At 48.7% G+C, this 288,358-nt stretch overlaps 1 pseudogene; it reads left to right on the forward strand.

Moving 5' to 3' along the window:
* Window positions 1-34,091: 34,091 nt before the first annotated feature.
* On the forward strand, window positions 34,092-197,514 carry LOC138287240 (zinc finger protein 271-like; annotated as a pseudogene).
* Window positions 197,515-288,358: the final 90,844 nt, after the last annotated feature.

The following is a 288,358-nucleotide window of genomic DNA, read 5'->3' on the forward strand; positions in this document are numbered from 1 at the left end:
ACCTGCTGTCGTGTATCGCCAGTACTTGTGTCCCGGTGCACTGCACCTGCTGCTCATGTTAACATTGTCAGTACTTGTGTCCCGGTGCACTGCACCTGCTGCTCATGTAAGTATCACCAGTACTTGTGTCTCAGTGCACTGCACATGCTGCTCATGTATCACCAGTACTTGTGTGCTGGTGCACTGCACCTACTGCTAGTGTTAGCATCGCCAGTACTTGTGTCCTGGTGCACTGCACCTGCTGCTCATGTAAGTATCACCAGTACTTGTGTCCCGGTGCACAGTGCACCTGCTGCTCATGGAAGTATCACCGTTACTTGTGTCTCGGTATACTGCACCTGCTCCTCATGTAAGTAGCACCAGTACTTGTGCCCCGGTGTACTGCACCTGCCACTCACGTATCATCAGTACTTGGTTTCGGTGCGCTGCACCTGCTGCTCGTCTTAGTATCACCAGTACTTGTGTCCCTGTGCACTGCACCTACTGCTCATGTAAGTATCACAAGTACTTGTGTCCCGGTGTACTGCACATGCTGCTCATCTATCACCAGTACTTGTTTCCCTGTGCACTGCACCTGCTGCTCAGGTAAGTGCCACCAGTACTTGTGTCCCGATGTACTGCACCTGTTGCTCATGTATCACCTGTACTTGTGTCCTGGTGCGCTGCACCTGTCGCTCATGTAAGTATCACCAGTACTTGTGTCCCGGCGCACTGTACCTGCTACTCATGTTAACATCGCCAGTACTTGTGCCCCGGTGCACTGCACCTGCTGCTCATGTTAACATCGCCAGTATTTGTGTCCCGGTGCACTGCACCTACTGCTCGTGTTAGCATCACGAGTACTTGTGTCCCTGTGCACTTCACCTGCTGCTCATGTAAGTAGCACCAGTACTTGTATCCCGGTGCACTGCACATGCTGCTCATGTATCACCAGTACTTGTGTCCCGCTGCACTGCACCTGCTGCTCATGTTAACATCACCAGTACTTGTGTCCTGGTGCACTGCACCTACTCCTCATGCAAGTATCACCAGTACTTGTGTCCCGGTGTACTGCACCTGCTGCTCATATAAGTAGCACCAGTACTTGTGCCCCAGTGCACTGCACCTACTCCTAAGTATCACCAGTACTTGTGCCCCGGTGCACTGCACATGCCGCTCATGGAAGTATCACCGATACTTGTGTCTTGGTATGCTGCACCTGCTGCTCATTTAAGTAGCACCATTACTTGTGCCCCGGTGTACTGCACCTGCAGCCCATGTATCATCAGTACTTGGTTCCGGTGCGCTGCACCTGCTGCTCATGTAATTATCACCAGCACTTGTATACCGGTGCACTGCACCTTCTGCTCATCTTAACATCATCAGTACTTGTGTCTCGGTGCACTGCACCTGCCGCTCATGTATCACCAGTATTGTGTCCCGGTGCACTGCACCTGCTGCTCATGTATTCACAGTACTTGTGTCCCGCTGCACTGCACCTGCTGCTCATGTAATTATCACCAGCACATGTGTCCCGATGCACTGCACCTGCCGTCGTGTATCGCCAGTACTTGTGTCCCGGTGCACTGCACCTGCTGCTCATGTTAACATTGTCAGTACTTGTGTCCTGGTGCACTGCACCTGCTGCTAATGTAAGTATCACCAGTACTTGTGTCTCAGTGCACGGCACATGCTGCTCATGTATCACCAGTACTTGTGTGCTGGTGCACTGCACTTACTGCTAGTGTTAGCATCGCCAGTACTTGTGTCCTGGTGCACTGCACCTGCTGCTCATGGAAGTATCACCGTTACTTGTGTCTCGGTATACTGCACCTGCTCCTCGTGTTAGCATCACCAGTACTTGTGTCCCTGTGCACTTCACCTGCTGCTCATGTAAGTAGCACCAGTACTTGTGTCCCGGTGCACTGCACATGCTGCTCATGTATCACCAGTACTTGTGTCCCGCTGCACTGCACCTGCTGCTCATGTTAACATCGCCAGTACTTGTGTCCCAGTGCACTGCACCTGCTGCTCATGTATCACCAGTACTTGTGTCCTGGTGCACTGCACCTACTCCTCATGCAAGTATCACCAGTACTTGTGTCCCGGTGTACTGCACCTGCTGCTCATATAAGTAGCACCAGTACTTGTGCCTCAGTGCACTGCACCTACTCCTAAGTATCACCAGTACTTGTGCCCCGGTGCACTGCACCTGCCGCTCATGGAAGTATCACCGGTACTTGTGTCTCGGTATGATGCACCTGCTGCTCATTTAAGTAGCACCATTACTTGTGCCCCGGTGTACTGCACCTGCAGCCCATGTATCATCAGTACTTGGTTCCGGTGCGCTGCACCTGCTGCTCATGTAATTATCACCAGCACTTGTATACCGGTGCACTGCACCTGCTGCTCATGTTAACATCATCAGTACTTGTGTCTCGGTGCACTGCACCTGCTACTCATGTATCACCAGTATTGTGTCCCGGTGCACTGCACCTGCTGCTCATGTATTCACAGTACTTGTGTCCCGCTGCACTGCACCTGCTGCTCATGTAATTATCACCAGCACATGTGTCCCGATGCACTGCACCTGCTGTCGTGTATCGCCAGTACTTGTGTCCCGGTGCACTGCACCTGCTGCTCATGTTAACATTGTCAGTACTTGTGTCCCGGTGCACTGCACCTGCTGCTCATGTAAGTATCACCAGTACATGTGTCTCAGTGCACTGCACATGCTGCTCATGTATCACCAGTACTTGTGTCCTGGTGCACTGCACCTGCTGCTCATGTAAGTATCACCAGTACTTGTGTCCCGGTGCACAGTGCACCTGCTGCTCATGGAAGTATCACCGTTACTTGTGTCTCGGTATACTGCACCTGCTCCTCATGTAAGTAGCACCAGTACTTGTGCCCCGGTGTACTGCACCTGCCGCTCACGTATCATCAGTACTTGGTTTCGGTGCGCTGCACCTGCTGCTCGGCTTAGTATCACCAGTACTTGTGTCCCTGTGCACTGCACCTACTGCTCATGTAAGTATCACAAGTACTTGTGTCCCGGTGTACTGCACATGCTGCTCATCTATCACCAGTACTTGTTTCCCTGTGCACTGCACCTGCTGCTCAGGTAAGTGCTACCAGTACTTGTGTCCCGATGTACTGCACCTGTTGCTCATGTATCACCTGTACTTGTGTCCTGGTGCGCTGCACCTGCCGCTCATGTAAGTATCACCAGTACTTGTGTCCCGGCGCACTGTACCTGCTACTCATGTTAACATCGCCAGTACTTGTGCCCCGGTGCACTGCACCTGCTGCTCATGTTAACATCACCAGTACTTGTGTCCCTGTGCACTTCACCTGCTGCTCGTGTAAGTAGCACCAGTACTTATGTCCCGGTGCACTGCACATGCTGCTCATGTATCACCAGTACTTGTGTCCCGCTGCACTCCACCTGCTGCTCATGTTAACATCGCCAGTACTTGTGTCCCAGTGCACTGCACCTGCTGCTCATGTATCACCAGTAGTTGTGTCCCGGAGCACTACACCTGCTGCTCATGTAAGTATCACCAGTACTTGTGTCTCGGTACACTGCACCTACTGCTCATATTAGCATCGCCAGTACTTGTGTCCCTGTGCACTGCACCTGCTGCTCATGTAAGTAGCACCAGTACTTGTGTCCCGGTGCACTGCACCTGCCGCTCATGTATCATCAGTACTTGGTTCCGGTGCAGGAATTGGTACTGCGGAAATGTTCACAAAGGAGAAGTCTCTTCGGATTTTGTGTGAAGAAAAATGTGGTTTCAAAACCTCCTCCACCAGTTCAACTGTCGATCTTTCAGGTAAAAAATGACCATGTATTAACAAGAAAAAGGTAATAACAAAACCAATACAAAGTAGAAAGGCTAGGACAGTCAGAGAAAGCCATATATAGTTCCATGGAAAAATGAAATATGTTTCTTTAAGCCAGTTTGTTAGCTTACGTGCACTTGACAAATCAGCTTTCGAAGAGGTGAATGAGTCTGAGAAATCATCGTTGAAGTCGGCAAAATAACCAGAGGCTGTTCGTGCAAATGGCTAGTCGTTATCAGTGGTGGAGTTGGTGTTTCCTGCGGTGGCATACTATAGACAGCACCAGCCGTTTGGCTTGAAGTCGAGTTGACTTGGTCAAATGTTTCCAAATTAGTTGACATTAGTGGAACTAATGCTAGATCATCTTCCACCCTCCCCAAGCTCGATGAGGTGTCGGTGTTGGTGTAAACAACCTGTAGAGGAACTTCTTCACCAGCAGTGAGAGGGATTCGGGAACTACTGGACGTTCCTCTTGGTCAGTTGTGCAGAATCGGCCACATGGTGTAGTTTGACATTGTCAATGGAGACAAAATGATTTTCTTTGGCACCTGCCAGCGGTGGTAGAATAACATTTCTGGTACCGTGTATCCCTAGAACAGGGACTGGTGCGCGATAAGAAGGGCCAAATTCCTTTTTCACTGCAACTTTTTCATGTGCAAGATCCCCAACTCTGGGAATTCATCCGGTAGGTGTTACAGGCACATCCTTAATTCCTGTGGAGATGGCATTTTTGGAAGAATTATCATCACAGAACTGTTGCAATTCTTGTAAGACAGTGACACATTCATTTATGTCAAAGGGTGTTTCTGCTGCCTCCACGCCAGGACCATCAAGATACGGAACATATATTCGAGTTCCGAACAGGCACTCATATGACGTACGACCCCCCAGGAACCTTCTAGGCAGGTTATTTAGTGCTCTCTGGACTCCATACAGGTGATTAAGCCAACTACGGCCCGTACCTAAGACTCTGGCTGTTAAGGATTGCTTTAAATTGCTGTTTAATCGCTCCACAACACTATTTCCCTCGGGATGAAATGGAGACGAGAACTGGACCCCCAATGAAGCCATGGCGTCCCTGAATGCCCTTGAGGCGAAAGAAGGGCCCTGGTCCGAGTGGAAAGCCGCAACTGCATATGTACCAATAAAGATGTGCAAATCTTTAATAACAGTCCGAGCGTCAGCTGACAGTTGTGGCCACACCCATACAAATCTGGAGCATGAATCGACAGCGACAAAAATATATTTGTATGCACTATCAGGTAATAGGGGACCACAGTGGTCCAAGTACACACACTGTAATGGTTTGTTTGGAATTAAAAGGGGTGTCTGCAGCGGGCGCTTGGCAATCGAAACTTTGATTTGTTGACAGATGTCACAACAAAGGACATACTGCTTAGTCTCCTTGTAGAGACCTGGCCACCAATAACGGGCCTGTAAGATTGAAATTGTAGCCGCCACACCACCATGTGCAGATGCCACCCCCTAATGCGCTGCTTTAATCAATTGAGGTCTTACCTCTTTATTAGGGATGTCTCGCACGCCTACACCTGGTATCTTAACCTCAGCGTTCAGCATACTACCCATGCGATAATTATATTTGTTAGGAAATCCTTTAGGATGGAGTGTACCATCAGCCGTAGCTTTTACGGCAGCCCCAATGTCTGTGTCTGGTTTAGGACTCGAACGAGTTACTGAAGCTACAGTGGCTACCGCCACTGCTGACTTTGCGGCTTCATCAGCCAGCGTATTCCCAGCAACGTGTATTCCAGCGCACTGGTGTCCAAGTGTATGTACAACATGGACATTCAGTAGCGTCTCTTTCAGGTCAGCTACTTTCCCCCACGGTAATCTTTGTTTAATGGTGTTGCCTTTAGAATCTCTGAACCCATTCTGGCACAAATAATGAAGATATTCATTAAAAGACTGGACACAATAATAGGAATCGCAAACAATCAGCATAGGATGTGCCGGATCCGTGTGTTCCAGTGCCATCAGCAGAGCTTTCAGCTCAGCCAATTGTACTGTACAATCCCCTAAGGTCTGTGTAAAGGTATACAGAGGACAAAATGTATCCCCTTCTGTAGGAGGCTGGCCTGGCTTATAGTGGGTACCAAGGGGTACTTACACTCTGTACCAGGTCCAGTTATCCCTTATTAGTGTAGAAGAGGTGTTTCTAGCAGCTTAGGCTGATAGAAGTTAGCTATAGCAGAGCAGCTTAGGCTGAACTAGGAGACATGCAAAGCTCCTACTATACCACTGGTGTCATATGCACAATATCATAAGAAAACACAATACACAGATATACGAAAAATAAACGTACTTTATTTTTATGACAATATGCCAAAAGTATCTCAGTGAGTATCCTCAGTATGAGGATGCCAAATATACACAAGATATATGTACACAAACCAAAATTATACAGGTAATAGCAAAAGGAAGTAATGCAAGCAATGTAAAGTTACAGTAGATTGCAATAGGAGCACAGAGGTATAGGGGCAACACAAACCATATACTCCAAAAGTGGAATGCGAACCACGAATGGACCCCAAACCTATGTGAGCTTGTAGAGGGACGCAGGGACTGTAAGAAAACAGTGAGAGTTAGAAAAATAGCCCACCCCAAGACCCTGAAAAGTAGGTGTAAAGTGCACCTATAACCCCCAGAGAGCACAGCAGCCATGATAGGGGGTTTCTGCAAGGAAGACCAACACCAGCAAAGCAACAAGAGTGGATTTCCGAACCTGAGTACCTGTGAAACAAGGGGACCAAGTCCAAGAGTCGCGACAATGTCGAAAGTGGGCAGATACCCAGGAAATGCCAGCTGAGGGTGCAAAGTAGGTGCCACCGGATGGTAGAAGCTGTGGATTCTGCAAGAACGAAGAGGGCTAGAAACTTCTCCTTTGGAGGATGGATGTCCCACGTCGTGAAGAAGCTTGCAGAGGTGTTCCCACGCAGAAAGACCGCAAACAAGCCTTGCTAGCTGCAAGGGTCGCGGTTAGGGTTTTTGGATGCTGCTGTAGTCCAGGAGGGACCAGGATGTCACCACTTGGATGAGGAGACAGAGGGGGCGCCCAGCAAGTCAGGGAGCCCTCACAGAAGCAGGCAGCACCCGCAGAAGTACCGGAACAGGCACTTGGAAGAGGAATGAACCGGAGTCCACCCGAAGACACAAAAGGGAGTCCCACGACGCCGGAGGACAACTCAGAAGGTTGTGCACTGCAGGTTAAAGTGTCGAAGGAAATCCTGGAAGAGTGCACAGGAGCCGGAGCAGCAGCAAATCACGCGGTACCCAGCAATGCAGTCTAGCGTGGGGAGGCAAGGACTTACCTCCACCAAACTTGGACTGAAGAGTCACTGGACTGTGGGAGTCACTTGGACAGAGTTGCTGAGTTCCAGGGACCACGCTCGTCGTGCTGAGAGGGGACCCAGAGGACCGGTGATGCAGTCTTTTGTTGCCTGCGGTTGCAGGGGGAAGATTCCGTCGTCCCACGGGAGATTTCTTCAGAGCTCCTGGTGCAGAAAGGAGGCAGGCTACCCCCAGAGCATGCACCACCAGGAAACAGTCGAGAAGGCGGCAGGATCAGCAATACAAGGTTGCATTAGTCATCTTTGCTGCTTTGTTGCAGTTTTGCAGGCGTCCTGAGCAGTCAGCGGTCAATCCTTTGACAGAAGGTGAAGAGATTGATGCAGAGGAACTCTGGTGAGCTCTTGCATTCGGTATCTGAAGAATTCCCCAAAGCAGAGACCCTAAATAGCCAGGAAAGGAGGTTTGGCTACCTAGGAAGGAGGATAGGCTAGTAACACAGGTAAGAGCCTATCAGAAGGAGTCTCTGACGTCACCTGCTGGCCTTGACCACTCACAGCAGTCCAGTGTGCCAGCACACCTCTGAATCCAAGATGGCAGAGGTCTGGGGCACGCTGGAGGAGCTCTGGGCACCTCCCCAGGGAGGTGCAGGTCAGGGGAGTGGTCACTCCCTTTTCCTTTGTCCAGTTTCGCGCCAGAGCAGGGCTGGGGATCCCTGAACCGGTGCAGACTGGCTTATGCAGAGATGGGCACCATCTGTGCCCATCAAAGCATTTCCAGAGGCTGGGGGAGGCTACTCCTCCCCAGCCCTGACACCTTTTTCCAAAGGGAGAGGGCGTAACACCCTCTCTCTGAGGATGTCCTTTGTTCTGCCTTCCTGGTCCAGGCCTGGCTGGACCCCAGGAGGGCAGAAACCTGTCTGAGGGGTTGGCAGCAGCAGCAGCTGCAGTGAAACCCCGGGAAAGGCAGTTTGGCAGTACCCGGGTCTGTGCTAGAGACTCGTGGGATCATTAAATTGTCTCCCCAAAGCCAGAATGGCATTGGGGTGACAATTCCATGATCTTAGACATTTTACATGGCCATGTTCGGAGTTACCATTGTGACGCTATCCATAGGTAGTGACCTATGTATAGTGCACGCGTGTAATGGTGTCCCCGCACTCACAAGTCCAGGGATTTTGCCCTGAACGATGTGGGGGCACCTTGGCTAGTGCCAGGGTGCCCACACACTAAGTAACTTTGCACCCAACCTTCACCAGGTGAAGGTTAGACATATAGGTGACTTATAAGTTACTTAAGTGCAGTGGTAAATGGCTGTGAAATAACGTGGACGTTATTTCACTCAGGCTGCAGTGGCAGGCCTGTGTAAGAATTGCCAGAGCTCCCTATGGGTGGCAAAAGAAATGCTGCAGCCCATAGGGATCTCCTGGAACCCCAATACCCTGGGTACCTCAGTACCATATACTAGGGAATTATAAGGGTGTTCCAGTATGCCAATGTGAATTGGTGAAATTGGTCACTAGCCTGTTAGTGACAATTTAGAAAGCAGAGAGAGCATAACCACTGAGGTTCTGGTTATCAGAGTTTCAGTGAGACAGTTAGTCATCACACAGGGAACACATACAGGGCACACTTACGAGCACTGGGGCCCTGGCTGGCAGGGACCCAGTTACACATACACTAAAACAACATATATACAGTGAAATATGGGGGTAACATGCCAGGCAAGATGGTACTTTCCTACACAACCCCCCCCAAATGAAGGACAATAAGACTAGCCATGACCTGAAGAGTCTTCATTGTCTAAGTGGAAATATCTGGAGAGTCCATCTGCATTGGAGTGGGTACTCCCAGGTCTATGTTCCACTGTATAGTCCATTCCCTGTAGCGATATGGACCACCTCAACAATTTAAGGTTTTCACCTTTCATTTGTTTTAGCCAAAGTAGAGGTTTTTGGTCTGTCTGATCAATGAAGTGAGTGCCAAACATGTATGGCCTCAACGTCTTAAGTGCCCAGACCACAGCAAAGGCCTCCCTCTCTATGGCAGACCAACGCTTTTCTCTAGGGGTCAACCTCCTGCTGATAAAAGCAACAGGTTGATCCTGGCCCTTAGAATTGAGTTGTGATAAGACTGCCCCTACCCCTAATTCAGATGCATCAGTTTGAACAATTAATTTCTTGGAGTAACATGGGCTTTTTAGAACAGGTGCAGTGCACATGGTCTGTTTCAGCATCTCAAAAGCTTTCTGACAGTTAGCTGTCCACAATACCTTTTTAGGCATTTTCTTGGAGGTGAGGTCATTAAGTGGGCCTGCAATGGAGCCATAGTTCTTAATGAACCTCCTGTAATACCCAGTGAGGCCTAAGAAGGCTCTCACCTGGGTCTGAGTTGTAGGGGGAACTCAATCTATGATAGTTTGGATTTTCCCCTGAAGTGGGGCAATCTGTTCTCCACCTACCAGGTGTCCCAGATAAACCACGTTCCCCTGCCCTATCTGGCACTTTGAAGCCTTGATAGTGAGGCCTGCCTTCTGCAGGGCCTCCAAAACGTTCCACAGGTGGACCAGGTGATCATCCCAGGTGGAGCTAAAGACAGCTATATCATCTAGATATGCTGCACTAAAACCTCCAACCCTTGCAGGACTGTGTTCACCAACCTCTGAAAAGTGGCAGGTGCATTTTCCAAACCATAGGGCATTACTGTGAATTGGTAGTGCCCTCCAATAGTCGAAAATGCAGTTTTTGCTTTAGCATCCTCTGATAACTTGATCTGCCAATACCCTGCAGTCGAATCAAAGGTGCTTAGATACTTGGCAGATGCCAGTGTATCTATCTATGAGCTCATCTGCCCTGGGTATAGGGTGAGCATCAGTTTTAGTTACCTGGTTGAGACCTCTGTAATCTACACAAAACCTCATCTTTCTTTTCCCATCTTTTGAATGAGGCTTTGGTACAAGCAACACAGGAGAGGCCCATGGGCTTTCAGAATGTTCAACCACTACTAGTTCAAGCATTTGCTGAGCTTCCTGTTTTATGCAGTCCCTGACATGGTCAGGCTGCCTATAGATCTTACTTTTGACAGGCATGCTGTCTCCAGTATCTATAGTGTGCTTACACCAAGAAGTGGTGCCTGGCACAGTAGAAAAGAGTTCAGAAAACTGACCTAGGAGATTTATGCAGTTGTCTTTCTGCTCAGCAGTAAGACAGTCTGCCAACCAGTCTGCCAAAACTACACCTTCCACAAGAGCATCTTGTTCTGTGGAAGAGAAGAGATCAGGGAGAGGGTCACTCTCTTCTTCCTGCCCTTCATCTGTTGCCATGAGCAGGGTGAGATCAGCCCTGTCATAGTAGGGTTTTAGGCGATTTACATGGAGCACCCTAAGGCAGTGCCCAGGTCAACTAAATAGGTGACCTCTCCCTTCTTTTCAACAATGAGATGGGGTCCACTCCATTTGTCTTGGAGTGCTCTTGGGACCACAGGCTCCAATACCCACACCTTATGTCCTGGTTTGTACTGAATCAGAACAGCCTTCTGGTCATGCCATTGCTTTTGGAGCTCTTGGCTGGCCTGAAGGTTTTTACTGGCCTTTTTCATGTACTTAGCCATTCTGGATCTTACGCCGAGTACATAGTCCACTATGTTTTGCTTGGGAGCTTTTAAAGTTGTTCACAACCCTCCTTTATAAGTGTTAGAGGACCTCTTACAGGGTCCCCAAAGAGGAGTTCAAAGTGGCTGAGGCCCACTCCTTTCTGGGGTACCTCCCTGTAAGCAAAAAGGAGGCAAGGTAACAGGACATCCCATCTCCTTCTGAGTTTTTCAGGGAGTCCCATTAACATTCCTTTGAGAGTTTTATTAAACCTCTCTACCAGGCAATTTGTTTGTGGATGATAAGGTGTGGTGAATTTGTATGTTACACCACATTCCTTCCACATGGCCTTCAAGTATGCAGACATAAAGTTGCTACCCCTGTCTGATACAACCTCTTTTGGGAAACCCACCCTGGAAAAGATTCCCAGGAGGGCTTTTGCCACTGCAGGAGCTGTAGTGGTCCTTAGAGGAATAGCTTCAGGATATCTTGTGGCATGGTCCACTACCACCAAGATGAACCTATTGCCTGAAGCAGTAGGAGGGTCAAGGGGGCCAACTATGTCAACCCCTACCCTTTCAAAGGGAACCCCAACCACAGGCAGTGGAATAAGGGGAGCCTTTGGAGTGCCACCAGTCTTGCCACTGGCTTGGAAGGTCACTCAGGACTTCCAAAAGTCTTTTGTGTCCTCTGACATCCTAGGCCAGTGAAACAGGGGGACAAGCCTTTCCCATGTTTTAATCTGACCCAAATGTCCAGCCAAGGGAATGTCGTGTGCCAGAGTTAGGAGGAACTCTCTGTACTGCAGGGGAATGATCAATCTCCTGGCTGCTCCAGGTTTTGGGTCCCTTGCCTCTGTGTGCAAGAGGTTGTCCTCCCAGTAAACTCTATGTGAGTCACTGACATCCCCATTTTGCTGTTTGACAGCTTGCTGTCTGAGACCCTCTAATGTGGGACAGGTTTGCTGTGCCACACTCAGCTCCTCCCTGGCAGGCCCTCCTCCACCCAAAAGCTCAGCAGTGTCTGCTGCCAGCTCCTCTGGTGAAGGTTCTGCACAGGGGGGAAATTCTTCTTCCTCAGAAGTTGAATCATCTGTAGAGGGAGGGATAGTGGGTAGGGATTTACCCTTACTAACCCTAGCTTTAGGGAGCACTTGGTCCATTGTTCCAGGATCCAAGTCACCCGGTCCTTTTTGCTTTTTGGCCTGAGCCCTTGTCAAAGCAAAAATATGCCCAGGAATGCCCAGCATTGCTACATGAGCCTCCAACTCCACTTCTGCCCAAGCTGATGTCTCTAAATAATTTCCTAGTAGACAGTCTACAGGTAAATCTGAAGCAACCACAACTTTCTTTGGACCAGTAACCCTCCCCCCCCAGTTGAGATTCACAACAGCCATGGGGTGGCTAAGAGTGTTGTTATGAGCATCTGTCACTTGGTACTGGTGACCAAGTAGGTGTTGTTCAGGGTGTACCAGTTTCTCTATTACCATGGTAACACTGGCACCTCATCACCATTGATTAGGGGAAGTTGCTTGTACTTATCCATATTAAGGGGACAAATCAATGGCACCTTCAGAGACTTACACAGCCTCTGTGGTCTCCCTAACAAGACAAACCCCAACTAAATTACCAAAAGTGAGCCCAGCTACTCCCTTGGATTGGCTATTAGTAGCTTTGCTCCCACCACCACTGCTATTACTAGGGGCACTAGAGATTGCAGTAGGGGTTGTGTTAGTGGGAGGCTTGGTACTTTTCTTTGGACAACTGGCATCAGTTGTCCAATGGCCTTTTACTTTACATAAATAGCACCATGGTTTATTTACTTGATTAGAAGAGGATTTGGACCCACCACCCCCACCAGAGTGTTTTTGTGGGCCTGATGAAGACTCATTTTTAGATTTGTCCCCACCCTTGTCTGAAGACTTACCATCCTTCTTCTTGCCATCCTTGTCACCCCCTGTATGAACTTTTCTGTTCACTCTTGTTCTGACCCATTTGTCTGCCTTCTTTCCCAATTCTTGGGAGAGGTCAGATCTGAGTCCACTAGATATTGGTGTAACAAATCAGACACACAGTTATTCAGAATATGCTCTCTCAAGAATAGATTGTACAGGCTTTCATAGTCAGAAACTTTACTGCCATGCAACCACCCCTCCAAGGCCTTCACTGAATAGTCAACAAAGTCTACCCAGTCTTGTGAGGACTCTTTTCTGGTTTCTCTGAACTTCATCCTGTATTGTTCAGTGGTTAAGCCAAATCCATCCAAGAGTGCATTCTTCAAAACTGTAAAATTATTGGCATCACTTTCCTTCACAGTAAGGAGCCTATCCCTACCCTTTCCACTGAAAGATAGCCATAGGATAGCAGCCCACTGCCTTTGAGGGACCCCCTGTACCATACAGGCCCTCTCAAGTGCAGCAAACTACTTGTTAATGTCATCCCCCTCCTTGTAAGGGGGAACTATCTTATGCAGATTCCTAGAATCATGCTCTCTCACAGGATTGCTATCAGGAATACTGCTGCTGCCACCCTGGGGTCCAAACCCCAACCTCTATCTCTCTTTTTCTAAGTCTAGGGATTCCCTGTCTAGAGCCAGCTGTTGCTGTTTACGCTTCAGCCTGGTCTCTTCCACTCTCAACTTATTGAGTTCCCTTTCTAACATCTTGTCATCAGGGTGGGTGGGTTGGGACTGTTTTGACACAGAAGAAAGATTTGAATGAGCAGAGGGAGACCTGTCCCTAACAGTTGGCCCCCTAACAACCTGGCCTCCAGGCACAAAAACATCCCTACTGTGATGGGAGCATCTAGTACTACCAGCATTTCTAGGTGGTCTGCTAAGGGGCAGATTATGAAGGGAACTCTGCAACACTCCCACTGGGGGCTCCCCAGAGTCAGAGTGTGAGCTATCTCCTAACTTCTCAATTGAACTGCCAGCTAAGGCCTTATCATGCTCAATGAGCATGTTAGACTATAATTCTCTAGAAGGGTTCTTTCCTGCCAGTAAACCTCTATCAATGCAGAGACCCCTTAGGCTCTTAAAGTTAAGGTGGTCATTAGTTGTATTGACCAAATTAAGAGGAGTTCCTACACCAGACATGATAGAAAAAGGTTTAGAGACAGATAAAAGATAGAAAAAGTTTCAGGACTTTTTAAAGAACAAGAAAAAAAAACTTTTTCAACTTTTTGAAACTTTTTGAAAGTTTAGGAGTACTTTTCAGCACTTAGCAGATAGTGTAAGAGAAGAAAAGCAAAACATTTTGGTTAGGTGTACATACACTGAACTTCTTTTGTATATTATTCTCTTATAAAAAGTACACAATGACAAAGTGGTAAGTAGTTGCAAGTACTTATCCCACCGCTGCACAACCAATGTAGGAGGCTGGCCTGGCTTATAGTGGGTACCAAGGGGTACTTACACTCTGTACCAGGTCCAGTTATCCCTTATTAGTGTAGAAGAGGTGTTTCTAGCAGCTTAGGCTGATAGAAGGTAGCTATAGCAGAGCAGCTTAGGCTTAACTAGGAGACATGCAAAGCTCCTACTATACCACTGGTGTCATATCCACAATATCATAAGAAAACACAATACACAGATATACTAAAAATAAAGGTACTTTATTTTTATGACAATATGCCAAAAGTATCTCAGTGAGTACCCTCAGTATGAGGATGCCAAATATACACAAGATATATATTATGCAGGTAATAGCAAAAGGAAGTAATGCAAGCAATGTAAAGTTACAGTAGATTGCAATAGGATCACATAGGTATAGGGGCAACACAAACCATATACTCCAAAAGTGGAATGCGAACCACGAATGGACCCCAAACCTATGTGAGCTTGTAGAGGGTCGCTGGGACTGTAAGAAAACAGTGAGAGTTAGAAAAATAGCCCACCCCAAGACCCTGAAAAGTAGGTGTAAAGTGCACCTATAACCCCCAGAGAGCACAGAAGCCGTGATAGGGGGTTTCTGCAAGGAAGACCAACACCAGCAAAGCAACAACAGTGGATTTCCGGACCTGAGTACCTGTGAAACAAGGGGACCAAGTCCAAGAGTCGCGACAATGTCGAGAGTGGGCAGATGCCCAGGAAATGCCAGCTGAGGGTGCAAAGAAGCTGCCACCGGATGGTAGAAGCTGTGGATTCTGCAAGAACGAAGAGGGCTAGAAACTTCCCCTTTGGAGGATGGATGTCCCACGTCGTGAAGAAGTTTGCAGAGGTGTTCCCACGCAGAAAGACCACAAACAAGCCTTGCTAGCTGCAAGGGTTGCGGTTAGTGTTTTTGGATGCTGCTGTGGTCCAGGAGGGACCAGGATGCCACCACTTGAATGAGGAGACAGAGGGGGCGCCCAGCAAGTCAGGGAGCCCTCACAGAAGCAGGCAGCACCCGCAGAAGTACCGGAACAGGCACTTGGAAGAGGAGTGAACCGGAGTCCACCTGAAGACACAAAAGGGAGTCCAACGACGCCGGAGGACAACTTAGAAGGTTGTGCACTGCAGGTTAGAGTGTCAAAGGAAATCCTGGAAGAGTGCACAGGAGCCAGAGCAGCTGCAAATCACGCGGTACCCAGCAATGCAGTCTAGCATGGGGAGGCAAGGACTTACCTCCACCAAACTTGGACTGAAGAGTCACTGGACTGTGGGAGTCACTTGGACAGAGTGGCTGAGTTCCAGGGACCACGCTCGTCGTGCTGAGAGGGGACCCAGAGGACCGGTGATGCAGTCTTTTGTTGCCTGCAGTTGCAGGGGGAAGATTCCGTCGTCCCACAGGAGATTTCTTCAGAGCTCCTGGTGCAGAAAGGAGGCAGGCTACCCCCAGAGCATGCACCACCAGTAAACAGTCGAGAAGGCGGGAGGATAAGCGATACAAGGTTGCAGTAGTCGTCTTTGCTACTTTGTTGCGGTTTTGCAGGTGTCCTGAGCAGTCAGCGGTCGATCCTTTGACAGAAGGTGAAGAGATTGATGCAGAGGAACTCTGGTGAGCTATTGCATTCGGTATCTGAAGAATTCCCCAAAGCAGAGATCCTAAATAGCCAGGAAAGGAGGTTTGGCTACCTAGGAAGGAGGATAGGCTAGTAACACAGGTAAGAGCCTATCAGAAGGAGTCTGTGACGTCACCTGCTGGCCTTGGCCACTCAGAGCAGTCCAGTGTGCCAGCACACCTATGAATCCAAGATGGCAGAGGTCTGGGGCACGCTGGAGGAGCTCTGGGCACCTCCCCTGGGAGGTGCAGGTCAGGGGAGTGGTCACTCCCCTTTCCTTTGTCCAGTTTCGCGCCAGAGCAGGGCTGGGGATCCCTGAACCGGTGCAGACTGGCTTATGCAGAGATGGGCACCATCTGTGCCCATCAAAGCATTTCCAGAGGCTGTGGGAGGCTACTCCTCCCCAGCCCTGACACCTTTTTCCAAAGGGAGAGGGCGTAACACCCTCTCTCTGAGGAAGTCCTTTGTTCTGCCTTCCTGGGCCAGGCCTGGCTGGACCCCAGGAGGGCAGAAACCTGTCTGAGGGGTTGGCAGCAGCAGCAGCTGCAGTGAAACCCCGGGAAAGGCAGTTTGGCAGTACCCGGGTCTGTGCTAGAGACTCGGGGGATCATGGAATTGTCTCCCCAATGCCAGAATGGCATTGGGGTGACAATTCCATGATCTTAGACATGTTACATGCCCATGTTCGGAGTTACCATTGTGACGCTATACATAGGTAGTGACCTATGTATAGTGCACGCGTGTGATGGTGTCCCCGCACTCACAAGTCCAGGGCTTTTGCCCTGAACGATGTGGGGGCACCTTGGCTAGTGCCAGGGTGCCCACACACTAAGAAACTTTGCACCCAACCTTCACCAGGTCTCTGGAAATGCTTTGATGGGCACAGATGGTGCCCATCTCTGCATAAGCCAATCTACACTGGTTCAGGGATCCCCCAGCCCTGCTCTGGCGCGAAACTGGACAAAGGAAAGGGGAGTGACCACTCCTCTGACCTGCACCTCCCAGGGGAGGTGCCCAGAGCTCCTCCAGCGTGCTCCAGACCTCTGCTATCTTGGATTCAGAGGTGTGCTGGCACACTGGACTGCTCTGAGTTGCCAGTGCCAGCAGGTGACGTCAGAGACTCCTCCTGATAGGCTCTTACCTGTGTTACTAGCCTATCCTCCTTCCAAAGTAGCCAAACCTCCTTTTCTGGCTATTTAGGGTCTCTGCTTTGGGGAATTCTTTAGATAACGAATGCAAGAGCTCACCAGAGTTCCTCTGCATCTCTCTCTTCACCTTCTGCCAAAGGATCGACCGCTGACTGCTCAGGACGCCTGCAAAACCGCAACAAAGTAGCAAAGACGACGACTGCAACCTTGTATCGCTTATCCTGCCGCCTTCTCGACTGTTTCCTGGTCGTGCATGCTCTGGGGGTAGCCTGCCTCCTTTCTGCACCAGGAGCTCTGAAGAAATCTCCCGTGGGACGACGGAATCTCCCCCCTGCAACCGCAGGCAACAAAAGACTGCATCACCGGTCCTCTGGGTCCCCTCTCAGCATGATGGGCGTGGTCCCTGGAACTCAGCAACTCTGTCCAAGTGACTCCCACAGTCCAGTGACTCTTCAGTCCAAGTTTGGTGGAGGTAAGTCCTTGCCTCCCCACGCTAGACTGCATTGCTGGGTACCGCGTGATTTGCAGCTGCTCCTGCTCCTGTGCACTCTTCCAGGATTTCCTTCGTGCACAGCGAAGCCAGGGTCCCGACACTCTGTCCTGCAGTGCACAACCTTCTGAGTTGTCCTCCGGCATCGTGGGACTCCCTTTTGTGACTTCGGGTGGACTCCGGTTCACTTTTCTTCCAAGTGCCTGTTCAGGTACTTCTGCGGGTTCTGCCTGCTTCTGTGAGGGCTCCCTGACTTGCTGGGTGCCCCCTCTGTCTCCTCATCCAAGTGGCGACATCCTGGTCCATCCTGGGCCACAGCAGCATCCAAAAACCCTAACTGGGACCCTTGCAGCTAGCAAGGCCTGTTTGCGGTCTTTCTGCGTGGGAACACCTCTGCAAGCTTCTTCACGACGTGGGACATCCGTCCTCCAAAGGGGAAGTTCCTAGTCCTCTTCGTTCTTGCAGAACACAAGGGGGGTCATTCTGACACTGGCGGCCGCCACCGACCACGGGAGCACCGCCAACAGGCTGGCGGTGCTCCCACGAGCATTCTGACCGCGGCGGTTCAGCCGCGGTCAGAAGCGGCAAGTCGGCGGGCTCCCGCCGACTTACCGCTGCTCGGGGGAATCCTTCATGGCGGCGGAGCGCGCTCCGCCGCCATGAGGATTCTGACAGCCCCTACCGCCATCCTGTTCATGGCGGGAAACCCGCCATGAACAGGATGGCGGTAGGGGGTGCCGCGGGGCCCCTGGGGGCCCCTGCCGTGCCCATGCCAATGGCATGGGCACGGCAGGGGCCCCCGTAAGAGGGCCCCGCAAAGTATTTCAGTGTCTGCCTTGCAGACACTGAAATACGCGACGGGTGCAACTGCACCCGTCGCACCCCTGCAACTACGCCGGCTCAATTCTGATCCGGCGTCCTCGTTGCAGGGGCATTTCCTCTGGGCCGGCGGGCGCTCTTTCGGAGAGCGCCCGCCGGCCCAGAGGAAATGTTTAAATGGCCGCCGCGGTCTTTTGACCGCGGTGCGGTCATTTCACGGCGGTACCTTGGCGGACGGCCTCCGCCGTCCGCCAAGGTTAAAATCACCCCCAAGGTGTCTTCCATCCGGTGGCAGCTTCCTTGCACCCTCAGCTGGCATTTCCTGGGCTCCTGCCCACTCTCGACACTGTCGTGACTCTTGGACTTGGTCCCCTTGTCTTACAGGTACTCAGGTCCGGAAATCCACTGTTGTTGCATTGCTGGTGTTTGTTCTTCCTGCAGAATCCCCCTATCATGACTTCTGTGCTCTCTGGGGGTAGTAGGTGCACTTTACACCTACCTTTCATGGTCTTGGGGTGGGCTATTTTTCTAATCTTCACTGTTTTCTTACAGTCCCAGCGACCCTCTACAAGCTCACATAGGTTTGGGGTCCATTTGTGGTTCACATTCCACTTTTGAAGTATATGGTTTGTGTTGCCCATATACCTATGTGCTCCTATTGCATTCTACTGTAACTTTACATTGCTTGCATTACTTCCTTTTGCTATTTGCATAATTTTGGTTTGTGTACATATATCTTGTGTATATATCTTATCCTCATACTGAGGGTACTCAGTGAGATACTTTTGGCATATTGTCATAAAAATAAAGTTCCTTTATTTTTTGTATATCTGTGTATTATGTTTTCTTATGATATTGTGCATATGACACCAGTGGTATAGTAGGAGCTTTACATGTCTCCTAGTTCAGCCTAAGCTGCTTTGCCATAGCTACCTTCTATCAGTCTAAGCTGCTAGAAACACCTCTTCTACACTAATAAGGGATAACTGGACCTGGCACAAGGTGTAAGTACCTCTGGTACCCACTACAAGCCAGGCCAGCCTCCTACAATTGCTGTGCCACACTCAGCTCTTCCCTGGCAGGCCCCCCTCCACCCAAAAGCTCAGCAGTATCTGCTGCCAGCTCATCTGGTGAAGGTTCTGCACAGGGAGGAAATTCTTCTTCCTCAGAAGGAGAATCATTTGTAGAGGGAGGGATAGTGGGTAGGGATTTACCCTTGCTACCCCCAGCTTTAGGGAGCACTTGGTCCATTGTTCCAGGAGCGAAGATACCCTGTCCTTTTTGCTTTTTGGCCGGAGCCCTGGTTAAAGCAAAAATATGCCCAGGAATGCCCAGCATTGCTGCATGAGCCTCCAACTCCACTTCTGCCCAAGCTGATGTCTCTAAATCGTTCCCTAGTAGACAGTGTACAGGTAAATCTGAGGCAACCACAACTTTCTTTAGACCAGTAACCCCCCCCCCCGCCAGTTGAGATTCACAACAGCCATGGAGTGGCTAAGAGTGTTGTTAGGAGCGTCTGTCAGTTGGTACTGCTGACCAAGTAGGTGTTGTTCAGGGTGCACCAGTTTCTCTATCAGAATGGTAACACTGGCACCTATGTCCCTGTAGGCCTGAATCTCAACACCATTTATTAGGGGAAGTTGCTTGTACTTATCCATATTAAGGGGACACGCAACCAAGGTGGCCAAATCAATGGCACCTTCAGAGACTAGCACAGCCTCTGGTCTCCCTAACAAGACCAACCCCAACTAAATTACCAAAAGTGAGCCCAGATACTCCCTTGGATTGGCTATTAGTATGTTTGCTCCCACCACCACTGCTATTATTAGGGGCACTAGAATTTGCAGTAGGGGTTGTAGTAGTGGGAGGTTTGGTGTTTTTCTTTGGACAACTGGCATCAGTGTCCAATGGCCTTTGACTTTACACAAATAACACCAAGGCTTTTTAACTTGATTTGAAGAGGACTTGGACCCACCACCCCCACCAGATGATTTTTGTGGGCCTGATGAAGACTCAGTTTTACTTTCGTACCCACCCTTGTCAGAAGACTTTCCATCCTTCTTATTGCCATCCTTGTCACCCCCTGTATGAACGTTTCTGTTCACTCTTGTTCTGACCCATTTCTCTGCCTTCTTTCCTAAATCTTGGGGAGAGGTCAGATATGAGTCAACTAGATATTGGTGTAACAAGTCAGACACACAGTTATTCAGAATATGCTCTCTCAGAATAAGATTATACAGGCTTTCATAGTCAGAAACTTTACTGCCATGTAACCACCCTTCCAAGGCCTTCACTGAACAGTCAACAAAGTCTATCCAGTCTTGTGAGGACTCTTTTCTGGTGTCTCTGAACTTAATCCTGTATTGTTCACTGGTTAAGCCAAATCTATCCAAGAGTGCATCCTTCAAAACTGCAAAATTGTTAGCATCACTTTCTATAACAGTAAGGAGCCTATCCCTACCCTTTCCATTGAAAGATAGCCAGAATATAGCAGCCCACTGCCTTTGAGGGACCCCCTGTACCATACAGGCCCTCTCAAGTGCAGCAAACCACTTGTTGATGTCATCCCTCTCCTTGTAAGGGGGGACTATCTTGTGCAGATTCCTGGAATCATGCTCTCTAACAGGATTACTATCAGGAATGGTGCTGTTGCTGCCACCATGGGGTCCAAACCCCAATCTCTGTCTCTCCTTCTCCAGGTCTAGGGATTCCCTATCTAGAGCCAGCTGTTGCTGTTTAAGCTTCAGTCTGGTCTCTTCCACTCTCAACTTTTTGAGTTCCCTTTCTAACATGTTGTCTTCAGGGTGGGTGGGTTGGGAAATGCTTGGACACAGAGGATGAATTGGAAACAACAGAGGGAGATCTGTCCCTAACAGCTTGGACTCTAACTACCTGCCCTCCATGAATAAAAACATCCCTACTATGATGGGAGCTCCTATTGCTACCAGCATTGCTAGGTGGTCTGCTAAGGGGGAGATTTGGAACAGAACCCTCCCCACCTCCCTCAAGGAGTTCCCCTGAGTAAGAATGGGAGCCATCTATTAACTTCTCATTTGAAGTGCCTGCTTGGAACTCATCATTCACAATGAGCATGTTATATAGAAACTCTCTTGTACGGTTCTTTCCGATCACTAAACCTCTATCTAAGCAGAAACTCCTTAGTCTCTTGAAATTTAAATTGTCATAGGTAGTATTGACCATTTTAAGAGCAGCCCCTACATCAGACATGATAAAAGAAGGTTTAGAGACAGTGAAAAGAAAGAAAAAGTTTCAGGGATTTTTAAAGAACAGAGAAAAAACCTTTTTCTAACTTTTTGGAAACTTTTACAAGTTTTAGAGTACTTTTCAGCACTTAGTAGAAAGTGTAAGATGAGAAAAGCAAAACTTTTTGTTAGGTGTGCATACACTGAACTTGTTTTGTATATTAGTCTCTTATGAAAAGTACACAATGACAAAGTGCTAAGTAGTTACAACTACTTATCCCACCGCTGCACAACCAATGTAGGAGGCTGGCCTGGCTTGTAGTGGGTACCAGAGGTACTTACACCTTGTGCCAGGTCCAGTTATCCCTTATTAGTTTAGAAGAAGTGTTTCTAGCAGCTTAGGCTGATAGAAGGTAGCTATGGCAAATCAGCTTAGGCTGAACTAGGAGACATGTAAAGCTCCTACTATACCACTGGTGTCATGCACAATATCATAAGAAAACACAATACACAGAAGTACTAAAAATAAAGGTACTTTATTTTTATGACAATATGCCAAAAGTATCTCAGTGAGTACCCTCAGTATGAGGATAAGTTATATAAACAAGATATATGTACACAAACCAAAATTATGCAGGTAATAGCAAGAAAAGTAATGCAAGCAGTGTAAAGATACAATAGATTGCAATAGGAGCACATAGGTATAGGGGCAACACAAACCATATACTCCAAAAGTGGAATGAGAACCACGGATGGACCCCAAACCTATGTGAGCTTGTAGAGGGTCGCTGGGACTGTAAGAAAACAGTGAGGGTTAGAAAAATAGCCCACCCCAAGACCCTGAAAGGTAGGTGTAAAGTGCACCTACAACCCCCAGAGAGCACAGAAGTCGTGATAGGGGGATTCTGCAGGAAGAACAAACACCAGCAATGCAACAACAGTGGATTTCCGGACCTGAGTACCTGTAAGACAAGGGGACCAAGTCCAAGAGTCGCGACAGTATCGAGAGTGGGCAGGAGCCCAAGAAATGCCAGCTGAGGGTGCAAGGAAGCTGCCACCTGTTGGAAGAAGCTTGGTGTTCTGCAAGAACGTAGAGGACTAGGAACTTCCCCTTTGGAGGATGGATGTCCCACATCGTGAAGAAGCTTGCAGGGGTATTGCCACGCAGAAAGACCGCAAACAAGCCTTGTTAGCTGCAAGGGTCGCGGTTAGGGTTTTTGGAGGCTGCTGTGGCCCAGGATGGACCAGGATGTCACCACTTGGATGAAGAGACAGAGGGGGCGCCCAGCAAGTCAGTGAGCCCTCACAGAAGCAGGCAGCACCCGCAGAAGTACCTGAACAGGCACTTAGAAAAAAGTGAACTGGAGTCCACCCGAAGTCACAAAAGGGAGTCCCACGATGCCGGAGGACAACTTAGAAGGTTGTGCACTGCAGGTTAGAGTGTCGGGGACCCAGGCTTGGCTGTGCACGAAGGAAATCCTGGAAGACTGCACAGGAGCCGGAGCAGCTGCAAATCACGCGATACCCAGCAATGCAGTCTAGCATGGGGAGGTAAGGACTTACCTCCACCAAACTTGGACTGAAGAGTCACTGGACTGTGGGAGTCACTTGGACAGAGTTGCTGAGTTCCAGGGACCAGGCTCGTTGTGCTGAGAGGGGACCCAGAGGACCGGTGATGCAGTCTTTTGTTGCCTGCGGTTGCAGGGGGAAGATTCAGTTGACCCACGGGAGATTTCTTCAGAGCTCCTGGTGCAGAAAGGAGGCAGGCTACCCCCAGAGCATGCACCACCTGGAAACAGTTGAGAAAGCCGGCAGCATGAAGCGATACCAGGTTGCTAGTAGTCGTCTTGCTACTTTGTTGCGGTTTTGCAGGCGTCCTGAGCAGTCAGCGGTCGATCCTTTGGTAGAAGGTGAAGAGGGAGATGCAGAGGAACTCTGGTGAGCTCTGGCATTCGTTATCTGAAGAATTCCCCAAAGCAGAGACCCTAAATAGCCAGAAAAGGAGGTTTGGCTACCTAGGAAGAAGGATTGGCTACCAAGAGAGGTAAGAGCCTATCAGAAGGAGCCTCTGACGTCACCTGCTGGCACTGGCCACTCAGAGCAGTACAGTGTGCCACAGACACCTCTGTTTCCAAGATGGCAGAGGTCTGGGACACACTGGGGGAGCTCTGGGCACCTCCCCTGGGAGGTGCAGGTCAGGGGATTGGCACTCCCCTTTCCTTTGTCCAGTTTCGCACCAGAGCAGGGCTGGAGGATCCCTGAACCGGTGTAGACTGGCTTATGCAGAGATAGGCACCATTTGTGCCCATCAAAGCATTTCCAGAGGCTGGGGGAGGCTACTCCTCCCCAACCCTCACACCTATTTCCAAAGGGAGAGGGTGTTACACCCTCTCTCAGAGGAAGTCCTTTGTTCGGCCTTCCTGGGCCAGGGCTGCCTGGACCCCAGGAGGGCAGAAACCTGTCTGAGTGGTTGGCAGCAGCAGCAGCTGCAGTGGAGACACCGGAAAGGCAGTTTGGCAGTACCCGGGTTCTGTGCTAGAGACCTGGGGGATCATGGAATTGTCACCCCAATGCCAGAATGGCATTGGGCCGACAATTCCATGATCTTAGACGTGTTACATGGCCATGTTCGGAGTTACCATTGTGACGCTGTACATAGGTAGTGACGTATGTACAGTGCACGCGTGTAATGGTGTCCCCGCACTCACAAAGTCTGGGGAATTTGCCCTGAATGATGTGGGGGCACCTTGGCTAGTGCCAGGGTGCCCACACACTAAGTAACTTTGCACCCAACCTTCACTAGGTGAAGGTTAGACATATAGGTGAGTTATAAGTTACATAAGTGCAGTGGTAAATGGCTGTAAAATAATGTGAACGTTATTTCACTCAGGCTGCAGTGGCAGGCCTGTGTAAGAATTGTCAGAGCTCCCTATGGGTGGCAAAAGAAATGGTGCAGCCCATAGGGATCTCCTGGAACCCCAATACCCTGGGTACCTCAGTACCATATACTAGGGAATTATATGGGTGTACCAGTATGCCAATGTGAATTGGTAAATTTAGTCACTAGCCTGTTAGTGACAAATTTGGAAAGCAGAGAGAGCATAACCACTGAGGTTCTGGTTAGCAGAGCCTCAGTGAGACAGTTAGGCATCACACAGGGAACACATACAGGGCACATACTTATGAGCACTGGGGCCCTGCCTGGCAGGGTCCCAGTGACACATAGACTAAAACAACATATATACAGTGAAATATGGGGGTAACATGCCAGGCAAGATGGTACTTTCCTACAGGGCTCAAACTCAAAATCGGGTGGGTCACCTCTGTTTGTACTCCAGCTTCGCTTCCTCCGCTCCCGCCATACTTGTGCTCTCTTATATTCCCTCCTAAAGAATTCCTTCAGATCTGCTTTCCTCTTTCTGTTGGTCACTATGGTTACTATGGTTAGTCCGAAGGGGATGTATAGAGAAGTGCTGAGGGTCTTCATACCACACTCTCCTTGGTCACTCTGGGGCAATGAGAATGACATGTGACTGGTCTTGGTGTAACTTCCGCAGAACCCAAGAAATCAAAGGAAAAGTGTAGCTTAGTTCAAAGTTCCACCTCGACTGAAACATGTCTCCCATGGCTCCCATGAATGGGTACTGGAGGGCACAAACTGCTGGAATTGAGCATTTACAGTAAAGGCGAACAAATCCTTTGGAGGAGTACCCCAGTTAGTGAAGATGTCTTGGGCTAATATCCATAGCAGACACCACTCATGATCAGCAAGATAATGCCAGCTGAGGCTGTTGGGTTTGACATTCAGGGACACTTTTCTAGGTGGCCGGTGGTCATCCAAATCCCTTGGAGGTGTGCCCAACAATAGTCTCAATGCTTACAGGCAAATGAGATGAGACCCTATTCCTCCTAGCGTATTGACATAGCACATTGCTGCGGAGTTGTCCGCCAGGATCTGGACAGACAAACCATAGATGGAGGAGAAGACGGCCCAAAGTGCCCATGACAATGCCCACAGTTCTAACAGAATCTGTTGTTCTAGAAAGCAAAGGCCTCAGATCACCCGTAGTACTGTAGCCATGGCTGAAGGGGGAGCAAAGGCCATCTTGCAACTCATGTTCACCTCATTCCCCCTCTAAACTACTCCTGTTGCAGCACTGGGGGAGATTATGGTGAAGACAGACAGATCTCCCCCGTACTATAGCCACTGCCCGCACAGGCACCATTGCAGGGTCCACATGTGCCAATGAATCATTTACATAGACCGTGGTGAGCCGTCCAATCCCCTAAGGATGCAGCTGTGGAACACCACTGAGGAAGTGACACTATGGTGGGTGCATTTACAGATGCATGTGATCTTGGAAATGAGCAGCACTTCTCCTGCATCAAGTCTTGGGAGGTAAATGCCGTGCGCAAGCATTAACCCTGAGAGTTACAGCTCACGTTTCCTACTTTCAAGTCTCCTGCTTTTGAACTCTGTTCTCTGGCCACAATCACAGAATCATCAATGTTGCATAAAGCACCCAAACACCACAATCAGCTATGACTATTCTCCAGTTTCTGCTTGTTAAATCAGTTCAAGTGTGTTGGGTTTATAGGTTTTAGGACTAATACCTAAAGTTAGCTGAAAATACACTTGTTACTCCAAGAATTGTTCAGTGTTGCTTTTACAGGTAGCGTGATCAGGTGTGCTTGGATGTTTTTCTTTATAGCTCTACTTCATCGGAGGAAAGGACACAGTTTCTTTTCTTTTAGTCTGCACTCTGCTGATGTCTTAATGTGTTGCTTGCAACTTCTTTTCTTTTTCTTATATATATAGAAATTAAATAATCAATCACTGACAACAGACTCTTTTATAATTCTACAAATATGTGGGTGTTTCTTCTTTTCTGACTAGTCGGGCTTCTATCATCAACCTTTTGGCATCTGGCATTTGAATGTCCCACAAAATTGAAATGTTATCATCTTCTGTAATTTGCTGATGGCTATGTAGGCTTGGTATTGACTAAAGCTGTTCTCTTATTCACTGAATTTGAATAGATGTTCCCCTGTGTGTGTGTTCGCCAATGGTTTTAGAGGTGAGATAACAGACTACAGCTCTTCACACATTCAGTGCACTTGTATGTTTTTTCCCTTGTGTGTGTTTGATAATGCCTTTGGAGGTGTGCTAAGCGACTGTAACTCTTCACACATTTGCTGCACTTGATTGTTTTTACCCAATGTGTGTTTGCTGATGGCTTTGGAGAGCTGATAATCGACTAAATTCTTACAAATTTAGTGCGCACGAATGGCTTTTCCCGTGTTTATTCACTGATATTTCCTTAATGTTTAAGATTCACTAAAATTACTTCCACATTCATTGCAATGGTTTGTTTTTTCTCCTGTGTGTGTACGCTGATGGCTTTGGAGAGTTGACTACAGCTCCTCACACATTCACTGCACTTGGATGGTCTTTCCCCAGTGTGTGTTCGTTGATGCTGTTTTAGGACTGATAACTGACTAAAGCTCTTTACACACTCAGGCGGTCATTCTGACCGCGGAGGGCGGCGGTCGCCGCCCGCCATGCGGTCACCGCCGAATGACCGCCCCGCGGTCAAAAGACGCGGCGGCCATTCCAACTTTCCCGCTGGGCCGGCGGGCGCCCTCCAAAAGAGCACCCACCGGCCCAGCGGGAAAGCCCCTGCAACAATGAAGCCGGCTCCGAATGGAGCCGGCGGAGTTGCAGGGGTGCGACGGGTGCAGTGGCACCCGTCGCGATTTTCATTGTCTGCTAAGCAGACAGTGAAAATCTTTGTGGGGCCCTGTTAGGGGGCCCCTGCACTGCCAGGGGCCCAACAACACCCGTTCCCGCCAGCCTGGTTCTGGCGGTGAAAACCGCCAGAAACAGGCTGGCGGGAAGGGGGTCGGAATCCCCATGGCGGCGCTCCCTGGGCCAGGGGAAAACCGGCGGGAAACCGCCGGTTCCCCTTTTCTGACCGCGGCTTTACCGCTGCGGTCAGAATAGCCCAGGAAGCACCGCCAGCCTGTTGGCGGTGCTTTCGCTGCCCTCCGCCCTGGCGGTCAGAGACCGCCAGGGTTAGGATGAGGGCCTCAGTGCACTTGAATGGTTTTTCTCCTCTGTGTTTGCTGACGTATCCTGGGATTTGGGGAATCACTAAAACTACTTCCACATTCATTGAAATGGTATAGTTTTTCCCCTGTGTGTGTGTGATCACTGATGTTTTTGGAGATCTGAAAAATAACTGCAACTCTTCACACATTCATTGCAATAGTATGGTTTTTACACCTGTGTGTGATTGCTGATGTATTTCGAAGTATGATAAACGACTGAAGCTCTTCACACATTCATTGCAATGGTAGAGTTTTTTGCCTATGTGTGTTTCCTGATGTGTTTGAAGACCCAGTAATCAATTGAAACTCTTCACACATTCATTGCGATGGTATGGTTTCTCCTTATGTGTGTTCGGTGATGTCTTTGGAGGTTTGATAACAGACTAAAGCTCTTTCCACACTCACTGCAATGGTATGGTTTTTCCTCAGTGTGTGTTCGCTGATGTATTTGTAGGTGTGATAACCGACTGAAGCTCTTCACACATTCACTGCAATGGTATGGTTTTTCCCCAGTGTGTGTTTGCTGATGACTTTGCAGGTTTGATAATCGACTGAAACTTTTCACACATTCACTGCATTTGAATAGCTTTTCTCCTGTGTGTGTTTGCTGATGCGTTTGGAGGTGTGATAACACCCTGAAACTCTTTCCACACTCACTGCAATGATATGGTTTTTCCTCGGTGTGTGTTTCCTGATGCTGTTGCAGGGTTGATAAGTGGCTAAAGCTCTTCACACATTCACTGCAATGGTATGGTTTCTCCCCTGTGTGTGTTCGCTGATGTATTCGTAGCTGTGATAACTGATTGAAGCTCTTCACACATTCACTGCAATGGTATGGTTTCTCTCCTGTGTGTGTTTGCTGATGTATTTGTAGGTGTGATAACCGTCTGAAGCTCTTCGCACATTCACTGCAATGGTATGGTTTGTCCCCTGTGTGTGTTTGCTGATGTTGCTTTACTAATGATGACAAACTACAACTCTCACTGCATGTGTATGATTCTTCTTTTTTAGTTAGTGCCTCTGGGTCGGGTCTATATTTTTCTATATCACATGACTGTGCTTCCTGATGGGCCATGGTTGTAAAGCACTTGCAATATCCTCACATTTCCTGTATTTGTTGGTATTTAGGACATCTGATTTCCCATTTAAAAGTAAAGTACAATGGTCACTAAATACTTGCCACACTCACAATATGAGCAAGGCTTCCCTATGAGAGATTATGTCTTTAGATTGGATAACAGTTTTCTACGCTTTGTGGGTAAGGATTAATCCTTCTCCTCTTGCTCGGTGCAAATTAGGAAAGTCCATTGTATTGTAAACAGCAGAACAACCTCTTTCCTTTACCCTTCAGTTGTTTTCTCTGGTTGGTGTATTGTAACCAGGGTGAGTTTACAATACACCTAGAGCCCTGAATTATAGTCTGATATCATTTTAGGAATCAGAGCACGGTGGAAGTCAAATCATACAGATCCCACGATCAAAGCTGGTGTTAGTCGCCTGTTTATTCAGGAGGTGGTTTGTCAGTGTTGTTGCCTTAATTTTCTAGAGGTAATTTCTCAGTCTTGAGGTGTGAAAGTGCACAACGGAGACTATTACATTCACTGAATTGTCCTTCAGACCTTCTTCCAGCATCTATCAGTCTATGTTCAGGGTCCTCAGTCTCTGAATATTTCTGACTATTTTGGGTTGATTTACTGAACCATTGTTGTTATTCATAAACATTTCATGCATTCAAGGCTTGTTTTCTGTTGGATGTAAAGAGATTTAAAATTAGGACATGTAAGTGTAACAGAATGTGAATACACAATATAACTGGCTATAAACACCTCTTCATTAAAACATAAACAGGTTGGGGAAACAGAAGGAGCAGGATGTACTGCTGTTTCTTCAGTTTCAGGAAGTGAATAAAAAAGTTAACTCCTCTGGAAATATGTAACAAAGGGGACTGCACTGTACTGCAGTGTATAACAAAGTTAACTCCTCTAGAAGTATATCACAAAGGTTGCTGCATTCAAATACTTCAATGCTTTCCTGTTCACATTGGATCAGCTCAGGTGCCAACTCCTGTCTTTACCTTGTCTATACCGGCCATAAGGGATGAGAAAACTACTCAGGAAACTAAACTTGACATCCTTTGGGACAGAATAGATATGAACAAATAGGTGCTGGCCGGAATGCTCTTTGCGGACGGAGATGCAGTCCCACATCAAGGCTCTCCAGATGGAGGTATCACAACTATGCACCAGGGCAGAGCATGCCGAAGGCCAATCTTGCCTGAACAATATAAGAGTGGTGGGCCTTCCGAAAGGTAGAGGAGGCCCCAATAAGAAACTTTTACTCAAGGACTGGCTATTTCATACAGTCCTTGGTGTTAAACGTACCATATCTTCTCTCTGGAACGAATCCACAGGGACTTGTTACACCCCAGCGAGGTCCTCCCCAGCGAGGGGTGATGTGTCTCTTTAACTACTGGGACCACAGCCACATACTGCAGGTTGTTGGGTCCAAGGATCCTTGACGAATCTTCAAGGCCTCAATGAACCTGTAGCCAGACTACAGTACTCATTCTTGCTGGTCAAACAGAAGCCCAAGCAACTCAGCCAAATAGTCTCTTATGTACACAGCCAAATTGCGCTGGTGGACTCTCAAGCCACACTATTTTTCACAACATTGACAGATGCCTGAGGCGGGCTGGAGACAAAGGGGGTGTCGCCATTGCCCCACAATGTTCAATGGAGTATAGACTGGTAACCTTCCAGATCACAACGGCATAGGCGCAGGTTACCCAGGAGCAAGACCTTTAGCAAGCAGGTGGAGCAAGAAAGTGCCATGGTTGTAGCAGAGGTTGAATTGTGCCACAGTCAAACAATGGCCTTCCGTAGGTCCCCTTCCACCACCCCGACCCAGAGATGATCTATAATTTGGACCTAATTTTGGCTGAATTGCGTACAGGGCTGGTAATTAATACCAATTATGTCTGACTAAGTTACATGACACCACAAATTGTGTCCTGTTTTGGAGTGGAGGGGCCTCAAGAGTGCATTTTTAGAAATGCCATATTCCTCCTGGTCTCTGCTGGGGCGTAGGGAGATGAAAAATGGGCACCACCATTAAATTACCGATTGTGCATCTCTTCCTTTGACAACCCAAAAGACTGTAATCCCCTGGATCCAGATGGAACATATTCCTCTTTTCTGATTTCCTTTTTAGTTTTCCTTTGGCCACGTTTGAGACACAACCAGAGACTGGGAGTAAAGATAGTTGTTTTATGTTTTTGTTTGTGGACATGTTCCATTACTCTATACACGCAGGCCGGGGAATGGCTGAGTTCACAGCCTGTAGAATTATGAGCCTAGAGGAGGGCAGAAGATCAACCTGAGCACTGACATGCTGATGCGTCACACTACATTTACGCCCACATAATACATAGTGACTTGGAATATCTGGGCAGTGGCCAAGCACGGATGTAGTTACTTAATTTATTCGTACTTTTGAAGCAGAAAACAAATCTGACTGATACGGAACTCCTTAAACTGCAAAGACAGTGAGGGGCCAACTAGTGGCAAACTCATATTTGGCTTATCAATCAATCAGTCAACTCAGATTTGCAGGGGTATCCAGGCACTGGGTTCTTGCTGGGATCAGCCAAAGAGCCAGGTCTTGAGTCCTTTTCTGAATTCAGGGAGAGAGAATGATGTTCGGAGGTGTAGGGGGAGGTTGTTCCAGGACCTGGCAACAAGGTAGAAGGAGCATCCTCTACTGTTGCTTCGTAGGATGCGGGGAACGTAGCGAGAGAGGCAGAGCGCAGGTGTCTAGATGGTTGCTCAAAGTTCGGGCGGTGGTTGATGTATGATGGTCCTTGATCACAAAGGGCATTGTAGGCATGTGTCAACATCTTGAACTGGCATCATTTCTGGATGTGGAGCCACTCTGAAGTGAGGGGTGAATTGGGTCTGTTTGGGTAGGTTGAGAGCGAGTCTGGGGGCTGAGTTCAGTATCATCTGGAGCCTCTTCAGGAGTTGCGAGGTGAGTCCTGCGAAGAGGGCACTGCTGTAGGCCATTCGGCTGGTGACTAGGGCTTGAGTGACAGCTTTCCTGGTGTTGACAGTGACATTCTGAAGATCTTTTGGGGCATGTGAAGGGTGTGGAAGTAGGCCAAAGCACTGCGTTGATCTGGCATTTTAATGGAAGTTTGCTGTCCAGGATAATGCCGAGGTTGTGGGTGTCATCTGTCTATGTGGGTCACAGTTCTGAGGGCTAACAGGTGTCATTCCACGGTGAGGTGTTGTTCCCAAAAATAAACACTTCCATCTTGTCCGTGTTGAGCTTCAGGTACTTTGTCTTCATCCAGTCAGTGATGTTGGACCTGCAGCTGTGGAAGCTGGTCCTAGTGGTAGAGGGGACTTCTGAGAATTGAGAGGATGCACTTAGTGCTGTCTACAGAGGATATGATGTTAAGGCCATGGGGTTTAATGATGTCATCTGGGGGTGTCATGTACATGTTGAACAGGGTGGGGTTGAGGGATGAGCCTTGAGGGATGTTGTAAATGATGGCCTTAGGCTCCGAAGTGAAGGGTGGGAGGCAGATCTTTTGGGCTCATCCTGTGAGGAAGGATGCAATCAATTTAAGGGCGTCTCCCTGTATCCCAATATGGCAAAAAAGTTTGATGAGGGTCTGGTGTGATACAGTGCTGAACACTGCTGAGAGGTCAAGGTGGATAAGGATTGTGGTTAAGGAAGGACCTGATGTCATCAGTGGCAGTGATCAGGGCAGTCGCGGTGCTGTGGTTGGGACAAGAGGCCTTTTATTGTCACCTTCACTGGTGGGTGTAACACAGGGATGAGAGGCCTTTTATTGTCAACTTCACCGGCGGGTGTAACACAGGGATGAGAGGCCTTTTATTGTCACCTTCACCGGCGGGTGTAACACAGAGACAAGAGGCCTTTTATTGTGACCTTCACTGGTGAGTGTAACACAGGGATGAGAGGCCTTTTATTGTCCCCTTCACCAGTGGGTGTAACGCAGGGACAAGAGGCCTTTTATTGTCACCTCCACTGGTGGATGTAACATATGGACAAGAGGCCTTTTATTGTCCCCTTCACCAGTGGATGTAACACAGCGATGAGAGTCCTTTTATTGTCACCTCCACTGGTGGGTGTACCACAGCGATGAGAGTCCTTTTATTGTCCCCTTCACCAGTGGGTGTAACGCAGGGACAAGAGGCCTTTTATTGTCACCTCCACTGGTGGATGTAACATAGGGACAAGAGGCCTTTTATTGTCCCCTTCACCAGTGGATGTAACATAGCGACAAGAGGCCTTTTATTGTCACCTCCACTGGTGGATGTAACATAGGGACAAGAGGCCTTTTATTGTCCCCTTCACTGGTGAGTGTAACATAGGGACAAGAGGCCTTTTATTGTCCCCTTCACCAGTGGATGTAACATAGCGACAAGAGGCCTTTTATTGTCACCTCCACTGGTGGGTGTACCACAGCGATGAGAGTCCTTTTATTGTCCCCTTCACTGGTGAGTGTAACACAGGGACGAGAGGCCTTTTATTGTCATCTTCACCAGTGAGTGTAACACAGGGACGAGAGGCCTTTTATTGTCCCCTTCACCGGTGAGTGTAACACAGGGACGAGAGGCCTTTTATTGTCATCTTCACCAGTGAGTGTAACACAGGGACGAGAGGCCTTTTATTGTCCCCTTCACCGGTGAGTGTAACACAGGGACGAGAGGCCTTTTATTGTCCCCTTCACCGGTGAGTGTAACACAGGGACGAGAGGCCTTTTATTGTCCCCTTCACTGGTGAGTGTAACACAGGGACGAGAGGCCTTTTATTGTCCCCTTCACCGGTGGGTGTAACACAGAGACAAGAGGCCTTTTATTGTCCCCTTCACCGGTGAGTGTAACACAGGGACGAGAGGCCTTTTATTGTCCCCTTCACCGGTGGGTGTAACACAGAGACAAGAGGCCTTTTATTGTCCCCTTCACCGGTGGGTGTAACACAGGGACGAGAGGCCTTTTATTGTCCCCTTCACCGGTGAGTGTAACACAGGGACGAGAGGCCTTTTATTGTCCCCTTCACAGGTGGGTGTAAAACTGAACCGCAGCTGAGTTACAAGAGGACTGAAGGCTCATATTCAGGGCATCATTCTCCTGCCTTAGAAGCTCCTCCATCACTGAGAGAACTACCATGAGGCCAAACAAGCGTTAGAGATTTTACAAGAAGAATACTTGGATATTATATTTAAATATATATAAAAGGGAAACTCTCTACTCTTTGTCTTGACTGTCCCCTTAAAGCCCACCGGCCGCTCTCCCCGCCCCGGCCCCCCAGGCCTCACCTCCTGTGTCACCCCGAAGCTCCCGCTTCGTCCACTGTGAGGAAGTGCTGAAGAGTTTTACTTCCGGGTGACCGGAGGCAGCGACAGCACCAGCAGCTGGTGGGGAGGTCTGAGGAGCCGCTCTCAGCAGAGGCAGAAAGCATCAGAACCCGGTGAGGGCTCTGAGTAATATAACGTCCGGGTCAGCCGCGGTAGAGGCAGAACAAGCAGCAGAAGCTGATGAGCTCCTCTCAGCAGAGGGAACGTAATAGTATCCGGGTCAGCGGCGGCAGAGTCAGCACAAGCAGCGGGTCTCAGCCTCCTCTGTTTCCAGCCTCCTGCAGGGGAGGAGGGACCCCCTGTCTGTCTGTGCGGTTATCTTCATCTTCAGACCCTCACAGACCCACCCTCAGACCCCAGATCTGCACCTGCCCTCCCCCCAGCCCCAGGAGGAGGAGAGAGCCTGGAAATGGCTGCACAGGTTCCTGCTCAGGTAGGAGATTGTCAGCACCTTCTGCTGTGTTTGTAGAAATAGACTGAATAATCCTGGAGGAAATCTCTGCAGGAGCCGGGCTGAGCTGGGCTCTTCTATCCGGGGGCCTCTGGGGGCTTTCCTTCCGGCCCTGGGGGTGTTTGTGACCATCATTTGTGTTAAAGAGGGGACCTTTACACTGAATCTCACTGCACTGTGAGGAATCTGTGCACTGCACCCTACGGCACCGTGAAGGATTTGTGCACTGCATCTTACTGCACTGTGAGGAATCTGTGCACTGCATCTTAATGCACTTTGAGGAATCTGTGCACTGCATCTTACTGCACTGTGAGGAATCTGTGCACTGCATCTTAATGCACTTTGAGGAATCTGTGCACTGCATCTTTCTGCACTAAAGGATCTGTGCACACTGCACTACATCTTACTGCACTGAGGAATCTGTGCATGCTGCACTGCATCTTACTGCTATGTGAGGAATCTGTGCACTGCATCTTACTGCACTATGAGGAATCTGCACTGCACTGCATCTTACTGCACTGTAAGGAATCTGTGCACTGCATCTTACTGCACTGTGAGGAATCTATGCACTGCATCTTACTGCACTGTGAGGAATCTGTGCATGCTGCACTGCATCTTACTGCACTATGATGAATCTGTGCACTGCACTACATCTTACTGCACTGTGAGGAATCTGTGCACTGCTTCTTACTGCACTGTGAGGAGTCTGTTTATGCTGCACTGCACCTTACTGCACTGTGAGGAATCTGTACACACTGCATCTTACTGCACTGTGAGGAGTCTGTGCACTGCATCTTACTGCACTGTGAGGAGTCTGTGCGCTGCATCTTACTGCACAGTGAGAAATCTATGCACTGCATCTTACTGCACTGTGAGGAATCTGTGCACACTATACTGCATCTTACTGCACTGTGAGGGGTCTGTGCATTGCATCTTACTGCACTGAGGGATCTGTGTAGTGCACTGTGAGGAATCTGTGTACTGCACTCTATCTTACTGCACTGTGAGGAATCTGTGCAGACTGCATTTCATCTTACTGCACTGTGAGGAGTCTGTGCACTGCATGCACTGCATCTTAATGCACTTTGAGGAATCTGTGCACTGCATCTTTCTGCACTAAAGGATCTGTGCACACTGCACTACATCTTACTGCACTGAGGAATCTGTGCATGCTGCACTGCATCTTACTGCTATGTGAGGAATCTGTGCACTGCATCTTACTGCACTATGAGGAATCTGCACTGCACTGCATCTTACTGCACTGTAAGGAATCTGTGCACTGCATCTTACTGCACTGTGAGGAATCTATGCACTGCATCTTACTGCACTGTGAGGAATCTGTGCATGCTGCACTGCATCTTACTGCACTATGATGAATCTGTGCACTGCACTACATCTTACTGCACTGTGAGGAATCTGTGCACTGCTTCTTACTGCACTGTGAGGAGTCTGTTTATGCTGCACTGCACCTTACTGCACTGTGAGGAATCTGTACACACTGCATCTTACTGCACTGTGAGGAGTCTGTGCACTGCATCTTACTGCACTGTGAGGAGTCTGTGCGCTGCATCTTACTGCACAGTGAGAAATCTATGCACTGCATCTTACTGCACTGTGAGGAATCTGTGCACACTATACTGCATCTTACTGCACTGTGAGGGGTCTGTGCATTGCATCTTACTGCACTGAGGGATCTGTGTAGTGCACTGTGAGGAATCTGTGTACTGCACTCTATCTTACTGCACTGTGAGGAATCTGTGCAGACTGCATTTCATCTTACTGCACTGTGAGGAGTCTGTGCACTGCATGCACTGTATCTTACTGCACTGTGAGGAATATGTACAGTGCATCTTGCCGCACAATGAGGAGTCTGTGCACACTGCACTGTGAGGAACCTGTGCACTGAATCTTACTGCACTGTGAGGGATCTTTGCATTGCATCTTACTGCACTGTGAGGAATCTGTGTACCGCACTGCTTCTTACTGCACTACGAGGAATCTGTGCACTACATGTAACTGCACTGTGAGGAATCTGTGAATTACACTGCATCTTACTGTACTGTGAGGAATCTGTGCACTGCATCTTACTGCACTGTGAGGAATCTGTGCAGTGCACTGCATCTAACTGTACTGTGAGGAATCTGTGCGGTACACTGCATCTTACTGCACTGAAGGATTTGTGCACTGAATCTGACTGCACTGAGGAATATGTGCACTTCACTGCATCTTACTGCACTGTGAGGAATATGTGCACTGCACCACATCTTACTGCATTGTGAGGAATCTGTGCACACTGCATTTCTTCTTACTGCGCTGTGAGGAGTCTGTGCACTGCATGCACTATATCTTACCGCACTGTGAGGAATCTACACTGCATCTTACCGCACTGTGAGGAGTCTGTGCACACTGCACTGTGACGGTTCTGTGCACTGCACTGGTCTTACTGCACTGTGATGAATCTGTGCACTGCACTGCATCTTAGTGCACTGTGAGGAATCTGTGCACACTGCCCTGCATCTTACTGCACTGTGAGGATTCTGTGCATTGCACTGCATCTTACTTCACTGTGAGGGATCTGTACACTGCATCTTACTGCAGTGTAAGGAATCTGTGCACTGCACTGCATCTTACTGCACTTTGAGGATTCTGTGCATTGCACTGCATCTTACTTCACTGTGAGGGATCTGTAGACTGCGTCTTAGTGCACTGTGAGGAATATGTGCACACCACTGCATCTTGCTGCAATGTGAGGAATCTGTGCACTGCATTGCATCTTACTTAACTGTGAGAAATCTGTACAATGCATATTAGTGCGCTGTGAGGAATCTGTGCGTGCTGCATCTTACTGCACTGTGAGGAATCTTTGCACTGCACTGCATCTTACTGCACTGTGAGTAATCTGTGCACTGCATCTTACTGCACTATAAGGAATCTGCAATGCGTCACTGCATCTTACTGCACTATGGTGAGCTTGTGTCACTGCTCTACATCTTACTGTACTATGAGAAATCTGTGCACACTGCAGTGCATCTTACTGCACTATGAGGACTCAGTGCACACTACACTGCATCTTACTGCACGAAGAGGAATCTGTGCACGTGCATGCTGCAGTGCATCTTAGTGCACTATGAGAAATCTGTGTGCACTGCACTATTTTTTTATCCAGACCCCTTGAGCTGTAGAAAAGCTTTAACTGTCGATCATACTGTGATCACAGGTGTCCTGGCACTAGTGGACCAAGAACAGACACATAGACTTAAAACAGACAGAGAAAGCACCAGCCAACAGGACAGTGCATCAACAGAATAAGTACATTGTCAGATTGTTCCTGAAGCAGCTCCGACTTCATAATGAGAAAACATATGTCCAGGGGCCAAAGGTAGCCCATTCCAAAGGTGGTGACCCTGCTCACTGAAGGTCATCCACCTACATCTAGTCCTCTGGAAACAAGAAATAGGATTTACGCCCTGTTGGCTGAATCGCAGAAGCCATGTAAGAGTTGGACTACCTCTGTGCTTCGTAAAAGGCCTGATGAATAAAACAGAGGATTGTAAAGAGATTTTTTTTGCCTGGGAACCAGTGAAATTATATGATGACATTTCTGCAGCACTAGCATCTGCATTACTGATATATTCAGTGTCTGCTGCAGTCTTCCCATCACAGCCTCCAGTAAGCCAAGATAGATAGTCTTCTTGGTAAAGAATAAATGCTCTTACCTCTTCCACTCTCTTAGGAGTGGGGAGTAATGCCAGAATCATTCTAAGGACCCACAGTTGTAAAACACAAGAACAACAGTTTTTTTCTGTTCATTTGTTGCTCGTAAACAACAAGGGAGTCTCTTGGGGAAGAAAACAGGGTTTCCTATCTGAAGCAGGCCACACCCACATGACCCTGATGTAGGTACAATGTCTCCTTAGAGTGTAGTAAAAAGTAGTGCAGTGCAGAGATTTCCTCTTATGTTAGCACTCCTTACAATGTAAGTAAAACACAGCGTGATGTGCACAGATTCCCTCATTTAGTTAAAACCCCTCACAGGGCTAGTTGTGAGAAAAGGCCTCTTTTTGACATGGTTACCTCCCACTTTGTGCCTGATGTATGATGTAGCCTAGAAATTGTAGTGGTCAGTGCCCCTGCTAACCACGATCTCTGGGCCAGAGCTCTTTCCCTAAAACTGTTGTGATGCATTGACACAATTAGAACGCCTTTAGCTTTAGCTTCAGCACTCTGCCCATCATCCTTTTGTGTTGCTAAAGTTGCCCTAAGTGGGAAGGGTGTTCACTGTGCCTCTGGATTCAAGCTAGCCTGGCCGAAGAAGGGTGATACCCTGAAACCGGTCCTAGGATGCTTGTTTCTGGTCCAGGGAGGACCTGGCGTGGCAGTTTGGGCTCGACTGTTCCCATGGGGAATAAGTTCAAGACTGATTGGCATATGGCTGGGTCCAAACTGGGGTGGCATGATGAGCAAAAGAACGATGGATTAAACCCATTTCTGTGACTGGGGATGAGTGTTAGAAAAGTTTCACCACTCCGTCCATCATCCTTTTGTGTTGCTAAAGTTGGTATCCCCAGACATGGTGTGAGAAAGTAGCCTCTTTCTAGCCTTGTTACCCCCACTTTTGGCATGTTTGTGAGTGTATGTCAAGGTGTTTTCACTGTCTCACTGGGATCCTGCTAGCCAGGGCCCCGTGCTCATAGTGAAAACCCTTTGTTTTCAGTATGTTTGTTATGTGTCACTGGGACCAGGCTAGTCAGGACCCCAGTGCTCATAAGTTTGTGGCCTATATGTATGTGTTCCCTGTGTGGTGCCTAACTGTCTCACTGAGGCTCTTCTAACCAGAACCTCAGTGGTTATGCTCTCTCATTTCTTTCAAATTGTCACTAACAGGCTAGTGACCAATTTTACCAATTTACATTGGCTTACTGGAACACCCTTATAATTCCCTAGTATATGGTACTAAGGTACCCAGGGTATTGGGGTTCCAGGAGATCCCTATGGGCTGCAGCATTTCTTTTGCCACCCATAGGGAGCTCTGACAATTCTTACACAGGCCTGCCACTGCAGCCTGAGTGAAATAACGTCCACATTATTTCACAGCCATTTTACACTGCACTTAAGTAACTTATAAGTCACCTATATGTCTAACCTTTACCTGGTAAAGGTTAGGTGCAAAGTTACTTAGTGTGAGGGCACCCTGGAACTAGCCAAGGTGCCCCCACATTGTTCAGGGCCAATTCCCCGGACTTTGTGAGTGCGGGGACACCATTACACGCGTGCACTACATATAGGTACTACCTATATGTAGCTTCACAATGGTAACTCCGAATATGGCCATGTAACATGTCTATGATCATGGAATTGCCCCCTCTATGCTATCCTGGCATAGTTGGCACAATCCCATGATCCCAGTAGTCTGTAGCACAGACCCTGGTACTGCTAAACTGCTTTTCCTGGGGTTTCACTGCAGCTGCTGCCAACCCCTCAGACAGGTTTCTGCCCTCCTGGGGTCAAGCCAGGCTTGTCCCAGGATGGCAGAACAAAGGACTTCCTCTGAGAGAGGGTGTTACACCCTCTCCCTTTGGAAAATGGTGTGAAGGCAGGGGAGGAGTAGCCTCCCCCAGCCTCTGGAAATGCTTTCTTGGGCACAGATGTGCCCAATTCTGCATAAGCCAGTCTACACCGGTTCAGGGACCCCTTAGCCCTGCTCTGGCGCGAAACTGGACAAAGGAAAGGGGAGTGACCACTCCCCTGACCTGCACCTCCCCTGGGAGGTGTCCAGAGCTCCTCCAGTGTGCTCCAGACCTCTGCCATCTTGGAAACAGAGGTGCTGCTGGCACACTGGACTGCTCTGAGTGGCCAGTGCCACCAGGTGACATCAGAGACTCCTTCTGATAGGCTCCTTCAGGTGTTGCTAGCCTATCCTCTCTCCTAGGTAGCCAATCCCTCTTTTCTGGCTACTTAGGGTCTCTGTCTCTGGGGAAACTTTAGATAACGAATGCAAGAGCTCATCCGAGTTCCTCTGCATCTCTCTCTTCACCTTCTGCCAAGGAATCGACTGCTGACCGCGCTGGAAGCCTGCAAAACTGCAACATAGTAGCTAAGACGACTACTGCAACTCTGTAATGCTGATCCTGCCGCCTTCTCGACTGTTTTCCTGGTGGTGCATGCTGTGGGGGTAGTCTGCCTCCTCTCTGCACTAGAAGCTCCGAAGAAATCTTCCGTGGGTCGAAGGAATCTTCCCCCTGCAACCGCAGGCACCAAAAAGCTGCATTACCGGTCCCTTGGGTCTCCTCTCAGCACGACGAGCGAGGTCCCTCGAATCCAGCAACTCTGTCCAAGTGACTCCCACAGTCCAGTGACTCTTCAGTCCAAGTTTGGTGGAGGTAAGTCCTTGCCTCACCTCGCTAGACTGCATTGCTGGGAACCGCGACTTTTGCAGCTACTCCGGCCCCTGTGCACTTCCGGCGGAAATCCTTTGTGCACAGCCAAGCCTGGGTCCACGGCACTCTAACCTGCATTGCACGACTTTCTAAGTTGGTCTCCGGCGACGTGGGACTCCTTTGTGTATCTTCGGGTGAGCACTGTTTCACGCATCCTCGTAGTGCCTGTTTCTGGCACTTCTCCGGGTGCTACCTGCTGCTAAGAGGGCTCCTTGTCTTGCTCGATGTCCCCTCTACCTCCTGGTCCAATTTGCGACCTCCTGGTCCCTCCTGGGCCACAGCAGCATCCAAAAATGCTAACCGCACGATTTGCAGCTAGAAAGGCTTGTTGGCGTTCTTTCGGCGGAAAAACACTTCTGCACGACTCTCCACAGCGAGAGGGATCCGTCCACCGAAGGGGAAGTCTCTAGCCCTTTTCGTTCCTGCAGAAACCTCAGCTTCTTCTGTCCAGTAGAAGCTTCTTTGCACCCACAGCTGGCATTTCCTGGGCATCTGCCCATCTCCGACTTGCTTGTGACTTTTGGACTTGGTCCCCTTGTTCCACAGGTACCCTAGATTGGAAATTCATCATTGTTGCATTGTTGGTTTGTGTCTTTCCTGCATTATTCCTCTAACACGACTTCTTTGTCCTTAGGGGAACTTTGGTGCACTTTGCACTCACTTTTCAGGGTCTTGGGGTGGGCTATTTTTCTAACCTCACTATTTTCTAATAGTCCCAGCGACCCTCTACAAGGTCACATAGGTTTGGGGTCCATTCATGGTTCGCATTCCACTTTTGGAGTATATGGTTTGTGTTGCCCCTATCCCTATGTGTCCCCATTGCATCCTATTGTAACTATACATTGTTTGCACTGTTTTCTAAGACTATTACTGCATATTTTGGTATTGTGTATATATATCTTGTGTATATTTCCTATCCTCTCACTGAGGGTACACTCTGAGATACTTTGACATATTGTCATAAAAATAAAGTACCTTTATTTTTAGTATAACTGTGTATTGTGTTTTCTTATGATATTGTGCATATGACACTAAGTGGTACTGTAGTAGCTTCACATGTCTCCTAGTTCAGCCTAAGCTGCTCTGCTAAGCTACCATTATCTATCAGCCTAAGCTGCAAGACACCCTATACACTAATAAGGGATAACTGGGCCTGGTGCAAGGTGCAAGTACCCCAGGTACTCACTACAAGCCAGTCCAGCCTCCTACATTGGTTGTGCAGCGGTGGGATAAGTGCTTTGAGACTACTTACCACTCTTGTCATTGTACTTTTCATAAGAGAAAAATATACAAAACAAGTTCAGTGTATATACACATAACCAAAAAGTTTTGCATTTCCTCTTTTCACTCTTTTCTAAAGTGCTGAAAAGTACTTCTAAACTTTCAAAAAGTTCTTAAAAGTTTAAAAAGTTTTCTTCTGTCTTTCTAAAAAGCTCTGACAATTTTTTTTCTCTTTTTCTATCACTTTATCTCTCTCTAAAAATGTCTGGCACAGGCCAAAATGTTGCCCTGTCTAAACTTGCATATGACCACCTTAGCTGGAAAGGAGCAAGGAGTCTCTGTGTAGAGAGAGGTTTGAGTGTAGGGAAGAATCCTTCCTTGGAATTGTTACTTAACATGCTTAGAGAACAAGATAAGGCTAAAAGTGCCCCATCTGTTGAAAAAGTAGCTAATGGTTCCCAATCTGATCCAGGGACTCCCCCAGGAAAAGATTCAGGAAAGAAACTTCTTAGCCTTCCCATTACAAGACAGTCTAGCATAGTTGGTACTGAGGTGGAGTCACATCATACAGATGATGTGCTCTCACATTACACTGTCAGCCAAGCTGTTAGGGTGCCCTCTGTAAGGGACAGGTCTCCTTCTGTTCATTCCCATCATAACTCTGTATCTAGAAATGTCCCTCCCACCAACCCTGATGACAGATTGTTAGAAAGGGAACTCAATAAGTTGAGGGTGGAACAAACCAGACTGAAGCTTAAAAAGCAACAGCTGGATTTGGATAGACAGTCTTTAGAACTAGAGAAGGAAAGACAGAAGTTGGGTTTTGAAACCCATGGTGGCAGCAGCAGTATTCCCCATAGTCATCCTGCAAAAGAGCATGATTCCAGGAATCTGCACAAGATAGTTCCCCCTTATAAGGAGGGGGATGACATTAACAAGTGGTTTGCTGCACTTGAGAGGGCCTGTGCTCTACAGGATGTCCCTCAAAAGCAGTGGGCTGCTATCCTATGGCTATCATTTAGTGGAAAAGGTAGGGATAGGCTCCTTACTGTGAAAGAAAGTGATGCCAATAATTTTACAGTTCTTAAGAATGCACTCCTGGATGGTTATGGCTTAACCACTGAACAATACAGGATAAAGTTCAGAGAGACCAAAAAGGAGTCTTCACAAGACTGGGTTGATTTCATTGACCATTCAGTGAAGGCCTTGGAGGGGTGGTTACATGGCAGTAAAGTTACTGATTATGACAGCCTGTATAACTTGATCCTGAGAGAGCATATTCTTAATAATTGTGTGTCTGATTTGTTGCACCAGTACTTAGTGGACTCTGATCTGACCTCTCCCCAAGAATTGGGAAAGAAGGCAGACAAATGGGTCAGAACAAGGGTGAACAGAAAAGTTCATACAGGGGGTGACAAAGATGGCAACAAGAAGAAAGATGGTGAAAAATCTCAAGATAAGCATGGGGATAAGGGTAAAACCAAAGATCCCACTTCAAATCTTAAACACTCTTCAGGGGGTGGGGATAAAACTAATTCTTCCTCTTCTTCTCAACCTACACAATTTAAAAAGCCTTGGTGCTTTGTGTGTAAAAACAGAGGCCATAGGCCAGGGGATAAGTCCTGTCCAGGTAAACCCCCTGAGCCTACCACCACTAATACATCAAGCTCTAGTGCCCCTAGCAGTAGTGGTACTAGTGGAGGGACTGCTGGCAACAGTCAAGTTAAGGGTGTAGTTGGGTTCACTTATGGGTCCATAGTAGAAACTGGGGTAGTCAGTCCCAAGACAGTTTCTGTCACACCTAGTGGCATTGGCCTTGCCACACTGGCTGCTTGTCCCCTTACAATGGATAAGTACAGGCAGACAGTTTCAATAAATGGTGTTGAGGCCTTGGCCTACAGGGACACAGGTGCCAGTATCACTTTGGTGACTGAAAACCTAGTGCAACCTGATCAACACATCATTGGACAACAGTATAAGATTATTGATGTCCATAACTCCACTAAGTTTCTTCCCTTAGCTATAATTCAGTTTAGTTGGGGTGGAGTTACTGGCCCTAAGCAGGTGGTGGTATCACCTAGCTTACCTGTAGGCTGTCTCTTAGGTAATGACCTAGAGGCCTCAGGTTGGGCTGATGTAGAGTTTTATGCCCATGCAGCCATGCTGGGCATCCCTGAGGAATTGTTCCCTCTCATTTCTACTGAAATGAAAAAGCAAAGGAGAGAAGGCCTGAAAAATCAGGATCCCTCTCCATCAACAGGTAAAAAGGGTATCACAGTATCCCCTAACCACCCTACCATTCAGGATACCATTCCTGTGGTGGGAGAAACCTCTCCTGGGGTGGCACCTGTTCCAAGGGAATCATCAGCTGGCAAAGCTGGACTCCCTGAGGTAGAAGTAGCTCTCTGTGGGATAACTAACATTGGTGAGAAAAAGAGCACCATTTTAGTTAACATGGAGCATCCCTCCAACCCTCCCAGAGAAACTTTAGTGCAGAAACTCTGCACTGCCTCACAACACTTAGGACAGCATCCCTGCCCTAGTGTGGAGCTCATAGGACAGCATCCCTGCCCTGCTCCAACTCAAGAGAAACAGCATCCCTGTTCTCTCTTCCAGCCATATGGACAAAGTTTTTGCCCAGCTATGGCTTTACTGAGACAGCATCCCTGTCTGGCATTTCCATCATTACAAATACGTTTAGTGGATAATTCCCACTGCTCTAAACTAAAACTTACTGATAGAAACTCTGAAAATACATCTTCACATTGTTGCTTAGCTAAACAAATTCAAACAGGGTGGTTTACATCCCCACAGGGAAGTAACCATATAGTGGATGATAAAGGGAGTAACCAGTCTATTGCAGAGCCACTCTCTACGTATCACCAATTAGACAATACATTTTTAACTTGCCAAGGTTAGCCTTATTGTACTTCGTTTGGGGGGAGGGTTGTGTGAGAAAGTAGCCTCTTTCTAGCCTTGTTACCCCCACTTTTGGCATGTTTGTGAGTGTATGTCAAGGTGTTTTCACTGTCTCAATGGGATCCTGCTAGCCAGGGCCCGGTGCTCATAGTGAAAACCCTATGTTTTCAGTATGTTTGTTATGTGTCACTGGGACCCTGCTAGTCAGGACCCCAGTGCTCATAAGTTTGTGGCCTATATGTATGTGTTCCCTGTGTGGTGCCTAACTGTCTCACTGAGGCTCTGCTAATCAGAACCTCAGTGGTTATGCTCTCTCATTTCTTTCAAATTGTCACTAACAGGCTAGTGACCAATTTTACCAATTTACATTGGCTTACTGGAACACCCTTATAATTCCCTAGTATATGGTACTGAGGTACCCAGGGTATTGGGGTTCCAGGAGATCCCTATGGGCTGCAGCATTTCTTTTGCCACCCATAGGGAGCTCTGACAATTCCTACACATGCCTGCCACTGCAGCCTGAGTGAAATAACGTCCACGTTATTTCACAGCCATTTTTCACTGCACTTAAGTAACTTATAAGTCACCTATATGACTAACCTTTACGTGGTAAAGGTTAGGTGCAAAGTTACTTAGTGTGAGGGCACCCTGGCACTAGCCAAGGTGCCCCCACATTGTTCAGGGCCAATTCCCCGGACTTTGTGAGTGCGGGGACACCATTACACGCGTGCACTACATATAGGTCACTACCTATATGTAGCTTCACAATGGTAACTCCGAATATGGCCATGTAACATGTCTATGATCATGGAATTGCCCCCTCTATGCCATCCTGGCATAGTTGGCACAATCCCATGATCCCAGTGGTCTGTAGCACAGACCCTGGTACTGCCAAACTGCTTTTCCTGGGGTTTCACTGCAGCTGCTGCTGCTGCCAACCCCTCAGACAGGTTTCTGCCCTCCTGGGGTCAAGCCAGGCTTGTCCCAGGATGGCAGAACAAAGGACTTCCTCTGAGAGAGGGTGTTACACCCTCTCCCTTTGGAAAATGGTGTGAAGGCAGGGGAGGAGTAGCCTCCCCCAGCCTCTGGAAATGCTTTCTTGGGCACAGATGCGCCCAATTCTGCATAAGCCAGTCTACACCGGTTCAGGGACCCCTTAGCCCTGCTCTGGCGCGAAACTGGAGAAAGGAAAGGGGAGTGACCACTCCCCTGACCTGCACCTCCCCTGGGAGGTGTCCAGAGCTCCTCCAGTGTGCTCCAGACCTCTGCCATCTTGGAAACAGAGGTGCTGCTGGCACACTGGACTGCTCTGAGTGGCCAGTGCCACCAGGTGACGTCAGAGACTCCTTCTGATAGGCTCCTTCAGGTGTTGCTAGCCTATCCTCTCTCCTAGGTAGCCAAACCCTCTTTTCTGGCTACTTACGGTCTCTGTCTCTGGGGAAACTTTAGATAACGAATGCAAGAGCTCATCCGAGTTCCTCTGCATCTCTCTCTTCACCTTCTGCCAAGGAATCGACTGCTGACCGCGCTGGAAGCCTGCAAAACTGCAACATAGTAGCTAAGACGACTACTGCAACTCTGTAACGCTGATCCTGCCGCCTTCTCGACTGTTTTCCTGGTGGTGCATGCTGTGGGGGTAGTCTGCCTCCTCTCTGCACTAGAAGCTCCGAAGAAATCTCCCGTGGGTCGACGGAATCTTCCCCCTGCAACCGCAGGCACCAAAAAGCTGCATAACCGGTCCCTTGGGTCTCCTCTCAGCACGACGAGCGAGGTCCCTCGAATCCAGCAACTCTGTCCAAGTGACTCCCACAGTCCAGTGACTCTTCAGTCCAAGTTTGGTGGAGGTAAGTCCTTGCCTCACCTCGCTAGACTGCATTGCTGGGAACCGCGACTTTTGCAGCTACTCCGGCCCCTGTGCACTTCCGGCGGAAATCCTTTGTGCACAGCCAAGCCTGGGTCCACGGCACTCTAACCTGCATTGCACGACTTTCTAAGTTGGTCTCCGGCGACGTGGGACTCCTTTGTGTAACTTCGGGTGAGCACCGTTTCACGCATCCTCGTAGTGCCTGTTTCTGGCACTTCTCCGGGTGCTACCTGCTGCTAAGAGGGCTCCTTGTCTTGCTCGACGTCCCGTCTACCTCCTGGTCCAATTTTCGACCTCCTGGTCCCTCCTGGGCTACAGCAGCATCCAAAAACGCTAACCGCACGATTTGCAGCTAGAAAGGCTTGTTGGTGTTCTTTCGGCGGGAAAACACTTCTGCACGACTCTCCACGGCGAGAGGGATCCGTCCACCAAAGGGGAAGTCTCTAGCCCTTTTCGTTCCTGCAGAAACCTCAGCTTCTTCTGTCCAGTAGAAGCTTCTTTGCACCCACAGCTGGCATTTCCTGGGCATCTGCCCATCTCCGACTTGCTTGTGACTTTTGGACTTGGTCCCCTTGTTCCACAGGTACCCTAGATTGGAAATCCATCGTTGTTGCATTGTTGGTTTGTGTCTTTCCTGCATTATTCCTCTAACACGACTTCTTTGTCCTTAGGGGAACTTTGGTGCACTTTGCACTCACTTTTCAGGGTCTTGGGGTGGGCTATTTTTCTAACCTCACTATTTTCTAATAGTCCCAGCGACCCTCTACAAGGTCACATAGGTTTGGGGTCCATTCATGGTTCGCATTCCACTTTTGGAGTATATGGTTTGTGTTGCCCCTATCCCTATGTGTCCCCATTGCATCCTATTGTAACTATACATTGTTTGCACTGTTTTCTAAGACTATTACTGCATATTTTGGTATTGTGTATATATATCTTGTGTATATTTCCTATCCTCTCACTGAGGGTACACTCTGAGATACTTTGACATATTGTCATAAAAATAAAGTACCTTTATTTTTAGTATAACTGTGTATTGTGTTTTCTTATGATATTGTGCATATGACACTAAGTGGTACTGTAGTAGCTTCACATGTCTCCTAGTTCAGCCTAAGCTGCTCTGCTAAGCTACCATTATCTATCAGCCTAAGCTGCAAGACACCCTATACACTAATAAGGGATAACTGGGCCTGGTGCAAGGTGCAAGTACCCCAGGTACTCACTACAAGCCAGTCCAGCCTCCTACATTGGTTGTGCAGCGGTGGGATAAGTGCTTTGAGACTACTTACCACTCTTGTCATTGTACTTTTCATAAGAGAAAAATATACAAAACAAGTTCAGTGTATATACACATAACCAAAAAGTTTTGCATTTCCTCTTTTCACTCTTTTCTAAAGTGCTGAAAAGTACTTCTAAACTTTCAAAAAGTTCTTAAAAGTTTAAAAAGTTTTCTTCTGTCTTTCTAAAAAGCTCTGACAATTTTTTTTCTCTTTTTCTATCACTTTATCTCTCTCTAAAAATGTCTGGCACAGGCCAAAATGTTGCCCTGTCTAAACTTGCATATGACCACCTTAGCTGGAAAGGAGCAAGGAGTCTCTGTGTAGAGAGAGGTTTGAGTGTAGGGAAGAATCCTTCCTTGGAATTGTTACTTAACATGCTTAGAGAACAAGATAAGGCTAAAAGTGCCCCATCTGTTGAAAAAGTAGCTAATGGTTCCCAATCTGATCCAGGGACTCCCCCAGGAAAAGATTCAGGAAAGAAACTTCTTAGCCTTCCCATTACAAGACAGTCTAGCATAGTTGGTACTGAGGTGGAGTCACATCATACAGATGATGTGCTCTCACATTACACTGTCAGCCAAGCTGTTAGGGTGCCCTCTGTAAGGGACAGGTCTCCTTCTGTTCATTCCCATCATAACTCTGTATCTAGAAATGTCCCTCCCACCAACCCTGATGACAGATTGTTAGAAAGGGAACTCAATAAGTTGAGGGTGGAACAAACCAGACTGAAGCTTAAAAAGCAACAGCTGGATTTGGATAGACAGTCTTTAGAACTAGAGAAGGAAAGACAGAAGTTGGGTTTTGAAACCCATGGTGGCAGCAGCAGTATTCCCCATAGTCATCCTGCAAAAGAGCATGATTCCAGGAATCTGCATAAGATAGTTCCCCCTTATAAGGAGGGGAATTACATTAACAAGTGGTTTGCTGCACTTGAGAGGGCCTGTGTTGTACAGGATGTCCCTCAAAGGCAGTGGGCTGCTATCCTATGGCTATCATTTAGTGGAAAAGGTAGGGATAGGCTCCTTACTGTGAAAGAAAGTGATGCCAATAATTTTACAGTTCTTAAGAATGCACTCCTGGATGGTTATGGCTTAACCACTGAACAATACAGGATAAAGTTCAGAGAGACCAAAAAGGAGTCTTCACAAGACTGGGTTGATTTCATTGACCATTCAGTGAAGGCCTTGGAGGGGTGGTTACATGGCAGTAAAGTTACTGATTATGACAGCCTGTATAACTTGATCCTGAGAGAGCATATTCTTAATAATTGTGTGTCTGATTTGTTGCACCAGTACTTAGTGGACTCTGATCTGACCTCTCCCCAAGAATTGGGAAAGAAGGCAGACAAATGGGTCAGAACAAGGGTGAACAGAAAAGTTCATACAGGGGGTGACAAAGATGGCAACAAGAAGAAAGATGGTGAAAAATCTCAAGATAAGCATGGGGATAAGGGTAAAACCAAAGATCCCACTTCAAATCTTAAACACTCTTCAGGGGGTGGGGATAAAACTAATTCTTCCTCTTCTTCTCAACCTACACAATTTAAAAAGCCTTGGTGCTTTGTGTGTAAAAACAGAGGCCATAGGCCAGGGGATAAGTCCTGTCCAGGTAAACCCCCTGAGCCTACCACCACTAATACATCAAGCTCTAGTGCCCCTAGCAGTAGTGGTACTAGTGGAGGGACTGCTGGCAACAGTCAAGTTAAGGGTGTAGTTGGGTTCACTTATGGGTCCATAGTAGAAACTGGGGTAGTCAGTCCCAAGACAGTTTCTGTCACACCTAGTGGCATTGGCCTTGCCACACTGGCTGCTTGTCCCCTTACAATGGATAAGTACAGGCAGACAGTTTCAATAAATGGTGTTGAGGCCTTGGCCTACAGGGACACAGGTGCCAGTATCACTTTGGTGACTGAAAACCTAGTGCAACCTGATCAACACATCATTGGACAACAGTATAAGATTATTGATGTCCATAACTCCACTAAGTTTCTTCCCTTAGCTATAATTCAGTTTAGTTGGGGTGGAGTTACTGGCCCTAAGCAGGTGGTGGTATCACCTAGCTTACCTGTAGGCTGTCTCTTAGGTAATGACCTAGAGGCCTCAGGTTGGGCTGATGTAGAGTTTTATGCCCATGCAGCCATGCTGGGCATCCCTGAGGAATTGTTCCCTCTCATTTCTACTGAAATGAAAAAGCAAAGGAGAGAAGGCCTGAAAAATCAGGATCCCTCTCCATCAACAGGTAAAAAGGGTATCACAGTATCCCCTAACCACCCTACCATTCAGGATACCATTCCTGTGGTGGGAGAAACCTCTCCTGGGGTGGCACCTGTTCCAAGGGAATCATCAGCTGGCAAAGCTGGACTCCCTGAGGTAGAAGTAGCTCTCTGTGGGATAACTAACATTGGTGAGAAAAAGAGCACCATTTTAGTTAACATGGAGCATCCCTCCAACCCTCCCAGAGAAACTTTAGTGCAGAAACTCTGCACTGCCTCACAACACTTAGGACAGCATCCCTGCCCTAGTGTGGAGCTCATAGGACAGCATCCCTGCCCTGCTCCAACTCAAGAGAAACAGCATCCCTGTTCTCTCTTCCAGCCATATGGACAAAGTTTTTGCCCAGCTATGGCTTTACTGAAACAGCATCCCTGTCTGGCATTTCCATCATTACAAATACGTTTAGTGGATAATTCCCACTGCTCTAAACTAAAACTTACTGATAGAAACTCTGAAAATACATCTTCACATTGTTGCTTAGCTAAACAAATTCAAACAGGGTGGTTTACATCCCCACAGGGAAGTAACCATATAGTGGATGATAAAGGGAGTAACCAGTCTATTGCAGAGCCACTCTCTACGTATCACCAATTAGACAATAAATTTTTAACTTGCCAAGGTTAGCCTTATTGTCCTTCGTTTGGGGGGAGGGTTGTGTGAGAAAGTAGCCTCTTTCTAGCCTTGTTACCCCCACTTTTGGCATGTTTGTGAGTGTATGTCAAGGTGTTTTCACTGTCTCAATGGGATCCTGCTAGCCAGGGCCCGGTGCTCATAGTGAAAACCCTATGTTTTCAGTATGTTTGTTATGTGTCACTGGGACCCTGCTAGTCAGGACCCCAGTGCTCATAAGTTTGTGGCCTATATGTATGTGTTCCCTGTGTGGTGCCTAACTGTCTCACTGAGGCTCTGCTAATCAGAACCTCAGTGGTTATGCTCTCTCATTTCTTTCAAATTGTCACTAACAGGCTAGTGACCAATTTTACCAATTTACATTGGCTTACTGGAACACCCTTATAATTCCCTAGTATATGGTACTGAGGTACCCAGGGTATTGGGGTTCCAGGAGATCCCTATGGGCTGCAGCATTTCTTTTGCCACCCATAGGGAGCTCTGACAATTCCTACACAGGCCTGCCACTGCAGCCTGAGTGAAATAACGTCCACGTTATTTCACAGCCATTTTTCACTGCACTTAAGTAACTTATAAGTCACCTATATGTCTAACCTTTACGTGGTAAAGGTTAGGTGCAAAGTTACTTAGTGTGAGGGCACCCTGGCACTAGCCAAGGTGCCCCCACATTGTTCAGGGCCAATTCCCCGGACTTTGTGAGTGCGGGGACACCATTACACGCGTGCACTACATATAGGTCACTACCTATATGTAGCTTCACAATGGTAACTCCGAATATGGCCATGTAACATGTCTATGATCATGGAATTGCCCCCTCTATGCCATCCTGGCATAGTTGGCACAATCCCATGATCCCAGTGGTCTGTAGCACAGACCCTGGTACTGCCAAACTGCTTTTCCTGGGGTTTCACTGCAGCTGCTGCTGCTGCCAACCCCTCAGACAGGTTTCTGCCCTCCTGGGGTCAAGCCAGGCTTGTCCCAGGATGGCAGAACAAAGGACTTCCTCTGAGAGAGGGTGTTACACCCTCTCCCTTTGGAAAATGGTGTGAAGGCAGGGGAGGAGTAGCCTCCCCCAGCCTCTGGAAATGCTTTCTTGGGCACAGATGCGCCCAATTCTGCATAAGCCAGTCTACACCGGTTCAGGGACCCCTTAGCCCTGCTCTGGCGCGAAACTGGAGAAAGGAAAGGGGAGTGACCACTCCCCTGACCTGCACCTCCCCTGGGAGGTGTCCAGAGCTCCTCCAGTGTGCTCCAGACCTCTGCCATCTTGGAAACAGAGGTGCTGCTGGCACACTGGACTGCTCTGAGTGGCCAGTGCCACCAGGTGACGTCAGAGACTCCTTCTGATAGGCTCCTTCAGGTGTTGCTAGCCTATCCTCTCTCCTAGGTAGCCAAACCCTCTTTTCTGGCTACTTACGGTCTCTGTCTCTGGGGAAACTTTAGATAACGAATGCAAGAGCTCATCCGAGTTCCTCTGCATCTCTATCTTCACCTTCTGCCAAGGAATCGACTGCTGACCGCGCTGGAAGCCTGCAAAACTGCAACATAGTAGCTAAGACGACTACTGCAACTCTGTAACGCTGATCCTGCCGCCTTCTCGACTGTTTTCCTGGTGGTGCATGCTGTGGGGGTAGTCTGCCTCCTCTCTGCACTAGAAGCTCCGAAGAAATCTCCCGTGGGTCGACGGAATCTTCCCCCTGCAACCGCAGGCACCAAAAAGCTGCATTACCGTCCCTTGGGTCTCCTCTCAGCACAACGAGCGAGGTCCCTCGAATCCAGCAACTCTGTCCAAGTGACTCCCACAGTCCAGTGACTCTTCAGTCCAAGTTTGGTGGAGGTAAGTCCTTGCCTCACCTCGCTAGACTGCATTGCTGGGAACCGCGACTTTTGCAGCTACTCCGGCCCCTGTGCACTTCCGGCGGAAATCCTTTGTGCACAGCCAAGCCTGGGTCCACGGCACTCTAACCTGCATTGCACGACTTTCTAAGTTGGTCTCCGGCGACGTGGGACTCCTTTGTGTAACTTCGGGTGAGCACCGTTTCACGCATCCTCGTAGTGCCTGTTTCTGGCACTTCTCCGGGTGCTACCTGCTGCTAAGAGGGCTCCTTGTCTTGCTCGACGTCCCGTCTACCTCCTGGTCCAATTTTCGACCTCCTGGTCCCTCCTGGGCTACAGCAGCATCCAAAAACGCTAACCGCACGATTTGCAGCTAGAAAGGCTTGTTGGCGTTCTTTCGGCGGGAAAACACTTCTGCACGACTCTCCACGGCGAGAGGGATCCGTCCACCAAAGGGGAAGTCTCTAGCCCTTTTCGTTCCTGCAGAAACCTCAGCTTCTTCTGTCCAGTAGAAGCTTCTTTGCACCCACAGCTGGCATTTCCTGGGCATCTGCCCATCTCCGACTTGCTTGTGACTTTTGGACTTGGTGCCCTTGTTCCACAGGTACCCTAGATTGGAAATCCATTGTTGTTGCATTGTTGGTTTGTGTCTTTCCTGCATTATTCCTCTAACACGACTTCTTTGTCCTTAGGGGAACTTTGGTGCACTTTGCACTCACTTTTCAGGGTCTTGGGGTGGGCTATTTTTCTAACCCTCACTATTTTCTAATAGTCCCAGCGACCCTCTACAAGGTCACATAGGTTTGGGGTCCATTCGTGGTTCGCATTCCACTTTTGGAGTATATGGTTTGTGTTGCCCCTATCCCTATGTGTCCCCATTGCATCCTATTGTAACTATACATTGTTTGCACTGTTTTCTAAGACTATTACTGCATATTTTGGTATTGTGTATATATATCTTGTGTATATTTCCTATCCTCTCACTGAGGGTACACTCTGAGATACTTTGGCATATTGTCATAAAAATAAAGTACCTTTATTTTTAGTATAACTGTGTATTGTGTTTTCTTATGATATTGTGCATATAACACTAAGTGGTACTGTAGTAGCTTCACACGTCTCCTAGTTCAGCCTAAGCTGCTCTGCTAAGCTACCATTATCTATCAGGCTAAGCTGCTAGACACCCTATACACTAATAACGGATAACTGGGCCTGGTGCAAGGTGCAAGTACCCCTAGGTACTCACTACAAGCCAGTCCAGCCTCCTACACATGGGTCCTATGCTCACTGTGCCACTGGATTCAAGCTAGCCTGGCTGATGAAGGGTGATACCCTGAAACCGGTCCCAGGATACTTGTTTCTGGTCCAGGGAGTGTATGAAGCTGGCCTGGTTTATAGTGGGTACCTAAGGTACTTACACCTTATACCAGGTCCAGTTATCCCTTATTAGTGAAATGTAGACAGTGTCTAGAAGCCAGGCTCTCTAGGGGTAGTGTGGATGAGCAGCCAAGGCCTAACTAGGAGACATGCAAAGCTCATGCAATACCACTGTAGTCACACAGTACTCACACACATGAAAGAAAATGCTCAGTGTTACAAAAATAAAGGTACTTTATTTTGGAGACACAAATGTCAAAAATACTATACAGACTATACTCCTTAGGAGGAAAGTAATACACAAATTAGTATGCAGAAATAGCTGTAAAAACAGTGCAAGTAGTGAAAATCACAATAGTTAGAAATGGGCCTAGGGGGAACACAAACCATATACTAAGAAAGTGGAATGCGAAAGTCAGTTTCCCACCTAGGCAAGTGTAGTGTGTAGAGGGGTGCTGGGAATATTAGAAAACACCAAAGGTATGTAATAGAACCCGCCCCAGCGCCCAGGAAAGCAGGAGTAAATCACAGTCACTTTCCTAGAACACACAAGAACATGAGAAAGAAGATTATGCAAGAACCAGAAGAGGCTGCAAGACACCAACAGTGGACTCCTGGACCTGAAGTTCTGTGGAAGACGGGGACCACGACCAAGAAGCACTGAACAGTCCAGGGAGAACAGGAGCCCCTCCTAACCCGGATGAAAGTGCAAAAGAAGAGCCACCGGTGAAGAAGAACAGTCAGTACTGCACCCAAGAAGATGGATGCAGGTTCCTGGTTGGTGCAGATGATGTCCCACGGCAGATGATGAGTGCAGGCTGGTTTGCATTGCTGGATTCCGCCAACAAGCTTTGGCACATGCTAAGCTCGCGGTTAGCGGAAAATGGCGCTGCCCGTGAGCAAGAGGGACCTGGTGGACTCTACCCAGGAGGGGGAGACAGAGGGGGCTCTCAGCAACTCAGAGAGCCCTCAGAAGACCAGACAGCGCTCACATGAGTCCCACAGCATGGGGACAAAGACGGTGCAAAAGGAGGCCCATGCTGTACTACACAAAGGGATCCCACACCACTGGAGAACCATGCAGGAGGCTGTGTGTCGCAGGAAAGAGTGCTGGGGGCTGGAGCTGCACAGTGCACGAAGAGGTTCGTGGAAAGATGCCATCAAGCCTTTTCAACTGCAAAACACATGGTGCACGGGGTATTGTCTTGTGTGGGGAGGCAAGCTCTTACCTCCACCAAAGTTGGACAATTGGACGTCTGGACTGTCGGGACCACTTCAGTCCACCCCCCGTAATGCTGGATCCACGCACTTTATCAGGAGAGGGGACCCAAGCCACTGGTCGTCGCTGCAGAGGGGTGCCTGCTGAAGCAGGGAAGTGACTCCTTCAAGGGAGATTTCTTTGTTCTTCTGGTGCAGGCTGAAGACAGCCTGTTCTCTGAGGATGCAGGACCGGGAAACAGTTGCAGTTGCTGGCAGAAGCTGGATATACAATGTTGCAGAAGTCATCTTTGTTTCTTTGTTGCAGTTGTAGAGTTCCTGGAGGGTCCAAATGCAGTTTCTTCGGTAAGAAGATGAAGAAAAGGGTGCAGAGGATTCCTGCTGGAGTCTTGCAATCTGAGGAAACACCCAGAGAGACCGTAAATAGCACCTAGGGACTTATAAGGGGCACCAGTATGCCAATTATGAGTGGGATACTGTGTTAACAATATCCAACAATCAATTTAAGAGGGGAGAGAGCAGAAGCACTGGGGTCCTGATTAGCAGGAACCCATTGACACAGTAAAACACACTGACAAACAGGCCAAAAATGGGGGTAACCTTGCTAGAAAGAGGCTACTTTCTCACACATAGCAGTTGCGCAAGCTCACATACCAGTTCCTATAATATGTGATATGGATTGTTTAAGTACCCTATAGATAGCCACTAGTTCTGTTAACAAATGTTTTAATTCTGGAGCAGTTAACTGTAGTAGTTATGACGAGGGATGTAACCAACTAATTCCTGCCAAGTATGCCTGGAAGGCCTAAGGAACCATTGTAACTGTTCTCACTACAAGTGGTAACTCCCCCTTCAACAATGCTTGATATTCTTGAAAACCTACGGGGAAACGGTCAGAGGTTTCTAATATTGTGAATGGTTCATAATTTGCAGAAATATCAGGACAGTAGGAGCTCTGCATGTTGTGAAATGTCTAGTTGTAGGATCTACAGGTTCAATATTCTCCCCACAAATACAATATTTGAAAGGGTTTGTACATAGAGACTACTAGAGTTAAGATGCCCTCAGCCTGGGGTACACTTGTCTCGTGAGTTACTGTGTCAATGAACCCCTAAAATTGATTCAAACTGATGAAACTGAAATGGGTATTTTTTCTAATCTAATCAAGCATTAAGCAAATCCTAAAGTTACTAGGTAACTCCTTAGATGAGAAGGATGTAATCAATATTATGAAAGGTGCCTCCCTGGTAGTCATTATTGGTCAGGTCTTGTGGGTGCGTCCCAGGGATACTCAAACTCTGCATTATTTATAAGTGAGTTCCCGAGACCTTTTCCCACGTGTGTGACCACACAGAAGAAATTCACACTTACATTTGAGAAGGGTTTAACGAAAATGAATTCCTAGGTGCCAATATTATGAATCCATGTAATCAATATAAACAGAACATACATGAAAACAGCAGCAATAAAACAGTAGATTAGCAAAAATTGCAATGTTATTGATGGTTTTATATATAATCACTATATGATGGAACGTTCAAGGCCGTAGCTCATTTAAACCTGCTCAGCATGAAGAATGCCTACACAAGCTGGTCAGAAGGAAGGGACATGTATACTCCAGAAGGTGTTTTGTCAATCTGCTGCTGTGTAAGGCTTTGCATTTCTTATTGGCATTCCATACTCGGAGAGTAGAGAGCTTGAGTCTTAATGAGCTACAAGACCATGGCCTCGAGGACTGAGATGTTTGCATCTCAAGCCTTATTATCCCTTGAAACCTGAAGATGTCCTCTTTGATGAAATGCCTGTGCGTTAAGGTTGAATACACTTCGCACATTATCTTAGAACGAATCAGATATCATGTTTAATGATGTTACATGCACAAATTACCATATGAATTTAGTTGCACAAAACAAACCCTGTATTCAAAATGAATGAATCTATGAATGAACGCATACTTGAAAAAAATGCGGAGCACAAAAATGGGAACATCGCAACGCACAGGATAGTGTTCTGAAAATGCTTTCAGGGTTTGAATGTTTGGGATTCACTGCAGATTTGTTGCTTGGAATCTAACTAGTAACCTTCTCTAATCCAAATGACACACAGGTCATGGGTTCATTGTTCAGTGTAAGTGATCAGCACATCCTCTACCCCCTGGCTGTCTAAATCAGGGGTCTCCAACCTTCTCTGCAATAAGAACTACTTACGCTCAATGAAAATCATCCCAAACTACTAATATTATTATTGTTGTAATAGTGTTCGCATCAGACAAGATTAATTTAGTGATCATCCCATGCAAGATTACAAGCAGTAATCACCTCAGTACATTGGGGGGGGAGGTACCAGTTGTAATGTCAAAAAGGCTTTGTCAGTTTAGAATGCCTGTAACTAGGTCACACTTAATGGCATCTGCAATGCCCTTCGCACCAAGGTAGTAACAAGAGTAAAGCACCTCCTCAGTGCCAGAAACTTTATAACTCACATATCAGCTTTAAATATATTTTGCAAATTCAACTATTTTTTCCAAACATCAGCATTAGAGTTCTGAAAATACTCATGTTTAGGCTTGTATACATATTTTTTAGAATTTTGGATATATTAATTAATTCAAACAAACAAAAGCTTCTAATATAATAAGGTGGGCTGCACAAAGAAGAGCTACTTACAAGTAGATGGAGAGCTACCGGTAGCTCATGAGCAACTCATTGCCATCCTGGTAGAACTTGGGTTGTTGGTTGACTGGGGTGTAACCTAGAGGCAGAGCATAAAGTATTTGTGCAACACTTCAAAGAGTAAAACAAAAGAGTACACAAAAAGATTCCACACCAATTTTGAAAAATAGATCTGACTTTAATATATAAAACAAGAACAAAATAACAAAAATCCATTAAGTAGAAACTGAGTTATGAATTTCTAAAGAATAAACTGTAAAATAGTGCTTAGTGGCAAGAAGCGCCAACCGGGAATATCTGGTCACCCTGGACCAGCACAAACTCAAAACTTTCAAGCTGATCGCTATGGAGCACGAGTTGGCTACAGGAACCTAGCTAGGCCTGCTGAATGAAAGAACCTTTAAATCCTGTTTGCAGAGCATTGCGTTGGTCCGAACCACAAATGCATCACTCAGCTGAGGCGATGCGTTGGTTCCAACGAGGCGTGTGGTGCAGTGGCAGCTCCTTTATAGGGGACAAAAGGACGGCGACCCCCCAAACCAAAATGCCTCACTCTGCATCTTATTACTAACACGTTACAGCTTTTACATAAAAACAAACGATCTCACTGATCATTTGTTTACATATAAAAGTGTAATATCATCTTGTGTCACAAGATGGCTCCTTTGGCTGTATTGCGCATGTGTCAGACATGGGTTGTTACAGCCCATCCTTACACATACACAATACACATCTGACATACTGCACTAGCGTCAGACAGCTTGTCAGATAATGTCAATTTGGGGCCTGTCCATTATGCGCCCTTATGCCCCATCAGAAGTATCGATTGTAGGAGGCTGGACTGGCTTGTAGTGAGTACCAAGGGGTACTTGCACCTTGCACCAGGCCCAGTTATCCCTTATTAGTGTATAGGGTGTCTAGCAGCTTAGGCTGTTAGATAATGGTAGCTTAGCAGAGCAGCTTAGGCTGAACTAGGAGACGTGTGAAGCTACTACAGTACCACAAGTGTCACTTGCACAATATCATAAGAAAACACAATACACAGTTATACTAAAAATAAAGGTACTTTATTTTTATGACAATATGCCAAAGTATCTTAGAGTGTACCCTCAGTGAGAGGATAGAAAATATACACAAGATATATATACACAATAGCAAAAAATATGCAGTATAGTCTTAGAAAACAGTGCAAACAATGTATAGTTACAATAGGATGCAATGGGGAAACATAGGGATAGGGGCAACACAAACCATATACTCCAAAAGTGGAATGCGAACCACGAATGGACCCCAAACCTATGTGACCTTGTAGAGGGTCGCTGGGACTATTAGAAAATAGTGAGAGTTAGGAAAATAACCCTCCCCAAGACCCTGAAAAGTGAGTGCAAAGTGCACTAAAGTTCCCCTAAGGACAAAGAAGTCATGTTAGAGGAATAATGCAGGAAAGACACAAACCAACAATGCAACAACGCTGGATTTCCAATCTGGGGTACCTGTGGAACAAGGGGACCAAGTCCAAAAGTCACAAGCAAGTCGGAGATGGGCAGATGCCCAGGAAATGCCAGCTGCAGGTGCAAAGAAGCTTCTACTGGACAGAAGAAGCTGCGGTTTCTGCAGGAACGCAAAGGGCTAGAGACTTCCCCTTTGGAGGGCGGATCCCTCTCGCCTTGTAGAGTCGTGCAGAAGTGTTTTCCCGCCGAAAGAACGCCAACAAGCTTTGCTAGCTGCAAATCGTGCGGTTAGCGGTTTTGGATGCTGCTGTGGCCCAGGAGGGACCAGGAGGTCGCAAATTGGACCAGGAGGTAGAGGGGACGTCGAGCAAGACAAGGAGCCCTCTTAGCAGCAGGTAGCACCCGGAGAAGTGCCAGAAACAGGCACTACGAGGATGCGTGAAACGGTGCTCACCCGAAGTTACACAAAGGAGTCCCACGTCGCCGGAGAACAACTTAGGAGGTCGTGCAATGCAGGTTAGAGTGCCGTGGACCCAGGCTGGACTGTGCACAAAGGATTTCCGCCGGAAGTGCACGGAGGCCGGAGTAGCTGCAAAAGTCGCGGTTCCCAGCAATGCAGTCTAGCGAGGTGAGGCAAGGACTTACCTCCACTAAACTTGGACTGAAGAGTCACTGGACTGTGGGGGTCACTTGGACAGAGTTGCTGGATTCGAGGGACCTCGCTCGTCGTGCTGAGAGGAGACCCAAGGGACCGGTAATGCAGCTTTTTGGTGCCTGCGGTTGCAGGGGGAAGATTCCGTCGACCCACGGGAGATTTCTTCGGAGCTTCTAGTGCAGAGAGGAGGCAGACTACCCCCACAGCATGCACCACCAGGAAAACAGTCGAGAAGGCGGCAGGATCAGCGTTACAGAGTTGCAGTAGTCGTCTTTGCTACTATGTTGCAGTTTTGCAGGCTTCCAGCGCGGTCAGCAGTCGATTCCTTGGTAGAAGGTGAAGAGAGAGATGCAGAGGAACTCGGCTGAGCTCTTGCATTCGTTATCTAAAGTTTCCCCAGAGACAGAGACCCTAAATAGCCAGAAAAGAGGGTTTGGCTACTTAGGAGAGAGGATAGGCTAGCAAGACCTGAAGGAGCCTATCACAAGGAGTCTCTGACGTCACCTGGTGGCACTGGCCACTCAGAGCAGTCCAGTGTGCCAGCAGCACCTCTGTTTCCAAGATGGCAGAGGTCTGGAGCACACTGGAGGAGCTCTGGACACCTCCCAGGGGAGGTGCAGGTCAGGGGAGTGGTCACTTCCCTTTCCTTTGTCCAGTTTCGCGCCAGAGCAGGGCTAAGGGGTCCCCTGAACCGGTGTAGACTGGCTTATGCAGAATTGGGCACATCTGTGCCCAAGAAAGCATTTCTAGAGGCTGGGGGAGGCTACTCCTCCCCTGCCTTCACACCATTTTCCAAAGGGAGAGGGTGTCACACCCTCTCTCAGAGGAAGTTCTTTGCTCTGCCATCCTGGGCCAGGCCTGGCTGGACCCCAGGAGGGCAGATGCCTGTCTGAGGGGTTGGCAGCAGCCGCAGCTGCAGTGAAACCCCAGGAAGGGCAGTTTGGCAGTACCAGGGTCTGTGCTACAGACCACTGGGATCATGGAATTGTGCCAATAATGCCAGGATGGCATAGAGGGGGCAATTCCATGATCTTAGACATGTTACATGGCCATATTCGGAGTTACCATTGTGAAGCTACATATAGGTAGTGACCTATATGTAGTGCACGCGTGTAATGGTGTCCCCGCACTCACAAAGTCAGGGAAATTGGCCCTGAACAATGTGGGGGCACCTTGGCTAGTGCCAGGGTGCCCTCACACTAAGTAACTTTGCACCTAACCTTTACCAGGTAAAGGTTAGACATATAGGTGACTTATAAGTTACTTAAGTGCAGTGTAAAATGGCTGTGAAATAACGTGGACGTTATTTCACTCAGGCTGCAGTGGCAGGCCTGTGTAATAATTGTCAGAGCTCCCTATGGGTGGCAAAAGAAATGCTGCAGCCCATAGGGATCTCCTGGAACCCCAATACCCGGGGTACCTCAGTACCATATACTAGGGAATTATAAGGGTGTTCCAGTAAGCCAATGTAAATTGGTAAAATTGGTCACTAGCCTGTTAGTGACAATTTGAAAGAAATGAGAGAGCATAACCACTGAGGTTCTGATTAGCAAAGCCTCAGTGAGACAGTTAGTCACTACACAGGTAACACATTCAGGCACACTTATGAGCACTGGGGCCCTGGTGAACAGGGTCCCAGTGACACATACAACTAAAACAACATATATACAGTGAAAAATGGGGGTAACATGCCAGGCAAGATGGTACTTTCCTACATCGATAATGGAAAAAGACAGCCTCTCATCCTATCTGAGCTTCTGATTGGGCATAAGGTTGTGTGCCTTGCTCTGGCGCCCTGTTTTTTGAATCTGGGCAGTTGCTAGTTTGGAATCGTGACTTTCATGTTGAGGACTACCCCACGTAAGTTTCACCTCGTGTGTATGAGGGGGAGGGGGTCTCTTTTGTTTACGTGAGTGTCTAAGAGCCTGCACCAGTGTATGTATATGTGAGTGCATCTATGCGTGACATTGTCCAGACATGTTTCAGTATACATTTAAAACATGTCCTTGTGGTCATGCTACCTGTCACAGGAGGCAGTGAGCGTAGTCTAGGTCCAAATGATCGGAACATCCCAGGAAGCTACAGAAAACATTTGAAGCGTTCCTCGACCCCCCACAAAACCTTTCTGACAGCGCCCCACAGAAAACAAACAGTGCGGGGGTTAGGAGGCCTCAGCGGAGGTCATGCTAGGGGGCGTGTGTCTCCTAAACAATATCTGCAAAGCCTCAGGCATCCCAAAAATGTCCACATTTCCTCCGACAAGCTCTTTCCTTCCCTTTGTTGCTCCCTCTCCACGTATTCCTTTCCCCCCTTTATGTTGTTTTTGCCCTTTTTCTGTTCTCTTCTTTCATGTTCCATGTTGTGCCATTGGGCTCCCCTTTCCTCTTTGTCTTTCTTGCTCTTTTCCTTCTCCTCTTCCCTGTCTTGCTTTCCTCTCTTTCCTTTACTTTTTTGTCCTTTTTCTTTTTTCTTGTCTTTTTACCTCTCACCTTCCTATAACACTTGATTTCTTTTGTTCCCTCTTTTACTTTTTCTATCCTCTCCTCATCTTTTCCCCTTTCTTTCTTTCCCTTGTTGCCTTTGCCTGTCCCCTTCTCCATCAGCTCTGCTCTTTCCTTTCTTCCCTTCTGTATTCCTTTATATTATTTTCTTCTCCAATTATTTACTCTCTTTTCCTCCTTGTAGTCTTCCCCTCTTCATTACAACTCTTCACATTTTGTTAATCTCTACCGTACCTCTCCCCTTTTTTTGCCTCTCCTTTCGTTTGCTGTCCTCTTTCTTCACATTCTTTACTTCACCCCATCTTTTCATTCCATCCTCTTCTCTGGCCCCCTTCCTTCTGCTGTCCCCCTTTCTCTAACCTTCTCCTCGCCTCTTTCCTTTTCATCTCTTCTCTATTTTGTGTCCCCTGTTAATTTGCTCTCCCTCATTTTCTCTTAGCTTCCTTTCCTCCGCTTTTGGTCTTTTCTCCTCTTCTTCTTTTTCTCATTTCCTTTCTCTCACCTTCTCTTTCTGCTCTATTGCTTTTATCTCATCACTTTTCACGATCCCTTTCCTCATCTCCCTTTTCTTGCTTTTATCTAATCACTTTTCATGATCCCTTTCCTCATCTCTTTTCTTGCTTTTATCTCATCACTTTTCATGATCCCTTTCCTCATCTCCTTTTTCTTGCTTTTATCTCATCACCTTTAATGATCCTTTTCCTCATCTCTCTTTTCTTGCTTTTATCTCATCACTTTTCATGATCCCTTTCCTCATCTCCCTTTTCTTGCTTTTATCTCATCACTTTTCATGATCCCTTTCCTCATCTCCCTTTTCTTGCTTTTATCTCATAACGTTTCATGATCCCGTTCCTCATCTCCCTTTTCTTGCTTTTATCTCATCACTTTTAATGATCCCTTTCCTCATCTCCCTTTTCATGTTCTCCTATACAACAGCCTCTTGCTGCGACCTTTCTTTCTGTCTTTTTTCTTATTCTTTTATTCGCTCTCACGTATTCCCCTCTGTCGAAGTAAGCCTCAGCAAGGCCTACTAGTGCAAGGGGTTCGCCCTTCTCTGCATAAAGTCGTCAGACCATATAGGAAGAAGTTGGCACAGAAACTGAAATAAAAGACAAAGGGCCTGATTACAACTTTGGAGGACGGTGTTAAACCGTCCCAAAAGTGGTGGATATACCACCTACCGTATTACGAGTTCCATAGGATATAATGGACTCGTAATACGGTAGGTGGTATATCCTCCACTTTTGGGACGGTTTAACACCGTCCTCCAAAGTTGTAATCAGGCCCAAAGTTTATTAAACCTCATGAGGTGGTACTACAGTTCAAACAGCACCCTTCGGTAATGTTTGAAGTAGCACACTGAACTAAGAGAGCATGGTCCTTTTATACCCACGCAGGGGCTAAAAGAAGGTGGTACAATTATAGAAGCAAGACTTATATACATATAAGGTCATATGGAAATGCATAGTTGACAGGTAGGAGGGGCTAACAGTTTTCAAGGACTAGTAGACACATTACTGTCGGTTACTAATTACTAACAGCTGTAGACTTTACTGGGCATGTGCAAAGTGGGAGATTCTAAATATAACTTGTCACTAGACAGATTTTCAAGAGTAGTTAACAGGAAGGTGGGACAGAGCACATGGCAGCATATGGGTGAGATAATGGCTGCCATGAATACAAAATGGATTACGCAAAATGTTCAGAATAGTTGCTAAATACAAGATGTGTTCTGCTAATGCTTAATCTAATCGCTACTAAATTACAACAGACGACCCTTTGAGCATTAGCTGAAGACATTCGTCTTTCTGGGATAATCTAAATATTCATCTTGTATATTTATGCTCATCATTTCAGCTATTTCCTTATCTAACATGTGTTGTGCTTTCATTTCTGTAATATTTCTTTTGGTAGGCATACAAGCAATAATACACATGGAGTAGAACATGGACCACATTGAATACAGATGCAGCATGTGAAAAATATTGCAATCATTACACACAGGATAGTCAGTAGTTTCCAGCCCCAAGCGGAAACAAGAGCCCAAAACCATCCAGAAAAAGTCCAAGTACCAGTCTCTGTGTGAATTTCTGCAGCAATTTTATGTAATTTAGATATTGCATCATATACTGAAGGTGAGTGATCTGGAATGAAAACGCAGCAACTACTACCGATGATGCGACATGCACCACCTCGATCAGCTAATATCACATCTAGTACCATACGATTTTGGAGCGCTACAATCCTCACAATTTGGAGCTGCTCAGTAATATTCCCAAGTGCCAGAGCTGCCTGATTGGTAACAACTTCCACAACCTTAGTCAATCGTCTCACTTTCCTACTGTTTAACGCAGCACCCACAAAGGAAAACAACCCTAAAATAAAATCAACATATTGTTGCAGGCTAGTGTCTGTTTGGTCTACCTCGTTTGTACTTATTGTCCTTTTATATTTATTTTTAATAAATTGAACAGTTTAAAATCTTGGTGATATGATGCAGGTGCCAAAAACACAGGGGGTAATAGAAAAGATACATAACACACACCTGACCACCCAACAGGTAGTTGGTAATATCCATAGTTACCACAAACAAAATATGTATTATGTGAAGCTGTCAAACTACTATTATTTACACCCTGAATAGTTCAAATCAAGGTACAATCGCTTGTCCCCATTGGAATTCGCCCAATGCTACGTATACATAAATCTGCTTTAATTTTTGTAACAGAAATCACAAATTGTTCTTTCTTGTCATAGTATCTTATATTTGTGAAGACATATGGGGGGTCATTACAACCCTGGCGGACGGTGTTAAAGCGGCGGTAAGACCGCAAACAGGCCGGCGAACAAAAAGGGAATTATGACCGTGGCGGAAACCGCCAACAAAGACAGCCACTTTAACAATCCGACCGCCACAGCGGTACAGACAAACAGCGCGGCGGTCACCGCCAACAGACAGGCGGGAGACAAAGTACCGCCCACAGTATCGCAACCTACCAATCCGCCACCTTTTCCGGGGCGGATTCACCGCGGATAAAAACACGGCAGAAACAGCCATTTCAATGGGAAAACGCTCCCCTCTACACACTCCACGAGGAAGGAGGACACCATGGAACCGGAACTCCAAATACTCCCTGAGATAGTCTTCCTGCTCCTGTACGATCATCATTAACGCTGGCGCTGAAGACAACGGTGAGTACTGCACCTACGACATAGGGGAGGGGGGAGGCAAAAGTCAGGGACACACACACACAACACCCCCACCCCCACCCTCACCCACTACAACACACACACCAATGCATATCCAAACATTACAGTAACAACCCCAAAACCCCCCGGAAGAATGCAAAGACAAAAGGAAATGAGTGCAACCATTGTAATATATCAAAATACAGTAAGCAAATATATACAGATATAATTTCACATTCAACTAAATATACATCACGATTAGTAGTGCAGGTAATGTCCGTGGACCACTGGGCCCAAAATGCATGGGCGAGGCCCACACACTATACCTGAGCAAAACGGAAATAACACTGCTGGGGCATCAGATAGAAATACAACAGGCACCTCAGGGGGAAGGGAAGGGGGGCACCTCAGCCGGATGACTGCACCACGCCAGATCCACAATGGGCTCCATGCCCATTGATGTATCCTGGGGAGTGCAAAGCCACAGTCTCTCAAGTCTCTAGAGTGGGTGGTTTGCCCACTGTACCATCCTGGGAAGTGCAAAGCCACAGTCTCTCAAGTCTCTACAGTGGGTGGGTGTAGGAGGCTGGACTGGCTTGTAGTGAGTACCAAGGGGTACTTGCACCTTGCACCAGGCCCAGTTATCCCTTATTAGTGTATAGGGTGTCTAGCAGCTTAGGCTGATAGATAATGGTAGCTTAGCAGAGCAGCTTAGGCTGAACTAGGAGACGTGTGAAGCTACCACAGTACCACTTAGTGTCATATGCACAATATCATAAGAAAACACAATACACAGTTATACTAAAAATAAAGGTACTTTATTTTTATGACAATATGCCAAAGTATCTTAGAGTGTACCCTCAGTGAGAGGATAGGAAATATACACAAGATATATATACACAATAGCAAAAATATGCAGTATAGTCTTAGAAAACAGTGCAAACAATGTATAGTTACAATAGGATGCAATGGGGAAACATAGGGATAGGGGCAACACAAACCATATACTCCAGAAGTGGAATGCGAACCACGAATGGACCCCAAACCTATGTGACCTTGTAGAGGGTCGCTGGGACTATTAGAAAATAGTGAGAGTTAGAAAAATAACCCTCCCCAAGACCCTGAAAAGTGAGTGCAAAGTGCACTAAAGTTCCCCTAAGGACAAAAGAGTCGTGTTAGAGGAATAATGCAGGAAAGACACAAACCAGCAATGCAACAACTGTGGATTTCCAATCTAGGGTACCTGTGGAACAAGGGGACCAAGTCCAAAAGTCACAAGCAAGTCGGAGATGGGCAGATGCCCAGGAAATGCCAGCTGCGGGTGCAAAGAAGCTTCGACTGGACAGAAGAAGCTGAGGTTTCTGCAGGAACGAAAAGGGCTAGAGACTTCCCCTTTGGTGGGCGGATCCCACTCGCCTTGGAGAGTCGTGCAGAAGTGTTTTCCCGCCGGAAGGACGCCAACAAGCCTTGCTACACGCAAATCGTGCGTTTGGCGTTTTTGGGCGCTGCTGGGGCCCAGGAGGGACCAGGAGGTCGCAAATTGGGCCTGCCAAGAGAGGGGACGTCGAGCAAGACAAAGAGCCCTCACTGAAGCAGGTAGCACCCGGAGAAGTGCCAGAAACAGGCACTACGAGGATGCGTGAAACGGTGCTCGCCGAAGTTGCACAAAGGAGTCCCACGTCGCCGGAGACCAACTTAGAAAGTCGTGCAATGCAGGTTAGAGTGCCGTGGACCCAGGCTTGGCTGTGCACGAAGGATTTCCGCCGGAAGTGCACAGGGGCCGGAGTAGCTGCAAAGTCGCGGTTCCCAGCAATGCAGCCCAGCGAGGTGAGGCAAGGACTTACCTCCACCAAACTTGGGCTGAAGAGTCACTGGACTGTGGGGGTCACTTGGACAGCGTCGCTGGATTCGAGGGACCTCGCTCGTCGTGCTGAGAGGAGACCCAAGGGACCGGTAATGCAGCTTTTTGGTGCCTGCGGTTGCAGGGGGAAGATTCCGTCGACCCACGGGAGATTTCTTCGGAGCTTCTGGTGCAGAGAGGAGGCAGACTACCCCCACAGCATGCACAAGCAGGAAAACAGTCGAGAAGGCGGCAGGATCAGCGTTACAGAGTTGCAGTAGTCGTCTTTGCTACTATGTTGCAGGTTTGCAGGCTTCCAGCGCGGTCAGCGGTCGATTCCTTATCAGAAGGTGAAGAGGGAGATGCAGAGGAACTCGGCTGAGCTCATGCATTCGTTATCTGAAGTTTCCCCAGAGACAGAGACCCTAAATAGCCAGAAAAGAGGGTTTGGCTACCTAGGAGAGAGGAAAGGCTACTAACACCTGAAGGAGCCTATCAGCAGGAGTCTCTGACGTCACCTGGTGGCACTGGCCACTCAGAGCAGTCCAGTGTGCCAGCAGCACCTCTGTTTCCAAGATGGCAGAGGTCTGGAGCACACTGGAGGAGCTCTGGACACCTCCCAGGGGAGGTGCAGGTCAGGGGAGTGGTCACTCCCCTTTCCTTTGTCCAGTTTCGCGCCAGAGCACGGGCTAAGGGGTCCCTGAACCGGTGTAGACTGGCTTATGCAGAATTGGGCACATCTGTGCCCAACAAAGCATTTCCAGAGGCTGGGGGAGGCTACTCCTCCCCTGCCTTCACACCATTTTCCAAAGGGAGAGGGTGTCACACCCTCTCTCAGAGGAAGTTCTTTGTTCTGCCATCCTGGGCCAGGCCTGGCTGGACCCCAGGAGGGCATCTGCCTGTCTGAGGGGTTGGCAGCAGCTGCAGTGAAACCCCAGGAAGGGCAGTCTGGCAGTACCAGGGTCTGTGCTACAGACCACTGGGATCATGGAATTGTACCAACAATGCCAGGATGGCATAGAGGGGGCAATTCCATGATCATAGACATGTTACATGGCCATATTCGGAGTTACCATGGTGAAGCTACATATAGGTAGTGACCTATATGTAGTGCACGCGTGTAATGGTGTCCCCGCACTCACAAAGTTCAGTGAATTGGCTCTGAACAATGTGGGGGCACCTTGGCTAGTGCCAGGGTGCCCTCACACTAAGTAACTTTGCACCTAACCTTTACCAGGTAAAGGTTAGACATATAGGTGACTTATAAGTTACTTAAGTGCAGTGTAAAATGGCTGTGAAATAACGTGGACGTTATTTCACTCAGGCTGCAGTGGCAGGCCTGTGTAAGAATTGTCAGAGCTCCCTATGGGTGGCAAAAGAAATGCTGCAGCCCATAGGGATCTCCTGGAACCCCAATACCCTGGGTACCTCAGTACCATATACTAGGGAATTATAAGGGTGTTCCAGTAAGCCAATGTAAATTGGTAAAATTGGTCACTAGCCTGTTAGTGACAATTTAGAAAGAAATGAGAGAGCATAACCACTGAGGTTCTGATTAGCAGAGCCTCAGTGAGACAGTTAGTCACTACACAGGTAACACATTCAGGCACACTTATGAGCACTGGGGCCCTGGGTTACCAGGGTCCCAGTGACACATACAACTAAACCAACATATATACAGTGAAAAATGGGGGTAACATGCCAGGCAAGATGGTACTTTCCTACAGTGGGTTGCCCACTGTACCATCCTGGGGAGTGCAAAGCCACAGTCTCTCAAGTCTCTACAGTGGGTGGGATGCCCACTGTTCAATCCTGGGGAGTGCAAAGCCACAGTCTCTCAAGTCGATAACAGTCTCCACTGGTTCTGGAGGGGGACTGGTGCCCAGAGTGCTTCATCCTGTTAAGGACAGACGAAGTGGATGCTGTTCTCCACTGATTCTGGAGGGGGACTGGTGCCCAGAGTGCTTCATCCTGCCAAGGACTGAGGTAGTGGATGCATGTCTCCACTGGTTCTGGAGGGGGACTGGTGCCCAGAGTGCATCACTCTCCCCGTGACGGTCCCAGTTCCGTCACTGCCCCTGCCGCACAAGGGCTAGCCGTGCTTGAGTTGGCGGTGCTTGCCCTGTTCAGCGGTCTTTGCCCGGTTCAGCTGTGCTTGACTTTGCTGTCTCTGACCTGTTCAGCGGTGCTTGCCATGGCGGTCTTTGCCCTGTTCAGTGGTGCTTGCCATGGCGGTCTTTGCCCTGTTCAGCGGTGCTTGACTTTGCTGTCTCTGACCTGTTCAGCGGTGCTTGCCATGGCGGTCTTTGCCCTGTTCAGCGGTGCTTGCCCTGTTCAGCGGTGCTTGACTTTGCTGTCTCTGACCTGTGCAGCGGAGTTTGCCATGGTGGTCCCTCATTGCCCAGCGGGACTGTGGCTGCCGGGGCCCTCCTGGGCACTGACTCTGGCGGTGGCCTCCTGGCCACTGACGATGGAGCTGCCCTCCTGGGCACTGACTCTTGCGGTGGCCTCCTGGCCACTGACGATGGGACTGCCCTCCTGGGCACTGACTCTGGCGGTGGCCTCCTGGCCAGTGACGATGGGGCTGGCGGTGGCCTCCTGGGCAGCGGGGATCATGGTGGGCTTCTCCGCCGTGCTGCTGTTCCCAGACTTTGGCGCTTTCTTCTGCCCTTCCCCACCTTGGGAGGAGTCACAGCTGAGTGGACAGTCCCCCCGGGACCCTTGTGAGCGGCTTTGCCGGCTGGAGTCTTCCCCCTCTCCCGTTGGGCACTGTCCAACGTCTGGTGCTTCACAGGGGGGGGGACTGGCTGTGCTGTGGCTCTGTGTCACACTGGCTGCCCTGGTGCTCGGTGCACTCCACATACCTCTAACAGGCACCACTGGTACCTGCGATTTTTTGGCTGAGGTGCTAGTACAGGACCTATGAATTGGAAGGGGAGGTGGGAAAGAGGTCAAGGTTGCTCAGGAAAAGTTTCTTACGAACACTGGGACGGGTAGCTGGAGGGGGTCTGGGAGTGGAGGAAGAGGAGGTGGTTGTAGGAGGTGTAACCTTTGTTGATTTGGGTGCAGGTGCATGCGCTGGAGGCTGTCTTGAGGTGGATGGATGTTGGGTGGGTGTGTGCGTGCGTTTGTGTACTTTGGGAAGGGGCGTCACAAACACACTGAGCGAGGACACAGGGAACGTGTAAATGGTAGTGGGGGTGGTGAGTGCAGGTGAGTGGGGTGTGGTGGTGGGTGTGCTGGTGCGGGACCTAGTGGCTGTAGTGGTAGTGCTTGCAGGTGGGAGTGTAGACGACAATGGGAGGGAGGAGGGAGACGACGAGGAGGGGGACACAGTGGAGGCAGTGGATGTTGCTGTGTCTGTATGTGTGTGATGCTTGTGTGAGTGCCTGTGGGATGTGTGGGGCTTATGTTTGCCTGAGCTTCCCTTGTGTGTTGACGTGTGTGCAGGCTGGTCTGATGGTGTGCTTAGGATAAGCTGGGGTACAGGGGATTGGGTCTGGGTGGAGGAATTTAGAGGGGGAGGCTAGAGACAGGGACAATGGCTGCCATCAGTGCTGAGGCCAGAGATTGCAGGGTTCGATGAAGGGCAGCCTGACCAGAATTAATGCCCTCCAGGAATGCATTAGTGTGTTGCAACTCCCTTTCTACACCCTGGATGGCATTCAAAATGGTAGGCTGCCCAACAGTGAGTGACCTGAGGAGGTCAATGGCCTCCTCACTGAGGGCAGCAGAGGTGACAGGGGCAGGGACTGAGGTGCCTGGGGCCAAGGTGATGCCCACCCTCCTGGGTGAGCGGGCACGGGGCGAAGGCTGAGGGGCTGCTGGGAGGGCAGTGCTGGGTGGGGGGGGTGGCGGCTGTACCTGTAGAAGTGGGGGGCACAGATTTTGCCGCCACCACAAGGGAGCTCCCATCGGAGGACGAGTCTGTGTCGCTGGTTGCTGATCCTGTGACCGCCGTGAAGCTCCCCTCGCCCTCCGTCCCACTGGTGTATTCAGAGTCCGTGGTGTGGCCCTCCATGGCCATGTTGGATGCAGCTCCCTCGTGCTCCGGTGCCACTGTACCTCTGCCTGATGATGCTGAGGCACACAAGAACAGGGAGAGCACAAAAAGGGGGGGGACGACAGAAGAAAGACAGGTTGAGTGCATGGCTTACCGCTACCGTTGGCGGACAATACAGACACAGCAGCCCCCTGCACTGTTGGGCTCTACTGATGCAGTTCCTGGGATATGGCCTACATGGCTATGGTGGACATCAGCACACATAGATGACACAGGGGCATGTATACCTGTACTTAGCACTCTACAGAGGTGGGGTGGAGTGGCACATGGCTTGCATTACGGAGGGGCCTAGCCTACGGACTCGCCCTGGCCTAGGGAAACACACAGCCCTCCTCCCCCACCCAGACACCTTCACTGTGCGCAAAGTCCGCTGAATGAGAGTGTACTCACCCCCTTGTGTCTGCTCTGATGCCCTCAAGCGCCCATCCAACTCAGGGTAAGCCACCGCCAGGATCAGGAACATCAGGGGGGTCATGGTGCGACGGGCACCCCTCCCAAGTTGGAAGGCCATCCCCAGCTGAGCCTCCGCCGTCTTCTTGCTCCAGCGGCGAATGTCCTCCCATCTTTTACGCCAGTGGGTGCTCCGTCTCTGCTGGACCCCCAGGGTCCGGACGTCCTTGGCGATGGCACGCCAAATAGCCTTCTTCTGGTGGGCGCTGACCTACATGACATGTACAGGGGAAGAAGAAAAGTCATTACCAACTGCACCGTCAAAGTGAGTGGCCCACATCCCCACCCTTGCCATGTGGCACATGCTTTCACAGTCCTTCATGCTTGCAGAACTCTGCCCCCTTCCTTCTTACAACCAGCCCTCTCCACCCAGGCATAACCCATACAACTTGCTCCCTGTGTACTCACGTGTTGGTCTGGAGGACGTAGAGTAGCGTGTACTGGGGGAGGAGCCCGTCCACGAGCTTCTCCAACTCCTGTGCAGTGAAGGCACGGGCCCTTTCCCCAGACGCACAAGCCATTGTCTCTTCCAGGCCGAGGTCACAGCAGCACTTGCAGTGTAGATCCTCTCCTGTCGAAGATTAGGTATCGAGTGATTGTACAGATAGAAAATGGCGGTGACATCCGCGGCGGTGCGTATCATCACCACCGGCGCACTTCGTCATTGGCTCCTGGGACCCATAGGGTCCAATGTTAACCAATACAGCATTGCGCAGGGTTCTTCGACCGCCTACTGCGACGGTGTACAACACCAGCACAGTTACCTCGCATCCCATTGTCCCAGATTAGAGGTCAGGCAGCCGCCATTTCAGGGGCCCATATGGCTTCATTTTTAACTGCGTCACACATACCTAGGCCTGGACTCAACACACATACAGACAACTTTTTTGATTATGTTTTGTGTTCTGTGTAGCTGTGGGTACATACCTCTGAGTTGCTTGACTCTGTGGTCGCTGTTGTCCTTCCTAGGCACCGTCAGCTGGGACATGTGAGGAGATGGCGGAATCCTCCGGTGTACCGACCGCTGGCGGACATGTTGACAATGGAGGAGCGACATTTAATCATCACCTACAGGTTTGACCGTGCCACAATCCAGGAACTGTGTACCCAGTTGGAGCCTGACCTGATGTCAGCTATCCGCCATCCCACAGGGATCCCCCCTCAAGTGCAGGTGCTATCAGTGCTCCATTTCTTTGTAAGTGGGTCTTTTCAAACAACAGTGGCCATGGCATCAGGGATGTCCCAGCCTATGTTTTCCAACGTGTTGTCCAGAGTGTTGTCTGCCCTGCTGAAACACATGAGGAGCTACATCGTTTTCCCTCAGGTGGGGGATTTGCCTACTGTTAACGGTGACTTCTATGCCCTTGGACATATCCCCAACATCATAGGTGCCATTGATGGGACCCATGTGGCTTTGGTCCCCCCCCCCCACAGGAGTGAACTGGTGTACCGGAACCGGAAGAGTTATCATTCGATGAATGTACAGATGGTATGTTTGGCAGACCAATACATCTCCCAGGTAAATGCTATGTTCCCTGGCTCAGTGCATGACGCCTACATCCTGCGGAATAGCAGCATTCCTTATGTGATGGGTCAACTCTAGAGGCACCGTGTGTGGCTATTAGGTGACTCTGGTTACCCCAACCTGTCATGGCTACTGGCCCCAGTGAGGAATCCCAGGACCAGGGCAGCGGAACGCTACAATGAGGCCCATGGGCGGACTAGGAGGGTGATCAAACGCACCTTCGGCCTCCTGAAGGCCAGGTTCAGGTGCCCCCATATGACAGGTGGTTCCCTATTCTACTCACCAAGGAAGGTGTGCCAGATCATCATCGCCTGCTGTATGCTTCACAGTCTTGCTTTGCGACGCCAGGTGCCTTTTCTGCAGGAGGATGGTCCAGATGACGATGTTGTGGCAGCTGTGGAGCCTGTGGACAGTAATGAGGAGGAAGCAGAGGAAGAAGACATTGACAACAGGGACTCAGTCTTCCAGCAATATTTCCAGTGACACACAGGTGAGAACACATTCTTGCCTACTACAAGTACTTTCACACTTCTACCTCTATCCTGCCTGTCAATTTCAAGCAGTATTTGGTAACTGAGTTGTACATTTCCATTACGGTTTCACAGGTGTGGTTACCAACGTGTGTCATCTGCTTACATTCTTCATGAACTTGTGATGTGTGACATAGGTATGTTGACATTACATTTGAGAACGGATTTTGTCACTGTCATAGCTAATACACATTTTTAAAATCACAGACTGACTCCAGATTGTTTTGTGCTTCAAGGGTGTTTATTGAAGTGCTAAATATTGGAGGGGGTGGTAAAATGGTGAGGGGTGATGGTGGAGGAACGTCCATGGCAGAGTCCAGTCTATTAGTCTCACAGGTGCACTGCCCATATGGGCATAGGAAGTGGAGCTGGGGCAGTTCCAATATGGACAGGGTTACAAAGTGGGACAGTAGGATGACAATCAGGGTGGTCTCATTTCTTGGTGGGAGTCTTGGCATCGTGCTCTGTCCTGTTCCTGGATCTCAGGGACCACTTGCGGGGTGGTTCTCCGTCTGCAGGGGGTGGGGTGCTGGTGTGGTGGTCCTGTGGCGGGGCGTCCTGTCCACTAGCGCCGGCGGAGGTGGTGGGCAGTTCATCGTCCATGCTAGTGTCAGGGGCCCCTTGGAGTGCCACGGTGTCCCTCATGGTGTTCAGTATGTCCTTCAGCACCCCTACGATGGTGCCCAGGGCGGAGCTGATGGTTCTGAGTTCCTCCCTGAACCCCAAATACTGTTCCTCTTGCATGCACTGGGTCTCCTGAAACTTGGCCAGGACCGCAGCCATCGTCTCCTGGGAGTGATGGTATGCTCCCATGATAGAGGAGAGGGCCTCGTGGAGAGTGGGTTCCCTTGGCCTGTCCGCCCCCTGTTGCACAGCAGCCCTCCCAGTTCCCCTGTGTTCCTGGGCCTCCGTCCCCTGGACCATGTGCCCACTACCACTGCCCCCAGGTTCCTGTTGTTGTCGGGGTGGTGGGTTATCCTGGGTTCCCTGTAGTGGTGGACACACAGCTGATTGACGTGTCCTGGGGACGGAGGTATGGGCCCGCTGGGTGGGGGCTGTGCTGATGTTACCAGAGGGTGGAAGGTCTGTGGTTGGCTGTGCCTGTGCGAAAGAAACCGACTGTCCCAAGGCCCACGATGGTCCGGGCTGGTCATCTGGATCCAGTTGGCCAGAGCTGCTGTCATCACTGTGGACCTCTTCTGTGGGTGGGGTAGAGATGTCTGGACCCTCCTGTCTAGTGACATTGGGTAGTGGTCCTGCAGGAGTGTAAAAGCATGATTATTGCATCTCTGTGTGTCATGGTGTGCAATGGGTGGGTGACCCTGTACCCCAGTGCTAGCATTCCTGTGTGGGGGCTTGTGTGATGATGGTTGGGGGGGTGTTATGGGTATGTATAGTGAGCATGCTTTAGTGAGGGGTGTCCATGCTTTGTTGTGTCATGCAGGGCTTGGTGTTGGGAGGGTGGTTTGTGTTATTAGTACATTAGTGGGGAGTTGGAGTGATAGGGGAGGGGGTGAGGGCGGGGGTCTGTGATAGCATGCAGGTAGGGTGGGGGATATGATAGTTAAGATTTGACTTACCAGAGTCCATTCCTCCACCGACTCCTCAGAGGCCCTCAGGATGCATGATGGTCAAGACCTGCTCCTCCCATGTTGTTGGTTGTGGGGGAGGAGGTGGGGGTCCGCCGCCAGTCCGCTGTACCGCGATGTTGTGTCTTGAGACCACGGAACGCACCTTCCCCCGTAGGTCGTTCCACCTCTTCCTGATGTCGTCCCGATTTCTTGGGTGCTGTCCCACTGCATTGACCCTGTCCACTATTCTTCGCCATAGCTTCATCTTCCTAGCTATGGAGGTGTGCTGCACCTGTGATCCAAATAGCTGTGGCTCTACCCGGACGATTTCCTCCACCATGACCCTGATCTCCTCCTCGGAGAACCTGGGGTGTCTTTGCCGTGCCATGGGGTGGTGTAGGTGATGTGTGGGGTGGTGTATGTGGTGATGAGTGTGGTGATGTGTAGTGGTGTGTGGGGTTTTGTGCGTGGATGTTGTGTGGGTGATGGTGTTGTGTGCCTCTGTCTGGTGGGGCTGTCTATGCTGTGCAGTCTCTCTGGCCTTCGTCAATAATTTTGGTCGTAGGGGTTTGTGGGTGATGTGGGTGTGTGTTTTATATTGTGTTGGGTGTGTGGGAGTGGTTTTTGTGTGTGTATCAGGTGTGTGTATTTCGAATTGTCCAATGTGGCGGTGTTTTGGAGATGTTTGTGTATTTTGAGCGCGTGGATTCGTGGGTCGTGATAGCATGGGCGTGTTTCTGTTGGCGTGACGGTGGAGGATTTGTTTTCGCCAGTTTATCACTGCCCTTTGGTGGCGGACTTGTGTGGGTGTCTGAATTTCGGCGGATTCCGAGATGTGGGTCATAATAGCTGTGGCGGATTTCCGCGGCCGCAGCGGTGTATTGGCGGTCTTCTGCACGGCGGTAAGCGGCTTTTACCACCAATGTTGTAATGACCCCCATGGTATTGAAACATTGTCCGGTTGATACTCTTCCCATTTAGTTCCTTTGGCTTGGGGATACCCATCTTTGTCTTGGTAGCATACTTTATTAAGGCGAAAAAGAAGTCCGCCCTCTGTACGTTTCCCAGATGTAAACAAAAGCGTATACCAAGCTTGACAAGAACCATTGTGTGAAAAAGAAAGAGGAATGAAAGGTGTTCCTCCTTTTTTTTGATGCACAGGTATCATTCCACATACCCAACAGTTAGTAGTATTTGTGGCATTATGAGTATGATGCAACATCTGAATTAAAGTATTATTGAAGTATGATTGACGGTGCTTCTGCTCCTGATAGGGAAGCGTAAAGTAATAGTGATCCTTTGGTACTGGAGTAGTGGCAACAAAAAACTCACGAGCAGGAGCCATCTTTTCAACAAACCAGGTGATTATTGCTATAACCACCAAAAGAACAACAAACCCCATAGTACTAATGATCACTTTGTTATTCATTTTAGCAACAGTGATAATCGACCCTTCCAGAAATGAATTGAAAACAATCATTGGAGCTCTTATCCCTGGGCAGCCGCTGATTTCTTCACCACGGGCCAAGACGGGTGTCACTACTCTAATGCATGGCTGATCCCCCCCCTTGCCACATTGTCTCTCAGTTTCACTATTCCAGGGCGGTAGCTCAACCAGTTTTTTTCAGCACTACATATTCTTTCCTCAGTCTCAAATTATATTGCATCAGAAATCTTATGGTCCGAGAAGAACTCTGCAAATTCGTCAGGTGATATAGCACGGCCTTTCTCCATAGTCAAGATCTCTCGATGATCGGTCAGTACAGCAGGTTCCACCAAGGTAGGTAGCACTCTCTTGCAGTGGGAACCATGGACCCAATTCTTTCGGTTCATCCCTCGAACTGCTGTCCTTGTCGCAAGGAGCACCTGCTCTGGGCCTCGCCACCTTGGTTCCAAGCTGCTTGCTTGGTCTTTCAAAGGACTTAATCATCACCTGGTCACCAGGTCGGAGTTCATGGCCTTCACCTGTAGATCTTTCAGGAAGTGCTTCTCGAACGTGTTGATGAATAGAAACCAAATTGTTGGTTAACTGTGCCAAATAATCATTCATCAGGACACAAGGTACATCATATACAGAATTTGGCTTAGGAACTCCCCAAATGTTCATTGGCCTTCCAAATACTATTTCATAGGGGGGTAAGGCCTTTTCGAAAGTGTGGCACTGACCTAATAGACAATAATGCCAACGCTAATGCATCCGGCCAAGTTAAAGATGTGGAAGCCTATATCTTCGCTAACTTCAGCTTCAAAGTAGCATTATACCTTTCCACCAACCCTGCTGATTGTGGGTGGAAAACCGCATGGAACTTCTGTTTGATCCCTAATCTTTTCAGGATACTCTTAATAACTTCCCCAACAAAATGAGGTCGTTATCATTCCATAAAAGTCTGCAAACACCAAGCCTAGGGAACAATTCTTTCAAAAGCACCTTTGCTGTGGTAATGGCAGTATTATCCTTTGTGGGGTATGCCTCTATCCATTTACTAAAGGCACATACCACCACCAAGACATACTTTAAATTGTTGCAGCGTTCAAGCTGAATATAATCCATTTGTAGAACTTTGAAAGGTGCAGTTGGTGTAGCAAACCCTCCCGCAGGAGTTTGTGTCCCTTTTCCAGGATTGTATTGTAAACAGATCAAATAAGACTGTACTACTCTCTTAGCTGTACTGGAAATTTCTGGATGCTCCGGAACTTGCGTAAGCAACTTCGTTATTGTTGAAGCTCCAACATGTGCCAGCCCATGTGCCATCTGAACCACAGGTTGTACAAAAGCTATAGGCAATTTCAATTTTTCCATCTGCTTATTCCACCAACAGCCCTCATCATCCAATTCTCCTTCTTCAGACCATTGCTCACGTTCTTTCACAGAAGCAGATTTCTGTATATCTAATACGTCTTGTCTAGCATTATGCCAACGTTCAGGTTGTGACTTCACTACATACATAGAAGTAGTACTTCGCTGCATCGCAGTCTCACGTGCTACGCGGTCCGCAAGGGCATTACCTTGCCCTATCTTATCGATCACTTTCTTGTGTGCACTACATTCCACAATAGCTATTTTCTTTGGATATGTCAGTGCAGTCAAGAGGTTATGCACTAATTCTCTGTGCATTATCTGCATCCTGTGGGATGTGAGAAAGCCTCTCTCCTTCCAAAGCAAACCAAAATCATGAGCCACTCTAAAAGCATAGCGGCTGTCTGTATAAATGTTCACACATAAGTCAGTACTAAGCTCACATGCTCGTGTCAAAGCTATTAATTCAACTGCTTGAGCTGACTTCTGTGGTATACAAGCTGTCTCCACTACTGTGTGTATTGTGGTGATTGAATATGCAGCTGACGTCGTACCGTCTGGCAACTTCAAACAAGATCCATCAACCCACAATTCCCCGTCTACATCTGGAAGGGGCGTATCTTGCAAATCAATACGACCCTTTGTCTGTTCTTCGGTAAGGAATATGCAATCATGTGTTTCTTGTGACTGAGGCTGGATATGGCAACAAAGTGGCTGGATTTAGTATTGCACATCTCTTCAGTGTAATGTGAGGAGCCAGCAATGTCAATTCATATCCTGTCAGGCGAGCGCTAGTTAAAAGTTGCGTCTTTGTGTGATTTAAAAGAGCATCAACCGCATGGGGTACTAACACCAACAGCTTATGTGACAAAACTATCCCTTCACTCTGGCGTATTGACACAGCTGTTGCTGCAACTGAACGAAAACACCCAGGCAACGCTCGAGCGACAGGATCAAGTACTGCTGAAAAATATGCACAGGGACGCTGCTTATCGCCATGTTTCTGTACTAAAACTGACAATGCACATCCATCGTTCTCATGTACGTAAAATGCAAAAGGCTTCGTGTAATTTGGAGTACCTAACACTGGTGCTGAACAAAGGGCTTGTCGTAGCTGCCGGAAAGCAGTCTCACATTCATCTGTCCATGGGAGGGGCATTGGAGTATCTTTAGTCAAAAGTGCTAGCAAAGGTTTGACAATGTGTGAAAACCCTAATATCCATTGCCTACAAAAAGAAGTAAGACCAAGGAATGCACGAACATCTTTCTGAGTAGAGGGTACTGGTGTGTCTAAAATTGCTTGAATATGATCTGATGTAAGTGCCCGGCCCTCCTTAGACAAAAGGTGACCTAAATAGGTTACCTTTGGTCTACAATATTGCAATTTCTTTCGTGACACTTTATGATGGTGTGAAGCAAGAAAAGAAAGTAAGGACAAAGTGCACCTTTCACATTGCTCAGGGGTATCAGCTGCCAACAAAATATCATTGACATATTGTATGAGAGTCACACCTTCAGGCAAAACAAAAGAATCAAGTTGTTGTTTTAACGCTTGAATATAAATACTAGGACTCTCAGTATTGCATTGAGGAACTCTGCAAAATCTATATGATTGTTTATTCAAAGTAAAACCAAACAAATATCAGCTGTCAGGATGAATAGGGATTGAAGAGAAAGTAGTTGCTGTCGGGGGAACCAAAGTAAGAAGTGTCGTGATGTCAGATACCACAGGATATTGTGGTACCACAATCTTATTCACTTCTCGTAAATCAATAATGAATCGGTAAATCCTAGTATCAGTATCCTTTTTCAGAATAGGAAGAATCGGACTGTTACAAACATTATACAGAACTTCCTCAACAACTCCAACTGCAATAAGATCATGCCCAATTTGTGTGAGTGCTTCTTCGCCCTCCTGTGCAATTTTGTATTGAGGCAAACGTGGCAATACAGCTCCCTCCTTGACACTAATATGTACCGGTGGAATAATCATTTGTCCCACATCAGTATCTGAAGTAGCCCACAAAGTACTAGGGAGTGAAGCTAATGCAATATCCTCCTTAACAAGACAAACTCTTTCCATCACAGGATGATTATCATTCAAAATAACACGCACCCCTTCAGGAGAGCATCATATTGTAGCCCTGAAATACTTGAGCATATCAAGACCCACAATATTGTCTGGTGTATTTGAAGAAAGCAAAAACGGACATGGAGCAGTAAATTTATCAACATGGAATGCAAGAATTTGTGACAATGGGCTAGGGGAAGGTGTTCCATCAAAACCTATCGATGTAATGGTTAAGCCAGACAGCGGAGCCCTTGGAACCAATTGTTTAGACAAAGGGCTACGAGTAGCTCCTGTATCAACCAGAAACTGATCAGTAGAACCCAAAACATGTGCTGTAACATAGGGACCCCTCTGATCTACTGGAACTTCAACTGATTCCTTACACCATCCTAGGCAATCCTATGCATAAGCAGAATCTTGGAAATCAGGCTGCACATAGTTAGACGTCTGGTATTGGTTCCGTTTATCAAAAGTGTTAAACTCATCCTGCCCTCGTACATTAACATCAACCCTAGCATGATCATTCGTGCTTCTTCTAGGCCCTGAATATCCTGAGCGATTTCTCATTTGTCGCCGACCACGTGAACACTGCTGAACACGTAGTGCTGGACAATCGGCAGCCCAATGCCCTAATTTCTTACAATATGCACACTGATCAACAGACAAATTCGAACGAGTGTAAGAAGAACCATAAGATCCACGTCCACCTCTATCACTACCTCTAAAAGGCGGACCATAAGCTTGAGCCAACATAACCTTCGTCTTTAATTCTTTAATCTTTTTATCCTCGCTACCTTTTGCTTCTAATTCCTGACGTTCATAATACTGAGCCATAGTCAAAAGAGAACCCGGAGTAGAGGTAGTCCATGAACTTTCACTAGCTTTTAGACGACTAGCTATTCCTGGTAACAGATTTGCGACATATTTATCGACGAACAAATGTCTGCCCATATCATCTGACAATAACTGGCCGCTAAAATCATGAAATGCTTCTTCAAAGCGTGTAAAGAAATCAGAGACCGATTCATCTGCCTTTTGCTTACAAGACGCTAAAACAGTCCAATCTATCTTTTTAGGGGGAATAATCGTTTTTAACTTAACTAATATGGCTGCGGGAAGATCTAGAATTAGCTGATACAGCTTTTTCGCACGTTCCCTATCCCCGTCCATCTGTTATAATTCTTTCCATGACGCCCCAAAAACTACACGATCATCAACTTTACGAACAGTTCTCCACATATCTGGTGGTAATATCAATCCAAAAAATAAATCAATGTCAGCCAAAGTCATAGTACAAGAACTAATTGCTCCCTCAACTTCCTCATAAAAGGCGGCTGGGTTTTTCCGCGGGTCAGGTAATGCTGTTTTAAGTGCCATTACATCTGCCCTATTCCAAGGAGTATACACCCAATTATAAATAAAATAACCCTTAGCATCAACAGAAGTTTTATCATCACTTGTACCCAATCCTTTAGGAGGAACATACAAAGGCGCGGCCTCCCGCATTGGTTTCGCATGAACTATCATAGTCTTATCTGTTCCAAAGATGGAAGCTTACACCCCGCCGGTCTGAGATGTCCGTGCAACTACGTAAACGGCCCTTTTCTCCTCTCGCAAACGGTCTGCCGCAACACATAATTTCACCAAACGCCTGATTGCATCAGCCACCTGGGAGAAAACATAAAAACATCACTCATTTGCTTACGATCAGCTGCTACATCATCGGGCTCTAACTCATCAGAATATTTCCGAAATAGTTCAATAACTTCTGTGCCAAATGCCTCAGTAAAATATAGCTGCTCCTTTTCCGTCCACCCTTTCATGTTGTCTAAAAGTTCAGAAGCAGAGACAATGCTATGAATTGCTTTACGAGCAATAGATCTAAGCTCAGACGCACGGTCAGCAGGCAACATAGAGCGACTGTCTCGTATCTTCTGTTGCTCTGAACCGGAGACCTCAGCTAACTCATGAGGGGCAGAAGGAACGACATACGGAGGTGGAGGGTGATCTAGTAACAAAAAATCATTGTGCGGTTTATTAAGGATAGGATAGAGAGGTTGCCGAACAGTGTATTGGCCAGTTACCTGTAATTTACGTTCTTTCTCTTCTATCTCCTTTAAGTCATTTATTTCTTTCTTTCTCATTTCCAATGCTTTCACATATACATTCTTACACTGCTCTTTCTCAAGCAAGGCTTGCTCACGCTTCACTCGTCCACGCACTTCTTTCTCCCACATTCGTACACAGTCAAACATATCTTGCTGAGACCTTCGCTTACACATACATTGTTTCACATACTCAATCTTTCGCAAATCAAATGCCCCATGCATAGGCCAATGTAACTCAGGATCTGCACAATTGTATTTATTCCATAATGTGCTGTACTTTATGGAAGAAAGACCATGTTTAACATACATATCTCTATTGGGTGTACCCTCTGGGGGTGCCGGTTGCGATTCTTCCAGTCTCAAATTGGTACCATTACAAAAGCAACACATCCTACGAAGTGCGCTAAAAACAGGCATGCCAAAAATAGTGCAGAATATACAGTATTATAATCAAAGTAGCACTTAAAGTGCTGTTAAAATCAAAATTAAATTGGAGAAAATTCTCCTCATTACCTGCCTATATAAATTGCAATTTATATATCAATTCAAAGGACACAAATTGACTAGTCACCCAAAACACGAGAGCCACAGTGAGTGGTGAAACAAAGGCATCAAAACCCACAGCAAGTGCCGTAAAACGGCTCTTACCAATCACAGGGCGTCCAGGTTCCAACTGCCAAGTTCTAAAATCAACCAAATGGTCACTGCACGACGAATGAACAAAAAGGATCTCAGTCGAGGACCGGTGCCACCTGGATGGTCAAATCAGAAAGAAGGGAAAAACGGCATGGTTGCCAAGACTTGGGTCTCCTCAGGCATTGATCGTCTGCAGCGAGATCCCAATCCTTCGTTTCGACCAATCCGTCGGGCGCCCGAGTCGCCGATGAGTCCCTGTTCGGGCGCCAATTTGTCAAAGTAAGCCTCAGCAAGGCTTACTAGTGCAAGGGGTTCGCCCTTCTCTGCACAAAATCCTCGGCCCATATAGGAAGAAGTTGGCACAGAAACTGAAATAAAAGACAAAGGGGGGGATTCTAACCCTGGCGGTCGGTGATAAAGCGGCGGCCAACCCGCCAACAGGCTGGCGGTCCAAAAAATGGTATTCTGACCCTGGCGGGAACCGCCAACACAGCCCGCCACTTTAACACTCCGACCGCCACGGCGGTACAGACAAACAGCTCGGCGGTCACCGGCAACAGGCAGGCGGCAGACAATGTACCGCCCACACTATCATAACTCACCAATCCGCCACCTTTTCCGGGGCGGGAGCCCCGCCGATAAAAACACGGCGGAAACAGACTACGAACTGGAAAACGCTCACCACTACGCACTCTACGAGGAAGGAGGACAGCATGGAACCCGAATTAAACATCATACCTCCTCTCGTCTACCTTCTCATCTACCACGAGTACGAACTCCGGCGCAGACGTCAACGGTGAGTACTGCACCTACGACACACGGGAGGGGGGAGGAAGAAAGGGTTACGGGCACACACATATGCGACCCCCCCCCCCAATATGTACACAACAATGCAGAGCAACAGGTCACAGTGACATCACCCAAACCCCCGTAAAAAATGCTATGACAAAATAAAATTCGGAATAAATATGTATGTATCAAAAAGCTCCTGAATATTATAGTCCAACCATGAAAAATATTTACATCCCAAAAAAATATATACACATCAGTGTATAACTGAAGTAGCAAGTCCTGCACATCCTACGAATTGACCATGTCCGTGGGCCATAGTTTAGCGCAACAAGGGCAAAGCCCACACAGGAGACCTGAGTCCTTTGGAGAGAACACTGCAGGGGCATCAGATGTAAAAACTACAGGCACCTCAGGGGGAAAGGAATGGGGGAGCACCACAGCCACATGAGTCCACAACGCCAGATCCACGAAGGGGCCACCATGCCCATTGTTCCTTCCTGGGGAGTGCAAAGCCACAGTCTCTCAATGTCTCTACAGTGGGTGGGCTGCCCACTGTACCATCCAGGGGAGTGCAAAGCCACAGTCTCTCAATGTCTCTACAGTGGGTGGGCTGCCCACTGTACCATCCAGGGGAGTGCAAAGCCACAGTCTCTCAATGTCTCTACAGTGGGTGGGCTGCCCACTGTACCATCCAGGGGAGTGCAAAGCCACAGTCCATCAGGTGGATGACAGTCTCCACTGGTCAAGGAGGAGGCATGGTGGGCACAGTGAACCATAAACAGGGCTTGAGACGGCGGTGCCCAGCGGAGCGGTGCTTGACAGGAAGGGCCCAGCGGAGCGGTGCTTGAGACGGCGGTGCCCAGCGGAGCGGTGCTTGACAGGAAGGGCCCAGCGGAGCGGTGCTTGAGACGGCGGGGCCCAGCGGAGCGGTGCTTGACAGGAAGGGCCCAGCGGAGCGGTGCTTGACAGGAAGGGCCCAGCGGAGCGGTGCTTGACAGGAAGGGCCCAGCGGAGCGGTGCTTGACAGGAAGGGCCCAGCGGAGCGGTGCTTGAGACGGCGGTGCTTGAGACGGCGGTGCCCAGCGGAGCGGTGCTTGACAGGAAGGGCCCAGCGGAGCGGTGCTTGAGACGGCGGTGCCCAGCGGAGCGGTGATTGACAGGAAGGGCCCAGCGGAGCGGTGCTTGAGACGGCGGTGCCCAGCGGAGCGGTGCTTGACAGGAAGGGCCCAGCGGAGCGGTGCTTGACAGGAAGGGCCCTGCGGAGCGGTGCTTGAGACGGCGGGGCCCAGCGGAGCGGTGCCTTTCTTCATGGCGGGGCCCTGTTCAGCGGTGCCTATCTTCACGGCGGGGCCCTGTTCAGCGGTGCTCTTCTGCATGGCGGGCCCTGTTCAGCGGTGCCTTTCTTCACGGCGGGCCCTGTTCAGCGGTGCCTATCTTCACGGCGGGGCCCTGTTCAGCGGTGCTCTTCTGCACGGCGGGCCCTGTTCAGCGGCGCTCTTCTGCACGGCGAGCCCTGTTCAGCGGTGCCTATCTTCACGGCGGGGCCCTGTTCAGCGGTGCTCTTCTGCACGGCAGGCCCTGTTCAGCGGTGCCTATCTTCACGGCGGGGCCCTGTTCAGCGGTGCTCTTCTGCACGGCGGGCCCTGGTCAGCGGTGCTCTTCTGCACGGCGGGCCCTGTTCAGCGGCGCTCTTCTGCACGGCGAGCCCTGTTCAGCGGTGCCTATCTTCACGGCAGGGCCCTGTTCAGCGGTGCTCTTCTGCACGGCGGGCCCTGTTCAGCAGTGCCTATCCTCACGGCGGGGCCCTGTTCAGCGGTGCTCTTCTGCACGGCGGGCCCTGTTCAGCGGTGCTCTTCTGCACGGCGGGCCCTGTTCAGCGGTGCTCTTCTGCACGGGCAAGGGAGCCAGACCTGGGCTGGACTCCCTGCTCAGTCGCCCTCGGACCGTGACGTGTCTGGACCCTTCGGTGATGGACTCCTGGGCTCTATGGTGTCCTCCTTCACATCTGGTATGTGACATGTGGGGCCCACCTGCTCCGCGCTCCTGCTGCCCTTCCGCTCCTTAGATGTTGCTCCCTGGCCCTTGCCTCCCCTAGAGGTTGTGGCTGGAGAAGTGGGCCCACATTGCTCCTTGGGGGCAGCCCTGTCAGTCCTCGCACGGCGGCCCTTGTTCTTGCGGGTCCTCTTGCCGGGGGGGGGGGCTGGATGTGTTCCTGCTGCTGATCGACGTGTCACTGCTGGCAAAGGGTGGACTCCAGTACCCATGCACAACAGTGACAGTCGATGCTGGGCTGGTGGTGGCTGCGGTGCTCTTGGGACTCTTTGCAGATGGAGGGGGTGGGTCATCGGAGGGAAAGAGGTTAAGATTATACAGGAAAAGTTTTTTAGGGCCAAGGTTGAGAGAAGGAGAAGTGGTGATGGGAGTGGAGGAAGAGGATGTGGTTGTAGGAGAGTCAGGTGTGCTGTCTTTGGGTGAAGGTGCTGGTGCTGTAGGCTGTCGTGAGGTGGATGGCTGTTGGGTGGGTGGCTGCCTGCGTTTGTGTGTCTTGGAAGAGGGGGTGACAGACACAGTGGGAGAGGACACAGGGGACGTGTACATGGCAGTGGGGGTGGTGACTGCACGAGTGTGGACTGTACTGGAGGGTGAGGTGGTGATGGAAGCACTGGCTGATGTTGGGGTGCATGCAGGTGTGAGTGTAGACGTCACAGGGAGGGAGGAGGGAGACGAGGAGGAGGGGGACACAGAGGTGGTAGTGACTGCTGGAATGTCTGCATCTGGATGTTGCTTGGGTGAGTGCTTGTGGGATCTGTGGTGCTTGTGTCTGGATGAGCTGCTCTTGGGTGTTGAGGTGTGTGCAGGCTGGTCTGATGGTGTGGATGGGATAGGATGAGGAACAGGAGACAGAGACAGGCTGGAGGCAGACAGAAGAGGGAGACTGGAGACAGGGACAATGGCTGCCGTCAGTGCTGAGGCCAGAGCAGTGAACGCTCGTTGATGGGCAGCCTGACCCGAATGAAGGCCCTCCAGGTACGCATTGCTCTGTTGAACCTCCCTTTGCACACCCTGGATGGCATTCAAAAGGGTAGTCTGCCCAACAATGAGCGTCCTCACCAGGTCAATGAGCTCCGCACTGAGGGCAGCAGGGGTGACAGGGGCAGGGGCTGAGGTGCCTGGGGTGAAGGAGACGCGCGCCTTCCTGGGTGAGCGGGCACGGAGCGTAGGCTGAGGGGCTGCTGGGAGGGCGGTGCTGGTGCGCTGGGTGGCGGCTGTACCTCTAGTGGCGGGGGGCACGGATGTTGCCACCACCGCTAGGGAGCACCCATCCGAGGACGTCTCTGAGTCGCTGGTCTCACCACCGGTCCCCGTTGTGGTGCTCCCCTCGCCCTCCGGATCACTGGTGCCCTCGGTGTCTGTTCCTGGGCCCACCGGGGCCTTGTGACCTGCAGCTCCCTCGTGCTCCGATGCCAAATCTCCTCCGCCTGATGATGCTAATGCACACATGCACAAGAAGATGAAGAAAAAGGGTGGGGGGAGAAAAAGAAGACCAGGTTGAGTGCATGCAATGTCAACACCGTTGGCGGAGAGGACAGACACAGGAGCCTCATGCACTAAGCCGCGCATTCGGGGTACACTCCTCAGTACTACTGACTAGGACAACAGGTCAAGAGACGTCAAACGCGCACATGTGTGATGCTGGACCATCAATAGCTGTACTTGTCACCCTACAGAGGTGGGGGCCGGGGGCACAGGGCCATGCCTAAGGGAGAGGACTACACTACAGAAAGCGCCCTGGCCTAATGTCACCCACAGCCCTCCTCCCCCACCCAGACGCCTCAACTGCGCATGAAGATAGTAGAATCTGCTGATACTCACCCCCTTGTGTCTGCTGTGATGCCTTCAAGCGCCCATCCATCTCAGGGTAGGCCACCGCCAGGATCCGGGACATCAGGGGGGTCATGGTGCGACTGGCACCCCTCCTAGGTTGGGAGGCCATCCCCAGCAGTGTTTCTGCGGTCTTCCTTGTTCTGAGGCAGATGTCCTCCCACCTCTTGCGGCAGTGGGTGCCCCGTCTGTTGTGGACCCCCAAGTTCCGGACTTCCTTGGCGATGGCACGCCAAATGTCGATCTTCTGATGGGCGCTGACCTATGTGACATGTACAGGGTGGAAGTGAAACAAACATCAATGACCTGCACGTTAGATGTGATTGCACCCCCCCCCAACCTTGCTATATGGCACATGCTCTCATCTGTCGTGCGTTGCACTCCTCATTCGCCCCCCACCCCACCAACTTACATCCACCCCACTCCACACAGACATAGCCCATTCCATGTGCCCCCGCTGTACTCACCTGTTGGTCTGGAGGACCGTAGAGTAGCGCATACTGGGGGAGGACCCCATCCACGAGCTTCTCCAACTCTTCAGAGGTGAAGGCAGGGGCCCTTTCCCCAGTCGCAGCAGCCATTGTATCTCCCAGACCGAGTTCACAGCAGCACTTGCAGTATAGGTCCTCTCCTGTGGATGATCAGGTCTCGAGTGATTAAGGAGATAGAAAATGGCGGTCACGGCCGCGGCGGTGCGTACCGCGGCGGTGCGTACCGCGACCGGCGGCACACATCGTCATTGGCTCCTGAAACCCATGGGCTCCAATGTTAACCAATGCGACTTCGTACAGCGGTCTTCGACCGCCTACCGCCACGGTGTGCCCCGCCAGCGCATTGACCTCACATCCCATTGTCCCACTTCACAGGTCAGGCAGCCGCCATTTCAAGGGCCCACATGGCTAATTTACAACTGCGTCACACAGGCCTAGGCCTTGCATTGCCACACATACAAGCATAGCAATCCATACATTATCGTGTACTGTGCAAACTGTGGTGAACGTACCTGTGAGTTGATTGACTCTGTGCTCCATGTTGTCCTTCCTAGGCACCGTCCGCTGGGACTTGCAAGGAGAAGGATGAATCCTCGCGTGTACCGACCGCTGGTGGACCTGTCGACAATGGAAGAACGCCATATTATACTACGCTACCGACTTGACCGAGCCACTATACATGAACTGTGTGCCCAGCTGGAGCCTGCCCTGGTGTCCCCCATCCGCCAACCCACAGGAATTCCCCCTCTGGTGCAGGTTCTGTCAGTCCTCCATTTTTTTGCAAGTGGCTCATTCCAGACAACAGTGGCCATGTCATCTGGAATGTCTCAGCCTATGTTTTCCAAGATTTTGTCCAGAGTGTTGTCTGCCCTGATGAAACTCATGCGGAGCTACATCATTTTCCCAGAGGAGGGTGATTTGGCTACATCATTGGTGCCATTGATGGGACCCATGTGGCTTTAGTGCCCCCAAAAGACGATGAGCAGGTGTACAGAAACAGGAAGAATTACCATTCGATGAATGTCCAGGTGGTCTGTTTGGCAGACCAGTACATCTCCCATGTAAATGCCAAGTTCCCTGGGTCAGTGCATGACGCGTATGTGATGCGAAATAGCAGCATCCCCTATGTGATGGAGCAGCTACAGAGACAACGTGTGTGGCTAATAGGTGAATCTGGTTACCCCAACCTCCCTTGGCTATTGACCCCAGTGAGGAATCCCCGGACAAGGGCAGAGGAACGGTACAATGAGGCCCATGGGCGAACTAGGAGGATCATAGAAAGGACCTTTGGGCTCCTGAAGGCCAGGTTTAGGTGCCTGCATATGACAGGGGGATCCCTGATGTACTCACCAAAGAAGGTGTGCCATATCATCGTGGCCTGCTGTATGCTTCACAATCTGGCATTGCGACGTCAGGTTCCTTTCCTGCAGGAGGATGGTGCAGATGGTGGTGTTGAAGCAGCTGTGGATCCTGCGGAGAGTGAAGAGGAGGAAGACTCAGAGGACGACACAGACAACAGGGACAGAGTCATAGAACAGTATTTTCAGTAGCAGAGAGGTAAGAATCATCCATGCCATTTTACATTTCCTGAAAGCCTCCTGCATCTCAACTTTGTCTATTTCCCCCCAGTTCTTTAAAACTGATGTTTTATTTTCCCTTCCCTTTTCAGTGCTGTATGACCCAGTGCGTGACTTCTGCTTGGTTAGCCCATGGGCTAATGCTAATTGACCTCGGTATGTGTTCAGCACAAAGTTGACCGAACGTATTTGACATGTAATGTGTTATACATTTGTAAATAATACAGGCTGACTCCTGATTGGATTAAGTGCAATGAGTGATTTATTCTTAGTGCAAGGAAATGGTACAAGAATGTAAAACGGTGATGGGTGGGGGTGGAGTAATGTCCATGGTGGAGTCCAGTTCTCAGTCTCACAGGTGCATTGTCCTTATGCCTGTGGAAGGATGGAGCAGGGGCAGTTCAAGGTTGGACAGGGTGGCAATGTGGGACAGTGGGATGACTTCAGGGGGTATCTCATGCTGGCGGGGGTCTTCACATCCTACTCTGTCGGCTTTTTGGATCTCAGGCTCCTCTTGCGGGGAGGTTGTTGTTCAGCAGGAGGTGGGGTTCTGGGGGCCTGTCGTTGTGGTGGGGCCTCCTGTCCACTAGCGCCGGCGGAGGTGGTAGGCTGTTCTTGGTCCGGGCTAGTGACAGGGGCCCTGTGTGATGCCACATGGTCCCGAAACGTGTCCTCCAAACGGTTCAGGGCCTGGACAATGCTCCCCATGGCGGTAGAAATGTTGTTGAGGTGGTCGCTGAACCCCATGTACCGTTCCTCCTGCTGTGCCTGGATCTCCTGGAACCTGGCCAGTACCGTCGCCATCGTCTCCTGTGAGTGGTGGTAGGCTGCCATGATGGTGGTGAGGGCCTCTTGGAGAGTGGGTTCCCTGGGCCTCTCCTCCCCCCCTGTCGCACAGCAGCCCTCTGAGTTGCCCTGTTTCCCCTGGACGGTGTGCCCACTACCACTGCCCCCAGGTCCCTGTTGTTGTTGGGGTGGTGGGTTAGCCTGGGTGCCCTGTAGTGGCAGACACACCCCTGATTGACCTGTCCTAGAGACAGAGGCATGGGCCCGCTGGGTGGGAGCTGTGCTGTTGTTCCCAGAGGGGGTTGGGTCTGGTGTGGCCTGTGTCTGGGTGAGGGGAACCCACTGTCCAGAGGTCCCCGATGGTCCGGGCTGGTTATCAGGTTCCAGGTCGACAGAGCTGCTGTCATCACTGGTGGCCTCTTCCGGGGGTGGTATGGACATTTCTGGACCCTCCTGACCGGTGTGTTGTCGTTCGGGTCCTGCATGGGGTAAGAGAGTATGGTTATTGTTTCTGTGTGTGCAATTTCTTGCGATTTAGGGGTGCCCTTGTCCCCCAGTGCTGGCATTCCCTTGGGGGAGGTGTTGTGAGGGTGGTTTGTGGGGGGGGGGATGGGTATGTGCAGTGGTCATGCTTAGGTGATGGGTGTCCATAGTTATTGGTGGCATGCAGGGGTTAGTTTGGGATGGGTTGTGCTGGAGAGACATTCTCAGGGAGGTTTTTGTGATGTAGGGTTGGGGGTGATGGTGGGGGTGTGGGTTAGCATGCTGGGGGGGGGTGAAGTAGTGGAGCTTGCACTTACCAGAGTCCATTCCTCCGGGTACTCCAGCGAGGCCATCAGGATGCAGGATGTTTAGCACCTCTTGCTCCCAGGATGTGAATTGGGGTGGAGTGGGTGGTGGTCCCCCACCAGTCTTCTGCACTGCGATGTTGTGTCGGGAGACCATCGAGCGCACCTTCCCCCGTAGGTCGTTCCACTGTTTGCGTATGTCCTCCCGATTCCTGGGATGCTGTCCCACCGCGTTGACCCTGTCCACGATCCACTGCCATAGCTCCGCCTTCCTGGCTATGGTGGTGTGCTGCACCTGTGAGCCGAAGAGCTGCGGTTCAACTCTTATGATCTCCTCCACCATGACCCGGAGTTCTTGGTCCGAAAAGCGTGGGTGCCTTTGGGGTGCCATGGGGTGGTGTGTATGAGGTGTGGGGTGGTGTATGTGGTGATGAGTGTGTTGGTGTATGGTGCTATGTGCTTCTATGTGGTGTATGTGATGGTGTAGTGTGCCTCTGTGTGATGTCGCTCTCTATTGTGATATGTCTCTCCCTCTCCTTCGTCTCAGATTTTTTGTTGTAGGGGTTTGTGGGTGATGTGGGTGTGTGTTTTATATTGTAATGGGTGTGTGGGAGTGGTATGTGTATGTGTTTCAGGTGTGTGCCTTTCAAATTGTCCAATGTGGCTGTGTTTTGTAAAGGTGTGAGTATTTTGACCGCGGCGGTGTGTACCGCCAATGGACTACCGCGTTTGAAAGACCGCTGCGTGGATTTGCGGGTCGTAATGGCATGGGCGTATTTCTGTTGGCGTGGCGGTGGAGGTTTGGTCATCTCCAATTTACCACTGGCCGCTGATGTGGCGGGATGCAGTGGAGGTCGGATTTTTGGAGGTTTGGCAGTTGTGGGTCAGAATGTCCGTGGCAGCTAACCGCGGCCGCGGCAGTATTGTGGCGGGCTTCTGACCGGCGGTAAGCGTCTTTTACCGCCGAGTTCAGAATGACCCCCAAAGTTTATTAAACCTCATGAAGTGGTACTACAGTTCAAACAGCACCCTTCGGTAATGTTTGAAGTAGCGCAGTGAACTAAGAGAGCATGGTCCTTTTATAACCACGCAGGGGCTAAAAGAAGGTGGTACAAATATAGAAGCAAGACATATAGATATAAGGTCATATGGAAATGCACATTTGACAGGTAGCTAACAGTTTTCAAGGGCTAGTAGACACATTACTGTTGGTTACTAATTACTAACAGCTGCAGACCTTACTGGGCATGTGCAAAGTGGGAGATGCTAAATATAACTTGTCACTAGACAGATTTTCAAGAGTAGTTAACAGGAAAGTAGGACAGAGCACATGGCGAGCACATGGCAGCATGTGGCAGAGATAATGGCAGCCATGAATACAAAATGGATTCCGCAAAATGTTCACAATAGTTGCTAAATACAAGATGTCTTCTGCTAATGCTTAATCTAATTGCTACTAAATTACAACACCTCTACCGTTTTTTCCTCTCCTTTTTTCTCTCCCTGCCACTGGCCCATCCTTAATCCCCTCCCCCACTTCCCTCTTTTCTCTTTGCTGACATTCTCCATTGCTGTCTCCTCGTTTATTAATCTCTCCACTCTCTTGTCTTGCATTTTCGTCTTGTTCACTTTCTTGTTCTCCTTCACTTTCTTGTTCTCCTTCACTTTCTTGCTGTCACCACCAATTACTTACCATTTCCTTTGGTGACTCCATAATCTTCTGCTCTTCCTTTCTTCTTGCTGTTTGAAACCAAATCATAACACCTGATCTATACACACACTGAGCCTACTCGACAGTGGCACATAACTGATAACCTCACTACTTCCTCCTCTTACTCTGCCCACCACTTTCTCTCACCTCTTCATACTTTCATCTTCCTCATCCATCTCCTTGTTAGCCTCGCCTCCTAAATTTGCTCAGACGCACTTCCCAGCTCTTTAACGCAGAGTCTCGCAGCTCATCAAGTCCCACGCAGCTGAGCTCTTCATATACCTGAACACAACTGGTCTCCAGGCTTCTTTTCCTGAGAATGTGGATACATTGCAGCATCTCGGACAGCTCCTGCTCATCATATGAATTCCTCTGTATTACACCACCCTCGTGTCACAGTCGATTACTCTGCTTCCTCATGCGGGCTCTTCTCATCCCCTCTCACATCTAACTCCACCCTGATACCAAGGTTTCCCTTCCTGTCACCTCGTCACTGTTTTCTACTTTCGCTCTCCTTGCAACCCTCTTGTCTCCTGTCTCCCCCACCACAGTCCCCAACCACCGACTACCACCCACAGCATATCATCCACGGTCAGTAGCAACACTTAATACATCTTACCATACACCACCAGGTCACGCTTGCCTTAACTCAGTTGAGCTTACCACCAGCCCTACCACCATCGGCCATCTTGTCACTTGTGCCTTACCCATTTTATTTAGTGCACCAATCTACCCCACGCTTTTCAGTGGCCATTGTACTGATTATGGACCAATAGATAAAACACTTATGCAACAGCAGTTTTGCATAGAGCAAACCCTGCCCAAGGGCAGAGGAGCGCGTCACCAAAAGTATAGGCCACCTTCCATTGTTTGGCACAGAGAGATCTGCAGAGATTCAAAACTGCTTCCTTGTGTCGCATGGTTGGCAGCTGTACCCACTAAGCAACATTGCCTTTAACTTAGAAACATATACCCTTCCTGTCTGATGTCAAAGCGATTAGTTAATTAAAAGGGAAGTCTGTTGTAATGCCCACCCTATATGTGGCCTAGCAATTTAGCTCATTCTCTTTGCTGTCTTGCTCAGTCAAAATCAAAAACTTTGTTCACACCCTACCACTTTCTCAAGTCATCAGCCACCAGTGTTGTGATTCGAAGGCCGTTGTCGAGGATGAGTTGTGCAGCTGAGGCGATGCATCAGTTCCGATTAGCACTGAGGCTGCGTTGCGGAGCTGTAAAGTCATTGTCGAGGCTGCTGTCAACAAGGGATGTGAGGAAAACATTGCACAGTATGGTTCTGAAGGTGTCGTGCTGGTCTCAAAATGCTACAATGCAAGTCTGTTGCATCAGTTCCGACACACACAGTGGTGATGATGCACCAGTTCTGTTTCACGCAACAGCAACAATGCTTCGGTTCTGCTCCCACATCAGAGGACGCATCGGTCGCAGTGGAGCAAACACCTTAGGCCCACTTCCAAAGGTCCTGGACTGGCGTGGCACCACTTGGCAGGGCAGACTTACAGATGGCAGAGTCCAGGTGCAGAAGCAGGGTGGTTGGAAGTCTTATGTCTCAGAGACTTCAGATCAGGAGACTATTCAGCTAGATCATGGGGTCACTCTGGGTTCAAGTGATGTGGGTCCAGTTCTTCTCACCCAGGCAGGGGTACAGCAGGCAGCAGGGCAGGAGTCCTGCAAAGCAGCAGTCCTTCAGCGGCGCAGAAGTGCTTCTTCCTGGCAGAGTATACACAGGTCTAGAAGAGTAGTGAGTTGGCGGTGTGAGAGTTCCAGTACCTGTACCCAGTGGGGCCTTTGAGGTGGGGGAGACTTCAAAGATAGGCATTTTAAGTGCACAGATGTCCTCCCTTCCTGCCCTGGCTCCAGACTTACTATAGGGGGTTATGCAGCCCTTTGTGTGGGGACAGGATGCTGCCTATTCAGGAGTATGTGAGGCTGGATCCAGCTCCTCCCACCCATCCTGCCAGGATGGCACATCAAGTCACACCTAAGCTTCCATTGTGTGTGGTTGTCTACTGGGAGTACACAAAGCCCAGCTATCACCCACCGCAGAAAAGTGATGAGAGAAAGGCAGCAGACACAAATTGGCTTAAGTTTGAAAACACCTACTTTCTAAAAGTGGCATGTCCAGAATTGCAATTTAAAATCCTACTTCACCATAAGTGATTTCAAATTGTGGTCCCAGAGACACCAAACCCGAACATTTTATCTCTTCCAGATTGCAAATTACATTTATAAGAGGTAATAAGATAATCCCAATGTTATCCTATGTAAGAGACAGGCCTTGCAGTAGTGAAAACACTTTGGGAGTGGTTCATTACCAGGACATGTAAAACATAAAACTACATTTCCTGCCTTTTAAATACATTTCACTCTGCCCTCTGGGTTGTCAAGGGCCTACCTTAGGGGTGATTTATATGTATAAAAAGGGAAGGTTTGGGCCAGGCAAAGGGGTTATTTTGCCAGGTCGACATGGCAGTGTAAAACTGCCCACACAGTCTGCAGTGGCAGGCCTGAGACATGGTTAAAGGGCTAATTAAGTCGGTGGTACAAACAGCACCGCAGGGCCAGTAGTAGAATTTAATTTTTGGGCCCTGGGCACGTGTGGTGCACTTTACTAGGGACTTATAAGTAAATTAGATATGCCAGGAGATCAACGAAAATCGTCATACCATTCCTAATTCCAGCAAAAACGAGGTCAGAAAAAATGGAGGAGGTAGGCAAAATGTTGGGGGAAGAGCACCCTCAGGATGTCAGGTCCAACGCATCCCGTCACAAAGGCTTGAACTATCCAGCAAGAACAGAACTTTAGGTTGAGAGTTGTTGCATCAAGTCCCCTAATTTGACAAAGACATCCACCCTCAAAAGGTCCTTATGTCGCAGTACCCTGACAATTAGGGACCCAGTAGCAGTTCATATTAGACCAGCCCTCTCCCTGTAAGTGCTCAAATTAGAATTCAAAAGGGCCACTTATCTAAGTTCTAGATTTTATCTTTGTTAAGACTGATCCCTTAGAGATGCGGGGTTTCTTTTCTCCTTATCTCCCCTTCTGCATTTTCAAAATTTGTACTCAGATAATTTCGATTCATGTGCACTCGCTAAAAAACACCTGCTACCAAGGTGCAACCTTGTTGTGAAGCATAACATAATACATATTAGAGGTGCACCCTATAGATAAAAGAGTCCTTTTCAAGTTCCCAGTTATGCCCAGTTCTTCACTTTATTTTCCTTTTGTCTTTAAAAACACCAGAAATCAACAGCAAACGACAGCCAACATGTTTCGTCCATACAAGTGCACTTTATGTGTCCTGACAGTAAAAACTCCACATCATTGTTTCACTGTGGAAAGGACCGTAGCACCCTTGGCGAGTGTGGAGTTACACTCTAACAACTCAGCAGTGCTACCTTCCAAATGATACTACTAAATATGGTACTTCAACTTATTAAACAAACCATTGTATGAAAATGACTGGTTGCTCAAGTAGAATATAATGTGAATATATAATATAAAGTAGCTGGTTATTGATGCACAAAAGATGCTGTCTTCGAGGTAGCCTTCTCCCCTTCTTAGGAAGAGGAACAAAGGACCTGCCAGGAAAGAGGTGTGACCTCCTCCAGACAGGATGGCCAGAGTAGGTGAGCGCCCAAAAGGCAAGCTTCAACAGGGAAGCCGCCTTTTAAGGACAAATGGTAGCAACTCACGGAAGGAGCTGCTCCTTTGTTTTAGCACAAACAGGTAATGTGGAAAGTGGGAGGAAAATATCCAAATGACTTGGTTGCAAATCGTGCTTAATTTGATTGCGTTACTATGAATTTATCATCTCAAATTATTCAACCACATAATTGATACAACCCATGTCTCTCTGTTGAATCACTTATGTACTTGTTATTGATTTAATTGTATTATCACATAAATAACAATGCAAACCACATAAAATTGACACAGCAACAAACACATTATAAAAAGAATTACATGTACATGAATAACCAATGACAAAGCAACATCTAATGCTTTCATTATTTGTACATTCTTACGTATACAACCATTCCTTGTCTTTCCAAACATTCATTGTTTTTAGAAAAGGTGGTACATCAAATATATTTCGAGTCTATGGTCCATCTGGACGTACCAAAAAAGGGAGGGTAGGTGAAACCAATAGCAAAGTCTATTAATTGGTTCAGACCTTCCCTCATGAAATCTGCATCGTCATTCATCTTACAGTAACGCCTCTGTTACAAAAGATAGGTTGACGCATTTTGACCTTAAGAGTTCGAGGTCTCTTCAGGACCAACAGAAGACAAGAAATCAAATTCCTGTTTTTTGAAGGGCAACTTAGGGCGACAAAAGCAAAAAGAACAGACGATGGACGGAGTATGGAACAAATCAAACATTCACCCCAGTCACAGATCTGGGTTTAATCCATCCATCCTCTGTGAACACTGGTAAATCACCTCCTTTTCAGACGTTAATAAGATGTGACATGTTCAACAAAGCTTTTAGTTAAATATCTGTGTATGGTGAAACATTCCTTGCTAAGTTTCATCAAAGGTAAAGAAGAAATTTCATTTACAACCAAATAAATATCCTGTATTCACATTCCATTATGTTTCCATTTAGTAATGACATGTTTTTATATCTTTACATCCAGCAGAAAACAAGCCTTGAATGCATGAAATTATGATGAATAATGAAGATAAATCTGCAAAAAAACAGTCACCAGCAATGCGCTTCGGTATTCAGGAAAACATCAATGCAGTCGGCGACAGAGGAACCTGCACATAAACTGATCCTGGAAGAAGCCGTCAAGGGCAATTCTGTGGATGTAAGAGTCTGAGCTGTGCACCTCCATGGCACAAGGCAAAGAAATGACTGCTTGAAAATAAAGGCAGCAACAACAACAACAAACTACCTCTTGTATAAACACGTGTCCAACACCAGCTTTGATCATGGGATCGGTGTGATGTGGTTACAGCAGTGCTTTGTTTTCTAAAGCGATAACAGGCCATCATTCACTGCTCTAAGTGTATTGTAAACCCCTCTGACCAAACCACAGCAACCAGAGAAAAGCACAACCGAGTGGAGCCAGACAACTGAAGGGTAGAAGAGAAGAGGAGTTCTGCTGTCTACAATACAACAGACTGTTCCAATTGGCACCGGCCAGAAGGAAGATGAATCGTTACCCACAAGCGTGCATAGCCATAAATCTAAAGGCCCAATCGCTTACAACATGCTTTATACATATTATGAGTGTGGCACGTATTTAATGGCTATTGCATGTTAGTGCTAATTTAGAAATCAAATGTAAAAGTGCTTTATCAGCTATATGGCTCATCAGGAAACACAGTCTTGGGATGTAGACAAATATATACCGGACCCACAGACACTAACCAAGAAAAACAAATCATACACATTTAGCGAGAGCTTTAGTTTCTCAACTCAATTGAAGCACCATCAGCAAACTCACACAGAAAAAAAAACATTAAAGTCCGATGAATGTGTGAAGAGCATCAGTCAATTACCAGAATTACAGAGACATCAGCAAACACACACAGGGGAAAAACCATACAAGTGCAGTGAATGCATGAAGAGCTTTAGTCGATCATCACTCCTAAAACAGCATCAACGAACACACACTGGGGAAAGACCATTCAAGTGCAGTGAATGTGTAAAGAACTTTAGTCAGTTATCACACCTACGAAAACATCAGCGAACACACACGGGGGAAAAACCATATCATTGCACTGAATGTAGAAGTAGTTTTAGTGATTCTTCACAACTCAGTATTCATCAGCGAACACACACAGGGGAAAAGCCATTCAAGTGCAGTGAGTGTGACAGCACTTTTATTCACTCTTCATCATTAAGGTTTCATCAGCGAACACACACTGGAGAAAATCCATTCAGGTGCAGTGAATGCGTGAAGAGCTTTAGTCGATTATCATTCCTACAAAGTCATCAGCGAACACACACAGGGGAAAAGCCATTCAAGTGCTGTGAATGTCTGAAGTGCTTTAGTCACTTATCAAACCTAAAAAGACATCAGCGAACACACACAGGGGAAAAACCATTCAAGTGCAGTGAATGTGTGAAGAGCTTTAGTCAGTTATCACACCTACATAGACATCAGAGCACACACACGGGGGAAAACCCTTAACATTGTAGTGAATGTGGCAGTAGTTTTAGTGACTCTACAGCATTAAGGAATCATCAGCGAATGCACACAGGAGAAAAAACAGTGAAGTGCAGTGAATTGTATGAAGGGCTCCAGTCACTTATCAGGCCTACAAAAGCATCAACAAATACACACTGGGGAAAAACATAAAGGTGCAGTGAATGTGTGAAGAGGATCAGTTGATTATCAAAACTATGAAGCAAACATACTGGGAAAAAACAATACTATTACGATCAATGTAGAGGTAGGTTTAGGAACTTGCCAACATTAGGATTCATCAGTGTACATTCATAGGGGAACAGCCTTTCAATTGCCCTGAATGTGCTAAGAGCTTCAGTTTACCAGGCCTACAAATATATCAAGGAACACACACACAGCGGAAAAGCCATTCAAGTGCAGTGAATGTGTGAGGAGCTTTAGTCAAATGCAATGAATGTGAAAATAGTTTTAGTGACTTTTCAACATTAAGGATTTATCAGTGGACACACACTGGGGAAAAGCCTTTCGGGTGCAGTGAATGTGTGGATAGCTTTTGTCAGTTATTAAACCTATTGGTACATCAGCAAATACACACAGAAGAAAAACAAAAACATTGCAATAAATGTCCGAACTGCTTTTGTCAATTATCAGCTCTCTAGAAGTCATGAGCAAACACACAGTGGGAAGACCTAGAAGTGCACTGAAATTGTGAAGAGCTTTTGTCAATTTTCGATCCTACACAGCCCTCAGCGAACACACACCTTTATTGAACTCACATGGAAATAATCCTAAAGGTGCAGCGAGTCTAGAAAGAACTTAAGAAGATTAACAATAATATTGAACCATCTGAGGACATAGAAAGGAACAAAAAAGTGCAGTTATTTTGACATGAAGGAATTACAGAGAGAAAAAATGTCAATTATGTAAGACATTCAAATACCAGTTGATAGGAGAACCGGCTGGTCAGAAAAGAAAAAACACAAATAACGATACCTGTAGAATTATAAAACGTGTTTATTCTCAGTGATTGTTCACTTCTGCACTCATAACAAAACAACATGACATAAAGAAACATTGTTGGTTTTGATTCAGTTGCAAATAAAAATATTCAAGCACACCTGTTCCTGCTACCTGTAAAGGCAGCACTCTGAACAATACTGGGACTAGCAAGGGTATTTTCAGCTAACTTAAGGGGTTAGTGATAAAACCCATAAACCCAACACACCTCGACTGAGTCCCTCCAAGAAGAACTAGTTTAACAAGCACACGCTGGTGAATGTTCACAGCTGATCGTGGTGTTTGGTCATTTTCATACAAATTAATGATTCACTGGCAGAGGCTGGAGAACAGTATCCAAAAGCACAAGACATGAAAGCAGCGGAATGTGAGCTGTAACTCTCAGGGTTAATGCTTGCAGTGCACAATATTTACCACCCTATCCCTGACCCGGAAGAAGCAATGCTATTTTTATTTACAGAGAATCATTCAACCAAATCCTAATTGGGTAAAGGACAGAATCGAGCATGATGGCACAATTCTTGATAGAAATTATTGTGGAATGAAGGAGCCCAGTACAAAGAGTTTCTCATAAAACTATGAGTACGATGAACGGGTGAAGAATGAGCAGTGATAAAGTTATGGTTGTCTGAGGGTCTGATTTTTGTGCAAACGCACCTGCAAAGATCACATCTAGAACGTTGTTCTTCCTATGTCTCAAACAAACTCTGCTTTTTGTGCTTTTTTTCATAATATAGGAGGCTGTGCCTCTGAGTCCAGTAAGAACGTGCACTGCTAAAATTCTAGCAAATACAAACTATGTAGCTATTCCACAGCCATACAACAGCCCTGTAACATTTGTTTTTTTCAGTCAATTCCTAAGATTTTTTTTATATTCTATTTTCTAAGTATAACATCCCTGTAACCTTTGTGTTTTTCAGTGAAGAAAGTATTGTATCCTGCCTTACCTCACATTTAGCCTTGTTCAAAATAGACATTTTAACATTTTACACATAGTGAGTTCAGTTTCATGAAGTTTACCATGCTATAAGACTGTCCCAGATACAAAAATATTGGCAGTATAATTACAGTGCAAATGACAAATTGTCATGTACTCATGGACGTTTTGTCAGGGCTCTGGAGATGGGAAACTCCATTGGTACAATGTACACATTACTATTAACAAATGCTGATGCAGTTTATGTATTGACCTACAGTGAAGCACAGGTGTTCAGGAAACAGCCTATTTTTAATCCAAAAGAGTATACCTTGCTTTTACATAATGTTTGCTGAATCATTTACACGTTGAATCAGTTGATGCATCTGCTCGTTCTTTGTTCCTTATAACTAAGTCTGACCCTTTACTCTGCATTACTTACACATGGAATCAGTTGATGCATCCGCTCGTTCTTTGGGCCTTATAAATAAGTGTGACCCTTAGCTCTGCTCCGGCTTGGTTCCCCCCATGAATTTTGTGACTTGCAGAGCTCTTATTTTTACTAGAATGAAACCACTGAACCAGCAGATTTTATTTGCAGAATGTGGTGAAATAGTTATATCCCAAATCAAAAACATATCATTGCTAAGACGATCAATTGCTCACCCCGAACTCCTCTGCCACACCGGTTGTCCCTTACTCTCAAATGTTCAGAAGGATTTGTCGTATGAATGTCAGAAGTGAAAGTGACATTCATGAAGCTAAAGCAAGAAGGAGTGTGTGGCAGATAGAGAGAGGGAAAGAGACATAAAGGGAGCGAGACAAAGAAAGAGGGAGCAAAAAGAACAAAGAGAGAAATAGAAGGAGGGGGAACGGCAAGTGAAAAAAGGCAGAAGAAGCCAAATACTTGTCAGTGTGTGACACCACTAGAGGAACGGCTTGAATACCTGTGAATTTATAGATTTATTTTCAATACCCATAGACTAACGTCATGCCAATAAACAGGGCACAAGTTGTGAGGAAGAAAGGGAGGGGGCCTGTTCTCATATGCAAATCACAATGATGTCACATGTAGTGACGTCACAACAAGTGATGTCAGGCCCTTATAACAATTCTCACGTAAAAGACTGACAGCCTATTTTGAAAACAAGAAACATAAAATAATGTTAAAATAACATTTTGATTTTACTTTTTATACATCATGTTTTTCCCATTATCTGTAACTAAACTCGGAAATTGCTGAAAGTGTAAATATTGTTAAACAGATATGTGGAACTTGGAAATTATATTTGTAAATAACTTTCAGCAAATAAATAAAATGTGCTGGTAATTTGTGTTTGTTTCCTGATGGTGTTCTTTACCCAGCTCCAAATCACAAAGGTGTTTCACATTTACAGTGCATCAAGCAATAGAAGGGTTCATCTTGTCACGTTCTCTGTTCCTCTCTTGTGCCATTCACACAATTAAAGAGGGTGGTGCTGGTGGAACGGGTAGTTACAAACACTCTGATGCCAGTATTTGCAGATGCAAGAACCTGCAGAGCCATCCACCAGGTAACACCTCTCAGCCGCAGGCTGGGGCGCAAGGTGGAACTGAGTCCCTTTTCTAAAAAATTAGTAGGGGGCCTCCATCAAACTGCATCCTCCCCCGACTTGTGCCCTGCTGATAAAGCAATAGTGAATTTGAGTAATGAATGATGAATTGAATTGACAGAAAGAAATGAGAGAAAGAGAACAAGAGAGTGAGATGCAGAAAGTATGGTGGAAGAGAAAACAAAAAAAGAAACGTGAGACAAGGAGGAAGTAGAAACGGTTCTCCCTTAGTAGATCATGCCCTTCTGCACATAGGACCCTTTTCAGGTTATTTATATATAAAACAAATTAAAAAATGGTGGCAGTATCCAGCCTTGTGTAACACCTCGTTTCAAGGAACATTTAGATGTACACTCCCCAGGGGGCCCATAATGGACAGTAGCTTTAAGGTCAATGCAAGTCTCTAAGAAAAGTAACCAGCGTTTTATCAAAACCCACACCCATCAATATGTTTCAGAGCTTAGTCCTGTGAACCTTGTCCAAAGCTGAGCTGAAGTCCATAAATCCCAAATGAAGGGAGTCCGCCTTTGCCTTGCTGTACTTGGCTGTAAGTAGGTAGAGATTAAGACCTTGGCCTCCCCAGGTTGGAAGCTGTGTTACACATTGGACAAAAGCTCATGTTTACTGGCCCACACAGTTAACCTACTGAACAGAGCCCTCCCAGTTACTCTCAATGTTGATTCTATCAATGAAATGGGACTTTAACAGCAGGTAATCCTTGTTGCCCTTTTTACGTTTTGCCTAGGCAGCGCATGCGCTGTCTCTTCGAGACATGTCATCTACTCTGTGGAGTAAGTGCACACTCATTGTTGCCCGTTGCTTTTAATCTCCTAAATGTGTGTTTTTTCCTGGTCACTAAGTTGTATTTGTCCCTCCTTTCATGGCTCGATTTCTTCCCATGGAGACTACCCCTGTTACATGTATGCTTACTCTGTTCTTAATGTATATGTCTGTTGGCGCACTACTTTGTTTTGTCAACTTTAGCTCATTTTCAGGTTCAGAATAGCAACAGAGACGCTCCCGTCAAAATGGAACGCACATTTGTCATCCATCCGCTACCGCACTCCCTCATCCCCGCTTCACTCGAGACTTGTATTTTCATGAACACTTCCCACAAGTGTGCGGTTTCCTTGCCCTTGCTCGGGGCAGCACCTGTTTCACAGCCCCCACGCTTCCTCTCCTTATTGCTGCCGCTGCTCATTCTCCTCCCCCTGCTCTCGCTGGCTCCCCTGCAGCTGCCTCCTCCCTCCTGCTTGATTGGCTTGTTCCTCCGCTTCAGCCAGCGCAGCGCTTCTGATCCCCTTAATTTATGCTTTTGGCTCCTGCAATGATTTCCAGCCATGGATGCGATGGCCCAAATTTAAGAAGGGCCTGGTGCCACCTAGAGCCACATTAGCGTCATTTTGTTTACACTAATGTGACGTTAGGTTGGCAAAAACACTGCAACAAATTTACAAAGTGGGGCAATGTACAGAAGAGAAGGCTCTACACACACTCGTGAGTGCATGATGGGTTACCGTAGCTTTGTGATATAAAATTATCAAAATGTTTTAATCCAGTTTCAGCCCCTATTTAACAAGAGAGGCCATGATCTGCAGTGAGGGCTGTCCCTTCTCCATGGCAGCATCAAACAAAACAGCTTGCAGAGGTCCTATCCCTCACGGTATTTCTTTTTCTCTTGTGTCAATTCACTGCTATCTGGCTCTGTGCTATTTTCGGTCTTTATCTCCGCTCCACAGTTCTGAATGGCGTTAGTCTCACTGTCAAAAAAGCAGTGAGCCATACGCTCTGCTGTTTGCTTTATTTTCCAATTTGAATTGTTCCATGCACAATTAAGTTTCCCAACTGTTGCCAAAAAGGATCTGTGTGGTTTCTTGTTGTGAAAGCGTCTCTAACAGTGCACCGCTCTCCTTATTTAGCCATGCACTTACATTCTTGTGGCGCCACAGACACAAGTGCAGACTTTTGAAACTGGGAAACCAGGTTCTAGTCTCAGGGTCTTCGTAACATACTGTGATCTGGGCAAATCACTTAGGGGGTCATTCTGACCCTGGCGGTAAAAGGCTCTTACCGCCGGTCTGAAGACCGCCATCATACCGCCGCGGCCGCGGTAAACCGCCACGGTCATTCTGACCCACAACTGCCAAACCGCCAAAAACCCGACATCCACTGAAGCCCGCCTCATCAGCGGTCAGCGATAAACTGGAGATGACCAAACCTCCACTGTCACGCCAACACAAACACGCCCATGCCATTACGACCCACGAATCCACGCAGCGGTCTTTCAACCGCGGTATCCCATTGGCGGTACGCACCGCCGCGCTCAAAATACACACACATTTACAAAACACAGCCACATTGGACAATTCGAAATACACTCACCTGATACACATACACACACCACACCCACACACCCATCACCATATAAAACACACACCCACATCACCCACAAACCCCCACAAATCGAAATTCAGAGACAAGGCGCAATACACAGAGAGAGAGCACAGGGAACGCAAACCACAACACACACAGGAACCCAACATCATCACCCACATCACATCTACGCACAAAACACCACACACCACCACACTCATCACCACAAACACCACCCCACACCTCATCCACACCACCCCATGGCACCCCAAAGACACCCCAGGTTCACGGACCAAGAACTCAGGGTCATGGTGGAGGAAATAATCAGGGTAGAGCCCCAGCTCTTCGGCACACAGGTGCAGCACACCACAATAGCCAGGAAGGCGGAGCTATGGCAAAGGATCGTCGACAGGGTCAACGCTGTGGGACAGCATCCCAGAAATCGGGAAGACATCCGAAAGCGCTGGAACGACCTACGGGGGAAGGTGCGGTCGATAGTGTCAAGATACAACATCGCTGTGCAGAAGACTGGCGGCGGACCCCCACCCACTCCACCCGAATTCACAGCATGGGAGCAAGAGGTCTTGAACATCCTGCATCCTGAGGGCCTCGCTGGAGTAGGTGGAGGAATGGACTCTGGTAAGTCTAATCTCAACTACTTCACCCCCCCAACCACCAGCATGCCAACCCATACCCCCACCCTCACCCCTAACCCCCCAGCACACATACTCCCTGTTAATGTCTCACCAGCACAACCCACCCAACCCAACCCAAACCCCTGAATGCCAACACAAACCATGGACACCCATCACCTAAGCATGACCACTGCACATACCCATCCCCCCCCACAAACCACCCTCACAACTCCTCCCACATGGGACTGCCAGCACTGGGAGACAAGGGCACCCACAATTCGCACGCCACGGCACACACAAAATCAATAACCATATTCTTTTACCCCTGCAGGGCCCGAACGCCAACACACCGGCCAGGAGGGTCCAGATTTGTCCATCCCACCCCCAGAACAGGCCCCCAGTGATGACAGCAGCTCTGTCAACCTAGAACCTGATGACCAGCCCGGACCATCGGGGACCTCTGGACAGTCGGTTACCCTCAGTCAGCCCCAGGCCACAGCAGACCTACCCCCCTCAGGAAACACCAGCACAGCACCCACCCAGCGGGCCCATGCTTCTGTCTCCAGGACAGGTCAAGCAGCGGTGTGTCTACCAGTACAGGGCACCCAGGGTAACCCACAACCCCAACAACAACAGGGACCTGGGGGCACTGGTAGTGGGCACACCGTCCAGGGGACAGAGGCCCAGGAACAAAGAGGAACTGGGAGGGCTGCTGTGCGACAGAGGGAGGACAGGCCTAGGGAACCCACTGTCCAAGAGCCCCTCACCACCATCATGGGAGCGTACCACCACTCCCAAGAGACGATGGCGACGGTCCTGGCCAGGTTCCAGGAGATCCAGGCCATGCAGTAGGGCCAGTACATGGGGTTCCGGGAAGAACTGCGCAGCATCAGTTCCGCAATGGGTACAATCGTGGTGGCACTCAACCAGATTGTCACCACATTGCGGGACCATGTGGCCCACCAAAGGGCCCCTGCCACTAGCATGGAGGAAGAACAGCCCACCACCTCCGCCGGCGCTAGTGGTCAGGAGGCCCGACACAACAGCAACGGCCCTCCCGGACCCCATCCCCTGCAGAACAAGAACCACCCTGCAAGAAAGGCCTGAGATCGAGGAAGAAGACAGAGTAGGATGTCAAGACCCCCGCCATGCACGGAAACCCCCGGATGTCATCCCACTGTCCCACTTGTTTACCCTGTCCAACCTTGAACTGCCCCTGCTCCACCTTCCACAGGCATATGGACAATGGACCTGTAGAAACGACAGTCTGGACACTGCCATGGACATGCCTCCACCATCACCCTGTTTGAACTATACACCTATTTTAAAACTTCAATAAACACAATTATTGCACATTAACCAACTGGATTCTGCTATCTATTTATTTAAACCAAATGTATTCGATATAACCAACAAAACATTTCTAGTTACATTGTGATGACAACATACCAGTGTCACACAGCGGTAGTCCATGGGGAAAAAAACCAGAGGGCACTCCGTGGGGATCAGATCACTGAAATAGGAAGTGATATACACAACTAAGTTACCATACATTGGGGTGAAAGGTCAGACAGTAGAGAGCCACTACAGTTACAGATATAATACAATGCAGGAGTAGATTATTACCTGTGTGTCACTGGAAATACTGCAGTATCACTCTGTCCCTGTTGTCTGTGTCGTCCTCTTCGTCTTCCTCCTCTTCACTCTCCGCAGGCTCCACAGCGGCCACAACACCACCATCTGGACCATCCTCCTGCAGGAAAGGCACCTGGCGTCGCAAAGCCAGGTTGTGAAGCATGCAGCAGGCCACGATGATATGACACACCTTCCTTGGTGAGTACATTAGGGATCCACCAGTCATATGCAGGCACCTAAACCTGGCCTTCAGGAGGCCGAAGGTCCGCTCAATCACCCTCCTAGTCCACCCATGGGCCTCATTGTACCGTTCCTCTGCCCTGGTCCTGGGATTCCTCACTGGGGTCAATAGCCAAGGCAGGTTTGGGTAACCAGAGTCACCAATTAACCACACACGGTGTCTCTGTAGCAGTTCCATCACATAAGGGATGCTGCTATTTCGCATGATGTACGCGTCATGCACTGACCCTGGGAACTTGGCATTTAAATGGGAGATGTACTGGTCAGCCAAACAGACCACCTGGACATTCATCGAATGATCATTTTTACGGTTCCTGTACACCTGCTCATCGTCTTTTGGGGGAACCAAAGCCACATGGGTACCATCAATGGCACCAATGATATTGGGAATGTGTCCAAGGGCATAGAAATCACCCTTCACTGTAGGCAAGTCACCCACCTCAGGGAAAATGATGTAGCTCCGCATGTATTTCATCAGGGCAGACAACACTCTGGACAACACCTTTGAAAACATAGGCTGAGACATCCCAGATGAAATGGCCACGGTAGTTTGAAATGATCCACTTGCCAAAAAATGCAGTACTGCCCCTGTGGGTTGGCGGATGGGTGACATCAGGTCTGGCTCCAGCTGGGCACAGAGTTCCTGTATAGTGGCACGGTTGAGTCTGTAGGTGAGTATGACATGTCTTTCTTCCATTGTCGACAGGTCCACCAGCGGTCTGTACACGGGAAGATTCCTCCGTCTCCTCGCAAGTCCCAGCGGACGATGCCTAGGAAGGACAACATGGAGCACCCACAGGTAAGTGCCCACAGCATGCCCAGTACACGAATCTCTCGGGATTGAATGGCTAGTATGATTGTCGGTGCAAGGCCTAGCCATGTGTGACGCAGTAGGAATGAAGCCATGTGGGCCCTTGAAATGGTGGCTGCCTGACCTGTGAAGTGTGACAATGTGAAGTGAGGTCATTGCGCAAGCGTGGCACACCGTGGCGGTTGGCGGTCGCAGTCCGCGGCGCAAAGCCGCATTGGACAACATTGAACCCTATGGGTTTCAGGAGCCAATGGCGGTGAGCGCCGGCGGTCGCGGTACGCACGCCGCGGTACGCACCGCCGCAGCCGTAACCGCCATTTTCTCTCGGCTTGATCACACGAGACCTGAGCATCCACAGGAGAGGACCTATACTGCAAGTGCTGCTGTGACCTCGGTCTGGAAGTGACAATGGCTGCTGCGACTGGGGAAAGGGCCCCCGCCTTCAGTTCCGAGGAGTTGGAGAAGCTCGTGGACGGGGTCCTCCCCCAGTATGCGCTACTCTACGGGCCTCCAGACCAACAGGTGAGTACACGGGGGGCAATGCATAGTGCCCAATGCCTGGGCTGAGTGGGGAGGATGTACGATGGAGGGGAGGGCAGCGAATGACGAATGCATGGCACGACAGATGAAAGCATGTGCCACATGGCAAGGTTGGGGAGGCGGGGCCACTCACATCGAGCATGCAGAAAAGTGATGATGTTTCTCTTCCCCCCCTGTACATGTCACATAGGTCAGCGCCCATCAGAAGATTGACATTTGGCGTGCCATCGCCAAGGACGTCCGGGCCCTGGGGGGTCCACACCAGAAGGGGAACCCACTGCCGCAAGAGGTGGGAGGACATCCGCCGCGGGAGCAGGAAGACCGCGGAGGCTCTGCTGGGGATGGCCTCCCAACCTAGGAGGGGTGCCAGTCGTACCTTGACCCCACTGATGTCCCGGATCCTGGCGGTGGCCTACCCCGATTTAGATGGGCGCTTGAGGACATCACAGCAGACACAAGGGGGTGAGTACCAGCAAATTCAGCTATTTTGCGCGCAGTGGAGATGCCTGGGTGGGGGAGGAGGGTGCCTAGTAACGCGATTCATGGACCAGTGTATACTGTGTGGGCAGTTGTCACCCATAGGCTTGTAGGGCATGTCCCAGTGAATGAGTAGTGTACCCCACGTGCGCAGCGTAGTGCAGGGGGCTTCTGTGTCTGTCCTCTCCGCCAACGGTGTCCCCAATGCATGCACTCAACTTGTCTTTATGTTTTCCACCCCCATTTTCTTTGTTTTACTGTGAATGTGTGCTTTAGCATCATCAGGCGGAGGAGAAGTGGCATCGGCGCAAGAGGGAGCTGCATCTCACATGGCCCCGGAGGGCCATGCAACGGACTCCGACATGACCAGTGAGACGGAGGGCGAGGGGGGCTCCACCACGGGGACCCGTGGAGACGGCAGCGACACCGACACGTCCTCGGAAGGGAGCTCCCTTGCGGTGGCGGCAACATCCGTGCCCACCGATCCTACAGGTACAGCTGCCACCCAGCGCACCAGCTCTGCCCTCCCAGCAGACCCTCGGCCTTCGGCCCGTGCCCGCAAGGCCTGGAAGCCGGCCATCTCCTTCGCCCCAGGCACCTCAGGCCCTGCCCCAGTCACCCCTGCTGCCCTCAGTGAGGAGGTCATTGAGCTCCTGAGGACCATCATTGTTGGGCCTGGGGGAGGACCCCGTCCACGAGCTTCTCCAACTCCTCGGAACTGAAGGCGGGGGCCCTTTCCCCAGTCGCAGCAGCCATTGTCACTTCCAGACCGAGGTCACAGCAGCACTTGCAGTCTACCCTTTTGAATGCCATCCAGGGTGTGGAGAGGGAGGTGCATCAAAGCAATGCATACCTGGAGGGCCTTCATTCAGGTCAGGCTGCCCATCAACGATCGTTCAACGCTCTGGCCTCAGCACTGACAGCAGCGATTGTCCCTGTCTCCAGCCTCCCTCTTCTGACTCCCTCCACCCAGTCCCACTCCCCTGTTCCTCTGCCTATCCCATCCACACCTACAGACCAGCCTGCACACACCTCAACACCCAAGGGCAGCTCATCCAGACATAAGCACCACAGGACACACAAGCATTCACCCAAGCAACATCCAGATGCAGACATGCCAACTGCCAATACCTCCTCTGTGTCCCCCACCTCCTCGTCTCCCTCCTCCCTCCCTGTGACGTCTCCACACACACCTGCAAGCACACCACCATCAGCCATTGCACCCATCACCAGCACACCCTCCACACCAGTCCGCACACGTGCAGTCACCACCCCCACTGCCATGTACACGTCCCCTGTGTCCTCTCCCAGTGTGTCTGTCACCCCCGCTTCCAACCACAGAAACGCAGGCAGGCACCCAAACAACAGCCATCCTCCTCACGTCAGCCTCCTGCCCAAGCACCTGCACCCAAAGACAGCACAATTGACTCTCCTACAACCACATCCTCTTCCTCCACTCCAGCCACCCTTCCCATGGCTCCAAAGAAAATTTTCCTCTCTAAAGTGGACCTCTTTTCCTCACCTGACCCACCCCCTCCATCCCGTAAGAGTTCCACAAACACCTCAGCCACCACCAGCCCAGCAACTCCAAAGAACGTCGTGCCTGGTTTTTGGAGTCCGCCCTTTCCTTGGGCTGGGACATCGTCCAGCAGCAAAGGCACAGCCAGCCCCCCCCCCCCCGGGAAGAGGACCAAAAAACTGAAGGGCAGGCGCGACAGGCCTGATACGCCTGCCCCCAAGGAGGGTAGCCTTGCACCGTCACCTGACACATCGGGTAAGGGAGCCAAGGGCCACGGACAGTCTGCCAAGGAGGGCAAGGGCAGCAAGGAGCAAAAGGCAGGGAGCAGCCGACCTGGCCATGAGGGCCCCACCAGCCCCATTCCGGGGGTATCGAAGGAGAGCCAGGGCCCCAGGACTCCATCACAGAAGGGCCCCGCAACGGAAAGGTCCGATGCAGACTGAGCGGCAAGTATTGGCCAGGTGTGGTTCACTGGAAACACAAGACAGGCACCGCTGAACAGAGCCCCGCCGTGAGGAGCACCGCTGAACAGGGCCCCGCCGTGAGAAGCACCGCTGAACAAGGCCCCGGCGTGACCAGAACCGCTGAACAGGGCCCCGCTGTGAGGGGAACCGCTGAACAGGGCCCCGCCGTGAGAAGCACCGCTGAACAGGGCCCCGCCGTGACCAGAACCGCTGAACAGGGCCCCGCCGTGACCAGAACCGCTGAACAGGGCCCCGCCGTGAGGAGCACCGCTGAACAGGGCCCCGCCGTGACCAGAACCGCTGAACAGGGCCCCGCCGTTAGAAGCACCGCTGAACAGGGCCCCGCCGTGACCAGCACCGCTGAACAGAGCCCCACCGTGACCAGAACCGCTGAACAGGGCCCCGCCGTGAGGAGCACCGCTGAACAGGGCCCCGCCGTGACCAGAACCGCTGAACAGGGCCCCACCGTGAGGAGCACTGCTGAACAGGGCCCCGCCGTGAGGAGCACCGCTGAACAGGGCCCTTCCTGTCAAGCACCGCTCCGCTGGGCCCTTCCTGTCAAGCACCGCTCCGCTGGGCCCTTCATCTCAAGCACTGCTCCGCTGGGCCCTTCATCTCAAGGACCGCCCTGCTGGGCCCTTCCTGTCAAGCACCGCTCCGCTGGGCCCTTCATCTCAAGCACCGCTCCGCTGGGCCCTTCATCTCAAGCACCGCTCCGCTGGGCCCTTCATCTCAAGGACCGCTCCGCTGGGCCCTTCCTGTCAAGCACTGCTCCGCTGGGCCCTTCATCTCAAGCACCGCTCCGCTGGGCACCGCCGTCTCTGAACTGCTCCGCTGGGCCCTTCCTGTCAAGCACCGCTCTGCTGGGCCCTTCCTGTCAAGCACCGCTCCGCTGGGCCCTTCATCTCAAGCACCGCTCCGCTGGGCCCTTCATCTCAAGCACCGCTCCGCTGGGCACCGCCGTCTCTGAACTGCTCCGCTGGGCCCTTCCTGTCAAGCACCGCTCCGCTGGGCCCTTCCTGTCAAGCACCGCTCCGCTGGGCCCTTCCTGTCAAGCACCGCTCCGCTGGGCCCTTCATCTCAAGCAGCGCTCCGCTGGGCCCTTCATCTCAAGCACCGCTCCGCTGGGCCCTTCCTGTCAAGCACTGCTCCGCTGGGCCCTTCATCTCAAGCACCGCTCCGCTGGGCCCTTCCTGTCAAGCACCGCTCCGCTGGGCCCTTCCTGTCAAGCACCGCTCCGCTGGGCCCTTCCTGTCAAGCACCGCTCCGCTGGGCCCTTCATCTCAAGCACCGCTCCGCTGGGCCCTTCCTGTCAAGCACCGCTCCGCTGGGCCCTTCATCTCAAGCACTGCTCTGCTGGGCCCTTCATCTCAAGCACCGCTCCGCTGGGCACCGCTGTCTCTGAACTGCTCCGCTGGGCCCTTCCTGTCAAGCACCGCTCCGCTGGGCCCTTCCTGTCAAGCACCGCTGGCCCATTGGCAGTCCCGGTTCTGTGTCGGGCAGGCTTTCACGACGCACTCTGCCCACCATGCCTCCTCCATGACCAGTGGTCTCTGTAATCCACCTGATGGACTGTGGCTTTGCACTCCCCAGGATGCCACAGTGGGCAATCCACCCACTGTAGAGACTTGTGAGACTGTGGCTTTGCACTCCCCAGGATGCCACAGTGGGCAATCCACCCACTGTAGAGACTTGTGAGACTGTAGCTTTGCACTCCCCAGGATGGCACAGTGGGCAATCCACCCACTGTAGAGGCTTGTGAGACTGTGGCTTTGCACTCCCCAGGATGGCACAGTGGGCAATCCACCCACTGTAGAGACTTGTGAGACTGTGGCTTTGCACTCCCCAGGATGGCACAGTGGGCATGGAGGCCCTTCGTGGATCTGGCGTCGTGGACTCATGTGGCTGTGGTGCCCCCCCTTCCCTTCCCCCTGAGGTGCCTGTCTTTTTATTTTAGTGATGCCCCAGCAGTGTTCTCTCCAATGGACTCGATCTCGTGTGTGGGCTTTGCCCATGTGTTGCTGCACATTGGCCACAGACATTTGGACTTTGAATGACTGGGCCGGACTTTTGCTACTGGTATGGATAGAGTTCTAGATGTGTATTCATTCTTCATATATTGCTAAGGTCGCTATACTTTATTGTTTCAATAATATGGTTCTACTTTTACATTCATTGCCTTTTGTCTTTGTTTTTTGGGGGGGGGGTTTGGGGGTGTCACTCTGACTTTTTTATCTGCATAGGTGTGTAGGTATTTCGGTGAGGGTGGGGGTGGGTGTGTGGCGTATGTGTGTGCCCGTAACCTTTCCTCCTCCCCCCTCCCCTGTGTCGTAGGTGCAGTACTCACCGTTGTCGTCTGCGGCGAGGTTCGTGATCCTGGAAGAAGAGCAGGAAGGCAATGGCTGGGAGGATGTGGAGATCGGGTTCCATGCTGTTCCGATTCCGCGTGGAGTGTGTCGAGGTAAGCGTTTTCCATTGGAGATGTCTGTTTCCGCCGTGTTTTTATCGGCGGGGCTCCCGCCCCGGAAAAGGTGGCGGATTGGTGGGTCGTGATAGGGTAGGCGGTACATTGTCTGCCGCCTGCCTGTTGGCGGTGACCGCCGCGCTGTTTGTTTGTACCACCGTGGCGGTCGGAGTGTTAAAGCGGCGGCCTGTGTTGGCGGTTCCCGCCAGGGTCAGAATTCATATTTTTAGGCCGCCAGACTGTTGGCGGGTTGGCCGCCGCTTTAACACTGACCGCCAGGGTCAGAATGACCCCCTTAATCTCCCTCTGCTGGGGTGTAGGAAAGTACCATCTTGCCTGGCATGTTACCCCCATATTTCACTGTATATATGTTGTTTTAGTCCATGTGTCACTGGGACCCTGCCAGGCTGGTCCCCAGTGCTCATAAGTATGTGCCCTGTATGTGTTCCCTGTGTGATGACTAACTGTCTCACTGAGGCTCTGCTAACCAGAACCTCAGTGGTTATGCTCTCTCTGCTTTCCAAATTTGTCACTAACCGGCTAGTGACTAAATTTACCAATTCACATTGGCATACTGGTACACCCAGATAATTCCCTAGTATATGGTACTGAGGTACCCAGGTTATTGGGGTTCCAGGAGATCCCTATGGGCTGCAGCATTTCTATTACCACCCATAGGGAGCTCTGACAATTCTTACACAGGCCTGCCAATACAGCCTGAGTGAAATAACGTCCATGTTATTTCACAGCCATTTACCACTGCACTTAAGTAACTTATAAGTCACCTATATGTCTAACCTTCACCTGGTGAAGGTTGGGTGCAAAGTTACTTAGTGTGTGGGCACCCTGGCACTAGCCAAGGTGCCCCCACATCGTTCAGGGCAAATTCCCCGGACTTTGTGAGTGCGGGGACACCATTACACGCGTGCACTATACATAGGTCACTACCTATGTATAGCGTCACAATGGTAACTCCGAACATGGCCATGTAACATGTCTAAGATCATGGAATTGTCACCCCAATGACATTCTGGCATTGGGGAGACAATTCCATGATCCCTCCTGGGGTCCGGGCAGGCCTGGCCCAGGAAGGCAGAACAAAGGATTTCCTCTGAGAGATGGTGTAACACACTCTCCCTTTGGAAATAGATGTGAAGGCTGGGAAGGAGTAGCCTCCCCCAGCCTCTGGAAATGCTTTGATGGGCACAGATAGTGCCCATCTCTGCATAAGCTAGTCTTCACCGGTTTAGGGATCCCCCAGCCCTGCTCTGGCACAAAACTGGACAAAGGAAAGGGGTGTGACCATCCCCCTGGCCTGCACCTCCCAGGGGAGGTGCCCCGAGCTCCTCCAGTGTGTCCCAGACCTCTGCCATTTTGGAAACAGGTGTTTGTGGCACACTGGACTCCTCTGAGTGGCCAGTGCCAGCAGGTGACGTCAGAGGCTCCTTCTGACAGGCTCTTACCTCTCTTGGTAGCCAATCCTCCTTCTTTGGTAGCCAAACCTCCTTTTCTGGCTATTTAGGGTCTCTGCTTTGGGGAATTCTTTAGATAATGAATGCAAGAGCTCATCAGAGTTCCTCAGCATCTCCCTCTTCGACTTCTACCAAGGATCGACCGCTGACTGCTCCAGGACGCCTGCAAAACCGAAACAAAGTAGCAAGACGACTACCAGCAACATTGTAGTGCCTCATCCTGCCGGCTTTCTCGACTGTTTCCAGGTGGTGCATGCTCTGGGGGTAAGCTGCCTTCACCCTGCACCAGAAGCTCCGAAGAAATCTCCCGTGGGTCGACGGAATCTTCCCCCTGCTAACGCAGGCACCAAAAGACTGCATCACCAGTCCTCTGGGTCCCCTCTCATCCTGACAAACCTGGTCCCTGGAACTCAGCAACTCTGACCAAGTGACTCCCACAGTCCAGTGACTCTTCAGTCCAAGTTTGGTGGAGGTAAGTCCTTGCCTTCCCACGCCAGACTGCAAAGCTGTGTACTGCGTGATTTGCAGCTGCTCCGGCTCCTGTGCAGTCTTCCAGGATTTCGTTTGTGCACAGCCTAGCCTGGGTCCCCAGCATTCCGTCCTGCAGGGCACAACCCTCTGAGTTGGCCTCCGACGTCGTGGGACCCTTCTTCGTAACTTCGCGTGGACTCCGGTTCACTAATCTTCTAAGTGCCTGTTGGGGTACTTCTGCGGGTGCTGCCTGCTTCTGTGAGGGTTCTCTGAATTGCTGAGCACCTCCTCTGTCTCCTTCTCCAAAAGGCGACATCCTGGTCCTTCCTGGTCCTCAGCAGCACCCAAAAACCTCTACCGCGGCCCTTGCAGCTAGCAAGGCTTGTTTGCGGTATTTCTGCGTAGGAACACCTCTGCAAGCTTCATCGTCACACAGGACATCTTCCCTCCAAAGGAGAAGTTCCTAGTCCTCTTCTTTCTTGCAGAACTCCAAGCTTCTTCCATCCAGAGGCAGCTTCCTTGCACCTTCATCCGGGGTTTCCTGGGCTCCCACCCCCCCTGGACACTGTTGCGACTATTGCACTTGGTCCCCTTGCCTTGCAGGTCCTCAGGTCTGGAAATCCGTTGTCAGTGCACTGCTGGTGTTTGTTGTTCTTGCAGAATTCCCCTATCACGACTATTGTGCTCTTTTGGGTTAGTAGGTGTACTTTACTCCTACTTTTCAGGGGTGGGGTATCTTGGACACCCTGACTGTTTTCTTACAGTCCCAGCGACCCTATACAACTCCCATAAGTTTGAGGTCCATTCGTGATTCCCATTTCACTTTTGGAGTATATGGTTTGTGTTGCCCCATACCTATGCTTCCCTATTGCAACCTATTGTAATTCTACACTGTTTGCATTACTTTTCTGACTCTTACTTACCTATTTTTGGGTTTGTGTACATATAACTTGTGTATATTACTTACCTTCTTACTGAGGGTACTCACTGAGATAATTGTGGCATATTGTCATAAAAATAAAGTGCCTTTATTTTTAGTAACTCTGTGTATTGTGTTTTCTTATGATATTGTGCAAATGATCTAAGTGGTATAGTAGGAGCTTTGCATTGTAGGAGGCTGGCCTGGCTTGTAGAGGGTACCAAGGGGTACTTACACTCTGTACCAGGTCCAGTTATCCCTTATTAGTGTAGAAGAGGTGTATCTAGCAGCTTAGGCTGATAGAAGGTAGCTATAGCAGAGCAGCTTAGGCTGAACTAGGAGACATGCACAGCTCCTACTATACCACTGGTGTCATATGCACAATATCATAAGAAAACACAATACACAGATATACTAAAAATAAAGGTACTTTATTTTTATGACAATATGCCAAAAGTATCTCAGTGAGTACCCTCAGTATGAGGATGCAAAATATACACAAGATATATGTACACAATACCAAAAATATGCAGTAATAGCAAAAGGAAGTAATGCAAGCAATGTAAAGTTACAGTAGATTGCAATAGGAGCACATAGGTATAGGGGCAACACAATCAATATACTCCAAAAGTGGAATGCGAACCACGAATGGACCCTAAACATATGTGAGCTTGGAGAGGGTCACTGGGGCTGTAAGAAAACAGTGAGGGTTATAAAAATAGCCCACCCCAAGACCCTGAAAAGTATGTGTAAAGTGCACCTATAACCCCCAGAGAGCACAGAAGTCGTGATAGGGGGTTTCTGCAAGGAAGACCAACACCAGCAAAGCAACAACAGTGGATTTCCGGACCTGAGTACCTGCAAAACAAGGGGACCAACTCCAAGAGTCGCAACAATGTCGAGAGTGGGCAGATACCCAGGAAATGCCAGCTGAGGGTGCAAAGAAGCTGCACCGGATGGAAGAAGCTTTGGTTTCTGCAAGAACGAAGAGGGCTAGAAACTTCCCCTTTGGAGGATGGATGTCCCATGTCGTGAAGAAGCTTGCAGAGGTGTTCCCATGCAGAAAGACCGCAAACAAGCCTTGCTAGCTGCAAGGGTCGCGGTTAGGGTTTTTGGATGCTGCTGTGGCCCAGGAGGGACCAGGATGTCGCCACTTGGATGAGGAGACAGAGGGGGCACCCAGCAAGTCAGGGAGCCCTCACAGAAGCAGGCAGCACCCGCAGAAGTACCGGAACAGGCACTTGGAAGAGGAGTGAACCGGAATTCACCCGAAGACACAAAAGGGAGTCCCACGATGCCGGAGGACAACTCAGAAGGTTGTGCACTGCAGGTTAGAGTGTCGGGGACCCAGGCTTGGCTGTGCATGAAGGAAATCCAGGAAGACTGCACAGGAGCCGGAGCAGCTGCAAATCACACAGTACCCAGCAATGCAGTCTAGCGTGGGGAGGCAAGGACTTAACCTCCACCAAACTTGGACTGAAGAGTCACTGGACTGTGGGAGTCACTTGGACAGAGTTGCTGAGTTCCAGGGACCACGCTAGTCGTGCTGAGAGGGGACCCAGGGGACCGGTGATGCAGTTTTTTGTTGCCTGCGGTTGCAGGGGGAAGATTCCGTCGACCCACGGGAGATTTCTTCAGAGCTCCTGGTGCAAGAAGGAGGCAGGCTTCCCCCAGAGCATGCACCACCAGGAAACAGGTGAGAAAGCCAGCAGGATGAAGCGATACAAGGTTGCAGTAGTCGTCTTTGCTACTTTGTTGTGGTTTTGCAGGCGTCCTGAGCAGTCAGCGGTCGACCCTTTGGCAGAAGGTGAAGAGAGAGATGCAGAGGAACTCTGAGCACTTGCATTCGTTATCTGAAGAATTCCCTAAAGCAGAAACCCTCAATAGCCAGAAAAGGAGGTTTGGCTACCTAGGAAAGAGGATAGGCTAGTAACACAGGTAAGAACCTATCAGAAGGAGTCTCAGATGTCACCGGCTGGCCCTGGCCACTCAGAGCAGTCCTGTGTACCAGCACACCTCTGAATCCAAGATGGCAGAGGTCTGGGGCACGATGGAGGAGCTCTGGGCACCTCCCCTGGGAGGTGCAGGTCAGGGGAGTGGTCACTCCCCTTTCCTTTGTCCAGTTTCACGCTAGAGCAGGGCTGGGGGATCCCTGAACTGGTGTAGACTGGCTTATGCAGAGATGGGCACCATCTGTGCCCATCAAAGCATTTCCAGAGGGTGTAACATCCTCTCTCAGAGGAAATCCTTTGTTCTGCCTTCCTGGGTCGGGGCTGCCCAGACCCCAGGAGGGCAGAATCCTGTCTGAGGGGTTGGCAGCAGCTGCAGTGGAAACCCCGGAAGGGCAGTTTGGTAGTACCCGGGTTCTGTGCTAGAGCCCCGGGGGATCATGGAATTGTCCCCCCAATACCAGAATGGTATTGGGGTGAGGATTCCATGATCTTAGACATGTTACATGGCCATGTTCGGAGTTACCATTGTGACGCTATACATAGGTAGTGACCTATGTATAGTGCACGCGTGAAATGGTGTCCCCGCACTCACAAAGTCCGGGGAATTTTCCCTGAACGATGTGGGGGCACCTTGGCTAGTGCCAGGGTGCCCACACACTAAGTAACGTAGCACCCAACCTTCACCATGTGAAGGTTAGACATATAGGTGACTTATAAGTTACTTAAGTGCAGTGGTAAATGGCTGTGAAATAACGTGGACGTTATTTCACTCAGGCTGCAGTGGCAGGCCTGTGTAAGAATTGTCAGAGCTCCCTATGGATGGCAAAAGAAATGGTGCAGCCCATAGGGATCTCCTGGAACCCCAATACCCTGGGTACCTCAGTACCATATAGTAGGGAATTATAAGGGTGTTCCAGTATGCCAATATGAATTGGTGAAATTGGTCACTAGCTTGTTAGTGACAATTTAGAAAGCAGAGAGAGCATAACCACTGAGGTTCTGGTTAGCAGAGCCTCAGTGAGACAGTTAGTCATCACACAGGGTGTCGCGTGGGCTCTCATTATTCTAAATGAGACTACTGGATTTCTAGGTAGCAGGATCTATAACGGTGTGGGGGACTGAGTCTGACCCACGTGTAAAGAACTCTGTCACCTTAAATCCGGTTTTTGCTCCGGCTAACTAGCAGTGCCTCATTTCTCCCATGTGGAAGGAATGATTCGGCAGCCGAGCGCATGACATCTTTGGAACTTCTCAGGGAAGTCGTGGTTACTCAGATCCAAACCAACTCTCTTATTTCCAATATGATCTCATATACAAATGACAAAGACAGTATAAGTTTTATATAATGTTTTAATAAAACGACTGTATTTTAGATATTAAGGCGTGAGCCGCAATAACCAGAACAATACAACACAGTAAAAAAAAAAATGTAAATTAGCACTTGTATAGCGCACTACTCACCCGTTAGGGTCTCAAGGCGCTGTACTCATACCGCTATGGAACCCCTCCTGGCTTTTCCCTGTGAGGCGCCCACTCCTGAGCACCCCCAGGGTGAAGCCAGGCATCCAAGCGCTGTTGGGGCCGTTGTGGAGATTAAGCAAGCTATTGCCCAGAGTTGCAGAGTGGGACCCATGAATTAGATTAGGCACCGAGGCGAGAATTATCTGGTCAAGGGGAATTGAGCCCAAGACCTGCCGAAGCGGGACTTGAACCCTGGTCTTGAGCCAGAGCTCTGCTTCAGGGTCTGCCGCTCTAACCATTGAGCCACACTTCTCCACCAATCAGTAGGATTGAAATAGTCACCAGGAGAGTAAAACATAAGAACAAAGCTATCATATTGTCTAACAGTTTCTACTCTCCCTCTGCTTGTTCTATTTAGAGCACAGCATGTTAAGCTTCTAGCTTGCCTATTAGAATCATTGTGGAGACATCAGCCCTCATACCTGAGCAAAGACCTTTGATCTTGGTTTATCATCTGCAACGAGGCAGTCAGCGTCTAGTTGTGGTTCCCTGGTCGGAATCTCCCTCTGCTTGTATTGGGACAAGGAAGTGATTTTATAACTAACATGTCATCGTGATCACAAAATGTCCCTACGCAGGAATGCCAAGTCTAAACTCCTACCACGTCTATCGGCAATGTACCAGACTGTATCCTTGACTGAAGCACAGAGTAAATATGTTATGGAGAACTCCAGTGCTGAGGTAGGCAAAACAGTGTGATATGAATAAAAAACAACACCGTAGAACTGGCTATTTGAAAAATAACAGTACGAAGCCTAATAAAAAGCATGTAGAGCAAAGTGCACAGAGACTCTAAGCTGTCAGCAAATGAATAAAATATATTCAGGGCAAAGTGCACAAAGGCCTAAAGCCTGAAGCTAAAGCGCAATGAATACGTAAAACTAACCACACTACACCCTCCCCTTGTCGGTAGCAAGTGGTTCCAATAATATAAAAGGATGCCCCAAATATAAACAATATCTAAAACAATTATTTCGACAAGGTGAGAAGACAACAAAGTCATAAATTTAGGTAACATGTGATCATAAAGCCAAATTCAATATAGTGTCAATTTCGTAAAAATCCAATCGTCAGAGAGAAGCAATAGAACGCAGGAATTCCTCCACTTCGATATATGTCAATATCGGAAGATCCACGCCACAAAGTACCATGGAGCAGGTGTGATCCAAAGCCCCAAAACCATTCAGGGCGGCACCCCGTGCAAGGCCTATGAAAGAGACAATACCATCTTCCTCCAGGAAGGCAATCTCATAAACCGCCTCACGAAGCAAGCGCATCCGTAGTGCACAAGTCTGGGAATGAGCCCTAATCGGGAACATCAACAGATCAGTATCGACCATTGGAGGGCGCTGCAGTGAGAGACAGAGAGCCAGTGCATGTTCAAACGAGCACCAAAGGCATCGAAACACGGGTTACACACAATCCAAAACCGGTCTGAATGACAGAGACCAGTCACACTCCAAATATCCCAGGAGTGTTGCTCCAAAATGCTGCATCATGCGTTCACGACACTGCTGCGCTGACGGGAGCAGCAATACAGGATCTCGTCGTGACGGGACAGCCATTGCGAAAAAATAGCAACAACAGCAAGACTCCAGCCAATAAAGCCAAAGTAATCGGGAAACCCCAAAAATGCTTCAGAAAATAGAATGTATAGCCGAAGGTATCAAACCAAATATGGAAGAGAAGGTATGAGCAAAACCAACACCAACGGCTTTGAAAAAATGTGCAATACCAGCAGTGCTGGATGCATTAAATATACGTCCCACAAGTTCACTGAAGTGATTTGGAAAGTTAGTATTCAAAAGGGACTGTATCTCCGCCGATGACCTTGCCACCTGAAGTGCGTAGGTCTCGCTAGCAGATGTAAGGGGCACATGCTTTTGAAACAATAAAGCTTTTAGCCGACTCAACTTGTCGAAATCAACCTTGGAAGTAGCAATATGAGGCCAGATGTCCGCTACCTCCCTAAATTGAGTGGGGGGAAACAACACATTCCCGCAGCACGTAACGGCCTTGTTGACAACGACGATGTAAACTATTCCGGCACGCATGCCACAGCAGTGTTCGCTGTTAAGAACAATGTAACTGCCGTTAGAAAGCACCTGGAAAGTGTTTTTAATAACCGGGACTGGAACTCCCTTCAGATAACAAGCTAAGTTAGCAATCGAAGTGTTACACATGCCCCGTGCAAGGACAGCTGTTTACAAACCATTGAATGGCTGACAGAAGCTTCGCATTCGCTGCCGCTAAGAAAAACCTCCTTCAAACCATTAACACATCTGTACTGAAAGGGAAGCTCCCACACCTCGTGTATGTAACTGTCTCCCAATAGTTCATATCTACCCACCGGAATGTGCTTCAAACAAGAAGTAAATTGCAAAGTGGAGATAGGCAAATTAATAACCCCATGAATCAACCACTCAGCTGACGGAATCTCAGCTACCGTGAAAGGCAGTTTCTCTAATTTCTCAATATTTAACATAACATATGTCGCTTCCTTTTTAGCCATCAGTTGTTGTTGACGAGTCAAATTAAAAGAGATAAAGATCTCTCTGGCACGAACGTGCTGCCATGGAACGCGACCCGCCTTCAAGGTCTGAAGAGTCCAACCCAGCTGCATGATGGACCGCGTCTGACTCTGCCCATGATATAAAGAAGACATGTCCGATTTAATAATGTCAATGGCAGAGGAAACAATGCTGTCAATCGTGTAAACACGGTCAGAAAGGGTATGCATGCCATTATCAACAACAGACAAAGTCTGCATCAGATTTTCCTGATCAATCTGCCTCAACCGGGCTGCAGCCTCTTGTTGGGAAAGCTTCCAAATCTCATTATAAACTTCGTATAAGAACCTTTTCTTCCGTGGTACTTTGGGACCTGACAAAAAATCTTGTAAATCAGTATCATTAGACAGTAACGTGAGATGTGACTTAACTGCATCCAGCGTGGATGACTTCAACCATTGCTGACAAAGCTTCCCCACACTGTATGTAGTTATAATATCAGCATGTTCTGGTGAAACGTAATGAGGGTCTGCCCTACTAGTCCTGAACCCCCCTGAAGAGGTGACAAAACGTTGATGACACACATTAGTGTCTACAGGCCATAATAACCACCCGCCTTGATGTAACGATGAAGTGTTAAGCGTACCATTCTGGACCCAATGTGTAAAATCACTAAAAGTAGCATTCACATAGTGCTGCCAATTTTTTAATTTAGAAGGGACAGGTATACTAGGCAGAGTCAACTCCCTAATTGTCGCTAAGCCCAAACAGCTGTTGTACTGTGTCATTGAGGAAAATCATCTGCACAGGGATAATACATGCTCTAAATAACGTGTCCCTGCCTTGCATTTGCCAATTTTTCGAACCCCAAACACTTTTCAAGTCAACAGTTTTAAACCAGTATTCATACCCCTCGACCAAAAGTTTAGATACAAACAAATTTGAATACAGTAATTTAGTATCGGTCAACAACATTTGCTTGTTAGAATACGGGTCAACTTTAAAATAGTAAGACTTAGCATTTTGTTGATCATGCCCAGAAAAATATGCAAATTTATCATAATACGTTTTCGAACTCCCTTGTGGAGGAGTCGAGCAATGTTCCCATTGCACATAATTAAACATGGACTTAGGGCTACTTGCTTTATGAATAAAGTGGTGTCCATAATAGTTGTAGCAAAACATGTCACCATGATTATCTCTAAACTGGTAAGCATCTTCATCGTCATAGACAGTATAATATTGCAAATCTGTTAGCATAGAATCTACTGTCTTCACATCCCAATCCTCAGAAACAATGCCTGGTATAGCAATATCATTCATTGATAACTTGAGGACATACGGTATTTGAATCAATTCAGTGTGACCATATATATCAAACATTACTTTATCCCACACAATCCCATCCGGAATTGGTATTGCAGAAATATTTACTGTGGACAAGTCTCTTCGAACCATATGAGACGAAAAATGCGGTTTCAACACAGTCTCCATGTGCTCAATGTCAGATCGATCAGGAAGAAAATGACCATGTATTATCAGAAAAAAAGTAACCACAAATCCCAACCATAATAAAAGAGTCATCACGGCCAAAAACAGCCAAAAATAGTTCCAAGGAAAAACAAAATATGTGCGTTTAAGCCAACCCAGCAGCCGTCATGGACCGTGGACAGAAGACATCGAGGACGAGGAGCCGGACACATCATTATCAGCGTCGTTGAAGCAGCCAGAAGCAGTTCTAGCAAAAGGTGCAACCGTGAACAAAGAAGCAGATGGAGGCTCTCGCCGTGGCACGCTATAAACCACATGTTCAGAAACATCAGTAGAACGTACAGCAAGTTGATCAAAAGATTCCATATTAATCGTCGGTGGAACAATCGCAAGATCATCATCCACCCTCCCCAAGCTCGGAGAGGAAACAGTGTTGGTGAAAATCACCTGCAGCGGAACTTCTTTCCCAGTAGTGAGAGGGATTCCGGAACTGCTGGGTGTCCCTCTTGGTCTGCTGTGCAGAATCGGCCACATGTTGTAACTTGACATTATCAATGGAAACAAAGCGATTTCCTTTGGCCCCTCGCAGCGGCGGTAAAATCACAGTTCTCGTGCCGCTCACCCCCAACACAGGGACAGGTTCTCGATAAGAAGGACCAAATTCTTTTTTAACTGCGACCTTTTCACGCACTAGATCCCCAATCCTGGGTATCCAACCAGTAGGTGTTACTGGCTCATCCTTAATTCCTGAGGAGGCAGCACTGGCAGAAGAGTTATCTTCACGGAATTGTTGTAAATCCTGCAAAACAGTGACACAATCATTTATGTCAAAGGGCGTATCTGACGCCTCCACACCAGGACCATCTAGATCAGGAACATACATTTGTGTTCCAAACAGGCACTCATATGAAGTACGACCCCCCAGTGACCTTCTAGGCAAGTTATTAAGTGCTCTCTGTACTCCATATAGGTGGGCTAGCCAACCACGACCCGTACCTATAACCCTGGCCGTTAAAGATTGTTTTAAATCACGATTTAAACACTCCACAACAGAATTTCCCTCAGGATGAAATGGAGACGAGAATTGGAGTTGGACCCCCAACGAAGCCATGGTGTCCCTGAATGCCTTAGAGGCAAAAGCAGGGCCCTGGTCCAAATGAAAAGCCGCAACTGCAAATATATCGACAAAGATGCGCAAATCTTTAATAACAGTTCGAGCGTCAGCCGAGCGTTGTGGCCATACCCACACAAATCTGGAGCACGAATCTACAGCAACCAATATATATTTGTATGCACTATCTGGTGTCAGCGGACCACAATGATCCAAGTACCCACACTGTAAAGGTTTATTTGAGATCAGAAGGGGCGTCTGCTGCGGGCGTCTAGCCGACGATGCTTTAATTTGTTGACAAACGTCACAACAAAGGACATATTGCTTCGTCTCTTTATAGAGACCAGGCCACCAGTAACGAGCCTGTAAAAGTGAAATCGTGGCAGCCACACCAGCAGAAGCAGAAGCCACCCCCTCATGTGCTGCAGAAATTAATCGAGGTCTCTCAATTTTATTGGGAATTTCACATACACCAATGCCTGGAATTGTAACAGTAGCATTCAGCGCACCATTCAAGCAGTAACTATAATTAGAAGGAAATCCTTTAGGAAAGGGCGTGCCATCAGCCGTAGCCTTCATGGGAGCCGAAATTTCTGTGTCTGGTTTGGAACTCGAACGAGTCACTGCGGCCACAGTGGCGACAGCCACTGCTGATTTTGCGGTTTCATCAGCCAAAGTATTCCCAGCAACGTGTATTCCAACGCGCTGGTGTCCAAGTGTATGCACAACATGGACGTTAGGAAGCGTTTCCTTCAGATCCGCAACCTTACCCCACAACATTTTATGTTTAATGGTGTTGCCCTTAGAATCTCTGAACCCATTCATCTTCCAATAGTGTAGATATTCATTGAAAGACTGAACACAGTAGTAGGAGTCACAGACCAGCAAGGTTAAAGTCGCCGGATCCGCGTGCTCCAATGCTAACAATAGAGCTTTGAGCTCAGCCAGCTGTGCCGTGCAATCTCCCAAGGTTTTAGTATAAGTATGTCGGGGGCAGAACACTTCCCCCTCCATAGTGCCGCTCACCACCGCACATGCAGCAGAATACTGTTGTTTAGTCCCAACCGCTGGTTGCGCAGAGCCATCGGTATACATGACCACTTGATATTGGTCAATAGGCAACGTACCAGCAGGAACTTGATATTCCATTTCATATTGAAGAAATTCTTGAGTCTGCAGTTTAGGGTCAAATACGTAATCTACATCAGTGGCTGTCAAAGACGTAGCCCATTGTATCCATCGCGGGTGCAAAGCTTTCGAATTTGGAACACTCGCTTTTGTAACTGACTCTAAGGGCGGAATTGGGGAAATGACAACGATGCGTTGACCCTGGGCCAGCGGTCTTTCTTTAATAACAGCCATCTGTACTGCAGTGAGAATTTTCTCAGTCTGTGCAAAACGTTGTTCTGCAGCAGAATACAAGTGAGACTTGTATGCAATCGGGACTGTCTCCCCCTCATTAAAGGTGACATAAGTAAACCCAACAGCCCCAGGTATCACCCTGATGACTAAATGTGTCTTATTGTCCCGTGTGTGTAAGTGTTTAACTGCTAAGAGATCACTCTGTAACTCTCGTAGTATGTGTGTATGTTCAATCGTCCAAAATCTACTCGAAAAATTCGGGCGAATCAACTCGTATAAGGGTTTTATACGCGTCGCATAATCAAGAATGTAAGTTCTGCCAAAATTCAGAAACCCCAACAATGACTGGAGCTTCCGAACCATATTAGGAGGCTGCAATAAAGCACATTTCTCCAAAAAATGTGGCGCCAGGCTCTTGCCCTCACTCGACAACTCATATCCCAGGAAAATGACGCTGAGGAAGGCAATCTTTGATTTCTTAAAATTAAACTTATAGCCAATATCAGCAAACCCCACAACAATGCGCGATACACGCCTTAGATGTTGCAGAATCTCATCGTCTGTCAGATATATGTCATCAACATATGATAACGCTTCAGGGTCGAACTCATGCAGCATTTCAGTTACACGAGCCGAAAACAGTCCTGGGCTATTCTTATACCCCTGAGGCAAACAACAACATTTTTTCTGAGAGCCAAACGCACTGAAACAGGTATAGTCCTGACTCTCGGGCGCTATATTCTGGCAGAAAAATCCATTTGAGATATCTAATGTTGTCTTGTATTTTTTACGCACTATATTATTCATAAGCGCTGCGCTGGGTGAATTCTGTATTGCATATGTGCGTGTATGACTATTCAAATGTCGGTAATCCACCATTATCCTATATGAATGGTCCAGTTTAGCAACCGGAAACAAGGGATTATTCATCGGCGAGACACAGGGCTCAATTACACCCTGATACTCCAATTGTGTAAGAATTTTCCTAACCGATGCCCTTGCTTCAAATTTGATAGGATACTGCGGTTGTGGCTGAGGTTCGCTCTTTATCGGAATTACATGATAAGGTGATTGTCTATCCCACCCCACGTTATTTCTATACAGGGCGGGAGCCTGTGCTAGAGCCCATGATTTACTATAGGACTCCGCTAGTTCTCTCGGAACAAGTGGTGAGAAGGAAGGTGTAATAACCTCTTCCCCAACCGGACAGTTGCGAACAAAGTCAGGTGGCCAATCCTGTTCGGCCAACAGAACATCATATGATTTTACCACATGGTCCCAAAAAATGGCGTTTATAATACGGTCAATGTCCCCCTCCAATCGTAGAGTCACTTCATATACTCTATCAGGATCAGAGACTCGCATGTCCGCCGTCTCGACTTGTATGAAGTCATCATTTGCTTTCACCTCCAGATGCTCTAGAAGACTCCGGCGAACTATTGTGACCTCTGCCGCGCTGTCTAACAGTGCTAACGCCCACGTCTTGTTCGTCAAGAGAACTCTCTTCTTGAGCGGCATGTCTAACTGAGACTGCTGCCACTTTCTTCTTTTTAAATTGCTGTTTTTGTTGCAGCGGTTTCTCTTCTTGTTTAATAGAAACCTCCGCTGAGCGTTGTGAATCCTGTCTCGGTTTCACGTACTCTGTCCTCCGCTCTGACCGCCCACCTCTCTCACTTCTCTTTTCCGAGGAGTCCTGAAAGGAACGAGATTGGCGTGTATCAGTATATTGATATCTATCAGGCGTCTTCAAAGTATCCCTATTCCTGAGATTATACTTATTCTGTGGGGTCTCCGGTTGCGGAGAATGCCCACCATCGTTCTTAGGTGTTTGCTATTTCTTTTCCAAGCGCTTTTTCGAACCCTCAGGTTGTTGCTGTTTAGCATTATCTTTATTATTTTTACCCTGTAACTGGGGTTTTTGTGGTCTAGCCCCTAGGCTATCACGACCAATACTAGAATATGTTTCCGCTATTATTCTCGGAAGCTCCCGCTCCTGATTAAGCAGCGGAACATCCCGAAGACGCATACGCACTGCTAGTGCTACCTCCTCTCCTTTGAGATTACTCAAAATAATAGAAGAAACTGTGGCAAAATTGCCCAGCAACTGCATGCCCAAATCTAAGGCAGGGGCAGCCCCATATTCATCTTGAATCTGTTTAAGCACGTCCGGTAAATTAGCTAATGACGGTGTACCGTGTGCCGTAGTGTAGAGCGTGGCAAACACCGTGCCCCAGGTATTACAAAGGTCCACCGGAGGAACCATCCCATACGGCAAACACATCGCCAAAATTCTATGTTTATCCTGAGGTCCCGTATGGGGAAATACTGCTTCCAGCGTATTAATTTTTTGCGCCAGCCAAAATGGAGTCTCCTCTCGTTTAGCCGGTACCTTACCCATAACAGAGTGTACAGTGGCCGGATTAATACCCGGAACCACTGCCTGTGGGTGCGCTGGAGCAGCACGCGCTGCGTTTGTATTTAGTGTCTGCATTACAAACTGAACTAATCGTCTATATGTAGCCGTTAATTCTGTATATAAACGACGAACTTCAACCACTGCCAATTGAGCAACCGCAGGATGAGGTGTATATGTAGCCAATAAAGGCCAGGTAGGACCATCATTACTCAGCGGACCTAACCTAACTTGTGCTACTGTGTGTGGGAGGGCGCCATCAAGCCAATTATGGTGTTCTTGATAAGATAGAGGTATTTCTAAATAAGCGTAAGCCCTGTATTGTCCAGGGACATTCGCAACAGTGTATTCGTGAAAAGTATTTGTTCCCCCATCCACTGCTGGAAATCTGACCCAAGAATAAAAAAGTTCCGTTCTATAGGCTGCATGGGCGTCCACCACAAAAGTGAGTGGACCCCCCTGGACTGTCAGTCCATGTGTCAACAGATGTCCCGTGAGCGGGTGACGCATATTAATTGCTATATTCACTACATTAGGATTCGCCATTTTATAAAAAATAGTTCCAGGTCAGAGAAGGCACACCAATATCGGGGTTTTCCTTTCAAAGTTCAAGCTTGAACAACCAACCACTAAGCAATAGGAAGCACCTATGCCGTGGCGGCGGAAACCCTTAGCCCCACGGACGTCTCCGTAAAGGGAACCGAGGAGTCAAAATATATATGAGACCAAGAGAGTCAGTCGGACCTAATCATTAGAGCCAGACCAAACGTTGGCGGCGCCATGTCGCGTGGGCTCTCATTATTCTAAATGAGACTACTGGATTTCTAGGTAGCAGGATCTATAACGGTGTGGGGGACTGAGTCTGACCCACGTGTAAAGAACTCTGTCACCCTAAATCCGGTTTTTGCTCCGGCTAACTAGCAGTGCCTCATTTCTCCCATGTGGAAGGAATGATTCGGCAGCCGAGCGCATGACATCTTTGGAACTTCTCAGGGAAGTCGTGGTTACTCAGATCCAAACCAACTCTCTTATTTCCAATATGATCTCATATACAAATGACAAAGACAGTATAAGTTTTATATAATGTTTTAATAAAACGACTGTATTTTAGATATTAAGGCGTGAGCCGCAATAACCAGAACGATACAACACAGTAGGATTGAAATAGTCACCAGGAGAGTAAAACATAAGAACAAAGCTATCATATTGTCTAACAGTTTCTACTCTCCCTCTGCTTGTTCTATTTAGAGCACAGCATGTTAAGCTTCTAGCTTGCCTATTAGAATAATTGTGGAGACATCAGCCCTCATACCTGAGCAAAGACCTGTGATCTTGGTTTATCATCTGCAACGAGGCAGTCAGCGTCTAGTTGTGGTTCCCTGGTCGGAATCTCCCTCTGCTTGTATTGGGACAAGGAAGTGATTTTATAACTAACATGTCATCGTGATCACAAAATGTCCCTACGCAGGAATGCCAAGTCTAAACTCCTACCACGTCTATCGGCAATGTACCAGACTGTATCCTTGACTGAAGCACAGAGTAAATATGTTATGGAGAACTCCAGTGCTGAAGTAGGCAAAACAGTGTGATATGAATAAAAAACAACACCGTAGAACTGGCTATTTGAAAAATAACAGTACGAAGCCTAATAAAAAGCATGTAGAGCAAAGTGCAAAGAGGCTCTAAGCTGTCAGCAAATGAATAAAATATATTCAGGGCAAAGTGCACAAAGGCCTAAAGCCTGAAGCTAAAGCGCAATGAATACGTAAAACTAACCACACTATAAGGGAACACATACAGGGCACACTTATGAGCACTGGGGCCCTGGCTGGCAGGGTCCCAGTGACACATACACTAAAACAACATATATACAGTGAAATGTGAGTGTAACATGCCAGGCAAGATGGTACTTTCCTACACAACACCCCCCCAAACGAAGGACAATAAGACTAGCCATGACCTGATGAGTCTTCATTGTCTAAGTGGAAATATCTGGAGAGTCCATCTGCATTGGAGTGGGTACTCCCAGGTCTATGTTCCACTGTATAGTCCATTCCCTGTAGAGATATGGACCACCTCACCAATTTAGGGTTTTCACCTTTCATTTGTTTTAGCCAAAGTAGAGGTTTGTGGTCTGTCTGAACAATGAAGTGAGTGCCAAACCGGTATGGCCTCAACTTCTTCAGTGCCCAGACCACAGCAAATGCCTCCCTCTGTATGGCAGACCAACGCTTTTCTCTAGGGGGTCAACCTCCTGCTGATAAAAGCAACAGGTTGATCCTGGCTCTCAGAATTGAGTTGTGATAAGACTGCCCCTACCCCTAATTCAGATGCATCAGTTTGAACAATGAATTTCTTGGAGTAACATGGGCTTTTTAGGACAGGTGCAGTGCACATGGCCTGTTTCAGCTCCTCAAAAGCTTTCTGCCAGCTAGCTGTCCACAATACCTTTTTAGGCCTTTTCTTGGAAGTGAGGTCATTAAGTGGGGCTGCAATGGAGCCATAGTTCTTAATGAACCTCCTGTAATATACCCAGTGAGGCCTAAGAAGGCTCTCACCTGGGTCTGAGTTGTAGGGGGAACCCAATCCATGATTGTTTGGATTTTCCCCTGAAGTGGTGCAATCTGTTCTCCACCTACCAGGTGTCCCAGATAAACCACTTTCCCCTGCCCTATCTGGCACTTTGAAGCCTTGATAGTGAGGCCTGCCTTCTGCAGGGCCTCCAAAACTTTCCACAGGTGGACCAGGTGATCATCCCAGGTGGAGCTAAAGACAGCTATATCGTACAGATATGCTGCACTAAAAGCCTCCAACCCCTGCAGGACTGTAGTCACCAACCTCTGAAAAGTGGCAGGTGCATTTTTCAAACCAAAGGGCATTACTGTGAATTGGTAGTGCCCTCCAATAGTCGAAAATGCAGTTTTTGCTTTAGCATCCTCTGATAACTTGATCTGCCAATACCCTGCAGTCAAATCAAAGGTGCTTAGATACTTGGCAGATGCCAGTGTATCTATGAGCTCATCTGCCCTGGGTATAGGGTGAGCATCAGTTTTAGTTACCTGGTTGAGACCTCTGTAATCTACACAAAACCTAATCTCTCTTTTTTCTCATCTTTTGAGTGAGGCTTTGGTACAAGCATAACAGGAGAGGCCCATGGGTTTTCAGAATGTTCAACCACTCCTAGTTCAAGCATTTTCTGAACTTCTTGTTTTATGCAGTCCCTGACATGGTCAGGCTGCCTATAGATCTTACTTTTGACAGGCATGCTGTCTCCAGTATCTATAGTGTGCTCACACCAAGAAGTGGTGCCTGGCACAGTAAAAAAGAGTTCAGAAAACTGACCCAGGAGATTTATGCAGTTGTCTTTCTGCTCAGCAGTAAGACAGTCTGCCAAAACTACACCTTCCACTAGAGCATCCTGTTCTGTGGAAGAGAAGAGCTCAGGGAGAGGGTCACTCTCTTCTTTCTGTCCTTCATCTGTTGCCATGAGCAGGGTGAGATCAGCCCTGTCATAGTAGGGTTTTAGGCGATTGACATGGAGCACCCTAAGGGGACTCCTGGCAGTGACCAGGTCAACCAAGTAGGTGACCTCGCCCTTCTTTTCAACAATGATGTGGGGTCCACTCCATTTGTCTTGGAGTGCTCTTGGGGCTACAGGCTCTAATACCCATACCTTCTGTCCTGGTTGGTACTGAATCAGAACAGCCTTCTGGTCATGCCATTGCTTTTGGAGCTCTTGGCTGGCCTGAAGGTTTTTACTGGCCTTTTTCATGTACTCAGCCATTCTGGATCTTAGGCTGAGTACATAGTCCACTATGTCTTGCTTGGGAGCTTTTAAAGGTTGTTCCCAACCCTCCTTCACAAGTGTTAGGGGACCTCTTACAGGGTGTCCAAATAGGAGTTCAAAGGGGCTGAAGCCCACTCCTTTCTGGGGTACCTCCCTGTAAGCAAAAAGGAGGCAAGGTAACAGGAAATCCAATCTCCTCCTGAGTTTTTCAGGGAGTCCCATTATCATTCCTTTGAGAGTTTTATTTAACCTCTCTACCAGTCCATTTGTTTGTGGATGATAAGGTGTGGTGAATTTGTATGTTACACCACATTCCTTCCACATGGCCTTCAAGTATGCAGACATAAAGTTGCTACCCATGTCTGATACAACCTCTTTTGGGAAACCCACCCTGGAAAAGATTCCCAGGAGGGCTTTTGCCACTGCAGGTGCTGTAGTGGTCCTTAGAGGAATTGCTTCAGGATATCTTGTGGCATGGTCCACTACCACCAAGATAAACCTATTGCCTGAAGCAGTAGGAGGGTCAAGGGGGCCAACTATGTCAACCCCTTCCCTTTCAAAGGGAACCCCAACCACAGGCAGTGGAATAAGGGGAGCCTTTGGGGTGCCACCAGCCTTGCCACTGGCTTGGCAGGTCACGCAAGATTTATAAAAGTCTTTTGTGTCCTCTTACATCCTAGGCCAGTGAAACAGGGGGACAAGCCTTTCCCATGTTTTAATCTGACCCAAATGTCCAGCCAAAGGAATGTCATGTGCCACAGTTAGGAGGAACTCTCTGTACTGCAGGGGAATGACCAATCTCCTGGCTGCTCCAGGTTTTGGGTCCCTTGCCTCTGTGTACAAGAGGTTTTCCTCCCAGTAAACTCTATGTGAGTCACTGACATCCCCATTTTGCTATTTGACAGCTTGCTGTCTTAGACCCTCTAATGTGGGACAGGTTTGCTGTGCCACACTCAGCTCCTCCCTGGCAGGCCCCCCTCCACCCAAAAGCTCAGCAGTGTCTGCTGCCAGCTCATCTGGTGAAGGTTCTGCACAGGGGGGAAATTCTTCATCCTCAGAAGTAGAATCATCTGTAGAGGGAGGGATAGTGGGTAGGGATTTACCCTTACTAACCCTAGCTTTAGGGAGCACTTGGTCCATTGTTCTACGATCCAAGTCACTCTGTCCTTTTTGCTTTTTGTCCTGAGACCTTGTCAAAGCGAAAATATGCCCAGGAATGCCCAGCATTGCTGCATGAGCCTCCAGCTCCACTTCTGCCCAAGCTGATGTCTCTAAATCGTTCCCTAGTAGACAGTCTACAGGTAAATCTGAGGCAACCACAACTTTCTTTGGACCAGTAACACCCCCCCCCCCCCAGTTGAGATTCACAACAGCCATGGGGTGGCTAAGAGTGTTGTTATGAGCGTCTGTCACTTGGTACTGGTGACCAAGTAGGTGTTGTTCAGGGTGTACCAGTTTCTCTATTACCATGGTAACACTGGCACCTGTGTCCCTGTAGGCCTGAACCTCAACACCATTGATTAGGGGAAGTTGCTTGTACTTATCCATATTAAGGGGACAAGCAACCAAGGTGGCCAAGTCATTGGCACCTTCAGAGACTAACATAGCCTCTGTGGTCTCCCTAACAAGACCAACCCCAACTAAATTACTAAAAGTGAGCCCAGCTACTCCCTTGGATTGGCTATTAGTAGGTTTGCTCCCACCAGCACTGCTATTACTAGGGGCACTAGAGGTTGCAGTAAGGGTTGTGGTAGTGGGAGGCTTGGTGCTTCTCTTTGGACAACTGGCATCAGTTGTCCAATGGCCTTTTACTTTACATAAATAGCAACATGGTTTCTTTACTTGATTAGAAGAGGATTTGAACCCACCACCCCCACCAGAGTGTTTTTGTGGGCCTGATGAAGACTCAATTTCAGATTTGTCCCCACCCTTGTCTGAAGACTTACCATCCTTCTTCTTGCCATCCTTGTCACCCACTGTATGAACTTTTCTGTTCACTCTTGTTCTGACCCATTTGTCTGCCTTCTTTCCCAATTCTTGGGGAGAGATCAGATCTGAGTCCACTAGATATTGATTTTAGTAAATCAGACACACAGTTATTCAGAATATGCTGTCTCAGGATTAGATTGTACAGGCTTTCATAGTCAGAAACTTTACTGCCATGTAACCACCCCTCCAAGGCCTTCACTGAATAGTCAACAAAGTCTACCCAGTCTTGTGAGGACTCTTTTTTGGTTTCTCTGAACTTAATCCTGTATTGTTCAGTGGTTAAGCCAAATCCATCTAAGAGTGCATTCTTCAAAACTGTAAAATTATTGGTATCACTTTCCTTAACAGTAAGGAGCCTATCCCTACCCTTTCCACTGAAAGATAGCCATAGGATAGCAGCCCACTGCCTTTGAGGGACCCCCTGTACCATACAGGCCCTCTCAAGTACAGCAAACCACTTGTTAATGTCATCCCCCTCCTTGTAAGGGGGAAATATCTTGTGCAGATTCCTGGAATCATGCTCTCTAACAGGATTACTATCAGGAATACTGCTGCTGCCACCATGGGGTCCAAACCCCAACCTCTATCTTTCTTTTTCTAAGTCTAGGGATTCCCTGTCTACAGCCAGCTGTTGCTGTTTAAGCTTCAGCCTGGTCTCTTCCACTCTCAACTTATTGAGTTCCCTTTCTAACATTTTGTCATCAGGGTGGGTGGGTTGGGAATGTTTTGACACAGAAGAAAGATTGGAATGAGCAGAGGGAGACCTGTCCCTAACAGTTTGCACTCTAACAACCCGACCTACAGGAATAAAACCATCCCTACTGTGATGGGAGCTTCTATTACTACCAGCATTGCTAGGTGGTCTGCTAAGGGGCAGATTAGGACGGGAACCCTGTAAAACTCCCTCAAGGGCCTCCCCTGAGTCAGAGTGTGAGCTATCTATCAACTTTTCAGATGAGGTTCCACCCTGAGCCTTATCATTCTCAATAAGCATATTAGACAGAACATCTCTAGAAGGGTTCTTTCCTACCACTAAACCTCTATCAATGCAGAGACTCCTTAGGCTCTTAAAGTTAAGGTGGTCATAAATTGTATGGACCAAATTAAGAGGAGTTCCTACACCATATATGATAGAAAAAGGTTTAGGGACAGATAAAAGAGAGAAAAAGATTCAGGACTTTTTAAAGAACAGAAAAAAACTTTTTGCAACTTTTTGAAACTTTTAGAAAGTATAGGAGTACTTTTTAGCACTTAGCAGATAGTGTAAGAGAAGAAAAGCAAAACGTTTTGGTAAGGTGTACATACACTGAGCTTGTTTTGTATATTATTCTCTTATGAAAAGTACAATATGACAAAGTGGTAAGTAGTTACAAGTACTTATCGCACCGCTGCACATCCAATGTAGGAGGCTGGCCTGGCTTGTAGTGGGTACCAAGGGGTGCTTACACTCTGTACCAGGTCTAGTTATCCCTTATTAGTGTAGAAGAGGTGTTTCTAGCAGCTTAGGCTGATAGAAGGTAGCTATAGCAGAGCAGCTTAGGCTGAACTAGGAGACATGCAAAGCTCCTACTATACCACTGGTGTCATATGCACAATATCATAAGAAAACACAATACACAGATATACTAAAAATAAAGGTACTTTATTTTTATGACAATATACCAAAAGTATCTCAGTTAGTACCCTCAGTATGAGGATGCCAAATATACACAAGATATATGTACACAATACCAAAAATATGCAGTAATAGCAAAAGGAAGTAATGCAAGCAATGTAAAGTTACAGTAGATTGCAATAGGAGCACATAGGTATAGGGGCAACACAAACCATATACTCTAAAAGTGGAATGCGAACCACGAATGGACCCCAAACCTATGTGAGCTTGTAGAGGGTCGCTGGGGCTGTAAGAAAACAGTGAGGGTTAGAAAAATAGCCCACCCCAAGACCCTGAAAAGTAGGTGTAAAGTGCACCTATAACCCCCAGAGAGCACAGAAGTCGTGATAGGGGGTTTCTGCAAGGAAGACCAACACCAGCAAAGCAACAACAGTGGATTTCCGGACCTGAGTACCTGTAAAACAAGGGGACCAAGTCCAAGAGTCGCAACAACGTCGAGAGTGGGCAGATGCCCAGTAAATGCCAGCTGGGGGTGCAAAGAAGCTGCCACCGGATGGAAGAAGCTTTGGTTTCTGCAAGAACGAAGAGGGCTAGAAACTTCCCCTTTGGAGGATGGATGTCCCACGTCGTAAAGAAGCTTGCAGAGGTGTTCCCACGCAGAAAGACTGCAAACAACCCTTGCTAGCTGCAAGGGTCGCGATTAGGGTTTTTGGATGCTGCTGTGGCCCTGGAGGGACCAGGATGTCACCACTTGGATGAGGAGACAGAGGGGGCGCCCATCAAGTCAGGGAGCCCTCACAGAAGCAGGCAGCACCCGCAGGAGTACCGGAACAGGCACTTGGAAGAGGAGTGAACCGGAGTCCACCCGAAGACACAAAAGGGAGTCCCACGACGCCGGAGGACAACTCAGAAGGTTGTGCACTGCAGGTTAGAGTGTCGGGGACTCAGGCTTGGCTGTGCACGAAGGAAATCCTGGAAGAGTGCACAGGAGCCGGAGCAGCTGCAAATCACGTGGTACCCAGCAATGCAGTCTAGCGTGGGGAGGCAAGGACTTACCTCCACCAAACTTGGACTGAAAAGTCACTGGACTGTGGGAGTCACTTGGACAGAGTTGCTGAGTTCCAGGGACCGCGCTCGTCGTGCTGAGAGGGGACCCAGAGGACCGGTGATGCAGTCTTTTGTTGCCTGCGGTTGCAGGGGGAAGATTCCGTCGACCCACGGGAGATTTCTTCAGAGCTCCTGGTGCAAGAAGGAGGCAGGCTACTCCCAGAGCATGCACCACCAGGAAACAGGCGAGAAAGCCAGCAGGATGAAGCAATACAAGGTTGCAGTAGTCGTCTTTGCTACTTTGTTGCGGTTTTGCAGGCATCCTGAGCAGTCAGCGGTCGATCCTTTGGCAGAAGGTGAAGAGAGAGATGCAGAGGAACTCGGATGAGCACTTGCATTCGTTATCTGAAGAATTCCCCAAGGCAGAGACCCTAAATAGCCAGAAAAGGAGGTTTGGCTACCTAGGAAAGAAGATAGGCTAGTAACACAGGTAAGAGCCTATCAGAAGGAGTAGTCTGACGTCACTCTGACGTCACCCGCTGGCCCTGGCCACTCAGAGCAGTCCCGTGTGCCAGCACACCTCTGAATCCAAGATGGCAGAGGTCTGGGGCACGCTGGAGGAGCTCTGGGCACCTCCCCTGGGAGGTGCAGGTCTGGGGAGTGGTCACTCCCCTTTCCTTTGTCCAGTTTCGTGCCAGAGCAGGGCTGGGGGATCCCTGAACCCGTGTAGACTGGCTTATGCAGAGATGGGCACCATCTGTGCCCATCAAAGCACTTCCAGAGGCTGGGGGAGGCTACTCCTCCCCAGCCCTGACACATTTTTCCTGAATAAGTCCTTTGTTCTGCCTTCCTGGGCCAGGCCTGGCTGGACCCCAGGAGGGCAGAAACCTGTCTGAGGGGTTGGCAGCAGCAGCAGCTGCAGTGAAACCACGGGAAAGGCAGTTTGGCAGTACCCGGGTCTGAGCTACAGACCCGTGGGATCATGGGATTGTGCCAACAATGCCAGGATGGCATAGGGGGTCAATTCCATGATCTTAGACATGTTACATGCCCATGTTCGGAGTTACCATTGTGACGCTATACATAGGTAGTGACCTATGTATAGTGTACGCGTGAAATGGTGTCCCTGCACTCACAAAGTCCGGGGAATTTGCCCTGAACTATGTGGGGGTACCTTGGCTATTGCCAGGGTGCCCACACACTAAGGGGGTTATTCTAACTTTGGAGGAGTGTTAATCCGTCCCAAAAGTGACGGTAAAGTGACGGATATACCACCAGCCGTATTACGAGTTCCATAGGATATAATGGACTCGTAATACGGCTGGTGGTAAATCAGTCACTTTTCCGTCACTTTTGGGACGGATTAACACCTCCTCCAAAGTTAGAATAACCCCCTAAGTAACTTAGCACCCAACCTTCACCAGGTGAAGGTTAGACATATAGGTGACTTATAAGTTACTTAAGTGCAGTGGTAAATGGCTGTGAAATGACATGGACTTTATTTCACTCATGCTGCAGTGGCAGGCCTGTGTAAGAATTGTCAGAGCTCCCTATGGGTGGCAAAAGAAATGCTGCAGCCCATAGGGATCTCCTGGAACCCCAATACCCTGGGTACCTCAGTACCATATACTAGGGAATTATAAGGGTGTTCCAGTATGCCAATATGAATTGGTGAAATTGGTCACTAGCCTGTTAGTGACAATTTAGAAAGCAGAGAGAGCATAACTACTGAGGTTCTGGTTAGCAGAGCCTCAGTGAGACAGTTAGTCATCACACAGGGAACACATACAGGGCACACTTATGAGCACTGTGGCCCTGGCTGGCAGGGTCCCAGTGACACATACACTAAAACAACATATATACAGTGAAATTTGGGGGTAACATGCCAGGCAAGATGGTACTTTCCTACATGCATGTCTCCTAGTTCAGCCTAAGCTGCTTTGCCATAGCTACCTTCTATCAGCCTAAGCTGCTAGAAACACCTCTATTCTACTAATAAGGGAAAACTGGACCTGGCATAAGGTGTAAGTACCTTTGGTATCCACTACAAGCCAGGGCAGCCTCCTACATTGGTGGTGCAGCTGTGGGATAAGTACTTGCAACTGCTTTACCACTTTGTCATTTTGTACTTTTCATGAGATAATCATATACCAAACAGTTCAGTGTATGTACACTTAACCAAAAAAGTTTGCTTTTCTACTCTAAATCGTTTTACAAAGTTCTGAAAAGTTTCTTAAAACTTCTAAAAGTTAGAAAAAGCTTTTTCTCTGTACTTTCTCAAGTTCTAAAAATGTTACTCTCTTCTCCCTATCTCTAAACCTTTTGCTATCATGTCTGTGGTAGATTCTACTCTCAAAACAGTCAATGCTACTTATGACATTTTGAATTACAAGAGCTTAAGGAGTCTCTGCTTAGATAGAGGTTTAGTTATAGGAAAGAACCCTACAAAAGAGTTTCTGTTTAACATGCTTATGGTGGATGACCAGAACCAGTCTGGCCCATCCAATGAGAGGTTAGTAGAAGCTTCCCAGTCTGACTCAGAGGAACTCCCTGAGGAAGCTGGGGAGGGTTCTGACAAGGGTCTGCCCCCTAGGAGGGTACCTAGTAATGCTGGTAGTGATAGAGGTTTCCATGACAGTAGGGCATCCTTTATTCCTAGAGGCCAGGTTACCAGGGTCCAGACAGTTAGGGACAGGTCCCCCTCAGAAGTTTCCAATTTGTCATCTGTGTCAAAGCATTCCCAACCCACCCACCCTGAGGATAACTTGTTAGAAAGGGATCTCAAAAAGTTGAGGGTTGAAGAGACCAGACTGAAGCTTAAACAGCAACAGCTGGCCTTCAATAGGGAATCCCTAGACATTGAGAAGGAAAGACAGAGGTTGGGGTTGGGACCCCATGGTGGCAGCAGCAGTATTCTTGATAGTAATCCTGTTAGAGAGCAATGATTCCAGGAATCTGCACAAGATAGTCCCCCCTTACAGGGAGGGGGATGACAACAACAAGTGGTTTGCTGCACGTGAGATGGCCTATATGGTACAGTTGGTCCCTCAAAGGCAGTGGGCTGCTATTTTGTGGCAATCTTTCACTGGAAAGGGTAGGGATAGGCTCCTTCCTGTTAGAGAAAGTGAAGCTAACAACTACACAGTATTGAAGGATGCACTCTTGGATGGATTTGGCTTAACCACTGAACAATACAGGATTAAGTTCAGAGACACCAGAAAAGAGTCCTCTCAAGACTGGACAGATTTTGTGGACTGTTCAGTGAAGGCCTTGGAAGGGTGGTTACATGGCAGTAAGGTATCTGACTATGAAGGCCTGTATAATCTTATTCTGAGAGAGCATATTCTGAACAACTGTGCGTCTGACTTGTTGCACCAATACCTAGTGGACTCGGATCTGACCTCTTCCCAAGAATTGGGAAAGAAGGCAGACAAGTGGGTCAGAACAAGGGTGAACAGAAAAGTTCATACAGGGGGTGACAAGGATGGCAAGAAGAAGGATGGTAAGTCTTCTGACAAGGGTGGGGACAAAAGTAAACATACTGAGTCTTCATCAGGCCCACAAAAATCCTCTGGGGGTGGTGGGTCCAAATCCTCTTCCAATAATCAACCTAAAAAGCCTTGGTGTTATTTGTGCAAAAAAGTCAAAGGCCACTGGGCAACTGATTCCAGTTGTCCAAAGAAAAACACCAAACCTCCCACCACCATAACCCCTGCTGCAAATTCTAGTGCCCCTAGTAATAGCAGTGGTGGTGGGAAATCTACTAATAGCCAATCCAAGGGTGTAGCTGGGCTCACTATTGGCAATGTAGTTGGGGTTGGTCTTGTTAGGGAGACCACAGAGGCTGTTTTAGTCTCTGAAGGTGCCATTGATTTGGCCATCTTGGTTGCTTGTCCCCTTAAAATAAGTACAAGCAACTTCCCCTAATAAATGGTGTTGAGGTTCAGGCCTACAGGGACACAGGAGCCAGTGTAACTATGGTCATAGAGAAACTGGTCCACCCTGAACAACACCTACTTGGTCAGCAGTACCAAGTGACAGACGCTCATAACAACACTCTTAGCCACCCCATGGCTGTTGTGAATCTCAACTGTGGGAGGGGGGTTACTGGTCCAAAGAAAGTTGTGGTTGCCTCAGATTTAGCTGTAGACTGTCTACTAGGGAATGATTTAGAGACATCAGCTTGGGCAGAAGTGGAGTTGGAGGTTCATGCAGCAATGCTGGGCATTCCTGGGCATATTGTTGCTTCAACCAGGGCTCAGGCCAAAAAGCAAAAAGGACAGGGTAACTTGGATCCTGGAACAATGGACCAAGTGCTTCCTAAAGCTAGGGGTAGCAAGAGTAAATCCCTACCCACTATCCCTCCCTCTACAGATGATTCCCCTTCTGAGGAAGAGAAATTTCCTCCCTGTGCACAACCTTCACCAGATGAGCTGGCAGCAGACGCTGCTGAGCTTTTGGGTGGAGTGGGGCCTGCCAGGGAAGAGCTGAGTGTGGCACAGCAAACCTGTCCCACATTAGAGGGTCTAAAATGGGGATGTCAGTGACAGTCATAGAGTTTACTGGGAGGATAACCTCTTGTACACAGAGTCAAGAGACCCAAAACTCTTGCACATGACATTCCTTTAGCTGGGCATTTGCGCCAGATCAAAACTTGGGAAAGACTTGTTCCCTTGTTTCACTGGCCTAGGATGTCAGAGGACACCAAAGATTTTTGCAAGTCTTGTGTGACCTGCCAAGCCAGTGGCAAGACTGGTGGCACTCCAAAGGCCCTTCTAATTCCACTTCCTGTGGTTGGGGTGCCCTTTGAAAGGGTATGGGTTGACATAGTTGGCCCCCTTGACCCTCCTACTGCTTCAGGCAATATGTTTATCTTAGTGGTTGTGGAGCATGCAACAAGATATCCTGAAGCAATTCCTCTAAGGACCACTACAGCCCCTGCAGTGGCAAAGGCCCTCCTGGGAATCTTTTCCAGGGTGGGCTTCCCAAAAGAGGTGGTATCAGACAGGGGAAGCAATTTCATGTCTGCTTACTTAAAGGCCATGTGGAAGGAATGTGGTGTGACATACAAGTTCACCACACCCTATCATCCACAAACAAATGGACTGGTGGAGAGATTTAACAAAACTCTCAAAGGTATGATAATGGGACTCCCTGAAAAACTCAGGAGGAGTTGGGATGTCCTGTTACCTTTCCTCCTTTTTGCTTACAGGGAGGTACCCCAGAAAAGAGTGGGCTTCAGCCCATTTGAACTCCTCTTTGGGCACCCTCTAAGAGGTCCACTCACTCTTGTGAAGGAGGGTTGGGAACAACCTTTAAAAGCTCCTAAACAGGACATAGTGGATTATGTACTTGGCCTAAGATCCAGAATGGCTGAGTACATGAAAGAGGCCAGTAAAAACTTTCAGGCCAGCCAGGAGCTGCAAAAACAATGGCATGACCAGAAGGCTGTTCTGATCCAGTACCAACCAGGACGAAAAGTGTGGGTATTGGAGCCTGTGGCCCCAAGAGCACTCCAGGACGAATGAAGTGGACCCCATCAAATTGTTCAGAAGAAGGGTGAGGTTACCTATCTGGTAGACCTCGGCACTGCCAGGAGTCCCCTTAGGTTGATTCATGTCAACCGCCTGAAACCCTACTATGACAGGGCTGATCTCTCCCTGCTCATGGCAACAGATGAGGGACAGGAAGAAGAGAGTGACCCTCTCCCTGACCTCTTCTCCTCCACTGAAGCAGATGCCTTAGTGGAGAGAGTAGTTTTGGCAGATTGACTGCAGAACAGAAAGACAACTGCATCAATCTCCTAGGACAATTTCTGACCTCTTTTCAATTGTACCAGGTACAACATCCTGGTGTGAACACACAATTGATACTGGAGACAGCCTGCCTGTCAAAAGTAAAATTTATAGGCAGCCTGACCATGTCAAAGATTGCATCAAACAAGAGGTGCAGGAAATGTTGGATCTGGGAGTGATTGAGCCTTCTGAAAGCCCATGGGCTAGCCCAGTGGTGCTGGTACCAAAGCCTCACACCAAAGATAGAAAAAGGGAGATGAGGTTTTGTGTAGACTACAGAGGTCTCAATCAGGTAACAATAACTGATGCTCACCCTATACTCAGGGCAGATCAGCTCATTGATACACTGGCTTCTGCCAAGTATCTTAGCACTTTTGATTTGACTGCAGAGTATTGGCAGATCAAATTGGCAGAAGATGCTAAACCAAAGACTGCATTTTCTCCTATAGGAGGGCACTACCAGTTCACAGTAATGCCCTTTGGTTTTAAAAATGCACCTGCCACTTTTCAGAGGTTGGTGAACACAGTCCTGCAAGGGTTGGAAGCTTTCAGTGCAGCATATCTTGATGATATTGCTGTCTTTAGCTCAACCTGGGATGAGCACCTGGCCCACCTTTGGAAAGTTTTAAAGGCCCTGCAAAAGTCAGACCTCACTATCAAGGCCTCATAGTGCCAGATAGGGCAGGGAAAAGTGGTTTATCTGGGCCACCTGGTAGGTGGAGAACAGACTGCACCACTACAGGGTAAAATCCAGACAACCATGGATTGTGTTCCCCCTACAACTCAGACCCAGGTGAGAGCCTTTTTAGGCCTCACAGGGTATTACAGGAGATTCATTAAAAACAATGGCTCCATAGCAGCCCCTATTAATGATCTCACAAATAGGAAAATGCCTAAAAAGATGTTATGGACAGCTAGCTGTCAGAAAGCTTTTGAGGAGCTGAAACAGGCCATGTGCTCTGCACCTGTCCTAAAAAGCCCATGTTACTCCAAGAAATTCATGGTTCAAACTGATGCTTCTGAATTAGGGGTAGGGGCAGTCTTATCACAACTGAATTCTGAGGGCCAGGATCAACGAGTTGCTTTTATCAGCAGAAGGTTGACCCCTAGAGAAGAGCGTTGGTCTGCCATAGAGAGGGAGGCCTTTGCTGTGGTCTGGGCACTGAAAAAGTTGAGGCCATACCTGTTTGGCACTCACTTAATTGTTCAGACAGACCACAAACCTCTACTTTGGCTAAAACAAATGAAAGGTGAAAACCCTAAATTGTTGAGGTGGTCCATATCTCTACAGTGAATGGACTATACAGTGGAACATAGACCTGGGAGTACCCACTCCAATGCAGATGGACTCTCCAGATATTTCCACTTAGACAATGAAGACTCATCAGGTCATGGCTAGTCTTATTGTCCTTCATTTGGGGGTGGGGTTGTGTAGGAAAGTACCATCTTGTCTGGCATGTTACCCCATATTTCACTGTATGTATGTTGTTTTAGTCCTTGTGTCACTGGGACCCTGCCAGGCAGGGCCACAGTGCTCATAGTATGTGCCCTGTATGTGTTCCCTGTGTGGTGCCTAACTGTAACACTGAGGCTCTGCTAACCAGAACCTCAGTGTTTATGCTCTCTCTGCTTTCCAAATTTGTCACTAACAGGCTAGTGACTAAATTTACCAATTCACATTGGCATACTGGTACACCCATATAGTTCCCTTATATATGGTACTGAGGTACCCAGAGTATTGGGGTTCCAGGAGATTCCTATGGGCTGCAGCATTTATTTTGCTACCCAGAAGGAGCTCTGACAACTCTTACACAGGCCTGTCACTGCAGCCTGAGTGAAATAACGTCCACGTTATTTCACAGTCATTTACCACTGCACATAAGTAACTTGTAAGTCACCTATATGTCTAACCTTCCCTTAGTGAAGGTTGGGTGCCAAGTTACTTAGTGTGTGGGCACCCTGGCACTTGCCAAGGTGCCCCCACATCGTTCAGGGCAAATTCCCCGGACTTTGTGAGTGCGGGGAAACCATTACACGTGTGCACTATACATAGGTCACTACCTATGTATAGCGTCACAATGGTATCTTCGAACATGGCCATGTAACATGTCTAAGATCATGGAATTGTCACCCCAATACCATTCTGGTATTGGGGGGACAATTCCATGATCCCCTGGGTCTCTAGCACAGAATCCGGTGTACTGCCAAACTGCCTTTCCGGGGTTTCCACTGCAGCTGCTGCTGCTGCCAACACCTCAGACAGGATTATGCCCTCCTGGGGTCCGGGCAGCCCTTGCCCAGGAAGGCAGAACAAAGGATTTCCTCTGAGAGAGGGTGTTACACCCTCTCCCTTTGGAAATAGGTGTGAAGTGCTGGGGAGGAGTAGCCTCCCCCAGCCTCTGGAAATGCTTTGATGGGCACAGATGGTGCCCATCTCTGCATAAGCCAGTCTACACCGATTCAGGGATCCCCTAGCCCTGCTCTGGCGTGAAACTGGACAAAGGAAAGGGGAGTGACCACTCCCCTGACCAGTACCTCCCAGTGGAGGTGCCCAGAGCTCCCTCAGTGTGTCCCAGACCTCTGCCATCTTGTAAACAGAGGTGTTGGGGGCACTGAGTGGCAGTGCCAGCAGGTGACGTCAGAGGCTCCTTCTGATAGGCCCTCACCTCTCTTGGTAGCCAATCCTCCTTCCTAGGTAGCCAAACCTCCTTTTCTGGCTATTTAGGTTCTCTGCTTTGGGGATCTCGCCAGATACCGAATGCAAGAGCTCACCAGAGTTCCTCTGCATCTCCCTCTTCACCTTCTGCCAAAGGATCGACCGCTGACTGCTCAGGACGCCTGCAAAACCGCAACAAAGTATCCAGACGACTACTAGAAACCTTGTATCGCTTCATCCTGCCGGCTTTCTCGACTGTTCCCTGGTGGTGCATGCTCTGGGGGTCGCCCGCCTTCACCCTGCACTGGAAGCCAAGAAGAAATCTCCTGTGGGTCGCCGGAATCTTCCCCCTGCTAACGCAGGCACCAAAAAACTGCATCACCGGTCCTCTGGGTCCCCTCTTATCCTGACGAACGTGGTCCCTGGAACTCAGCAACTCTGTCCAAGTGACTCCCACAGTCCAGTGACTCTTTAGTCCAAGTTTGGTGGAGGTAAGTCCTTGCCTCCCCACACTAGACTGCATTGCTGGGTACCGCGTGATTTGCAGCTGCTCCGGCTCCTGTGCACTCTTCCAGGATTTCCTTTGTGCACAGCCAAGCCTGGGTCCCCGACACTCTAACCTGCAGTGCACAACCTTCTGAGTTGTACTCCGGCGTCGTGGGACTCCCCTTTGTGACTTCGGGTGGACTCCGGTTCACTCCTCTTCTAAGTGCCTGATCCGGTACTTCTGCGGGTGCTCCCTGCTTCTGTGAGGGCTCCCTGACTTGCTGGGCGCCCCCTCTGTCTCCTCATCCACGTGGTGACATCCTGGTCCCTCCTGGGCCACAGCAGCATCCAAAACCCTAACCGTGACCCTTGCAGCTAGCAAGGCTTGTTTGCGGTCTTTCTGCGTAGGAACACCTCTGCAAGCTTCTTTACGACGTGTGACAGCCATCCTCCAAAGGGGAAGTTCCTAGTCCTCTTCATTCTTGCAAAACACCAAGCTTCTTCCATCCGGTGGCAGCTTCCTTGCACCCTCAGCTGGCATTTTCTGGGCTCCTGCCCACTCTCGACACTGTTGCGACTCTTGGACTCGTCCCCTTGTCTTACAGGTACTCAGGTCCGGAAATCCACTGTTGTTGCATTGCTGGTGTTGGTTTTCCTTGCAGAATCCCCCTATCACGACTTCTGTGCTCTCTGGGGGTTGTAGATGCACTTTACACCTACCTTACAGGGTCTTGGGGTGGGCTATTTTTCTAACCCTCACTGTTTTCTTACAGTCCCAGTGACCCTCTACAAGCTCTCATAGGTTTGGGGTCCATTCGTGGTTTGCATTCAACTTTTGGGGTATATGGTTTGTGTTGCCCCTATACCTATGTGCTCCTATTGCAATCTACTGTAACTTTACATTGCTTTCATTGCTTCCTTTTGCTATTTACTGCATAATTTTGGTTTGTGTACATATATCTTGTGTATATTTCTCATCCTCATACTGAGGGTACTCACTGAGATACTTTTGGCATATTGTCATAAAAATAAAGTACCTTTATTTTTAGTATATCTGTGTATTGTGTTTTCTTATGATATTGTGCATATGACACCGGTGGTATAGTAGGAGCTTTACATGTCTTCTAGTTCAGCCTAAGCTGCTTTGCCATAGCTACCTTCTATCAGCCTAAGCTGCTAGAAACACCTCTTCTACACTAATAAGGGATAACTGGACCTGGCACAAGGTGTAAGTACCTCTGGTACCCACTACAAGCCAGGCCAGCCTCCTACATTGGTTGTGCAGCGGTGGGATAAGTACCACTTTGTCATTGTGTACTTTTCATAAGAGAATAATATACAAAACAAGTTCAGTGTATGTACACTTAACCAAAAAAAGTTTTGCTTTTCTCCTTTAACACTTTCTACTAAGTGCTTTACAAGGAGGGGGATGAGATCAACAAGTGGTTTGCTGCACTTGAGAGGGCCTGTATGGTACAGGGAGCCCCTCAAAGGCAATGGGTTGCTATATTGTGGCTATCTTTCAATGGAAAGGGTAGGGATAGGCTCCTTACTGTTAGAGAAAGTGATGCTAACAATCTTGCAGTTTTGAAGGATGCACTCTTGGATGGATTTGGCTTAACCACTGAACAATACAGGATTAAGTTCAGAGACACCAGAAAAGAGTCCTCACAAGACTGGATAGACTTTGTTGACTGTTCAGTGAAGGCCTTGGAGGGGTGGTTACATGGCAGTAACGTTTCTGACTATGAATGCCTGTATAATCTTATTCAGAGAGAGCATATTCTGAATAACTGTGTGTCTGACTTGTTACACCAATATCTAGTGGACTCAGATCTGACGTCTCCCCAAGAATTGGGAAAGAAGGCAGACAAATGGGTCAGAACAAGAGTGAACAGAAAAGTTCATACAGGGGGTGACAAGGAGGGCAAGAAGAAGGATGATAAGTCGTCTGACAAGGGTGGGGACAAAAGTAAAACTGAGTCTTCATCAGGCCCACAAAAATCCTCTGGTGGGGGTGGTGGGTCCAAATCCTCTTCCAATAATCAACCTAAAAAACCTTGGTGTTATTTGTGTAAAGTCAAAGGCCAGTGGACAACTGATGCCAGTTGTCCAAAGAAAAACACCAAACCTCCCACTACCACAACCCCTACTGCAAATTCTAGTGCCCCTAGTAATAGCAGTGGTGGTGGGAGCAAACCTACTAATAGCCAATCCAAGGGAGTAGCTAGGCTCACTTTTGGTAATTTAGTTGGGGTTGGTCTTGTTAGGGAGACCACAGAGGCTGTGTTAGTCTCTGAAGGTGCCATTGATTTGGCCACCTTGGTTGCTTGTCTCCTTAATATGGATAAGTACAAGCAACTTCCCCTAATAAATGGTGTTGAGGTTCAGGCCTACAGGGACACAGGTGCCAGTTTTAACATGGTAACAGAGAAACTGGTACACCCTGAACAACACCTACTTGGTCACCAGTACCAAGTGACAGACGCTCATAACAATACTCTTAGCCACTCCATGGCTGTTGTGAATCTCAACTGGGGGGGGTTACTGGTCCAAAGAAAGTTGTGGTTGCCTCAGATTTACCTGTAGACTGTCTACTAGGGAACGATTTAGAGACATCAGCTTGGGCAGAACTGGAGTTGGAGGCTTATGCAGCAATGCTGGGCATTCCTGCGCATATTTTTGCTTTGACAAGGGCTCAGACCAAAAAGCAAAAAGGACAGGGTAACTTGGATCCTGGAACAATGGATCAAGTGCTTCCTAAAGCCAGGGGTAGCAAGGCTAAATTCCTACCCACTATCCCTCTCTCTACAGATGATTCTCCTTCTGAGGAAGAAGAATTTCCTCCCTGTGCAAAACCTTCACCAGAGGAGCTGGCAGCAGACACTGCTGAGCTTTTGGGTGGAGGGGGGCCTGCCAGGGAAGAGCTGAGTGTGGCACAGCAATCCTGTCCCACATTAGAGGGTCTCAGACAGCAAGCTGTCAAGCAGCAAAATCGGGATGTCAGAGACTCACATAGAGTTTACTGGGAGGACAACCTCTTGTCCACAGAGGCAAGGGACCCAAAACCTGGAGCAGCCAGGAGATTGGGCATTCCCCTGCAGTACAGAGAGTTCCTCCTAACTGTGGCACATGACATTCCTTTGGCTGGGCATTTGGGCCAGATCAAAACATGGGAAAGGCTTGTCCCCCGGTTTCACTGGCCTAGGATGTCAGAGGACACAAAAGATTTCTGTAAGTCTTGTGTGACCTGCCAAGCCAGTGGTAAGACTGGTGGCACACCAAAGGCTCCCCTTATTCCACTACCTGTGGTTGGGGTCCCCTTTGAAAGGGTAGGGGTTGACATAGTTGGCCCCCCTGACCCTCCTACTGCTTCAGGCAATAGTTTTATCTTGGTGACTGTGGACCATGCCACAAGATATCCTGAAGCAATTCCTCTAAGGACCACTACAGCTCCTGCAGTGACAAAAGCCCTCCTGGGAATCTTTTCCAGGGTGGGATCCCTAAAAGAGGTTGTATCAGACAGGGGTAGCAACTTTATGTCTGCATACTTGAAGGCTATGTGTAAGGAATGTGGTGTAACATACAAATTCACCACACCTTATCATCCACAGACTAATGGACTGGTAGAGAGGTTTAATAAAACTCTCAAAGGAATGATAATGGGACTCCCTGAAAAACTCAGGAGGAGATGGGATGTCCTGTTACCTTGCCTCCTTTTTGCTTACAGGGAGGTACTCCAGAAAGTAGTGGGATTCAGCCCCTTTGAACTCCTCTTTGGGCACCCTGTAAGAGGGCCACTAACACTTTTGAAGGAGGGTTGGGAACAACCTTTAAAAGCTCCCAAACAGGACATAGTGGACTATGTACTTGGCCTAAGATCCAGAATGGCTGAGTACATGAAAAAGGTCAGTAAAAACCTTCAGGCCAGCCAAGAGCTCCAGAAGCAATGGCATGACCAGAATCCTGTTCTGATTCAGTACCAACCAGGACAGAAGGTTTGGGTATTGGAGCCTGTGGCCCCAAGAGCACTCCAAGAAAATGGAGTAGACCCCATCTCATTGTTGAGAAAAAGGGCGAGGTCACCTACTTGGTGGACCTGGGCACTGCCAGGAGTCCCCTTAGGGTGATTCATGTCAACCGCCTAAAACCCTACTATGACAGGGCTGATCTCACCCTGCTCATGGCAACAGATGAAGGACAGGAAGAAGAGAGTGACCCTCTCCCTGATCTCTTCTCCTCCACTGAAGAGGATGCTCTAGTGGAGGGAGTAGTTTTGGCAGACTGTCTTACTGCAGAACAGAAAGACAACTGCATAAATCTCCTTGGACAGTTTTCTGAACTCTTTTCAACTGTGCCAGGCACCACATCTTGGTGTGAACACACAATTGATACTGGAGACAGCATGCCTGTAAAAAGTAAAATATATAGGCAGCCTGACCATGTTAGGGACTGCATAAAACAAGAAGTTCAGAAAATGCATGACCTAGGAGGGGTTGAACCTTCTGAAAGCCCATGGGTGAGTCCTGTGGTGCTTGTACCAAAGCATCACTCAAAAGATGGAAAAAGGGAGATGAGGTTTTGTGTAGATTACAGAGGTCTCAACCAGGTAACAAAAACTGATGCTCACCCTATACCCAGGGCAGATGAGCTCATAAATACACTGGCATCTGCCAAGTATCTAAGCACCTTTGATTTGACTGCAGGGTATTGGCAGATCAAATTGGCTGAGGATGCTAAACCTAAAACTGCATTTTCACCTATAGGAGGGCACTACCAATTTACAGTGATGCCCTTTGGTTTGAAAAATGCACCTGCCACTTTTCAGAGGTTGGTGAACACAGTCCTGCAAGGGTTGGAAGCTTTTAGTGCAGCATATCTAGATGATATAGCTGTCTTTAGCTCCACCTGGGATGAGCACCTGGTCCACCTATGGAAAGTTTTGGAGGCCCAGCAAAAGGCAGGCCTCACTATCAAGGTCTCAAAGTGCCAGATAGGGCAGGGAAAAGTGGTTTATCTGGGACACCTGGTAGGTGGAGATCAGATTGCACCACTTCAGGGGAAAATCCAAGGTCCTCTGGGTCCCCTCTCAGCACAACGAGTGTGGTCCCTGGAACTCAGCAACTCTTTCCAAGTGACTCCCACAGTCCAGTGACTCTTCAGTCCAAGTTTGGTGGAGGTAAGTCCTTGCCTCCCCACGATAGACTGCATTGCTGGGTACCGCGTGATTTGCAGCTGCTCCGGCTCCTGTGCACTCATCCAGGATTTCCTTTGTGCACAGCCAAGCCTGGGTCCCCGACCTGCAGTGCACAACCTTCTGAGTTGTCCTCCGGCGTCGTGAGACTCCCTTTTCTGACTTCGGGTGGACTCCGGTTCACTCCTCTTCTAAGTGCCTGATCCGGTACTTCTGTGGGTGCTGCCTGCTTCTGTGAAGGCTCCCTGACTTGCTGGCCGCCCCCTCTGTCTCCTCTTCCAAGTGGCGACATCCTGGTCCCTCCTGGACCACAGCAGCATCCAAAAACCGTAACCACGACCTTTGCAGCTAGCAAGGCTTGTTTGCGGTCTTTCTGCGTGGGAACACCTCTGCAAGCTTCTTCATGACGTGTGACATTCATCCTCCAAAGAGGAAGTTCCTAGTCCTCTTCGTTCTTGCAAAACACCAAGCTTCTTCCATCCGGTGGCAGCTTCCTTGCACCCTCAGCTGGCATTTCCTGGGCTCCTGCCCACTCTCGACACTGTCGCGACTCTTGGACTTGGTCCCCTTGTCTTACAGGTACTCAGGTCCGGAAATCCACTGTTGTTGCATTGCTGGTGTTGGTTTTCCTTGCAGAATCCCCCTATCACGACTTCTGTGCTCTCTGGGGGTTGTAGGTGCACTTTACACCTACCTTACAGGGTCTTGGGGTGGGCTATTTTTCTAACCCTCACTGTTTTCTTACAGTCCCAGCGACCCTCTATAAGCTCACATAGGTTTGGGGTCCATTCGTGGTTCGCATTCCACTTTTGGAGTATATGGTTTGTTTTGCCCCTATACCTATGTGCTCGTATTGCAATCTATTGTAACTTTACACTGCTTGCATTACTTCCTTTTGCTATTACTGAATATTTTTGGCATTGTGTACATATATCTTGCGTATATTTGGCATCTTCATCCTGAGGGTACTCACTGAGATACTTTTGCATATTGTCATTACCTTTATTTTTAGTATATCTGTGTATTGTGTTTTCTTATGATATTGTGCATATGACACCAGTGGTATAGTAGGAGCTTTACATGTCTCCTAGTTCAGCACAAGCTGCTCTGCTATAGCTACCTTCTATCAGCAAAGCTGCTAGAAACACCTCTTCTACACTAATAAGGGATAACTGGACCTGGCACAAGGTGTAAGTACCTCTGGTACCCACTACAAGCCAGGCAAAACACCAAGCTTCTTCCATCCGGTGGCAGCTTCCTTGCACCCTCAGCTGGCATTTCCTGGGCTCCTGCCCACTCTCGACACTGTCGCGACTCTTGGACTTGGCCCCCTTGTCTTACAGGTACTCGGGTCCACTGTTGTTGCATTGCTGGTGTTGGTTTTCCTTGCAGAATCCCCCTATCACGACTTCTGTGCTCTCTGGGGATTGTAGGTGCACTTTACACCTACCTTACAGGGTCTTGGGGTGGGCTATTTTTCTAACCCTCACTGTTTTCTTACAGTCCCAGCGACCCTCTATAAGCTCACATAGGTTTGGGGTCCATTCGTTATTCGCATTCCACTTTTGGAGTATATGGTTTGTTTTGCCCCTATACCTATGTGCTCCTATTGCAATCTATTGTAACTTTACACTGCTTTCATTACTTCCTTTTGCTATTACTGCATATTGTCATAAAAATAAAGTACCTTTATTTTTAGTAACTCTGAGTTTTGTGTTTTCTTGTGATATAGTGCTATATGATATAAGTGGCATAGTAGGAGCTTTGCATGTCTCCTAGTACAGCCTAAGCTGCTCTGCTATAGCTACCTTCTATCAGCCTAAGCTGCTAGAATCACCTCTTCTACTCTAATAAGGGATAACTGGACCTGGTACAGAGTGCAAGTACCCCTTGGTACCCACTACAAGCCAGGCCAGCCTCCTTCAGTAGGACACTACACACATAATGTTGATACCTACACATGCTTCATACAATATTAGGGTAGGAAACTACACACATGAAGCTAATAATTACACACGCTACATACATTATTAGGGTAGGACACTAGACACATAAAGCTGAGAACTACACATGTTACATGCAATATCAGGGTAGGACACTACACACATAAAGCTGATAACCACACATGCTACATACAATATCAGTGTAGGATACTACACACATAAAGGTGATAACTACACACGCTACATTCAATATATGGGTAGGACACTACACACATAAAGCTGATATCTGCACATGCTACATGCAATATCAATGTAGGACACTATACACATAAAGCTAATAACCACACATGCTCATACAATATCAGGGTAGGACGCTTCACACATAAAGCTGATAACTACTCACCCTACATACAATATTTAGGTAGGATACTACACACATAAACTTGATAACTACACATGCTACATGCAATATCAGGATAGGACACTACACACATAAAGCTGATAACTACACATGCTACATTCAATATCAGGGGAGGACACTACACACATAAAGCTGATAGCTACTCACGCTACATACAATATTAGGGTAGGGCACTATACACATAAAGCTGATGACTACACATGCTACATACAATATTAGGGTAGGACACTACACACATGAAGCTGATAACTGCACATGCTACATACAATATCGGTGTAGGACACTACACACACAAAGCTGATAACTACACATGCTACATACAATATTAGGTTAGGACACTACACATATAATGCTGATAACTACACACGCTACATACAATATTAGGGTAGGACACTACACACAGAAAGCTGATAACTACACATGCTACATACAATATCATGGTAGGACACCTCACACATGTAGGAGGCTGGTCTGGCTTATAGTGAGTACCTTGGGGTACTTACACCTTGTGCCAGGTCTAGTTATCCCCTATTAGTAGATTAATAGTGTTCTAGCAGCTTAGGCTGATAGAGGTAGCTATAGCAGAGCAGCTTAGGCTGAACTAGGAGACATGCAAAGCTCCTACTATACCACTTATATCATCTAGCACTATATCATAAGAAACACAATACTCGGAGTTACTAAAAATAAAGGTACTTTATTTTAGTGACAATATGCCAGAAGTATCTCAGAGGATATGCTCCCTTAGGAGGTAATTGATATACACAAAATATACACACAAACCAAAATCAGGTAAGTTAAACACTTAGAAAATTAGTGCAAACACTGTAGAACACAATAGAATGCAAAAGGAGACAATAGGCCTAGGGGCAACACAAACCATACACTCCAAAAGTGGAATGTGAACCACAAATGGACCCCAGGCCTAGAGTAGTGTGTAGAGGGTCGCTAGGAGTGTAAGAAAACACTAAGGGTGTCCAAGATACCCCACCCCAAGACCATGAAAAGTAGGAGTAAAGTTACCCTACTACCCCAGAAAGACAGTAAAGTCGAGATAGGGGATTCTGCAAAGACAACAACTGACTGCAAAGCACTGAAGACGGATTCCTGGACCTGAGGACCTGCAGAGGAAGGGGAACAAGTCCAAGAGTCACGCAAGTGTCCAGGGGGGCAGGAACCCACTAAACCCCGGATGAAGGTACAAAAGGGCTGCCTCCGGGTGGAAAAAGCCAAAGATTCTACAACAGCGGAAGGTGCCAGGAACTTCTCCTTCGGTCAGAAGATGTCTCACGGCGTGCTGGAGGATACAGAGTTGTTTCCATGCAGAAAGACTGCAAACAATTCTTGCTAGTTGCAAGAGTCACAGTTGAAGGTTTTGGGTGCTGCCAGGGCCCAGGAAGGACCAGGAGACAGAGGGGGTGCTCAGCAACACAGAGAGCCCACACAGAAGCAGTACACCCGCAATAGCACCTGAACAGGTGTTCAGAAGATCTGAGCATGGCAGTCGTCTCAGCACAACAAAAGAGGGTCCCACGAAGTCGGAGTCCAAATCAGCGAGTTGGGCAATGAAGGACGGTGTGCTGGGGACCTGGGCTGGGCTGTGCACAAAGGAAGTCTTGCAAAATTGCACAGGAGCCCTAGCAGCTGCAGTTCACGCAGTACACAGAATTACTGTCTGGCGTGGGGAGTCAGGGACTTACCTCCACCAAATTTGGACAGAAGGGCCACTGGACTGTCATGGACACTTGGATCCAGCTCCTCTGTTCCAGGGACCACGCTCGTCAAGATGAGAGGGGACCCAGAGGACCGGTGATGCAGAAGTGTGGTGCCTGCGTTAGCAGGGGGAAGATTCCGTCGACCCACAGGAGATTTCTTCTTGGCTTATAGTGCAGGGTAAACGACAGTGTGTAACACCCTCTCTCAGAGGACACTACACAAATAAAGCTGATACCTACACATGCTACATACAATATCAGGGTAGGACATTACACACATAAAGCTGACACCTACACATGCTACATACAATATCAGGGTAGGACATTGCACAAATAAAGCTGACACCTACACAAATATGGCATTCAAGAGGAAATAGTACTAGAAAAGTGATTCGTAATGAGGGATCTGGAGGCTGACAGTGTATGGTGAAACATGGTTTAGAGCCTGGATTGAACACACAGTCAGGCACCTGCCCACAGCTCACAGGGTCACATTCCCAGCCGGGCTGAATAACCCTTTGAAACTTGGGAATGATATTTACAGGGACACCAGCCTCCTCTCCAGTCCCCCAGTAATTGTCCCTTTCTTCCTGTTTCTTGCATTTCCTTCCTCACATTCTCTTTATGCATCTCCCCATTCCTGTTTCTCTTTTTGTTGCTCTGTTTTTCTCACACTTCTTTACTGTGCTGGCCCCTCTCGCTCTTCCCACTCTTTTTCACACGCTCTTCCCACGTCCCCACTCATTTTCACACACTCTTCCCACCTCCCCACTCTTTTTCACACACTCTTCCCACCTCCCCACTCTTTTTCACACGCTCTTCCCATCTCCCCACTCTTTTTCACACACTGTTCTCACCTCCCCACTCTTTTTCACACGCTCTTCCCACCTCCCTACTCTTTTTCACACGCTCTTCCCACCTCCCTATTCTTTTTCACACACTTGTCCCACCCCCCACTCTTTTTTACACACTCTTCCACCCCCACTCTTTTTTACACGCTCTTCTCACCTCCCCACTCTTTTTCACACACTTTCCCACCTCCCTACTCTATTTCTCTCCTCACTTTCATCTATTTCTGTCTTGTAGTCAAACCCTCTCTCTCTCTATGCTCTATATACCCCATGAAAAAAAAAACATAAGTAAATGGCACTCGCTCTAGAACCAAACCTCCCTACTACAATGCCCAGAAAGTGACAGGCGCTAGAGCTAGACCCTCAGAGACAGACCCCTGTGTCCCTCAGGACATCTGCAACAGCCACAATAACCCACTGAGCTGTCTCAAGAGAAAGTGGTAGAGAGAGGGGTGGGCAACGAGTGAAAGGATAGAATATGTGGAGCTGCAAAACAGGAGAAAGTTAACAGAAAATTAAGCAAAAGAGAAAACAAGATGCTGTGGAGAACAGCTGAGGAAACCACCAAGTGAGACAGATTGAAAATGCAACAGGAAGGAGAGATAAGACAGCAAGACAATAGGTGAGAACGCGCAACACGTGATGATGGAGAGATAAGACAGCATGACAATGGGTGTGAACATGCAACATGTGATGATGGAGGGATAAGACAGCATGGCAATGGGTGAGAACATGCAACATGTGATGATGGAGAGATAAGACAGCAAGACAATAGGTGAGAACATGTAATGTGATGATGGAGAGATAAGACAGCATGACAATGGGTGAGAACATGCAACATGTGATGATGGAGAGATAAGACAGCAAGACAATAGGTGAGAACATGTAGTGTGATGATGGAGAGATAAGACAGCAAGACAATAGGTGAGAACATGTAATGTGATGATGGAGAGATAAGACAGCATGACAATGGGTGAGAACATGTAACATGTGATGATGGAGAGATAAGACAGCATGACAATAGCGGAGAACATGCAAAGTGTGATGATGGAGAGATAAGACAGTGCAACAGTAGGTAATAACATGCAACGTGTGGTGGTGGAGGAATAATAGCGCATGACAATAGTTGAGAACATGTAACATGTGATGATGGAGACGATGAACATGGTGTACATGTAGAAAAGAGAAAATAAAAAAGAGGATAAACCAGAGTGAAAGTCATACAGACACGGTTGCCTTCGCTGTAGCACAGCTTCTTCCATGAACCTCACATTCCACCACCAAGGAAAACCTGTTCTTTTGTGGCAGAAAAGGTGATCAGACATAACAGGACTGTAACTTTTCCCACGTGACATTCCAAACGGTGAAGACGTCAATAACCTGGACCAATGAGTGACATGAGAACTGCAAATTGAGGAAAATTCTAGTAGGGGACTTACCTTGCGATTGGATGGAGATACTAATGCACCAAGAATTACCCAATGAGGAATTAGGGAACAGTTAGACTGTTTTGATTTAACGGCGTGACCCAAGGAGAAGGCTCATTCACTTCGCTCGACATTTTGCCACTTGACATTTGCTACTCGTCCTTTTTCTAAAGAGACTTTGCCATTGCCACTTATTCTTTGCTAATGACGTTTGCCAGTTATCATGCTTCGTTTAGTTTGCCCTTTGCGAATCATCCTCTGCCCATCTTGCCCGATTCTATCTTCTCCTCTATAAGAGGGAAGTAATCTGTTCTTAGCGATGCTATCTTGGGACTTTGCCCTGTCCTGCTTTGCCTGATGCCGATGAACTGATGTCCTGAGGACAAAGACTGGCGCTGCTTGCTGATCCGCTGGATTGGTAACGATCTGATGCAAATTGTAAATTTGTCTGTTTGCCTTTTCTTTCTAGGTACCAACTGCTCTTTTGATAGAGGCCTTAGTTTAGATGTTTTTCTAAATTTGTGTTTACTAAATGTTTTGCATGAAGCCCAACATGCTTATGCTAATTCGAGGTTAGTTAAGGTATTCACTAATATCTGATGCAAATAGACAAATGAATAAATTCTTGCTTTGTTGAACCATGTACTAGTGAGACTCTGCTAAGTTGATTCATTTTGATGATGTGCTAAGTTCTAATGATCATAATCTATGCATTGATTAAGTTGTTTTCTGAGAGCCAAATAATAGTGGTTTTAATGTGCTTATTGCTATTGAGACTAATAAACATGATATTAGGTTGTAACGAATAGGAAATAAATCTCTTAACACTTACTAAACTGGTGTGCTTATTCATGACTGAAAGGTCATGGTGTGTTCAGTTATCGATTCTTATTGATTGTTTATTGATTAGTGATTGCTTTTATTGATTTGTTATATTGATCTGTTAAATGATTACGCAAAGAAATTACTTTGTACTGGGAAGTCTCCAAACGTGGTCCAACGGTTTATTGACCTAAACGCGTGTCTCCCTGTAAGTTTACTTATCAAGGTTCTGACGCGCTAACACCAATGCTTGTTTTCACCTGTCTGGGGTTGAAGGAGTCGGCCATAGAAACAGCCACTTTGATTGTAAAATATAACTTTGATTGGGACTGAGCCCTCAGCTTCCTGACCATTGTGAAGGTGAACAACGGTGACATGAAGTATAATTAAGCTGAAAACAAACATTTGTATATCTTTTTGCAGAGATAGTACTCTTCTGGTCTGAATGCTGATAGCATGGGCTGGAAGGAGCGAATCACAGCAGCATCTGCCCTGCTTCCTGACATTTTAATCTCTGAGCGAAGATGACGCGCCATCCTCTTGCTTCAGATGTGAGCTCAGGTAAGGACCCAGAGAGCTCAAGGTTTTGAGATTCTTAGGAACCAAAATTAATAAGCCAATTAACAACCTCACAGGAAGTGATGTCACATAGCCTTTGCCTTTGATAATGTCAGAGGAATAGACATAAGTGGAATTATAGAATTGATCAGTATACAAGTAACATTCAGATCACTAATACCGACATCCAAATGAACATTAAACTGAATGTATAATATGTGTAGAATTCAAGGTGAAATATTGAATAGGTAGCGCTATTTAAATGTAGGACAGTGGATATTCTGAATAGTTATTGTACTCTACGAAATCTCCCTCTGTGAGCAGCTCCTGTGCACACAATAGAAGTGCAGGCAAAGTCACATGTGGAGTTCTAGTTCTAGCCCCGTCTCCCAGTCATAAGACTCAGCTGGGGCGAGTGAGACCTCAGCACGGACTCTAAGTGTGTGAGTGTCACTCGCAATGAGGGAGACTTGAAGGCTCTGATGTGTGTGGCTGTCAGATCTGATCTCATTGCCGAGGCATCACATGCACCTTGCATGACAATGCGATGCTGCACTCGCTCATTGATGATGTGTGGACAAGGAGTGTCTTACGCTATAGGAGATAGTGTTATTACCTGGCCGGCCTTTTACAGGCATGACCAGTATTTTAATGTTCTGGCCAGTGCAAAACAATAGAAAGATCACCTAAAGTTGGTATTTTTTCCTCGGTTGTCGGCCTCTCCCTCTGTGTCCAGCCTGCTGCGGAGGAGGAAGGACCCCCTGTCTGTCTGTGCAGTTATCTTCATCTTCAGACCCTCACAGACCCCCCCCCCAGACCCCAAATCTGCACCTCCCCCCCCCCCCAGCCCCAGGGGGAGGAGAGAGCCTGGAAATGTCTGCACAGGTTTCTGCTCAGGTAGGAGATTGTCAGCACCTTCTGCTGTGTTTGTAGAAATAGACTGAATAATCCTGGAGGAAATCTCTGCCAGGAGCCGGGCTGAGCTGGGCTCTTCTACCCGGGGGCGTCTGGGGGCTTTCCTTCCGGCCCTGGGGGTGTTTGTGATCATCATTTGTGTTAAAGAGGGGATCTGTGCACTGCACTGCATCTTACTGCACTGAGGGATCTGTGCACTGCATCTTACTGCACTGAGGGGAAATCTCTGCCAGGAGCCGGGCTGAGCTGGGCTCTTCTATCCGGGGACCTCTGGGGGGCTTTCCTTCCGGCCCTGGGGTGTTTGTGGTCATCATTTGTGTTAAAGAGGGGATCTGTGCATTGCACTGCATCTTACTGCACTGTGAGGGATCTGTGCACTGCACTGCATCTCACTGCACTGTGAGGAATCTGTGCATTGCATCTTACTGCACTGTGAGGGATCTGTGCACTGCACTGCATCTTACTGCACTGAGGAATCTGTGCACTGCATCTTACTGCACTGTGAGGAATCTGTGCACTGCATCTTACTGCACTGTGAGGAGTCTGTGCACTGCACTGCATCTTACTGCGCTGCAAGGAATCTGTGCACTGCATCTTACTGCACTGTGAGGAGTCTGTGCACTGCATCTTACTGCACCGAGGGCCTGTGCACTGCACTGCATCTTACTGCACTGTGCAGAATCTCTGTCACTGCATCTTACTGCACTGTGAGGAGTCTGTGCTCTGCATATTACTGCACTGTGAGGAGTCTGTGCACTGCGTCTTACTGCATTGTGAGAAATCTCTGCCAGGAGCCAGGCTAAGCTAGACTCTTCTATCTGGGGACCTCTGGGGGGCTTTCCTTCCGGTCCTGGGGGTGTTTGTGCTCATCATTTGTGTTAAAGAGGAGATCTGTGCACTGCACTGCATCTTACTGAACTGTGAGGAATCTGTGCACTGCATCTTACTGCACTGTGAGGAGCCTGTGCACTGCACTGCATCTTACTGCACTGTGAGGAATCTGTGCACTGCACTGCATCTTACTGCACTGTGAGGAATCTGTGCACTGCACTGCATCTTACTGCACTGTGAGGAATCTGTGCACTGCACTGCATTTTACTGCACTGAGGAATCTGTGCACTGCATCTTACTGCACTGTGAGGAGTCTGTGCACTGCACTGCATCTTACTACACTGCGAGGAATCTGTGCACTGCACTGCATTGTATTGTACTGCACTATGAGGAGTCTGTGCACACTGCACTGCATCTTAATGCACTGTGAGGGATCTGTATACTGCACCTTATTGTACTAGGAGGAATATGTGCACTGCATCTTACTGCACTGTGAGGGATCTGTTTAGTGCATCTTACTGCAGGTGTTTGTGGTTATCACTTGTGTTAAAGAAGGAATCTCTGTGCGCTGCACTGTATCTTACTGCACTGTGAGGAATGTGTGCACTGCACTGCACCGTATTGTACTGCACTATGAGGAATCTGTGCACACTGCACTGCATCACACTGCATTGTGCGGAGTATGTGTACAATGCACTGCATATTACTGCACCGTGAGTAATCCGTACACGCTGCACTGCATCTTACTGTACTGTGAAGAATCTGTGTCACTGCACCGTACTGCACTATGAAGAAGCTGTGCCACTACACTGTATCTTACTGCACTGTTAGGAATCTGTGCACACTGCACTGCATCTTACTGCACTGTGCATAATCTCTGCACACTGCAGTGCACCATACCGCACTGTGAGGAATCTGTGCATGCAGGACTGCATCTTACTGTACTGTGAGGAATGTGAGACTGCTGCACTGCATCTTACTACACTGGGAGGAATCTGTGCACACTACATTGTATCTTACTGCACTGTGAAGAATCTGTGCACGCTCTACTGCTCACTGCACGATAAACAGTCTGTACATGCTGCACTGCATCATACTGCACTTTGAGGAATCTGACATGCTGCACTGCATTTTATTGCACTATTAGGAGTCTCTGCCACTACACTGCGTTATACTGCATGTTTGAGCAATCTGTGCATGCTGCACTGCATCTTACATCACTTTTGAGCAATCTGTGCCCACTGCACTGCATCGTACTGCACTTTTGAGCAATCTGTGCACACTGCACTGCATCTTACTGCACTGAAGAAACTGCATGCTACACTGATTCTTACTGCAGAATTAGGAATTTGTGCACACTGCACTTTGTCTTACTGCATGGTGAGAAATATGTGCACTCTGCACTTCTTTTTAATATACTATGAGAAATCTATGCATTGTGCGATACTCTTTACTGCACTGTGAGATTTCTGTGCACGCTGCACTGCGTCTTACTGCACTATGAGGAATTTGGGTACACTACATTGTATCTTACTGCACTATGAGGAATCTCTGCACAAAGCACTGCTTTTTAACGTTTGTGGGGGCATTGATAGAAGAGGAAATTTGGGCACACTGCACTGCTTTTAACTGTCCCATGAAAGCGGAAATTGATGCACACCGCTCTGCTTTTTGCCACACTAACAGGAGTGTTTCCAGCATGTAGGAAGTCTGCACTGCACTACACGCGGTGATTAAAAAAGAGAAAATCTGTGCACACCGTACGATGTTTTGCTCACGCTATGGGTAATCTTTCTATAATGCGTTGCTTTTTCCTAGACTATGAGGAGTGTTTACAGAGCAGTTATTCTGTGCACACTGCACTTCTTTTTCCTATATAACAAAGAGCAGTTACAGAAGACTAAGGGGCATGTTTATGAGCCCCTAACACCACCTTGCAAATAAGAGCCCTTCACAAGCAGCCCTTTGCGTGGAAGGGGAGTGCAATGGGTGTTGCTGTGGGCGTGCCACAGCAACACCCAATGCATTTTGACGCAGCCTCAGATTTACGAGTTTTCCTAAACCTGAGGCAGCAGCAAAATCTAACGCAACTCCAGGAGTGACATTAGCAAGGTGCAACGAGGAGGAATACTTTTATTCCTCCTCGTTTTGTTTTTCTATGTGTGCTGCATTCTGCAGCACACATAGAAAGAGCAAGATGCCAGAAATGATTATGTGAAGGAAGATGTCCCTTACTAAACACAAACAATCATTTGAAAATGACGCTTTGGCACTTCTGTGTGTGCTGCAGAATGCAGCACTCACAGAAGTGTCAAATCACCATTAGTGATTGTTTATGTGCAGGAAGGGACACCTTTCCGCACATAAGCAATCACACTCTTCAGTGCAGACATCCTTGCACGCTGGCAGCTAAATGTAGCACCAGCACAGGGGGAAACGCAGGGGTGCACCGTATTCAATTAAATATGGCGCATCCCTGCGTTGAGAAAATGATGGAGCGCAGCGCTGCCAATTTTGGCGCAACGTTGCACATCATCATTTTCCTATAAATATAGGCCTAAATGTGCACATTGTGATATTTTATAACCGGCACTGGAAGGGGTGTTTACAGCTACAGGAGGAAATCCGTTTTGCAACTGAATGAAGAGTGGTTACAAGAGTTAATCTGTACACTGTGATGTGCTGTTTACTGACACTGTGAGACGCTTTTACAGAGAAAAGCTGTAAACATTGCACTGCTTTTACCTGCACTATGAGAGGCAGTAACAGGAGGAAAGCTGTAAACATTGCACTGCTTTTACCTGCACTATGAGAGGCAGTAACAGGAGGAAAGCTGTAAACATTGCACTGCTTTTACCTGCACTATGAGAGGCAGTAACAGGAGGAAAGCTGTAAACATTGCACTGCTTTTACCTGCACTATGAGAGGCAGTAACAGGAGGAAGTCTGTGTACAGTGCATTGCTCTTTATTTCACTATGAGGGGCATTTACAGAGGAAAACTGCACACTGCACTGTCTTTTTACAACACAATGAGGGGTGTTTACAAAAGGGTGAATCTGTACATACTGCTCTGCTCTTTTACTACACTAAGGGGGTGTTTAGCTTGGATTTTATCTGTGCACAGCACACTGCATTTTACTGCACTATAAATGATATTTACAGATCTGTAAGGCACTGATTATTACTCACACTGAGGGTGTTTAGCGTGGATTATATCTGTGTACCACACTGCTTTCTTCTCTGGTGTCCCCCTCCTAACCTTCTTCCTAGTTCCATCTGCGTAGATAAATATCTTTAGCCGATCATGGTGGTGGATGAAGGATACCAACCTGGACTCGCATAAGTATGTTGGTCAAGTTGCTGTGGCCTATCACATGTAACCAATTTAATTGGTGGTGGACTTCAGGGCAATGAAACATAAATTAGTGGAAGAGAAATCCAGCAGAGTCATGGGCAAAAGTTAATGAAAGGCATTTCCGATGGCCAACTCTAGAGGATTGCCAGCTCAACTATTTAGGATGTGGCTCCCAACACATTTTTTCCTGTTAACCACATCATGAAATGAATGTTGGTCACAAAGATACTAATATTGTCCAATCCTAAGAGAAGTATTTAAAGTTTTTGCTGTTTCACCGCTTAAAGAGAATCACCTGAGGATATAGTCAGGGCCTCTGGAACTGTGTGGCAAGGCTGTCTAAATTGTGTGGCACGTAAAGGGAAAGTATGCATTACATTTTTCATAGTATTACTTCATTATTTTGTAATTTTTACAAATGGTAATACTGTCTAGGCAAAGATTTCACATCATTAGCACCAGTTTAACAACCAAATGCAGAGAAAAGCAAGAAAGATGAACTGTTAACCTTTGCGAAGGGCCTTCCACTGAGCGCAAACACGGGTGGTCACGTGTGATCCATTTGCGTAAGAACTCTTCATAATGTGCAAAATCTGCATATTATGCAGCAGAACAGGGATCATGTGACAGATCCATAATTATGCAAACAAAAGCCATGGCTACAGAATCTCATAATTGCAGTGTGTCTGCATATAGGAATCTTTTTCTCTATAGAGAGGAACCTGAGGGTATGGTAGTCTCACCCCCCCGTCAGATCCTGTTCTCTTTCCTTGAGCACATTCCTCCCCTTTCTTTTACCTTCTCTCTCCTTTCCTCTTGTCCCTAGTGAGCTAATCCCACCTTTCCCTCTCAGACTCTCTGGCTTTCTCACCTTTCTCAGTCTTAGTTTTATGGATAGTTCAGGGTCTCAGTTAGACTTAACCCACCCGAGAGAATAGCTCCTGGATTGTGACAGTGGTACCCTTGAAATCTGAAGGGAGGCAGAATGTCTGTAGGAAACCTTAGAAAGGAAACATGAGGTGCGTCTGATGAAAACCTGTCGTAAGAGACTAAGACAGACTGACGCCACAGCACTCCAGTTTCCCAAATTGTCCTTAATAAACGTACAAGAATCTTCCTACCCTCATTCTGAGATTCCTCCATCTTACCTCAAAAGACAAAGGCCCTCATTACAACCCTGGTGGTCGGTGATAAAGTGGCGTTAATACCAGCAACAGGCCAGCGGTAATACCCAGTCCTCAATGTTCGTGGGCCACAGGGCCACATCACAAAGTCTAAGGCCCCACCTCACTCCTGCAACAACACGGAGAGAACACTGCAGGGGCGTCAGGTTGAAAATAGCCAGGCACCTCAGGGGGACAGGGAACGGGGGCAACTCAGCCAGAAGATGGTACAACGCCACTGGTCCAGGTGGGGGAATCATGCCCTGTGCTTCGTTCTGGGGAGTGCAAGGCCACAGTCTCTCAAGTAGGTGACTTGCCCACATGCTCTGGAGGGGGCAACATGCCCTGTGCTTCGTCCTGGGGAATGCAAGGCCACAGTCTCTCGAGTGGGTGATTTGCCCACATGCTCTGGAGGGGGCAACATGCCCAGTGAGCTTCATCCTGGGGAGGATGGGGTGAGTGGAAGGCTTCTCCACTGGTTCGGGAGGGGGCATCGTGCCCAGTGAGCTTCATCTTGGGGAGGATGGGGTGAGTGGAAGGCTTCTCCACTGGTTCTGGAGGGGGCATTGTGACCTGTGATGTAGATCTTGGTGAGTGCAAGGTCACAGTCTCTCAGGTGGGTGTCAGACCCACAGGATTTGCAGGGGCCAGGCCGCACAACAGCCCGTGGATGCAGGACTACACACTGTCCGCTGGCGGTGACAGCTGCTCAGAGGTGGCAGTGGTGGTGCTGCTGGTGGAGCTGGTAGTGGTGGGGGGAGGCTCCAGCCCATCCCCTGCAGCCTCGGACAGGTTGCCCACTGGGGCTACTGCTGCAGGTGGTGGTGCTGGTGGCGGTGCTGCTGGTGGAGCTGGTAGTGGCGGGGGAGGCTCAAGGTCATCCCCTGCAGCCTCGGACAGCTGCACCACCATGGTTGTTGGTGGTGGATACAACTGAGTCCCAGCACCAGGCCCCTTGTGTAGGAAAGTACCATCTTGCCTGGCATGTTACCCCCATATTTCACTGTATATATGTTGTTTTAGTGTATGTGTCACTGGGACCCTGCCAGCCAGGGCCCCAGTGCTCATAAGTGTGTCCTCTATGTGTTCCCTGTGTGATGACTAACTGTCTCACTGAGGCTCTGCTATCCAGAACCTCAGTGGTTATGCTCTCTCTGCTTTCTAAATTGTCACTAACAGGCTAGTGACCAATTTCATCAATTCCCATTCGCATACTGGAACACCCTTATAATTCCCTAGTATATGGTACTGAGGTACCCAGGGTATTGGGGTTCCAGGAGATCCCTATGGGCTGCAGCATTTCTTTTGCCACCCATAGGGAGCTCTGACAATTCTTACACAGGCCTGCCACTGCAGCCTGCCTGAAATAACGTCCACGTTATTTCACAGCCATTTACCACTGCACTTAAGTAACTTATAAGTCACCTATATGTCTAACCTTTACCTGGTAAAGGTTGGGTGCTAAGTTACTTAGTGTGTGGGCACCCTGGCACTAGCCAAGGTGCCCCCACGTCGTTCAGGGCAAATTCCCTGGACTTTGTGAGTGCGGGGTCACCATTTCACACGTGCACTATACATAGGTCACTACCTATGTATAGCGTCACAATGGTAACTCCGAACATGGCCATGTAACATGTCTAAGATCATGGAATTGTCACCCCAATGCCATTCTGGCATTGGGGAGACAATTCCATGATCCCCCGAGTCTCTAGCACAGACCCGGGTACTGCCAAACTTCCTTTCCCGGGGTTTCACTGCAGCTGCTGCTGCTGCCAACTCCTTAGACAGGTTTCTGCCGTCCTGGGGTCTGGCCAGGCCTGGCCCAGGAAGGCAGAGCAAAGGACTTCCTCAGAGAGAGGGTGTTACACCCTCTCCCTTTGGAAAAAGGTGTCAGGGCTGGGGAGGAGTAGCCTCCCCCAGCCTCTGGAAATGCTTTGATGGGCACAGATGGTGCCCATCTTCATAAGCCAATCTACACCGGTTCAGGGATCCCCCAGCCCTGCTCTGGCACGAAACTGGACAAAGGAAAGGGGAGTGACCACTCCCCTGACCTGCACCTCCCAGGGGAGGTGCCCAGAGCTCCTCCAGTGTGCTCCAGACCTCTGCCATCTTGGAAACAGAGGTGCTGCTAGCATACTGGACTGCTCTGAGTGACCAGTGCCAGCAGGTGACGTCAGAGACTCCTTCTGATAGGCTCTTACCTGCGTTGCTAGCCTATCCTCCTTCCTAGGTAGCCAAACCTCCTTTTCTGGCTATTTAGGGTCTCTGCTTTGGGGAATTCTTTAGATAACGAATGCAAGTGCTCATCAGAGTTCCTCTGCATCTCTCTCTTCACCTTCTGCCAAAGGATCGACCGCTGACTGCTTAGGACGCCTGCAAAACCTCAACAAAGTAGCAAAGTCGACTACTGCAACCTTGTATTGCTGATCCTGCCGCCTTCTCGACTGTTTCCTGGTGGTGCATGCTCTGGGGGTAGCCTGCCTCCTCTCTGCACTAGGAGCTCTGAAGAAATCTCCTGTGGGACGACGGAATCCTCCCCCTGCAACCGCAGGCAACAAAACACTGCATCACCGGTCCTCTGGGTCCCCTCTCAGCACGACGAGCGTGGTCCCTGGAACTCAGCAGCTCTGTCCAAGTGACTCCCACAGTCCAGTGACTCTTCAGTCCAAGTTTGGTGGAGGTAAGTCCTTGTCTCCCCACGCTAGACTGCATTGCTGGGTACCGCGTGATTTGCAGCTGCTCTGGCTCCTGTGCACTCTTCCAAGATTTCCTTCGTGCACAGCCAAGCCTGGGTCCCTGACAGTCTAACCTGCAGTGCACAACCTCCTGAGTTGTCCTCCGGCGTCGTGGGACTCCCTTTTGTGTCTTCGGGTGAGCTCCGGTTCACTCCTCTTCGAAGTGCCTGTTCCGGTACTTCTGCGGGTGCTCCCTGCTTCTGTGAGGGATCCCTCACTTGCTGGGCGCCCCCTCTGTCTCCTCATCCAAGTGGCGACTTCCTGGTCCCTCCTGGCCCACAGCAGCATCCAAAAACCCTAACCGCGACCCTTGCAACTAGCAAGGCTTGTTTGCGGTCTTTCTGCGTGGGAACACCTCTGCAAGCTTCTACACGACGTGGGACATCCATCCTCCAAAGGAGAAGTTTCTAGCCCTCTTCGTTCTTGCAGAATCCACAGCTTCTACCATCCGGTCGCAGCTCCTTTGCACCCTCAGCTGGCATTTCCTGGGCATCTGCCAACTCTCGACTTTGTCGCGACTCTTGGACTTGGTCCCCTTGTTCCATAGGTACTCTCGTCCGGAAATCCACTTTGGTTGCATTGCTGGTGTTGGTCTTCCTTGCAGAATTCCCCTATCACGACTTCTGTGCTCTCTGGGGAATATAGGTGCACTTTACAGCTACTTTTCAGGGTCTTGGGGTGGGCTATTTTTCTAACCCTCACTGTTCTCTTACAGTCCTAGCGACCCTCTACAAGCTCACATAGGTTTGGGGTCCATTCGTGGTTCGCATTCCACTTTTGGAGTATATTGTTTGTGTTGCCCCTATACCTATGTGCTCCTATTGCAATCTACTGTAACTTTACACTGCTTGCATTACTTCCTTTTGCTATTACTGCATAATTTTGGTATTGTGTACATATATCTTGTGGATATTTGGCATCCTCATACTGAGGGTACTCACTGAGATACTTTTGGCATATTGTCATAAAAATAAAGTACCTTTATTTTTAGTATATCTGTGTATTGTGTTTTCTTATGATATTGTGCATGTGACACCAGTGGTATAGTAGGAGCTTTGCATGTCTCCTAGTTCAGCCTAAGCTGCTCTGCTATAGCTACCTTCTATCAGCCTAAGCTGCCAGAAACACCTCTTCTACACTAATAAGGGATAACTGGACCTGGTACAGAGTGTAAGTACCCTTTGGTACCCACTACAAGCCAGGCCAGCCTCCTACACCTTGTCTCTACTGCCTGCTGTTGCAGGCCCCTTGCCCTTCCTTCCTGCAGCTGGGGCTGCCTCCTTGCCCTTCCCTCCTGCAGCTGCCTCCTTGCCCTTCCTTCCTGTAGGAAGGTAGCCTCTTTCTAGCCTTGTTACCCCCACTTTTGGCCGTTTATGAGTATTTGTCAGGGTATTTTCACTGTCTCACTGGGATCCTGCTAGCCAGGGCCCAGTGCTCATAGTGAAAACCCTATGTTTTCAGTGTGTTTGTTATGTGTCACTGGGATCCTGCTAGCCAGGGCCCCAGTGCTCATAAGTGTGACCTGTATGTGTTCCCTGTGTGGTGCCTAACTGTATCACTGAGGCTATGCTAACCAGAACCTCAGTGTTTATGCTCTCTCTGCTTTCCAAATTTGTCATTGCAGGCTAGTGACTAAATTTACCAATTTACATTGGCATAATGGTACACCCATATAATTCCCTTGTATATGATACTGAGGTACCCAGGGTATTGGGGTTCCAGGAGATCCCTGTGGGCTGCAGCATTTCTTGTGCTACCCATAGGGAGCTCTGACAATTCTTACACAGGCCTGCCACTGCAGCCTGAGTGAAATAACGTCCACATTATTTCACAGACATTTACCACTGCACATAAGTACCGTATAAGTCACCTATATGCCTAACCTTCACTTAATGAAGGTTGGGTGCCAAGTTACTTAGTGTGTGGGCACCCTGGCACTAGCCAAGGTGCCCCCACATTGTTCATGGCAAATTTCCCAGACTTTGTGAGTGCGGGGACACCATTACACACGTGCACTATACATAGGTCACTACCTATGTATAGCGTCACAATGGTAACTCCGAACATGGCCATGTAACATGTCTAAGATCATGGAATTGTCACCCCAATACCATTCTGGTATTGGGGGGACAATTCCATGATCCCTCGGGCCTCTAGCACAGAACTTGGGTACTGCCAATCTGCCTTTCCGGGGTTTCCACTGCTGCTGCTGCTGCCAACCCCTCAGACAGGTTTCTGCCCTCCTGGGGTCCAGGCAGCCCTGGCCCAGGAAGGCAGAACAAAGGATTTCGTCTGAGAGAGGGTGTCACACCCTCTCCCTTTGGAAATAGGTGTGAAGGGATGGGAGGAGTAGCCTCCCCCAGCCTCTGGAAATGCTTTGATGGGCACAGATGGTGCTCATCTCTGCATAAGCCAGTCTACACCAGTTCAGGGATCCCCCAGCCCTGCTCTGGCGCGAAACTGGACAAAGGAAAGGGGAGTGACCACTCCCCTGACCAGTACCTACCAGGGGAGGTGCCCAGAGCTCCTCCAGTGTGTCCCAGACCTCTGCCATCTTGGAAACAGAGGTGTTGGGGGCACACTGGACTGCTCTGAGTGGCCAGTGCCAGCAGGTGACGTCAGAGACCCCCTCTGATAGGCTCTTACCTTTCTTGGTAGCCAATCCTCCTTTCTTGGTAGCCAAACCTCCTTTTCTGGCTATTTAGGGTGTCTGCTTTGGTGAATTCTGATAACGAATGCAAGAGCTCACCAGAGTTCCTCTGCATCTCCCTCTTCGACTTCTACCAAGGATCGACCACTGACTGCTTAGGACGCCTGCAAAACCGCAACAAAGTAGCAAGACGACTACCAGCAACATGGTAGCGCCTAATCCTGCTGGCTTTCTCGACTGTTCCCTGGTGGTGCATGCTCTGGGGGTCGCCCGCCTTCACCCTGCACTGGAAGCCAAGAAGAAATCTCCTGTGGGTCGACGGAATCTTCCCCCTGCTAATGCAGGCACCAAAAAACTGCATCACCGGTCCTCTGGGTCCCCTCTTATCCTGACGAACATGGTCCCTAGAACACAGGAACTCTATCCAAGTGACTCCCACAGTCCAGTGACTCTTCAGTCCAAGTTTGGTGGAGGTAAGTCCTTGTCTCCCCACGCTAGACTGCATTGCTGGGTACCGCGTGATTTGCAGCTGCTCTGGCTCCTGTGCACTCTTCCAAGATTTCCTTTGTGCACAGCCAAGCCTGGGTCCCTGACAGTCTAACCTGCAGTGCACAACCTCCTGAGTTGTCCTCCGGCGTCGTGGGACTCCCTTTTGTGTCTTCGGGTGAGCTCCGGTTCACTCCTCTTCGAAGTGCCTGTTCCGGTACTTCTGCGGGTGCTCCCTGCTTCTGTGAGGGATCCCTCACTTGCTGGGCGCCCCCTCTGTCTCCTCATCCAAGTGGCGACTTCCTGGTCCCTCCTGGCCCACAGCAGCATCCAAAAACCCTAACCGCTACCCTTGCAACTAGCAAGGCTTGTTTGCGGTCTTTCTGCGTGGGAACACCTCTGCAAGCTTCTACACGACGTGGGACATCCATCCTCCAAAGGAGAAGTTTCTAGCCCTCTTCGTTCTTGCAGAATCCACAGCTTCTACCATCCGGTCGCAGCTCCTTTGCACCCTCAGCTGGCATTTCCTGGGCATCTGCCAACTCTCGACTTTGTCGCGACTCTTGGACTTGGTCCCCTTGTTCCATAGGTACTCTCGTCCGGAAATCCACTTTGGTTGCATTGCTGGTGTTGGTCTTCCTTGCAGAATTCCCCTATCACGACTTCTGTGCTCTCTGGGGAATATAGGTGCACTTTACAGCTACTTTTCAGGGTCTTGGGGTGGGCTATTTTTCTAACCCTCACTGTTCTCTTACAGTCCTAGCGACCCTCTACAAGCTCACATAGGTTTGGGGTCCATTCGTGGTTCGCATTCCACTTTTGGAGTATATTGTTTGTGTTGCCCCTATACCTATGTGCTCCTATTGCAATCTACTGTAACTTTACACTGCTTGCATTACTTCCTTTTGCTATTACTGCATAATTTTGGTATTGTGTACATATATCTTGTGGATATTTGGCATCCTCATACTGAGGGTACTCACTGAGATACTTTTGGCATATTGTCATAAAAATAAAGTACCTTTATTTTTAGTATATCTGTGTATTGTGTTTTCTTATGATATTGTGCATGTGACACCAGTGGTATAGTAGGAGCTTTGCATGTCTCCTAGTTCAGCCTAAGCTGCTCTGCTATAGCTACCTTCTATCAGCCTAAGCTGCCAGAAACACCTCTTCTACACTAATAAGGGATAACTGGACCTGGTACAGAGTGTAAGTACCCTTTGGTACCCACTACAAGCCAGGCCAGCCTCCTACACCTTGTCTCTACTGCCTGCTGTTGCAGGCCCCTTGCCCTTCCTTCCTGCAGCTGGGGCTGCCTCCTTGCCCTTCCCTCCTGCAGCTGCCTCCTTGCCCTTCCTTCCTGTAGGAAGGTAGCCTCTTTCTAGCCTTGTTACCCCCACTTTTGGCCGTTTATGAGTATTTGTCAGGGTATTTTCACTGTCTCACTGGGATCCTGCTAGCCAGGGCCCAGTGCTCATAGTGAAAACCCTATGTTTTCAGTGTGTTTGTTATGTGTCACTGGGATCCTGCTAGCCAGGGCCCCAGTGCTCATAAGTGTGACCTGTATGTGTTCCCTGTGTGGTGCCTAACTGTATCACTGAGGCTATGCTAACCAGAACCTCAGTGTTTATGCTCTCTCTGCTTTCCAAATTTGTCATTGCAGGCTAGTGACTAAATTTACCAATTTACATTGGCATAATGGAACACCCATATAATTCCCTTGTATATGATACTTGTAGGAGGCTGGACTGGCTTGTAGTGAGTACCAAGGGGTACTTGCACCTTGCACCAGGCCCAGTTATCCCTTATTAGTGTATAGTGTGTCTAGCAGCTTAGGCTGATAGATAATGGTAGCTTAGCAGAGCAGCTTAGGCTGAACTAGTAGACGTGTGAAGCTACTACAGTACCACTTAGTGTCATATGCACAATATCATAAGAAACCACAATACACAGTTATACTAAAAATAAAGGTACTTTATTTTTATGACAATATGCCAAAGTATCTTAGAGTGTACCCTCAGTGAGAGGATAGGAAATATACACAAGATATATATACACAATAGCAAAAATATGCAGTATAGTCTTAGAAAACAGTGCAAACAATGTATAGTTACAATAGGATGCAATGGGGAAACATAGGGATAGGGGCAACACAAACCATATACTCCAGAAGTGGAATGCGAACCACGAATGGACCCCAAACCTATGTGACCTTGTAGAGGGTCGCTGGGACTATTAGAAAATAGTGAGAGTTAGCAAAATAACCCTCCCCAAGACCCTGAAAAGTGAGTGCAAAGTGCACCAAAGTTCCCCAAAGGACAAAATAGTCGTGTTAGAGGGAAAATGCAAGGAAAACACAAATCAGCAATGCAACAACGATGGATTCCTGACTGAGGGTACCTGTGGAACAAGGGGACCAAGTCCAAAAGTCACAAGCAGCTCGGAGATGGGCAGATGCCCAAGAAATGCCAGCGGTTGGTGCAAAGAAGCTCTTACTAGGCTGAAGAACTGTGAATACCGCAGGAACGACAAGGGCTAGAGACTTCCCTTTTGGAGGATGGATCCCCCACGCCTTGGAGAGTCGTGCAGAAGTGTTTTCCCGCCGGATGGACGCCAACAAGCCTTGCTACACGCAAATCGTGCGTTTGGCGTTTTTGGACGCTGCTGGGGCCCAGGAGGGACCAGGAGGTCGCAAATTGGACCTGCAGAGAGAGGGGACGTCGAGCAAGACAAAGAGCCCTCACTGAAGCAGGTAGCACCCGGAGAAGTGCCAGAAACAGGCACTACGAGGATGCGTGAAACGGTGCTCGCCGAAGTTGCACAAAGGAGTCCCACGTCGCCGGAGACCAACTTAGAAAGTCGTGCAATGCAGGTTAGAGTGCCGTGGACCCAGGCTTGGCTGTGCACACAGGATTTCCGCCGGAAGTGCACAGGGGCCGGAGAAGCTTGCAAAGTCGCGGTTCCCAGCAATGCAGCCCAGCGAGGTGAGGCAAGGACTTACCTCCACCAAACTTGGGCTGAAGAGTCACTGGACTGTGGGGGTCACTTGGACGGTGTCGCTGGATTCGAGGGACCTCGCTCGTCGTGCTGAGAGGAGACCCAAGGGACCGGAGATGCAGCTTTTTGGTGCCTGCGGTTGCAGGGGGAAGATTCCGTCGACCCACGGGAGATTTCTTCGGAGCTTCTGGTGCAGAGAGGAGGCAGACTACCCCCACAGCATGCACAAGCAGGAAAACAGTCGAGAAGGCGGCAGGATCAGCGTTACAGAGTTGCAGTAGTCGTCTTTGCTACTATGTTGCAGGTTTGCAGGCTTCCAGCGCGGTCAGCGGTCGATTCCTTATCAGAAGGTGAAGAGGGAGATGCAGAGGAACTCGGCTGAGCTCATGCATTCGTTATCCAAAGTTTCCCCAGAGACAGAGACCCTAAATAGCCAGAAAAGAGGGTTTGGCTACCTAGGAGAGAGGAAAGGCTACTAACACCTGAAGGAGCCTATCACAAGGAGTCTCTGACGTCACCTGGTGGCACTGGCCACTCAGAGCAGTCCAGTGTGCCAGCAGCACCTCTGTTTCCAAGATGGCAGAGGTCTGGAGCACACTGGAGGAGCTCTGGACACCTCCCAGGGGAGGTGCAGGTCAGGGGAGTGGTCACTCCCCTTTCCTTTGTCCAGTTTCGCGCCAGAGCAGGGGCTAAGGGGTCCCTGAACCGGTGTAGACTGGCTTATGCAGAATTGGGCACCTCTGTGCCCAACAAAGCATTTCCAGAGGCTGGGGGAGGCTACTCCTCCCCTGCCTTCACACCATTTTCCAAAGGGAGAGGGTGTCACACCCTCTCTCAGAGGAAGTTCTTTGTTCTGCCATCCTGGGCCAGGCCTGGCTGGACCCCAGGAGGGCAGCTGCCTGTCTGAGGGGTTGGCAGCAGCAGCAGCTGCAGAGAAACCCCAGGAAGGGCAGTCTGGCAGTACCAGGGTCTGTGCTACAGACCACTGGGATCATGGAATTGTACCAACAATGCCAGGATGGCATAGAGGGGGCAATTCCATGATCATAGACATGTTACATGGCCATATTCGGAGTTACCATGGTGAAGCTACATATAGGTAGTGACCTATATGTAGTGCACGCGTGTAATGGTGTCCCCGCACTCACAAAGTTCAGTGAATTGGCTCTGAACAATGTGGGGGCACCTTGGCTAGTGCCAGGGTGCCCTCACACTAAGTAACTTTGCACCTACCCTTTACCAGGTAAAGGTTAGACATATAGGTGACTTATAAGTTACTTAAGTGCAGTGTAAAATGGCTGTGAAATAACGTGGACGTTGTTTCACTCAGGCTGCAGTGGCAGGCCTGTGTAAGATTTGTCAGAGCTCCCTATGGGTGGCAAAAGAAATGCTGCAGCCCATAGGGATCTCCTGGAACCCCAATACCCTGGGTACCTCAGTACCATATACTAGGGAATTATAAGGGTGTTCCAGTAAGCCAATGTAAATTGGTAAAAATAGTCACTAGCCTGTCAGTGACAATTTGGAAAGAAATGAGAGAGCATAACCACTGAGGTTCTGATTAGCAGAGCCTCAGTGAGACAGTTAGTCACTACACAGGTAACACATTCAGGCACACTTATGAGCACTGGGGCCCTGGGTTACCAGGGTCCCAGTGACACATACAACTAAAACAACATATATACAGTGAAAAATGGGGGTAACATGCCAGGCAAGATGGTACTTTCCTACACAACCCCCCCCCAAACGAAGGACAATAAGACTAGCCATTACCTGATGAGTCTTCATTGTCTAAGTGGAAATATCTGGAGAGTCCATCTGCATTGGAGTGGCTACTCCCAGGTCTATGTTCCACTGTATAGTCCATTCCCTGTAGGGATATGGACCACCTCAACAATTTAGGATTTTCACCTTTCATTTGTTTTAGCCAAAGTAGAGGTTTGTGGTCTGTCTGAACAATGAAGTGAGTGCCAAACAGGTATGGCCTCAACTTCTTCAGAGCCCAGACCACAGCAAAGGCCTCCCTCTCAATGGCAGACCAACGCTTTTCTCTAGGGGTCAACCTCCTACTAATAAAAGCAACAGGTTGATCCTGGCCCTCAGAATTAAGTTGTGATAGGACTGCCCCTACTCCTAATTCAGATGCATCAGTCTGGACATAGAATTTTTTAGAGTAACAAGGGCTTTTCAGGACAGGTGCAGAGCACATGGCCTGCTTCAGCTCCTCAAAAGCTTTCTGACAGTTTGCTGTCCATAATACCTTTTTAGGCATTTTCTTGGAAGTGAGGTCATTAAGAGGGGCTGCAATGGAGCCATAGTTCTTAATGAACCTCCTGTAATACCCAGTGAGGCCTAGGAAGGCTCTCACCTGAGTCTGAGTGGTAGGGGGAACCCAATCAATAATTGTTTGGATTTTCCCCTGAAGTGGTGCAATCTGTTCCCCACCAACAAGGTGTCCCAGATAAACCACCTTACCCTGCCCTATCTGGCACTTTGAAGCCTTGATAGTGAGGCCTGCCTTTTGCAGGGCCTCCAAAACTTTCCAAAGGTGGACCAGGTGATCATCCCAGCTGGAGCTAAAGACAGCTATATCATCCAAATATGCTGCACTGAAAGCTTCCAGCCCTTGCAGGACTGTGTTCACCAACCTCTGAAAAGTGGCAGGTGCATTTTTCAAACCAAAAGGCATTACAGTAAACTGGTAATGTCCTCCAATGGTAGAAAATGCAGTCTTAGGTTTAGCATCTTCTGACATTTTGATCTGCCAATACCCTGCAGTCAAATCAAAAGTGCTTAGATACTTGGCAGATGCCAGTGTATCTATTAGCTCATCTGCCCTGGGTATAGGGTGAGCATCTGTTTTGGTTACCAAGTTGAGACCTCTATAGTCTACACAAAACCTCATTTCCTTCTTTCCATCTTTAGAATTGGGTTTTGGTACCAGTACCACAGGAGAAGCCCATGGACTGTCAGAGTGCTCAACCACTCCTAGTTCCAACATCTTCTGAACTTCTTGCTTTATGCTGTCCCTGACATGGTCAGGCTGCCTATAGATCTTACTTTTGACAGGTAAACTGTCTCCAGTATCTATAGTGTGCTCACACCAAGAAGTGGTGCCTGGCACAATGGAGAAGAGTTCTGAAAATTGTCCTAGGAGATTTATGCAATTATCTTTCTGCTCAGCAGTAAGACAATCAGCCAAAACTACACCTTCCACAAGAGCATCTTGTTCTGTGGAAGAGAAGAGATCAGGTAGAGGATCACTGTCTTCTTCCTGTCCCTCATCTGTTGCCATGAGCAGGGTGAGATCAGCCCTGTCATAGTAGGGTTTCAGGCGGTTGACATGGAGCACCCTAAGGGGACTCCTGGCAGTGCCTAAGTCAACCAAGTAGGTGACTTCACCCTTCTTTTCAACAATTGTGTGTGGACCACTCCATTTATCTTGGAGTGCTCTTGGGGCCACAGGCTCCAAGACCCACACTTTCTGCCCTGGTTGGTACTGAACCAAAACAGCCTTCTGATCATGCCATTGCTTCTGGAGCTCTTGGCTGGCCTGAAGGTTTTTACTGGCCTTTTTCATGTACTCAGCCATCCTTGATCTGAGGCCAAGTACATAATCCACAATATCCTGCTTAGGAGCTTTTAAAGGTTGTTCCCAACCCTCCTTTACAAGTGTGAGTGGACCCCTAACAGGGTGTCCAAAAAGAAGTTCAAAGGGGCTGAAGCCCACTCCTTTCTGGGGTACCTCCCTGTAGGCAAAAAGGAGGCATGGTAGAAGGATATCCCATCTCCTGCGGAGTTTTTCAGGGAGTCCCATAATCATGCCTTTGAGAGTTTTATTAAATCTCTCCACCAGTCCATTTGTTTGTGGATGATAGGGTGTTGTGAACTTGTAAGTTACACCACACTCCTTCCACATGGCCTTTAAGTATGCAGACATGAAATTGCTTCCCCTGTCTGATACTACTTCCTTTGGGAAGCCCACCCTGGAAAATATTCCCAGGAGGGCCTTTGCCACTGCAGGAGCTGTAGTGGTCCTTAAAGGAATAGCTTCAGGATATCTTGTGGCATGGTCCACTACCACTAAGATAAACCTATTGCCTGAAGCAGTAGGAGGGTCAAGGGGGCCAACTATGTCAACCCCTACCCTTTCAAAGGGAACCCCAACCACAGGCAGTGGGATAAGGGGTGCCTTTGGAGTGCCACCTGTCTTGCCACTGGCTTGACAGGTTTCACAGGACTTACAAAATTCTTTTGTGTCCTCAGACATCCTAGGCCAATGAAACAGTGGTACCAATCTGTCCCAAGTTTTCATTTGACCCAGGTGCCCAGCTAAGGGAATGTCATGTGCCAGTGTTAGGAGGAACTTTCTGTACTCCTGAGGAATCACTAATCTCCTGGCAGCTCCAGGTTTAGGATCCCTATTCTCAGTGTACAAGAGGTTGTCCTCCCAGTAAACTCTGTGTGAGTCACTGACATCCCCATTAGCCTGTTTGGCAGCTTGCTGTCTGAGACCCTCTAATGTGGGACAGGTTTGCTGTGCCACACTCAGCTCCTCTCTGGCAGGCCCCCCTTCACCCAAAAGCTCAGCAGTGTCTGCTTCCAGCTCCTCTGGTGTAGGTTCTGCACAGGGAGGGAATTCTTCTTCCTCAGAAGTTGAATCCACTGTAGAGGGAGGGATAGTAGGAAGTGGTTTGCTTCTACTAGCCCTAGCTTTAGGGAGCACTTGGTCCATTGTTCCAGGATCCAAGCTTCCCTGTCCTTTTTGCTTTTTGGCCTGAGCCCTTGTCAAAGCAAAAATATGCCCTGGGATGCCCAGCATTGCTGCATGGGCCTCCAACTCCACATCTGACCAAGCTGATGTCTCCAAATCATTTCCTAGTAGACAGTCTACAGGTAAATCTGTGGCTACCACAACTTTCTTTGGACCAGATACCCCCCCCCAGTTGAGATTTACAACAGCCATGGGGTGGCTTTGTGTTATGTTGTGAGCATCGGTTACTTGGTACTGGTGTCCAAGTATGTGTTGTTCAGGGTGCACCAGTTTCTCAATCACCATTGTGACACTGGCACCTGTGTCCCTGTAGGCCTGGACCTCAACACCATTTATTAGGGTTAGTTGCTTGTACTTCTCCAAGTTATGGGGGCAAGCAACCAAAGTGGCTAAGTCAATAGCCCCTTCAGAGACTAAAGTAGCCTCTGTGGTCTCCCTAATCAGACCAACCCCAACTAAATTACCAAAAGTGAGCCCAGCTACTCCCTTGGATTGGCTATTAGTAGGTTTGCTCCCACCACTACTGCTATTAGTAGGGACACTAGGTGTAGCAGTAGGGGTTGTAGTGGTAGGAGCTGTGGTGCCTTTCTTTGGACAACTGGGATCTGTTGTCCAATGGCCTTTTATCTTACATAAATAGCACCATGGTTTCTTTTCCTTGTTCTGATTAAAGGAGGATTTGGGCCCACCACCCCCACCAGAGTGTTTTTGTGGGCCTGATGAAGACTCATTTTTAGATTTGTCCCCACCCTTGTCTGAAGACTTACCATCCTTCTTTTTGTTGCCATCTTTGTCACCCCCTGTATGAACTTTTCTGTTCACTCTTGTTCTGACCCATTTGTCTGCCTTCTTTCCCAATTTTTGGGGAGAGGTCAGATCAGAGTCCACCAAGTACTGGTGCAACAAATCAGACACACAATTATTTAGAATATGCTCTCTCAGGATCAAGTTATACAGGCTGTCATAATCAGTAACTTTACTGCCATGTAACCACCCCTCCAAGGCCTTCACTGCCTGGTCAATGAAATCAACCCAGTCTTGTGAAGACTCCTTTTTGGTATCTCTGAACTTTATCCTGTACTGTTCAGTGGTTAAGCCATAACCATCCAGGAGTGCATTCTTAAGAACTTGGAAATTGTTAGCATCATTTTCTTTTACAGTAAGGAGCCTATCCCTACCTTTTCCAGTAAATGATAGCCATAGGATAGCAGCCCACTGCTTTTGAGGGACATCCTGTACAGCACAGGCCCTCTCAAGTGCAGCAAACCACTTGTTAATGTCATCCCCCTCCGTGTAAGGGGGAACTATCTTATGCAGATTCCTGGAATCATGCTCTTTTGCAGGATGACTATGGGGAATACTGCTGCTGCCACCATGGGTATCTAAACCCATCTTCTGTCTTTCCCTCTCTATTTCTAAAGACTGTCTATCCAAATCCAGCTGTTGCTTCTTGAGCTTCAGTCTGGTTTGCTCCACTCTCAATCTATTGAGCTCCCTTTCTAACAATCTGTCATCAGGGTGGGTGGGAGGGACATTTCTAGATACAGAGGTATGATGGGAATGAACAGAAGGAGACCTGTCCCTTACAGAGGGCACCCTAACAGCTTGGCTACCAGTATAATGTGAGAGCACATCATCAGTATGATGTGATTCAACCTCTGTACCAACTATGCTAGACTGTCTAGTAATGGGCAGGCTGAGAAGTTTTTTTCCTGAACCTTTTCCTGGGGGAGTCCCTGGATCAGATTGAGAACCATTAGCTACTTTTTCTACAGATTGGGCACTTATGGCCTTATCCTGTACTCTAAGCATATTGATTAACAGTTCTAAGGAAGGATTCTTCCCTACACTCAAACCTCTCTCTATGCAGAGACTCCTTGCTCCTTTCCAGCTAAGGTGATCATATGCAAGTTTGGACAGTTCAACTTTTTGGCCTGTGCCAGACATTTTTAGAGAGAGTTAAAGTGATAGACAAAGAGAAAAAAGTTTTCAGAACTTTTTGGAAAGACAGAAAAAACTTTTTAAACTTTTAAGAACTTTTTGAAAGTTTAGAAGTACTTTTCAGCACTTAGAAAAGAGTGAAAAGAGGAAATGCAAAACTTTTTGGCTATGTGTATATACACTGACCTTGTTTTGTATATTTTTCTCTTATGAAAAGTACAATGACAAGAGTGGTAAGTAGTCTCAAGCACTTATCCCACCACTGCACAACCAATGTAGGAGGCTGGACTGGCTTGTAGTGAGTACCAAGGGGTACTTGCACCTTGCACCAGGCCCAGTTATCCCTTATTAGTGTATAGGGTGTCTAGCAGCTTAGGCTGATAGATAATGGTAGCTTAGCAGAGCAGCTTAGGCTGAACTAGGAGACGTGTGAAGCTACTACAGTACCACTTAGTGTCATATGCACAATATCATAAGAAACCACAATACACAGTTATGCTAAAAATAAAGGTACTTTATTTTTATGACAATATGCCAAAGTATCTTAGAGTGTACCCTCAGTGAGAGGATAGGAAATATACACAAGATATATATACACAATAGCAAAAATATGCAGTATAGTCTTAGAAAACAGTGCAAACAATGTATAGTTACAATAGGATGCAATGGGGAAACATAGGGATAGGGGCAACACAAACCATATACTCCAGAAGTGGAATGCGAACCACGAATGGACCCCAAACCTATGTGACCTTGTAGAGGGTCGCTGGGACTATTAGAAAATAGTGAGAGTTAGCAAAATAACCCTCCCCAAGACCCTGAAAAGTGAGTGCAAAGTGCACCAAAGTTCCCCAAAGGACAAAATAGTCGTGTTAGAGGGAAAATGCAAGGAAAACACAAATCAGCAATGCAACAACGATGGATTCCTGACTGAGGGTACCTGTGGAACAAGGGGACCAAGTCCAAAAGTCACAAGCAGCTCGGAGATGGGCAGATGCCCAAGAAATGCCAGCGGTTGGTGCAAAGAAGCTCTTACTAGGCTGAAGAACTGTGAATACCGCAGGAACGACAAGGGCTAGAGACTTCCCTTTTGGAGGATGGATCCCCCACGCCTTGGAGAGTCGTGCAGAAGTGTTTTCCCGCCGGATGGACGCCAACAAGCCTTGCTACACGCAAATCGTGCGTTTGGCGTTTTTGGACGCTGCTGGGGCCCAGGAGGGACCAGGAGGTCGCAAATTGGACCTGCAGAGAGAGGGGACGTCGAGCAAGACAAAGAGCCCTCACTGAAGCAGGTAGCACCCGGAGAAGTGCCAGAAACAGGCACTACGAGGATGCGTGAAACAGTGCTCGCCGAAGTTGCACAAAGGAGTCCCACGTCGCCGGAGACCAACTTAGAAAGTCGTGCAATGCAGGTTAGAGTGCCGTGGACCCAGGCTTGGCTGTGCACACAGGATTTCCGCCGGAAGTGCACAGGGGCCGGAGAAGCTTGCAAAGTCGCGGTTCCCAGCAATGCAGCCCAGCGAGGTGAGGCAAGGACTTACCTCCACCAAACTTGGGCTGAAGAGTCACTGGACTGTGGGGGTCACTTGGACGGTGTCGCTGGATTCGAGGGACCTCGCTCGTCGTGCTGAGAGGAGACCCAAGGGACCGGAGATGCAGCTTTTTGGTGCCTGCGGTTGCAGGGGGAAGATTCCGTCGACCCACGGGAGATTTCTTCGGAGCTTCTGGTGCAGAGAGGAGGCAGACTACCCCCACAGCATGCACAAGCAGGAAAACAGTCGAGAAGGCGGCAGGATCAGCGTTACAGAGTTGCAGTAGTCGTCTTTGCTACTATGTTGCAGGTTTGCAGGCTTCCAGCGCGGTCAGCGGTTGATTCCTTATCAGAAGGTGAAGAGGGAGATGCCGAGGAACTCGGCTGAGCTCATGCATTCGTTATCCAAAGTTTCCCCAGAGACAGAGACCCTAAATAGCCAGAAAAGAGGGTTTGGCTACCTAGGAGAGAGGAAAGGCTACTAACACCTGAAGGAGCCTATCACAAGGAGTCTCTGACGTCACCTGGTGGCACTGGCCACTCAGAGCAGTCCAGTGTGCCAGCAGCACCTCTGTTTCCAAGATGGCAGAGGTCTGGAGCACACTGGAGGAGCTCTGGACACCTCCCAGGGGAGGTGCAGGTCAGGGGAGTGGTCACTCCCCTTTCCTTTGTCCAGTTTCGCGCCAGAGCAGGGGCTAAGGGGTCCCTGAACCGGTGTAGACTGGCTTATGCAGAATTGGGCACCTCTGTGCCCAACAAAGCATTTCCAGAGGCTGGGGGAGGCTACTCCTCCCCTGCCTTCACACCATTTTCCAAAGGGAGAGGGTGTCACACCCTCTCTCAGAGGAAGTTCTTTGTTCTGCCATCCTGGGCCAGGCCTGGCTGGACCCCAGGAGGGCAGCTGCCTGTCTGAGGGGTTGGCAGCAGCAGCAGCTGCAGAGAAACCCCAGGAAGGGCAGTCTGGCAGTACCAGGGTCTGTACTACAGACCACTGGGATCATGGAATTGTACCAACAATGCCAGGATGGCATAGAGGGGGCAATTCCATGATCATAGACATGTTACATGGCCATATTCGGAGTTACCATGGTGAAGCTACATATAGGTAGTGACCTATATGTAGTGCACGCGTGTAATGGTGTCCCCGCACTCACAAAGTTCAGTGAATTGGCTCTGAACAGGATTTCCAGGAGATCCCTGTGGGCTGCAGCATTTCTTGTGCTACCCATAGGGAGCTCTGACAATTCTTACACAGGCCTGCCACTGCAGCCTGAGTGAAATAACGTCCACATTATTTCACAGACATTTACCACTGCACATAAGTACCGTATAAGTCACCTATATGCCTAACCTTCACTTAATGAAGGTTGGGTGCCAAGTTACTTAGTGTGTGGGCACCCTGGCACTAGCCAAGGTGCCCCCACATTGTTCATGGCAAATTTCCCAGACTTTGTGAGTGCGGGGACACCATTACACACGTGCACTATACATAGGTCACTACCTATGTATAGCGTCACAATGGTAACTCCGAACATGGCCATGTAACATGTCTAAGATCATGGAATTGTCACCCCAATACCATTCTGGTATTGGGGGGACAATTCCATGATCCCTCGGGTCTCTAGCACAGAACTCGGGTACTGCCAAACTGCCTTTCCGGGGTTTCCACTGCTGCCAACCCCTCAGACAGGTTTCTGCCCTCCTGGGGTCCAGGCAGCCCTGGCCCAGGAAGGCAGAACAAAGGATTTCGTCTGAGAGAGGGTGTCACACCCTCTCCCTTTGGAAATAGGTGTGAAGGGATGGGAGGAGTAGCCTCCCCCAGCCTCTGGAAATGCTTTGATGGGCACAGATGGTGCTCATCTCTGCATAAGCCAGTCTACACCAGTTCAGGGATCCCCCAGCCCTGCTCTGGCGCGAAACTGGACAAAGGAAAGGGGAGTGACCACTCCCCTGACCAGTACCTACCAGGGGAGGTGCCCAGAGCTCCTCCAGTGTGTCCCAGACCTCTGCCATCTTGGAAACAGAGGTGTTGGGGGCACACTGGACTGCTCTGAGTGGCCAGTGCCAGCAGGTGACGTCAGAGACCCCCTCTGATAGGCTCTTACCTTTCTTGGTAGCCAATCCTCCTTTCTTGGTAGCCAAACCTCCTTTTCTGGCTATTTAGGGTGTCTGCTTTGGTGAATTCTGATAACGAATGCAAGAGCTCACCAGAGTTCCTCTGCATCTCCCTCTTCGACTTCTACCAAGGATCGACCACTGACTGCTTAGGACGCCTGCAAAACCGCAACAAAGTAGCAAGACGACTACCAGCAACATGGTAGCGCCTAATCCTGCTGGCTTTCTCGACTGTTCCCTGGTGGTGCATGCTCTGGGGGTCGCCCGCCTTCACCCTGCACTGGAAGCCAAGAAGAAATCTCCTGTGGGTCGACGGAATCTTCCCCCTGCTAATGCAGGCACCAAAAAACTGCATCACCGGTCCTCTGGGTCCCCTCTTATCCTGACGAACATGGTCCCTAGAACACAGGAACTCTATCCAAGTGACTCCCACAGTCCAGTGACTCTTCAGTCCAAGTTTGGTGGAGGTAAGTCCTTGCCTCCCCACGCCAGACTGCAAACCTGTGTACTGCGTGATTTGCAGCTGCTCCGGCTTCTGTGCACTCTTCCAGGATTTCCTTTGTGCACAGCCTAGCCTGGGTCCCCAGCACTCCGTCCTGCAGTGCTCAACCCACTGAATTGGCCTTTGACGTCGTGGGACCCCCTTTTGTAACTCTGCGAGGACTCCGGTTCTCAAATCTTCCAAGTGCCTGTTCAGGTACTTCTGCGGGTGCTGCCTGCTTCTGTGAGGGCTCTCTGAGTTGCTGAGCGCCCCCTCTGTCTCCTCCTCGAAAAGGCGACTTCCTGGTCCTTCCTGGTCCTCAGCAGCACCCAAAAACCTCTACTGCGACCCTTGCAGCTAGCAAGGCTTGTTTGCGGTATTTCTGCGTGGGAACACCTCTGCAAGCTTCATCGCGACGTGGGACAATTACCCCCTCCACGTTCCATGCATCGTACTCACGGTGTACTCACCTGTTGGTCTGGAGGCCCATAAAGCAGTCGGTACCGGGGTAGTCACCCCATCCACCAGTCGCTCCAACTCCGCCGAGGTGAAGGCAGGGGCCCTTTCCCCTGTAACACGAGCCATGGTCGGTTCCAGACACAGGTCACAGCATCACATGCAGTGTAGGTCCTCTCCTGTTGAAGGTCAGGTAGCAAGTGAGTGAACAGATAGAAAATGGCGGTCACGACTGCTGCGGTGCGTACCGTCACCTGCGGCGTACATCACCATTGGCTCCTGGAACCCATAGGGCCCAATGAAAACCAATGAGGAGTTGCACGGAGGTTCTCGGGCGCCTCCCGCAACAGTGCACAACGCCAGCGGAATTACCTAATTTCCACCTGTCCCTCCATACTGGACAGGTGGACGCCATTTCAGGGTTGGGCAGGCCATAGATCCTAACTGCGTCACAGTACACAATTCAAAATTATAGACATATCCCACCACAATCATGTTACATTCACAATATGCATTGCTCTGTAGTGGTTCGAATGTACAGATAATGACCAGCTGCTCACTCATAGATTGCAACCGCTGCCGATGAATAGGAGATGGAGACATCCCCCAGTGTACACACCCCTGGTGGACTTGGCAACAATGGAGGACAGGCACATTATCCTCACCTATAGACTTGACAGGGCCACAATCACTGAGCTGTGTGCCCAATTGGAGCCTGACCTGATATCTGCTATCCGTCACTCCACCGGGATCCCCCCTCTTGTGCAAGCGCTATCTGGGCTCCATTTCCTGGCAACTGTTTTTTTCCAAGTGACTGTGTGCTTAGCAGCAGGAATGTCACAGCCAATGTTCTCAGTAGTGCTGACTAGAGTGTTGTCTGCCCTGATTAAACACATGTGCAGCTACATCGTTTTCCCCCAGGTGGAGGATTTGGCCACAGTGAAAGCTGAATTCTGTGCAGTGGGACATATCCCCAATGTCATTGGGGCAATAGATGGAACACATATTGCATTTGTCCCCCCCCTGGCGAAATGAACAGGTGTTCAGAAATCGAAAGAGCCCAGATGGTGTGCCTGGCGGGCCAGTACATCTCCTACGTCAATGCTAAGTATCTTGGGTCTGTGCATGATGCCTTTATCCTGAGGAATAGCAGCATCCCAAATGTGATGGCACAACTACAGAGGTACAGGGTGTGGCTAATAGGTGAGCCCTGGTTCTCACCCAGTGGATGTTGGTGTATGGGTATGGTGTGGGCCCTAATGGTGAGTGTGTGGCTAACAGTTGTCCCTCAATATTTGCAGATGACTCTGGTTACACCAACCTCTCATGGCTACTGACCCCTGTGAGGAATGCCAGGACAAGGGCAGAGGAACGGTACAATGAGGCACATGGGGGAACAAGAAGGGTTATAGAAAGGACCTTTGGCCTCCTGAAGGCCAGGTTTCAGTGCTTCCATCTAACTGGTGGATCCATGTGCTACTCACCCAAGAAGGTCTGCCAGATCATCGTGGCATGCTGTATATTGCACAACCTTGCCTTGCGACACCATGTGCCTTTTCTGCAGGAGGAAGAGGCTGGAGATGGCTGTGTGGCAGCAGTGGACCCTGTGGACAGTGAAGATGAGGAGGCAGAGTATGAGGATGAGGACAAAAGGAGTGCAGTCATTTGTCAATTTTTCCAATGAGACACAGCTAAGACAGTGTTATTTCGCATATCATAGACAGTTTGATGTGTGACATTGTCAGTGGCAGGCTGTGGATTTCTACTTCTATGCCCACTCACTGTACTCTTTGGCATCTCTTTTTGCAGATGTTAGTGCCCCACTATAGCTCCTGGTGTGTACAGTGCAGCCAACTACAGGTCTTTCCTATGTAAACATTACTGTACAGTTGAACTGCAATGTTTGAACCTTGTTAAACAAATACATTTTGAAATCATTTGACATACACCATACTTGTATTTGATCAAAGTGTGTTTATTGCAGTGCTCTGAAGAAGAGGGGGTAGTGTAATGGGCTGGGGGTGATGATGGAGGAAAGTCCAGGTTAGAGTCTAGTCTATTGCAGTGTCCAAGGGGGCATAGGAAGGGGAGCAATGGCAGTTCAAGGTGGACAGGGTGACAGAGTAGGACACAAGGGTGACAATCAGGAGAATCATATTTCCTGGCGGGGTCTTGGAAGTGGTCTCTGGCTTCTGCCTGGATCACAGGGAACGTTTGCGGGGTGGTTCTCCTTCTGCAGGGGGAGGGGTGCTGGTGGCCTGTTGGTCCTGTGTTGGGGCCTCCTGTCCACTAGCGGCAGCTGAGGTGGAGGGCTGTTCAGCAGTGTGGCTAGTGTAGGGCCTGGCCACTGTGAACCTCTCTACCATAACACAGAGTGAAGAGCTGGCATGCCACTGCCTTCCTCATACTGTTGGCCATGTCTGCCAGCACCCCTGCAATGGAGACCAGGGTGGTGTTAATGGCCTTCAAGTCCTCCCTGATCCCCAGGTACTGTCCCTCCCGCTGCCACATGTTCTCCTGCATCTTGTCCATGATCTGGCCCAGCGTATCCTGGGAATGTTGATATGCTCCCAGGATCGCAGTGAGTGGCTCCCGGAGGGTCAGTTCCCTGGGCCTGTCCTCCCCCTGTCGCACAGCAGCCCTCCCAGCTTCTCTGTTGTCCTGTGCCACTGTCCCCTAGCCCACTGCCACTGACCCCAAGTCCCTGATTGTCCTATGTTTGTGGGGTGGCCTGGTGTCCCTGTAGTGGTGGACACACTGCTGATTGGCGTGTCCTGGGAATAGAGGTATGGGCCCGCTGGGTGGGTGCTGTGGTGGTGTTTCCTGAGGGGGGAGGCTCTGTGGTGGTGTGAGAGTGTGCCTGGGTAACTGACTGTCCGGAGGTCCTTAATGGGCCAGGTTGGTCATCAAGATCCAGGCGACCAGAGCTGCTGTCATCACTGTGGGCCTCTTCTGGGGAGGGACTGGATGTTTGCTGGCACCTCTTCGCCAGTGACATTGGCTGGGTTACCTGTAGGGATGTAAATGCAGTGTTATTGTTTCTGCATGTGACATCTTGTGCATGGGTGTGTTGCCCTCTATGGTTGTTATTGCCCTGGCAGCTTTGCCTTGTGTTAGTTGTTATTTGGTGGGCTAGGTAATTCTCTCTAGTGTGCATGCTTTAGTGATAGGTATCCATGCAGGTCTGTGAGTGGTGTGCATGCATTGGTGGTGCATGCAGGGCTTGGCATTGGGATGAGTTGGTTGTGATGGTGGGGTGATGGGAGTGAGGGTAAGGGTGGTGGTATGTGATGGCATACAGGTAGGGGGGTGAAAGTAGTAAGGAGTTGACTTACCAGAGTCCAGTCCTCCTCCTACTCCTGCCAGGCCCTCAGGATACATGATTGCCAAGACTTGCTCCTCCCTTGTTGTAAGTTGTGGGGGAGGAGGTGGGGGTCCACCGCCAGTCCTCTGTACAGTCAGTTGGTGTCTTGCTGCAATGGAACGCACCTTCCCCCATAGGTCGTTCCACCTCTTCCTGACGTCGTCCCTTGTTCTGGGGTGCTGTCTCATGGCATTGACCCTGTCCACGATCCTCCGCCATAGCTCCATCTTCCTAGCAATGGATATCTGCTACATCTGTGATCCAAATAGCTGTGGCTATACCTGGATGATTTCCTCCACCATGACCCTTAGCTCCTCCTCAGAGAACCTGGGGTGTTGTTGTGGTGCCATGAGTGTAGTGTGAGTGGTGTGGATGAGGGTGTGTAGGATGGTGTGTTGCGGTGTGTGATGTGGGTTGCGTGGGTGGTGTATAGGTGATGGTGGTGTGTGGCTGCGGTCTTGTCTGTGGTCGTGGTGTCAGTCTTGTGCCAATTGTTTGTAGTTGTAAGGGGTTGTGGGTAATGTGGGTATGTGTTTTATAGTGGTGTGGGTGTGTGGGTGTGGTGTGTGTGTATAGGTGTCAGGTACGGTATGTAGTGCCAATGGTTTACCGCCATTAAATGTTCGCCGTGGTGATTCGTAGATCATAATGTTGTGGACGTAGTTCTGTTGGCGTAACAGTGTGTGTTTTGATACCACCAGTTTATTACTAACCTTTGGGCTGGTGGACTTTTGTGTGTGGCTGTATATTGACGGATTGTTATGTGTATGTCATAATATGGTAAGCGGATATCCACGGCGAGGGCGCTATGTTAGTGGCAGTCGGCATGGCGGTAAGTGGGATTTACCACCAATGTCATAATGAGGCCAAATTCTTTAACTGACTGACGTCAAGGTCTAATTCCCACGAAGCTTGTATCTGCTACTGTACCGCGCAGGTAATGCTGGGTTTAAATTGAACATATTGTTCTGTTCAAGACAGTTGGAGATGAGACTTGCAGATATTCCACCATTTACTAACTATTTGGGGGCCACAGCACAGATCGGCTACGGACCCCAGCCGTGGTGGGTGTGATTGTTTATCACTGGCATCCTGGGGTCCGTCCTAAGATGGCTCTGGAAGTTGGACAAAGCTTACCACACTTTATTCCCAAGGCAACAAGGCTGAGCAGTCACAGGCTTCTCAGGGAGGTGGTGTGGGGGTGCCGAGATACAGAAGTCAACAATCATCCATCAGGCGCAATAACATGATGTGCAGGCTAGTGCTTATCTTTTACATGAAAATAAAGTATTTAATGACACAGCAAAACTAAATACTACACAACACAATAAGAATATAAAATGGGGTAATAATCAGTAGCATCTGAAAGTGAACGTTACACCATCTTCTTTTCTCTAGCAGCCTTCTCCTTCCTGCTATAGGCAAGTTCTGTCTCTAACGTTCCCAAAGCTTTATGGAGTAGGCAAGAATGAGGCACAGTTGCAGACCAATCAAAGCAGCCTCACTCAGCGGACCACTCAAAGCAGCCTCACTCAGTGACTGGCCATAACTCTATTGACTTCCCTTCATGTACGGGTAATACATTGCAGACTGTGTGGGGTGGGGGGGTTGAAACACGCTCTCACCTTCATGTATGGGTAAAACATTGAAGGCCGGGTGGGGCAGTAGAAAATGCTCTTACCTTCTTGTATGGGTAAAACATTGCAGGCTGCGCAGAGCGGGTGGTGGAACTTGCTCTTACCTTCATGTATGGGTAACACGTGGAATTTGTGGAATTGCGGTTAAATACTGTGATACAAACACTATATTTTGACTAAGGGATCTATTTGAAGTATCTAAATCAAGTTATATTTTCACTCTGTACTGTGAGTGTTTGTGCATCACATCTGAGCTGGTTAATTGCTGCTAGAGAAGAGCACCTTATGATTGTCTACAGTGATGCCACTCTTGACCTGGTGTGCTACCTGTGCTGTCACAGAGACAGAGGACAGGACACGTGCTCCAGGTAGACCTGCGTCACCCTTGAGGAGGACTGTTCCTCCTACTGGAAGTCCTGGACTCAGGGCACAGGCCCTGGGTGAGAAATCAGTCTGAAGCCACCACCCCTGAGATGGAAGCATTGTGAGTGGAAGGAGGGTGTCTACCATCTGAGGGTGTAGCCCACCCCCCACTATGAGAAACCTAAAAGGCCAGGGAGACCTCAGGAGAATGGGAGGGACTATGGCCTGGAGGTGGGGCCTGCCCAAAGCCTCCAGAATGGAACTTTTACCTGGCCTGGCCCTTGACACTGATGTCAGTGCCCTCTGTTGGTTACTGTCTTTGGGGACAGACGTTTTTCTGGGTTGAGCACAGAAATGTGACTCAGGGGCAGAATGGGCTGCACCACCTAGTTGGACGTAGTGGTACTATCTCCTTAGTGGAATCACAGAGGAAGCCTCACAGATGATGTCTGAAGATGATAAGTGTTGCCCAGTAGCCCAGGAGGGCGGTGACAGGGGTACAGATAGGTTCAAAGGAGCCTAGAACAGACATGTTCCACTGCAGAAGAAAATTGACCACATTCCATCGCCTGAACAGGGTGCTGATCAGTCTATGATAGTTTGTGTCTACGTGGCGGAGTAACTCTTCGCTGAAAAACTTAGTGCACTTTACCCCTGCCAACCAGTAGTAAAGTGATTTTACTCCTCCTTTCCACACTTTAAAATTGGTATACACCAGATTGGTTTGTTCAATTTCCCATACGTCCCTAGTATATGGTACAAAGTCTACCCCGGGCCTGTAAATTAAATGCTACCATTGGTCTCGGCACACATTGGGGCATCCACTGCAGTGGCCCTGCTAAGCAGGTCTCTCGGCTTACCATTTTAGTCTAGCCATGCATTTTTAAACTGCAAATTCGACTCAACAAAATAACACCTTTTGACAGGTCCTGCTTTCCTTATAAATATGAATAAGACCCCCTTATTTAGGCCTTATTCCCCATAAGGTATAGTACACCACATTTAAAAGTAGGACATCTAAAGGTTTATTGTTCTATATGTCAGTGCAATGAAAAACATCTGAAAGGCATTTTTACTCTAGCAAGGCTGTGTGCTCCGTAGGAAACCACTGGGTTACATTATTGCATCTAAGCAGATAGAAAAACAATTCAAGAACTCTTGTCAAGAAATCTTCAGACTTCAATTTGATGGTAAACTTCCCTGCCTGAGAAGATCCCTAGAGAACTGGGCCTTCTCGCTCTTCTACCCAGGACAAAGAAGTGGACTGCAAGGGTTATAAAGCTGACCTCCTGTTCAAGCTGCAGGGATCCATCAAAAAACCTTTCTGCAACTTTCCAGTTGATCAGTGGCAACTGGGCCTGAGCTGGACTCTGCTAAACAACTCGTAAGTCTCTAATTGCCTCCGCTGAGGTCCTGGGGGGGCTTTCGAAGTGTACTCCTGTGGTTAGTTGGAATTTGAAGGACTAAAGCCAGGAGGTAAAATCTGTGACCACAGCAAACCTGGTTAGTGTATCTGACCAGCGCTGCTTTGTGGTTCTACAGGTGATATCATTGGTATTTTGTGCTTTGTGGTGCTTTAGGAAAAAATGATTAATATGGAGGATGCGGGGATTTGTCAAGTAAATTGTTGGTTGTCATAGATTCTCTGTTATCAAAATTGAATGACTGATATTGTTAATTAATATTAAATTATGAATCAATGTTTGTTTGCCTTATCTGCGCGCATAATGTAAACGCATGACATAGCAATGAACCCCTCGCTCTGCTTTACAATTAAAGCCCTGGAAGGAGCTGCAGCTGGGTATGCAACAAGGTCTGAACTTTATTTTCTTTAGGAAGAACTAAAGTATCTCTTTTCTTTATAATGTGTTTGGGCCAGAACCAGGCACTAGTTTTAGGGAGAAATATGGATGCTACGGCAAAAACAAATCCCCCTCAAAGAACAGTAATGCTTTAATTTTTCAGGTTAGAAGAAGCCTGAAATGCTTGAACTAACCAGAGGGGGAATGGGAGAGTGGCAAAGGTTACTTAACAAACAGCAAGGTAAAGACATGAATTGGCACTTAAGCTGATACGAAGCGAACAAAAAAAGCATTGAAGTTTGTGAATGCAGTTACCTTTGTTGTATACTTCCTGAAGAGTTATCTTTGTTATTCACTTCTTGAAACTTAAGTATCAGCAGCATATCCTGCTCCATCTCTTTTTCCACAGTCTGTTCTTGTATAAATGAAATCCTGTCCATGTGCATCTTCTAAAGCTGTACCTGTAGCATGTGTGGGCTCCCTGAGCGCCCGTTCTTTACTGAGTTCCGCTGTGAACAGTAAATCACCTCCTTTTCTGAAGTAAATACAATGAGACGTATTCAACAGAGCATTTATTTAAATATCTGTGTATGGTGAAATATCCTTTGGTACGATTCAAAGATAGCAAAGAAGAGATGTCTTTTACAGCCAGATAAATATTGTGTATTCACAGTACATTATGTTTGCATTTATTAATTTTGAATCTCTTTGCAATCAACAGGAACACCTTGAATGCACAAAATGATTATGAATAATGAAGGTAATACTTGAAATCTGCAAAACAGCTGTATGAAACAATTTGTTACAGTATTCCGGTAAACATCAGTGCAGTCAGAGAGAGAGGAGTCTGAACATAAACTGACAGATCCTGGAAGAATCAGTCAACGGCAGTTCAGTGAAAGTCTGAGCTGTGCACCTTCCCGCCACACGACCAAAGAAATTAACTCTAGAAAATTAAGGCAACAACCCTCATAAAGCACCAGCTTGGAATAGATCTGTATGAACTGGTTACCGCAGTGCTCTGCTTCCTAAAATGATGACAGACCATCATTCAGTGCTCTAGGTGTATTGTAAACTCTTTCTGGCCAAACCACAGAACCGGAGAAGATCACAATGGAGTGGAGACAAACAACTGAAGGGTGAAGGTAAGAGGGGTTCTGCTGTTTAAAATACAGACTACAGTCCCCTTTTGTACCGTCCAGAAGGAAGATTAATCTTTAATCACAACTGTCAGAAACTGTTATCTATTCTAAAGACGCCGTCACTCACAAAGAAGCCTGACACGTATTGTGTGTGTGGCAAGAATTTAGTGACCGTTGCATTTTATTTTTAATTTGGAAATCAAAGGTCCTAAATATCAGCTCTTATAGGAAATGAGAGAATAGCACAAGTGCTTTATCAACCATGTTGGCCCGTCAGGAAACACAGTCGTGGGAAGTGGACAAACATATACCCAACCCAGAGACACCAACCAAGAAAGAAGAATCATACACGTGCAGTGAGAGCTTTAGTTTGTCATCACCACTAAAAGAGCATCAGCGAACACACACAGGAGAAACACTGTTCTATTGCACTGAATGTGTGCAAAGCTTTAGTCAATATGCACTCCTAAAAGAGCATCAGCTAACTCACACAGGGAAAAAGCCATTCAGATGCAGTGAATGTGTAAAGAGCTTTAGTCAATCATCAGACCTCCAAAGACATCATCAAACACACACTGGAGAAAAACCATACCATTGCAGTGAATGTGTGAAGAGCTTTAGTCTGTTATCACACCTACGAATACATCAGCGAACACACACTGGGGAAAAACCATACCATTGCAATGAGTGTGTGAAGAGCTTCAGTCAGTTATCACACCTACGAATACATCAGCGAACACACACTGGGGAAAAACCATACCATTGCAATGAGTGTGTGAAGAGCTTCAGTCAGTTATCACACCTACGAATACATCAGCGAGCACACACTGGGGTAAAGCCATACCAATGCAGTGAGTGTGGAAGTAGCTTTAGTGACGCATCAACATTAAGGAATCATCAGCGAATACACACAGGAGAAAAGCCATTCAAGTGCAGTGAATGCGTGAAGAGCTTTACTCGATTCTCAACACTACAAACACATCAGCGAACACACACCATCACTGACCAAACAGAGAAATAATTTATAGAGATGCAGCAAATTTGGCAAGAATTTCAGTTCAACAACAATAATACTAACCCATCTGTGGACACACACAGGAGCAAAAAAGTGCAGTCTTGTGTGAGATGAAGGCATTACAGAAAGTGATAACATTACAAATACGTGGAACATTCAAATACTAGGTGATAAAAAGCAGATGCTAGAAGACCAGACTACTCAGAATGAAGAAAATCAGGGATCTTTATAGGATTATAAAAGTGTCTGTAAGAAATAGGATTATTTGTTGAAGGGGTGACAATCCTGTTCTAATAATAATCACAGTTTTTGTCAGGCTGAACCACAAAAGGGACCAAATAAACCTGAGGTTAACCCTCTAGTGAAGCAGTCGAGCTTAACTTATGGGCAACGTGTAAAGTACTCATGTAACACTCTAAGAGTAATAAAGTGAAAATGCCACACAAGAAGAATAAGAATCCCAAACCAATTTAGAAAAATAGAGGATATTTTCATAAATAAGCTAATGCCATGACAACAAAAATCCAATCAGGAGAATCAGTGTTATGTTTGTTTTAGTAAAAAAAAGCACCAATTGTGGGTATCTAATTGCACCAAACCGGGACAAGTTCAGGCTGATCACGATGGAGCGCGGGCCGGATGAAAGACTAGGTTTATCCTGCTGGAAGTTTTACCTTATCACTTTGGTGCGAAGACAGCGCGGTGTGGCTCTGCAAGGCTCTGCATCACCCTGTGCATGAAAAAAGCAAATATCCATAAAATCATAAAATTGTCTGTTCTCAACGATTGCTCATTTCTCCACAGATAAGAAAAAGACATGAAATAGCACGAAACACATTGGGACTTTGGCACAGTGCCGACTAAAACAAGATACTGTGTTGGTTTTTATTCATTGAAGTAGAGATCTAAAGAAAAACATCCAAGCACACCGGATCACGCTACCTGTGTAAACACTGTGAACAATGCTTAGACTAACAAGGGTATTTTCAGCTAACTGTAGGGATTAGTGATAAAACCCATAAACCCAACACACTTGAACCGATTTAACAAGCGCACACTGTGGAATCTTTGTAGCTGATTGTGGTGTTTCTTCATTTTATGCAGCATTTGTGGTTCTGTGACAGCAGCCAGAGAACACTGTCAAAAAGTAGAAGTGAAAGTAGTTAAATGTGAGAAGTGATGCTCGTTTCCATCATCACATCCGTCTGTAAATGTACTCACTATAGTAGCACTTCCCCAGTGGTGCCCAACAGCTTCATCCTTGGAACCCTCAAGTACTCAGGGGCATATTTACAAGCCCCTTGCGCAGCCCTAGTGTCTTTTTAGATTTTTTTACGCTAAGGCGGCGTACAAAGATTTATAAAGTGATGCAATGCAAGCATTGTGCCACTTTGTAACCCCTTGCATAAAGGATGGAATTCAGGAATCAAATATGCATGTCAGTAGTAAGAAAAGGAAACATCTTCAGTAGCCAAAGATGGTAAAAACGTATGCATTCCACTGAATTAATTTTAACAAAGTGCTGAGTCCCTGCTGCCGACCATCATCACCAACACCTAGTAGTGGTAGTTTGGGACGAGGTCACGTTTAGAACTTAGAAAAAAAACTGTTACTTGCTGCTAAATACCAGAGTGAGCACAGCACATCTATGCCCCAGAGATTGTCCATGCAGGCGTTTTTCGTATATTGAAGATTTTGTGAACCGATGAGAGCCGAGAGTCTCCGCACCTTTGACTAAAGAGAGACCACTTCTGATTGATAGTAACCTGCAGATTCCGCACCTATAAAATAATCCTCAGGCACCAGTCTGGATCTGAAATCTTCAAAGCCATCATGTTGCCTGTAGATGTCGCAGGCTTTGCATCGGCACCGCAAGTGACATCCTGTGACATCACCCAAGACATATAGCGCTCACCCCGGAACAAGCACATCTGTTCCCTTTTTTTGTGCCTTTGCGCAGATCCGCCACGTGCTTTCTCGAAGAGTCTAGAGCAGTGGTTCCCAACCTTTTGACTTCTGTGGACCCCCATTTTATCAATACTGGAGCCCGGGGACCCCCACTGAATCATTATTGGAACACGGGGACCCCCGAGGAGTCATTACTGATAGCTGGCACCTAATATTATTAAATGTTTTAAGAAGCCGCGGACCCCCTGAGGAGGCTTCGCGGACCCCCATGGGTCCCCGGCCCACAGGTTGGGAACCACTGGTCTAGAGTTTTCGAAACAGACATTTTTCTGAGTGCTGTACCATGTCTCCTCCCAAGAGATTAGGGGTTGATGATCTTCGCGTGATGTATCTTGTTAGATTGAATCTTCAAGTTACCCAGCTGCTGCTGCTTTCTGGTTTGCACTAGCACTTTGCCGCTGACCCAGACCCCCTCTTGTCATCCTTTGAAACCATCTTATATGCTTGAGAAGTATATGCAGCATCATAGTTGTTGCTTGGTGGCGATATTGCTGCCTGTTGTGTTTCTGCACTAGCACTTTCGTTTATTGCGGAACTGTAACTTTTGTGTGTTTAGTTTTACGACTTAAAAGGTTGTTTTATTAAGTATACTTTTGTATACAATTGTGATTATTTTGATTAATTGTATACAAAAAATCTTATTCCAGGTGTCAAACCCTTTAGGGATTGTGAAGGTCAGGTGCCCATAACGGATCCCCACTACCTCTGGTGCCTAGGTTCGGACCACAACTCCAGGTCCTGTGCCAGAGCATGCACCCAAAGGCTACCAAGGACCATGAGGCGAAGCTCATCATGCCCTGGGCAACGGATGAGAAGCACAGTCGACACTGCTTCCATCCTTGCTCCAGGTCACAGCCGTTCTACTCTTCAGGTAGAGCGAGGGGAAAGCACAAGAAGCATTGCTAAGGGAAGTCACCTCAATGTCCTCTGACTCCCCCAGTATATCCGCTCTGGAACCACAGTTATTTGTCATGGAAGTGGTTCCTTCTCCAACCAGCCCTGCTCTGGTTACTCCACTGGACTTGGCCCAGAATAGCTTTGACTTCCACTTGGTCCATCCCTGAACTTCCTGGATCTATTGCTGCAGGGGCCCTCCCTCCCGGCAGGTATGAATTCCAGGGTCCAGGTTCTGATCCGACAACATTTTTTGATGGGATGTACTTAGTCTTTTCCAGGGCATCAGTTCCATCTGGCACTCCTTCAAGCCTAAGCATTGTACACGCTCCATATGTTTATGCCCTTGGCTCTGACGCTGTTGTTCTCCATCCCATCTGGACCAACGACAACTCATCCATCCTTCAGTTCAGCTCTTGGATACTTCAAGCTGTTTCAGCCTGCTACATGGCCAGCCCCACCACCACCGATGCCACTACTCCAGCTTCCACCGATGCTGCCGCTACTCCAGCTTCCACTGATGCTGCCACTACTCCCGCTTCCACCGATGCTGCCACTGCTCCAGCTTCCACCAATGCTGTCACTACTCCAGCTTCCACCAATGCTGTCACTACTCCCGCTTCCACCGATGCTGCCACTACTCCAGCTTCCACCGATGCTGCCACTACTCCCGCATCCACCGATGCTGCCACTACTCCCGCTTCCACCGATGCTGCCACTACTCCAGCTTCCACCCATGCTGCCACTACTCCTGCTTCCACCCATGCTGCCACTACTCCCGCTTCCACCGATGCTGCCACTACTCTCGCTTCCACCGATGCTGCCACTACTCCAGCTTCCACCGATGCTGCCACTACTCCAGCTTCCACCCATGCTGCCACTAGTCCTGCTTCCACCGATGCTGCTACTACTCCTGCTTCCATCATGCTGCCACTACCTCAGCTTCCACTGATGCTGCCACTACTCTAGCTTCCACCGATGCTGCCACTACTCCCGCTTCCACATATGTTGCCACTACTCGCGCTTCCACCGATGCTGCCACTACTCCTGCTTCCATTATGCTGCCACTACTCCCTCTTCCACCGATGCTGCCACTACTCCTGCTTCCACAGATGCTGCCACTACTCCCTCTTCCACCGATGCTGCCACTACGTCCGCTTCCAGTGCCGATCCCTGAAGTTGTGCCTCCGACCAAGTCACGGAGGAAAGCACAAAGACTGTTGGAGGAAGAAGAATATAGAAATAAGATCTGTGACCTCTTCAGATCGGATTCAGACCCTTTGAATTTATAAGTTTTGGGCAGCAATGACTAAGGGTAAGAGTTTGTGGGCCTGCCTCTTCAAGCAGGTTAGACACCTCTCCAGGGATGGAAATGGACATTCCAGCTGGGCTGCCATCACCGAAAGTGATGTCCTTCTGTTTGGTGGTAAAGAAGGCAGATGAGGTCCTAGAGCTTCAACTCCCTATAGTCGAAGTTAAAACTAACGTTCTCATAGGAGGTCCTCGTGCGGGTGGAGCCTACTGCTGAACCATTACTGCCCTTCATTGATGCCCTTCTGGATCCAGCCCTGGGAGAAACCAGCCTCCACCCCAACAGGCTCACGGCACACCACTAGCACTCTGCCACAGGAGACCCTCCATTTCTCTCTTCCATCCCCACCTGGAAGCTTAGTAAACCATGAGTCATGATCCTCATGACAGTGGGCTGGTAGCTTCCCAACAGTCCCCACAGACAGAGAAAGTAAGTGCCTGGCGACCTGGGGTGAAATTACTGTTTCAACAGCAAGCATGGCATTTAAGTTCTTAAATACAAACTGCCTGCAAGCATGCTACACGCATGCCGTATGGGATAGGGCTCAAACTGTTGTGCCTCATGTGCCAGAGTAAATGAGAGTGCACTTCTTAGCGGTGGTCCTGGATGGTCAGAACGCATCACTCCATATAATAAAATGTGGTCTGAACACTGCTTATTTGGTAGTCAGAGCCCTGGGGACTTCTGTCTCCATCCGTAGATACGCCTGGCTGCGCACTTCTGCCCTGATGTCCAGGCCAACCCTAAGACCTCCCGTTTGACTGGACATATCTTGTCGGATTTGGTATAAGAGAAGTTCAAGGCCAGCAAAGCTACTGTCCGCTCCTTTTGACTTCAGCTGTCACCTCCAACGAGACATTATCACCAATTTTGGCATTTTCGTGGCTTGTTAAGGGAATTCTCCTTTCCCTAATGTCAACATTACCAGCTCTAGTCCCAGCAGCAGCAAAATCCACTGGTCAAACAGTAAAGGGGCAGAGCCTGAGGAAAGGGCTGTGGATCCATCCAGCAAACCTCCTCTTCCTTCTCTTCCTCCCCCACACCAGCAGGAAAGAAGATCTAGGTCACTTATCCTAACCCACTCACAGCATGAGGGGGTGGGGTTGGCCTCCTTTCACCTGGCCTGAAAGGCTGTTACTTGAAACTAGTGGGTCCTCCAAATTGTAAAAGGAGGCTTCACCCTTCCATTCCTCCAGGCTCCACCCCCATCCATGTCTGTCTTCCTCCCCTTGTCTGGATTTATCTTTGCATTCTGAGCAAGAGGTGGCAGTACTCCTACAGAAAAGAGCTGTGGTGCAAGTATCAGAGTTGGAACATGGTCAGCTTCCTTGTTTTCTTCAAAGACTGCTTTCTGCATCTCATCCCGGACCTCAGAGAATTGAACTTCTTCCTCAAAAAAGAAAAGAGACAGACCCTAGCAAAAGTGTTACTGGTTTTGGATGCTGTAGAATGGATGGCGTCACTTGACTGCAGCATGCGCACTTCCACATCCCGATCATGCGGTTGCATCTGAGGTATCTGTGTTTTGTAGTGGCTTCCACACACTGTCAGTTTGAGGTGTTCCTGTTTAAGTTAGCATTGTCACCTTGCGTTTTCACAAAGATGATGGCACTGGTTGCAGCCCATCTACGAAGTTCGGGCACACAATTGTCCCATGCTTGGTTGACTGGCTAATTAAAGTTGAATCACTTTAGTTGGTGACTTGCCATGTGCAGCCAAGAGTAGCCCTGCTGTTCGACCATGTGCAGTCAAGAGTAGCCCTGCTGTTCAACCTGGGTATCTTGATCATCAAGCTGAAATCCCACCTGAAGCCCTCCCAATGACCCCAGTTTATTAGATCAGTGCAGGACAACATCCTTCTCCACGCCTTTCCTCCACCTCAGAGGATTGCTGACATTCAGAAATTGGTTCCCTCTTTCCATCATGGCACATTAGTCCCAGAGGTCTCCCATAAGTCTGATAAGTTCCTCCGGTCTCCTAGTCCCACATGCACTTTGGCACATGAGGGCCCTCAGGTGGTGCCTCCACATGCAGTGGCTACAGTATGGGGGTGACGTGTTGGACTCTATCATAATCCCCGACCAGTGCTGCTGCAGAAGTTGTGTAGTGGGGTCACGAGGTGAACCTGAGTTGCAGGATGGCTTTCGCTCTCCCTTCAGTTGTTGCTATGGTTGTAATGGATGCATTCTCCTCAGGATGGGAAGCTCGCCTAGTAGATCTGGAGATCACAGACCTCTGGTATCTGAAGAACAGGTTCTCCATATCAGCTGGTTGGGTTGACAGGCAAATTGGCTGATACTCTAGGCCCTCCTCCCATCCAAGGTTGCTCCATCTAGATTTTGACAGACAACTCAACAGCGATGTGGTATGTCAATAAACAAGGAGGAGTAAGGTCTCATCTCCTTTGCCTACTAGCATTGAGACTTGTCTTGGCACCACACCAAGGGATTTAGCTTACCAGTAATCACCTAACTAGAGGGCTTATTTACAATACCTGTGCTCCACTGCCCTGTGCCACCGGGAAAGGATAGAAATGCACCGTATCTACAAGATACAGTGCATTTCTGTCCTCTTCCCCTCCCCTGGAGCACAAACTTCTGCCTAGTGGCAACACAGGCACCCTTGCGCCATGGTGCAAGGAAGCCTGCGTTGTGGGGATGATTGTTTTTGTGCAGGAAGCACAAACGTCTGCCTAGTGGCAACACAGGCACCCTTGCGCCATGGTGCAAGGAAGCCTGCGTTGTGGGGATGATTGTTTTTGTGCAGGAAGGGACACCTTCCTAAAAAAAAAAAAGAATCAAGAGAAGTGCTTCTATGTGTGCTGCAGAATGCAGCACACTTAAAAAGATGAGAAACGCAGAGGAATAAAGATATTCCTCCCATTGCATCATTTCTGCCCAACCTCTGAGGTGGTGAAGGAATCTGATGCATTCCCAGTCTTGTAAATCTGGGAATGCGTCAGATTCCTTAGCATTCCCTGGGTGTTGCATGGGAACACCCAAAGCCACACCCATAGAAAGCCCCTTTCATGCAATGTTATGCGTGAAAGTTGCCCATATTTACAAGGCCATGAAAAGCCACACAAGGTGGCTTTGCGTGGCCTTGTAAATATGGGATGGCACACTGCACCACCAGAGAGTAAAAAAAAAAACGACGCTCCTGTGGCGCAATGTGCCGGTAGTGCCTTCTAGATGAGGCCCTGATCTCTGAATTTCAGAGCAAACCGCGTCAAGCAACGTTATCGAAGTGGAGTATTCTGCTGGAGGTAGTCCAGGACATCTCCGTCAGTGAGTTACTCCTCCGGTGAACTTTTTTGCCTTCTTCAGAAAATGCACATCAGCAGTTCTGTGCCCTCCAGTATCCTTTGATGGGAACCTTGGGGGTCGGTTTCGTTTGAGGTGGAACTTTCAACTGCCCTACACGTTTCCCTTGATTCCTTGGGTTCTGTGGAACGTACGCCAAGATTGTCCCCATTCATTCTAATGACCTGGATTGGCCAAAGTTAGAGTGTTATGCCCACCTTCAGTGCTTCTTGATATGCCCCCTTCCCAAGCTGACATACAGACTAAACCTTCCCTCCCACAGGCGATGTAAGTACTTTGAACTTTCGGGATCCAGACTGGCACCTGAGGTTATTCTACAGGTGATGAAACTATAGGCAGATACAAATATCAAGCAGAAATATCATTACCACTGGTAATTCACTTTTTTCTTCCTAGTCACATGGTTATCTGTCTGCGTGACATGGTGGGAGTTCACTCCTGGGCTGAGGGCATGTTTGAATCATTTAAATATCTAGATGATTGATGAGAAATGTGTCCCTATCTTTCAGTAAGTACAGAATAAGAAGGTACACATAGTCGCTATCAGACCCAGGTCTGTGACTAGTAGACGACAAATAACAGGAAAACGGAATCGCAAATGACCTAGCTGCTTTTGCTAATGCATTGTTGCCCTTAAAATCAAAATGACATTTTTAAATAAGCTAATGTGAGAAGCTGTAAATATTTAATAACATGACCCAAGTGTTCTATAATAATTGCCAAAAGTATGAAACATACTGAAACTAGAGAGGAATTGTCTGAGTATGTGGGTTTTAGGTCATAAATTGATATCTTTAGCCTAAAAATTCATGTCATCCGTAGGTTGGAGGACGCTGCTGGTACATGTTTCTGCACGTTTCATTTAACCATTGGTGTTTTAAACTATGAATTCCTTTAAGTTAGTCTTTAATCTTTGAATATTTAATCAAATGTATAATACTTTTTAGACATTAGATGTATGTAATACTTTTGGTGCAGCAGTTCCTTGTTTCCCTACTACTGTTTATGAGTTGATTAAGTAATGGTAATATGCATTTTTGTCATTGATGTATTCTTCTGTACAACTGATGTAACAATTTCACGGAATATACATTAATGTACACTCATTCTAAAATAAATTCTGATTTATTCATTGACATACATTTTATCAACTCTTTTCTTATTTATGAATAGAGAATACTGAAATGTACGTCTAGGGTCCTCCTCATGGGTGTGAATAGCCCAGTGTAACACTGTTGGTCAGTCAACCCTTAAAGTGGAGGCCACAGACTCAGCCAGAGGATTTTAGTCTTGAACATGTTGATCACCACTTCCTCATTTCTGTTCACTAATGGACCTTCCACCACCCCATTACAGTAAGATTCAAATCATGAACCCCTAAGACCTACAGCCTGGACATGGGAGGTGTTACTCTGCTTGGGGGTGCCATTGGAACAGGCCTGGTCAATCCTTAGTACTGGCACGAAACTTCTGAAGATGAATCCCCTTCTGATCTCAGGTTGAACATAACAACATGGCCATCACCGCCACAGCTCCAGTGGCTCTGTGGCCCACGGAGAGGGCCGAGGGGCTGCCTTTGCCCACTTGGGATCCCAGAGCTGCAGAGCAATAGGGCGAAGTCCCCAGGGAGGGCCCGGGACCATGTTTGCTGCTGGAGGTATCAGCGAGACCCTTTCTCATGAGCCTGCGGCTGCGCAACACCAGGTGGAGCTGCTCTCTCATGTGCAGGAAAGTAGCATCTTCCTTGGCATGTTACCCCCATTTTTACCTCTATGTCAGTATGTTTTTGCCTGTCTCCCTGGGATCCTGCTGGTCAGGACCCCAGTGCTCAAAATTTGTGGCCTAATGTGTGTGTCTGTGTAGTGCTTGACTGTGTCACTGAGGCTCTGCTAATCAGAACCTCAGTGCTTATGCTCTCTCTGCTTTTGGATTTGTCACTGTAGGCTAGTGACTTCATTTACCAATTTTAATTGGCATACTGGACCCCCCTTATAATTCCCTAGTATATGGTGCCTAGGTACCCAGGATATTGGGGTTCCAGGAGATCTCTATGGGCTGCAGCATTTCTTTTGCCACCCATAGGGAGCTCAGACAAGTCTTAAACAGGACTGCTACTGCAGCCTGAGTGAAAAACGCACACGCTATGTCACGGCCATTTTACACTGCACTTAAGTAACTTATAAGTCACCTATATGTCTAACCTTCACTTGCTGAAGGTTAGGTGCCAAGTTACTAAGTGTGAGGGCACCCTGGCACTAGCCAAGGTGCCCCCGCATTGTTCAGGGCCATTTCCCGGGACTTTGTGAGTGCAGGGACACCATTACATGCGTGCACTACATATAGGTCAATATCTATATGTGGCTTCACAATGGTAACTTTGAATATGGCCATGCAACATGTCTAAGATCATGGAATTGTCCCTCCATTCCAAATCTGGTATTGGGGTGCCAATACCATGTATCCTGGGGGCTCCACCATGGACCCCCAGTACTGCCAAACCAGCTCTCTGAGGCTTGCACTGCAGCTACAGCTGCTGCCACCTCACAGACAGGGTTCTGCCCTCTTGGGGTCTGAGCAGCTCCGTCCCAGGAAGGCAGAACAAAGCATTTCCTCTGAGAGCAGGGTGTTACACCCTCTCCCTTTGGAAATAGGTGTTACAGGCTGGGGAGAGGTAGCCTCCCCAGCCTCTAGAAATGCTTTGAAGGGCACAGATGGTTCCCCTCCTTGCATAAGCCAGTCTACACTGGTTCAGGGACCCCATGTCCCCTGCTCTGGTGCGAAACTGGACAAAGGAAACGGGGGTGACCATTCCCCTGTCCATCACCACCCTTGGGGTGGTGCCCAGAGCTCCTCCAGTGTGTCCCAGACTTCAGCCATCTTGCTTTGCAAGGTGTGGGTGTACTCTGGAGGGCTCTGATTGGCCAGTGCCAGCAGGTGACGTCAGAAACCCCTCCTGATAGGTCCTTACCTGATAAGTGAGCCAATCCCCCTCTCAGGGCTATTTAGGGTCTCTCCTGTGGGTTCTCTTCAGATTCTGCTTGCAAGTTTCCTTCAGGAATCCTCTGCAACTACTTCATCATCCTCTGACCTCGGATCAACCGCAGCCTGCTCCAGGAACCTCTGTAACAGCAACAAAGTGTCCACAAGGGATACTTTTCCTCTGCAACATCAGCTTCAGCCAGCAACTGCAATAGTTTCCACGGTGTGCACACTCTGGGGACTCCCTCTCTTCATCCTGCACCAGAAGGACTGAAGAAATATCCTGTGGCAGGCACCTTCCAAGATGACGACCAGTACGCTTGGACTCCTCTCACAGTGACGAGCATGCTCCTAAGGACACAGAGGGTTGACTCCATCGACATAGACTGTCCTAAGGTCCTGCTGACGCAATTTGGAGGAGGTAAGACCTTGCCTTCCCAGAGATCGACGGTACCACTGTGTACTGCGTCTTCTTCACCTCCCGAGGCCTCTGTGGACAATTTTTCGTGCACAGTCTGGCACAGGTCCCCAGCACTCCATCCGGCGGCGCTCAACTCGCTGAGTTGTTCTCCGGCAGCGTGGGACTTTCCTTTTTTGTGCTTCACCAACTGAGTTTTACACCTCCTTTGTCCCTGTGTCCCAGGACTCCCGTGGGTGCTGCCTGCCCTCCTGAGGGCTCTCTTAAGGCCTGAGAGCCCCCTCTTCCTCCTCACACAGAGTTGAGGCCCCCAGGTCCCTCCTTGGTCCGGCCAGTGCAATTTTGACCAAGGCTTGTTGGCGACTTCCAACACGTCTGCATCCATCTTCACGTCGTGGGACATCTGCATCATGCAGCAACCCGCTGGCATCTTCCTAGGGTGCATTCCGGCAGTCTTCGACTAACCGGGGACTCTTGTTTTGCACTCTCTTCTGGTTTGGCAGGGGCTCCTGCCCATCCTGGAACTTCTTTCTACTTCTGGACTTGGTTCCCTTTTTTTGCAGGCCTTCAGGTCTAGGAATCCAGCAGTTGTTGATTGCAGACTTGGTTGGTAGCTGCAGTAATCAATATCACAAGGTGTAGTGTGTCCTAGGGAAACTTGCAGTACTTTACTTCTGCTTTTCTGGGCTCTGGGGTTGGGTAATTTACTTACCTTTACTGTAGTCTTACTCTCCCAGCGATTCTGCATACACTACACTAGGGGGGGAATCTGTGATTTGCATTCCACTTTCTTAGTATATGGTTTGTGTTGCCCCTAGACCAGTGGTCTCCAAACTTTTTAATGCCGCTCCCCCCCATTTGGAAAATAATAATTCTTAGGCCCCCCTCAGAATTTTTCACAATTATTTTATAAGGATGGCAATGTTTAAATATGTCTAGGTCTATTTAAACATTGCAGTTAAGTAGTTACTTTTTTTAAATGCAAAAACGTGCTTCTGCTTAAAACAAAGGCCTGGTATCTGTATAATGCTTCTTTTGGCCAGAGTCTGACGCCCCCCCCCTTGGATCACTTGGGGCCCCCCAGGGGGGCCCGCCCCCCAGTTTTAAGACCTCTGCCCTAGACCTATTTTCTCCCATTGCATTCTACAGCAGTTACTATTGTTTGCATTGTTCTATGACTATTTACTTGTCTAATTTTGGCATCTAGTGTATATATTGTGTATAGTACTTACCTCCAGAAGGAGTATTGCCTCTAAGATATTTTTGGTAGTGTCACCCAAATAAATACCTTTATTTTTGGTAACACTGAGTATTGTCTTTACTTGTGTATAAGTACTGTGTATAACTATAAGTGGTATTGCATGAGCTTTGCATGTCTCCTAGTTCAGCCTCAGCTGCTCTGCTATAGCTACCTCTATCACCCTAAGCTGCTAGAACACTACTACTACTTCACTAATAAGGGATAACTGGACCTGGTATAAGGTGTTAGTACCCAAGGTACCCACTACAAACCAGGCCAGCCCCCTACATTGGTGGTGCAGTAGCGTGATAAGTACTTGCAATTGCTTTACCACTTTGTTACCTGTGCTTTTCACAAGAAAAGCTTGTTCCAATACTTAGAGCATATATAATATACACTTAGAAACCATTTTCTAACTTTCTAAAAGTTCTTTAAACTTTGCAACAAATTTTACAAAGTTCTGAAAAGTTTCTCTTTTCTCTAAAAAGTTAGCTCTGTTATTCTATTAACTTTTTACTCACTTTCCTAAACGTTTTTTTCTTCCAATATGTCTTCTGTAGCAGCTACCCCTAGAGTTGTCAAGACTACCTATGAGAATCTAAACTTTAAAAGTTTGAGGGGTCTCTGCATTGAAATAAGTTTAGGAATGGGGAATAACCCCAATAAGGAGTTCCTCTTAAATCTTCTCCTCCAAAATGACCAGGGACTCAGCACTGGTGCAGATCAGACAGGGGAAGAGTTAGAGGATGACACCAACCAGGAAGGCCCCGAGGAGCAGAATGACAATCCTGGGGAGGGTCCTTAGACAGACCTATCTGTCAACAAGCCCCCTAGAATAACTGGTAGTGGGAAGGGTTCACACACAAGTAGGGCTCACTTCACCAGAGAGGCCAGGCCACTAGAGTGGCCCCTCTTAGAGATAGGCCCCTTTTAGAAATAGGTCTGCCTCTGCACACTCTCATCTTACCTCTGTTTCAGAGGCTTCACATAATTCTAACCCCTAGATAGAGAACTCCGAAAGCTGAGGTTAGAGGAGGCCAGACTGAGGCTAATGCAGCAACAGTTGGCCATAGACAGGGAATCCCTGGCTGTGGAGAAAGAGAGGCAGGGTTTGGGGTTAGTTCCCCATGGTGGCAGCAGCAGTTATAGAAATACAAATGTTAGGGAACCTTCCTTTGATTCTAGAAATCTGCACAAAGTTGTCCCTCCTTACAAGGATGGTGATGACATCTATAAGTGGTTTGCTGCACTTGAGAGGGCCTGTACAGTTCAGAGGGTCCCTCGTGTACAGTGGGCTGCTATCCTTTGGTTATCCTTCTCTGGCAAGGGGAGAGACAGACTTCTTATTGTCAGAGAGGATGATGCAGATAATTACCAAATTCTTAAAGTTGCACTCTTAGATGGTCTGGGCTTAAACACTGAACAATACAGTCTTAAGTTCAGAGAGACGAGAAAGGAGTCATTGCAGGACTGGACAGACTCTGTGGACTGCTCTGTGAAGGCCCTAGAAGGTTGGTTACATGGCAGTAAGGTGACTGATTATGAAAGCCTTTATAACTTGATTCTGAAAGAGCATGTCTTGAATAATTGTGTGTCTGAATTGTTGCATCAATATCTTGTGGACTCAGATCTGACCTCTCCCCAAGAATTGGGAAAGGAGGCAGACAAATGGGTCAGACCAAGGGTGAGCAGAAAAGCTCTGACAGGGGGTGACAAGGATGGCAAGAAGAAGGATGGTAAGTCACATGACAAGGGTGGGGACAAAGATAAAAAAACATCAAAGTCTTCATTATGCCCACAAAAATCCTCTGGGGGTGGTGGGTCCAAATCCTCTTCTAACAAAGATAAGAAACCTTGGTGTCAAATGTGTAAAGTCAAAGGCCATTAGGCAACTGACAATCATTGTCCAAAGAAAAACACCAAACCTCCCACTACCACAACCCCAACTGCAACCACTAGTGCCCCTAGTAATAGCAGTGGTAGTAGGAAAAGCACTACTAATAGCCAGTCAAAGGGTGCAGCAGGGCTCACCATCGGTAGTGTAGTTGGGGTTGGTCTAGTTAGGGAAATCACTGAGGCTGTTTTAGTCTCTGATGGTGGCATTGACCTAGCCACTTTAGTTGCTTATCCCCTTAATATGGATAAGTACAAGCAGCTACCCCTGATTGATGGTGTTCAGGTTGAGGCCTACAGGGACACAAGTGCCAGTGTCACAATGGTGATGGACAAACTGGTTGCCCCTGAGCAGCACCTACTTGGTCACCAGTACCAAGTGACAGACATCCATAGCAACACTGCAAGCCACCCCATGGCTGTTGTGAATCTCAACTGGGGGGGGGGGGTTACTGGTCCAAAGAACGTTGTGGTAGCTGTAGGAGGCTGGACTGGCTTGTAGTGAGTACCAAGGGGTACTTGCACCTTGCACCAGGCCCAGGTATTCCTTATTAGTGTATAGGGTGTCTAGCAGCTTAGGCTGATAGATAATGGTAGCTTAGCAGAGCAGCTTAGGCGGAACTAGGAGACGTGTGAAGCTACTACAGTACCACCAGTGTCACTTGCACAATACCATAAGAAAACACAATACACAGTTATACTAAAAATAAAGGTACTTTATTTTTATGACAATATGTCACAGTATCTCAGAGTGTACCCTCAGAGTGAGGATAGCAAATATACACAAGTTATATGTACACAGTACTAAAAATATGCAGTATAGTCTTAGAAAACAGTGCAAACAATGTATAGTTACAATAGGATGCAATGGAGACACATAGGGATAGGGGCAACACAAACCATATACTCCAAAAGTGGAATGTGAACCACGAATGGACCCCAAACCTATGTGACCTTGTAGAGGGTCGCTGGGACTATTAGAAAATAGTGAGAGTTAGAAAACTAGCCCTCCCCAAGACCCTGAAAAGTGAGTGCAAAGTGCACTGAAGTTCCCCAAGAGACAAAGAAGTCGTAATAGAGGAATAATGCAGGAAAGACACAAACCAACAATGCAACAATTGTGGATTTCCAATCTAGGGTACCTGTGGAACAAGGGGACCAAGTCCAAAAGTCACAAGCAAGTCGGAGATGGGCAAATGCCCAGGAAATGCCAGCTGCGGGTGCAAAGAAGCTTCGACTGGACAGAAGAAGCTGAGGTTTTTGCAGGAACGAAAAGGGCTAGAGACTGCCCCTTTGGTGGACGGATCCCTCTCGCCTTGGAGAGTCGTGCAGAAGTGTTTTCCCGCCGAAAGGACGCCAACAAGCCTTGCTAGCTGCAAATCGTGCGGTTGGCGTTTTTGGACGCTGCTGAGGCCCAGGAGGGACCAGGAGGTCGCAAATTGGACCAGCAGAGAGAGGAGACATCGAGCAAGACATGGAGCCCTCTCTGAAGCAGGTAGCACCCGGAAAAGTGCCAGAAACAGGCACCACAAGGATGCGTGAAACGGTGCTCGCCGAAGTTGCACAAAGGAGTCCCACGTCGCCGGAGACCAACTTAGAAAGTCGTGCAATGCAGGTTAGAGTGCCGTGGACCCAGGCTTGGCTGTGCACAAAGGATTTCCGCCGGAAGTGCACAGGGGCCGGAGAAGTTGCAAAAGTCGCGGTTACCAACAATGCAGTCTGGAGTGGGGAGGCAAGGACTTACCTCCACCAAACTCGGACTGAAGAGTCACTGGACTGTGGCAGTCTCTTGGACAGAGTTGCTGGATTCAAGGGACCTCGCTCGTCGTGCTGAGAGGAGACCCAAGGGACCGGTATAGCCAGAAAAGAGGGTTTGGCTACCTAGGAGAGAGGAGAGGCTACTAACACCTGAAGAAGCCTATCACAAGGAGTCTCTGACGTCACCTGGTGGCACTGGCCACTCAGAGCAGTCCAGTGTCCAGCAGCACCTCTGTTTCCAAGATGGCAGAGGTCTGGAGCACACTGGAGGAGCTCTGGACACCTCCCAGGGGAGGTGCAGGTCAGGGGAGTGGTCACTCCCCTTTCCTTTGTCCAGTTTCGCGCCAGAGCAGGGGCTAAGGGGTCCCTGAACCGGTGTAGACTGGCTTATGCAGAATTGGGCACATCTGTGCCCAAGAAAGCATTTCCAGAGGCTGGGGGAGGCTACTCCTCCCCTGCCTTCACACCATTTTCCAAAGGGAGAGGGTGTAACACCCTCTCTCAGAGGAAGTCCTTTGTTCTGCCATCCTGGGACAAGCCTGGCTTGACCCCAGGGGGGCAGAAACCTGTCTGAGGGGTTGGCAGCAGCAGCAGCTGCAGTGAAAACCCAGGAAAGGCAGTTTGGCAGTACCAGGGTCTGTGCTACAGACCACTGGGATCATGGGATTGTGCCAACAATGCCAGGATGGCATAGAGGGGGCAATTCCATGATCTTAGACATGTTACATGGCCATATTCGGAGTTACCATTGTGAAGCTACATATAGGTAGTGACCTATATGTAGTACACGCGTGTAATGGTGTCCCCGCACTCACAAAGTTCAGGGAATTGGCTCTGAACAATGTGGGGGCACCTTGGCTAGTGCCAGGGTGCCCTCACACTAAGTAACTTTGCACCTAACCTTTACCAGGTAAAGGTTAGACATATAGGTGACTTATAAGTTACTTAAGTGCAGTGTAAAATGGCTGTGAAATAACGTGGACGTTATTTCACTCAGGCTGCAGTGGCAGGCCTGTGTAAGAATTGTCAGAGCTCCCTATGGGTGGCAAAAGAAATGCTGCAGCCCATAGGGATCTCCTGGAACCCCAATACCCTGGGTACTTCAGTACCATATACTAGGGAATTATAAGGGTGTTCCAGTAGCCAATGTAAATTGGTAAAATTGGCATTTGCCCATCTCCGACTTGCTTGTGACTTTTGGACTTGGTCCCCTTGTTCCACAGGTACCCTAGATTGGAAATCCATCATTGTTGCATTGTTGGTTTGTGTCTTTCCTGCATTATTCCTCTATCACGACTCCTTTGTCTTTGGGGGAACTTTAGTGCACTTTGCACTCACTTTTCAGGGTCTTGGGGTGGGCTATTTTTCTAACCCTCACTATTTTCTAATAGTCCCAGCAACCCTCTACAAGGTCACATAGGTTTGGGGTCCATTCGTGGTTCGCATTCCACTTTTGGAGTATATGGTTTGTGTTGCCCCTATCCCTATGTGTCCCCATTGCATCCTATTGTAACTATACATTGGTTGCACTGTTGTCTAAGACTATACTGCATATTTTTAGTACTGTGTAACAATAAAACTTGTGTATATTTGTTATCCTCACTCTGAGGGTACACTCTGAGATACTTTGGCATATTGTCATAAAAATAAAGTACCTTTTAGTATAACTGTGTATTGTGTTTTCTTATGATATTGTGCAAGTGACACTTGTGGTACTGTAGTAGCTTCACACGTCTCCTAGTTCAGCCTAAGCTGCTCTGCTAAGCTACCATTATCTATCAGCCTAAGCTGCTAGACACCCTATACACTAATAAGGGATACCTGGGCCTGGTGTAAGGTGCAAGTACCCCTTGGTACTCACTACAAGCCAGTCCAGCCTCCTACATTGGTTGTGCAGCGGTGGGATAAGTGCTTTGAGACTACTTACCACTCTTGTCATTGTACTTTTCATAAGAGAAAAATATACAAAACAAGTTCAGTGTGTGTACACATAGCTAAAAAAAATTGCATTTTTTCTTTTCACTCTTTTCAAAGTGCTGAAAAGTACTTCTAAACTTTCAAAAAGTTCTTAAAAGTTTAAAAAAGTTTTTTTTTCTGTCTTTCCAAAAAGTTCTGAAAACTTTTTTCTCTTTTTCTATCACTTTAACTCTCTCTAAAAATGTCTGGCACAGGCCAAAATGCTGATCTGTCCAAACTTGCATATGATCACCTTAGCTGGAAAGGAGCAAGGAGTCTCTGCATAGAGAGAGGTTTGAGTGTAGGGAAGAATCCTTCCTTGGAATTGTTAATTAACATGCTTAAAGAACAAGATAAGGCTATAAGTGCCCCATCTGTTGAAAAAGTAGCTAATGGTTCCCAATCTGATCCAGGGACTTCCCCAGGGAAAGGTTCAGGAAAGAAACTTCCTAGCCTGCCCATTACTAGACAGTCTAGCATAGTTGGTACTGAGGTGGAGTCACATCATCCAGATGATGTGCTCTCACATTACACTGTCAGCCAAGCTGTTAGGGTGGCTTCTGTAAGGGACAGGTCTCCTTCTGTTCATTCCCATCATACCTCTGTATCTAGGAATGTCCCTCCCACCAACCCTGATGACAGAATGTTAGAGAGGGAACTCAATAAGTTGAGGGTGGAACAAACCAGACTGAAGCTTAAAAAGCAACAGCTGGATTTGGATAGACAGTCTTTTGAACTAGAGAAGGAAAGACAGAAGTTGGGTTTTGAAACCCATGGTGGCAGCAGCAGTATTCCCCATAGTCATCCTGTAAAAGAGCATGATTCCAGGAATCTGCACAAGATAGTTCCCCCTTATAAGGAGGGGGATGACATTAACAAGTGGTTTGCTGCACTTGAGAGGGCCTGTGTTGTACAGGATGTCCCTCAAAGGCAGTGGGCTGCTATCCTATGGCTATCATTTAGTGGAAAAGGTAGGGATAGGCTCCTTACTGTGAAAGAAAGTGATGCCAATAATTTCCATGTTCTTAAGAATGCACTCCTGGATGGTTATGGCTTAACCACTGAACAATACAGGATAAAGTTCAGAGAGACCAAAAAGGAGTCTTCACAAGACTGGGTTGATTTCATTGACCATTCAGTGAAGGCCTTGGAGGGGTGGTTACATGGCAGTAAAGTTACTGATTATGACAGCCTGTATAACTTGATCCTGAGAGAGCATATTCTTAATAATTGTGTGTCTGATTTGTTGCACCAGTACTTGGTGGACTCTGATCTGACCTCTCCCCAAGAATTGGGAAAGAAGGCAGACAAATAGGTCAGAACAAGGGTGAACAGAAAAGTTCATACAGGGGGTGACAAAGATGGCAAGAAGAAGGATGGTAAGTCTTCTGACAAGGGTGGGGACAAATCTAAAAATGAGTCTTCATCAGGCCCACAAAAACACTCTGGTGGGGGTGGTGGGCCCAAATCCTCTTCAAATCAGAACAAGGAAAAGAAACCATGGTGCTATTTATGTAAGATAAAAGGCCATTGGACAACAGATCCCAGTTGTCCAAAGAAAAGCACCAACGCTCCTACCACTACAACCCCTACTGCTACACCTAGTGTCCCTACTAATAGCAGTGGTGGTGGGAGCAAACCTACTAATAGCCAATCCAAGGGAGTAGCTGGGCTCACTATTGGTAACTTAGTTGGGGTTGGTCTTGTTAGGGAGACCACAGAGGCTGTGTTAGTCTCTGAGGGGGCTATTGATTTAGCCACCTTAGTTGCTTGTCCCCTTAATATGGATAAGTACAAGCAGCTACCCCTAATAAATGGTGTTGAGGTTCAGGCCTACAGGGACACTGGTGCCAGTGTGACTATGGTCATAGAGAAACTGGTCCACCCTGAACAACACCTACTTGGTCACCAGTACCAAGTAACCGATGCTCACAACAACACACTTAGCCACCCCATGGCTGTTGTAAATCTCAACTGGGGGGGGGTTACTGGTCCAAAGAAAGTTGTGGTAGCCACAGATTTACCTGTAGACTGTCTACTAGGAAATGATTTGGAGACATCAGCTTGGTCAGATGTGGAGTTGGAGGCCCATGCAGCAATGCTGGGCATCCCAGGGCATATTTTTGCTTTGACAAGGGCTCAGGCCAAAAAGCAAAAAGGACAGGGAAGCTTGGATCCTGGAACAATGGACCAAGTGCTCCCTAAAGCTAGGGCTAGTAGAAGCAAACCACTTCCTACTATCCCTCCCTCTACAGTGGATTCTACTTCAGAGGAAGAAGAATTCCCTCCCTGTGCAGAACCTACACCAGAGGAGCTTGAAGCAGATACTGCTGAGCTTTTGGGTGAAGGGGGGCCTGCCAGAGAGGAGCTGAGTGTGGCACAGCAAACCTGTCCCACATTAGAGGGTCTCAGACAGCAAGCTGTCAAACAGGCTAATGGGGATGTCAGTGACTCTCACAGAGTTTACTGGGAGGACAACCTCTTGTACACTGAACATAGGGATCCTAAACCTGGAGCTGCCAGGAGATTAGTGATTCCTCAGGAGTACAGAAAGTTCCTCCTAACTCTGGCACACGACATTCCCCTAGCAGGACATCTGGGACAAATGAAAACTTGGGACAGGCTTGTTCCCTTGTTTCATTGGCCTAGGATGTCTGAGGACACAAAAGAGTTTTGTAAGTCCTGTGAAACCTGTCAAGCCAGTGGCAAGACAGGTGGCACACCAAAGGCACCCCTTATTCCACTGCCTGTGGTTGGGGTTCCCTTTGAAAGGGTAGGGGTTGACATAGTTGGCCCCTTGACCCTCCTACTGCTTCAGGCAATAGATTCATCTTGGTGGTAGTGGACCATGCCACAAGATACCCTGAAGCTATTCCTTTAAGGACCACTACAGCTCCTGCCGTGGCAAAGGCCCTCCTGGGAATATTCTCCAGGGTGGGCTTCCCAAAGGAAGTAGTATCAGACAGGGGAAGCAATTTCATGTCTGCATACTTAAAGGCCATGTGGAAGGAGTGTGGGGTAACTTACAAGTTCACCACACCCTATCATCCACAAACAAATGGACTGGTGGAGAGATTTAACAAAACTCTCAAAGGCATGATTATGGGTCTCCCTGAAAAACTCCACAGGAGATGGGATATCCTTTTACCATGCCTCCCTTTTGCCTACAGGGAGGTACCCCAGAAAGGAGTGGGCTTTAGCCCCTTTGAACTTCTTTTTGGACACCCTGTTAGGGGTCCACTAACACTTGTGAAGGAGGGTTGGGAACAACCTTTAAAAGCTCCTAAGCAGGATATTGTGGATTATGTACTTGGCCTCAGATCAAGGATGGCTGAGTATATGAAAAAGGCCAGTAAGAACCTTCAGGCCAGCCAAGAGCTCCAGAAGCAATGGCATGATCAGAAGGCTGTTTTGGTTCAGTACCAACCAGGGCAGAAAGTGTGGGTCTTAGAGCCTGTGGCCCCAAGAGCACTCCAAGATAAATGGAGTGGACCCCACACAATTGTTGAGAAAAAGGGTGAAGTCACTTATTTAGTTGACTTAGGCACTGCCAGGAGTCCCCTTAGGGTGCTCCATGTCAACCGCCTGAAACCCTACTATGACAGGGCTGATCTCACCCTGCTCATGGCAACTGATGAGGGACAGGAAGAAGACAGTGATCCTCTACCTGATCTCTTCTCTTCCACAGAACAAGATGCTCTTGTGGAAGGTGTAGTTTTGGCTGATTGTCTTACTGCTGAGCAGAAAGACCATTGCATAAATCTCCTAGATCAATTCTCTGAACTCTTCTCTACTGTGCCAGGTACCACTTCTTGGTGTGAGCACACTATAGATACTGGAGACAGCTTGCCTGTCAAAAGTAAGATCTATAGGCAGCCTGACCATGTCAGGGACTGCATAAAGCAAGAAGTCCAGAAAATGTTAGAACTAGGAGTGGTTGAGCACTCTGAAAGTCCATGGGCTTCTCCTGTGGTACTTGTACCAAAACCCCATTCCAAAGATGGAAAGAAGGAAATGCGGTTTTGTGTAGACTATAGAGGTCTCAACCTTGTAACCAAAACTGATGCTCACCCTATACCCAGGGCAGATGAGCTCATAGATACACTGGCATCTGCCAAGTATCTAAGCACTTTTGACTTGACTGCAGGGTATTGGCAGATCAAATTATCAGAAGATGCTAAACCTAAAACAGCATTTTCAACCATTGGAGGACATTACCAGTTCACTGTAATGCCTTTTGGTTTGAAGAATGCACCTGCCACTTTTCAGAGGTTGGTGAACACAGTCCTGCAAGGACTGGAAGCTTTCAGTGCAGCATATCTGGACGATATAGCTGTCTTTAGCTCCAGCTGGGATGATCACCTGGTTCACCTATGGAAAGTTTTGGAGGCCCTGCAAAAGGCAGGCCTCACTATCAAGGCTTCGAAGTGCCAGATAGGGCAGGGTAAGGTGGTTTATCTGGGACACCTTGTTGGTGGGGAACAGATTGCACCACCACAGGGGAAAATCCAAACAATTATTGATTGGGTTCCCCCTACTACACAGACTCAGGTGAGAGCCTTCCTAGGCCTCACTGGGTATTACAGGAGGTTCATTAAGAACGATGGCTCCATTGCAGCCCCTCTTAATGACCTCACTTCCAAAAAGATGCCTAAAAAGGTATTATGGAAAGCAAACTGTCAGAAAGCTTTTGAGGAGCTGAAGCAGGCCATGTGCTCTGCACCTGTCCTGAAAAGCCCTTGTTACTCTAAAAAAATTCTATGTCCAAACTGATGCATCTGAATTAGGAGTAGGGGCAGTCCTATCACAACTTAATTCTGAGGGCCAGGATCAACCTGTTGCTTTTATTAGTAGAAGGTTGACCCCTAGAGAAAAGCGTTGGTCTGCCATAGAGAGGGAGGCCTTTGCTGTGGTCTGGGCACTGAAGAAGTTGAGGCCATACCTGTTTGGCACTCACTTCATTGTTCAGACAGACCACAAACCTCTACTTTGGCTAAAACAAATGAAAGGTGAAAATCCTAAATTGTTGAGGTGGTCCATATACCTACAGGGAATGGACTATACAGTGGAACATAGACCTGGGAGTAGCCACTCCAATGCAGATGGAGTCTCCAGATATTTCCACTTAGACAATGAAGACTCATCAGGGCATGGCTAGTCTTATTGTCCTTCGTTTGGGGGGGGGTTGTGTAGGAAAGTACCATCTTGCCTGGCATGTTACCCCCATTTTTCACTGTATATATGTTGTTTTAGTTGTATGTGTCACTGGGACCCTGTTCTCCAGGGCCCCAGTGCTCATAAGTGTGCCTGAATGTGTTACCTGTGTAGTGACTAACTGTCTCACTGAGGCTCTGCTAATCAAAACCTCAGTGGTTATGCTCTCTCATTTCTTTCAAATTGTCACTGACAGGCTAGTGACCAATTTTACCAATTTACATTGGCTTACTGGAACACCCTTATAATTCCCTAGTATATGGTACTGAGGTACCCAGGGTATTGGGGTTCCAGGAGATCCCTATGGACTGCAGCATTTCTTTTGCCACCCATAGGGAGCTCTGACAATTCTTACACAGGCCTGCCACTGCAGCCTGAGTGAAATAACGTCCACGTTATTTCACAGCCATTTTTCACTGCACTTAAGTAACTTATAAGTCACCTATATGTCTAACCTTTACCTGGTAAAGGTTAGGTGCAAAGTTACTTAGTGTGAGGGCACCCTGGCACTAGCCAAGGTGCCCCCACATTGTTCAGGGCCAATTCCCTGAACTTTGTGAGTGTGGGGACACCATTACACGCGTGCACTACATACAGGTCAATACCTATATGTAGCTTCACAATGGTAACTCCGAATATTGCCATGTAACATGTCTAAGATCATGGAATTGTCCCCTCTATGCCATCCTGGCATTGTTGGCACAATCCCATGATCCCAGTGGTCTGTAGCAAAGACCCTGGTACTGCCAAACTGCCTTTCCTGGGGTTTCACTGCAGCTGCTGCTGCTGCCAACCCCTCAGACAGGTTTCTGCCCCCCTGGGGTCAAGCCAGGCTTGTCCCAGGATGGCAGAACAAAGGACTTCCTCTGAGAGAGGGTGTTACACCCTCTCCCTTTGGAAAATGGTGTGAAGGCAGGGGAGGAGTAGCCTCCCCCAGCCTCTGGAAATGCTTTGTTGGGCACAGATGTGCCCAATTCTGCATAAGCCAGTCTACACCGGTTCAGGGACCCCTTAGCCCTGCTCTGGCGCGAAACTGGACAAAGGAAAGGGGAGTGACCACTCCCCTGACCTGCACCTCCCCTGGGAGGTGTCCAGAGCTCCTCCAGTGTGCTCCAGACCTCTGCCATCTTGGAAACAGAGGTGTTGCTGGCACACTGGACTGCTCTGAGTGGCCAGTGCCACCAGGTGACGTCAGAGACTCCTTCTGATAGGCTCCTTCAGGTGTTAGTAGCCTATCCTCTCTCCTAGGTAGCCAAACGCTCTTTTCTGGCTATTTAGGGTCTCTGTCTCTGGGGAAACTTTAGATAACGAATGCAAGAGCTCATCAGAGTTCCTCTGCATCTCTCTCTTCACCTTCTGCCAAGGAATCGACTGCTGACCGCGCTGGAAGCCTGCAAAACTGCAACATAGTAGCAAAGACGACTACTGCAACTCTGTAACGCTGATCCTGCCGCCTTCTCGACTGTTTTCCTGGTGGTGCATGCTGTGGGGGTAGTCTGCCTCCTCTCTGCACTAGAAGCTCCGAAGAAATCTCCCGTGGGTCGACGGAATCTTCCCCCTGCAACCGCAGGCACCAAAAAGCTGCATTACCCGTCCCTTGGGTCTCCTCTCAGCACGACGAGCGAGGTCCCTCGAATCCAGCAACTCTGTCCAAGTGACCCCCACAGTCCAGTGACTCTTCAGTCCAAGTTTGGTGGAGGTAAGTCCTTGCCTCACCTCGCTAGACTGCATTGCTGGGAACCGCGACTTTTGCAGCTACTCCGGCCCCTGTGCACTTCCGGGGGAAATCCTTTGTGCACAGCCAAGCCTGGGTCCACGGCACTCTAACCTGCATTGCACGACTTTCTAAGTTGGTCTCCGGCGACGTGGGACTCCTTTGTGTAACTTCGGGTGAGCACCATTTCACGCATCCTCGTAGTGCCTGTTTCTGGCACTTCTCCGGGTGCTACCTGCTGCTGAGAGGGCTCCTTGTCTTGCTTGACGTCCCCTCTTCCTCCTGGTCTAATTTGCGACCTCCTGGTCCCTCCTGGGCCACAGCAGTGTCCAAAAACGCTAACCGCACGATTTGCAGCTAGCAAGGCTTGTTGGCGTTCTTTCGGCGGGAAAACACTTCTGCACGACTCTCCACGGCAAGAGGGATACGTCCACCAAAGGGGAAGTCTCTAGCCCTTTTCGTTCCTGCAGAAACCTCAGCTTCTTCTGTCCAGTAGAAGCTTCTTTGCACCCACAGCTGGCGTTTCCTGGGCATTTGCCCATCTCCGACTTGCTTTTGACTTTTGGACTTGGTCCCCTTGTTCCACAGGTACCCTAGATTGGAAATCCATCGTTGTTGCATTGTTGGTTTGTGTCTTTCCTGCATTATTCCTCTATCACGACTCCTTTGTCTTTTGGGGAACTTTAGTGCACTTTGCACTCACTTTTCAGGGTCTTGGGGTGGGCTATTTTTCTAACCCTCACTATTTTCTAATAGTCCCAGCGACCCTCTACAAGGTCACATAGGTTTGGGGTCCATTCGTGGTTCGCATTCCACTTTTGGAGTATATGGTTTGTGTTGCCCCTATCCCTATGTGTCCCCATTGCATCCTATTGTAACTATACATTGGTTGCACTGTTTTCTAAGACTATACTGCATATTTTTAGTACTGTGTACATATAAATTGTGTATATTTGTTATCCTCACTCTGAGGGTACACTCTGAGATACTTTGGCATATTGTCATAAAAATAAAGTACCTTTATTTTTAGTATAACTGTGTATTGTGTTTTCTTATGATATTGTGCAAGTGACACTTGTGGTACTGTAGTAGCTTCACACGTCTCCTAGTTCAGCCTAAGCTGCTCTGCTAAGCTACCATTATCTATCAGCCTAAGCTACTAGACACCCTATACACTAATAAGGGATACCTGGGCCTGGTGCAAGGTGCAAGTACCCCTTGGTACTCACTACAAGCCAGTCCAGCCTCCTACACCACTGACACACACAGAGTTTATTGGGAGAATAACCTCCTTTATACGGAAGCAAGGGACCCTAAACCTGGTGCCACCAGGAGACTGGTCATCCCCCTTCAGTACAGGGAATTCCTCCTAACTCTGGCTCATGACATCCCTTTAGCTGAGCATTTAGGCCAGAGTAAAACATGGGACAGACTTATTCCACTGGCCCCATATGTCAGAAGACACAAAGGAGTTTTGTCGCTCCTGTGTCACCTGCCAAGCCAGTGGCAAGACTGGTGGCACCCCAAAGGCCCCCTTAATGCCACTACCAGTGGTTGGGGTGCCCATTGAAAGGGTAGGGGTTGATATTGTTGGCCCCTTTTGTAGGAGGCTGGCCTGGCTTATAGTGGGTACCTGATGGTACTTACAACTTGTGCCAGGTCCAGTTATCCCTTATTAGTAGAATAGAGGTGTTCTAGCAGCTTAGGCTGATAGAGGTAGCTACAGCAGAGCAGCTTAGGCAGAACTAGGAAACATACAAAGTGTAAGGAAATGCCTCCTTGGCATGGTTACCCCCTAACTTTTTGCCTTTGCTGATGCTAAGTTATGATGTGTGTACTGGGACCCTGCTAACCAGGCCTCAGCACCAGTGTTCCTTCTCTAAACTGTACCTTTGTCTCCACAATTGGCACAACCCTGGCACTCAGGTAAGTCCCTTGTAACTGGTACCCCTGGTACCAAGGGCCCTGATGTAAGGGGAGGTCTCTAAGGGCTGCAGCATGTCCTATGCCACCCTAGGGACCCCTCACTCAGCACATGCACACTGCCTCACAGGTTGTGTGTGCTGGTTGGAAACATATGACTAAGTCGACATGGCACTCCCCTCAGAGTGCCATTCCAACCTCACACTGCCTGTGGCATAGGTAAGTCACCCCTCTAGCAGGCCTTACAGCCCTAAGGCAGGGTGCAATTTACCACAGGTGAGGGCATATGTGCATGAGCACTATGCCCCTACAGTGTCTAAGCAAACCCTCAGACATTGTAAGTGCAGGGTAGCCATAAAAGTTCCATAATGGCTACACTGAAAACTGGGAGGTTTGGTATCAAACTTCTCAGCACAATAAATGCACACTGATGCCAGTGTGCAATGTATTGCAAAATACACCCAGAGGGCATCTTTGATATGCCCCCTGAAAAACATACCCAATCTCTAGTGTAGGCTGACCAGTTCCTGCCAGCCTGCCACACACCAGACATGTTGCTGGCCACATGGGGAGAGTGCCTTTGTCACTCTGTGGCTAGGCAGGAACAAAGCCTCTGCTGGGTGGAGGTGCTTCTTACCTCCCCCTGCAGGAACTGTAACACATGGAGGTTGTAGGAGGCTGTCCTGGCTTATAGTGGGTACCTTGTGGTACTTGCACCCTGTGCCAGGTCCAGTTATCCCTTATTAGTAGACTAGAGGTGTTTCTAGCAGCTTAGGCTGATAGAAGGTAGCTATAGCAGAGCAGCTTAGGCTGAACTAGGAGACATGTAAAGCTCCTACTATACCACTTATATCAAATAGCACAATATCATAAGAAAAGACAATACTCAGAGATACTAAAAATAAAGGTACTTTATTTTTATGACAATATGCCAAACGTATCTCAGTGAGTACCCTCAGTAAAAAGGTAAGTAATATACACAAGGTATATGTACACAAACCCAAAACAGGTAAGTAAGAGTTAGAAAAGTAATGTAAACAGTGTAGGATTACAATAGGATGCAATAGGAGAACATAGGCTAGGGGCAACACAAACCATATACTCCAAAAGTGGAATGTGAATCACAAATGAACCCCAGACCTATGGGGGATTGTAGAGGGTCACTGGGATTGTAAGAAAACAGTCAGGGTGTCCACAATACCCCACCCCAAGACCCTGAAAGGTAGGAGTAAAGTACACCTACTACCCCAAAAGGACAGAATAGTCGTGATAGGGGGATTCTGCAAGAACAACAAACACCACCAAAGCTCTGAAGACGGATTCCTGGACTTGAGGACCTGCAAGGGAGGGGACCAAATCCAAGAGTCGGGATAGTGTCCAGGGGGGGCAGGAGCCCAGGAAACCCTGGATGAAGGTGCAAGGAAGCTGCCTCCGGATGGAAGAAGCTTAGAATTCTGCAACAACGAAGAGGTCTAGGAACTTCTCCTTTGGATGGAAGATGTCCCACGTCGTGCTGCAGTGCACAACCTTCTGAGTTGTCCTCCGGCGTCGTGGGACTCCCTTTTGTGTCTTCGGGTGGACTCCGGTTCACTCCTCTTCCAAGTGCCTGTTCCGGTACTTCTGCGGGTGCTGCCTGCTGCTGGGAGGGCTCCCTGACTTGCTGGATGCCCCCTCTGTCTCCTCATCCAAGTGGCGACATCCTGGTCCCTCTTGGGCCACAGAAGCATCCAAAAACCGTAACCGCGACCCTTGCAGCTAGCAAGGCTTGTTTGCAGTCTTTCTGCATGGGAACACCTCTGCAAGCTTCTTCACGACGTGGGACATCCATCCTCCAAAGGGGAAGTTTCTAGCCCTCTTCGTTCTTGCAGAATCCACAGCTTATACCATCCGGTGGCAGCTTCTTTGCACCCTCAGCTGGCATTTCCTGGGCATCTGCCCACTGTCGACATTGTCGCGACTCCTGGACTTGGTCCCCTTATTTCACAGGTACTCAGGTCCGGAAATCCAATTTGGTTGCTTTGCTGGTGTTTGTCTTCCTTGCAGAAACCCCCTATCACGACTTCTGTGCTCTCTGGGGGTTATAGGTGCACTTTACACCTACTTTTCAGGGTCTTGGGTTGGGCTATTTTTCTAACCCTCACTGTTTTCTTACAGTCCCAGCGACCCTCTACAAGCCCACATAGGTTTGGGGTCCATTCATGGTTCGCATCCCACTTTTGGAGTATATGGTTTGTGTTGCCCCTATATTATGTGCTCCTATTGCAAACTACTGTAACTTTACATTGCTTGCATTACTTCCTTTTGCTATTACTGCATATTCTTGGTATTGTGTACATATATCTTGTGTATATTGGGCATCCTCATACTGAGGGTACTCACTGAGATACTTTTGGCATATTGTCATAAAAATAAAGTACCTTTATTTTTAGTATATCTGTGTATTGTGTTTTCTTATGATATTGTGCATATGACACCAGTGGTATAGTAGGAGCTTTGCATGTCTCCTAGTTCAGCCTAAGCTGCTCTGCTATAGCTACCCTCTATCAGCCTAAGCTGCTAGAAACACCTCTTCTACACTAATAAGGGATAACTGGATCTGGTACAGAGTGTAAGTATCCCTTGGTACCCACTACAAGCCAGGCCAGCCTCCTACAGGCACCTCAGAGGGAACACATACAGGGCACATACTATGAGCACTGGGGTCCTGTCTGGCAGGATCCCAGTGACACAGGGGCTAAAACATACACCATATACCGTGAAAAATGGGGGTAACATGCCAGGCAAGATAGTTCTTTCCTACACAACCCCTCCCCCCCCAAACGAAGGACAATAAGACTAGCCTTGTCCTGATGAGTCTTCATTGTCTAAGTGGAAATATCTGGAGAGTCCATCTGCATTGGATTGGGTACTCCCAGGTCTATGTTCCACTGTATAGTCCATTTCCTGTAGGGAGATGGACCACCTCAACAATTTAGTGTTTTCACCTTTCATTTCTTTAAGCCATAATAGAGGTTTGTGGTCTGTCTGAACAATAAAGTGAGTACCAAACAGGTATGGTCTCAACGTTTTCAGTGCCCAGACCACAGCAAAGGCCACCCTCTCTATGGCAGACCAACGCTTTTCTCTAGGGGTCACCCTTCTGCTGATAAAAGCAACTGGTTGACCCTGGCCCTCAGAATTCAGTTGTGATAAGACTTCCCATACCCCTAATTCAGATGCATCAGTTTGAACAATTAATTTCTTGGAGTAACATGGGCTTTTTAGGATAGGTGCAGAGCACATGGCCTGTTTGAGCTCCTCAAAAGCTTTCTGACAGCTAGCTGTCCATAACACCTTCTTAGGCATTTTCTTGCTAGTGAGATCATTAAGAGGGGCTGCTATGGAGCCATAAGTCTTGATGAATCTCCTATAGTACCCTTTGAGGCCTAAAAAGGCTCTCACCTGGGTCTGAGTTGTAGGGGGAACCCAATCCATAATAGTCTGGATTTTCCCCTGTATTGGTGCAATCTGTTCTCCACCCACCAGGTGGCCCAAATAAACCACTTTCCCCTGCCCTATCTGGCACTTTGAGGCCTTGATAGTGAGTCCTGCCTTTTGCAGGGCCTCCAAAACTTTCCAAAGGTGGACCAGGTGATCATCCCAGGTTGAGCTAAAGACAGCAATATCATCTAGCAAGTCTCCAACCCTTGCAGGATTACCAACCTCTGAAAAGTGGCAGGTGCATTTTTCAAACCAAAGGGCATTACTGTGAATTGGTAGTGCCCTCCTATAGTAGAAAATGCAGTCTTTGGTTTAGCATCTTCTGCCAGTCTGATTTGCCAATACCCTACAGTCAGATCACAAGTGCTAAAATACTTGGCAGAAACCAGTGAATCAATGAGCTCATCTGCCCTGGGTATAGGGTGAGCATAATTTTTTGTTACCTGATTGAGCCCTCTGTAATCTACACAGAACCTCATCTCTCTCTTTCCATCTTTGGTGTGAGGTTTAGGTACAAGCACCACAGGGCTAGCCCAGGGGCTTTCAGAAGGTTCAATCACCCCTAAATCTAACATTTTCTGCACCTCTTGTTTTATGCAGTCTCTGACATGGGCAGGGTGCCTATAAATTTTACTTTTGACAGGCAGGATGTCTCCAGTGTCAATTGTATGTTCACACCAGGATGTTGTACCTGGTACAAGTGAAAAGAGGTCTGAAAACTGGCTTAGGAGATTGATGCAGTTGTCTTTCTGTTCTGCAGTCAGACAATCTGCTAACACTACTCCCTCCACTAAGGCATCTGCTTCAGTGGTGGAAGAGAGATCAGGGAGAGGGTCACTCTCTTCTTCCTGTCCCTCATCTGTTGCCATGAGCAGGGTGAGATCAGCCCTGTCATAGTAGGGTTTTAGGCGGTTAACATGAATCACCCTAAGGGGATTCCTGGCAGTGCCCAGGTCTACCAAATAGGTAACCTCCACCTTCTTCTCAACAGTTTGATGGGGTCCACTCCATTTGTCCCGGAATGCTCTTGGGGCCACAGGCTCCAATACCCACACCTTCTGTCCTGGTTGTTACTGGATCAGAACAGCCTTCTGGTCATGCCATTGCTTTTGTAGCTCTTGGCTGGCCTGAAGGTTTTTACTGGCCTTTTTCATGTACTCAGCCATTCTGGATCTTAGGCCAAGTACCTAGTCCACTGTGTCCTGTTCAGGAGATTTTAAAGGTTGTTCCCAACCCTCCTTCACAAGAGTAAGTGGACCACTTACAGGGTGCCCAAAGAGGAGTTCAAAGGGGCTGAAGCCCACTCCTTTCTGGGGTACCTCCCTGTAAGCAAAAAGGAGGCAAGGTAACAGGACATCCCATCTCCTTCTGAGTTTTTCAGGGAGTCCCATTATCATACCTTTGAGAGTTTTATTAAACCTCTCAAACAGACCATTTGTTGTGGATGGTAAGGGGTGGAGAACTTGTAGGTAACACCACACTCCTTCCACATTGCTTTTAGGTATGCAGACATGAAGTTGCTACCTCTGTCTGACACCACCTCTTTAGGAAAACCCACCCTGGAAAAGATTCCCAGGAGGGCCTTTGCCACTGCAGGAGCTGTAGTTGTCCTCAAAGGTATGGCTTCAGGATATCTTGTGGCATGGTCCACTACCACCAAGATAAATCTATTGCCTGAAGCATTAGGAGGGTCAATGGGGGGCCAACTATGTCAACCCCTATCCTTTCAAAGGGCACCCCAACCACTGGAAGTGGAATTAGAGGGGCCTTTGGAGTGCCACCAGTCTTGCCACTGGCTTGGCACGTCACACAGGACTTACAAAAGTCTTTGGTGTCCTCTGACATATGAGGCTAGTGAAACAAGGGGACACGTCTTTCACAAGTTTTCTTCTGGCCCAAATGCCCAGCCAAAGGAATGTCATGTGCTAGAGTGAGAAGAAACTCTCTGTACTGCAGGGGAATGACCAATCTCCTGGCTGCTCCAGGTTTTGGGTCCCTTGACTCTGTGTCTGGAGGTTGTCTTCCAAGTATACTCTATGATTGTCACTGACATCCCTATTTTGCTGCTTGGCAGCCTGCTATCTGAGACCCTCTAATGTGAGACAGGTTTGCTGTGCCACACTCAGCTCTTCCCTGGCAGGCACCCCTCCACCCAAAAGCTCAGCAGTGTGTGCTGTCAGCTCCTCTGGTGTAGGTTCTGCACAAGGAGGAAATTCCTCTTCCTCAGAAGGGAAATCATCTGTAGAGGGAGGGATAGTGGGTAGGTATTTACCCTTGCTACCCCTAGCTTTAGGGGGTACTTGGTCCATTGTTCCAGGATCCAAGTTACCCTGTCCTTTTTGCTTTTTGGCCTGAGCCCTGGTTAAAGCAAAAATATGCACAGGAATGCCGAGCATTGCTTCATGGGCCTCCAACCCCACTTCTGCCCAAGCTGATGTCTCTAAGTCATTCTCTAGTAGACAGTCTACAGGTAAATCTGAGGCAACCACAACTTTCTTTGGACCAGTAACCCTCCCCCCCCCAGTTGAGATTCACAAGAGCCATGGTGTGGCTAAGAGTGTTGTTATGAGCGTCTGTCACTTGGTACTGCTGACCAAGTAGGTGTTGCTCAGGGTGGACCAGTTTGTCTATTACCATAGTTACACTGGCTCCTGTGTCCCTGTATCCCTGAACCTCAACACCATTTATTAGGGGAATTGCTTGTACTTATCCATATTAAGGGGACAAGCAACCAAGGTGGCAAAATCAATGCCACCATCAGAGACTAAAACAGCCTCTGTGGTCTCCCTAAAAAGACCAACCTCAACTACATTGCCAATAGTGAGCGGAGCTACACCCTTGGATTGGCTATTGTGAGAAAGTAGCCTCTTTCTAGCCTTGTTACCCCCACTTTTGGCCTGTTTGTGAGTGTATGTCAGGGTGTTTTCACTGTCTCACTGGGATCCTGCTAGCCAGGGCCCAGTGCTCATAGTGAAAACCCTATGTTTTCAGTATGTTGTTATGTGTCACTGGGACCCTGCTAGTCAGGACCCCAGTGCTCATAAGTTTGTGGCCTATATGTATGTGTTCCCTGTGTGGTGCCTAACTGTCTCACTGAGGCTCTGCTATTCAGAACCTCAGTGGTTATGCTCTCTCATTTCTTTCAAATTGTCACTAACAGGCTAGTGACCAATTTTACCAATTTACATTGGCTTAATGGAACACCCTTATAATTCCCTAGTATATTGTACTGAGGTACCCAGGGTATTGGGGTTCCAGGAGATCCCTATGGGCTGCAGCATTTCTTTTGCCACCCATAGGGAGCTCTGACAATTCTTACACAGGCCTGCCACTGCAGCCTGAGTGAAATAACGTCCACGTTATTTCACAGCCATTTTACACTGCACTTAAGTAACTTATATGTCACCTATATGTCTAACCTTTACCTGGTAAAGGTTAGGTGCAAAGTTACTTAGTGTGAGGGCACCCTGGCACTAGCCAAGGTGCCCCCACATTGTTCAGGGCCAATTCCCTGAACTTTGTGAGTGCGGGGACACCATTACACGCGTGCACTACATATAGGTCACTACCTATATGTAGCTTCACAATGGTAACTCCGAATATGGCCATGTAACATGTCTAAGATCATGGAATTGCCCCCTCTATGCCATCCTGGCATTGTTGGCACAATTCCATGATCCCAGTGGTCTGTAGCACAGACCCTGGTACTGCCAAACTGCCTTTCCTGGGGTTTCACTGCAGCTGCTGCCAACCCCTCAGACAGGTTTCTGCCCCCCTGGGGTCAAGCCAGGCTTGTCCCAGGATGGCAGAACAAAGGACTTCCTCTGAGAGAGGGTGTTACACCCTCTCCCTTTGGAAAATGGTGTGAAGGCAGGGGAGGAGTAGCCTCCCCCTGCCTCTGGAAATGCTTTCATGGGCACAGATGTGCCCATTTCTGCATAAGCCAGTCTACACCGGTTCAGGGACCCCTTAGCCCTGCTCTGGCGCGAAACTGGACAAAGGAAAGGGGAGTGACCACTCCCCTGACCTGCACCTCCCCTGGGAGGTGTCCAGAGCTCCTCCAGTGTGCTCCAGACCTCTGCCATCTTGGAAACAGAGGTGCTGCTGGCACACTGGACTGCTCTGAGTGGCCAGTGCCACCAGGTGACGTCAGAGACTCCTTCTGATAGGCTCCTTCAGGTGTTAGTAGCCTATCCTCTCTCCTAGGTAGCCAAACCCTCTTTTCTGGCTATTTAGGGTCTCTGTCTCTGGGGAAACTTTAGATAACGAATGCAAGAGCTCATCAGAGTTCCTCTGCATCTCTCTCTTCACCTTCTGCCAAGGAATCGACTGCTGACCACGCTGGAAGCCTGCAAAACTGCAACATAGTAGCAAAGACGACTACTGCAACTCTGTAACGCTGATCCTGCCGCCTTCTCGACTGTTTTCCTGGTGGTGCATGTTGTGGGGGTAGTCTGCCTCCTCTCTGCACTAGAAGCTCCGAAGAAATCTCCTGTGGGTCGACGGAATCTTCCCCCTGCAACCGCAGGCACCAAAAAGCTGCATTACCTGTCCCTTGGGTCTCCTCTCAGCACGACGAGCGAGGTCCCTTGAATCCAGCAACTCTGTCCAAGTGACTCCCACAGTCCAGTGACTCTTCAGTCCAAGTTTGGTGGAGGTAAGTCCTTGCCTCCCCACGCCAGACTGCATTGTTGGTAACCGCGACTTTTGCAACTTCTCCGGCCCCTGTGCACTTCTGGCAGAAATCCTTTGTGCACAGCCAAGCCTGGGTCCTCGGCACTCTAACCTGCATTGCACGACTTTCTAAGTTGGTCTCCGGCGACGTGGGACTCCTTTGTGTAACTTCGGGTGAGCACCGTTTCACGCATCCTTGTAGTGCCTGTTTCTGGCACTTCTCCGGGTGCTACCTGCTGCTGAGAGGGCTCCTTGTCTTGCTCGACATCCCCTCTTCCTCCTGGTCCAATTTGCGACCTCCTGGTCCCTCCTGGGCCACAGCAGCGTCCAAAAACGCTAATCGCACGATTTGCAGCTAGCAAGGCTTGTTGGCGTTCTTTCGGCGGGAAAACACTTCTGCACGACTCTCCACGGCGAGAGGGATCCGTCCACCAAAGGGGAAGTCTCTAGCCCTTTTCGTTCCTGCAGAAACCTCTGCTTCTTCTGTCTAGTAGAAGCTCCTTTGCACCCACAGCTGGCATTTCCTGGGCATTTGCCCATCTCCGACTTGCTTGTGACTTTTGGACTTGGTCCCCTTGTTCCACAGGTACCCTAGATTGGAAATCCATCGTTGTTGCATTGTTGGTTTGTGTCTTTCCTGCATTATTCCTCTATCACGACTTCCTTGCCTTCTGGGGAACTTTAGTGCATTTTGCACTCACTTTTCAGGGTCTTGGGGAGGGCTATTTTTCTAACTCTCACTATTTTCTAATAGTCCCAGCGACCCTCTACAAGGTCACATAGGTTTGGGGTCCATTCGTGGTTCGCATTCCACTTTTGGAGTATATGGTTTGTGTTGCCCCTATCCCTATGTGTCCCCATTGCATCCTATTGTAACTATACATTGTTTGCACTGTTTTCTAAGACTATACTGCATATTTTTAGTACTGGGTACATATAACTTGTGTATATTTGCTATCCCCACTCTGAGGGTACACTCTGAGATACTTTGGCATATTGTCATAAAAATAAAGTACCTTTATTTTTAGTATAACTGTGTATTGTGTTTTCTTATTTTATTGTGCAAGTGACACTAGTGGTACTGTAGTAGCTTCACACGTCTCCTAGTTCAGCCTAAGCTGCACTGCTAAGCTACCGTTATCTATCAGCCTAAGCTGCTAGACACCCTATACACTAATAAGGGATACCTGGGCCTGGTGCAAGGTGTAAGTACCCCTTGGTACTCACTACAAGCCAGTCCAGCCTCCTACAGCTATTAGTAGTAGATTTCCCACCACCACTGCTATTACTAGGGACACTAGAATCTGCAGCAGGGGTTGTGGTGGTGGGAGGTATGGTGTTTTTCTTTAGGCAGCTGGAATCAGTTGCCCAATGGCCTTTGACTTTACACAAATAATACCAAGGCTTTTTAGGTATATTATTAGAAGAGGATTTGGAACCACCACCCCCAGAGGATTTTTGTGGGCCTGATGAAGACTCAGAATGCTTACTTCTGTCCCCACCCTTCTCAGAAGACTTACCATCCTTCTTCTTGCCATCCTTGTCACCCCCTGTATGAACTTTTCTGTTCACCCTTTTCTGACCCATTTGTCTGCCTTCTTTCCCAATTCTTGGGGAGAGGTCAGATCAGAGTCCATTAGATATTGGTGCAACAAGTCAGACACACAATTGTTAAGAATATGCTCTCTCAGAATAAGATTGTACAGGCTTTCATAGTCAGATACCTTACTGCCATGCAACCACCCTTCCAAGGCCTTCACTGAACAGTCTACAAAATCTGTCCAGTCCTGAGAAGACTCTTTTCTGGTGTCTCTTAACTTAATCCTGTATTGTTCAGTGGTTAAGCCAAATCCATCCAAGAGTGCATCTTTCAAAACTTAGTAGTTATTGGCTTCACTTTCTCTAACAGTAAGGAGCCTATCCCTGCCCTTTCCAGTGAAAGAAAGCCACAAATTAGAAGCCCACTGCCTTTGAGGGACCAACTGTACCATACAGGCCCTCTCAAGTGCAGCAAACCACTTATTAATGTCACCCCCCTCCTTGTTAGGGGGGTCTATCTTGTGCAGGATTGCTATCCGGAATACTGCTGATGCCACCATGGGGAACTAACCCCAACCTCTGTCTTTCCCTCTCAATGTCTAGGGATTCCCTATCTAAGGCCAGCTGTTGCTGTTTAGGCTTCAGTCTGGTCTCTTCAACCCTCAACTTTTTGAGTTCCCTTTCTAACAAGTTATCCTCAGCGTGGGTGGGTTGGGAATGCTTTGACACAGATGAGATATGGGACGTTTCAGAGGGGGACCTGTCCCTAACTGTCTGGACCCTAGTAACCTGGCCTCTAGGGATAAAGGATGCCCTACTGTTATGGGAACCTCTATCACTACCAGCATCACTAGGTGCCCTGCTAGTGGGCAGGCCCTGATAAGAACCCTCCCCAACTTTCTCAAGGAACTCTCCTGAGTCAGACTGGGAAGCTTCCCCATTTTCTAACCTCTTATTTGATGGTCCAGACTGGTTCTGGTCATCTACAACAAGCATGTTAAAGAGAAACTCCTTTGTAGGATTCTTTCCTATACTCAAACCTCTATCCAGGCAGAGACCCCTCAAACATTTATAGTTCAAATTCTCATGTTGCATTAACAGTTTTGAGAGTGGAATCTACAACAGAAATGATAGTATAGGTTTAAGGATAGTGAGAAAGAAAACGTTTTTAGAACTTTAGAAAGCACAGAGAAAAATATTTTTCAAACTTTGGAAAACTTTTTAGAAGTTTTAAGAAACTTTTCAGAACTTTGTTAAAAGTTTTAGAATAGAAAAGTAAACTTTTTTGGTTAAGTGTACATACACTGAACTATTTGGTATATGATTCTCTGATGAAAAGTACCAAATGACAAAGTGGTAAAGCAGTTGCAAGTACTTAGCCCACCACTGCACCACCAATGTAGGAGGCTGGCCTGGCTTATAGTGGGTACCTTTTGGTACTTACACCCTGTGCCAGGTCCAGTTATCCCTTATTAGTAGAATAGAGGCGTTTCTAGCAGCTTAGGCTGATAGAAGGTAGCTATGTCAAAGCAGCTTAGGCTGAAATAGGAGACATGCACAGCTCCTACTATACCACTTATATCATATAACACAATATCATAAGAAAACAAAATACTCAGAGTTACTAAAAATAAAGGTACTTTATTTTTATGACAATATGCCAAAAGTACCTCAGTGAGTACCCTCAGTAAGAAGGTAAGTAATATACACAAGTTATATGTACACACACCCAAAACAGGTAAGTAAGAGTTAGAAAAGTAATGCAAACAGTGTAGGATTACAATAGGATGCAATAGGAGAACATGGGTCTAGAGGCATCACACACCATATACTCTAAAAGTGGAATGCGAATCACAAATGGACCCCAGACCCATGGGAGCTTGTAGAGGGTCACTGGGACTGTAAGAAAACAGTGAGGGTGTCCAAGATACCCCACCTTAAGACCCTGAAAGGTAGGAGTAAAGTACACCTACTACCCCAAAAGGACACAATAGTCGTGATAGGGGGATTCTGCAAGAACAACAAACACCAGCAAACCACTGAAGACGGATTCCTGGACCCGAGGACCTGCAAGGCAAGGGGACCAAGTCCAAGAGTCGCAATAGTGTCCGGGGGGGTAGGAGCCCAGGAAACCCCGGATGAAGGTGCAAGGAAGCTGCCTCCGGATGGAAGAAGCTTAGGATTCTGCAACAACGAAGAGGACTAGGAACTTCTCCTTTGGATGGAAGATGTCCCACGTCATGCTGAAGGTTGCAGAAGTGTTCCCACGCAGAAATACCGCAAACAAGCCTTGCTAGCTGCAAGGGTCGCGGTAGAGGTTTTTGGGTGCTGCTGGGGACCAGGAAGGACCAGGAGGTCGCCCCTTGGAGGAGGAGACAGAATGGGTGCTCAGCAACACAGAGAGCCCATGCAGAAGCAGGCAGCACCCGCAGAAACACTTGAACAGAGGTTCAAGAAAACTGAACACAACGGTCGTCTCAACACTACAAAGGAGCATTCCACGAAGTCGGTGGTCAACTCAGTGAGTTGAGCAATGAAGGACAGAGTGCTGGGGACCTGTGCTGTGCTGTGCACAAAGGATTCCTTGCAAAAGTGCGCAGAAGCCCTAGCAGCTGCAGTTCACGCAGTACACATGATTACTGTCTGGCGTGGGGAGGCAAGGACTTACTTCGGCCAAATTTGGACATATGGACCACTGCACTGTCGGGGTCACTTGGATCCAGCTCCTGTGTTCCAGGGACTATGCTCATCGAGATGAGAGGGGACCCAGAGGTGATGCAGAAATTTGGTGCCTGCATTAGCAGGGGGGAGATTCCTTCGACCCACAGGAGATTTCTTCTTGGCTTCCAGTGCAGGGTGAAGGCAGACAGCCCTCAGAGCATGCACCACCAGGAAACAGTTGAGAAAGCCGGCAGGATTAGGTGCTACAGTGTTGCTGGTAGTCTTCTTGCTACTTTGTTGCAGTTTTGCAGGCGTCCTGGAGCAGTCAGCGGTCGATCCTTGGCAGAAGTCGAATAAGGAGATGCAGAGGAACTCTGGTGAGCTCTTGCATTCGTTATTTGACGAGAAACCCACAGGAGAGACCCTAAATAGCCCTTAGAGGAGGATTGGCCACCTAACCAGGTACGCACCTATCAGGAGAGGTCTCTGACGTCACCTGCTGGCACTGGCCACTCAGAGGCCTCCGAGCTCTTGGCACCACCCCTGGGTGGTGATGGACAGGGGAGTGGTCACTCCCCTTTCTTTTGTCCAGTTTTGCGCCAGAGCACGGACTGGGGGTTCCCTGAACCACTGTAGACTGGATTATGTAAGGAGGGCACCATCTGTGCCCTTCAAAGCATTTCCAGAGGCTTTGGGAAGCTACCCCTCCCAAGCCTGTAACACCTATTTCCAAAGGGAGAGGTTGTAACACTCCTCTCCTAAAAGAAATCCTTTGTTCTGCCTTCCTGGGCTTGAGCTGCTCAAGCAGGCGGAGGGCAGAAACCTGTCTGAGAGGTGGCAGCAGTTGGGGCTGCCTGGAAAACCTCAGAAAACTGGAATGGCAATACTGGGGATCCTCTAAGGAGCCCCCAGAGTACATGGAATCATACAACCAGTGCTTGCAAAAGCATTGGGGTATGATTCCAACATGTTTGTTACCAAACATGCCTATGTTCGGAGTTACCATTATGTAGCTGGACATAGGTAGTGACCTATGTCCAGTACACGCGTAAAGTAGCATCCCCGCACTCACAAAGTCCGGGAAAATGGTCCTGGAGGTTGTGGGGGCACCCCTGCCAGTGCAGGGGTGCCCTCACACACAGGTACTCTGCACCCTGCCCTAAGGGCTGGAGGGCCTGCTATAGAGGTGACTTATAAGTGACCTGGTGCAGTGTAAAAGGCAGTTAAAGGGTGCATGCATCTTTTCACGCAGGCAGCAATGGCAGTCCTGCAGAAGCCTTTGCATGGGCTCCCTATGGATGGCAAAAGAAATGCTGCAGCCCATAGGGATCCCCTGGACCTCCAATGCCCTGGGTACCTAGGCACCATATACCAGGGAATTATAAAGGGGCACCAGTATGCCAATTTGGGGTGAAATACTGGGTTACCAGTATGCAGTGACAAAATTTAGAGGAGAGAGAGCATAATCACTAGGGTCCTGGTTAGCAGGATCCCAGTGAACACAGTCAAACACACTGACATCAGGCCGAAAATGGGGGTAACCATGGCAAAAAGAAGGTACTTTCCTACAACACTTCTCCATTGCAGGAAATCATTTGTTTTGCTTCTCTGGTCTGAACCTGGCTCACCAGCAGAAAGACAGAACAGTGTCTGGGATCAGCAGCAGCGTGGGCTGGAAGCTGGACCCCATAAGGCTGCATAGGCAGAACTGGGGGATTCCACCAGGATACATGGTATCATGCAATTAACACTGGAATTGGTGTACTTGCATGATTCCAACATGTTTGATACCAAACATGCCTAAGTTCAGAGAAGCCATTATGTAGTTGGACCACTTGTGTTGACCAGTGTCAACTACATACCTAAAGATGGCTTCTCCACACTTACAGAGTCCAGGAATTAGTCTGGGGTCTATAGGGGTACCCTTACACTTAGGGACGTGCACCCGGCCCTTGGGCTGAAGGGCCTAGCAGAGGGGTGATTTATAGGGGCAGATTTAAGAGCCCCTAGTGCTTCCTTGCGCCACGTTAATGTATTTTTTTACGCAAATGTGGCCCACCGAGGCCAAAATGCGCCAGGCATCAAAAGAAAGCGCACCATTATTTAGAATGGGCCTCAATGGGTTATGCATGATTAGCGTCAAAAAATTTTATGCTAATTCTCAAAAGCTCCGAACTAGCGTCAAAACGTTTGATGCTAATTCTCTAACTACCACCATGGTGCTCCATATCTTAGATAAAGCGCACACATGGTGACTTGAGTAGGGCGCAAGAAAAGTGGTGCTGCACTAGCTGCAGTGGCACTTTTCTTAAATCTGGCCCATAGTGTCTAAGTGCAGTGGCCAGGTTAGGTGGTGACAGGGTGCATGCACCATTTCACCCAGGCTGCAATGGCAGGCCTGCGGACACAGTTTGCGCGGGCTCCCACGGGTGGCACAATACATGCTGCAGCCCATGGGGTCCCCTGGTGTACAAATGTCCTGGGTACCTAGGCACCATATGCTAGTGACTTACATGGGTGCACCAGTATGCCAATTGTGGGTGTAAGAAGTTTATCAGCAACCAAATTCAGGGGAGAGAGCACAATCACTGAGGTCTTGATTAGCAGGCTGTCTGTGAACTATAGTCGAAACCCACTGGCATGTGTAACTTAAGATAACAAACATCCTGCAGGCACATAAGTGTAAGAGGGAAATGTCTGCACATTTTACAATAACACTTTACCTACAGGCAGTTCCCTGCAGAGCTCCTATTTGGACAAGTCCTACTGACATTGAACGTAAGAGGGAGTTTCTTGTACAGCTTACAGCAGCACAAGTGACAGTGTGGGCACTCTCTGCAGAACATATAGGCCATCATTATAAACTCTGCGGGAAAACCCGCCGAGTTTGGCGCTGGTGGTCTACAATGATCACCACATAATGATCATTACGCTGGACCGGTGAGCGGAAAGAGTGCTTCCGCCAGCCGACCCAGCGGAATGCAGGGCCTGTACATTGAAGCCGGCTCCACATGAAGCCCCAGAGTTCATGGAATCATACAACCAATACTGGCAATGGGGTATGATTCTGACATGTTTGATACCAAACATGCCTAGGTTCATAGGTACCATTATGTAGCTAGACATAGCTAGTGACCTATGTCCAGTACACATGTAAAATGGCGTCCCACACTCACGAAGTAGGGAGGTGTAAAGTTCTCTTTCCCAGGGGAGCCCTTGAAAGGTGGGGGCCCTGGGCATTTACTCATTGTGCCCTTACCTTAAAACGCCTGTGCTTGGCGTTGGTTGGAAGTCCACTAATGATAAGTAATCTTACAATTTCTGGGGGACTTGGTAAATCTGGAGGCAAATTCATTGGCTGAAATAGCGCCCCTACTGACATTTGAGGTAATTTAGGGTATGGCAGAAAAGGCTACCATATCAGTGGGGGCAACCCCCTTCTGTGCAGTGGCAGACCCCCTACCCATTCCCCTGAACGCCCCCCAAGCACCTCTACCCTCTAAACCTGCCCCCACCAGCATATTTAGAGATCCCCACCTACACAGCAGGTACAGTTTTTCCATAAGTACATCTGCTGCATGCATCAGCCCTTAGACTAGGGTGGCCCGATGTGCCAGACTTCACCGAACAGTCCTGGTTTCCGAGGACTGACCCAGTGGCCTGACACTTTACTCTGTTTTAAATAAAGACAGGTTAAGCCATCCGGAAAAGCAGAAATAAAATGCATGCTCTCCTTTCCACCTGGGCCTCTAGAATCTGGAACAAAATGTCTAGCCAGCATTGCTTTTTGCTTTTTAAAATGCTGCACCGGAGTCTCTCTAAGGGAGTGAAGTCCAGTATCCCTGGAAGCAGACTGTGCTGCACTGGAGTCACTCTAAGGGAGTAAAGTCCAGTATCCCTAAAAGCAGCCTGTGCTGCACTGGAGTCACTCTAAGGGAGTAAAGTCCAGTATCCGTAGAAGCAGCCAGTGCTGCAACGGAGTCACTCTAAGGGAGTAAAGTCCAGTATCCCTAGAAGCAGCCTCTGCTGCACTGGAGTGGCTCTAAGGGAGTAAAGTCCAGGATCCCTGGTAGCAGCCTGTGCTGCACTGGAGTCGCTCTAAGGGAGTAAAGTCCAATATCCCTGGTAGCAGCCTGTGCTTCACTGGAGTGGCTCTAAGGGAGTAAAGTCCAGTATCCCTGGTAGCAGCCTGTGCTGCACTGGAGTCGCTCTAAGGGAGTATAGTCCAATATCCCTAGAAGCAGCCGGTGCTGCACCGGAGTCACTCTAAGGGAATAAAGTCCAGTATCCCTCGTAGCAGCCTGTGGTGCGCTGGAGTAACTCTAAGGGAGTAAAGTCCAGTATCCCTAGGATTAGCCGGTGCTGCACCAGAGTCGCTCTAAGGGATTGAAATCCAGTAAAAAGCAGAAATAAAATGCATGCTCTCCTTTCCACCTGGGCCTCTAGAGTCTTGAACAAAATGTCTAGCCAGTATTGCTTTTTGCTTTTTAAAATGCTGCACTGGAGTCGCTCTAAGGGAGTGAAGTCCAGTATCCCTGGAAGCAGACTGTGCTGCACTGGAGTCACTCTAAGGGAGTAAAGTCCAGTATCCGTAGAAGCAGCCGGTGCTGCAACGGAGTCACTCTAAGGGAGTAAAGTCCAGTATCCCTAGAAGCAGCCTGTGCTGCATTGGAGTCGCTCTAAGGGAGTAAAGTCCAATGTCCCTGGTAGCAGCCTGTGCTGCACTGGAGTGGCTCTAAGGGAGTAAAGTCCAGTATCCCTGGTAGCAGCCTGTGCTGCACTGGAGTCGCTCTAAGGGAGTAAAGTCCAAAATCCCTGGTAGCAGCCTGTGCTGCACTGGAGTCGCTCTAAGGGAGTAAAGTCCAGTATCCCTGGTAGCAGCCTGTGCTGCACTGGAGTCGCTCTAAGGGAGTAAAGTCCAATATCCCTAGAAGCAGCCGGTGCTGCACCGGAGTCACTCTAAGGGAATAAAGTCCAGTATCCCTCGTAGCAGCCTGTGGTGCGCTGGGGTAACTCTAAGGGAGTAAAGTCCAGTATCCCTAGAAGCAGCCGGTGCTGCATCGGAGTCGCTCTAAGGGAGTAAAGTCCAATATCCCTAGAAGCAGCAGCTGGTGCAGCTACGGAGTCACTCTAAGGGAGTAAAGTCTGGTATTCTTAGAAGCACCCGGTACCGCAACGGAGTCACTCTATGGGAGTGAAGTCCAATATCCCTAGAAGCAGCTGGTGCTGAACAGGAGTCCCTCTAGGGGAGTAAAGTCCAGTATCCCTAGAAGCAGCCGGTGCTGCACCGGAGTCGCTCTAAGGGAATGAAATCCAGTATCCCTGGTAGCAGCCTGTGCTGCATCGGAGTCGCTCTAAAGGAGTAAAGTCCAACATCCCTAGAAGCATCCGATGCACCTCCGGAGTCGCGCTACAGGAGTGAAGTCCAGTATCCCTGGTAGCACCCTGTGCTGCACCGGAGTCACTCTAAGGGAGTGAAGTCCAGAATCCCTAGAACAGCCGGTGCTGCACCGGAGTCGCTCTAATGGAGTAAAGTCCAATATCCCTACAAGCAGCCGGTGCTGCACTGGAGTCGCTCTAAGGGAGTGAAGCCCAGCATCCCTGGTAGCAGCCTGTGCTGCAATGGAATCACTCTAAGGCAGTGAAGTCCAGTATCCCTGGTAGCAGGTGGTGCTGCACGGAGTCGTGCTAAGGGAGTAAAGTCCAATATCCCTAGAAGCAGCCGGTGCTGCAACAGAGCCACTCTAAGGGAGCGAAGTCCAGTATCCCTGGTAGAAGCTTGTGCTGCACTGGAATTGCTCTAAGGGAGTAAAGTCCAATATCCCTAGAAGCAGCCGGTCCTACACCAGAGTCCCTCTAAGGGAGTAAAGTCCAGCATCCCTGGTTGCAGTCTATGCTGCACCAGAGTCACTCTAAGGGAGTAAAGTCCAGTATCCCTGGTAGCTGCCGGTGCTGTAGTGGAGTCACTCTAAGCGAGTAAAGTCCATTATCCCTAGAACCAGCCGGTGCTGCACCGAAGTCGTTCTAAGGGAGTAAAGTCCAGCATCCCTGGTTGCAGGCAGTGCTTCACCAAAGTCTCTCTAAGGGAGAAAAGACTAGTATCTCTGGTTACAGCCTTTGCTGCAATGCAACGGAGTCACTCTAAGGGAGTAAGGTCCCGTATCCCTGGTTGCAGCCTGTGCTGCAATGGAGTCGCTCTAAAGGACTAAAGTCCAGCTTCCCTGGTTGCAGCCAGTGCTTCACCTAAGTCTCTCTAAGAGAGACGACTAGTATCTCTGGTTACAGCCTGTACTGCAATGGAGTCACTCTAAGGGAGTAAAGTCCAGTATCTCTGGTTACAGCCTGTGCTGCAACGGAGTCACTCCAAGGGAGTAAAGTCCAGTGTAAGGAAATGCCTCCTTGGCATGGTTACCCCCTGACTTTTTGCCTTTGCTGATGCCAAGTTATGATTTGAAAGTGTGCCCGGACCCTGCTAACCAGGCCCCAGCACCAGTGTTCTTACACTAAACTGTACCTTTGTCTCCACAATTGGCACAACCCTGGCACCCAGGTAAGTCCCTTGTAACTGGTACCCCTGGTACCAAGGGCCCTGATGCCAGGGAAGGTCTCTAAGGGCTGCAGCATGTCTTATGCCTCCCTAGGGACCCCTCACTCAGCACATACACACTGTAAGGGAATGCCTCCTTGGCATGATTACCCCCTGACTTTTTGCCATTGCTGATGCTAAGTTATGATTTGAAAGTGTGCTGGGACCTTGCTAACCAGGCCCCAGCACTGGTGTTCTTTCCCTAAACTGTACTTTTGTCTCCACAATTAGCACAACCCTGGCACCCAGGTAAGCCCCTTATAACTGGTACCTCTGGTACCACGGGCCCTGATGCCAGGGAAGTTCTCTAAGGGCTGCAGCATGTCTTATGCCACCCTGGGGACCCCTTGCCAACTTGTGTGTGCTGGTGGGGAGAAAATGACTAAGTCGACATGGCACTCCCCTCAGAGTGCCATGCCAACCTCAAACTGCCTGTGGCATAGGTAAGTCACCCCTCTAGCAGGCCTTACAGCCCTAAGGCAGGGTGCAATTTACCACAGGTGAGGGCATATGTTCATGAGCACTATGCCCCTACAGTGTCTAAGCAAATCCTTAGACATTGTAAGTGCAGGGTAGCCATAAGAGTATATAGTCTGGGAGTCTGTCAAAAACAAACTCCACAGCACCATAATAATGGCTACACTGAAAACTGGGAAGTTTGGTATCAAACTTCTCAGCACAATAAATGCACAATGATGCCAGTGTGCACTTTATTGTAAAAATACACCCAGAGGGCATCTTAGAGATGCCCCCTGAAAACATACCCGACTTCCAGTGTGGGCTGACTAGTTTCTGCCAGCCTGCCACACACCAGACATGTTGCTGGTCACATGGGGAGAGTGCCTTTGTCACTCTGTGGCCAGGAACAAAGCCTGTACTGGGTGGAGGTGCTTCTCACCTCCCCCTGCAGGAACTGTAACAGCTGGCGGTGAGCCTCAAAGGCTCGCCCCCTTTGTTACAGCGCCCCAGGGCATCACAGCTAGTGCAGATGCCCGCCCCTCCGGCCACTGCCCCCACTTTTGGTGGCAAGGCTGGAGGAGATAATTAGGAAAACAAGGAGGAGTCACTCCCCAGTCAGGACAGCCCCTAATGTGCCCTGAGCTGAGGTGACTCTTACTTTTAGAAATCCTCCATCTTGTAGAAGGAGGATTCCCCCAATAGGATTAGGGATGTGCCCCCGTCCCCACAGGGAGGAGGCACCAAGAGGGTGTAGCCACCCTCAAGGACAGTAGCCATTGGCTACTGCCCTCCCAGACCTAAACACACCCCTAAATTCAATATTTAGGGGCTCCCAGAACAGAGGAAGATAGATTCCTGCAACCTAAAGAAGAAGAGGACTGCTGACCTGAAGTCCTGCAGTGAAGACGGAGACGATGACTGATTTGGCCCCAGCCCCACCGGCCTATCTCCCTACTTCGAAGAAAAATGCAACAGCGACGCATCCAGAAGGGGCCAGTGACCTCTGAAGCGTCAGAGGACTGCCCTGCATCCAAAGGACCAAGAAGCTCCCGAGAACAGCGGCCCTGTTCAACAAACTGCAACTTTCTGCAACAAAGAAGCAACTTTAAAGACTTCACGTTTCCCGCCAGGAGCGTGAGACTTTCCACTCTGCACCCGATGCCCCTGGCTCGACCTGCAGAAAACTAACACTACAGGGAGGTCTCCCCGGCGACTGCGAGCCCGTGAGTAGCCAGAGTTGACCCCCCTGAGCCCCCACAGCGACGCCTGCAGAGGAAATCCAGAGGCTCCCCCTGACCGCGACTGCCTGCTTCAAGGAACCCGACGCCTGGAAACCACACTGCATCCGCAGCCCCTAGGACCTGAAGGAACCGAACTCCAGTGCAGGAGTGACTCCCAGGCAACCCTCTGCCCAGCCCAGGTGGTGGCTACCCCGAGGAGCCACCCCTGTGCCTGCCTGCCTCGTTGAAGAGACCCCCGGGTCTCCCCTTTGATTCCTATTAGAAACCCGACGCCTGTTTGCACTCTGCACCCGGCCGCCCCTGTGCCACTGAGGGGGTACTTTCTGTGCCTGCTTGTGTCCCCCCCGGTGCCCCCAAAAAAAACCCTGGTCTGCCCTCCAAAGACGCGGGTACTTACCTGCTGGCAGACTGGAACCAGGGCACCCCTGTTTACATTGAAGGCCTATGTGTTTTGGGCACCACTTTGACCTCTGCACCTGACCGGCCCTGAGCTGCTGGTGTGGTAACTTTGGGGTTGCCTTGAACCCCCAACGGTGGGCTACCTTGGAACCAACTTTGAACCCTGTAAGTGTTTTACTTATCTGTGAACTTAACATTTACTTACCTCCCCAGGAACTGTTGATTTTTGCACTTTTATTTTTGTCCACTTTTAAAATAACATTGCCATTTTTGATAAAACTGTACATGCTATTGTGATTATTCAAAGTTCCTAGAATACCTGAGTGAAATACCTTTCATTTAAAGTATTGTTTGTAAATCTTGAACCTGTGGTTCTTAAAATAAACTAAGAAAATATATTTTTCTATATGAAAACCTATTGGCCTGGAATTTGTCTTTGAATGTGTGTTCCACATTTATTGCCTGTGTGTGTACAACAAATGCTTAACACTACCCTCTGATAAGCCTACTGCTCGACCACACTACCAGAAAATTGAGCATTAGAATTATCTCTTTTTGCCACTATCTTACCTCTAAGGGGAACCCTTGGACTATGTGCACTGTATATTTCTTACTATGAAATAGGATATACAGAGCCAGCTTCCTACATCCAGCATCTCTGGTTGCAGCCTGTGCAGCACCGGAGTTGCTCTAAGGGAGTGAAGTCCAGCATCTCTGGTTGCAGCCTGTGCTGCAACTGAGTCACTCTAAGGGAGTAAAGTTCAGCATCTCTGGTTGCAGTCTGTGCTGTAATGGAGTCACTCTAAGGGAGTAAAGTCCAGTACCTCTGGTTGCAGCCGGTGCTGCACTGGTGTCACGCTAAGGGAGTAAAGTCCAGCATCCCTGGTAGCAGCCTGTGCTGCACTGGAGTTGCTCTAAGGGAGTAAAATCCAGTATCCCTGGTAGAAGACTGTCACTCTAAGGGAGTAAAGTCCAGTACCTCTGGTTGCAGCCGGTGCTGCACTGGTGTCAAACTAAAGGAGTAAAGTCCAGCATCCCTGGTAGCAGCCTGTGCTGCACTGGAGTCGCTCTAAGGGAGTAAAATCCAGTATCCCCGGTAGCAGACTGTGCTGCACCAGAGTCATTCTAAGGGAGTAAAGTCCAATATCCCCAGAAGCAGCCTGTGCTGCACCGGAGTCACTCTAAGGGAGTAAAGTCCAGTATACCTGGTAGCAGCCTGTGCTGCACTGGAGTCGCTCTAATGGAGTAAAGTCCAGTATCCCTGGTAGCAGCCTGTGCTCCACTGGAGTCGCTCTAAGTGAGTAAAGTCCAATATCCCAGAAGCAGCCTGTGCTGCACCGGAGTCGCTCTAAGGGAGTGAAGTCCAGTATCCCTGGTAGCAGCCTGTGCTGCACTAAAGTCGCTCTAAGGGAGTAAAGTCCAATATCCCTAGAAGCAGCCGGTGCTGCACCGGAGCCGCTCTAAGGGAGTGAAGTCCAATATCCGTAGAAGCAGCAGCCGGTGCTGCAACAGAGTCACTCTAAGGGAGTAATGTCCAGTATCCCTAGAAGCAGCTGGTTCTGCAACGAAGTCACTCTAAGGGAGTAAAGTCCAATATCCGTAGAAGCGGCCGGTGCTGCACGGGAGTCGCTCTAAGGGAGTAAAGTCCAGTATCCCTACAAGCAGCTGGTGCTGCGCCGGAGTGGCACTAAAGGAGTGAAGTCCAGTATCCCTGGTAGCAGCTGGTCCTGCACCAGAGTCGCTCTAAGGGAGTAAAGTCCAATATCCCTAGAAGCAGCCAGTGCTGCACCGAAGTCGCGCTAAAGGAGTGATGTCCAGTATCCCTGATAGCAGCCTGTGCTGCACCGGAGTCACTCTAAGGGAGTAAAGTCTAATACCCCTAAAAGCAGCCGGTGCTGCACCAGAGTCGATCTAAGGGAGTAAAGTTCAGCATCCCTGGTTGTAGTCTGTGCTGCACCGGAGTCACTTTAAGGGAGTAAAGTCCAATATCCCTAGAAGCAGACAGTCCTGCACCGGAGTCGATCTAAGGGAGTGAAGTCCAGCATCCCTCGTAGCAGCCTGTGCTGCACTGGAGTCGCTCTAGGGGAGTAAAGTCCCATATCCCTAGAAGAAGCCGGTGCTGCACTGGAGTCACTCTAAGGGAGTAAAGTCCAATATCCCTAGATGCAGCCGGTGCTGCACTGGAGTCGCTCCAAGGGAGTAAAGTCCAGCATCCCTGGTTGCAGGCAGTGCTTCACCAAAGTCTCTCTAAGGAAAAAAAGACTAGTATCTCTGGTTACAGCCTGTGCTGCAATGGAGTCATTCTAAGCGAATGAAGTCCAGCATCTCTGGTTGCAGTCTGTGCTCCACTGGAGTCACTCTAAGGGAGTAAAGTCCAGTATCCCTGGTAGCAGCCGGTGCTGCACTGGAGTAGCTCTAAGAGAGTAAAGTCCAATATCCCTAGAAGAGCCAGTGCTGCAACGGAGTCGCTCTTAGGGAGTGAAGTCCAGTATCCCTTGTAGCTGCCTATGCTGCACTGGAGTCGCTCTAAGGCAGTAAAGTCCAATATTCCTAGATGCAGCTTGTGCTGCACGAGTGTCACACTAACGGAGTAAAGTCTAGTATCTCTGGTTGCAGCCTGTGCTGCAATGGAGTCACTCTAAGGGAGTAAAGTCTAGTATCTCTGGTTGCAGTCTGTGCTGCACCAGTCATTCTAAGGGAGTAAAGTCCAGTATCTCTGGTTGCAGCCTGTGCTGCACCAGAGTCCCGCTAAGGGAGTAAAGTCCAGTATCCCTGGTTGCAGCTGGTGCTGCACTGGAATCATTCTAAGGGAGTAAAGTCCAGCATCTCTTGTTACAGCTTGTGTTCTACTGGAGTCTCACTAAGGGAGTAAAGTCCAGTACCTCTGGCTACAGCTTGTGCTCTACTGGAGTCTCACTAAGGGAGTAAAGTCCAGTATCCCTAGAAGCAGCCAGTGCTGCAAAAGAGTTATTCTAAGGGAGTAAAGTTCAGGGTATTTCACTTGTGTTATTTAGGGAGTACATCTTTTACTGATTGTAGCCTATCATGTTCTGTAGACACTTTAAGGAGGGTCCTTTACCTCTGGTTGCAGCCTGTGATGTCTGAAGACCCTCTAAGGGGTAGGCCCTTTGCTTCTAAGGTGCTGGGGTCTTTCACTTGTGTTATTTAGGGGGTACATCCTTTACTTCTGGTTTTATCATGTTCTGTAGACACTTTGAGGAGGGTCCTTTACCTCTGGTTCCAGCCTGTGATATCTCAAGTGTTTCTAAGAGATATGCCCTTTGCTTCTAAGGTGCTGGGCTCTTTCACTTGTTAGTTCGGGTCCTGTTGGGGAGTACGTCCTTTACTTTAAGGGGGGCTTTTACATCTGGCGTTCCTTGGGAACGCTAGCGCAGAGAAGCAGGGCTCATCCAGCTCTCAGGAGATTCTCTGACCTCATTGCACGTCTTTCCTGCTCTGTTCAGTTTAGTTTTTGAACCTGTCTCTGGGAGGGGGCAGTGTGTGTGCCAAGCGCCGCCCGGGCACTCAGCCACAAATAGCCCTGGGATGCCCTCGGGAGGCTCCACACCCTGAAGGACAGAGGCGGAGAGGAGCCCGGTCTGCAGGGCACACCCGGGTGGCATGGCCCGGTACCTGTGATCTCATTACCCCGCATCAAGGGTATATAAAGGAGCTGAAGACACGCGCCGCCAGGCAGCTGCCCTCCTCGCCTCGGCCGCCTTGCTGGGCCTTGCCCTGGCACTGCCAGTGAGTTCTGGGGCCTCTTCCCTCGGCACTGCTCTACTACTCATACGGCACAGTGTCCGTCCCTGGCACTGTCTCTGGCACTGTCCGTCCCTGGCACTGTCTCTGGCACTGTCCGTCCCTGGCACTGTCGCTAGCACTGTCCGTCCCTGGCACTGTCCGTCCCTGGCACTATCCGTCCCTAACACTGTCTCTGGCACTATCCGTCCCTGGCACTGTCTCTGGCACTGCTCTACTACTAATGCGGCACACTGTCCGTCCCTGGCACTGTCTCTGGCACTGTCCGTCCCTGGCACTGTATGTCTCTGGCACTATCCGTCCCTGGCACTCTCTCTGGCACTATCCGTCTCTGGCACTGTCCGTCCCTGGCACTGTCTGTCTCTTGCACTGTCCGTCCCTGGCACTGTTCTTCTACTCATGCGGCACACTATCCATTCCTGGCACTGTCTGTCTCCGGCACTATCCGTCCCTGGCACTGTCTCTGGCACTGTCCTTCCCTGGCACTGTCCGTCCCTGGCACTATCCGTCCCTAGCACTGTCTCTGGCACTATCCGTCCCTGGCACTGTCTCTGGCACTGCTCTACTACTAATGCGGCACACTGTCCGTCCCTGGCACTGTCTCTGGCATTGTTCTACTACTCATGCGGCACACTATTCGTCCCTGGCACTATCCGTCCTGGCACTGTCTGTCTCTGGCACTGTCTGTCTCTGGCACTATCCATCCCTGGCACTGACTGTCCCTGAAACTATCCGTCCCTGGCACTGCTCTATTACTCATGCGGCACTCTATCCATCCCTGGAACTGTCCGCCCCTGACACAATCCGTCCCTGGCACTGCTCTACTACTCATGCGGCACACTATCCGTCCCTGGCACTGTCTCTGGCACTGTCTGTCTCTGGCACTATCCGTCCCTAGCACTGTCTGTCTCTGGCGCTGTCTGTCTCTGGCACTATCCATCCCTGGCACTCTCTGTCTCTGGCACTATCCGTCCCTGGCACTGTCTCTGGCACTATCCATCCTTAGCACTGCCTCTGGCTCTGTTCTACTACTCATGCGGCACACTATGCGTCCCTGGCACTGTCTGTCTCTGGCTCTATCCGTCTATGGCACTGTCTGTCTCTGGCACTATCCGTCCCTAGCACTGTCTGTCTCTGGCACTGTCCGTCCCTAGCACTGTCTGTCTCTGGCACTATCCGTCCCTAGCACTGTCTGTCTCTGGCGCTGTCTGTCCCTGGCACTATCCATCCCTGGCACTGTCCGTCGCTGGCACTGTCTGTCTCTGGCACTGTTCTACTACTCATGCGGCACACTATCCATCTCTGGCACTGTCTGCCTCTGGCATAGTTCGTCGCTCCTTTCTACCCCTCGAGGACACCTTACCCCTGGCACTGTCCGTCCCTGGCACTGTCCGTCCCTGGCACTGTCTGTCACTCCTTTCTACCCCTCGAGGGCACCTTGACCCCTGGCACTGTCCGCCCCTGGCACTGTGCGTCACTCCCTTCTTCCCCTCCATCCGTGGGTGTCTGACACACTGCCTCTGTCGGTTCCTTCTGCAGATTCCTGACGTGGGTCTCTCAGGGACGTCCGAAGCTGTCAGTCCCAGCGGTAGGTGTCTCGTCCTGTGCGAGAGAGAGAGAGGAGAGAGAGAAGAGAGGGAGAGAGACAGGAGATAGAGAGAGGAGGAGAGGGAGAGAGAGAGAATAGAGGGAGAGAGAGAGAGAGGGAGGAGAGAGAGGAGAGGGAGAGAGGAGAGCGAGAGATAGAGAGAGAGAGAGAAGCGAGGGAGAGAGAGGAGGGAGAGAGAAGTAGGGAGAGAGAAGAGAGAGAGAGAGAGAGAGGAGAGAGGGATAAAGTGACAAAGAGGAGAGAGAGAAGAGAGGGAGAGAGTGACAAAGAGGAGGGAGAGAGAGACAGAGAGGAGCGGAGGAGAGATGGGAGCTTTGGGAGAGTGAGAGAGAGAGAAGGAGGAAGGGGTGGAGGAGAGATGGGAGGTTTGGGAGAGTCAGAGAGAGAGGGAGAGAGTGAGAGAGAAAAGAGAGGGAGAGAGGAGAGAGAGAAGAGAGGGAGAGAGAGAGAAAAGGAGGAGGAAGGGGAGAGGAGAGATGGGAGCTTTGGGAGAGTGAGAGAGTGAGAAGAGAGGGAGAGAGGAGAGAGACAGAGAGAGGAGCGGAGGAGAGCTGGAGCTTTGGAGAGAGAGAGAGAAGGAAGAGGAAGGGGCGGAGGAGAGATGGGAGCTTTGGGAGAGAGAGACAGAGAGAGTGAGGAGATAGAGAAGAGCGGGAGACAGAGAGAGGAGCGGAGGAGAGATATGAGCTTTGGGAGAGTGAGAGAGAGAGAGAAGGAGGAGGAAGGAGCGGAGTAGAGGTGGGAGCTTTTGGAGAGATAGAGAGGAGAGAGAGAGAGAGAGGAGAGAAGAAGAGAGAGAAAGAGGAGAGAGGAGAGAGAGAGGAGAGTGGGAGAGAGAGGAGAGAGGGGAGAGAGAGGAGAGAGAGAGAAGAGAGGGAGAGAGAGGAGAGATGGGAGCTTTGGGAGAGGGAGAGAGAGAGAGAGAAGAGAGAAAGAAGAGAGGGAGAGAGACACAGAGAGAGGAGCGGAGGAGAGATGGGAGCTTTGGGAGAGTGAGAGAGAGAAAAGGAGGAGGAAGGGGCGGAGTAGAGATGGGAGCTTTGGGAGAGAGAAGAGAGGGAGAGAGAGAGGAGAGAGAGAGGGAGGGAGGAGAGAGAGAGGGAGAGAGAGAAGGAGAGAGGGAGAGAGAGGAGAGAGAGAGGAGAGAGAGAAGAGAGAAGTGAGAGAGGGAGGGAAGAGAGGGAGAGAGAGAAGAGAGGGAGAGAGAGAGAGGAGAGAGAGAGGAGAGAGGGAGAGAGAGGAGAGAGAGAGGGAGAGAGAGAAGAGAAAGAAGAGAGAGAAGAGAGGAGATAGAAGAGAGAGAGTGAGAGAGAGAGAGGCAAGAGAGAAGAGAGGGAGAGAGGGAAGCAGAGAGAGGAGCGGAGGAGAGATGGGAGCTTTGGGAGAGTGAGAGAGAGAGAGAAGGAGGAGGAAGGAGCGGAGTAGAGGTGGGAGCTTTGGGAGAGGAGAGGGAGAGAGAGGGAGAAGGAGAGAGAGAAAGAGGAGAGAGAGGAGAGAGGGAGAGAGAGGAGAGAGAGAGAGGAAAGAGAGAGAGAGGAGAGAAGAGAGAGAGAGAAGAGGGAGGTGAGAGAGAGGAGAGAGAAGAGAGAGAGAGGAGAGAGAGAGGGGGAGAGAAGAGAGGGAGAGAAGGACAAAGAGGAGAGAGAGAAGAGAGGCAGAGAAGAGACAGAGGAGAGGGAGAGAGAGAGACAGAGAGAGGAGCAGAGGAGAGATGGGAGCTTTGCGAGAGTGAGAGAGAGAGAAGGAGGAGGAAGGGGCGGAGGAGAGATGGGAGCTTTGGGAGAGAGAGAGAGAGAGGAGGAGGAGAGAGAGAAGAGAGGGAGAGAGGGGAGAGAGAGAGAGAGAGAGAAGGAGGAGCCAGGGGAGAGGAGAGATGGGAGCTTTGGGAGAGGGAGGGAGAGAGAGAGAGAGAGAGAGAAGAGAGAGAGAAGAGAGAGAGAGAGAGAGACAGAGAGAGGAGCGGAGGAGAGATGGGAGCTTTGGGAGAGTGAGAGAGAGAGAAGGAGGAGGAAGGGACGGAGTAGAGATGGGAGCTTTGGGAGAGAGAGAGAGTGAGAGAGAGAGAGGGAGGAGAGAGAGGGAGGGAGAGAGAGAGAGGAGAGAGAGAGAGAAGAGAGGAGTGAGAGAGAGAGGGAGAGAGAGAGAGAGGAGAGAGGGAGAGGAGAGAGGGATAGGGAGAGAGAGAGAGAAGAGAGGAGTGAGAGAGAGAGGGAGAGAGAGAGAGAGGAGAGAGGGAGAGGAGAGAGGGATAGGGAGAGAGAGAGAGAAGAGAAAGAAGAGAGAGTAGAGAGAGAGGCAAGAGAGAAGAGAGGGATAGAGTGACAAAGAGGAGAGAGAGAGGAGAGAGGAGAGGGAGAGAGACAGAGAGAGGAGCGGAGGAGAGATGGGAGCTTTGGGAGACTGAGAGAGAGAGAAGGAGGAGGAAGGGGCGGAGGAGAGATGGGAGGTTTGGGAGAGAGAGAGAGAGAGAGGGAGAGGGAGAAGAGAGGGAGAGAGGAGAGAGAGAAGAGAGGGAGAGAGAGAGAGGAGGAGGAGGAAGTGGAAGGGGAGAGGAGAGATGGGAGCTTTGGGAGAGTGAGAGAGATAGAGAGAGAGAAGAGAGGGAGAGAGAGAGAGACAGAGAGAGGAGCAGAGGAGAGATGGGAGCTTTGGGGGAGAGAGAGAGAGAGAGAGAAGGAGAGGGCAGGGGCGGAGGAGAGATGGGCGCTTTGGGAGTGTGTGAGAGAGAGAGAGGGGAGAGATTGAGAGAGAGCAGAGAGGGAGAGAGGAGAGAAGAGAGGGAGAAAGAGAGAGACAGAGGGAGGAGCGGAGGAGAGATAGGAGCTTTGGGGGAGAGAGAGAGAAGGAGGAGGCAGGGGGGAGAGATGGGAGCTTTGGGAGAGTGAGAGAGAGAGGGAGAGAGTGAGAGAGAGAAGAGAGGGAGAGAGGGGAGAGAGAGAGAGAGAGGAGCGGAGGAGAGATGGGAGCTTTGGGAGAGAGAGAGAGAGAGAGAAGGAGGAGGAGGGGGCGGAGGAGAGATGGGAGCTTTGGGAGAGAGAGAGAGAGAGAGAGAGAAGGAGGATGGAGGGGCGAAGGAGAGATGGGAGCTTTGGGAGAGTGAGAGAGAGAAAGAGGAGGGGGAGGAGAGGTGGGAGCTTTGAGAGAGAGAGAGAGAGGGAGGAGGAGGATTGGGGAGGAGAAATGAGAGCTTTGGGAGAGAGAGAGAGAAGGAGGAAGGGGTGGATGAGAGATGGAGAGGAGAGATGGGAGCTTTGGGAGAGAGAGAGTGAAGGAAGAGAGACGGGGCTCGTGTGTGCTGCTGCAGCCCTCTCTAGGTGAGTGAGTGTCTCCTCGGGTGAGTGCTGCTGTGAGGAGGCTGAATGAAGCCCTCATGAGACTTCTCTGTCTCTCACCCCCCCCCCCCCCCCCCCCCCCCCCCCCCCCCCCCCCCCCCCCGCCTTGGAGCGCCCTTCAGCTGCCCGAGGCGCTGTGGATAGGGCCATGTGCCCCTGCGGGAGGAGTGGGGGCTGGGGGTGTTGGAGTTCATCCAATAAAATTATGTTTTCGCTGCTTATCCCCCCCCCCCCCCAACACACACACACACAGGAGCGCAGCTATCAGCAGTGCAGCAGGTGCAGTGAACACGGGGCTCAGTTAGACTCAGTTAGTTGTTTTTACTCCCAGACCGGGGGTGGGAGGTCCGGTTTGCATCCTCGGATTGGGACTCATGGTAGGTCAGTGCCCCCCCCCCCCTCCGACAAGCGGCCCAGTGCTGAGGGAGGGGTTCAGTGCTGAGGGAGGGGTTCAGTGCTCAGGGAGCGGCCCAATGCTGAGGGAGGGGTTCAGTGCTGAGGGAGCAACCCAGTGCTCAGGGAGGGGTTCAGTGTTGAGGAAGGGGTTCAGTGCTCAGGGAGGGGTTCATTGCTCATTGAGCGATTCAGTGCTCAGGGAGGGGTACAGTGTTAAGGGAGGGGTTCAGTGCTCAGGGAGGGGTTCAGTGGTCAGGGAGGGGTTTGGTGCTCAAGCAGGGGTTCAGTGCTCACAAGTGTTCAGGGAGGGGTTCGATGCTCACGGAGGGATTCAGTGCTCAGGGAGGGGTTCAGTGCTGAAGGGGGGGGGTATACAGTGCTCATCGAGGTGTTCAGTGCTGAGGGAGGGGTTCAGTGCTCAGGGAGGGTTTCAGTGTTGAGGACAGGGTTCAGTGCTCAGGGAGGGGTTCAGTGCTCATTGTGCGGTTCAGTGCTCAGGGAGGGGTTCAGTGCTGAGGGAGGGTTTCAGTGCTGAAGGGGTGTCCAGTGCTCAGGGAGGGGTTCACTGCTGAGGGAGGGGTCAGTGCTGAGGAAGGGGTTCATTGCTGAGGGAGGGGTTCAGTGCTGAGGGAGCAACCCAGTGCTGAGGGAGGGGTTCAGTGCTCAGGGAGGGGTTCAGTGCTCAGGGAGGGGTTCATTGCTGAGGGAGGGGTTAATTGCTCAGGGAGGGGTTCATTGCTGAGGGAGGAGTTCATTGCTGAGGGAGGGGTTCAGTGCTGAGGGAGGGGTTCAGGGCTGAGGGAGGGGTTCCTTGCTGCGGGAAGGGTTCAGTGCTCAGGAAGGGGTCAGTGTTGAGGGAGGGGTTCAGTGCTGAGGGAGGGGTTCAGTGCTGAGGGGGGGTTCAGTGCTGAGGGAGAGGTTCCATGCTCAGGGAGGGGGTTCAGTGCTCAGGGAGGGGTTCAGTGTTGAGGGAGGGGTTCAGTGCTCAGGGAGGGGTTCAGGGCTGATGGAGGGGTTCAGGGCTGAGGGAGGGGTTGAGAGCTCAGGGAGGGGTTCATTGCTGAGGGAGGGGTTCAGTGCTCAGGGAGGGGTTCAGTGCTGAGGGAGGGGTTCAGGGCTGACGGAGGGGTTCAGTGCTGAGGGAGGGGTTCAGTGCTGAGGGAGGGGTTCAGGGCTGAGGGAGGGGTTGAGAGTTCAGAGAGGAGTTCATTGCTGAGGGAGGGGTTGAGAGTTCAGGGAGGAGTTCATTGCTGAGGGAGGGGTTCAGTGCTCAGGGAGCGGTTCAGTGCTGAGGGAGGGGTCAGTGCTGAGGGAGGGGTTCAGTGCTGAGGGAGGGGTTCAGGGCTGAGGGAGAGGTTCCTTGCTGCCGGAAGTGTTCAGTGCTCAGGAAGGGGTCAGTGTTGAGGGAGGGGTTCAGAGCTGAGGAGGGGTTCAGTGCTGAGGGAGGGGTCAGTGCTGAGGGAGGGGTTCAGTGCTGAGGGAGGGGTTCAGTGCTCAGGGAGCGGTTCAGTGCTGAGGGAGGGGTCAGTGCTGAGGGAGGGGTTCAGTGCTCAGGGAGGGGTTCAGTGCTGAGGGGGAGTTCAGTGCTGAAGGAGCAACCCAGTGCTGAGGGAGGGGTTCAGTGCTCTGGGAGGGGTCTAGTGCTGAGGGACGGGTTCAGTGCTGAGGGGGGGTTCAGTGCTGAGGGAGCGGTTCCGTGCTCGGGGGTGTTCAGTGCTCAGGGAGGGGTTCAGTGCTGAGGGAGGGGTTCAGGGCTGAGGGAGGAGTTCATTGCTGAGGGAAGGGTTCCTTGCTGCGGGAAGGGTTCAGTGCTCAGGAAGGGGTCAGTGTTGAGGGAGGGGTTCAGTGCTGAGGGAGGGGTTCAGTGCTGAGGGGGGGTTCAGTGCTGAGGGAGCGGTTCCATGCTCAGGGAGGGGGCTCAGTGCTCAGGGAGGGGTTCAGTGTTGAGGGAGGGGTTCAGTGCTCAGGGAGGGGTTCAGTGCTGATGGAGGGGTTCAGGGCTGAGGGAGGGGTTGAGAGCTCAGGGAGGGGTTCATTGCTGAGGGAGGGGTTCAGTGCTCAGGGAGGGGTTCAGTGCTGAGGGAGGGGTTCAGGGCTGACGGAGGGGTTCAGTGCTGAGGGAGGGGTTCAGTGCTGAGGGAGGGGTTCAGGGCTGAGGGAGGGGTTGAGAGTTCAGAGAGGAGTTCATTGCTGAGGGAGGGGTTGAGAGTTCAGGGAGGAGTTCATTGCTGAGGGAGGGGTTCAGTGCTCAGGGAGCGGTTCAGTGCTGAGGGAGGGGTCAGTGCTGAGGGAGGGGTTCAGTGCTGAGGGAGGGGTTCAGGGCTGAGGGAGAGGTTCCTTGCTGCCGGAAGTGTTCAGTGCTCAGGAAGGGGTCAGTGTTGAGGGAGGGGTTCAGTGCTGAGGAGGGGTTCAGTGCTGAGGGAGGGGTGTGAGAAGGTAGCCTCTTTCTAGCCTTGTTACCCCCACTTTTGGCCTGTTTGTGAGTGTATGTCAGGGTGTTTGTCACTGTTTTCACTGTCTCACTGGGATCCTGATAGCCAGGCCTCAGTGCTCATAGTGAAAACACTATGGTTTCAGTATGTTTGTTATGTGTCACTGGGATCCTGCTGGTCAGGACCCCAGTGCTCATAGGTTTGTGGCCTATATGTATGTGTCACTGGGACCCTGTCACACAGGGCCCCAGTGCTCATAGGTGTGCATGTATATGTTCCCTGTGTGGTGCCTAACTGTCTCACTGAGGCTCTGCTAACCAGAACCTCAGTGGTTATGCTCTCTCATTACTTTCAAATTGTCACTAACAGGCTAGTGACCAATTTTACCAATTTACATTGGCTTACTGGAACACCCTTATAATTCCCTAGTATATGGTACTGAGGTCCCAGGGTATTGGGGTTCCAGGAGATCCCTATGGGCTGCAGCATTTCTTTTGCCACCCATAGGGAGCTCTGACAATTCTTACACAGGTCTGCCACTGCAGCCTGAGTGAAATAACGTCCACGTTATTTCACAGCCATTTTACACTGCACTTAAGTAACTTATAAGTCACCTATATGTCTAACCTTTACCTGGTAAAGGTTAGGTGCAAAGTTACTTAGTGTGAGGGCACCCTGGCACTAGCCAAGGTGCCCCCACATTGTTCAGAGCCAATTCACTGAACTTTGTGAGTGCGGGGACACCATTACACGCGTGCACTACATATAGGTCACTACCTATATGTAGCTTCACCATGGTAACTCCGAATATGGCCATGTAACATGTCTATGATCATGGAATTGCCCCCTCTATGCCATCCTGGCATTGTTGGTACAATTCCATGATCCCAGTGGTCTGTAGCACAGACCCTGGTACTGCCAGACTGCCCTTCCTGGGGTTTCACTACAGCTGCTGCTGCTGCCAACCCCTCAGACAGGCAGCTGCCCTCCTGGGGTCCAGCCAGGCCTGGCCCAGGATGGCAGAACAAAGAACTTCCTCTGAGAGAGGGTGTGACACCCTCTCCCTTTGGAAAATGGTGTGAAGGCAGGGGAGGAGTAGCCTCCCCCAGCCTCTGGAAATGCTTTGTTGGGCACAGATGTGCCCAATTCTGCATAAGCCAGTCTACACCGGTTCAGGGACCCCTTAGCCCCTGCTCTGGCGCGAAACTGGACAAAGGAAAGGGGAGTGACCACTCCCCTGACCTGCACCTCCCCTGGGAGGTGTCCAGAGCTCCTCCAGTGTGCTCCAGACCTCTGCCATCTTGGAAACAGAGGTGCTGCTGGCACACTGGACTGCTCTGAGTGGCCAGTGCCACCAGGTGACGTCAGAGACTCCTTGTGATAGGCTCCTTCAGGTGTTAGTAGCCTTTCCTCTCTCCTAGGTAGCCAAACCCTCTTTTCTGGCTATTTAGGGTCTCTGTCTCTGGGGAAACTTTAGATAACGAATGCATGAGCTCAGCCGAGTTCCTCTGCATCTCCCTCTTCACCTTCTGATAAGGAATCGACCGCTGACCGCGCTGGAAGCCTGCAAACCTGCAACATAGTAGCAAAGACGACTACTGCAACTCTGTAACGCTGATCCTGCCGCCTTCTCGACTGTTTTCCTGCTTGTGCATGCTGTGGGGGTAGTCTGCCTCCTCTCTGCACCAGAAGCTCCGAAGAAATCTCCCGTGGGTCGACGGAATCTTCCCCCTGCAACCGCAGGCACCAAAAAGCTGCATTACCGGTCCCTTGGGTCTCCTCTCAGCACGACGAGCGAGGTCCCTCGAATCCAGCGACACCGTCCAAGTGACCCCCACAGTCCAGTGACTCTTCAGCCCAAGTTTGGTGGAGGTAAGTCCTTGCCTCACCTCGCTGGGCTGCATTGCTGGGAACCGCGACTTTGCAAGCTTCTCCGGCCCCTGTGCACTTCCGGCGGAAATCCTGTGTGCACAGCCAAGCCTGGGTCCACGGCACTCTAACCTCCATTGCACGACTTTCTAAGTTGGTCTCCGGCGACGTGGGACTCCTTTGTGCAACTTCGGCGAGCACCGTTTCACGCATCCTCGTAGTGCCTGTTTCGGGCACTTCTCCGGGTGCTACCTGCTTCAGTGAGGGCTCCTTGTCTTGCTCGACGTCCCCTCTCTCTGCAGGTCCAATTTGCGACCTTCTGGTCCCTCCTGGGCCCCAGCAGCGTCCAAAAACGCCAAACGCACGATTTGCGTGTAGCAAGGCTTGTTGGCGTCCATCCGGCGGGAAAACACTTCTGCACGACTCTCCAAGGCGTGGGGGATCCATCCTCCAAAGGGGAAGTCTCTAACCCTTGTCGTTCCTGCAGTATTCACAGTTCTTCAGCCTAGTAAGAGCTTCTTTGCACCAACCGCTGGCATTTCTTGGGCATCTGCCCATCTCCGAGCTGCTTGTGACTTTTGGACTTGGTCCCCTTGTTCCACAGGTACCCTCAGTCAGGAATCCATCGTTGTTGCATTGCTGATTTGTGTTTTCCTTGCATTTTCCCTCTAACACGACTATTTTGTCCTTAGGGGAACTTTGGTGCACTTTGCACTCACTTTTCAGGGTCTTGGGGAGGGTTATTTTTCTAACTCTCACTATTTTCTAATAGTCCCAGCGACCCTCTACAAGGTCACATAGGTTTGGGGTCCATTCGTGGTTCGCATTCCACTTTTGGAGTATATGGTTTGTGTTGCCCCTATCCCTATGTTTCCCCATTGCATCCTATTGTAACTATACATTGTTTGCACTGTTTTCTAAGACTATACTGCATATTTTTGCTATTGTGTATATATATCTTGTGTATATTTCCTATCCTCTCACTGAGGGTACACTCTAAGATACTTTGGCATATTGTCATAAAAATAAAGTACCTTTATTTTTAGTATAACTGTGTATTGTGTTTTCTTATGATATTGTGCATATGACACTAAGTGGTACTGTAGTAGCTTCACACGTCTCCTAGTTCAGCCTAAGCTGCTCTGCTAAGCTACCATTATCTATCAGCCTAAGCTGCTAGACACCCTATACACTAATAAGGGATAACTGGGCCTGGTGCAAGGTGCAAGTACCCCTTGGTACTCACTACAAGCCGGTCCAGCCTCCTACATTGGTTGTGCAGTGGTGGGATAAGTGCTTTGAGACTACTTACCACTCTTGTCATTGTACTTTTCATAAGAGAAAAATATACAAAACAAGGTCAGTGTATATACACATAGCCAAAAAGTTTTGCATTTCCTCTTTTCACTCTTTTCTAAGTGCTGAAAAGTACTTCTAAACTTTCAAAAAGTTCTTAAAAGTTTAAAAAGTTTTTTTCTGTCTTTCCAAAAAGTTCTGAAAACTTTTTTCTCTTTTTCTATCACTTTAACTCTCTCTAAAAAAATGTCTGGCACAGGAAAAAATGTTGAACTGTCCAAACTGGCATATGATCACCTTAGCTGGAAAGGAGCAAGGAGTCTCTGCATAGAGAGAGGTTTGAGTGTAGGGAAGAATCCTTCCTTAGAACTGTTAATTAATATGCTTAGAGTACAGGATAAGGCCATAAGTGCCCAATCTGTAGAAAAAGTAGCTAATGGTTCTCAATCTGATCCAGGGACTCCTCCAGGAAAAGGTTCAGGAAAGAAACTTCTCAGCCTGCCCATTACTAGACAGTCTAGCATAGTTGGTACAGAGGTTGAATCACATCATACTGATGATGTGCTCTCACATTATACTGGTAGCCAAGCTGTTAGGGTGCCCTCTGTAAGGGACAGGTCTCCTTCTGTTCATTCCCATCATACCTCTGTATCTAGAAATGTCCCTCCCACCCACCCTGATGACAGATTGTTAGAAAGGGAGCTCAATAGATTGAGAGTGGAGCAAACCAGACTGAAGCTCAAGAAGCAACAGCTGGATTTGGATAGACAGTCTTTAGAAATAGAGAGGGAAAGACAGAAGATGGGTTTAGATACCCATGGTGGCAGCAGCAGTATTCCCCATAGTCATCCTGCAAAAGAGCATGATTCCAGGAATCTGCACAAGATAGTTCCCCCTTATAAGGAGGGGGATGACATTAACAAGTGGTTTGCTGCACTTGAGAGGGCCTGTGCTGTACAGGATGTCCCTCAAAAGCAGTGGGCTGCTATCCTATGGCTATCATTTACTGGAAAAGGTAGGGATAGGCTCCTTACTGTAAAAGAAAATGATGCTAATAATTTCCAAGTTCTTAAGAATGCACTCCTGGATGGTTATGGCTTAACCACTGAACAGTACAGGATAAAGTTCAGAGAGACCAAAAAGGAGTCTTCACAAGACTGGGTTGATTTCATTGACCATTCAGTGAAGGCCTTGGAGGGGTGGTTACATGGCAGTAAAGTTACTGATTATGAAAGCCTGTATAACACAATCCTGAGAGAGCATATACTTAATAATTGTGTGTCTGATTTGTTGCACCAGTACCTGGTAGACTCTGATCTGACCTCTCCCCAAGAATTGGGAAAGAAGGCAGACAAATGGGTCAGAACAAGGGTGAACAGAAAAGTTCATACAGGGGGTGACAAAGATGGCAATAAGAAGAAAGATGGTGAAAAATCTCAAGATAAGCATGGGGATAAGGGTAAAACCAAAGATCCCACTTCAAATCTTAAACACTCTTCAGAGGGTGGGGATAAAACAAATTCTTCCTCTTCTTCCCAACCTTCACACATTAAAAAGCCTTGGTGCTTTGTGTGTAAAAACAGAGGCCATAGGCCAGGGGATAAGTCCTGTCCAGGTAAACCCCCTGAGCCTACCACCACTAATACATCAAGCTCTAGTGCCCCTAGCAGTAGTGGTACTAGTGGTGGGACTGCTGGCAACAGTCAAGCAAAGGGTGTAGTTGGGTTCACTTATGGGTCCATAGTGGAAACTGATGTAATCAGTCCCAAGACAGTTTCTGTCACACCTAGTGGCATTGGCCTTGCCACACTGGCTGCTTGTCCCCTTACAATGGATAAGTACAGGCAGACAGTTTCAATAAATGGTGTTGAGGCCTTGGCCTACAGGGACACAGGTGCCAGTTTCACTTTGGTGACTGAAAACCTAGTGCCTCCTGAACAACACATCATTGGACAACAGTATAAGATTATTGATGTCCATAACTCCACTAAGTTTCTTCCCTTAGCTATAATTCAGTTTAGTTGGGGTGGAGTTACTGGCCCTAAGCAGGTGGTGGTATCACCTAGCTTACCTGTAGACTGTCTCTTAGGTAATGACCTAGAGGCCTCAGGTTGGGCTGATGTAGAGTTTTATGCCCATGCAGCCATGCTGGGCATCCCTGAGGAATTGTTCCCTCTCATTTCAAGTGAAATGAAAAAGCAAAGGAGAGAAGGCCTGAAAACTCAGGATCCCTCTCCATCAACAGGTAAAAAGGGTATCACAGTATCCCCTAACCACCCTACCATTCAGGATACTATTCCTGTGGTGGGAGAAACCTCTCCTGGGGTGGCACCTGTTCCAAGGGAATCATCAGCTGGCATAGCTGGGCTCCCTGAGGTAGAAGTACCTCTCTGTGGGATAACTAACATTGGTGAGAAAAAGAGCACCATTTTAGTTAACATGGAGCATCCCTCCAACCCTCCCAGAGAAACTTTAGTGCAGAAACCCTGCACTACCTCACAACACTTAGGACAGCATCCCTGCCCTAGTGTGGAGCTCATAGGACAGCATCCCTGCCCTGCTCCAACTCAAGAGAAACAGCATCCCTGTTCTCTCTTCCAGCCAGATGGACAAAGTTTTTGCCCAGCTATGGCTTTTCTGAGACAGCATCCCTGTCTGGCATTTCCATCACTACAAATAGGTTCAGTGGACAATTCCCACTGCTCTAAACTAAAACTTACTGATAGAAACTCTGAAAATACATCTTCACATTGTTGCTTAGCTAAAAAACTTCAAACAGGGTGGTTTACATCCCCACAGGGAAGTAACCATATAGTGGATGATAAAGGGAGTAACCAGTCTATTGCAGAGCTACTCTCTACTTATCACCACTTAGACAATAAAGTCTCAACTGGCCAAGGTTAGCCTTATTGTCCTTCGTTTGGGGGGGGGTTGTGTGAGAAGGTAGCCTCTTTCTAGCCTTGTTACCCCCACTTTTGGCCTGTTTGTGAGTGTATGTCAGGGTGTTTGTCACTGTTTTCACTGTCTCACTGGGATCCTGATAGCCAGGCCTCAGTGCTCATAGTGAAAACACTATGGTTTCAGTATGTTTGTTATGTGTCACTGGGATCCTGCTGGTCAGGACCCCAGTGCTCATAGGTTTGTGGCCTATATGTATGTGTCACTGGGACCCTGTCACACAGGGCCCCAGTGCTCATAGGTGTGCATGTATATGTTCCCTGTGTGGTGCCTAACTGTCTCACTGAGGCTCTGCTAACCAGAACCTCAGTGGTTATGCTCTCTCATTACTTTCAAATTGTCACTAACAGGCTAGTGACCAATTTTACCAATTTACATTGGCTTACTGGAACACCCTTATAATTCCCTAGTATATGGTACTGAGGTCCCAGGGTATTGGGGTTCCAGGAGATCCCTATGGGCTGCAGCATTTCTTTTGCCACCCATAGGGAGCTCTGACAATTCTTACACAGGTCTGCCACTGCACCCTGAGTGAAATAACGTCCACGTTATTTCACAGCCATTTTACACTGCACTTAAGTAACTTATAAGTCACCTATATGTCTAACCTTTACCTGGTAAAGGTTAGGTGCAAAGTTACTTAGTGTGAGGGCACCCTGGCACTAGCCAAGGTGCCCCCACATTGTTCAGAGCCAATTCACTGAACTTTGTGAGTGCGGGGACACCATTACACGCGTGCACTACATATAGGTCACTACCTATATGTAGCTTCACCATGGTAACTCCGAATATGGCCATGTAACATGTCTATGATCATGGAATTGCCCCCTCTATGCCATCCTGGCATTGTTGGTACAATTCCATGATCCCAGTGGTCTGTAGCACAGACCCTGGTACTGCCAGACTGCCCTTCCTGGGGTTTCACTACAGCTGCTGCTGCTGCCAACCCCTCAGACAGGCAGCTGCCCTCCTGGGGTCCAGCCAGGCCTGGCCCAGGATGGCAGAACAAAGAACTTCCTCTGAGAGAGGGTGTGACACCCTCTCCCTTTGGAAAATGGTGTGAAGGCAGGGGAGGAGTAGCCTCCCCCAGCCTCTGGAAATGCTTTGTTGGGCACAGATGTGCCCAATTCTGCATAAGCCAGTCTACACCGGTTCAGGGACCCCTTAGCCCCTGCTCTGGCGCGAAACTGGACAAAGGAAAGGGGAGTGACCACTCCCCTGACCTGCACCTCCCCTGGGAGGTGTCCAGAGCTCCTCCAGTGTGCTCCAGACCTCTGCCATCTTGGAAACAGAGGTGCTGCTGGCACACTGGACTGCTCTGAGTGGCCAGTGCCACCAGGTGACGTCAGAGACTCCTTGTGATAGGCTCCTTCAGGTGTTAGTAGCCTTTCCTCTCTCCTAGGTAGCCAAACCCTCTTTTCTGGCTATTTAGGGTCTCTGTCTCTGGGGAAACTTTAGATAACGAATGCATGAGCTCAGCCGAGTTCCTCTGCATCTCCCTCTTCACCTTCTGATAAGGAATCGACCGCTGACCGCGCTGGAAGCCTGCAAACCTGCAACATAGTAGCAAAGACGACTACTGCAACTCTGTAACGCTGATCCTGCCGCCTTCTCGACTGTTTTCCTGCTTGTGCATGCTGTGGGGGTAGTCTGCCTCCTCTCTGCACCAGAAGCTCCGAAGAAATCTCCCGTGGGTCGACGGAATCTTCCCCCTGCAACCGCAGGCACCAAAAAGCTGCATTACCGGTCCCTTGGGTCTCCTCTCAGCACGACGAGCGAGGTCCCTCGAATCCAGCGACACCGTCCAAGTGACCCCCACAGTCCAGTGACTCTTCAGCCCAAGTTTGGTGGAGGTAAGTCCTTGCCTCACCTCGCTGGGCTGCATTGCTGGGAACCGCGACTTTGCAAGCTTCTCCGGCCCCTGTGCACTTCCGGCGGAAATCCTGTGTGCACAGCCAAGCCTGGGTCCACGGCACTCTAACCTCCATTGCACGACTTTCTAAGTTGGTCTCCGGCGACGTGGGACTCCTTTGTGCAACTTCGGCGAGCACCGTTTCACGCATCCTCGTAGTGCCTGTTTCGGGCACTTCTCCGGGTGCTACCTGCTTCAGTGAGGGCTCCTTGTCTTGCTCGACGTCCCCTCTCTCTGCAGGTCCAATTTGCGACCTTCTGGTCCCTCCTGGGCCCCAGCAGCGTCCAAAAACGCCAAACGCACGATTTGCGTGTAGCAAGGCTTGTTGGCGTCCATCCGGCGGGAAAACACTTCTGCACGACTCTCCAAGGCGTGGGGGATCCATCCTCCAAAGGGGAAGTCTCTAGCCCTTGTCGTTCCTGCAGTATTCACAGTTCTTCAGCCTAGTAAGAGCTTCTTTGCACCAACCGCTGGCATTTCTTGGGCATCTGCCCATCTCCGAGCTGCTTGTGACTTTTGGACTTGGTCCCCTTGTTCCACAGGTACCCTCAGTCAGGAATCCATCGTTGTTGCATTGCTGATTTGTGTTTTCCTTGCATTTTCCCTCTAACACGACTATTTTGTCCTTAGGGGAACTTTGGTGCACTTTGCACTCACTTTTCAGGGTCTTGGGGAGGGTTATTTTTCTAACTCTCACTATTTTCTAATAGTCCCAGCGACCCTCTACAAGGTCACATAGGTTTGGGGTCCATTCGTGGTTCGCATTCCACTTTTGGAGTATATGGTTTGTGTTGCCCCTATCCCTATGTTTCCCCATTGCATCCTATTGTAACTATACATTGTTTGCACTGTTTTCTAAGACTATACTGCATATTTTTGCTATTGTGTATATATATCTTGTGTATATTTCCTATCCTCTCACTGAGGGTACACTCTAAGATACTTTGGCATATTGTCATAAAAATAAAGTACCTTTATTTTTAGTATAACTGTGTATTGTGTTTTCTTATGATATTGTGCATATGACACTAAGTGGTACTGTAGTAGCTTCACACGTCTCCTAGTTCAGCCTAAGCTGCTCTGCTAAGCTACCATTATCTATCAGCCTAAGCTGCTAGACACCCTATACACTAATAAGGGATAACTGGGCCTGGTGCAAGGTGCAAGTACCCCTTGGTACTCACTACAAGCCGGTCCAGCCTCCTACAAGGGGTCAGTGCTGAGGGAGGGGTTCAGTGCTGAGGGAGGGGTTCAGTGCTCAGGGAGCGGTTCAGTGCTGAGGGAGGGGTAAGTGCTGAGGGAGGGGTTCAGTGCTCAGGGAGGGGTTCAGTGCTGAGGGGGAGTTCAGTGCTGAAGGAGCAACCCAGTGCTGAGGGAGGGGTTCAGTGCTCTGGGAGGGGTCTAGTGCTGAGGGACGGGTTCAGTGCTGAGGGGGGGTTCAGTGCTGAGGGAGCGGTTCCGTGCTCGGGGGTGTTCAGTGCTCAGGGAGGGGTTCAGTGCTGAGGGAGGGGTTCAGGGCTGAGGGAGGGGTTGAGAGCTCAGGGAGGGGTTCATTGCTGAGGGAGGGGTTCAGTGCTTAGGGAGGGGTTCAGTGCTCAGGGAGGGGTTCAGTGTTGAGGGAGGGGTCAGTGCTCAGGGAGGGGTCAGTGCTCAGGGAGGGGTTCAGTGCTGAGGGAGGGGTCAGTGCTCAGGGAGGGGTCAGTGCTCAGGGAGGGGTTGAGAGCTCAGGGAGGGGTTCAGTGCTGAGGGAGGGGTCAGTGCTCAGGGAGGGGTCAGTGCTCAGGGAGGGGTTGAGAGCTCAGGGAGGGGTTCAGTGCTGAGGGAGCGGTTCCGTGCTCAGGGGGGGTTCAGTGCTGAGGGAGAGGTTCAGGGCTGAGGGAGGGGTTCCTTGCTGCGGAAAGGGTTCAGTGCTCAGGAAGGGGTCATTGTTGAGGGAGGGGTTCAGTGCTGAGGGAGGGGTTCAGGGCTGAGGGGGGGTTCAGTGCTGAGGGGGGGTTCAGTGCTCAGGGAGGGGTTCAGGGCTGAGGGAGGGGTTGAGAGCTCAGGGAGGAGTTCATTGCTGAGGGAGGGGTTCAGTGCTCAGGGAGGGGTTCAGTGCTCAGGGAGGGTTCAGTGCTCAGGGAGGGGTTCATTGCTTAGGGAGGGGTTCAGTGCTCAGGGAGCGGCCCAATGCTGAGGGAGGGGTTCAGTGCTGAGGGAGCAACCCAGTGCTCAGGGAGGGGTTCAGTGTTGAGGAAGGGGTTCAGTGCTCAGGGAGGGATTCATTGCTCATTGAGCGGTTCAGTGCTCAGGGAGGGGTTCAGTGCTGAGAGAGGGGTTCATTGCTGAGGTAGGGGTTCAGTGCTCAGGGAAGGGTCAGTGCTCAGGGAGGGTTTCAGTGCTCAGGGAGGGGTTCAGGGCTGAGGGAGGGGTTGAGAGCTCAGGGAGGAGTTCATTGCTCAGGGAGGGGTTCAGTGCTCAGGGAGGGGTCAGTGCTCAGGGAGGGGTCAGTGCTCAGGGAGCGGTTCAGGGCTGAGGGAGGGGTTCAGTGCTGAGGGAGGGGTTCAGTGCTGAGGGAGGGGTTCAGTGCTCAGGGAGGGGTTCAGTGCTCAGGGAGGGGTTCAGTGGTGAGGGAGGGGTCAGTGTTGAGGGAGGGGTTCAGTACTGAGGGAGGGGTTCAGGGCTGAGGGAGGGGTTGAGAGCTCAGGGAGGAGTTAATTGCTGAGGGAGGGGTTGAGAGTTCAGGGAGGAGTTCATTGCTGAGGGAGGGGTTCAGTGCTCAGGGAGCGGTTCAGTGCTGAGGGAGGGGTCAGTGCTGAGGGAGGGGTTCAGTGCTGAGGGAGGGGTTCAGGGCTGAGGGAGAGGTTCCTTGCTGCCGGAAGTGTTCAGTGCTCAGGAAGGGGTCAGTGTTGAGGGAGGGGTTCAGTGCTGAGGAGGGGTTCAGTGCTGAGGGAGGGGTCAGTGCTGAGGGAGGGGTTCAGTGCTGAGGGAGGGGTTCAGTGCTCAGGGAGCGGCTCAGTGCTGAGGGAGGGGTCAGTGCTGAGGGAGGGGTTCAGTGCTCAGGGAGGGGTTCAGTGCTGAGGGGGAGTTCAGTGCTGAAGGAGCAACCCAGTGCTGAGGGAGGGGTTCAGTGCTCTGGGAGGGGTCTAGTGCTGAGGGACGGGTTCAGTGCTGAGGGGGGGTTCAGTGCTGAGGGAGCGGTTCCGTGCTCAGGGGTGTTCAGTGCTCAGGGAGGGGTTCAGTGCTGAGGGAGGGGTTCAGGGCTGAGGGAGGGGTTGAGAGCTCAGGGAGGGGTTCATTGCTGAGGGAGGGGTTCAGTGCTTAGGGAGGGGTTCAGTGCTCAGGGAGGGGTTCAGTGTTGAGGGAGGGGTCAGTGCTGAGGGAGCGGTTCCGTGCTCAGGGAGGGGTTCAGTGCTGAGGGAGGGGTTCAGGGCTGAGGGAGGGGTTGAGAGCTCAGGGAGGGGTTCATTGCTGAGGAAGGGGTTCAGTGCTCAGGGAGGGGTTCATTGCTTAGGGAGGGGTCAGTGTTGAGGGAGGGGTTCAGGGCTGAGGGAGGGTCAGTGCTCAGGGAGGGGTCAGTGCTCAGGGAGGGGTTGAGAGCTCAGGGAGGGGTTCATTGCTGAGGAAGGGGTTCAGTGCTCAGGGAGGGGTTCAGTGCTGAGGGAGGGGTTGAGAGCTCAGGGAGGGGTTCATTGCTTAGGGAGGGGTTCAGTGCTCAGGGAGGGGTTCATTGCTTAGGGAGGGGTTCAGTGCTCAGGGAGGGGTTCAGTGCTGAGGGAGCGGTTCAGTGCTCAGGGAGGGGTTCAGTGCTAAGAGAGGGGTCAGTTCTGAGGGAGGGGTCAGTGCTGAGGGAGGGGTTCAGTGCTGAGGGAGGGGTTCAGTGCTCAGGGAGGGGTTCAGTGCTGAGGGAGGGGTCAGTGCTGAGGGAGGGGTTCAGTGCTGAGAGAGGGGTTCAGTGCTGAGGGGGGTTCAGTGCTGAGGGAGCAGTTCCGTGCTCAGGGGGGGTTCAGTGCTGAGGGAGAGGTTCAGGGCTGAGGGAGGGGTTCCTTGCTGCGGAAAGGGTTCAGTGCTCAGGAAGGGGTCAGTGTTGAGGGAGGGGTCCAGTGCTGAGGGAGGGGTTCATTGCTGAGGGAGGGGTTCAGTGCTCAGGGAGGGGTTCAGTGCTGAGGGAGGGGTCAGTGCTCAGGGAGGGGTCAGTGTTGAGGGAGGGGTTGAGAGCTCAGGGAGGGGTTCATTGCTGAGGAAGGGGTTCAGTGCTGAGGGAGGGGTTCAGTGCTCAGGGAGGGGTCAGTGCTCAGGGAGGGGTAAGTGCTCAGGGAGGGGTTCAGGGCTGAGGGAGGGGTTCAGTGCTGAGGGAGGGGTTCAGGGCTGAGGGAGGGGTTCAGGGCTGAGGGAGGGGTTGAGAGCTCAGGGAGGGGTTCATTGCTGAGGGAGGGGTTCAGTGCTTAGGGAGGGGTTCAGTGCTCAGGGAGGGGTTCAGTGCTGAGGGAGGGGTCAGTGCTCAGGGAGGGGGGTGGTGGAGAGTGCCCCCGCCTTACTTTGCTGTGGATGACACAAGATACCATTTTCCTTTCAGGAATGAGCGGTGACCTCAAGGGGGACGATGGCATCAGCATCCTAGAGGCCAATAAAGGTAAGGCTCTGGGCGGGGTGTTGGGGTGCGGGCTCCACAGACGTCCCTAGAAAGGGTCTCGAATGAACGGATTTTTAGCCAAGAGCATCAGCCCCCAGCAGAGGCAGAGTGGGCAGCGGGCTCCAGCCTCCTCCGAGCAAGAAGGGGAACTCGTGGCCCCTTCTCCTGGCACCTCGGCACCGGGGCAGAGCCTGCAACCCTCCCTGGGAGCCCGTCCCTCACCTCTATCCCCGTGATGGGGGGCGGCAGAGCCCGCAGGTACCCGGGGTTGTGCTCTCTGGCCAGAGGGGCCCCTGGCACACTGAGGTACAGCCTGCCACCCTCCCCGGGAGCCCATCTCTCGCTCTGGGGGTCAGCGTGGGGTGCCCCTGGCACACCGGGGTACAGCCTGCCTCCTTCCCCGGGAGCCCATCTCTCGCTCTGGGGGTCAGCGTGGGGTGCCCCTGGCACACCGGGGTACAGCCTGCCACCCTCCCCGGGAGCCCGTCCCTCGCCTCTATCCCCATGATGGGGGGCGACAAAGCCCACAGGTACCAGGGAGTTGAGCGGGTCAGCATGGGGTGCCCCTGGCACACCGGGGTACCGCCTGCGGTCTCTCCGGCCGCGTCTCTGTGCCCCTGTGAACTTGTTTCTGGGCCAGATCCGAGCAGAGCGCTGCAGGACAAACCCTGGCTCTAGCAGCCCATGCCGAGAGCCAGGACCGCCGAGCACCGAGCATCCTCGCTCCCAGCTGGCCAAGACTGCTTTTATGTTGTGAATGTGCCTTGCCGAGTGACTTACTAGCCCTCTACCTCCCCGTGCTCGCCTTCACTGACTCAGAGCATTTTGTGTAGTAAAACGTGGCAGCTGCAGCCTCACTATGAGAGGCAGTGATTGCTGGGCCACTGACGACTTGTATTATTTCTGACCTCTCACAAGAATCAGACTGTCTCCTTGCCCGTGTTATTTACATAATGAAGTTGCACCCCCCCTTTTAGGTCGAGCGCAGCGTTCGACGTGTTGTATACTTTTAAATATACTTATAATATGGGTTCAAGCAAATTCAAGAGATTTAGGCGGTCATCACAACCCTGGTGGATGGTGTTAAAGTGGCGGTAAGACCGCAAACAGGCCAGCGGAAAAAAAATGGGAATTATGACCATGGCGGAAACTGCCAACAAAGACAGCCACTTTAACACTCCGACCACCATGGCGGTACAGACAAACAGCGCGGCGGTCACCGCCAACAAACAGGTGGAAGACAATGTACCACCCACAGTATCACAACCTACCAATCCGCCACCTTTCCCGGGTGCGGATTCACCGTGGATAAAAACACGGCGCAAACAGCCATTTCAATGGGAAAACGCTCACCTCTACACACTCCACGAGGAAGGAGGACACCATGGAACCGGAACTCCAAATACTCCCTGCACTAGTCTTCCTGTTCCTGTACGACCATCATCAACGCTGGCTCCGAAGACAACGGTGAGTACTGCACCTACGACATAGGGGAGGGGGAGGCAAAAGTCAGGGACACACACGCAACACCCCCAGCCCCACCCCGACCCTCGCACACTACAACACACACACCAATGCATTACCAAACATTACAGTAACAACCCCCAAACCCCCCCGGAAGAATGCAAAGACAAAAGGAAATGAGTTCAACCATTGTAATATATCAAAATACAGTAACCAAATATATACAGATATAATTAAACATTCAACAAAATAGACATCACGATTAGTAGTGCAGGTAATGCACCATTCATTGTCCGTGGACCACTGGGCCCAAAATGCATGGGCGAGGCCCACATCAGATACCGGTCCACAAACGAAGAGAACACTGCAGGGGCATCAGATAGAAATACAACAGGCACCTCAGGGGGGAAGGGATGGGGGGGCACCTCAGCCGGATGACAGCACCACGCCAGATCCACAAGGGGGCTCCATGCCCATTGATGTATCCTGGGGAGTGCAGAGCCACAGTCTCTCAAGTCTCTACAGTGGGTGGGTTGCCCACTGCTGCATCCTGGGGAGTGCAAAGCCACAGTCTCTCAAGCCTCTACAGTGAATGGTTTGCCCACTGTGCAATCCTGGGGAGTACAAAGCCACAGTCTCTCAAGTGGATAACAGTCTCCACTGGTTCTGGAGGGGGACTGGTGCCCAGAGTGCTTCATCCTGTGCAGGACAGACGGAGTGGATGCATGTCTCCACTGGTTCTGGAGGGGGACTGGTGCCCAGAGTGCTTCATCCTGTTAAGGACAGATGGAGTGGATGCTGTTCTCCACTAGTTCTGGAGGGGGACTGGTGACCAGAGTGCATCACGCTCCCCCTGACGGTCCCAGTTCCGTCACTGCCCCTGCCGCACATGGGCTAGCGGTGCTTGAGTTGGCAGTGCTTGCCCTGTTCAGCGGTGCTTGCCATGGCGGTCTTTGCCCTGTTCAGCGGTGCTTGCCCTGTTCAGCGGTGCTTGACTTTGCTGTCTTTGCCCTCTTCAGCGGTGTAGGAGGCTGGACTGGCTTGTAGGGGGTACCAAGGGGTATTTGCACCTTGCACCAGGCCCAGTTATCCCTCATTAGTGTATAGAGTGTCTAGCAGCTTAGGCTGATAGATAATGGTAGCTTAGCAGAGCAGCTTAGGCTGAACTAGGAGACGAGTGAAGCTCCTACAGTACCACTAGTGTCACTTGCACAATATCATAAGAAAACACAATACACAGATATACTAAAAATAAAGGTACTTTATTTTTATGACAATATGCCAAAGTATCTCAGTGCTATGAGGATAGCAAATATACACAAGATATATGTACACAATACCAAAATATGCAGTAATAGCAATAGAAAACAGTGCAAACAATTTATAGTCACAATAGAATGCAATGGGGGCACATAGGGATAGGGGCAACACAAACCATATACTCCAAAAGTGGAATGCGAACCACGAATGGACCCCAAACCTATGTGACCATGTAGAGGGTCGCTGGGACTGTAAGAAAACAGTGAGGGTTAGAAAAATAGCCCCCCCAAGACCCTGAAAAGTGGGTGCAAAGTGCACCTAAGTTCCCCAAAGAGCACAGAAGTGATAGGGGAATTCTGCAGGAAAGACTAACACCAGCAATGCAACAACGATGGATTTCCAGACGAGAGTACCTGTGGAACAAGGGGACCAAGTCCAAAAGTCACGATCAAGTCGGGAGTGGGCAGATGCCCGGGAAATGCCAGCTGTGGGTGCAAAGAAGCTGCCACCGGATGGTAGAAGCTGAGGATTCTGCAAGAACGACAAGGGCTAGAAACTTCCCCTTTGGAGGATGGATGTCCCAAGTCGTGAAGAGTCGTGCAGAAGTGTTTTACCGCAGAAAGACCGCCAACAAGCCTTGCTCGCTGCAAGGGTCGCGGTTAGGGTTTTTGGATGCTGCTGGGGCCCAGGAGGGACCAGGATGTCGCCAATTGTGTGAGGAGACAGAGGGGGCGTCCAGCAAGACAAAGAGCCAACTCAGAAGCAAGCAGCACCCGCAGAAGTGCCAGAACAGGCACTACGAAGTGGAGTGAACCGGAGCTCACCCGAAGTTGCACAAGAGGGTCCCACGACGCCGGAGGACAACTCAGGAGGTTGTGCAATGCAGGTTAGAGTGCTTTGGACCCAGGCTGGGCTGTGCACAAAGGAAATCCTCGAAGAGTGCACTGGAGCCGGAGTAGCTGCAAAACATGCGGTTCCCAGCAATGCAGTCTAGCGTGGGGAGGCAAGGACTTACGTCCACCAAACTTGGACTGAAGAGTCACTGGACTGTGGGAGACACTTGGACAGAGTTGCTGAGTTCAAGGGACCTCGCTCGTTGGGCTGAGAGGAGACCCAGAGGACCGGTGATGCAGTTCTTTGGTGCCTGCGGTTGCAGGGGGAAGATTCCGTCGACCCACGGGAGATTTCTTCGGAGCTTCTAGTGCAGAGAGGAGGCAGACTACCCCCACAGCATGCACCACCAGGAAAACAGTCGAGAAGGTGGCAGGATCAGCGTTACAAGGTCGCAGTAGTCGTCGTTGCTACTTTGTTGCAGTTTTGCAGGCTTCCAGCGCGGTCAGCAGTCGATTCCTTGGCAGAAGGTAAAGAGAGAGATGCAGAGGAACTCTGATGAGCTCTTGCATTCGTTATCTAAGGAATTTCCCAAAGCAGAGACCCTAAATAGCCAGAAAATGAGGTTTGGCTACTTAGGAGAGAAGATAGGCTAGCAACACCTGAAGGAGCCTATCAGAAGGAGCCTCTGACGTCACCTGCTGGCACTGGCCACTCAGAGCAGTCCAGTGTGCCAGCAGCACCTCTGTTTCCAAGATGGCAGAGGTCTGGAGCACACTGGAGGAGCTCTGGGCACCTCCCAAGGGAGGTGCAGGTGAGGGGAGTGGTCACTCCCCTTTCCTTTGTCCAGTTTCGCGCCAGATCAGGGCTGAGGGATCCCTGAACCGGTGCAGACTGGCTTATGCAGAGATGGGCACCATCTGTGCCCATCAAAGCATTTCCAGAGGCTGGGGGAGGCTACTCCTCCCCAGCCCTGACACCTTTTTCCAATGTGCCATTGGACATGGCCATGTTCGGAGTTACCATTGTGACGATATACATATGTCGTGACATATGTATAGTGCACGCGTGTAATGGTGTCCCCGCACTCACAAAGTCCGGGGAATTTGCCCTAAACAATGTGGGAGCACCTTAGCTAGTGCCAGGGTGCCCACACACTAAGTAACTTAGCACCCAACCTTTACCAGGTAAAGGTTAGACATATAGGTGACTTATAAGTTACTTAAGTGCAGTGGTAAATGGCTGTGAAATAACGTGGACGGTATTTCACTCAGGCTGCACTGGCAGGCCTGTGTAAGAATTGTCAGATCTCCCTATGGGTGGCATAAGAAATGCTGCAGCCCATAGGGATCTCCTGGAACCCCAATACCCTGGGTACCTCAGTACCACATACTAGGGAATTATAAGGGTGTTCCAGTATGCCAATGTAAATTGGTGAAATCGGTCACTAGCCTGTTAGTGACAATTTGGAAAGAAATGAGAGAGCATAACCACTGAGGTTCTGAATAGCAGAGCCTCAGTGAGACAGTTAGTCATAACACAGGTAACACATACAGGGCACACTTATGAGCACTGGTGCCCTGGCTGGCAGGGTCCCAGTGACACATACAACTAAAACAACATATATACAGTGATATATGGGGGTAACATGCCAGGCAAGATGGTACTTTCCTACACAACCCCCCCCCCCCAACGAAGGACAATAAGACTAGCCATGACCTGATGAGTCTTCATTGTCTAAGTGGAAATATCTGGAGAGTCCATCTGCATTGGAGTGGGTACTCCCAGGTCTATGTTCCACTGTATAGTCCATTCCCTGTAGGGATATGGACCACCTCAACAATTTATGATTTTCACCTTTCATTTGTTTTAGCCAAAGTAGAGGTTTGTGGTCTGTCTGAACAATGAAGTGAGTGCCAAACAGGTATGGCCTCAACTTTTTCAGTGCCCAGACCACAGCAAAGGCCTCCCTCTCTATGGCAGACCAACGCTTTTCTCTAGGGGTCAACCTCCTGCTGATAAAAGCAACAGGTTGATCCTGGCCCTCAGAATTCAGTTGTGATAAGACTGCCCCTACCCCTAATTCAGATGCATCAGTTTGGACAATTATTTTTTTGGAGTAACAGGGGCTTTTCAGGACAGGTGCAGAGCACATGGCCTGCTTCAGCTCCTCAAAAGCTTTCTGACAGTTTGCTGTCCATAATACCTTCTTAGGCATTTTCTTAGATGTGAGGTCATAAAGAGGGGCTGCATTGGAGCCATAGTTCTTTATGAACCTCCTGTAGTACCCAGTGAGGCCTAAAAAGTCTCTCACCTGAGTCTGAGTTGTAGGGGGAACCCAATCTATAATAGTTTGGATTTTCCCCTGAAGTGGTGCAATCTGTTCTCCACCTACCAGGTGTCCCAGATAAACCACTTTCCCCTGCCCTATCTGGCACTTTGAAGCCTTGATAGTGAGGCCTGCCTTTTGCAGGGCCTCCAAAACTTTCCATAGGTGGACCAGGTGATCATCCCAGCTGGAGCTAAAGACAGCTATATCATCTAGATATGCTGCACTAAAAGCTTCCAGCCCTTGCAGGACTGTATTCACCAACCTTTGAAAAGTGGCAGGTGCATTTTTCAATCCAAAAGGCATTACTGTGAATTGGTAATGGCCTCCAATGGTTGAAAATTCAGTTTTTGTTTTTGCATCCTCTGATAACTTGATCTGCCAATACCCTGCAGTCAAATCAAAGGTACTTAGATACTTGGCAGATGCCAGTGTATCTATTAGCTCATCTGCCCTGGGTATAGGGTGAGCATCAGTTTTGGTTACCTGGTTGAGACCCCTGGAGTCAACACAAAATCTCATTTCCCTTTTACCATCTTTGGAATGAGGTTTTGGTACAAGTACCACAGGAGAGGCCCATGGACTTTCAGAGTGCTCAACCACTCCCAGTTCAAGCATTTTCTGCACTTCTTGCTTTATGCAGTCTCTGACATGGACAGGCTGCCTATAGATCTTACTTTTGACAGACAAGTTGTCTCCAGTATCTATAGTGTGCTCACACCAAGAAGTGGTGCCTGGCACAGTAGAGAAGAGTTCAGAAAACTGACCCAGGAGATTTATGCAGTGGTCTTTCTGCTCAGCAGTAAGACAATCTGCCAGTACTACACCTTCCACTAGAGCATCTTGTTCTGTGGAAGAGAAGAGATCAGGGAGAGGGTCACTCTCTTCTTCCTGTCCCTCATCTGTTGCCATGAGCAGGGTGAGATCAGCCCTGTCATAGTAGGGTTTCAGGTGATTGACATGGAGCACCCTAAGGGGACTCCTGGCAGTGCCTAAGTCAACTAAGTAGGTGACTTCACCCTTCTTTTCAACAATTATGTGGGGTCCACTCCATTTGTCTTGGAGTGCTGTTGGGGCCACAGGCTCCAAGAACCACACTTTCTGCCCTGCTTGGTACTGAACCAAAACAGCCTTCTGATCATGCCATTGCTTCTGGAGCTCTTGGCTGGCCTGAAGGTTTTTACTGGCCTTTTTCATATACTCAGCCATCCTAGTGTGGAATCGCATTTTACAGTTCTTAGGTATGCTATGCCTGGTGGCCCCTGTGATACACAATGACAATCTCTGCACGGGCCTAGCATTAAGTAAAGAGGCCTACAAATGTAATTCGCTACTGCTAGGAACGCATTATGTTGCAAGGCTTGCTCTCTAACAGCCATCATGAAATATCATCGTCATTGCATGCTAGCTGAAGCAATCTCCCTTCTGGAAAGTACCAGTCTGAGTACGTGATGTTCTCAAGTTCTGTCACAAGATGGACCATGTGATATTAGGCACGTAGGCCACCTTGTGTAAAATCCTTTTCTATGCTTTTTGTTACTATATATGGTATGATAGGAAAAACGACCTCAGCCATAATGGAGAAGTAGTCATGCGTCAATCATACGTCAAAGCCAAAGAACCAATAAGACGTTGAATTATGTTTGTGGTTTAATACTATAAAAGATCGTGTATTACTTCCTTGTATTAGGCTGCTCGAGTGTACACTAGTACAGAGCATCCTCCATGTACATGTCTTTCTTTTCTATCCCTAATAAATTAATTATGTTTATCTAGAAGAGCTGGCTAACGGTCGTTTGTATCCTGAATGGGTGCTGAATAATCAGGCTTCTACATTTGGTGGAGAATGGAAGAACTGCGGTCTCGTTCAGCGAATAGCTTCCTTCAGCCCGGCTCCTGTTTCGGTTGGGGCGACAGCTGACCCATTGGACAGGGCCCCTCCTGCGACGGAGTCTGGAGCTGTCGTGAGTATCTATTGCTGCTTCGTGGTCCTGCTCTCGCTGTTTGCTCTTCTGTGTTTTCGGTGTAAATATTGCGAAACAGGGCGTTAACTGGGGTGTTTCATTAATATGTTTCCTGCATACAGTGGTTATGCATTTATGGTTAATATTTCTATTTTGCCGTACCCCTTAGCCAGCTTTTTGTAATGATATTTGTTTTTCTTCTCTGTCTCCGGTGGCATGCCAAGGGCATTTCTTCCTCTGTTGTCCTCTGTTGCGGGCTCCGATAATGCACCTCGTGAAAACATTCAGATAGTTAACTATAACCGTCCGCAGGCTGCTAGCATTCTGTGTTAATTTGGTTCTTCCATTGTATTACACCATTTCCTTCCTCCCTGCGCTGCAGCTGTATACTTAGAATAGCTTCCTGTATTTCATGTAGCTTGTTACTGTTAAAAAAGAAGTTAGAGGAATAGAGGCAACTAGCGGTGTTGCTTCAGAACACAGCGCGAGTCGCTGTTTGCAGTCCCCAGCCCGAGGGGCTGGGGCGGATAACTCTGGCCAGAGAGGGTGTTGTGGGCGCCAAGCCAACCCCTGGTTAAAAGGGCGTTGCCCAGATGTGAAATGGAATGGTAGAGGTCCGTTCCAGGTTCTATGTGTACATTTAAGAGGAACTGGCATGTGATGTCAGCATCCTTGTGTTTATAGGAGTGATAGTGGTTCATTCCAGTAACTGGATGATAGTGGTTCATTCCAGTGGAGCAGGCAGGCTCTGTTTGTCGTGTTAAACAATTGTTATGTTATCTGTTTCCTGTGATATTGCAGCTCTTTGAACAATGCTTATGGCATATTGAACTATCGGCTACTCATGTGAAATGGTGTAAACTATAGATGCTGGTTTGATTACGTGTGTGTGTGTGAAAGTGGTTTTTGAGGTATAAATCCGTGTGTGTGTCTGAAAGTGGTTTTTGAGATATAAATAAGTGTGTGTGCGAAAGTGGTTTTTGATTGATGAAGGAAGGGTTGACAACAAGGTGGTGTACTGTGATTTATTTTGACTTCATGCATTTGCGATTTAGGATAAGAATTTTTAGAAAATTTAAGACTAGGTGGGTGGACTCCTGGGAGACATAATACAGATTTTTATGACAATTGACTGACTTAATCTGCAAACATCACACAGTACAAACCCCCCCTGCACTCGCTACATATTGATACAAGGGGTGGGAGTAGGATCACCCCACAGGGCTAATTGTACTGTGACCCTTGTCTATGGTTCTGCCGTCACATGTGGTTGCTTGACTTGTTCACCGCTATTGCATTATCTGTGTGTCACTGGCCAAGGATCTGGTCCAGCTTCCAATATCATACAGCTGCACCCTGTCCCTCCTGACTATTCTGTCATCTCTTGATTCACCCCAAAGGACGCCAGTGTGGACGCCATCACTAGCACCTTGGGTACTGTCTGATTTCAAATTTTGTGTGAGCTAAGGTGGACATGGCTGGCTGAAATTGTGGCATGGATGCAGACCGGCTTGCTTCCTGCTTTTACTAATCAATAATTGCGGCTGGCAAAGAGAGGCTGCGTGTGTGAATATACCCATTGTTATCCCTTCTGTGTCACGGGGTATGAGCGGTGTAAAAAAAATACACCGACATCCTACTGTTTTCTGGAACGATTGTAATTGTCTTCGTGTTATGTAACAAAAGGCTAGGGTAAGACAGTCACGAGGAACCCTCTTAGTAAAGGCAAAGTAGAGACACATCAACATAGCCCCAAGGACAGTCCAGCGTACCAAATAGAGGCGAAAGAAGGCCTATAGGCACTACTGTACTTAGACTTTGACTTTGCAAGGAAAATTACAGTAGTGTTTCTGTAGCTTTGCGGACATGTGTGGTGCTTTACAATGCTGCCTACATGCTAGTTGCATATGGGATGTGCATTGAATGTGGGGCTGTCCTGTATGTGGAGGATAAAAAAAAAAAGAGAAATAAATAAACTGAACTGAAGAATGGTTTCCTCCACATGGTGGGGGGGCTGACAAGGGCAGGGAAGATTGGAGGACGAAAAAAAAAAAAAAAAAAAGAGAGATAATAGGGGCTTGTCAAGCTCTCTTCCTGTGACAAGTGCACAGTCACAGGAACAAAATATCGATTTTGTTTGAAGACATTTGGGAAATACACTACAGCGTGAGGGCACCACAGCAGGGACCAAAAACTCTGAGCTGCCTCTACAACAGCAGGCAGAGACGGAACGTGAAAGCCGCACCCTGGAATGGCGTTTGATGGATGAGGAAGTGAAAAATAAAAGCAAAACGTAAGAGACCTTGTGAAAGAATTAGACAGTTATTCCATAGCCAGGGTAAAGAGGAAGTGGCTAACGCAATTAGAAAACATGAACAGAAGTACGAACAGATATCAAATGAAATGGAAAGGTGCATTGGCAAGGGGCGAGAGGGATCACACAATTTACTATGGGATATGTCCATGTATGCACATCACACAATCCATAACATCAAGATGTGGAAGGAGGTGCTCAGCAATACAAACACACAGCTGGAGATCACAAGAGACAGTCTCTCGACGTACATAAAAATGTACAGAGTTAAACAGAATAATAGCCATGGGAAGGGCTGCTTTGGAAGGATCTGGATACATTGTTTAGCATTATTGTACCATGAGATTTGTGGGAGGATTGTAAGAAGGCGATACACTGGCCTGAAATATGTGGCCACTACTCCAATTACTACACTATAATTTGACACTACACTGAGTATGGGAAAGGTTTGCAAGTAGACAAGGGATGGCTGTAACATGCTTACACACTGTAGAAAATTTAAGTTTAATTGTTAAGTTATCACACGTAATAAGACACAAAATTCAGACTTTATTACTTGTTATTTGCTTTAAAAGTACTGCAAAGAGCATTGTACAGCAAAAATAAAAGCGTCAAGATAACTCCAGTGATTAATGTACCTGCTGGGGAGGAATGAGAGTTTTGGACAGTGGCATTTTTGACTGAAAGATAGTGCAGATGGTTAATATGCAGGCTGCAAAGGACGTGTATTATGAAAAAAAAAAACAGTATTTTATGTGGATGGCACAGTGGGTTACTGCTTTTGTCACAGAGATTCTTTAGTTACTGTACAGTTCATAATAGTAATCTAGCACAGTGAGCTATGAACTGCAATTAAGGAGCTGCATGCCAACTGCATAGCACAAATTAGAAAGCTGTTTTTTCCCAGTCTTTCATTTTAAAGTGCTGTAAAGTGCTCCAACACCTACACTGGTATGAGAGATGCTATAATAAAAATTAATTAAATGTGACAAAAAGGATAGGGAGAGAAGAGAGGCACTTATGGTTAAAAATTGAAAAGTTGGTCGCCAAGATGCAGCACCAACATTTCCAATAAAATGTTTAGATTTTTGCATATTTTTTCAATATAAAAAGAATGATTTCATGTTTGAAATTTAAATTGTGCAAATTGCTTGGGGGTACCTGGCTTCCAGTAACGTTTCACTGGTGGTCCCCAGGAGTAAAAAGGTTAGGAACCACAGGTGTACAACAAATTAGAACTTTCTTATGTAGGGATTACATTTAAAAATATTTGACCCATGCAAAGGTTGCCAAAATTCTTACAGTGAACAAATTTAGTCTGGAGGGAACAGAGGATTCATTTGCAGTAGTTAACAATATGTTGTCAGGAGTGTGGAATTTTATAAAATGTCTAAATTGTCCATGGGACAGTTTGTGTCATCAGTCTACTTGTCCTGTAAAAAGACCTGCATATTTTCCTCCTGCTAAAATGGTGTTTACAAATATTGTCTAGGAGTTCGATTTCCTGGTCTGCCTCATTAAATGCTAGCTCATGTATAAAAGCTGTAAATTTGCACTAATGCAGGAACAGATACCATGGGTGTACTTTGTGATTTTCTTTGAGAATTCTGCCATAAACTGGTTATCACAGATCTTTTGTTATTTGAATTCTGTCTCTCTGTTTATTGGCTGGCTTCAGTGGTAGTGACACCATTCTGCTCTTCCATACGAAGAATATTGGCACAAAGTAGTTTTGGCACAAAGTAGTTTTGTTCATGCCAGGAACTACTATGGCAATGTGTAACTTTGATGAAAAGGTTACATTGATTTTTCCTGTTATGAATATAAATGTTGGAAATACCACCATGCATCCGCACATTTTACTAAATGATGCTTCAAAGAAATGACACCTAAAATATCATGGTAGTTTAGCAGAATGTTTCTTTCCTAGTTACATTGTTTGTGAAGGTATTTTGAAAGCAAGGAATAACAAAATTTTGCTTTCGAGCTTCTGCAGATATTTGCATCTGATGAGAGAGCATTCTGGAAGAATTGTGCTGGGCATTTGTTTACGGTAGTTCCATACCCCTGGTTGTGTATTTCTTCATAGCTCTATAGAGTACATACTAATAATTTAGTCATGTTCAATGAAAGAAGAGATATAGAAATTAAAAGAAGTGTTAAATGTGATGAATTGTAAATAATATAAGTAAATAAGAGATATATAAAAATGTGGGTTTTTGTTGGGGTGTAGAGTGAGTTAATTATGTGATAACAAACTTCTACTAAGGTGTATTGATATTTAAAATAAACACATTAGTGCAGTAATAATGATTACACATGACGTGTTAGTGACTGATCGATTTCACTTAATGAGAGGCTAAAAGAAAATAACACAAGTGGATGTTTAAACATCTGCAGTACATGTAGTATGTTGAAGTCATGTGAGTGCAACCAGGGTGTCAAAAGGGCAATGAATGGGTAAAAATGCAGCACATTTGTCACAAATGTGTTTTATTTTTATGGTATTTTATTTTGTGCATTTATCTGCCAGGTCCCGTCCCTATATTAAATTGTAGCAGTTAAGATTACCTTCCCCATTTTTGAAAACCACAGACTCTGGGCATGACTCCAAGGGCAAAGCCACGGATTGTTGCGATATGTTACCATGACGTTCCAAGTAGAAATGTAAAATAAATGTACAGCTGAATGGAATAGGATTTTTTTTATATACACCCTGGACGCAGGATGTATGTATCTACGTAGGAGTATTTTTCTATCCATGTTTTTCCCTAGGTTTCAGAACATGGACGAGAAGATGTGGTTTCTGTATCCGTCTGTCTATGTTACGTTTTATGTTTTCATAATTAATGGGAGTCTTCCGTGGTACATCTTAAATGAGCGCAGTGAAATGGATTGCCTTCATGTGTTGGTAGATTGCAACTAAATATTCTCCAAACTGGTTTTGGGTATTGAAAATACCTATATTAGGATAGAGTTATTACTACCTTAGGATGTGCTATGTAGTACTGCAATACAGCTATGAGTAATATACCTCTGATGATGAGGGTGCCAAATATAAATAAATAAAATAAATATAATATCTTAAAGGAACATCAGCATTTCAGAACATCACACTTGTACGAGAAAGGGGAAGTGACTTCTGATGGCAGTGATGCCTGCAAAGTCCCAACCCTTCCAGCATTGATGCAGATATTCTGGGTGTTGAAATAGAATAATAGGATACAATGCTATGTTAAAAAAATTATACTGGCTGTATACCAGTGTAACATGTGTTTTCGCCTGACCTTTGGATCACCATTTGTTTGGTGAAATAGTTTGTGTGAATATTCCACTGTTACTGAGTGTAATTGTTATTTATTTTTTAGTGTTTATTTGAGTTTAAGAGTGTGCTAGTTACCCCATAAACAAGTCAGATATGTCCCTTTATAAGATTTTGTGCATCTGCTGAGCGGTTCTAGATTGATGCAATACCGCTTGCTTCATTGGTCAAGAAAGGCACCCTTGACAAAGTTGTCAAAGTGAGCACCGACTGAGATACTGTTTGACTGGCCTATGAACATGTCTGGTGCTGAGAAGTTATTATCTGATAAGACATTTTGACAGCAGTTTGCCTTACCTTCAGCATTAGGTGCTGCAGGCCCTTCCTGGCTGGACAGCACTACCTGGACATGATCTCCAACAGGGAGATTGGGCTTGGGTCTCCTGAAAAGTAGGAGGGAATGACCTCCTGGATCCACAGCTATTACACCAAGAAGGTACACCACCGGAACACAACTGCATCCTGGAGACTGGGTGTGGGTAAAGGCCACACCAGACGTCACTGCCTTCAACCACGGTGGAGGGGACCATGCCAAGTCCTGTTGACAACAGCCACAGCAGTCAAGTGTGAGGGCATCACATCCTGGGTCCATACCTCACACACCAAGAAGGCCGCTGGACCAAAGGACGACCAGCCGCCAACAAAGTTGCCGATGAGAGTAATGCCACCTTCACCACAGCGGTACAACCTTCGTTCAACAAGCGCCACCAGTTAACACTGACGGAACTGCTCGTGCTACACTCCCACAGGAGTCGGAGAGTGTAAGCGGGTTCCCCAGTACACCAGAGCATTGTTCTTGGGCTGCTCGTGCTGCAACCCCACAGGAGTCGGAGGGTGCAAGCGGGTCCTTCAAGACACCAGGATTCTCTTTCAGAACTGCTCGTGCTACTCTCCACAGGAGTCGGAGAGTGAAGCAAGGCCACTTAAGTATTAAAGACATCAGGATATAAATGAACAGAATACTAAAAGTCCGCTAGAAAAATTTGCGCCAAGAGGTACAGATCCCAGTCCTACGGAAGCGGCTGGTCACTAGGATCAGTGCGGTTTGTAGCCCCATTGGGAGGTGCCTCTTCCAATTAGGAATACAGCAAAAATAGGACAAAAGGGCCATCCCTCTGGTCAGTGGACTATCGCACCCAACTCCCTTAGAACTGGACACTGGGATTCATCCCTTTATACTCTGCATAACTACAAGTGTCAAATAGCATTCAACGTCGCACCGAAAATATACAGAAGGAATAGACTACTCGTGTGTCACTCCTACAGGAACAAGGAGGTATCAAAGGTTACATACCAATAGAACTGGTTTCAAGTGCTAGCCACATCCGACCACACCCTATAAGGCGACATGGATTTATGATTACAACGTAAGAAAAAGGAGCAGAAGAAGTGGCCCGTGGTGGTCACAGCGTTACTCACCCCAGTAGCAGCTATAGTACTAACAACAATCCTGATAGTATATAAAGACGACATACATATTCCATGGCTCGACCAGGAACACTACATCCCCAAAAATGGCCAAGGTGAAAGAACAACAGGTGGTGAGAACAACAATATCTCAAAATAACATGAGAGGGTGGAGGATAAAACAAAATGGGTGAAATATACAAAATGGAAAGAAGATGGAAAAGATTATAAGGACAATACATTTGTGCAAATGGTATCAATGTACAAAGAACTAGCAAATGTGTCTGATTGTTATATATGTACCCACCTACCGACCACTAGCCAGGAGAAAAGAAATTACACTTAAATGCCCCTCACAGAATTCGTGGCACGTAACATATTAGATAATATGTTAGGGGGAAATTTAAAAGGAATGAGTACAGGGAAAAGAAAAAAAAGGAGAGAATAAGAGAAAATATAAACAAAGGAGAAATGAGGAGAAAAAGGGATGAGTATGGTTTGGAAGATGAACCTTATGTAGGTGATATGCAAGGAAAATTGGTAGAAAGAGTGTCAAATAAATTGAAGGAAGAAGATAGAAGGAGAAGAAAGAAGTGTAGGAGATTAGAATCCAAAGAAAGAAGAAGAGAATGTATTGAATGCATTTACAACAGAAAGAGGGAAGGGTTACACTGAAAGGGATCATGGCTCAGAACAACGAATACCATGCCTGGCCATAGATACAGAAATAAAGGCACCATGGTGTTTCAAATGCTCAAGAGGTAACGCAGACACTAGCAAACACGGAATTGATGTGGGACATAGTATTTGCAATACAACATTGAGCCTGGACTACAAAAGAAATGACACAACAGGCTTGTCCATAGGCCTGACACCTCCCAAAGGAATATTTATTATATGTGGGACATCTGCATTTTTTAAAATTGCCAGCAGGTTGGCAAGGTACCTGCTACTTAGCATTCGTGCTACCAAAAATGGCACATAGAACAGAATTACAGAAGGGGGAAAAGAGAACACTTGGCGGGGTGCGCAGGAAGAGGACACCAACGTGGGGAATATAAGAAAGGAAATAGAGGATATAAAAAAGGAAGAAGAAGGAGCTGGGAAAGTGGCAGATGGGACAGACGTCAGAGGAATGCTGGATCGAGTAGCAGCATGGTTTAGGGGTTGGGGTACCTGGTTGGTAGAGGTACTAGCGATAGGGATCGTGGCACTGATAACGATATGTGTGCTCATACCAGTTTGTCCATCCTTCCTGGCCCTACTCTTGAAAAAAAAGAAAGAAAAAAAAGAAACTGTCACCAGAAACACACACATTATCAAAGAAAAAGATATAAGGATGACAACAGGGACAAGCAAGAGGTATAAATGAGAGCAATACACCATGACCCTTAGATTTGTCATTGAGTATCAGAGGGCGGAATGTGGAATCGCATTTTACAGTTCTTAGGTATGCTATGCCTAGTGGCCCCTGTGATACACAATGACAATCTCTGCACAGGCCTATCTTTAAGTAAAGAGGCCTACAAATGTAATTCGCTACTGCTAGGAACGCATTATGTTGCAAGGCTTGCTCTCTAACAGCCATCATGAAATATCATCGTCATTGCATGCTAGCTGAAGCAATCTCCCTTCTGGAAAGTACCAGTCTAAGTACGTAATGTTCTCAAGTTCTGTCACAAGATGGACCATGTGATATTAGGCACGTAGGCCACCTTGTGTAAAATCCTTTTCTATGCTTTTTGTTACTATATATGGTATGATAGGAAAAACGACCTCAGCCATAATGGAGAAGTAGTCATGCGTCAATCATACGTCAAAGCCAAAGAACCAATAAGACGTTGAATTATGTTTGTGGTTTAATACTATAAAAGATCATGTATTACTTCCTTGTATTAGGCTGCTCGAGTGTACACTAGTACAGAGCATCCTCCATGTACATGTCTTTCTATTCTATCCCTAATAAATTAATTATGTTTATCTAAAAGAGCTGGCTAACGGTCGTTTGTATCCTGAATGGGTGCTGAATAATTAGGCTTCTACACTAGATCTTAGGCCAAGTACATAGTCCACTATGTCTTGCTTTGGAGCTTTTAAAGGTTGTTCCCAACCCTCCTTAAGACGTGTTAGAGGACCTCTTACAGGGTGTCCAAATAGGAGTTCAAAGGGGCTGAAGCCCACTCCTTTTTGGGGTACCTCCCTGTAAGCAAAAAGGAGGCAAGGTAACAGGATATCCCATCTCCTGCGGAGTTTTTCAGAGAGTCCCTTTATCATACCTTTGAGAGTTTTGTTAAATCTCTCCACCAGTCCATTTGTTTGTGGATGATAGGGTGTGGTGAACTTGTATGTCACACCACATGCCTTCCACATGGCCTTTAAGTAAGCAGACATGAAATTGCTTCCTCTGTCTGATACCACCTCTTTTGGGAAGCCCACCCTGGAAAAGATTCCCAGAAGGGCCTTTGCCACTGCAGGAGCTGTAGTGGTCCTTAGAGGGATTGCTTCAGGATATCTGGTGGCGTGGTCCACTACCACCAAGATAAACCTATTGCCTGAAGCAGTAGGAGGGTCAAGGGGGCTAACTATGTCAACCCCTACCCTTTCAAAGGGAACCCCAACCACAGGCAGTGGAATAATGGGTGCCTTTGGGGTGCCACCTGTCTTGCCACTGGCTTGACAGGTTTCACAGGACTTACAAAATTCCTTTGTGTCCTCTGACATTCTAGGCCAATGAAACAAGGGGACGAGCCTGTCCCAAGTTTTCATTTGCCCCAAATGTCCAGCTAAGGGAATGTCGTGGGCTAGAGTTAGGAGGAACTTTCTGTACTCCTGAGAAATCACCAATCTCCTGGCAGCTCCAGGTTTTGGATCCCTTGCTTCAGTGTACAAAAGGTTGTCCTCCCAGTAAATTCTGTGAGAGTCACTGACATCCCCATTTGCTTGTTTGACAGCTTGCTGCCTTAGACCCTCTAGTGTGGGACAGGTATGCTGTGCCACACTCAGCTCCTCCCTGGCAGGCCCCCCTTCACCCAAAAGCTCAGCAGTGTCTGCTTCCAGCTCCTCTGGTGTAGGTTCTGCACAGGGTGGAAATTCTTCTTCCTCAGAAGTAGAATCCACTGTAGAGGGAGGGATAGTAGGTAGTGTTTTACCTTTACTAACCCTAGCTTTAGGGAGCACTTGGTCCATTCTTCCAGGATCCAAGTCACCCTGTCCTTTTTGCTTTTTGGCCTGAGCCCTGGTTAAAGCAAAAATATGCCCTGGAATGCCCAGCATTGCTGCATGAGCCTCCAACTCCATTTCTGCCCAAGCTGATGTCTCGAAATCGTTCCCTAGTAGACAGTCTACAGGTAAATCTGAGGCAACCACAACTTTCTTTGGACCAGTAACCCCCCCCCCCCAGTTGAGATTCACAACAGCCATGGGGTGGCTAAGAGTGTTGTTATGAGCATCGGTTACTTGGTACTGGTAGGTGTTGTTCAGGGTGGACCAGTTTCTCTATTACCATTGTAACACTGGCACCTGTGTCCCTGTAGGCCTGAACCTCAACACCATTTATTAGGGGCAGATGCTTGTACTTATCCATATTAAGGGGAGAAGCAACCAAGGTGGCTAAATCAATAGCCCCCTCAGAGACTAACACAGCCTCTGTGGTCTCCCTAACAAGACCAACCCCAACTAAGTTACCAAAAGTGAGCCCAGCTACTCCCTTGGATTGGCTATTAGTAGGTTTGCTCCCACAACCACTGCTATTACTAGGGTCACTAGGTGTAGCAGCAGGGGTTGTAGTGGTAGGAGGCTTGGTGCTTTTCTTTGGACAACTGGGATCTGTTGTCCAATTGCCTTTTATTTTACATAAATAGCACCATGGTTTCTTTTCTTTGTTTTGATTTGAAGAGGATTTGGGCCCACCACCCCCACCAGAGTGTTTTTGTGGACCTGATGAAGACTCATTTTTAGATTTGTCCCCAACCTTGTCAGAAGGCTTACCATCCTTCTTCTTGCCATCCTTGTCACCCCCTGTATGAACGTTTCTGTTCACCCTTGTTCTGACCTATTTGTCTGCCTTCTTTCCCAATTCTTGGGGAGAGGTCAGATCAGAGTCTACTAGGTACTGGTGTAACAAATCAGACAAACAATTATTAAGAATATGCTCTCTCAGGATTAAGTTATACAGGCTTTCATAGTCAGAAACTTTACTGCCATGTAACCACCCCTCCAAGGCCTTCACTGAATGGTCAACAAAGTCTACCCAGTCTTGTGAAGACTCCTTTTTGGTTTCTCTGAACTTCATCCTGTACTGTTCAGTGGTTAAGCCATAACCATCAAGGAGTGCATTCTTAAGAACTGTAAAATTATTGGTATCACGTTCTTTCACAGTAAGGAGCCTATCCCTACCCTTTCCACTGAAAGATAGCCATAGGATAGCAACCCACTGCCTTTGAGGGACCTCCTGTGCAACACAGGCCCTCTCAAGTGCAGCAAACCACTTGTTAATGTCATCCCCCTCCTTGTAAGGGGGAACTATCTTGTGCAGATTCCTAGAATCATGCTCTTTTGCAGGATGACTATTTGGAATACTGCTGCTGCCACCATGGGGTCCTAACCCCAACATCTGCCTTTCTTTTTCTAAATCAAAGGACTGCCTATCTAAATCCAGCTGTTGCTTCTTGAGCTTCAGTCTGGATTCTTCCACTCTCAATCTATTGAGCTCCCTTTCTAACACTCTGTCATCAGGGTGGGTGGGTTGGGCTTGTCTTGATACAGAAGAATGGTGAGAATGAACAGAGGGAGACCTGGCCCTAACAGATGGCACTCTAACATTCTGGCCTACAGAAGTAACACTTCTACTGTGATGAGAAGCAACACTATTACTGTGATGTGAATTCACATCAGTACCAGCTATGCTAGGTGGCCTGCTAAGGGGCAGGTTGGCAAGATTCCCTCCCAAATCTTTTGCTAGGGGTGCCCCAGAATCAGAGTGGGAACCATCAGCTAATTTCTCACCAGAAGTGCCACCTAAGGTCTTATCTTGTTCAATGAGCATATTAACCAACAGTTGTCTTGAAGGATTCTTCCCTACCCCTAAACCTCTATCTATGCAGAGACTCCTTGCTTCCTCCCAGCTAAGGTTGTCATAAGCTATGCTGGCCAGATCAAGAGTTTGGCCTGTACCAGACATGATAGAAAAGGTTTAAGGGACAGAAAAAGAAAGAAAAAGTTTCAGAACTTTTTAAAGAACAGAAAAAAAACTTTTTAAGCTTTTAAAAAACTTTTTGAAAGTTTAGAGGTACTTTTCAGCACTTAGTAAAGAAGTGAGAGGAGAAAAGCAAAAGTTTTTGGTTAGGTGTACATACACTGAACTTGTTTTGTATATTTTTCTCTTATGAAAAGTACAATATGACAAAGTGGTAAGTAGTTGCAAAGTACTTATCCCACCGCTGCACAACCAATGTAGGAGGCTGGACTGGCTTGTAGTGAGTACCAAGGGGTACTTACACCTTGCACCAGGCCCAGGTATCCCTTATTAGTGTAGAGGGTTGTCTAGCAGCTTAGGCTGATAGAAAAGGTAGCTTAGCAGAGCAGCTTAAGCTGAACTAGGAGACGAGTGAAGCTTCTACAGTACCACTAGTGTCATATGCACAATATCATAAGAAAACACAATAGACAGATATACTAAAAATAAAGGTACTTTATTTTTATGACAATATGCCAAAGTATCTCAGTGAGTACCCTCAGTATGAGGATAGCAAATATAAACAAGATATATGTACACAATACCAAAATATGCAGTAATAGCAATAGAAAACAGTGCAAACAATGTATAGTCACAATAGAATGCAATGGGGGCACATAGGGATAGGGGCAACGCAAACCATATACTCTAGAAGTGGAATGCGAACCACAAATGGACCCCAAACCTATGTGACCTTGTAGAGGGTCGCTGGGACTGTAAGAAAACAGTGAGGGTTAGAAAAATAGCCTACCCCAAGACCCTGAAAAGTGGGTGCAAAGTGCACCTAAGTTCCCCAAAGAGCACAGAAGTAGTGATAGGGGAATTCTGCAGGAAAGACCAACAC

This window comes from Pleurodeles waltl, chromosome 4_1 (genome assembly GCF_031143425.1).
Source record: "Pleurodeles waltl isolate 20211129_DDA chromosome 4_1, aPleWal1.hap1.20221129, whole genome shotgun sequence".
NCBI lineage: Eukaryota > Metazoa > Chordata > Amphibia > Caudata > Salamandridae > Pleurodeles > Pleurodeles waltl.